The sequence below is a fragment of the Tauraco erythrolophus genome, chromosome 2 (assembly GCF_009769465.1).
Source record: "Tauraco erythrolophus isolate bTauEry1 chromosome 2, bTauEry1.pri, whole genome shotgun sequence".
Lineage (NCBI taxonomy): Eukaryota > Metazoa > Chordata > Aves > Musophagiformes > Musophagidae > Tauraco > Tauraco erythrolophus.
Genome location: NC_141466.1, coordinates 89,596,756 through 89,840,548, shown reverse-complemented (window position 1 = coordinate 89,840,548; position 243,793 = coordinate 89,596,756). Strand labels below are relative to the sequence as shown.

At 38.7% G+C, this 243,793-nt stretch overlaps 1 protein-coding gene across 1 annotated transcript; it reads right to left on the bottom strand.

Annotated features, from left to right (window-relative positions):
* Positions 1-5,290: 5,290 nt before the first annotated feature.
* CHRM3 (cholinergic receptor muscarinic 3) lies at positions 5,291-146,939 on the bottom strand. The gene is made up of 2 exons (XM_086627751.1): positions 146,842-146,939; positions 5,291-7,112 (listed from the first exon to the last, which is right to left on the bottom strand). The coding sequence occupies exons 1-2, from the start codon at positions 146,937-146,939 to the stop codon at positions 5,291-5,293; spliced, it is 1,920 nt and encodes a 639-aa protein (XP_086483877.1).
* Positions 146,940-243,793: the final 96,854 nt, after the last annotated feature.

Below are 243,793 nucleotides of genomic sequence, written 5' to 3'. Positions count from 1 at the left end.
GATGGTCAATCTCAGCCAATTGTGATGCCACAGTTTATGATGTAGAATGAACATCGTGTATAGTTCCAAACACCCCTACTCATACTCATTGCCAACAAGTAGCACAAATGGATTAGCTACCTCTTGTCTGCTTACCTTAAAAGCTGAAGAACAAAAACGGCCAAGTAACAGACATTACAAATTAGTATTTTCCCCAATATCTGCCTGGCAGCTCCTATAAGCAGAAGTAGAAAAGTACAGAACCTACAAATGCTCTATGCCTGATATGAGGAAGAAAAATCCTAATTAAATAAGGTTTTTAATTCTGTGAAAAGCTGAATGTCGTACATGCTTTAGCTAAGCTTCCAAAGAGAAATACTGGGGTATCACGGGAGTCCAGTTCATGAGACAGAAAAGACAGCCGTCATTACGAACACCTCAACTCCACCAGACATCTATACATAACCTTTGGATTAACAAGAAGCAATCTACAAATATCTATCACATCGACCTGTTCTCAGAAGCAAGTGCAGTGCTATTTGCATGGGTAAATAATAAAAGACAAAAGGAATATATAAAACCATGCAGTTCATTGCCACAAAGAAAATCACAGAGACTGGAAGAAAGTTGTCAAAAGGGACCATAGATTTACATGGCTCAAAGAATATTCAGAGTTACCACAATGAATATGTATGCTTTTAGAAATTTTCAAATGCATCAAAATATATGATGATTCATAAACTGGATGAAGTTCAAGCTACTAGGGCCTTGGCAGAATGTCCTCAGGGGCAGGTCCTCTTCAGATGCCCTGGAAAAGGTCAGGCTTGGTGAGCAGCCAACTTGTGGTACAAACCATTTCTCTCGATGAGGACCTGGATTACATGGATACTGCTCCAGTTCTTTTTGATAAGTCTTATACATCCTTAGAAAAGACAGTATCAGATCTCAACACTACAACTGCTGGAGTTTGTAACGTGCCTTCTGATAGTCTAAGGGCAGCCTAACTTTACATAGGAATATCTTGAAAGGAAAGAAAGAGCCTGATACTAAGACAAGCTTGTAAAGCACATATTATGAAAAGAATCTGGGAGCCATTTGAAGGAGAATGAGGGTTTGAAATCTCAAATATAAATTTGAATAGTGATGCATAAGTAGCCAGATGGTCAAGGGGGCAAGTGAATTGCAGTTTATAAATAGCTTAGCATGATACTCCATGACTATTCCTACCCTATATATAGTAGCATGATGATAACTGTATATTCAAAGTTACTTATGCTGCTGGTCAGGGAAAAGAGATAAAAATTTCCTTTTGCTTTGATGTTTGCATTCTGTAGAGGCAACCTAGCCTACTTTGAGACTTATATTCACCTCTTGTACAAGGTTGATAATGAGTCAAGACTCTTTAGAATATTCTTGCAGAAGAAGTAAGGAAATATAATACTCAAGACAATAAAATATAAGAATGTGAAGTTGTACATAATTGAGGAAGGTCACCAACTGCCTCAGAACATCTGTATGGGTATCCTCACATAACTGCCAGATTCCTTTAGATCATTTATTGTCCAGGATATACAGATCCACAGGTTTAGATCCTGTAAACTGCTCAGGACTTTCCTATTATCTGTTTAGCTTTAGAACAGTGACACACCGATCTGCAGTTTAAATTTGTAGGAAGAGTGTTATGCTGGGGTAGGATAAAGTGCATCATGCGCCATGACACATGTCCCTGGATCTTTGGATCAGACATTTCTCACAGCCTACACTTGCGTAGAAGAGATAAACTTCTATCACAATTTTACGTCGGGAAAAAAGCCAAGCATATATTATAACATGTTTTGTTGTCTTGGAGCTGTTCAGTGGCTGACAGTGATTGGAGTCTATTCTACAAAGCTTTCTCCAGACAATCCAATGGCTCCTGTCTGGCTATCACCTCTGATTTTTTGATTCTCTTCATATGGAGTCTAATCTTGTATTATTGCAATCAGTGGGGATGATGCCTGGTCTCTGAAAAGCCAGTTTTCCATGTGAGGAGTGTTAATGGAACTGAGCCGTTTGTCTGCCCTCAGAATGATGCTTTCTGTCATATTTCTGACTTAATTTTCCTCAAAACAGATGAAATATTACATCATCTGTACTTTTTAAAAGAAGTGCTGTCAGATTGTATCTTTTGTCAGATTGTTCTTCTTCTGCCAACTATCACGTGTGCCTGTGTTCATAAATAATATATCCACTTGTGCATATAAGCTAAAAATTTTGTGTGTGCATGGGTTTAAAACAAACACATAAACATATTAAATACAAATTAATTTGATCCCCACTGTAATACAGCCAAATTCTTAATATTTTATAGTGCATATTCCATTAAATAAATAATCACTAAACTGATCTATGCTACAATATGTGCATACATACACATTTTATGATGTCTGTAAATAACATTTTAAAGCCTGTTCACACATCAAAAGAGGTTGTTTATTTTTCTGTTAAAACAATCCAGGGGTTTAACTCTTCCTATTATGTAAACAGTGGTGACAGCTGCTTTCAAGGAAGCTTAACTTCATTAAAAATAATAGTTTCCCCATTGTAAAAGCAATACTAATATACCATAATCCCCCTGATGAACTCTGGCTTCCATACATGCTCTCACATTTTGTGTTTTAGGGGCACAGCACTACTCTAAATATCAGAAGATAATAATATGGCAATATATATAGATATAGATATATATTTAAATGTTAAAACATTAGTTAGGTCAACTTGAGTAATGAATATATTTCAAATATATGCTTCTTCCTATAAATAAGGGTCATTAATTTTCTTTGCAACATGAGTGCCTTATAAGTCTTTGGTTGTATGCGGCTACCAAACTGGTAAACCAATTCTGGGTATCTTTAGCTCAAATTGCACTTATGACATATAGATAAAGCTTTACCTTTTTTTCATGTGTTTTACTAAACTTGTAGTGGCAGTAGACTTGTGATTTCATTTACAAGCTTACCTTTAGGTAGACATTTTAAACAACCCATATGAACGAAAGATTTGTATGCTGAGAGTATTTGCTTTAGTGATGAGAAAACTAGGCATACTCTATTCATTTCTCAAGCAGACCTTTATGAATCACTTTAAAAGGACACTACAGCTGAAGACTGAAGAGCAATATTTATCAACATTAAATAAAACATTTGGTGAAGTATGTATAAATATTTCTTCATATGAATATAACACAAAATTAAATAGTTCAGATACACAGACACCATTTAATATATTTCCACTGTTGTCAAAATCATCTGTAAACACCATCTCACACTGAATACAAAAGCAGCTTTTACATCAGTTCTGTGTCCACAACACTGATGCCCCTTTGTAAAAGAAGATATCTGTTTTGTTTTATTTTCAGCAAAATAAGAGTTTAAGCAATAAAAAAAAGTTTTGGTCAGTTCAAAGGAGTATACAAAATTATCTTTCAACACGTAACTAAATCAGATTTAGGACAATAGTTTAAAGTACAATCCTTTTCCCAGAGGACCTCGGACTTTTATAAATCACACTATGTTTGGTGCAGACCACATCACAAATACCAGGAAATATTGGTTATGTCTAAACTACAAATATTAAAGCCCTTTTTAAATTTTCTTATCAAAAATTGTCAGGTTACAAATCGGCAATATCCACGTTTTTCACAACACCAAATAAACCTGGCATTAAACGGATTTAGGTGCACTTCTCCTGATGATTTTTAAAATAGATTCTGGAAAAGAAACACTTTTTAGTGAGCATCCTTCATGTAGAAAAATAAAGCATTTCTTTTACACAAATATTTTGCATCTGAAGATGAGCTGGGCAGACAGTGCAAGCGAGGGGCTCCACCAAGTTTAGACAGAAAATTACCACTTGAACTTTCATTGGAAGCCGCACGGATATTGTGTGTCGGATCTGAGCTGGCTCTGAGAAGGGTGGTGCATCCACATGGTGCAACTCAGAACAAGGCATCGCGGCATCCGTGTGTGCCCTGAGAGCAGCGTAGCCACTCGAGCACGAAACGGGGCTCCTGCTAACGCCAGGGCTGCACCCGCCTGGCTCCTGAGCAGCTCCATTTGAGCATCAGCACTGTGCGGCCCAGATGCAGGCTCTCGCCATCCTACACCTTACAAAGATAACTTCACACTCTGCCCTCAATGTAGCCTTCAATTCCTTTCACCTTCATATCTTTTCAAGAGGCGTGATCACTCTGGGGAGAGATACTGTGCTGGAGATTAAGGTTTTACCGAGCATGTACCCCAATAAAAAACTCTGTAGGCTGTTAGGCTCACAGGCTACATTTGGGTTCCCTTCATTTGAAATGTGGACACCATGTTTTGGTTTCAAAGATAAACTTGAATTTCAGGCAGCAAATAAGGAGATATGTATTTATAATATGATTTTCTGAAATAATTTATTTTTTTAGTTTCACTCGCATGTAATCGTGATGGGGGCTCTGTAAAACCTAGAACGACACATCACCTCTTTCCTGGTATGTGTGTATTTTAGAGGTGTGAATGTATGTCATGCATACATACACACTCACACACACACATATATAACATGAGCTGCACACATAGATACTTGGCAATCAGGAATCAGGGATACAATTAACAATACACCAGAAAAGAAGTGGACAGGAAGCTCTACCTGGACAACAAGAAGCAATTTTGCAACCTATACAATATCTCAAATAATTTCATAATCCCGTTTTGCTAGCTTGCTACATCTGTATGTGACTTGGATTGAAAGTTGTTGGATTCCTTGGAAACAGAAGAGTTGGGCTAGCTAGATGTGCTTACCTGAGATCCCAGAGTTGATTACAATCAAATAGCTGGGCAGATCAGTAATGGGTTTATAATTGCTATACAGCTCCTTGCAAATTTGTAGGAAAACTTTATTAAGTCTTTCATTCCTTAGTAAAAACGTTGAAGTTTGTTAGTTTTTGCTGAATGCAGACTTGATTTTTATATTAAACTGGATTTATTAAAAGGATACATAAGCCTGGCAGCTGCTTTCACGTCTTGATGTTTAAATGTTTGAATCAGCACCCTGGAACCACCCTCCCACCCCACCCCAACCCAACCTGTCCTATCCCATCCCATCTCATCCCATCCCATTCCATCCCATCCCATCCCATCCCTTCCTATTGTGTCCCGTTCTATCTTCTCGATCCTGTCCTTCCTGTCCCATCCCATCCCATCCCATCCCATCCCATCCCATCCCATCCCATCCCATCCCATCCCATCCCATCCCCCCTTCATTTTTTTTTTAGTATTTAAAAAATACTATTTTATGAAGCCTCCCTAGGGATCCGCTTATGAAAAATGACGGACTGCCTTTGCTGATACTGCTGTTTGCGTCGTTTTCTTTTGTCACACTGGCACAGCAGTAGCATCTTGAAAGTGTTTCTGAATGTTTTGTTACACAGTGCATAGCACACAGGGTTCACCGTGCTATTGATGTAGCAAAGCCAGTACCCCAGGTTCCAGAAAGTTTTGGGGATACAGCTGCAAAACGTGTTCGCCAGAACCATGATGTTATATGGGGTCCAGGTAATGATGAAGGCAAACAAAATGGCACTGAGTGTCTGTGCTGCTTTCTTTTCTTTGATAAGTGACATTCGTTTTCGCTTTGTGATCTGACTTCTGGTCTTCAAGGCAAACTTTTTTGCCAGCGTTGCTTCCTTGAAGGATAAGGGCAGGGCTGCAGACGTCTTGGTCACTGATGAGATGCCATCAGAAGCTGTGGTTGTCTCTGCTGACCCCGGCTGAATTGGAAGCTTAGAAAAGCTCTTTTGGAAATTTCCGCCATCCTGAACGCTTTTGGGAGGGTGCAATTTTTTAGGTTTCTTTTCCTTCGATTCTGTGTCAGATTTCTGCAGTTCATCCCCTGACTCATGCAAATCTTCTGAGGAGGGTAGTTTCGTGGAATTGAGGATGGCGCTGTGACCAGGAAGCTTCAGCACGATCGAATAGATGGCTCTGGTCTCTGCAGCGATGTCTTCTTCATCAGAGGAGGCTGAATTTTCAAGGGAGGCAGCAGCGTCGTTGTTGTTCCAGCTGTCGCTGCTGCTGTGCTCTTGGTCCCCCTGGTCTGTGTTGGGTTCCCAGCTCTTCATTGTGAGCCAGAAGTGGCAGCGTCTGTACTTCCTTCGGGATGAGCGTTTCGTGCTCTGCCGTTGCAGCTCGTAACTGCTGCAGCTCCGGGAGCTGCCTGTCTGGTGTACGAAGCGTGCTGTCTCTGCTTCACTGCCTGAAGCCTGTAGCCCTGCTAATTCTTTGGTGCGTTTCTCGGTCTCCTTGTAGATCCTCCAATACAAAATACTCATAATGGTGACTGGTAAGTAAAAGGCAGCTATGGCAGTGCCAAAGGTGATGATCGGTTCACTTAGAAACTGGATGAAACATTCATCAGGAGGCACAGTCCTCTCCCCAACAAAATACTGCCAGAACAAGATGGCAGGGGCCCAAAGAACAAAAGAGATGATCCATGCTAAACCAATCATCACACCAGCCCTTTTGGTTGTTCGTTTGGCTCTATACGTAAGTGGCCTAGTGATGGAAAAATACCTGTCAAAACTTATGACAAGGAGATTCATGACAGAGGCATTACTGGCGACGTAGTCAATGGAGAGCCAAAGATCACAGGCCAAGTTTCCCAAAGCCCAGTGGTCCATGATGATGTATGTGGTGTAAAGATTCATGGAAATAACACCGATGATCAAATCTGCACAAGCAAGACTCAGCAAGAAGTAGTTGTTGACCGTTTTCAGTTGTTTGTTAACCTTAAATGCAACAATCACTAGGATGTTTCCTATGATGGTCACCAATGCAAGGATCCCAGTAAGAAAAGCAATCAAAACTACTTGCCAGACAGTGTGTCCACCCAGAGGGTCTTTGCTTGTGGCATTTAAAGACATGTTTGCTGATTCCACAGTGGAGAAGGGAAAACTCTCTGTGGTCTGAGGGAAATCATAGCTGCCAATGAGCGATGCTGCGTCATCAAGGAGTCCCAGTCCATGTGAATCTCTCTTCCAGAAGGAGCTCACATTTGAAAACAGGGGTGAGGCTGAACTGTTATTTTGCATGATCATTGTGGCTCTCTGACATAGTCTGCAGCAGGGAAAAAAAAAAAACACAAACAAAAAACAAGTGAACAGGTGAAGATGGTAAATAGATAATCATCTGTATACTCATACGTAAAAACCCTTCAGCACTTTGAAAGCTGTCTTTAAAAGCCAAGCTGTCTGTGACAAGTTCCAACTCAGACGCATATGTGGTAGTACTCGGCTTACTGCTGTGATTAATCTGAGCTCTTTGTAGTAATCACATACTGGTTCCTTAAAAACATTCAGTCCCAGAAGAACAAAAATCCCCCGAGAATTTGAACCTGCAGTACTATTAAAATGCCTCCTAATTCTAACTCTAACTCTTAGTTAAAACGCTCCCTGACAGATCTACCCTGAACTCCACATCTCAACAGCCTACTATCCTGGAGCCTTCAAAAACTAGATGCCAGACACATGCAGCCACACATCTTCCAAGTTCGAATCAACGCTGGTCCCCAGTGCTATCCTGGCACTAGCAAAACACAGCCCCAGCCCCTGCTGCCTCCAGTTACAGCTAATGACAAACAAAAATATTGTTCTGTCTTTCCTTGAACTATGGAGGTACAAGCCAGCATCATTTCACTGTGTCAAGCTACTCTAACCTGTGAGGCTGCGAAGCTCTTTTCATTTTCATATAGGTTTTGGCTACCCAATAGAGGTATTGAAAGTTCTCATTAGCACTTTTCGCACGTGCCACTCTTCATTGTTCATGCATATTTTTATGCTTGGACTAAGGATTTTGTACATCTAATGACTTCAGAATGTCTTTGGGGCAACATATGTTAAAATTTCCTTTGAAAATATGGTCTCTAGAGTCAGGAAGAAACATTTGGCAGATGTATGTCAAAGCAATCATTAAACACTTTAGGAAAAGAGGAAAAAAGCATGAAAGGGATTCATAATTAAGTCTTAATCCTTTTCCCCAAGTACTTATGTAAAATAAAGACATGCTCAGAATAGGAATTTGCATTTCCCTTATTTCATTAACTTTCGTGGCCAACTGACTAGATTCATTGTCATAAATCAATTATATCATCAAGCAGCAAGTCCATTGTTGATAGCATATGTTAAAAAAATATGCTGTCAAAGAGAAATGTTTTTTTTGTTTTCTAACCATGAAGCCTGACAGAGTCAATATATTACGACATGAGATACAAATGACTATCACAATGCACTAGTGTTATACAAAATATTTACCCAAAAAAGGAGGCTTTGGTTCTCTAATTAATTTCTCAATTCTGTTTTCCCTTGAACTGTACTGGTTTTGTTAGCAAACCATGAGACGCTATGTGACTTGAAATGGTGCAGCCTCTTTGACATATGCAGTAAACAGACCAACAATTCCTTCCCTTAGCCCATGCACATTAACTAATAAAATTCCCCTTCATACTTCAATATCTAGTGTATATGAGATATTAATTTTTCTTTTTATTAATAGGAAGACAAGGTTACAATGATGCTGCTTTATCCTAATCTAATTCAATCCACTTTTAATGCATTCATCATCATATCAGACAGGATGTGAATATAATAATAACATAATAATAAGAAGAATAAATATTACCGTGGGAAATCAGTTAAATTTAACTCTTTTCCTGACAGAAATATTAAAAATTTGGAGCAACTCAATTTCTAAAAAGAAAAATGGTAAGAATTTTATAAACTGTAAAACAACATTGATAGGTTTGGTTTTCTTGAAGTCAAAGTAGGTTGAAACTAAAATTACCTTTTATCAAAAAACTTTGACATTCCAAGTTTTCTTTTCTTTGCAAAGTTCATATGAAAGAAATGAAAAGTTTTCCACTAAATTTCAGGCAATAAAGCATCCTGAAAACTTGTCAAGCTGGTCCTCTAAAATGTTCAACAATTTTTACCTTTTGAATTGTTCCTTTCCAAATAAAGTTGAACTTTCCTGAAACAATATCACCACGTCCTTGTAATCTATTAGAGAAGCTATGGGACACAACATATTACTTTTTTCCTTCCCCAAGATATACTACTTTTGACTATGGAGCTGGTGTAGCTTAGGCCACCAAGCATACAGCAACATGTCCTCACTGATGTCTGTCATACTGTTTCAAAGAAGCTGCAGAAGTCAAATCTGCACTGTATGAGAGAAATAAACTCTTGCCACCTATGCTAATGAAATGAAAGTCTGCAGAAAGTCATTTGCAAAAAGGTAAGCAGAAGACTGGATGAGAAGCATGCTCTTGCTTGAATTCACTCCCTCTCAGGCACACTTATATCAGCTCACGCTTTTGCCTTGACCAAAGACGATGTTCATTTACATGTCTATAAAAAGATCCCACATACTCAAAAATTACAAATAAAGGCCTATGCAAACCAATGTACAATAATGTTCTCCTTTGAAGAAGATAGTGAAGCAGCATTCAATTTTGGCTTGCCCCTTCCAATGCATGGGTGAACCAAAAACACAGTTCACTTGTGCGCAACCGCTTAAGCAAGCATTGACAATGTTCGTGCCAGTTGTTTATGGGCCAGGGTGGTTAGTCACAGTGGGGAAAAAATCTTTGACTCAGACAGGGTTGCTGGAAACCATCTTTCTTGCAATGTTTTACTTAGGAAGCAGGCAGCTTTTCCAGAGCTGTCAGATAGGATGAGGTCAAAACTAGAACAGTATGAGAGAGATCTGAAATAATGATATTTGCTAAATACATGCCAGAAATGATTAATGTTATAGGGTGCAGACCTTCCTTCACTGACATTAGGGACAGAGAGCAGAGGATGAAAGCCAGAAAGCATGCCCTCCACTGACATGTACTTGTGAAAACTCTACAGGGTAAGGCCCAACATAGTGACGTATTTATTGAGAAGTCTGACAAGTAAGTTTAGATGGCGATAATATCATATGCTGCTGTTTCATAAAAAAAGATAAGCTGGTATCTTCTAATCTACAAAGAAGGTCCAGGCAGAAGACATTGATAAAAGAAATGAAACTTTCACTACTGGGCCTGAATAAAACAATATCACTTAGAAGCGATGGTAGAAATAACAGTATGACTAAGAAATAAAAATAGGTGACAGTTTGGGAGTACTTCCCATTTTCATTGCATAACACAACCATAAACTAACCTAAGTGTTAGCCTTGGAAATCTGAAACAACTATCACATGAAAGATAGAAATAATCTTGCAAAATTAATGTGTAAACACCGCACTGTCACTAAGTCCATAAACTGATCATTAATTCTGTTTAATTGTAGACTTCGAACTGGAGTTTCAATGTAAATTAACCAATAAATCCTTTCAGAAATACCTTGCTTCAAAGGACTCATCATAAGGAAGCCTGGGAAAACCGTACTTCACCTGCAGTCTTTCAGACACCGAGCGAGTGCTGCAATCAAACCTTCACTTCTCAGGTCAGTTCTCTCATCCCTGGACTACAAAGTAATTACTAAGCCACAGTTTCAATGAATATCTGCATAGTGCTTAGAAGGACTGAGGAAGAGGAGAGACTGAGAGCAACCACCATCAGCTCCCTGCTGCCCAGTGCAATCCTGCAAGTTGGAACTCGGCTTTTTAAACTCCTCAGACTTTAAAGGGACCCCTAAACTCGCATTGACTGGACTATTTGACAAAATGCAAGTGCTGGTAGGGTGATGAGTACAGTCCTTTGTTATTCTGGCCCTTCTACAAGCTCCTGTAATTGAACTGTTTAATTCAATAAAAAATGTATTACCCACATGTTCATCTATGTAGAAAAAAAATATTGCTATTGCACCACCATAACATACCAGATCAGCACAACTGGATTTTCTTCCCTTTAGAAAGTCAAAGCAAGCTAAATTATCTACCATTTTCCAAAACTGCCATGCATTTTCTGCTTTCTCTAGAAGTGTTACAGGGAAAGAGAGTGTCCTGCGCCCAAGAAGGAGGACAGCGTGCCCTACGGTGCAGCCTGCCAGCACCTGCCCAGCAAGCCAAGCTCAAAGACAGAATGAGGTGTGACCAAGTGGGAAAGTAGACACAAATATTTTGGTAAAACCAACAGTGCAGCACAGCCTGAGTGAGGCAAACCAACCAAACTGTGACATGATTATAGTTTATATACCAGGATAAGAGTTTAGAAATCATTGGTACAATACACTGCATTACAACTTCAAGCCAGGGAGTAACAAAGGAAACTTTTTTTAGCCCAAGAATATGTGATTACTTACCTGAGATTACTGCTATGCTATTCACTGTCGTCTGAGATTTTTATTCTTGTTTCTGCTTTTTAGTAAGAGTTTATGAAACATACAGGCTAGCGAACACCAGAGGCAATGTACACTTCCCAGCATTATTCAGGAAAAGTGTAGGCATAGTATGGGCAATGGCAATGCAGACTTTCACATACATCCTTCCCAATGCACCTCTGCTCCCTGTCCCATTGGAGGGACTGAGATATTAAATATCCCACTAAGACCATTGGAAGGGAAGGAGAAAGCAGCTACAGAAATGGTCGCTAATTTCAATAAACAGGTATAACATAGATGTAAAAGTCTGAATTTTTGGAATAGCCTAATTTATTGCACATTGCTGTGAAGAGAAAGTAAAATAGAATAGAGAGTAGGAACAGTTCTGTTACACATTTTCACTGCATTTAATTTCTCTTTGTTTATTTCATATTTCAGCGGTTTTGTTAACACTTCACATTTCAGTTTACCGGATTTTTTCCTTTCTTTAAATCTTCCTATTCACAAACACACAATCTCCATGTTTGCAGAGAAATCTGTTTACCTCCTGTCTTTAATGGGCTCTGAGATGCATTTTCTGGGAAGTCACACAGCACACTATGGGCTTGGCCATATGTGAGCTCAAAACTGGCAAGCCCTGGCGATTGAAGAATTTCACATCTCACCTCTTTACACAGACAAGAAAACAGCTTACCTTATTTTTTTTTTTCACTGAATTGCTATTGTATACACATTAACCTAAAGCAGAGAGAACTCCATGCAGTAAATTATAAAACTGTTTTCTAACATAAAGAAACCCAGCCTTTAGAATGCTTAATGCACTTACCTAAACTAGCACCTAAGCTTTGTTCCAAATCCAATATTTGGTAAAATAAAAATAGATATGAACTTTTAAGTTTTCCTGAAATTATTCCCAAGATTACAGATAATTATTTTTCAAATCACGCATAGTGGGTTTTTATTTAAAAAAAATAAATTTAAAACTTGAACAAAATGAAGATACTAGTATTCACACTAACATTCATGGCTTTACATTTATTATATAGCAGCTCACTTCACTTGCAGCTAGTGTAGCATAAGATACAGGATTCCTTATGAATGTCCATGTAATAGCAGGAAGCACAGTGTAATCAACAGTGAACAGAACCTCAGATTTACCATAACTTACTTATACTGATAATCAAATATGTTACACTCAATATAGTTTTGCATCTTTGCAGAATGAGAATACAGAGCCATAGAAATCAATCCCATTATAAAATATCCTGGCCACTGTCTTACATGTTCACAATAGATACAGACAAATAACTGATATACTCTTTTACTTTTATATGTATGTACACATAAGAATATATACATACAAGTATGTCATATATAAAATGTGACAAAAGTATGTGTATATATGTATATCTGCAGATGAAAGTATTTGTATATATTTGCAGATACATATACACACGTGTGTGTACATATATGCCTATGTGTGTATATAAATATATACATATATATATGCAGATATAAATACATATACTTTTGTCACATAATTTCAAATATTGTTGTAAGGAAAGACTCTTTCACTAATTAGCAATCAACTTGATATAGACAAAGTTCAGTTACACACATCCCACTAACACTTCAAGCCAAACTCTTCCATTTTCCATTCATAAACATGTTTTCCTTATGCTTTCTAAAATTACCCAGATTTAATGTCAGTGCTTTATAATCACTTTTGTGATTAATTAATTAGATTTGCTTATTATTTGCTTACTGTGTTACTGCTGTTAGTGTGTGAGGTCTAGCAGGAGCAAACTAGGAACTCATTTCTTTAATCATATGTGCTGTTTTCATTACTTTGGAGAGAGTTTTGAGAACCCAATGCACAGTACCAAGCTACCTGATCTGTCTCCCTGGCTGTCCTACAGTCAGCAGGAAGGAGCACCCCTCCCAGGGAGGAGAGGCAGGGGTATGCTACCACACGTGTTCCTGCTGGGACGCGTAAGGAGGCCATGCTGGGAGTACCCAAGACTGCCCATCTAACACATCCAGGAAATTTGGTATCTAAAGTTGGGTAATGGGAAGAGCCTCCTTTATGCCGTAATTTGCCAATTAGCTTTTGCCAAACATCTACCATCTCCTTCACTTGGACTGAGAAGCTTACATTCATACTGCCCAGCTGTATCTGCAGCATCCACTGTAGGCCCTGCTTGCTTACCCTGTGTTTGCTTTTACAATATTTGCTCTTCCAAACACCTTACTTCATGTAGTATGAACCCTTCACTAAGGGATTTTATATTATGATAGAAATCTAACTTTGAATACTAATATCTTTTAATGGCCAGTGATTTCAGTAGAAACATCTGCTTATTTACAGAGCTACAAAAGGGAGAATACTGTGTTACCAGACAGGATCAGAAAAGAAAAAAAATCTCATATGTCACAGACCGCTGGTATCTCATCTTCAGGAATCACAACCCAAAAGGCCATTGTGATTCCCCTTGTATATCAGAAGGTTCTTATCTCAATGCTTAAGGATCTCAATCCCAATCAAAGGCTATCCAACAGAGAGCTCCAACTCACTGCTCTCCAGAGGCTCCTACCTCTCCAAGAGGGAACTACCCCCACTCTCTGAGGGGAGTGCCCTGCCTTTAAAATGCCCATGGGTTCACGTGGTTTCCACCTGGCCAACGTGACTCACAGCACCTGTCTTGATGAGGCACAGGTGCTTTCTATTCAGCCAATGTAGCAGCCAGAGAACTTCCCCGACACTCATATATGTTGCCTCTGTTACTGTTTCAAAAATCCAGATGTGTATTTCTGATCCCTAATACTTAAGACTTCCATTTAAGATTGAGTTTGTTACATGAACTGTATAATTCTCTTCACAGAATCACAGAATCACAGAATGTTAGGGATTGGAAGGGACCTCAAAGGATCATCTAGCCCAGTCCCCCTGCCTGAGCAGGACTACCTGGATGAGATCACACAAGAATGCGTCCAGGCCGGTTTTGAACATCTCCAGAGAAGGAGACTCCACAACCTCTCTGGGCAGCCTGTTCCAGTGTTCTGTTACCCTTACTGGGAAGAAGTTCTTCCTCATGTTTAAGTGGAACCTCCTATGTTCCAGCTTATATCCATTTCCCCTTGTCCTATCACTGGATGCCACTGACAAGAGCCTGGTTCCATCCTCATGACAGTCACCCTTTACATATTTATAAACATTAATGAGGTCCCCCTCAATCTCCTCTTCTCCAAGCTAAAGAGACCCAGCTCCCTCAGCCTTTCCTCATAAGGGAGATGCTCCACTGCATTAATCATCTTTGTGGCCCTGCACTGGATGCTCTCAAGCAGTTCCTTGTCCTTCTTGAACTGAGGGGCCCAGAACTGGACACAATATTCCAGATGCGGCCTCCCCAGGGCAGAGTAGAGGGGGAGGAGAACCTCCCTCGACCTACTAACCACACCCCTTCTAATACACCCCAGGATGCCATTGGCCTTCTTGGCCACAAGGGCACATTGCTGGCTCATGGTCATCCTGCTGTCCACCAGGACCTCCAGGTCCCTTTCCCCTGTGCTGTTCCCCAACAGTTCAGTCCCCAACTTGTACTGGTACATGGGGTTGTTCTTACTCAGATGCAAGACTCTACTCTTGCCCTTGTATTTCATTAAATTCCTCCCCGCCCAACTCTCCAGCCTGTCCAGGTCTCTCTGAACGGCAGCACAGCCTTCAGGAGTGTCAGCTACTCCTCCCAGTTTAGTGTCATCAGCAAACTTGCTGACCATGCACTCTATTCCCTCATCCAAGTCATTGATGAATATGTTGAACAATACTGGTCCCAGTACCGACCCTTGAGGGAGTCCACTGGATACAGGCCTCCAACTGGACTCAGTCTCATTGACCACTGCTCTCTGGCTTCTATCCTTCAGCCAGTTCACAATCCACCTCACTACCCGATCATCCAGACCACACTTCCTCAGTTTAGCTGTGAGGATGCCGTGGGAGACTGTGTCAAATGCTTTACTGAAATCAAGATAGACCACATCCACTGCTCTACCATCATCCACCCACTGGGTGATGTCCTCATAAAAGGCTATCAGGTTTGTCAAGCACGACTTCCCCTTAGTGAAGCCATGTTGACTGCCCCTAATGACCCTCTTATCCTTGATATGCCTAGAGACAGCACCAAGGATAAGTTGTTCCGTTATCTTTCCAGGGATGGAGGTGAGGCTGACCAGTCTATAGTTACCTGGGTCTTTCTTCTTGCCCTTTTTGAAGACCGGAGTGATATTTGCTTTCCTCCAGTCCTCAGGCACCTCTCCTGTTCCCCACGATTTAGCAAATCTTGCATAATTTTTCAAAATATGTCATATATTACAGACTTCCTCGTCTGCATAGTTAAAAGGACAGTGATTTTAACAGATATCCACATTTTCTGAATAAATGTTTCTCTGCTATTTACTATTTATTTATCATTTAGTCTCAGTGACCCAATACTCATTCATTTTTAGTTTCAAAATAATCCTATCTTGAAATCCTCAAAAAGGATAGCAGGGAGAAGCTTCAGAAATGACCTAGTAATTTCAGTTGTGATATGGCCTAAGGGCAGTGAGGGTTTATCAGGTGTAGCAGGAGCAGACTGGCCGAAGGAACAGCACTTTTCTATCTTGGGCACGCGCGCTTAGTGGTTATTGTCTGAACAACTCATATAAAACAAAGTGAAACCTTCAAAAGCCTCAGCTTGGATGCGCCTACAGTTTTTGAAAGCTTGAAAACCAGAGCAAATTAGGTCTTGCTTAATTAAGATTACAGTAAATATTGACTCTCAGCTCGAATGGTTAAATATGTAAGGTGCGTTGTTATGAAGGGAGGAAATTATTTAAATTCCAGGCAGTTTCACTTTGAGAGAGCTTTATTAAAATTGCATCCCATCTGTCTAATTGATATTGGAGGAAACACACACACGGTCCAAAATGTAGTGAGAATTACAAACAAATACTGAGAGTTTTACTCACTTGAGCAACCCACTGACTTTGCAGGTATCTGGGGACAGGAAGGTTTGGCTGAAGAGTTGGTTACTATGTTGTATTTAAACATAATATTAGATTGAGATGAAAGAAGAATTGAATAGCACAGAAACACTTATTCAGTACATGTGGATATCTGTTAAAATCACTGTCCTTTTCACTATGCAGAAGAGGAAGTCTGTTATATAGGACACATTTTGAAAAATTATGCAAGAGAATTATACAGTTCATGTAACAAACTCAATCTTAAATGGAAGTCTTAAGTGCAACGATCAGAAATACACATCTGGATTGAGGGGTGCACATTTTTTCCTTTGAGTAAAAAATTATCCATCTTAGAGACTTCATTTCAATATTTTATTATACACACACTTTTTAAACATAGTATCAATCAATATTTTATTATTTATTATGATGTTGAATTGAAATCATAATCAAAATTTTGCTGTGCACTCAGCTATCTCTTTACAAAATGTTGTCCCTTGACTCCACAGATAATCCTCCCAATGAAGCATTTAAAGATCACCGTTAAAAGATCATGTGAAATAAAGGAATAGGAATTCATATGTTGCTAAATGCTAGAAGACCTTGAAGCAGCATGGAAAAATATATACCTACATAAAGAGAAAGCAAATTTCAAGCCTTCTAAGTGAATTTCTGCTCTTTCAATAAAACAGCATCCTTCTCTAAAAAAGTAACCATGTTTGAGCAAATTAGTATCAAGAAGAGCTTGTCACCAATGCTACACAAATCAAGTAAATTTGACTGTATTTGTAATCCAGTCATACTTTTAGTAATCCTTGCATGCATTTAAAATCCATATTTAATGTGAATATTAGCCTTTAAGAACCTTTACAGGGAACAACACACCTCATCAGCAGACCTCTGTACTATCTTTAACAAAACTGCTTTAAAAGAACATAATCAATTGATTATACTACAAAAATAAACACTTTTTCGCTTTTACAGTTTGCTCACTGACACAGCATACCACCAGGGAAATCTGGAAAACCGTACAAACATTTTTGAGCATCAAAGAAGACAGAGAGCCTGAGCTTTAAAGAAGCTCACCTGACACCTGACACACTCCTCTCAATTTCATTTGTCTGCAAGAAGAAAATGAAATGACAAAATGTTGTCAAGACTTGAAACCAGAAAACTGAAATCTTTTTTCTAGAAATCCTTTCCATGAAGGAAAATAAATTTAAGCATAAATAGCCTAAACTAAAAAACTCAAACTACAGTTTTGGTTTTCTGCCTTTTCAAAAACCATGGGTTTTTGTTGGAAACTAATGTCATTTTCTGTCAACTTCAAGCTGAATCTGAGATTTTTTTTTTTGACAAACGCTGCTGAAAGCAGATGAGATCCGCTTTTTTATTTATTTAGGGAAAATAATAGAAATGTTTGTGTCTATATCAAGGTCTGTCAAAGAGCTATCAAAGCCTCTGGTCCAGATGTGATGTTTACCTGGTGTCAGGTCCTGTTATATGAAAGATCTCTAACATACCTCCTTTAAATGTGTTAAATAATATGAGTTTAAAGTTCTCTTGAGTCTGAGAGAATCTTAAAATGTTCAAAAGTGTACTTTTGCTGACCACTACATTTCCTACTGTAACTATGGCATTGCATGCATGTGCTAAAAATGCAGACCACCTACTACAGCTTTTGTTGATGATGGATAGTTCAGCAATTTAACATAAGATGCAATAAAGTGACTTGAACAATGTTAGGAAACACTCTGTTAAGGGAAATTTATTATTATTGACTTTGTGATTGAAATATTATTGCTATCTACTGCAGCAAAACCAACACTCCCACACTGGACAGATGGTTTAGTTAAAAAGCTGAAAAAAAAAAAACCTAAAACTGTTGAGAGTTTTCAGCCAGGGGGACAAAAATTGCTAAGAAATAGCTACTAACTAATGAAATCTATATAGATATTTGGACACTGGAACTGTTTCTAATGAAAAGGAAATTTTATGAGAGAAATAAAATTTACTTTGTGTCAGAGTGTTATGTTTTTAATCACATTGCTCATTTGTTCCAAATAATGCTCTAAATCATAGAACCACAATAATGTTTTAAAGCATTTTAGTTTGATTCCAAGTGAAAATTGCCACAGTTAGCCAGAAAATAAGATTTTCAGTGTGTTTATTTATTTAATTGTATTACAGAATGGAAATTCTAACAATTGAGACTTGGGGATATCTTTTCATACTGATAATTTGATCTAAGAAGTAAAGCATATGAAATTTGCCAGTATTAAGGAATGGAGCTATTGTCAGGGAGATGAAGAGCTCTGTGCACCCTTTTCATAAATAATATTTCTTTAATACAACTGTAAGCAAAATGCTATGACACAGTTGAAGCGAAATATCTTTTACTTAAATGAACACCTTGGTAATAAGTCAGACGAAAAGGGAAAACGCTTTGTTTCAACATGGCCCTGGAAATATTTGTGTAAGTACTATGTTTCATTATTCACTGGTATATCTTAAGTCGATCTTTCCATCTGTTTGACAGTGTAGTTTAACACCCACTAGGTGGCACAATAGTTATTCAGAAGCAAAAGTCTGGACTTTGCAACGAATTCTTAACTAGTCCTTCAAAAAGCCTATGTCTTATATGTGGAAATCATAACCAAATTATATCTATTCCTTGATAGGGACAGCTGCTAAAAGAAATGCACGTCAGCTGAATATTGGTCTGAATCAAACTAGCAGCCAAATTACCGACAATGTTTAGTGCTGTCACCTCACTTTTTTTTTTTTTTTTTTTTTTTTTTTTTTTTTTTTTCCCTGGAATAGACACATCTGAAAGTCCTGGTGGAATTCTGTAATTTAAATCTGCTCATTCCAAACTCTGGCCTCCTGTACACATGCTGCCAGTCTCTGGGAAATCAATGGTAGCAGGCACTGTGGATTTTAATGCATGCAAGTAATTGTTCTTTATTCAGATACAGACAAGTAATTAAATAATGTTCCAATGCTATAATCTTTTTTCAGGACTGTTTGCAGGGTTGGTTTGGTTTTTTTCTTGGTTATTTATTTTTTGAGTTACACAGCAAGATAAATGGAGACATGCCCAATGAAAATAGTCCTGACAGAGAGGGAGGAGGTGGTAATGAAAGATTTATTTTGAGTTATTCTACATAAATGCCTGTTGGTAAACTTCATGGCAGGGTCCTCTTCCTAATAGCATTTCATTAGGTTGCTATATATGTGTTTGTGTGAATATCTGTCTTTTCTGCCTACTTGAAATATATGTCAAGAGTTTGAAGTTTTTGAACTACAGTCTCAAAAAGATCAGTTCTAGTATAAAGAATACACATTCTCAAAGCTGTGATTTTATTCAGTGTGCAGAATGGACCTGCCCAGCAATTAATCACAGTCGCATGAGTTTATTTAAGATCCTCTTGGCTTATGGTTTTAGGAGGTATGTAGTAAAGTAGGCACAAGGCTGAAGAGGAAAAAGGAAGGACTTGCAGTTAAGTATAATGTGGAACTCGCGTGTATTCCTAATTTTGTCACAGGAGGAGTGATTTATGCAGATCTTTAAAATAATATCACTGTACCTTGAACAAATATTCAAAGCTTAAATTAGTAATGCACAGGCATTCCTCAAATTTTGTATATGCAGTTTTGCAAAATGAACGATCTTGAACTATATCTTTGCAAGTTTTCATCTGCTTGCTTCTAAAATGTTAAAATTATTCCATCAACAAAAATAACCTATTTTTAAATTCAGAAACTATATATTTATTGACTACACTACAAGTTTTCTACTCACTATCTAGCTAACACACTCATGGTACTCTGCACTCCCTCCTTGTTGCATGTTTCTGACATTGCAAATAGAAAGACATGGAGATATAATTACATTAGCCGTAAAAGTTGCTATCTAAGCAGCAGGATTTTGCTTCTAAAACAAGAAGGTAAAGTGGACTCAAGCTTGCCTGCATTTGCTCTTTCAAGCCTATAAAACCTGCATTTTGCAAACCCATTACAGTCTAGGATAGCCAATAAAAGACTTAAAATCAAGTCCTAGCTAAATTAGAAAGAAAATATTTCTCCCTGCTTTGATAGGGTTGCTCAAATGGAAAGTAGAATACGCCACTTCCAGAAAGGAAATGAAAAGCTAGAAGAAAGAGAATCTGCACCTAGAAAAAAATATCTCCTGCCCTGAAAGGTCTGAGGAATTTTAATGCTTGAACTAAGAATAGGGATGCACACTGCATGCAGTTTCACTGAGTGCCATTGCCCAAAAAAAGAAGTATTAATGCTTCATTAAGTGTTTCCTTCTATTCGTCTGCCTTTATCTTCCAGCTGTCCCAGTTTTATGCTTTGGTTTGCCAGTGAGCTGTACTTCCAGGTTGCTGTGGGTCTACCTGCCCAAGTATTTTTTAGGATCAGAAAAGAATTCCCTATTTAGTTGCCATTCAAGAGGATATATTTGTCTTGGGTTTTTTTAACCTTTCTTGGCAGTTCTATAGTGATACATGTGGGAAAAAGCTCTTAGGACTGAGAAGTCTTAATTAGGTACGTATCTGCAGCAATCTGTGGACGAACTCCAGATGAGGTAAATGGATTTTGGATTTCTGCTGGTGGACATCAGAGCAAAGGACAAACAGAAACCTCAGTTGCTGCTCTTGGTACCCTATCCTCCCATTTCTTGCAGGATGAAAGTCTTAATGTAGAAGGGTGAGTGTAGGCTCTGGCTCTTGTTCGCCTGTATGACCTGAGCATCACCTCCCAGAGGTGTTTTAAATTCATTGTTCCCAGTTTGCAGGACTTGTGAGCTGGTTCCCTGTGTTCAGAGAGAAGCTTGTACTGTAGTGTCACTGTGTTCTCCCAGAAAAACCTGCCCTATGGCCCAGAGGATGTCCTTCGGAGAGGAAGATGTGCAGCTAGGGTTTGCACCCAGGGCTAGGGTACAGGGGGAAAAGTGAATGATCAGCATAAAGTGTATGTGCTTGTGAATGCTTGTGTGTTAAAAGCTCCTAGAAGCCCTGCATGCAATTTAACTGTACAAACCACAACAATCTGGATAAAGATAAAAGAAACACGGATTATAAAATACAGTGGAAGGAATGAAGAAGGTAAAAAACTGAATAGGTAGAGCATGATAAAAAGACTATTAAGATGCAATCTGATAACTCCTTATGGGAACATGAAGTCAGGATGGAAATCAGGGAGGGCATGCAGGCAATCATTTCTTTTGGGATAAGGATTCCTGTATCTTAGAGCAGCAACGAAATCACTTGAAATGAAAAGATATTTCCATTAGTCGGAGCAGCAATTCTCTGCCACCAGTCCTCCCTTTTCCTATGGTAGTCCTCATGGCTTACTCTGTAAGAAAGTGAGGCTATTACACCCACAGCTATAGTTAGGAGAGGAGCCTAGGTATAATGGAGTGACGATGTCAAGAACAGCTGGGGCTTGTAACCCTCTTCTAGAGAAATAAGCATGTTCAGTGACGAATTATTCAAAATAAAGCATGAAAAATTGTTTGAGAGCTGCTGCAAAAAATGCCTCTATGCTAAAGAACCTAAATTTTGTTTGTCACAACAGAAATATAAATTCAAAGAGTAGGAAGGGAAGAACAAGGGTTCTGTTAATATCAGATGTTTACAGAGCAAGACGAGTGCATAGAGCTGTTTTGGCATATATTATAAAAAAATTGATGTCTTACTTCTCATACATATGACAGGGAAACTGCCAGCGATAAACTTAGTGAAGAGGAGGAAAAAGCCACACTGCTTCCCAGACCTGCAGTAAACCCACACCTTGTGTTAAATACAGAAATTAAAAAAAAAAATATCCCTCACCCGTTTACTTCGGTTTTACACCATTTCAGCTGAGAATGAGATGTGATTGCAGATGCCTGGTACCGTAGCATGAAGGACAGAGCTAAAAAGAGAACCAGGTTTCCAAAGAGACGAGGTGTTATGGAGGAGCCAGTGACTCGGCGCAGAGAGCTGAGGCCAGGTGATGGTAGATAAACATGGGAGCCTCCAAGTCAAGTTCTTCTCCTGCCACTCCGGCTGCTGCAGAGCAAGTGTCTGAGCAAATCCGCCGCACTTGCACCTGAGAGAGTCATTGCACAGGACCTTTTCGATTCAGTATGGTTTTATGAGAGAAAGGAGGCGGGGACAACTCAATAAAGCAAGAGGACATTAAAAATGACAGACGAGAAAAAGAAAAGTAACTTGTTCCCAGGCCTATCCTCACATCAGTGAGCAGAAAAACGGCACAGATAAGCAGTGGCCCATCTGATACACTGATCACCCCCGGTGATACCAGCAGGCAGCTAACAGACCCAGTCTGGTGCTGATGGAGCTGGGAGTCCCAATGGCTCCTTCCTATTTGGGAGGCAGTGGTCGCTGCAAGGGAGCAAGTGCATGGTATCTTCATAAACCCATGGGCACAAGGAAAATGCTCTGCCTGGATTTATCTGAACGCGCATGAAATGAAGCGGGAGAGGGCACGTGGAAGGAAAGTGGACCTGGGTCCTCAAGCGGATTTCTGCTGAAATATGATAAGAGACTGGAGTCCACATCCTGACCTGCTTCTTTATCTTTTCTCTTTAAGTGGCATTCATATTTTAGTGCTAACTAATAATTTTAATGGGTCAGTCCAGAATTGATGTGCAAGGCATATAACCAAGTTATTATGAATGTGCACATGTGAATGTTGTGTTAATATTTGAAAAATCTTGGTCTTCAGGAGGTCAAACACTGTTGCATTGTATGATTACTGACAGCAATAGCCAGGCAAGACTCAACAGTGCAGGAATGTGCCTAAGCTGCCGTATTTACGCAAAGTGTTTCTAGCAAAGTGGAATTCCTTTGTAATCCTTGTAGCTAAAAGGATCCTGCATTCTGAGTTCTTCTGTGGACTTCAATGTATTGCTTTCAGATGTACAAACAAACAAACAAACAATATACAAGCACTGTTCCCTGCTTTGCTTCCCTTGGTAGTGCAGCAGAGCTCAAAGTTGCCTATACACAAAAGCTTGTGTGTCATAAATCCCTCATGACGATGAGAAATATCACCTCAATGGTCAGTTAAAACAAGATGTATTCCTAGTCTTCCAGGAAGGAAGCAGTTTCTAGCATTTTAGGTTCTAGTCCAAGAAAGTTCTTGGTATTTCCTTCTAAAAATGTTAGAGAGACTTTTGAAAATACGATGTTCAAGCTCCATCAAAACAAAAAACACTGTAAAGTGGGTGTCCACCCTGTCTCTGTCCTAAAGTCTTATCTTCTCTTCAATATTGGTTATAGTGCCAGTTTAACCCTGTCCAAATTGTTTCAGTACTATGAGCTTTCAAAGAAGACATATTAAGACAAGTTCATTCATATCAGGAGAATGTATTGTTTTCCCTTGTAGCACAAGACAACTAATTTGAATTTGTAACAGTAAATAGAACTACAGCTGTGAATAGGAATGCAGGACCTATGTCACTGTAATATAATCCAACCAGAGAGGCCAAACAATGTCATGGTGGTGTGACGGTGTAACAGCTGGAAGCAATGTTTAAGGGGTTTTTGAAGGGGAGGCAGCTCGGTATCCCTGTCCTGCTCTTAGGCGGATCCATGATCACTGGCTGCTGACTCTCTTCAGAGACCAAATACCTACACCAGATGGACCTCTGCTTCTTAGGATTGCACAGCCCAAGTAATGTTTCAGGGAGACACAAAACTGGAATTTTTTATCAAATCAACATTAGCAATTCTGAGCAAAGAGATAAGAAGCAATGCCCTGGTCCCTGAACACGATTGTTTGAAAACAATAACGTACATTACTTAGCATCATTAAAACATGCATTATTTATTTATTTATTTACTTTTAAGGGGACATTTGGTCTACATTAGGTCAGAACTAGCTATCATGTATATGAGTACCTCCAGTAGTAACAAACTCCAACATACTCAGGCTTGAAACACTATCAGGTGGAAAAACTAAGGTGCATCAGACAGGGTAAAATGGCAACTGAGAGTGCTTTTATTATTTACTTTTTGTTTACACCACTGAGTATGAAGGATTTAATTGAATTGCTCTATCATCAATACAGGATACAGCAGGATTTTCTAGATTTTTTGTTGTATTGCGAATTTATCATCAAAATGGTGCTGGATTTCCCTGCCATTTTCAACACTGTCAGCCAAAAAATACATTTTCTAACTAAATGCTTACTGAAAACTAGAACATTGGGGTAGCTATCCACCACTGAAAATTGGGGTAGCTATCCACTATTGACTTTGAATAAGCATTTAGCAGTGTCTCTAGCTTTCTCAAATATTTTACCCTTAATCAGCAAATGTGAGCCAATTTCAGAGATTCAGATTGTCTGTATTTCTACAGAAGTTAGTTATAAGTTATGAATTAATACAGATATTCTAAGATCTTGAAGGAAGTAATACTAACTTAATTATTGACACTCAATAATATTGTTGCCAGAGAAGTGGTAAGACTTTCAAAAGGCAAATGTATCCATGAGGGATAGTTCTGAATCACAGTCACTCTGCTATGTATTAACCTTATGTATATGTATAACATTTACCTTAGCTTTTGAAATGGAGAATAGTGCTTAAATCTCACTGTAGCCTGTTTTGAACTGAGCTTGCTTTTCCAAATGTCTCTGTTTCCCTATCAATCCCTCTTGCTAATCTTTATTGCTGTTTCACAACGTTTTCAGTTGAAAATGTATCCATACAATCAGAATCCTCCAAGCTCCAGTTTATTAGTGAATACAAATAAGCTGCGACTCTTTAGGATTCATGTAAACCTATCGATATTCCCAGGCTGGCTGTGCTTTCAAATGTAAGAGAAATATTAAACGTCTGCAGCTGCAACATATTAAAACTCCAAAATGAGGGTTTTGATGGCACTTGCACATTTCTGCCCTTTCATCCGTCCTTTATCAGTCATTTACTCACAGAAAGAAGTGACTTTTCCTGCCAAGGTAGAGGTAAATTGTGTAAGACAAGGGCAAAAAAAAAAAAAGATGATTCATTAGTGTACCAGAGGAAACAATTTCTGAGACACAAAGTGTCAGCAGAAATAAGAGTTACTACTGTTTCACTCCCATGACCTTATTCAAAAGGTAATAGATTTTTGCTATTAGAAATAATTTTCAAATTATAGGACCTAGATGAATCAATGTTTCACTGGAGCCTCTCTACTCATCAATACTTGTTTTTCCTTTCATAAAAAGAGGAAAAGCTTTTCCGAGAAGTAGGAATAAAATGTGTGTTCTACTTGTAAAATGTGAGTTGGGAAATAATAAATGCTGATGTAATTGGAAATATTGTTCTTAATTCCAATGCTGCAAGATTTCACAGTTTATTTCAACACACTTTGTTGGTAATTTCAATTTCTTTTTTTTTTCACCTTAGTAATTCAGCACATTTGCGAAGCTTCTCACCCCTCTTATTTGTAATGTAAAAAAAAAAAACAACTACAACAAACTGGAGACATGAATACACATGCAGGTTTGCTGGCATTGGTGAAGAGAAAGTCATCTGGAAATGGAGGGCACACCTAACCCTTAGTATAAGAAGGAAGAGAGAGAGATACTGGTATCAGAGGAGGGAAATGGAAGACATTTAAAGTTCCAGTCATAATATAGTCATTAGTACAGGAGAATTTCAAGGAACGATGGGGATGTGGCTTTCAGGGAGCTCACAGTCAGAGATTCAGGGATTTTGTGCCTTATACAGTGCACATTTGTGAACCCTTGTTACCCCAGGGAAATGAAAAGCTGAGATTTTACTCTCTGTGAGTGCCAAAAAAACCCAACCCATGTATGAAAAGGCAGTGCGACACAGTCTCAGGTGTGCAATCTGAACTCCAAGTTCCTGAGTTCCCACTTCACTGTGCTTCCAGTTGGCTGCACTGTATCCAGGTGCACTGCTGGGTTGGGATGCTGTGCAGTAAATATCACAAAGTAACTTCCCAGTAACAGCCCTCACAATACAGCATGTCAGGGTTCACTTGAGAGTGTCAGTGATATCTGCTAGGATTTTCATTTATTCATTGAAACTTCTGGGCAGAAATCAAGCCAACCAGAAAAATCCTTTCCCTTTCGTATATATCATTCATTTTCCTGGCTGCATCAAGTACTTGGCCATCTCTCAGTCTGATTCATATCCATATTATAATCTTCATTCATAGTTGTTTGTGTTTTTTTTTTTTAAATCTACATTGATATCAAATAGGAATGTCTTATTGCAAACCTAGGCAATCTACGAAAATAATTTCTCCGTTAGAAGGTTTCTTCAAGGCAGATTTTTCCATTATGTCATTTTCATTGCAATGTCCACTTAACTTTAATTGATAGAAGTGAAATGCAAGCAAATTCAGATCACTTAATTGTCTAGTAGGTGCATATTAGAAGTTGATGGCAAATAGGTTCTTCTTTCTTTAGGAATTAGGAAGTTACTTTTTTTCTTCTAACATGTAAAGAAATTTCCAAATAACCCAACCAACCATTTTGGTTCCCTTGAACTTGTAAAAATCAGTTCGTAAGTCAACACTTTCCAATAAAAATACCTATTCAAACATCTTTCCCTGTATGTAGTTAAGCACAGAGTCCCTCATGTATGCATGTACACACACAGATGCAATGTTGCATGGTTAGAGAAGTCAATAGGCTACACTGAGCTCTCTAAAGGGAGTCACTAGTGTGTTGTTCTGCAAGTCACTTTAATCCTTCATTTTTATAAATGGATTTAAAATCCATTTGCCTAATTGTGATGCCCAAGTCCCAACTGAATTATTCTGTCAGACATATTCATGCCTTTGGAAGAAAACTCCTTAAAGCTAATAGGAAACAGCTAAGAGCTATTTAATTTGACCTTTTCCTTAAAGCCAGGTAAATATCAAACCTTAGTTTGCATGTCTAGATGGAATTTGATTTGAGAAATCCAAGTGGAATAGCAAAACTTTCACACCTCTCGAGTGATGCTATTGCACCTGATCAGAACAGCCACTCAACAGAACCTTGATTCTGCTCCCTTTGCTCATGTTTAGCAGCATGGACATGGACAGCACAAGCAAACTTATTGGGGAAATTCAGACCATTGAGCTTTGTGAAAAGTTGCCGTCAACTGGACTACTAAGTTAGTACTTATCAGCTCAATTTTATGGGACTTTGCAAGATCTCTGTATGTGTGTCTGCTGTTAACCAGTAAAGCCTGAAACCTAATCTGTGAGGGGTTTTGCACGGGAGGCTCCCACTGGCTCAGAACACTGACAGTCTTGTGTGTTCAGAGGCTTCCTGGACTGACTCTTCATTAGGCTTCTATTAGGCAACTCGATTTTTTCACTTCCAGGCTGCTACGTACTATCATGCTCTTTATAGATTTGGATTTAGCCTTTTAAATAACAAACAATCCTGATTTATTTTAAATAATTTTCTTCTTCTGTTTGCCATAAGGTCTTCATCCTAATCTCTTCTAAATATACACAAACTTGGGAGGTTCCTTATATCTCTGTTAATATGACTTTTCTGCAAATTTGTTTTGACCTCTTATTTTCCTTTCAGCTCATTTTCATCCATGCAAAACAGGAATAAACCCCTACTTTTCTCATTTGTGATTTATTCTAATAACTCACAAATGTAAATAAGTTCATAAAATGTAAAGTAACAAAGAAGGATTATTTTTCAATTGTTTCTTTTCTGCAAAAATGATATTAAGTCTGGCTCATAGTACAGGAAGGACAGCATTTATGTCTTTGTTTAAAACACACTCAACAGGAAACAATAATTTCCAAATATGCTAGCCTATACTGAAGTGTTTGTTTCCCTATAAGTTTAGAATTTTAGTTTACAGAATGGATTCTGGAAAAATCATTAATGAACTGCATCAAAACTGCATAAAAGATATAATGCACCAAAATTGTTTGCCGTATTTTCCACGTTTTAACTACCCAGCAGGAAAATAATGATCTGCAAGCTTATTATTTTCTATATGCTTGGGTGATATTTGACCTTCTGTGCAAGCCAAGATGTGAGTGAATGCGGGATAACAAACTTAACTTTATCTCTTTTTCCTTAAAAGAACTGGTAGCATATATCTCCTAGGTCTTTTTTGGAATCAGAGAATGATAAGGAAAACCAGTCGTGTTGCAATTCACCATGGGACAAATAGATATGGTTTAATCCTGTACTACATGTAGCAGTCAGGGAATAGATGGGTGACAGTCTGAGTGCAGGAAACCAGCTGGATCACTGGGAAACACAGCTCCTCTGTTCTGCAGAGGAGTGTGTTCTGCAGCTCAACCCTACAAACCCCTCTGCAATGGCCTATGGACTGAGGCAGTTGCATCCTTGCTGCCATTCATACATGCTCTGTGGGACAGAGCAGCATCTTGCTCAGTCTGTCAAACTATTTTTACAGAATGTACAAACCATTTCCAAGCAGAAGTTTGCCTACAGGTCTGTTATACAGCTATATAACATCTTTGTTGGAGACATGGACAGTGGGATCGACTGCACCCTCAGCAAGTTTGCAGATGACACCAAGTTGTGTGGTGTTGTGGACACGCTGGAGGGAAGGGATGCCATCCAGAGGGACCTTGAGAGGCTTGAGAGGTGGGCCTGTGAGAACCTCATGAAGTTCAACAAGGCCAAGTGCAAGGTCCTGCATGTGGGTTGGGGCAATCCCAAGCACAAGTACAGGCTGGGTGAAGAATGGACTGAGAGCAGCCCTGAGGAAAAGGACTTGGGAGTGCTGGTGGATGAGAAGCTCAACATGAGCCAGCAATGTGCTCTTGCGGCCCAGAAAGCAAATTGTATCCTGGGCTGTATCAAAAGAAGTGTGGCCAGCAGGTCGAGGGAAGTGATTCTGCCCCTCTACTCAGCTCTCGTGAGACCCCACCTAGAATACTGTGTTCAGCTCCGGAGTCCCCAACACAAGAAGGACATGGAGCTGCTGAAGCGAGTCCAGAGGAGGGCCATGAAGATGATCAGAGGGCTGAAGCACCTCTGCTATGAAGACAGGCTGAGAGAGTTGGGGCTGTTCAGCCTGGAGAAGAGAAGGCTCCGGGGTGATCTTATCGCAGCTTTCCAGTACCTAAAGGGGGCCTACAGGAAAGCTGGAGAGGGACTTTTCACAAGGGCATGTAGTGATAGGACAAGGGGCAATGGATTTAAACTGAAAGAGGGCAGATTTAGGTTAGATATAAGGAAGAAATTTTTTACATTGAGGGTGGTGAGGCAGTGGAACAGGTTGCCCAGAGAAGTTGTGGATGCCCCATCCTTGTAAGTGTTCAAGGCCAGTTTAGATGAGGCTTTGGGCAACCTGGTGTAGTGGAGGGTGTCCCTGCCCATAGCAGGGATGTCCCTGCCCATAGCAGGGATTGGAACTAGATGATCTTTGAGGTCCCTTCCAACCCTAACCATTCTACGATTCTATGATTCTATAGCATATATATAAAAAAAGTAAATATATATATAAAAAATATATTAAAAAAATATACATAAAACAAACCAGAGGTTGCCATCGGTTTGTTGCCCAGACTTGCTGCTTCAAAGATATTTCAAACATTGTCACAAAAATAAATTCTGTTGTATTTCTTGACAGTCGTTTCCACATGTTTTTGACTACATACAGGATTCCCACATATTTTTAGATCTGTAGCCACGTTTCATAGTCCTGTTCCAAGACTTTGGTACATCTTCCTTTAGCAAGCAACAATTTTAGAAATTACTATTGCAATTGATCTGCCAAATTTTTATTGAAATTATCAAACGATATTATATATTGCTGTAGATTGGCCAAGAATTAGGTTTCACCGGAGACTGGTTCAAACCATGTCAAAGAAAACCAAACCAAATCACTGTCCAAATCAGAGCTGTGGTGACAAAACCTTAAAAACTTTAAGGGGGAGCACAATACATTTCTGAAGATAATTGTCTGATGGAAAGAGAAGTGTGGATTAGATAATCCATGATAGAATCATAGAATCATAGAATCGTTAGGGCTGGAAGGGACCTTCAAAGGTCATCTAGTCCAACCCCCCTGCAAGGAACAGGGATATCTCCAACTAGATCAGGTTGCTCAGGGCCTCATCCAACCGGGCCTTGAACGTCTCCAGGGATGGAGCATCCACCACCTCTCTGGGCAACCTGTTCCAGTGTTCTACAACTCTCATGGCAAAAAATTTTTTCCTAATATCCAACCTGAATCTACCTCCCTCTATTTTAAAACCATTACCCCTTGTCCTATCACAACTGGCCCTCTTGAACAGCCTCTCCCCATCTTTCTTGTAGGCCCCCTTGAGGTACTGGAAGACCGCTATAAGGTCACCCCGGAGCCTCCTCTTCTCCAGGCTGAACAGCCCCAACTCTTTCAGCCTGTCCTCATAGGAAAGGTGCTCCAGCCCTCTTATCATCTTCGTGGCCCTCCTCTGGACCCTCTCCAACTGGTCCATGTCCTTCTTATGTTGGGGACTCCAGAACTGGACGCAATACTCCAAGTGAGGTCTCACGAGGGCAGAGTAGAAGGGGAGAATCACCTCCCTTGACCTGCTGGCCACGCTCCTCTTGATGCAGCCCAGGACGCGGTTGGCCTTCTGGGCCGCAAGAGCACATTGCCGGCTCATATTGAGCTTCTCGTCCACCAGTACTCCCAAGTCCTTCTCCTCAGGGCTGCTCTCGATCCATTCTCCGCCCAGTCTGTATTTGTGCCTGGGATTGCCATGACCCAGATGTAGGACCTTGCACTTGGCCTGGTTAAACTTCATGAGGTTGGTACGGGCCCACCTCTCCAGCCTGTCGAGGTCCCTCTGGATGGCATCCCTCCCTTCCAGCGTGTCGACGGCACCACACAGCTTGGTGTCATCGGCGAACTTGCTGAGGGTGCACTCCATGCCACTGTCCACGTCACTGACAAAGATGTTGAAGAGGGCCGGGCCCAACACGGACCCCTGAGGGACGCCACTCGTGACCGGTCTCCACATGGACATCGAGCCGTTGACCACTACTCTCTGAGTGCGGCCATTGAGCCAATTCCTTATCCACTGAGTGGTCCATCCATCAAACCCATGCCTCTCTAGTTTAGAGAGAAGAATGTCGTGCGGGACAGTGTCAAAAGCTTTGCACAAGTCCAGGTAGATGACATCCGTTGGTCGACCCTTGTCCACCGATGTTGTCACCCCATCATAAAAGGCCACCAAGTTGGTCAGGCACGATCTGCCTTTGGTGAAGCCATGTTGGCTGTCACCCACCACCTCCTTGCTCTCCATGTGCCTTAGCATGGTTCCCAGGAGAATCTGCTCCATGACCTTGCCAGGCACAGAGGTGAGGCTGACCGGCCTGTAATTGCCCGGGTCCTCCTTGTTCCCCTTTTTAAAAATGGGGGTTATGTTCCCTCTCTTCCAGTCATCGGGGACCTCGCCAGACCGCCACGACTTCTCAAATACAATGGCCAGTGGCTTGGCAACTTCATCCGCCAGTTCCTTCAGGACCCGCGGATGGATCTCATCAGGTCCCATGGACTTGTGCACCTTCAAGTTCCTCAGATGTTCCCGAACCTGCTCTTCAAGTACAGTGGGCGGTGGTTCATCCTCACAGTCCCTGCTAGTTCTTTCCACAGCTTGGGTGGTAAGACAAGAGGCTTTATCAGTGAAGACTGAGGCAAAAAATTCATTGAGTACCTCAGCCTTCTCTATCTCCCGGGTGACCAGAGCACCAGTATCCTTCCGGAGGGGGCCTACATTCTCCTTGGACTTCCTTTTGTCCCCTACATACCTATAGAAGGATTTCTTATTGCTTTTTATATCCCTTGCCAAATTCAATTCCTTCAGGGCTTTAGCCTTCCTCACCTGATCCCTGGTCACTCGCACAGCTTCTCTGTATTCCTCCCAGGCTATCTGTCTCCGCTTCCACCCTCTGTAGGCTAACCTCTTCATTTTCAGTTGGTCCAGGAGCTCCTTGCTCATCCACGCAGGCCTCCTGGCCTTTTTGCCCGACTTGTTCTTCGTCGGGATGCACCTCTGCTGAGCTTGGAGGAGGTGCTCCTTGAATGTGGACCAACTTTCCTGGGCCCCTCGTCCCTCCAGGGCCGCCTCCCATGGCACTTTGCCCATCAGGTCCTTGAAGAGGCCGAAGTCTGCCTTCTTAAAGTCTAGGGCACAGAGCTTGCTGAGTGGTTTCCTTGCTGCCCCATGGATCTTGAACTCCACCGTGTCGTGGTCACTGCAGCCAAGGCTGTCCTTAAGTTTCACCTCACCCACCAGTCCCTCCCTGTTGGTGAGCACAAGGTCGAGCATGGCACCCCTCCTTGTCGGCTCCTCTATCACCTGCAGGAGGAAGTTGTCATCCACGCATTCCAGGAACCTCCTGGACTGCCTGTGCCCTGCTGTATTGTCTCTCCAACAGATGTCAGGGTGGTTGAAGTCCCCCATGAGGACCAGGGCTTGCGACCGCGAGGCTGCTCCTATCTGGCTATAAAGCGCCTCATCTGCTCTGTCCTCCTGGCCAGGTGGCCTGTAACAGACCCCTACCGTAACATCCCCTATCCGTCTCCGTCCTCTAATCTTGACCCATAAGCTCTCTGTCAGCTCCTCCTCCGACCCCAGGCGAAGCTCCACGCATTCCAGCCGGTTGCTGACATAGAGAGCGACACCCCCTCCTCGTCTCCCCTTCCTGTCCTTTCTAAAAAGCTTATACCCCTCCATGTTGACACTCCAGTCATAGGAGTCGTCCCACCACGTCTCCGTGATGCCAATAAGGTCGTAGCCCTGCTCATGTGCACGCATCTCCAGCTCATCCTGCTTATTTCCCATGCTGCGTGCGTTGGTGTACATACACTTCAGCTGGGCCTCCGACAAAGCCGACTCGCTGGCTGGAGCGACAGGGGTTCTCTTGGACGGCAGTGTAAGTTCGTTTGAACATACTTGCGATCCTTCCCCAGCCTCTGGACCCTCGGTGCTGGCACTGGTGCCATGCTGACAGCGGTATGAATCTGACTTCTTGGCTGGAGCGGCTGGAATTCCCTTCTTCTGTTCTACGGGTACTTCCAGCATATCTTTATCATTCTTGATATTCCCCCCCTCCCCCTTCAAATCTAGTTTAAAGCCCTGCCAATGAGCCCTGCTAGCTTTTGAGCTAAGACCCTGGTTCCCCTCTGAGAAAGGCATCTTCCATCCGGTACCATCAGACCTGGTTCAGGGAAAGCCTCCCCATGATCAAAGAAACCAAATTTCCGTCGGTGGCACCAGCCTCTGAGCCATCTGTTAATCAAATCTGATTTTCTGTTCCTCTCTATGTTCTTTCCTGCCACTAAAGGGATTGAAGAAAACACTACCTGGGCTCCTGACCCTTCGACCAATCGCCCCAATGCCCTAAAGTCCCTTTTAATGGCCTTTGGACTTCTCTCTGTTAGCTCATCACTACCAACTTGTATTACCAGTAATGGATAATAATCAGAGGGCCGTAGCAGACTAGGGAGTTTCCTAGTGACGTCCCTGACACGGGCCCCAGGGAGGCAGCAGACTTCCCTGTGGGTTGGGTCTGGTCGACATATTGGCCCCTCTGTTCCCTTCAGAAGGGAATCACCTATGACAATTACCTTCCTTTTTCTTTTAACAGGGGCAGTCAGAAGTCGTGAGGCAGACTGACTCCCCTTAGGCAACCCTCTGCGTGGGCCCTCGTCTATGTTTTCTTCTTTTGATGAGGTTTTAGTACCGATGGCAGTCTGATCCGGCTTTGGAGACACCTCCAAGCAGGGACAGCCATCACCCTCCCTGTCGTCTAGTTCCCCTTGCAGAGCACTGTACCTGTTGCATAAGGACACCTGGGGGGGCAAGGGAATTGCTATTCCATTGCGCTTGCCACGCCGAGCAGGGACCTTGTGCCATTGCTCCTTGTCCCCTAATTCCTCACATTCCCTGATCCCCTTTACCCTCTCCACTTCTTTCTGCTCTGCCACAACCAGATTATGGCAGCTGTCAATTTCCCTCTCGCTTTCCCTAATTATTCTTAACCTGCTCACCTCCTCCCTGAGCTCCAGCACTTCATCCTGGAGCTGCGCCACCCGGCTTAGCAGGTCATCGACCTGCTCGCACCTCACGCAGCCATCCTCAGGGTTGCTCCCAGCTACCAAGGATAAGCTGTGACATTCCTCACACATGATGTGACCCTCAGATTTGTGATCCTTATTAAAATATGGTCTTCATTCAGAAAAGCATTTAAGTAAGATCATCATGCATGCATGTTCTTAAATCCAGTTAAATCTGCTATAGATTTAAGATGTGCTTAAATCTACTATGTATGTAGAGTACATTTCCCATAGAGATCACAGAGTCACAATTTATGAGCCTGAAAAATAAAGCAACCTCAGTATAATGTTATGCAATTTTAAAACTAAACAAAAGTTAATTTGATTGACATGTTACTTTTACACAGGTGCATTTAAGATTCCAAGAAAATAAATCCTGCCAATACTCTGTTTTACTGTTGACATCCATCAGAGTGTGTTTAAAATATTGTGCTTTATAAACTACTGGAAATTTATTATTAATTGTTTCACCATCTACTAATATTTGGACTTTTTCTCTAACTACAGAAACACTCTACCCCCCACACAAAAAGGGTAAAAAACCCTAGTGAAATAATAATGCTTATTGTCCATAACCGAACATATATCCATCAGCCTATGGCACAACTGATCCTAATCTCATTCAATAGATTTTATGTGGGTTTTTTCCTAACCTCTCCTGCAGTTCAATAAGGACTGAAAAAGAATAAGAGAGGAAAGGTAATTGTTGAAAAAGGAATTGGAAAAGTTACTTCTTTTTGCTGAGGACCAAACTGTGTCCATTTAGTGGTCTTGGCAATGAATATGGCCTGTGGGTTGCTTTGCACTTTGAACACTGGCCTCTGAGAGTGGCCAGCCAACAGGTACATGCTAAGGAGCCTATCCTCTGTGCCACATCCTCTCCTGACTATTTGACAGCAGTTTGTTTGAAATGGCAAATGGAAGGAGATCACTGGAACCAAAAACATACATAAGCACTGCATGAAGCCCTATTGGAGGTCCTTTAATGTCCTCAGCCACTGTATGGTTGCAGGATGACAAGATATACTGAACAGAGAATTAAACAAATCATACGAAGCCAACAATTGTTTTCTAGAATACCACAAAAAATTTCTCCTTCCCAATTTCAGTAGCTTATCTGAAAGGTATTGGTCCCATATCTCCAACGTAATTGATGACCCCAATGAAATAAACTCCTTGAGCTTACAGGAAGTCCATCTGCTTCCAGACCTCAGCGTGGAAAATATTGTCTTTCTAACTTTCAGTATTACATATTTCTACCGAAGCTTCTGAGAATCGATGTCCCAGTTTTAGCTGGGACAGAGTTTTTTTTTAACAGCCAGAAGAGCTCCCTGTTTTGGTTTCACTCTGAGGCTCACTCTGAGAAGAATGTTGATAGCAAGCTGATGTTTGTGGTTGGAAGTGAAACTCCAAGGACTTTTCAGTGTGCGGAGTACAGAAACACGGCAGGATAAGGGGGGAGCATAGCTGGGACAAGGGGGACACGATTCCCCTTGTCATTTGTGTGGAACTTAAGACTGAGGGCCAAACTGGCCAATTAGTATTCCATATCATGCAGCGTCATGCCCAGTATAAAAGCGAGGGTCAGCCGGGAAGAAGGGCTTTTGCGCTTTTGCTCTTTTTGCACTTTTGCTCTTTTGCGCTTGCTGCGCTGTTGCTCTGCTGGTTTTTTTTTCTTTCTCTCTCTCTCTCTTTCTCTCCCCCTCTGCCCCTCTCTATTTCGGGGCCTCGCGTTCGTCCGGGATTTGCAGTTTTCGGGACGAGACGGGCTTCGCATACGAGGGGTGGTGAGCACCTACATTGTATTAAATCATCTGTATTAAATCACTCTTATCTCAACCCACGGGTTTCACGTTTATCCTTTAATTCTCTCCCTCATTCCTGGGGGTGGGGGAGGGGGAGTGACCGGCTGTGTGTGGGGCGGTTTAACATAACCCACGACAATCGACAATCTAATTTACATATAATTTTGTGATTGATGGCAGAGCTTCAAAATGCTGCTCTGTGAATTACGGAAAAAATACTGGCTACATCTAAAGACAATTGTCATTTTCTTAACTTAGTGAAAGCAGATTTGGTTTCCAGGTATCCCTGAGGCCATAATTAATGACTGTCTTCAGGCAAAGAGAAGGTAAAATGCACCCAAACTTCTAAGACTTTAGTTTGACAAACAACTTTTCAGTTGCAGAGTTTTTCCCAGTATTCTTAACAAAACTGTAAAAAAAGTATATGGACTTATCAGTGTAAAAATGGCATAAAAAACTGACTTTGAGCAGAGATAGCTTTGAAGAAGACTCATTTGGTAGAATGGCTGGAGCAGCTCAGGACAGACCATGGATGGGCATGTGAAAAACTATTTTTGCTCAGGGGATCTATTCCTTTTTTTGGTTGGAATGAAAAGCCAATAGTTCAAATTCAGAAGTTTTTGTGTTGTTGTTTTTTTTTTTTTTTTTTTTAATTTGGAATCCAAGCAAATTTGCATTTTGGCAATGTAGAAAAATTATTTCAGTGTCAAAATATTTTACTTTGATAATGTCATAAAGTGTTTAAAATATTTACATTTTAAAAATATCAGTATTTAATTAATTGATAGTCTACATAATGCATTTAGACCCTTTAACATCTAAAAGTTCAGCAGAATTGCTATATTCCAGAGAAAGTCTTCTGTTTCCTGAAAAATGCATTTAACAGTGGGAATTGCTGTACCTGAAGCTTTCAGGCCAGCTCTATCTGTAAAGCTTGCAGATGTTATCTGTTACTCTGCTGAGGTGCTGAGACATTCTCATTAGAAATGTTCAAAGTAAAGTTTCTCTGAGTCTCTTTTTAAAAAGCCTTTGTAGCAAGCATCAGACATTTTTCCATCAAGCACTATTGCAGTACTGACCTAAAAGGCTTTGCAGCAGACTCAGGAGAACAACCTAAATTACAGGAAGACAGTGGGTCTCGTTTGGTCCTCTAAGTGGTACATATGACCAAACTAAAGGATTGATCCAATAGCAGCACTCATTTTTGATCTATCAGAAGAAAAATAAGGACCATCACCAAAGAAATTAAAGGATCAACTCTCCAAAGATGTGAAAGAAATCTCTGACATGATATACAGCAGTAAACCATTAGAGACAATATTAGGATGCTATCCAGTGCCAGAATCAGATATAAGGTTATGCTAATTATACACGTATATTTTTAGAAAGCATTAAAGTGTGGTATATGGCATTCAAATATTATTCTAAAACAATAACTCATACTCACACACATCATTCTCATTTGGATTACAATTAAAACCAAAGCTTCCAAACCTCAGATAAGTAGTTGGAGCTGAAGTTTTTCTGAAGTTGCAGGTATTTGGAGGATGAATTCGTCAACTTTTAAAAAGAAACAAGTTGTGATAATTTTAGGGCTAAACTTCCAATACTTCCAAAAAAGTGATCCTGCCACATGGCCTTTTGAGAAGGAAGGGAGTGGTCCTGTCTGAGATCCCTAGCACTGCTGAGAGTCAGGTCAACCTTTTACTCCAGCAGTCAATATTTTTTTTTCTAGTTCTGACAATGATTGTATGACTTTGAAACTAAGTTCCTCATGATATGATTTTCAAAGGTGCTAAAGCTGATTTTCACCCTTAGCTATTGAGTATGAGAAGAGCTTAGAAGTCCAGAATGTCAAGACCAAAGATGGCTAAACGTGAACATCAAACTACAGACTCACACTTTGTTTTAAGATCTTGGCTTTCAACTGTTTTGTGCCTCAGTTGATCTGAGCAGGAAAAAACCCCACATTTATTTAATTGGCAAGGCTATTCTGAACCATAGCTAATTATTATCAAGTGCGCTGAGTCTATGTAATTAATTTTCATTTCCTAAACTCTCAAAGATTTGCTAATTTGTCTTTCATTTTTTAGTATTTCTAAACACTGAAAACAAGAGTTATAACAAGCACTATCATAGAAGTCATGGATCACCTTTTGCAATGAAATAAAGCATTGAAGGCTAACCTTTTAAAGCAAGTTAATGCTGCAAATATTGTGGCAGGGTTTTTTGACAGAACCCATTCCCTACTGAGGGCAACTGCCCAGGTCCTTGAATTCCCTGCTTACCCGTAATTGGCAACCTCGCCCGCTTGACAGCTCATGGTGTTGGAGCCCTGCTTTATATTCAGGAGGAAACCTTTCTCTCAGATTGCTACATTTCTGTTACCCCACCATCACGAGGCAACCCCGGGCTGGTGGCTGGCCACCTGGGTTGGCATGAGGCAGGCAGCCCAACGCCATTCCCTTGTGGCTGCCGAGTTGCAGAAATAGGGACTTGAAGTGAAACAAGGACATCTTAATCTAAAGGATGAAGGTGTAACTCCAGTTATGTTGTGGAACATATCATGGACCTCTAAGCATGGCTCTGCAGATGTCAGCACCGAAGGGAGCCTTCTCACAGGTGTGAAGCAGTGTTAAGGGGGACAACCACAGCCACACTCATGCCAGCAACATCCGGCCTCGCTGCTGTCACCTGGTGGGAGAGCATCAGATTGGAGCAGTCTCATACTTAGGATTTAGGTCCAGTTCAAACGGCATTGGAAGTTTGTCAGAGCAGCATCTCAATTATGACTGACTGCAGCTGGTTACGTACACACATGCCATTTTTTTCCCATTAATTCTTTGGTTTTAGCTTTAGTTCATAAGTTTAAATTAATGGGAATAAACATACTTAGCGTATTCGAAAATTTGAACATGCATTGCCTACATAGCAATTTATTTTGAGGCCTGATCTTACATATTAGTTTTAAAAAGTGCTAGACCATCTCCAGAAAGTGCAGATTTAGAATTAAAGCCCCTCATTGCACCCACTATCTTAGTTCATGGACTCAGTGAAGCAAACTTCAATACATTATCGGTCCATAAATTTAAAAATGTAGTCAAGTCTAAACCAGCTTGATCCTAAGCAATGAAAGAAGACATCATTCCTCAGAAAAACCTATTCCTCTGCCACACTTTATCTTTCATTTTTCCAGCTAGGCAGTAGGTATGTACAAAACAGATAACTAGTTTGATCCTTGCCAGGGATCAATATATTGTGCATTTACATATTTATAGAAACACATACACACACTCCAACTTACTTAAACAAATAGGTTTTGGAAAGTTAAAAGTATGTCTTAACAGGAGTGCAGAGAGGACAGTTTATTATATTGATTATGAGAGTTATTACTACCAATGCCACTATAATGTATATGTGCATTTACAGAGACTGCTGGCCAGATTGCCTCTTTTCTCTCAGACCACACCTTTAACTCCTGCTAATAGAAGTTTATTATCAGGGACAAGTTAATCAAGGTTGAGCGTATCAGTTAGGAGTGAAGACATGCATGTGAGAGTATTTGTATTCATATGCACACATACAACTCTTCTAGAATGTCTTAGTGATTATGGAATATTCATGAAACTAGAACAGAACAGTTTGGTTTTATTTTTATGCTGACATAATTTTCTTGTACACACCAGATTTTGTTTTTTTTCACAGTCATTTTTTTACAAGACACTACTGAAATGGGAAATAACTAGGAAGAGAAATCAAGGACTCCGAAGATCTACTACATGCAGTCATTCAACTACAACTATTCTATGAGCAACACAATATATATACCAGTGAGTTTCTACTACAGCATTTATTAGTTTTCTGTGTCTTTAACTGAGAGGAATAATTTCTTTGTAATGTTGAGTGCTTTCCTGGATCACACAGTTAGCTGCTTATCCTCTTGAGGGGGCCAGCTGCACCAAGATTCCTTACTTTCTCCCTGAAAATTTTTTCCAGAGTGTACTCCATCCAGGTGCAAGAGGTGCATTGGCTGTTGAGAAATAACTGGCTTTTCTCAGCTTGTTACTTTTCAAGCGATTGGTACCCCTCTCAGCACTGGTATCACACACACACAACTTAGAGCAGCAGCTGAAACTGCATCCCTCCTCACAAATAGGGAGGTGGCAGCTTTTTGGAGTTTCTGTCCTTTCTGCCTTGAGCACTCGTGCCAGATCAGTAATAATCTAACCTTGGATATGACTTCAGCAGCTCTGAGGAAGAAGTAATTTATATCCCCAAATTCCTCCTTCACACCTATGCTTGCAGTTGCCTGAGGAAAACAATTTCATTGCACCAGCTGTACTACACTAAGCAGAACCTGCAATTCCCAAATACCTACTGCTTTGAATAAACTCAGGAGTTAGGCTGGGGTAGATTTCCCACTGTCATCTTTCATGGACACTAGTTTAGCTGATATGAGGATTTTCTAGGTGGTAGTGGAGATCCCATATACAAAGGCTAGAAGCTTCCCATTCCTTTTCTAGAGTGCCAAATGCAAGTGATGTTTGCTGGAAACAAGTAAACCAGGCAACAACAGAAGTGCTGAGGGTGGTCTGCACCCTTCGCCTGAACACTCCTCTTGGTTTGCTGCCAATTTCTCATTTACTTTTTCCTCTGCCTCTGTATCTCCATCTGAGATCCCCAAGGGCTCATCAGCAGAATCCCTGAAGACTCTCAGATCTTTTCCAGCCACACGGCTTTGCACACAGGATTTCCTGGCACAAAAAGGAACCAGCCATGTGTAGCAAGTTTGGCTGGATTTCTCCTGTTCCCTTGTACAGACATAATTCTCACACTACAATGTATAGGTAAGTGCAACGGTTGTTTGGGAGTAATAAATGTTTGCTGATATTCTACAAAATTCTAAGAAAAAGTTCAATCGACTTATGCTTTAGATTTCTATCACAGCAGCATATACGATAAAACTTTGCTTACAAATTCTACTTGTTACAAACGATGCTGTTTAAGCAACCAGAAACCAGCAGTAAGTGAAATGTGAGGTCTCCCTTCCTGTAGGAATTTCTGCATTCTAATATTTAATTCTGGCCTCCCTTTAAAATTGGACTGCAATGACTTACAGCACTTTGCATTTATATAAGACAGTATTAAGCCATGTACTATCTCTGTAAGTTCATTTTTTGAATATCTGGCGAGGCTACAGCAGTCTCAATGTTCAGAATTAAGAAACTTCTAGGACATACTGAGTCCAGGTGAAAATAAAATTAACTCAGTGCCTGTCGAGTAAAATCTACTTAAAAAATTCATATTGATTTTTGCCAAGAGAATATTCCTACAGCATGTTTTTATGCAAATATTCTTACTTCTTGGAAAGTATATATTTTCAGAAAAAAAAAAAATTATCTGCACCTAAATTCCCAACCAGCCAGAAAACAAGTCAGATACTAAGTATCTGAATTAGAAAATTCTTAAATCCAAACAGGAAATTTGCATATCTTAGATATAAACCACATATACTTATAATACGTGTGTCAAATCTGGTTTTGACAGATACTTGGAACTGAATTTCATAGCAAAACATGGTTCACTAGAAATCCTAAGGTTTCTTTTTCCCATTTGTTAGTGAATCATAATCATATTCAAGGCCAGACAGCAAGAGAATTGTGGGCAAAAGCTAAAATAACGGAAAGAAAATGGATATTGAATCATTCCCAAGGGACACTGCATTGACTGCCCTCATTACCATGTTTGTGCAGGACCAATGGATAGTCCCTGCAAATTACCAAACTCCTTTACAGTAGCATCTCTTCGAAAACTCACTCGTGCTGATCAGAGAAATTTACTATGTAATAACCTGTGTAGTTGTCTATGCAAAAAAATTGTCTATGCAATTAATTTTTACTTCACTAATGGACTATCACTTGCAGATCTAGGACCAAGAGTATAGAATCAGAATATACTTTAAAAGAAAATTAGTGAGGGGAGGAAAATAAGTTGGAAACAATTATAAACATCATCCTTCTGTGAAAGTTATTTTTATGATATTGCTATACTTCACAATTATATTCATTTGAAATATCGACTATCCAAATTAACTTGGTAATTCATAGTATTAATCCTGAATTTTGGACAAGTTATAAAAATAAATTGCTTTGGACATACATCTTCTTCTTTTGATATCTGTCTTTTAATTTTGAAGTAATCTTATTTTAGTAGTTGTTCAACAGGTGAACTGAAAACTTTACAAGCAGAAATAGATTTCAGGCTTATTGTTTCATGATGGATTCTACAGCAGCCGACATCCTTAACACTTTAAGACTACTTAGGAGCTATATGCCTCACATTACGTCAGCAGTGATAATATGATCTGTTGCAGCAAAGGGAGAAAGCTCCTTCAAGGTTCTGAACTGAAGTTTTCCCATTTGAACAAAAGAAAAAAAATTACAAGATTTTAAGATTTTTTTTTCATAAATGTATGTTTTATCCTTGATTTATAAATGAGTTTCAGTTTACCTTAGACATCTTCATGACCCACAGCGTTATGTGCATTTCTGTGATCCTTCATAATCAAAAGACACAAAGCTGAAAGATATGTCAGTCGTACCACAGTGTAATAGAGAATTTTGTTCCAGCCAACTTGATCTGTACAAGGTACTTACAAACTAACTAAAGATTAAAGAAGAAAAATAGGAAAGTTTGAGGAATAGGAGTCCCTCAGTTACGGGAAGAGAGTGAGGAAACATATCATTTAAGTAAAATGACAAGTACAGGAGAAACACTTCAAATGTTGAAGGGCACCAAGCAGTTTTGGAAATAGTGTCAGAATCAGTGTGACACTATTACTCTCACAGGTTGTGTCTGTATTTTCAATGAAATTACTCCCAGAAATGAAGCACAAGTGTCTTAGGAATAATGCACAGGATGACAGCAGGGGCAAAAAAGTCAGTGCAGCTCCAAGAAAGGGATGATTATGTAGTGTCATAAGAAGAGTACACTATTTTATATGAGTAGGAGGTAATATTTTCGGGCACTGTGAACTATCAGCCTTTAGGATACATCTGAAGCACTGAAGGAAGTTCTTAAAATGCTAAACTGGCAAACAAACTAAGATTAAACTGGCAAAGTGACAAGAAAAGTACCGTAAGAAGAAAACTCCTATTAGCAAGGAGATGAGCTAGAGGGTCCAACAAGATTTAGCTGTCTATAGTTTTTACAAGTCTATGAAAATGTATAGTTTTTTAATTTAATCTGAAAGAAGAGTTTATGTGGCATCTAAATGTTTCACAGTGGAAGAATCCAGCACTAGAGAAACGACTTTTGTTCTCTGCTATTATAGACTCTCAGAATACATTTACCTTTCCAGATCAAATGTTATGTGTGCATCAGGAACAACTGTAACAGAAAAAGCTCACTTCGCAACATTCACATTGAAACACAACAAAAATGCAATTACAGGTTTTAAAGTTTTTATCTTCTGAAGGTCTCATCTACAATGAAAAAAGCTTACATCTTTTGGCACATGAATCATTTTGTGGCCTTTTGTGCTTGTAGGATCTTGTCAGTTTTCAGTTCCCATGAAAAATACTTCTCTGTCTTCATTTTTTTGGGAGTCAATTATGGTTTGCATGCATGCATGCAAAAAGTACTAATAACAGTAATTTGAGTAATTGTTCCCACCAATGATGACTTACTGCTCATGGACTCCATCCAACATAAAATTTCCTGTTGCTTAGAAAGCTACAGATGCAGCCTGTGCCACGGGATGACCAGGCTGAAACATGCAGCTCTGCTGAAATAAGAGCTCAACAATGACGATAATGAGAGCTAGCGCACTTCTGTACCAGGAGTAGGGACATTTAGGCGCTATTATTTTAGACTACATCTACTGATGAAGATCTGTGCTTAACGATCTCTTAATCCCACATCGCCCCAGATTCTTTATTTCGAATCTGTCCTTTTCTCTCAGCTGGGGCTGAAAAACAGAATTCCTGTGCAAACCTGAGGAAAGTAATCAGAAAATAAATATAACTTTATTTGACTGGTGGAAGTGGGAAGTTATTGAAAACTTGTCTCTGCCACAGCTTGATAACCAGGAGAGAGTGGGAGGTGAAGATGTTAGCTCAGTACAACAGAGATACTGTTCATCTCACTGAAGTGAAGTGAAAGAGCGTGAACGGAAGAGTCGCACCACTGCAGGTGGTGGCTCATCGCGCTCCTGCTGTTACAGCCACACATCGGCCGGTCGGTCGGCAGGAGTCTGTGAAAGGGTGAGAACTCTGCTTTTGCATCAGGCTCAATCAAATGACAGCCCTCATGCCACAGAGGAACACACACGTAAAAACAGAAATCCTGGGCAACGCAGCTCACTTGTAATGACTTCTGTGAATATGAGAAATCCAGATTACATGGATAGGACCCACATCAGAGATGTGATTCCGTCTCTGGAAACAAACTCCTCATAGCACACTTGTTTCTAAACACTACAAAGCTAAACTTGGAAACTAAGAAGGAAATGTGTTGCACGTCAAGGTAAAGCCTCTATTGTGTTTTCTATGCAAAAAATATACATGCTGGAAATAGATAATTGCAGTAATGACTCATTTTAAACAAAATACTTTCATCCTCACAAAACTTCTATGAACATGAGATTTCCTGTGTTAGCATACCCACAGACAAAATTCTCGGCCCCTGGTAATATTTATTACTCAATCACTCCTACCTGCCTTTCCCCTGTATTAGAAGTATGACATTACAGTGTATAACTGTATCTTTAATTGTAATTCTTCACAGTAAAATAATAGATATCATTAACAAAAACATTTATTCCTACTTTTCAGACTGCATTTCTTCTCATTATGTACAAACCAATAATCACAAACAAACAGGGCTTTAAACTAGATTTGAAGGGGGAGGGGGGGAATATCAAGAATGATAAAGATATGCTGGAAGTACCTGTAGAACAGAAGAAGGGAATTCCAGCCGCTCCAGCCAAGAAGTCAGATTCATACCGCTGTCAGCATGGCACCAGTGCCAGCACCGAGGGTCCAGAGGCTGAGGAAGGATCGCAGGTATGTTCAAACAAACTTACACTGCCGTCCAAGAGAACCCCTGTCGCTCCAGCCAGCGAGTCGGCTTTGTCGGAGGCCCAGCTGAAGTGTATGTACACCAACGCACGCAGCATGGGAAATAAACAGGATGAGCTGGAGATGCGTGCACATGAGCAGGGCTACGACCTTATTGGCATCACGGAGACGTGGTGGGACGACTCCTGTGACTGGAGTGTCAACATGGAGGGGTATAAGCTTTTCAGAAAGGACAGGAAGGGGAGACGAGGAGGGGGTGTCGCTCTCTACGTCAGCAACCGCTGGAGTGCGTGGAGCTTCGCCTGGGGTCGGAGGAGGACCTGACAGAGAGCTTATGGGTCAAGATTAGAGGACGGGGACGGATAGGGGATGTTACGGTAGAGGTCTGTTACAGGCCACCTGGCCAGGAGGACAGAGCAGATGAGGCGCTTTATAGCCAGATAGGAGCAGCCTCGCGGTCACAAGCCCTGGTCCTCATGGGGGACTTCAACCACCCTGACATCTGTTGGAGAGACAATACGGCAGGGCACATATGGCAACCAATCATTATTACCCAGCTGGACTGAGTTGAGATAATGAATTAACTAATCAACTCAAGGTACTGACCCTGCCTACAAAAGGCAGGCCATTTCCTCCAGGCTGTGGAAGATGCAACAGTGTCCTTGGTGCTGCAGCCCAGGCTGGTGAGTAACAGGCACAGGCAGTCCAGGAGGTTCCTGGAATGCATGGATGACAACTTCCTCCTGCAGGTGATAGAGGAGCTGACAAGGAGGGGTGCCATGCTTGACCTTGTGCTCACCAACAGGGAGGGACTGGTGGGCGATGTAAAACTTAAGGACAGCCTTGGCTGCAGTGACCACGACACGGTGGAGTTCAAGATCCATGGGGCAGCAAGGAAACCACTCAGCAAGCTCTGTGCCCTAGACTTCAAGAAGGCGGACTTTGGCCTCTTCAAGGACCTGATGGGCAAAGTGCCGTGGGAGGCGGCCCTGGAGGGATGAGGGGCCCAGGAAAGTTGGTCCACATTCAAGGAGCACCTCCTCCAAGCTCAGCAGAGGTGCATCCCAATGAAGAACAAGTCGGGCAAAAAGACCAGGAAGCCCACGTGGATGAGCAAGGAGCTCCTGGACCAACTGAAAATGAAGAGGATAGCCTATAGAGGGTGGAAGCGGAGACAGATAGCCTGGGAGGAATATAGAGAAGCTGTACGAGTGACCAGGGATCAGGTGAGGAAGGCTAAAGCCCTGAAGGAATTGAATTTGGCAAGGGATATAAAAAGCAATAAGAAAAGCTTCTATAGGTATGTAGGGGACAAAAGGAAGTCCAAGGAGAACGTAGGCCCCCTCCGGAAGGATACTGGTGCTCTGGTTACCTGGGACATAGAGAAGGCTGAGGTACTCAATGACCTTTTTGCCTCAGTCTTCACTGATAAAGCCTCTTGTCTTACCACCCAAGCTGTGGAAAGAACTAGCAGGGACTGTGAGGATGAACCACTGCCCACTGTACTTGAAGAGCAGGTTTGGGAACATCTGAGGAACTTGAAGGTGCACAAGTCCATGGGACCTGATGAGATCCATCCGTGGGTCCTGAAGGAACTGGCGGATGAAGTTGCCAAGCCACTGGCCATTGTATTTGAGAAGTCGTGGCGGTCTGGCGAGGTCCCCGATGACTGGAAGAGAGGGAATATAACCCCCATATTTAAAAAGGGGAACAAGGAGGACCCGGGCAACTACAGGCCGGTCAGCCTCACCTCTGTGCCTGGCAAGGTCATGGAGCAGATTCTCCTGGGAACCATGCTAAGGCACATGGAGAGCAAGGAGGTGGTGGGTGACAGCCAACATGGCTTCACCAAAGGCAGATCGTGCCTGACCAACTTGGTGGCCTTTTATGATGGGGTGACAGCATCGGTGGACAAGGGTCGATCAACGGATGTCATCTACCTGGACTTGTGCAAAGCTTTTGACACTGTCCTGTTGCAGACCGCTGGTCTCACGTTCTTCGTATATCAGAACCCTCGTATATCAGAAGGTCTTATTTCGCTCCAAAGGTCTATACCGCAATCAAAGGCTTTTAACAGAGAGCTTCAAGACACTGCTCTCCAGGGGCTCCTACCACTCCAGTCTCCAGGAGGGAACTGCCCCACTCCCTCTTGGGAGTGCCCCGCCTTTAACCATCCATGAGTCACGTGGTCTCTGGCTGACCAACGTGACTCACAGCACCTGTCCTGACAAGGCACAGGTGCTTTCTATTGTAGTAGCCCATGTAGCAGCCAGAAAACTTCCGCAACACTGTCCCGCATGACATTCTTCTCTCTAAACTAGAGAGGCATGGGTTTGATGGATGGACCACTCAGTGGATAAGGAATTGGCTCAATGGCCGCACTCAGAGAGTAGTGGTCAACAGCTCGATGTCCAAGTGGAGACCGGTCACGAGTGGCGTCCCTCAGGGGTCCGTGTTGGGCTCGGCCCTCTTCAACATCTTTGTCGGTGACATGGACAGTGGCATGGAGTGCATCCTCAGCAAGTTTGCCGATGACACCAAGCTGTGTGGTGCCGTCGACACGCTGGAAGGGTGGATGCCATCCAGAGGGACCTTGACAGGCTGGAGAGGTGGGCCTGTGTCAACCTCATGAAGATTAACCAGGCCAAATGCAAGGTCCTACATCTGGGTCGTGGCAATCCCAGGCACAAATACAGACTGGGTGGTGAATGGATCGAGAGCAGCCCTGAGGAGAAGGACTTGGGAGTACTGGTGGATGAGAAGCTCAATATGAGCCGGCAATGTGCTCTTGCGGCCCAGAAGGCCAACCGCATCCTGGGCTGCATCAAGAGGAGCGTCGCCAGCAGGTTGAGAGAGGTGATTCTCCCCCTCTACTCTGCCCTCGTGAGACCTCACCTGGAGTACCGCGTCCAGTTCTGGAGTCCCCAACATAAGAAGGACGTGGACCAGTTGGAGAGGGTCCAGAGGAGGGCCACGAAGATAAGAGGGCTGGAGCACCTTTCCTATGAGGACAGGCTGAAAGAGTTGGGGCTGTTCAGCCTGGAGAAGAGGAGGCTCCGGGGTGACCTTATAGCGGTCTTCCAGTACCTCAAGGGGGCCTACAAGAAAGATGGGGAGAGGCTGTTCAGGAGGGCCAGTTGTGATAGGACAAGGGGTAATGGTTTTAAAATAGAGGGAGGTAGATTCAGATTGGATATTAGGAAGAAATTTTTTACCATGAGAGTTGTAGAACACTGGAACAGGTTGCCCAGAGAGGTGGTGGATGCTCCATCCCTGGAGATGTTCAAGGCCAGGTTGGACGAGGCTCTGAGCAACCTGATCTAGCTGGAGATATCCCTATTCCTTGCAGGGGGGTTGGACTAGATGACCTTTGAAGGTCCCTTCCAGCCCTAACCATTCTATGATTCTATGTTCTATGATTCTATGACACATTTTCGTTACAAAGTACAAATGGATTTATTCTACTGAAAATGACATGCTGCTTCTTATCCTAGCATATAAACAAACTGCCACCCTAATTGGAAATATCTTTTAAAAAGAAAGTTTGAGATACAAAATCCCTGCAGGAATCAATTACAAGAGCAACCTATTCACAAAAAGAAGAAAAATAAAAACTGAAAGACCCTGCTGCAAACAGCAATGGCTGTAGAACAGTAGAATTTGCTTGTGGATAATAGTCACAAAAAACCCCAAAATGTTCAATGCTGTTACATTTCTAATCCTCTCTGTTAAAGCAGGCAATTTTAAAAAAAAGTTTTCTATTTATTTTAGAGCTTATTTATGAAACAAAGAAAAAGGAATGTATATTGTTTACTTCCAACAGTCTAGGGTGTTTAACTGTATACAGGTTAGTCTATAGGGTAATGTCCATTTTTTTCAAAGACAGCAAAAGTGAAAAAAAAAAATGGCAATGAATTACTTTTAAGACATCAACTGGCATTGTCTCATGGTAGCCTAACCTCTCACAGAAAAAAATGCGATGAGTAGACTGACTACATGACAGTTGTTTCCAGAGATTTAGTAGGAGATGTAATGGTATGTGAACTTGATGTGAACATTGGCCTGTATCTAAGGGCAGCTGCTGATTACTTGTGAGTTCAAATGCAATATGTATGGTTTGGTTCTGCAACATTTCCCAAAGTACAGTTAACCATCTCATTGGATTTTCAGAAAGAAAATATAGAAACCATTGATGCCTCACATCAGGAGTGACTCACTTCCCCATGACTCTTCTGCAAATTACAACCAGTTTCATTGACAATAAAGGGTAAAATACGTATTGCAAATTGTTACTTATTGCTGAAACATATATTAGAAGATTCTAAGTGGGTGACTCATCTCAGCAAGGTATTAGAAAAGCAAGAGGCCTTCAGGATACGAAATATATTAGGAAACAGCTTTCAACCTAAGCTGGAGGGTCTACTTCACAATATCTTATTATCTCATGTGAACATAGTGCATGATTTTTATGGCTTTGAACATTCATGAATGAGTGTTTCCCATGCTTTGTCCTCCCCACTCTACCTTGTGTGGGAAAACTAGGCCTGAACATCAGCTAAAAGCATCTGAAGAAAGCTGTCTGCTTTTTCCTCAGGCCTAATTGCCCTCCCTACACATAGTCTCTTCTTGTGAGCCAAGGCTGGATATTGTGTTTTAGAAGTCCACAACACCTCAGAATAAGACAAATCCATGTGAAAAACAGATGCTCAGTTGCCATTCAAGTGGATGTGCCATCTGCATGTATCTCACCACACTGTGCAGAGCAAGTGGTAATTTTGGATCTGTGAATGGTGTTGATACAGCAGCAATCAGCCTTGCATCCAGACCTACCTCTACATTGTGCCTACCCAACAGCAATGAAGACTAAAGAAAAGAGATGCTGCTTCAATAACAGTGCTGCAGAACTTCTGCCATTTGCAAAGTCTCCGGGCATCATCAGTCTCTCTCTCTCTCTAATCTCCAATGCCAGAACACAGACAGTGTAACAAGTGCCACTTTTGGATGTCACTGGCATCTTATCTACAAAAGTTGGCAAATGCATGAGAAGTGAGGAATTATGGGATTCCATGACAGAATTATACAAAAACTCTAAAATGTCAATAGACATATATTTTATCAGTCATTGAAAGGTTTTTCAGGAACAGAAGAAATATGAGAAACTGAAAGAGAGAGGTTTGTGAAGGGAAAGCAAACCAAGTTAAATGTTTCTTCTAGTCCTAATGAAACGGGATTTATATGAGTACTAAATATATTCAGTAAACACCCACAATGGACACAATCCTCAGCCTTACTATTGAATTTGTATAGGGCCTCTGTACGGAGCACCATAAACCATATTCTTTATAACAGATAAAACTAGCAATTGCCCATTTGTGAGATCCAGATGGATTTGGCTTGGTACGAAGTCCTTTTGTATATATTTTCCTGAAACGGACTTGAATTCAAACATAAAATCTGTTTTCTGGCTATTTTAGTATGTAACTGATGGTAGCACATATCATTTAGTATGGCTTGTAAGATTTTCTGTTTGAGAGCAGTACTCAGAACAAGGTTAGAGGCTTTTCATTAGCATGCGCAAAATGAAGTTATGAAGAGAAAGCTCCTAAGCATGAGGGCCAGAAACAGGTACATTTTGATGTGTTGTGCAAGATGTTAGGGCAGAGTTCTCCACCTTTCTCTCTTCAAACTAATTTGATCTGTCAGGACCTAGGGATTTTTTCTATGGACTTTAGCTTGTAATGATGGCATAATGTGTCTGAGACTTGACCACAAGGTATGGACTGGCTTGAATTTTCCCCTACTTTGCAAACAGGTGACATAAATCTCGAGCTCCATACTGGTACCATAAATCTCGAGCTCCATACTGGTACCTTATCAGGGACTGCTCCCATAGCTGGCACAGAGGTGGGCATCCCACCTGCACAGATGGTGTGTTATGAAGTGGAGGGCATTTCAGAAGATAAGGAGGGAAGACACTTCTGCATTCATCTACCTTTAAATCTAGATCTGTATATTGAAGAGAAGCCAAGGAGGAAAGCACAGCCAAGGAGACTTGTAGATATATCTAAATTTCCCCAGGCAGCAAGTGAGAAATTATTTCATGACTTGTTAAGAGCAAAGCTGGGGAAGTGAGTGTCTTAGCTTAGGAAAGCCCAACGCCTATGGTAGTCTTTCAACACAGTGCTTCTTACCACGGGCTTTAAGAAGCTGAAGAGCCTAAAGCAATAAGGGGCAACAGAGCTCCAACAGACCTGGAACATCTTTTCTTGGAAAAATGGAAACTGACAGCTGCCAAATCTTCTATTCCCTAAGTCTTAATGCAGATCCTAAAATCGTAAAGCTAATTGCAAAATAATAACTACATAAGGATATTTTAGAAACAGCTAGGGTATTAAAAGTGCTGTACTTGATACACCTAAGATTGTCCTTACAAAAATACATTACAGAAACCTTGTATAAACAATGATTTTCCACACTTCAGGGACTTTTCCACTTCCTGAATTTAAAACAAAAATAAAACCAGAAGTGGACACAGACAATTTCAATTTTAAACTCTTCAATTTCAAACTCAATTTCAAAACTCAAACTCTTTATGATATGTTTTCAGATTGGAAAACATGCCTATACATAAACGTAGCACAAAGTTTATGCAGCAATTAGGTCCCAATAAAGTCATCAAACTTTGGCTCAAATTTCTTCCTAAAGCTGTATTCATCTTCTCAACAGAACCTTATTTCATCCTAAAGGAATACTTTTGTTACATCATTACCCAAATATGTGTTAATGAAAATGCAGTTAATCTAAAAGAGTGCCAAAATAGTATTGGTTCTTACAATAATAGATTTTACTTTTATAAAGTGCCTTCATCTTAGACACTATTTAAGCAGCTTAAGTATGTCTGCGAAGCATATTGATTTTCTGTAATAAAGTCTCTAGATAAGCGCACAATATCTGTATTAAGGCTGTTACATACATGAGGTGACACAATATGATTGCAGTTTCTTATTTACTGTATTTTCAAAAGATATTCAAATTATATATAATGATAATCTTGTAAAAGATTAAATGAAAACAAACAAACAAAACCCCATCCAGCCTTTCTCAGCTTTCAAATGTTTTATATTATGGTAACAAAGAGTGATTGGAAATTAAAAAAAAAAAAAAAGAAAAAATAGAACTATAATAGTTAAAAATGAGAGTAATCTTTCAGTTATGTTAGAAGCTTAAATTTTTGTAGTAACTTAAATGAATTATAATTTTTAATTCATTTAAATTACTACAGAACTGTGTCCACAGTTTCTGAATTTTGCTTCATGAGAATGTAGTTATGGTTTCCTCTTAACCAAGAAGACTGGTTTGTTTCATATTCAGCCAGCCTTGCTTGGAAAGTCACAGCTTCATTGCATTTCACTGGTCTGAGTTTTTCTGTAGAATTTTCTTTATTTACATAAAACTTAGGCAAAATTTTGCAGTTAAGATCTTAGAAACACTGGATCACACAGCTAAATTGCTGTATAGTAAATAAAATTTAAAAAAAAGAAAGAAATGTTGCGATTGACAGCACTATTATATTAGATATTATGACTGTAAACTAGGTTGTGGTGAGAGACTATCCCTTCCTTCCATGTTTCTGCAGTAGCTCCCTACAGTGACAGATCACCCTATGACTTGTATCTGCAATAACCCCAGGCACAGTTGTGCCTTCAAAGCACAACTGACCTAACACTTTCAGCTAAAGAAAAAAGCTTCGAGAATCCTCCTGCTGCTTCTCCAAGACGGGAGGTGGTCAAACCTGTCATCTCAGCTTTTGTCTGAAGCACAGAGAAGGCATAGTTACATGTTTCTGATTTCAGGTTTCAGATGTGGAAAGACAAGCCTCCTGAGCTGTGATTAAAACCGATTAATCAGTTTAACCTCCTGAGAAACACATATTTCACCTCTTACCGCCCACATCCTCCTTGCCTCTTCCCCTCCCTAGGAGATTCCTGTGCCTCTACAGAAACAACAGAACATTAAAAAAAAAACAAATCAACCAATTTTCTAACAAACTTTTAAAATGTTGATGTACTGGCTTCATTTCCCATTGATTATAATTATTAATTGCCAATATATTTACGTCCTGTTCCAAATCAGAGAAAGGAAGCCCAAACTTTACTGTAAGAGCTCTTCTTTCATTACTCTTCAGCTGGTTATTAGCAGGAAGTGCTAAATAATCCAGAAGTTCCTTTATTATCGTTAAATGTCAAATCTTACTTTGCAAACAAAAGAGATCCTATAATACATCAGATCCTCTAATATATCACCTAACTTTAACTGTCATGATCAAAATAGTCAGCTATTTCTTAGCCATGACACAAAGACGTTTTTCATTAAAAGAACAGAGCATTATTTTTATAGGAAAAAATTATGTTTGTCTCCTGTATATCTCCAATAAGTATGCAATGAACACAGTAGTTCCAATGTAAGTGAGGTATATCGATCAGCAATCCACTCATACATGTGCTTGATGGTCACAACCCACCAAAATGTTTAACATATTTCGTGTTCTCTTTACTACTGTCAGTTGAAATGACTGCATTCTTTCAGAGAAATTCAGGAATAGCACTTACAGATCCTCTGGTTAGTTTGCTGCAAAGCGGTCACTGCAGTCTGATAGGCAGTATTCCTTAGTACCTGATTATTGCAATTGAAATAACATAGGCTGAAACTGAAACTGTGATTCCAAAAACAAAGTAGCAATACAAAACTAAATAAAAAATAATTATTTAATTTTTATTAATCTCAGTTAATTTCTAAACTGAGATTAAATGATCTTCAAGGAAAGCCTAGAAGCAGCTATTGTAACATCCACATTAATTCCTTTGAATTGCATTTTAAATTTCAGGGTAGCATGGAGAAAAGCTTTGGAATGTTGGAATAATTTTTAGGAACTGCAAATTTGTAGATCAATTTATTTTCTCATTTACATCAGTGTAACCTTAGAGCAATCTCACTAGAAAGTAAGGAGTCACTCCAAGCCTATGCTGATGTAAACTAGGACAAAATATAGTCCCATTAACCTTTCTATTCCTTGATTTGTCCCTTAAAGAGTTACTAATTTTCTGCTCTGCCTAGAGACCATTCAGAAGTGACTACTAACAGCTGAAGAATAATCATTCTAAGATGATCAGTCCTTGAACTCTCAAGATGAGCATGAATAGTCACAACTAAGGATATATGAGTGTATATATAGCTGTGGATATATCCATATATATGGGACTTTGGAAGATGGAGCTAAAAGACTGTAATCGTGCTTAGAATGGCCTGGTCTGATGTTCACATTGGGTGATAGAATGCCTGTTTGCATCTCGCTTACAAATATTGCAACTTGCACCGGCTCTGATTTATTTTGAACAGTTCAAAACATTGCTCCCTTAGTCTAAATTTGTTTTCATCCATGTCGAGCCTTGTCTGCATCATCAAGTAAAAACTACATTTTACAGTTGCAGTGATGAACCAATAATTAGTTTTGTTTCATTATCAGAATTATTCACCAGTAATTCCTTAAGGTACGACTGCTGCCTACAGCTCCTCCCTGCTAACCACATCCTAAACAACTCCTGCCTGACATTATGCTAAAGTTTCCTTTCCAGACTCCAAGTCATACTCCTAACTGTTGAGTATATTTTATTTTGCAGTTTTCATTTAACTGATTTGCAAGGCAGGACACCCATACAAACCCTGCCGCCTTCTGCATACACTCTTTTCTTCCTTTCTCCTTCTGTCACACACAGTTATAGCAAATGTCCTGAGAAGATAAAATTTTAAAACTACTATATGGAGGTGAATATTTTTATATCATATACTTACGTAAATGGTTTCTGAAACATATAGTTCAAAATAATACAACGTTTCTTTTCTAATTTTAAGGGGTCATCCAGTCACCATTGAGTAATATAAAACAGGTACATGAATGCTTTTAACTACTTTTCTGACTATGGATAATAACCAGGAATATGGACCTTGGATTGTTAAACTCCCTTTCATTTCTAAAGCTATCCATTCCCAGCTCTGGTGATAAAGAAGGACCGATTGGTATTAACATTTTCCTTTTCTGTCTGCAAAAAACAACTGGGCAGCCTATGCTGGATATTTTTATGGATACACAGACCTTCTACCACAGCGTAGTATTCATAAACTGTGACAGCTATTTCTACAGGTTGGCAAAGCAAACAAAATAGAATATAGCAACTGTAATTGAGGTTTGTAAAGAAACTCGGTGGAGTGTTGTTCAAATAAAGAAAGGTCCTATGGTTATTTGCACTGGCTTTTTCCAAGAAGAATTATTTTTTCACTTGTAGTCATGAATTCTCCTTGGGAACACAATAGAAAATTTGAGGATTTTTCTTCCTTATTTCCATAAAGGTGATATACAAAATTGAGAACGACAGCCCAGACTTTTATGTAATTGCCTTTTATGAAATGCAAAAGCTACACACAAAGAGACTGCCACACAGAGAATACTAATCTCATTACTCATTCCCTAGGCAATAGTGCTTCCGGTTACAAAAAGAGACATTACAACATATTTAAAAGCTGTGCTGATATATACTAATGGCTGTTAAATTACCAAAAACCTTTCCTGGCAAGACACACGCAACTCTTGTTTCTTCTGGCAACGGCACTGAAGTGTTCAGTACAAATACCGCTTCTGGAAACAGACTTTCACTTTCTAGTGCAAATATGGGGTTTGTGCTTCAAAATAAAGACATCCAGGATGACCCTACAGATGACTTTGAAGTATTTAACTGTGCTACAGGAATTCCTGCCTCCTTACCCATATTTGTCAGATTCCCACATAATGTCTAAGAATGCACACTTGAGGGTTAGTTTGTCACCAAAAGACATGTAAATATTTTCTTTGGAATGTCCCAAGAAGAGATCACCTGAAGGGTCTGCAGGCACTGCTCCTCCCCTGTTGCTGCCTCGCTTCTTTTCTTGCCCTCCTCTTCCCCAGAGCCTATTGGCAAAGGGGTTGGGAAGTTTATGAGCACCTTGGTGCCAATGATTTCCAAATGTGCATGATAGCAGATGAAACCCAAATCTGTGATACTGCAAGACCTGGCTGGTGCCTCTATAACCAAATTATTATCTGCTCTCTCTGATACATTGATTTCAGTTTTAAGCATGCTGCCAGGTTTTCATGGTCACCACACTCAGAATAAATACTAAGTTTGTAAAGAGTTCAGCTGCTTTTGAAATACTTCAACAGGAGACAGATTTTATTTTAAAATAAAATTAAATCCACAATCATTGTTGCTTCAATACGTAAATGATGTGTTTCACATGCAAATGTTGCAAAATTCCTGTAAAAATTAAGGCTTATTTTCTGAATCGTCCTCCTAAACAGGACAAAGGAGGAGGAGAATAGGAAAGAAGAGAGAGTGTTGCTCTCTGCTTAGCTGGAGCGCTGCGTAGGAAAAAGTAACATTCCTAAGTTTGGAAGTGAGTGTGTTACAGCATGACCCTGGTAGACTTCATCGTGGGCTGCAGAGTACCACCAGTCTGAGCTGACTGCAACATTACCTTGACAGGAAATTTTTGCTTTCTTTCAAAACAAATTGAAAAATTAAAGCAGAACAAGCAGCAATGTGGAGAGGGCACACTGGATGAGGAGGCTTGGGGAGAAAAAAGGGAATAAGAGCAGAAGAGGTGAGAAAGGCTTTAACATTTCAAAGGAAATATTCTTGTCACCCTTCCTCGAGCTGCTCTTTGCAGTGAGGTTGTCAAGGATCAAGGCTATATATCAACACGTGCAACTCACCTCAAGTTTGACACTTCCTATTTTTGCAGAGCTTTTGATATTGGAACACTAATAATGGACCTTTTAACAGGGAGTTCAGCATGTAATTCTGATTTCTAGCTCGTCAAAGTCTGAGTTGTTTTGAGGAATCCTTTCATTAAGGATTCTTTCCTGGTATGCCCATAGGAAAACATATTTACATGTATATGCTGTATTTTGTCCGTGTTGCTAGTCTGAGTATATTGACCTATTTTCCATTTTTGCTAGACACGAGGTAGTCATACATTGTGATTTAATTTACTGTGAATATAATAAGAAACTTAACTGACAACAAATAAATATATAAATAAATAGACAGTAGGAGTCAAGGACTCCAGGGATCAAAAAGCCTGTGAGAAATCGATGCTCAGAATACTGATTTCTGATAAACAGTAATAATATTAAAATATCTCTCAGTCTGACATTTGGCTGAAAGTGTTGTATTGATTGTACTGAAATGATTCCACAAAATCTTGCTGAGACAGGCAGTGCTAATCAAAAAGAGAACAAAAAATCTTCAATAGGAATCTCATCTTTCCAGGAAATAAACAGTGGGATGAATGTTTCTTGTACAAGATTTTAATTATTTCTAAATTATCAGCAGTCTTTTGACAATGAAGCAGGTGGATTATAACGGTTGTTTTAAATGCAAAGGAAAACATCTTTGCCAAATGAAGGAAACGTGCATTATTGCAAGCCTGTATTGACCATGTAAGATGAAGAACATGTCATTAAAAATGACAGATCAAATTAACCAGTTTGATAAAACATGTGACAGCTCCCTGGATTTGCTGACTACTTTACATAATTACAATAGCTCTTCAACAATGTCACTCTCCATAAATCATTTTCGTAATTTTCCCAAGGCACATTAATTCTTGCTGCTTTTCCAATTTATCTCATTTACCTCATTCCTATTTACTCAAGCTTACTCTTTTTTTTCTTACCCTTGATCATTACCTGCAGTTTAATGTAAGCAAGTCCTACGAATTCATGGCAGTCATTTCAGGAAAACAGAAATGTAAACCTCCACTTATTGTAAATATCGTACGGAAACCAGCAAACCTGCTACTGTGCTCCTGTTTGCTGAGGAAGTGAAGCCAACATTTCCCAAACTGGATACCCAAACCTATGCACCTAAATGTATGAGCATAAATCAGAGCTGCTATTTCAGAAACTCTGAGTCACTCTGTAATTTCTGGACCTCCCAGGGCAGACAGAAAGCACATGGATCTAAATTCTTCATCCAGCGCTACTCAGAGATGCTGCTGTCCCCCCTGCCAATTCAGGGTCCTCTGGCTACTCTGGGCTCATCTTCTGCCTGCAGGGAAACTGGGCTGACGATGTTTGTATTTCATGTAGCACCAGAATACATCACGATGGGAATGTATCTCCCCTGAATTCCCAGGAAACCTCATGGGAATACCCAGAGCTCCTTTTGCAGTATTTCTGCCACACAGCCCCAGTACACCTGCTTCCAGCCTTGTGACAGTCATTTAACACCCTAGGATCTCAATCCAGCATGATTTCCTTTCAGGTTATAATTACTTTGCAGTTGGCTTTGTTTCTCTCTACCTCAAACAAAAGGCAACTTTTTTAAAAAGGAGTCATTATTCACAGCAATACGATGTGCTGAACAGCTTCTGTCCTCCTTCTGCTTGCCTGGCACTGTGTTCAAAACAAAAAGAGAAGCTGTGGCAGGACTCCACGGCTTGGAAGATGTCATGTACTTGGTACAAGTAAATACTCAAATTTGCTAAGTCTAAATGTAGTATTACCTCAAAAATATTCTCCATACCAGTTGCCTAGATTTATCACAAATTCCCTTTTCATTCCAATGCTGCCTTCTTGAAATTTGCAAATGATTGGCTAAACTTTCTTTCCTGGTTTGTGTCATGGTTTGATGGGGGGGGGGGGAGGTTCTGGTGGCAGGAGCTGGCCACCGGATCCTCCCATCCCCCTCGGGGCTTGAGCCAATCGGCGCCTCTGCGAATTGCCCTATTTATGTTGGGACAAAGGAAGCGGAAAGGTGTGCCTTGCCCAGGAGAGAGGAGAGGGGAGGGGGTGCTGCCCCCGATCCCTGCCACCTGGCCAGGCCGGCAGCCCGGGCTGGGCTGGTGCCACCCGCTGAAGATGGCGGTGGCGGAGCCACTTGGGGAACTCGGGAGAGCCCCGCTCCCGGGGTGCCCACCGGGCCGAGTTCACCCAGAGAGGACTGAGATCTGAGAGAAACGGCCACACCAACACCAGGTCAGTGAAGATGGAACGGGACGAGGTGTGCCCGAGCTGAGTTTCCCCTGCAACCGGTGGCAAGACGGCAGGCGGCCCCCTGCAGCCATGGCAGTCTTTGGTGGAGCAGAGACCCACTCGCAGCCTGTGGAAAACACACGTCGAGAAGAGATGCCTGGGCCTGAGCATGGTATGCATCTAGAGTCCGCGGGATGATCCCCGTCAGTGGGGAGGTGATTTGTTTAGAGGAGATGCCTGAGCCTGAGGACAGTTGTGAAGCATGGGCACGAGTAGAGACGCATTTACGCATTTAAAGTCTGTATAGAGACGCATTTAGAGTCTATATGATGACATACGCCAGAGCGAGTGGCAACAACTTCCTAAGAATCCGAGACTGTGGTAAAGCCCGCACTGGAGAAATCTGTTGGGGAAGGATTGCATCCTGCGGGTAGGACTCACACTGGAGAAGTTTGTGGATTTTCCCTCGTGAGTAGGGGATCCACTGGAGCAAGGGAAAACAGTGTAAGGACTCCTTCCCCTTTAAGAGAAGAGCGGCAGTAACAACATGGATGAACTGACCTGCACTTCCCCATTCCCTGTCTCCCTGCGCCGCTGGGGGGACAACGTAGAGCCAGGGAAGAAAAGGAAAGGGGGGTGGAGAGGTGTTGTTTTAAGATCTGGCCTTGTTTTCTTTTTATTCTTTTAAGTAACTGTTAATAAATACTTTTGCTTTAAGAAAGCTGAGTCTGTTTTGCCCAGGACCATGGTTGGTGGGTGCTCCCTCTGTTCTTGTCTCAATCCTCAGCTCCTTTATTAGAGCGGCTGTGTGGAGTTTAGTTGCCGGACCGGCCTAAACCCACGACAGTTTGTAGTTATCCATAGGCTGGGAACTTAATAAAGCAGACTAATTAAATGGTCTGGTTTGGAACAGATAATTCAGTTTCATCATTCCACACATTAACTGACAAAAAGTCTGACAGCAGAGAAAGACAAAGTGAAGAGTAAATAGAAGCAGATTTCCAAGAACTCTCTCAGTATTCTTCTTACACGTTATCTTAGATATGATCTGGATTGTTTGGCCCCATATGTGATGTCGCTGGCTTTCCTGCGAGAAATCCCAGGGCTCAGGGACCCTGGAAGTTAAGAACTTGTTATATGAATCACTGCTTGAAAATTACCTTTATTAAAGGAAGAACAATGGTATAGCATTATTAACTTCATTAAGAATGGTGTAGTGCTGAAGACACACTTTTTGTCACTGCACGCACATGGATTCAGAAATTATGACCGACATGTGCTACATTGTACAGTGGTCTCCTGCACTCTCCTCAGTAAACATATGTGGGCCTGGCACATCATAGCAGAAGTTGCACCAAGTGCTATGTTTTTATCACTGAAACTTCCACATAGGTAATGACATAAGGGGTTACAATTTAGAACATCATATAACAACCTGAAAACTATAAGAAAGTTCTAAAATATTTTCTGATTGACTGACAGAGTTCAGCTCCTACCTTAAAAATCTATGCAAAAAGTGTGCATAAATTCCTTTCATGTGGCTGCTAGACTTATATGCTGCCCATAACAGGCAATTTTGATAATCTGATTTGCTTATTACAATCTGTTTTGCCTATTTTGCTGTGAAATTGTGATTTTTTTCCTTAAACTACAAATCATATTGCCATATTTCTCTCCTTTACGTAATTTTCTTTTATTGCTAACTTTTATATAAGTGATAAATACAAATATGACATGAGTTTTGACTGAATGTTTCAACAAAATTTCCACAGAATCATTCACTTCCTGGCAATATGTCTTTCTGGCTCAGGGAACTATTCAGATTCACTGACTCTCCTATCTTCAAGCTAATAAGACCTTACTGACCTGTTTTCCAGCAGCAGTCAGAAGAATAATGTTGGCTTACTCAACAGGCACAACTGACACCTAGTTAAATTCTGTCACCATCCATGAAAAGCTCTGAGGAGTCTCTGAATTTTTATTGAAAAGGCACATACCTGTCCTCACCAAAAGTACTTCATACTTCAAACCAACAAACAGATCCATTAAAAATAATAATTAAAAATGTTACCATAATATGAATGTAACTTATTGCACTATCCATGTTATCATTATTGTCTTCTCAGAAACTAATATAGCAGTTTGTTTTTTTTAAATAGCAAACAGAGGGTTGTTCTGAAAAATAAAAGCCTTATTTTTCGTAAAAGTATGCCAGTAAATAAAGCAGAAAATCTAAACAAAAAAAAAATTTGTATTTTATCTAAAGAGAACTGCTTTGAAATGAGCTTTCATAATGTATTGATAATTTCCTTAAGAAGATCTGCTGTCACTGCATCTTGGCTTTCAGCTATTCTCACTATGTTGTATAAGTATTATAATCAGTTCTCATCTCAAAGCACAAACTGTAAACTTCAGATTTACAAGGAAATTAAATGAGGGAAAATAAACAGGAAATAGTAAAGCAAACACAACCATCTGCAGAAAGAAACTGCCTCTCAGAATGTATTTGTTTAGAAATAAATAAACAAACATCACAAAACATGATACTTAATGTAATTTGTATTGCAAGCTAGTTAAAAAGGGAGGAAATACCTAGGTGAACTGCTTTACATTCAAACCTTTTCTTTGAGTCTTCACTGATTCTGTGAACAAAAGTTATTCTGATTTTACTCAGACATCACCCATTCTGCCTTTAGTGAGTGCTTTGTATCAGTTAGGTCTCAACAAGTGGACACTCACTAACAAATAAAGATAGAGCTGCTGTCTGGAAGGGCGGACGGTCAAGATTTAGCATGACATTAGAAGCAAACTCAAATAGTGGAAAGAGGACTGAGCAAACAGAAAAGAAAGAAAAGTGTCAGTACAGTAAAATTACAGGAAGTTATCTGGAAGGACATGTCCTAGTTGCCCTACAGAAAATGAGAACTGAAAGGCTGGAGGCAGGAAAAGGGTCCAGAATGATGTGCATTTGAAAGCTGTTCACATAGAAAGAATAGGGTCATTCAAGGAAAAGAGCAGACAGTCATACAATCGTAGAATCATAGAATGGTTAGGGTTGGAAGGGACCTCAAAGATCATCTAGTTCCAACCCCCCTGCCATGGGCAGGGAAACCCTCCACTACACCAGGTTGCCCAAAGCCTCATCTAACTTGGCCTTGAACACTTCCAGGGGTGGGGCATCCACAACTTCTCTGGGCAACCTGTTCCACTGCCTCACCACCCTCTGAGTGAAAAATTTCTTCCTCGGATCTAATCTAAATCTGCCCTCTTTCAATTTAAATCTATTGCCCCTTGTCCTATCACTACACACCCTTGTGAAAAGTCCCTCTCCAGCTTTCCTGTAGGCCCCCTTTAGGTACTGGAAGGCTGCGATAAGATCACCCCGGAGCCTTCTCTTCTCCAGGCTGAACAGCCCCAACTCTCTCAGCCTGTCTTCATAGCAGAGGTGCTCCAGCCCTCGGATCATCTTCGTGGCCCTCCTCTGGATCTGCTCCAGCAGCTCCATGTCCTTCTTGTGTTGGGGACTCCAGAGCTGAACACAGTATTCCAGGTGGGGTCTCACAAGAGCAGAGTAGAGGGGCAGACCTCGACCTGCTGACCACGCTTCTTTTGATGCAGCCCAGAAAATGGTTGACTTTCTGGGCTGCCAGCACACGTTGCTGGCTCATGTTGAGCTTCTCATCCACCAGCACTCCCAAGTCCTTTTCCTCAGGGCTGCTCTCAATCCATTCTCTGCCCAGCCTGTACTTGTGCTTCGGATTGCCCTGACCCACGGGCAGGACCATGCACTTGGCCTTGTTGAACTTCATGAGGTTCTCACAGGCCCACCTCTCAAGCCTGTCAAGGTCCCTCTGGATGGCATCTCTTCCCTCCAGCGTGTCCACAACACCACACAACTTAGTGTCATCTGCAAACTTGCTGAGGGTGCACTCGATCCCACTGTCCATGTCGCCAACAAAGATGTTAAATAGCACTGGCCCCAGTACTGAACCCTGAGGAACACCACTCGTCACTGGCCTCCACTTGGACATTGAACTGTTGACCACAACTCTTTGAGAGTGACCATTCAGCCAATTCCTTATCCATCGAGTGGTCCATCCATCAAAACCACGTCTTTCCAGTTTAGAGATAAGGATGTCATGTGGGACAGTATCAAATGCTTTGGATAAGTCCAGGTAGATGATGTCAGTTGCTCTTCCCCTATCCATCAATGCTGTAACCTCATCATAGAAGGCCACCAAATTAGTCAGGCACGATTTGCCCTTAGTGAAGCCATGTTGGTTGTCACCAATCACCTCCTTATTTTCCATGTGCCTTAGCATAGTCGCCAGGAGAATCTGCTCCAGTCAGGCTGATATAGTTTACTTTTGGACATTCCTGTATATTCCTTTATCGTTTCTTGATTCTGCAATGAGATTTGCCTTATATCTACTTACTTTGTACTACATCCAGCTCCTTTTGTCAGGAAACTTGAGGCACATCCCATGATACATTTAATCTCACAGTGTACCTGTGTGCCTCACTGTGCTGTGCTCCTACACTAGGTAGGACAGCAAGGGACTCTTTTTATACAGCAGGCCTTATTTCAGTCTCTGTTGTGCTCGTTTTGTCATTTTGTATTCATTGGTGCTGAAACTGTATAAAAAAGCTCATTCAAAAATTAAAAACAGTTTTGCCAAATATTGGCAGAAAGTATCGCTGGCCTTATCCTCTTGCATTGTACCACGTAGTGTCTTTATCAAGATAGGCAGTACTTTGTTCAATACTGAAGCATTATAAACATCAGAATAAAAACCAGAAAGTAATTTTAAAAATATCGAATATAACCTTTGCCTAAGACCATGCTAAAGCATACTATTAATGATTAAACTATTGCAGTGTTTATAAACTCAGTACATTGCTTGTTAAAGTCCATTACCGTTTTCCTTTTTATTTCTTCTGGCACTTTGTCATTTATTAGCACAGTAAAAGTTCCTGGAAGATCTAACTGCTATTACCTACATCTTAACATGTTTGGCATTTTTACATTAATCCTGAGCTTGGAACTTTTTTTTCACTTCTTATCCTGAGTCTTAAGTTGATGACTTCACTGTTTTACATTCTTAGTTGCAAACTCACCTCAATTTTGTGTGTGTGTCTGGAAATTTAGTGCTTTCAAGCGTCAGTGGCACACTCAAAACCTAATAACGTCTCTCTTGAATTAGAACACTGTAACCTATGTAAACAACACTGAGTCAAACTTCAACCCACCAAGGCAAGAATTACAGTCTCATTCATAATCAGATGAGGCCATGCCCCGTTGTGGCAGCCTTCAGAGACGGCTGTATAGTATTAATTTTCCGAACACTGAAGAGGGACTGTGGGACGTTGACTTGAAAGAAGAAGCCTTTACAGTCTAGGCTAAACCAAATCCATAGCAGAGCTGCATAGAAGTGGTTCTGAATTCCTGTCAAATGCTGACTGGCATCCTATGGTGCTTAAAAAAGGTTGGTTAACTCTCACTGCAACTCTCAGAGCTGGAAGAGAAGCAAATTCTTTTTTGGTTCAGTTTGATCTATTGGTTTTATAGGGAAACCTGGGGACGGTTGTTTGGTTTTTTTCCTTCCCCTGTCCCACCTCCTGTCCGTGTCCAACCCTCCCACCCCCTCCCATCAAAAAAAACCCAAAACACAACTAAACAAAAAACCAAAAACACTGTCTGTGTGGAATTTGACAAATTCACTCACCCATTTTTCTTAGCCAGTAACTAGCTTCAGTTGTACTGGGCTAAGCTGTTCTGGAAAACCAAGCTATACTGCTACTATGGTGAATATACACCCTATAAACTGGGGCTTGGCACGCGACTCTGGAGAACAGACTGCATGCTGAGGTTGCAGGACCTTGTCCCTGCATGAGGACACGTCCTACAGAGGTGAGAAAGCTGGCTGTCAGGCAGCGGGTCGCAGCCAGCCAGCCCTCAGCTGTGTAGCTCCAGAACAAGCTCCTCCACCTGCTCGTCTATGTGCATCTCACAGAGTTTATGGCTGAGACGTCTTGGTTGCTTTAGTCAGTCTAAGCACTAGCTGCTGGCGACCTTCCTCTCCACTCCCAGGGATGCCTTCCTGCCTCTGCCTTGGGTGAACATTAGTATTTGAGCTATTGTAGATAAACTCCACGTATCTATCTGTGAGGTGAATTTGTGGTTGGATCGGGTTGCTGAGCCACTGGTGTTTGGCCACAGGATGGAGAGTAAGGGACAGCCAGGGCTAGCAAGGCAGCATTGCCCCTTGCAGCTCCACTTGACCCTGTGAGCATTAAATGCGTCAATGCTCAAAGAGACTGAGGACCTGCAGGTTGCTCCGTGTTGCTGCATAGGTTTCTCTGTCCCTGGGATCATGGAAGCAAACAGCATCATGGTATGGGCAGGACTGCTACCCAACATCAGGGACTAGTAACAGTGCAGGCCAGTGCTTGACAGAAAATTGTAGAACATATCAGGGAATACTGCACCTCAACCGTGACAGCTCAACGCCTTCAACGGATCAATCATTAATGTGATCTACCTTAAGCCTTACGTGCATGGCATTTGCTTTAAAACTAATTGCCCTTAAAAAACATCCAGATCAGAGACTTGGTCAGTAACCTGAAATCATCTATCTTGTTTCAAGCTGAATAATAAAACTATACTCCATAAAACAAGAGTGATGGGTATTTCAGTCCAAAGGTTAGAGATGTTAAATATGCTACAGCAGCTCTTCAAAATTCAGCTGTGACAGCAGTCTCCCAGGCTCCTAGTAGATGAAAACCAGTAATATGTAAATGAAACAGCACCTGAAATTCCAGTAAAGAACAGCTAAAACAGGTGCATACTATTGTAAAACTCACTCTGTGGGAGTCCTTCAGGATTTCATAGTCAAAAAATTTTAAAGGTTAGGTGCTGACACCTTCAGTCTCCAGCCTAAAAAGAAATGCTTACAAGTTTACAGTGCTAACTAAGATGGTAGCACAATTCCAAAGTACTGCAGGAGACAAATAGCACTCTTGAAGCAAAGATGATAGAGATAGTGGTAGCCTCTCCCTTGGGGTGTAACTGCTACCTATTCCATTACCCTAAATATAGCCACACTGGAACTCCAGTGAGGGATGTCCAGTGTAAGGATGAGAAGATTCTGAAGCAAAATCATAGAAACAGCAATGACAGCAGTAAGATAAATAAATCTACTGTAAGATAAGGTTATATAGAGGCACAATGGGACAGCACTTGCTAACAGTACTGAAAAGACAATGACTGTTCCCTGAAAAATTCTCAGGTTTTTGTATTTGTTTTCATCCTACCTTACATGCAAGCACAAAAGCTTTCCAACTCTTTTTGTAGGAAGACTTGAAGTGTGAGAAACTACACTATGCATGACTGCAGGCCACTACAAGGCTATGGAAACTGGAAACTTATCTCCTCTGTCCATCTAGTTTGCAAGACATGCCCTGTCTCCCCTTAAGCAGACTTGCCATGCTGCACAAATTAATGACTGTGCTTTTGATCTGCTTTGGTTTACTTTTCTCCAGCCTTGCAGATACAGCAAAGAACTTTAGGGATAGAAAAAGAAACTTAAACTTAGAATCATAGAGTCACAGCATCATAGAATGGCTTGAGTTGAAAGGGATCTAAAAAATCACCTAGTTCCAACCCTCCTGCCATGGGCAATTATACCTTTCAGTAGATCAGGTTGCTCAAAGTCACATCTAATCTGGCCTTGAATACTTCCAGGGATGGGGCAAATTTGATTTGGCAAAACCAAGTTGTTGAGTTTGTTTTTTTTTTCCCCCATCTAGTTCTCCTTATCAATTCCTTTAAGGTCTTTATCCAGCTCTTCGGAGTTCTTCTATCTCCTTATTCTTAATGGATTCACTCCATGTTTTCTTATGGGCATTTCCATCTAAACGTGCCACCGCTTTAGTTTTTCTTTACATTAATGACATTGAGTGAATGGTTCACTCTTCAAGTAATCATTAACCTTTAAAAAGTACTTGTGTATCAGAATAAATCTGTAGCTGACCTCACCCTCGGTTAGCCCATCCTACAGAAGGCAGAAGCAGGGGCTGCTGGAACAGCTCGTGCAGGCTCTGGACACCAGAGTCTGCGGGATTTCTGGATCAGAAAGGCGCCATGATTTATTTCCCATCATAATGTACTCCTTAATTTTAATCACACAGCCCTTGAATCACAATCTATTTGCTTGGATTGTTTTGTTTTGTTTTTGCTTTAAAATAATTCTCAGGCTATAATCTTAAAATACAGAATAATCTATAGAAGTGTTTCTCTAACTTTTTGAAAATCTGACTCCTCTTTTTTCAGTTGTCTGTATTGCTCCCACAGAAAGCCTGAGCTGTCTTAGAAGAAAGTATTCTTTAAGCTTTTCCTAAAGCTTTTCAGCCAATCTCAAAGCCTTTGTGATCCTCAGGAGGGGTTACAGCTCACTGCTTGAAAAACACCATTCTGCAATCAAATATATCCCCAAGTCTTCCTTATTAAGGAATTGAATTTAAAATCTGATAATACAAGAAGAATGTGGCAAATTAACTAGAGGACAAGTTAAGAAAATCCTCCAAGAAACCACTTTGATCAGTACTCAGGTTACTCAGGGCTTTATTAATTGTCTATTCAAACACCTAATTAAAACGCTTTCCTGAAATAGTGATGAGCAAGCATTACAGAAAATTTTATTTCAGTCTTACATTTCCCTTCAAAAATGGTCAGCCTTTCATCTGATGAAAATTAAATAGGATAGATTCATAAAGTAGAGTAATATAGAAAACTCAGCTGAGACCATTTGATTTTTAACAGCTTGTTCTCTTGCATCCAAGAGCTTAAATAGTCCTCTATTTCAGCTTTCTGATTACTCTGATATGTGCTGCTCTATCCTCTTGGAATCATCTTCTAGGAGGCTTATTGATTTTGTGAGAAATCCATTTTCTGGTTTTCCAACAGGCTATAAACCTGTCATTGTCCATATGATGAATTCTTAATAGCACTGTACATATTGGTCTTGTTTCTCCTTCCTCCATTCCCCTTTACATGCCCCAAGAAATCTCCCTGAAGGCACACAGATGCTTTTATCTCTATACAACCCTGCAGCTCCTTCTGCACCAGCTCTCAGGATCACTGGGATGTGACCCTACGGCAGGCGTGAATGTGAGCAGGCGTCTTTCATCGTGCAGCTTAACTTACATGGGATCCCTCCTGTTGCTAAGTTGGGCAGCCAAAGGAAACTGCGCTTTGGGACTGTAGAGAATGGAACAACTTTTCTTAGATTAAAATCAAACCAAACAATAGCAATTATTTTATTAAAACTCATAATAAAAGCCTGACAATCCAGATACCAAAATGCGCTCAACTGACTCACACAGTGAGAAAGCCAGCATTTTGTATGGCAGCCCCAGCAGCCTGCAGCAGCTCCAGCTGTTGGAGAGGGACCCGAACGGTTTCCAGCCACTCCAGTCAGCTCAGTCACCACTGGTTATTGCTGAGGCTGCACTTCACCTAGGAAGATTTATACTAATAAATAAAGTGTTATGAACCGTAAGGAGAGAAGGAGACCTCTGGAGGCCCCAACATAAGAAGGGCATGGACCTGTTGGAGCAGGTCCAGATGATCTGAGGGCTGAAGCACCTCTCCTAGGAAGACAGGATGAGAGAGTTGGGGATGGAGAAGAGAAGGATCCAGGGAGATCTTCTAGCAGTCTTTCAGTACTTAAAGGGGGCCTACAAGAAAGCTGGAGAGGGACTTTTGGCAAGGTTGTGTAGTGATGGGACAAGGGACAATGGCTTTAAACTGAGAGAAGATTTAAGGAAGAAATTTTTCCCTGTGAAGGTGGTGAGGCACCGGAACAGGTTGCCCAGAGAAGCTGTGGATGCCCCATCCCTGGAAGTGTTCAAGGCCAGGTTGGATGGGGTTTTGAGCAACCTGATCTGCTGGAAGACGTCCCTGCCCACGGCAGGGGGGTTGGAACTAGATGGTCTTTAAGGTCTCTTCCAACCCAAACCATTCTATGATCGTACAAAGTGCATGGAGTTTTTTTGGATATTACCTGACAACACTCACAGTAGGCACTTCTTATTCTCTAGTGCATATCAAATTTTCTCTCAAGTGTCTCCAGAACAAGATCATTTCTAGTATTAAAGCAGAGGAAGAGTATTTAGCCAAAAAGGGAAGAATAAAATTCTGAATCCACTGAAATATTCACAGCTTCATGTTGAAGTCTTTTTTAGTTAAAAGAAAAGCCTTCCTGTCCCAGGAAATCTGGGCACCCTATCTCCAGCTAATTTGGAGAAAATCCACAGGTTGCCATCTGCGCTCCCTGCCCAGTGAGGATAGGGACCTGGCCAAGTGGAGCTGGCTGAGAGTGGAACAGATGGAGAAGAAAGGATCATGTTTCCAAAGGACAGGACAGCTGCCTCTCCTGTGTGTACTCACTCCAGACCCTTGAAGGGAATTCAGCCAGAACTTCTGCCATGGACTTCACTGCAGTAATTGCAACCCCTTGCATAAAGGCCATTACATTAAGCAATTCTCTAATCCTAATTGTGGTTTGGATGAATTCTAAAGGAAATTGTTTAAAAGTCTAGAAACAGAGGAGTTTAAAAGAATTTGTGTCCGCAGAAGTCAGTATGAATTTTCTTAAAAGTTGAATTTAACAGATTCTTCTTGCTATGATTCCAGTTCAGAGTTTTTGTATGAATAAAATAATTTTTGCATTTCCTGTTCTTTTTATACTGTGTTTCTAGCTGGCAAAAGTTGGAAAGCATTCTGAAATTAGATTTCCCATGGTTTCTGACTGCTGTCCAGCTTCTGCTAGTTAAAAAAAGCAGTTAGTGCTGAAAGTATTGCTTTCAGAACTAAGGTAAAATAAAAAAAAAAATGCTAGATAGACAATGTTTAAGAAGGATTACTCTAAATTGTCCTAAACATTTGGAAAACCTTGACGAAATGTGATAAATTATTAACTTATAAATGATATTTTCCCTATTTATATTTTACATTTTAAAAGTTAACAGAGGAGAATGAATTTCCCTATGGAAAATTAAGTTTAGCATAAGACTTTATTTTTAAAGGAAGTCCCTGAGCTCGCTCTACCTCTGAGCAGAAAGCTGGCTGCATGCTGCACCTGTTCAAGAAGCAGCACGCACCAAAAAATCCCTCTTCTGATTTTGGTAAATGTTATCACGGACTCTGTAGTGGCTGATGATATTATCACTTTTTTTCATAAAACACGCAAACAGGAAGTCTCAATTACTTTTAAAAGTTAAGTTTCAAGTCAGGTTTGATAAATATAATGTTGTTTCTTATATGTTCTTATCATATTAGTGGAGTATTTGTTGAAAGAAGGATATACCTTCTGCCTTGGACTATGTAAATCTGATTCATATAAGTCTGATTGCTCTATGCTTCACTTGAAAAAACTGAAGAATGATTTTCCCCTTAAGCCTTATTTCTAAGCACTCTATGAGCATTCTACAGATGCTGCGAGGCTGTATGTGTTGACATTAACACTAAATAAAGGTGCTGTTAAATACACGTTTGCAACATGAATTGTTAGAACCACTCATGTACAGAAAAAAATAAATGTGAGTTTCCTTGAGCTGCATTGATCCTAGCAATAGAAACAAGAAATACATACTGTGAGACAAACCCTCAAGTTTGTGTTCCGTATGTATGTGTGTTTACAACTGCTTGTTTCTTTTTTATGTTCTTATTTATTAACTAATTATATGATCTAGGGTTGAATCTCAGCTTTGTTTTTAACCTCCTGCAAGGCACAGCACAAAGAGGATCTGTCCCATGAGCAGACTGAGAAATGTCACATAGTTAAAGTACCATCCTTGGTCTCCCTGCGGCAGGGGCAAGAGGCAACATAGGGATGCAAATATGTAGCACAAGCTAACTCTTCCACTGTGGAAGCAGATGCAAGGCCCCAGACAGGGAGGCTGGTCTTCTACTCCTGCAATATGCAATTCAGATAATAAATGTAAATGATGTACCCTTATTCCTCTGCAGGGATGTACTTGCTGACTCATAGGCCAGTCTCCTGATAAAAAGAATCATATCTTTTTATTTAGCTTTAATAGCAGCTCAGTGGGACAAAATTGAGTAAAAATATATCAGTCATGTAAACACATACTCTATTTTAAAAAATTCTTAAAACATAGCTGACTTCCCTAGGAGCTATAGACTTTTGATAACATGTTCCCTTACCCCATGTAGATGACCAGTTTAACTAGATAACCATAATTTTTAGAATTTAAGCCAATTAGGAACTAAATTAGGAAATATGACAGGGATCTAGTTGACTAATCTGTAACCATCCTAATAGCTCCCAAATAGTAAGAGTAAATATTCTTATATAGAGAGAACCTTTTCATCATTTTAAAAGACTCTACAGAAAAAAATTCAAGAATAAGATGCTAGATCTTCAAGGCACTACATCACTATGCAGATGACTTCATAAAAATCCCTTTCAAAAGGAATTTAATATTTGAATATTAGAATTAGGAAGTCTGGCACATTAAGGCACCTTTATTTCACCCTTTAGGGCATAGAATCAACATATTTCTCCAGCATTTTGATTAAAAATATTTTCAAATAGTATCTCTCTTTCTTACATGTTTATATGGAGACTAGACCATAACCTTTGAACCTCATCTAGATGCAATGTCTTGTGAGATGGAGACATGTTAATGCCCCCAGTTAGCAAAGGGGGGTGGATTAATCTGTTTGCTGATAGTTATACAGCCACATTTACAACAGAACAGGGAGTTGTGCGCTTAGGACTTCCTATGGCAGTGCAGACCAGGGCACAGATCTACCCCTCTGACTACAGCACAGATTTATCCCTGGGGTTTGGCTATCAGTGTTTATTTTGGTCACCTTCTGACAGAAACTTGGGCCAAACTGGAAAAACCTTGCTTTGAGCTTGGAGCCTAACAGTTTTCTGTAATTGTTTTTGCACAACTTCTTTATAAATGTGTTATAGAGTTTAAGTTGCAGCATTATGAACTGTTCTACTCATACATACTATTTCCTCTTGAACAAACCCAAAGGATGTGGCTAACAACCTCTTTCATAGATAATACTAAGTAAAATTGAGTTGAATCCAGAATAGAACAGAGCAGAGACATTGCCTGCTTAATCCAAATGGGGAAAAAAAATCCTCTGATCCAACATTGTCCAAATAGTAGAAAAAATATATCATAATATGCCTTATTTTTTTGAAAAAGAAGAAAACCAATATAAATCAAAAATCCTTCCATGGTATAACTGAAGACTTTTACCATTAAAGCAAAATCACCATAAAGAAAAAGACCAAAAAAACCCACACACAAAACACTAAAGAAATGAAGGATGTCTGGAGAAGCCTTAACTTATGTAGGTAATATGTTGTAAAATGGACAAAATAATACTGCTTATTTGTGTGCCAATTAGGAAACTTTGAAGTGTGACACAGCAGAGTATATAATACACACTTTGGTTGTTGTAAACCAACAAGTTACTCCCTTACTAAATGGGATGGAGGAGCTCACTTGTAACAGTTGAAAAAAAAAGTATTGTCAGCACTGATTACCACTCAGAAATTGTGCCGTGGGAAAAGAGTCTAACAAGCTGCAGCAGAGTTACGCTGAATATGACCCCTCTGTGCCTTCCCAAAAATCCTATCCACACATTCCTATTTTCTGGAGAGTTTGGTGGTCCTTTCCCTACTGATGGTGTATTGTCAGTTGACTATAAAGGGTCTATTATTCACTCTCCTTTTGATAGCAGCAGATTAAGTTACTTAATCTACAAATGACATAGATGTTACATAGTCAATACTAGATGTTATTAATCATTGCTTTTCCCATTCACTTCAGGAAAGACTAGACAGAATAGTTCCATTTTGATGTACAAGGTGATGTTTTGACTAAAGACATCAGTATTGGCACAATGGTAGAAGTGCGGTATGGCCAGGAAGAAAGGGAAATGAAAGTGTGCTGCAGCTACGTGACAAGTGGAAGCTGATAGGAGCACACTGCTTGCCAGAGACTGGACAAAAAGTCAAATGGCTAAGTGTAATATCTGAAGTAGAAATAAAGTGGAAAAGAAGTTGAGGGATGGTTGAGAAAAGATGTGATATTAAAGATAGTAAATACGCTCAAAACTGAAGTAGAGTTATACCTATACCACAGAAGAAGTAACTGTACTTTTTTTTCTGAGCAAAACACCTCTGGTGAGGCCTCACCTCCCATACTGTGTTCAGTTTTGGACTCCGCACTACAAGACATTGAGGTGCTGGAGTGTGTCCAAAGAGGAGCAACAAAGCTGGTGAAGGGTCTGGAGAGCAAGTCTTATGAGGAGGGGGCTAAGGGAACTGGAGTTGTTCAAGCTTGGAGAAAAGCAGGCTCAGGGGAGACCTTATTACTCTCTACAACTACCTGAAAGGAGATTGTAGTGAGATGGGTGTCGGTCTCTTCTCCCAAGTAATAAGCGATAGGACAAGAGGAAACAGCCTCAAGTTGCACCAGGGGAGGATTAGATTGGACAGTAGGAAAAATTTCTTCACTGAAAGGGTTGTCAGGCATTGGAACAAGCTGCCCAGGGAAGTGGTGGTGTCACCATCCCTTGAGGCATTTGAAAGATGTGTAGATGTGACACTTAGGGTCATGGTTTAGTGGTGGACTTGGCAGTGATGATCTTAAAAGTCTTTTCCAACCAAATGATGCTATGATTCTAGCAGAGATGGTCTGGAATAGCTAATGGAGTTCTGGTCTCCCACGTTGAAGGAGGAGAACGACAGACCAAAGCAGGAGCAGAGATGATCTATGATGAGAACAAGGGAGACTCATCCTGGGAGTGGAGTCACGCTGCAGGCTGAGGAGCACGACTCCTGCCCATAAACAAAGCAACAGACAACTTGTGCCCCCTCCCCAAAAAGGGAGAAAAGCTATGAACAAAAGCAAATGCAAAGTACAATGGTATAAAAACAGATGTAAAGGGAGTTACAGTAGTATTTGAATATAACTGTAAAAAGGTCAAAATATAGTTTAAATCTGCTCTCCATTATATATCCCAAGACAGACAGAAAATAAGGCTTGATTTAATACGTTGCTACCCTTTTTGCGCAATACACTTCACTCAAGTCTCTCAATATGCACTGCACTAGATTTATATTTTTAGTTAAAAGAGTCATAACTTCTTCAGAGTGAAGAAGCATCAACTGCCTACCATGAATCTGTGCAATGACATGCTCTTTTAAGATTAAAAAATACATTAAATGCCCTGGAGTTGAAAGGAAAAAAATCAGGTAGGCCATCCATTAAAATTACTGTTCTGTTTACAAGTAATATAGCAATGTAGGAGAATATAAACAGGATTTTAGTTCCCTGAAAGTTCTGTAATTACAATGGGAAAAAGGGATGATGTTCAGACAAGTTTTTGTCTAATGATGCTTGTTCATGCAGTCATGTCCACAGCATGTGAGCATATGGGTGAACATTCTCTACACCCAGTGCAGATGCTGGTGCAGCCATGCGCTCTTACTCTGACATGATCTTTGCTGTCTTGATGAATTTCCATTCAGCAAAATGAGGTATGTTTCTGGGGTAGAACACAGTAACTGTTTAATGACACACAATGATGCTCTGCAACAGCACTTGATGAAGTGCAGAAAGGAAGACGATATTGCATTTAGTATTTCCTAACAGGGGTTTCCCTGTAGCTGTCTGTCTTGTTAAGTGGAAGGACAGTAAACTGCACCTTTCATCCTATTTTACATATACAATACTGCAGCTTGTAAAACAAAACAGAGCTAAACGTGTATGAATTCATACAGAAACATACAGGGGCACGACAGAAGAAAAAGATACTTGACAGAAGAACAAAGATACTCAGACATTTATTCTGTTGCTTGACTAGCTGACTATTTTCCCTGGGAGACAACCAATCAAATAACTGTTGAAAATTATGTTCTGAACCTTCCTTTCTCAGACCTTTTTTCTTAATCGCTAGAATTTCAGCCATATAAAAGGGCTATAAAACTGCAGAATTAAAATAAAGCAGCTAGGACTTTATCCTCTGCTAGTAAACCAAGATGAATCTGACAATTTATGAAATGTGACCATCTAGGGAAATGAGAAAGGTCTTATGTTTGAAGTCTTATCATCTCATAGTTTAAAAATGTTTTGAAACCTCAGTAGCTTGGAACTGAGATAATTCACAGCCACAAGGAAAGAGGTTACACTTAATTTAAAGCTGTAAATCCTTTTAATGGTATTTTAACCATTTGAAATATTGAGCAATTTCCACTCAGGGCTGACAAGGTCAGTAAACAAAAAAAAAAACCTAAAATGGCAGAAATACAAACAAGACTAAAGATGCCTTTGGCTGTGCTTTGTAGGCATGAGCTCTATCATCCCGTCTCAATGCAGCATCGAGCACACAACGTTAGAGCAGGACACCTGTCCCACAGCAATTTTGCAAGTGTGCATTTATGCATAAAACAATTCACAGACAAAGTGGGGAAATGCAACTGATAGACTGAGATGCTTTTCAGGATCCTTTGATGACAGTGATTGCAGAAATGAGAAAAATGTTGCGAATACTGACACTAAATTATACTGTAGTGAAGAGAACCAGTTGAGAAAAAGCAATCTCTTCTTTCAGGTGAACAATCAATAGGCCCTGGGACTGCCTTTTTATAAATGCTGAGGCTTCTTTTAAAGAGTATCTCTGAAAAGTAGAGCTGCAAATTATTTTCCTACTGTAGTGGGTTGGTATCAAAACTAGCAATGGAGAACAGAAGCCCTGACTCCGTTCTTTACTGCCCAGAGAGGTTGTGGAGTCTCCTTCTCTGGAGATGTTCAAAACCCACCTGGATGTGTTCTTGTGTGATCTGATCTAGGTGGTCCTGCTCAGGCAGGGGGATTGGACTAGACGATCCTTTGAGGTCCCTTCCAATCCCTAACATTCTGTGATTCTGTGAACTGCTTTGCCATTTTTTTTGCAGGTACAATTACTGCAAGACATCACAGTGACAGAGGCAAACATTACAGTATTCAGATCACAGTGGAGGCATCACACATTAATTGAAGGTATCTCCTGGAAATCAGTGCGAATTATGTGAAACAAATGTCACATTCTCCCTAGAAGAAACAATGCTTAATAGCCAGAGCTGGTTAGAGAAAAAATAATTGATGAAAGACTTTTTCATTAGAAAATATTATGTCAGACTTAAAATGTTCTGCTAGAACATAACTCCGATTACATCATTAGAAACATTTCAAAACAATTCGGTTCCAACATACAGTATTTCATTTTGATCAATCTTACATTCAGCTCGATGCAATATTTGCGATAAAGTATATATGATATGCTATACATATACTTTATAAGTTCTAGATATTTTATTACTTATTAAAACTCTATATTACAGTAAGGCCAAATTAATTCCAAGCAATAAAATAATTAAATGCAAGTTTTGATTTTTAGGTATGGAAGTCGAATATCAACATATCAGTTTCCCAGAAATAACACTTGCCCACCAGTTCCTCTGAGAATATAAGACAAGACAGGTAGGACTTTTGTTCTTCCCTGTCTGAGCGCTTGAGTTTCCAACGGAGAGGAAGGGAAAGAAAGAGGAGCTGGGCATGACACATTGCTACTTTGAGATCTAGCTACATTGCTGTTGAGGTCTGGTGAGGCTTTATAGTCGAACCTTATGCCCTGCCAGCCCTCCTCAGTGGCTCTTGGCCAGTGTGCATTCTGCACCCCTGCACTGTAAGAAATTGGAGCCACATGAGAAGTGGGGCACCAGTGGGGCAGAAAGGGCTTCCGAGGTGGGACTAGATGATCCCTGTCCTCAAACCCAGGTAAATTAATCCAAAATAAACCTTTCCAGGCGAACTCTCTCCTGGAAGAAGTCAGATGTTCAGAGTTACTGCTGTCTGTGTCTCTGGGGGTGAAAACATTGTACATTAAGCTAACACAGGATTTCTCAGTGACTGTTGGGAATGGCCTACTTTTTGCTTTAATATTGGTAAATACCAACATCCCTTCTGTGTATGGCTGGTGAGTCTTTCAGGTGAAGCATCAGTCTGTCTTACAATTCTATTTTAATTTCAAATATTGAATGCAGTTTTCATTTTTGGTTTGGTTTCACCAGAACAAACGCAACTCAAAATATTAAATTATTGTCTTAGTAACACAAGCTCAGAATTTTTGCAGTAGAAAGAGTTGCCACTATATTGAGGAAGCAAGTCTGCAAGAGAAAACCAACATTTTGATTAAGATTGAGACGCAAATTTGCTTGCTTCCTAAATCCACTTTTTTGCTTTAGGAGTGATTGGAGAAAGACAGTGGGAGACTTGACTTTAAAGAAGACCTCACTACCAGCTCTCCTCTGCACTTTGGCAGCAAGGTGTGCATGGGAGGCCTATGAAGAACATGGGTGATAATAAGGGCTAGTTCATTTAGTGGAGCTGAACTAATAACAGAGATCCAGTGGATGTAAGGACCCTTGCATTTGAGAGTAAGGAAGCTGGCTTATTGCACCTCTGCTCTGCATTGCAGCTACATCACACTGAATAACAATGGAGGCTTGAGACCAAATTCTGAGTGACACAATGCTTTAATTGATTAGACAAATAGAAGCATCACATAATTTCCATAATAATTCTAATTTCTGGACTTTGCACTTAATTGTCACAACCAACAGTTTTGGATTAAAAATAATTTTATAAAAATTAAGCTCCCTGGACTTGTTTTCTGGTTGTGTCTGTGCTGAATATTATAAAACCTGCAACTCTGCAGTGATGGCACAATAATGCCTGCATCATTTAGATGCTGTCTTTAGTCTCTCAAGGCACTTACTTTGGTCTCAGTAATCAACAGATATGATCATCATTTGTGGTTAAGAATTCTGCTTGTTTTTTGATGTCTCTTCAATGCTTTTGGCTAGAAGATAGGAAAAATAAATATGTTAAGGACAAAACTGGATTTGCAAGGACCAAAGGCAGTTAAGAACCCTTTGGAGGTTTTTTAGTGTAGTTTCTAGCCTTCCTTCTTAAACAGATGTGGCTTAAATATCAAACTGTATCTAAGTGTATACATACACAAGAAGTGTCCTCCTCTTACAAGACTTTGAGTCATCTGCCACTTTAATTCCTATTTGATATGGAAGAAAAGACCTCAGAAGTATGAAATGCCTACAAGTTTTCATGAAAATTAGTGTCTGAAAAAAAAAAACAACACAACACAGAGAGACTCTATCTACATGGCATAGTCTTCTGGGGAAATATGACCCTAAACTTTGATAGCAAAGAGGTTGTTAAAATGTCTCAACTATAGGAAAAGCATCATAATGTTTATCTTAATGAAAGCCAGAGAATCTCACCTGAACACATAGATCAATTAGGTAAAAGCTTCATTCATTTCACTTCCTATATATTTCTTTCCTTTTCCTGCTAATACTATGTACCATACTCTTTTCTTTGTTCACTTGGATAGCATATAACTACAAATAGAGTATTTTCCATGCAGTACCACTTCCCAATCCCCCAGAAATTTACAATCAAACCCACTTATGATAGCACGGCTCACTTTAATTTCCTATTATTTGATACTATGCTGAGGTATAGATAAAACTTCAAAGACAACAATCAAGTAAAGCTTTGCTTTGTATTTTTAATATTCCATTGTACAGAGATATTGTGAAAAAGTGATGAAAAAGTATTAATAAGCCTGAAGTCCTGAAGAATCAGAAGTCTTCATTTTAAAATCAGGGGGAAGAAATGCAAAAAACTGCTTAGCAGCTTGAGAACAGTTAGCAAATATGATGGACCAAACCTGGAGCTGTCAGAATAAATTTTCATACAAAGATCTGAAAAAACTCAAAAATCTGCTACAGTGGAAAAGCTGTCTCACTAACTTAACATGATGTAGGAAGGCATGCTTTGGCGATAAGAACAAGTACTGAGAGTCAATATATGAGTATTTCCTCAGGTGCAATATTCAATATATTAGCACTAAGTGCCTAATTCTAAGGAACAATGTAATCTGTAATTATTATTTTCCTGGTTTTTTACCTCAGAAAATTGTCTGACTCTCCATTAGTTTGTATCAGAATAAGTGAGGATGGAATATAACGATCTCAAGAAAATAAAAAAAGGTGTAAATCTAGATAAGGAAGTTAAGAGAGTTGACTCACTGGCTAATAGCCTCTTCATTTTTTGTTCAACCTTGAAAGTACCTATAAATGCCCTGAGCTGAGAGTTCCTTTGGATTTTAATTCAGACAGATATAGAGACTCAGCAATACATTTAGATGGATACATGAGTGCCTGTCTCTCTCCTAACAGAACATGGAGACTCAGGCTTTCAGGTGAGCCAAGGCAAGAGCTGTGCAGGTTGCTTTTGCACAGTATCCTGGAGCTGATTCAAGGACAGGGAGAACTGGGCTCTAGATCCTTCTCATGCATACATGATTTGCACCAAAATCTTCTTTAGTTTTAACTCCTTAGAACTCACAGAGCTGTTCTAGCACCTTCAGGCACAGGCCATGAGCTTTCATAGGGAAAATTCTATTCTGATTATTCAGGAATTTAATTAATCAGGGATGTAATTTTATCAGAAAATCATCTCATTCTTCCTCTGCCTATATAAAATTAATCCTCTAACATGTATTTTTTAGTTTGATTTAAAAAATATATGATAAAGCTTCTATTATTTGTACAAGTGGATTGTTAAAACAGCTTAAAGATCTCATAGCTAACAAACTTCCTTTCCCAGCCAAATTCAAATCTTTTTCATCTATCTCATCACATCTAGCCACATCCACTTGGATTATTCTAATCAGTCCTTTTTGTGCTTACATCATTCAAATGCTTGCAGATCTTATCTCCAAAGTACATTAATGATTTTAGTCTTTGTAAACCAGTTCTTTGGAGCCTCAGATGTATCGATTCTTTTGCTACCCTTTCTGAATAGCTTACTTGGATGCTCCAAGTGTGGTCAGCCCTTTGAACATCCAACCATTCAGATACAATTTTTAGGTGCAGATTCACTAGTGTTCCTGTTATGTTAAAAGTTTGCACACAAGCAAGTCACAATACATCTTTGCGAACTCACATCACTATTTCTTTTTCTATTAAATACTTTCAGTGTTAATTCACAAATTTGGTACAGGCACCATTCTTTTGTTCTGTATTTTGTAAAACATCTGGAACAAATTGGTCTAAAAAGTTTGCAAAGATCCACTCTGGATCTAGCACACCTGCTTCTGATGAAATAGTGAAACAAAACAAAATCTAAATAGATAGCAAATAATGTAAAATTAAAAACAGAAAGAAGACACATACAGTCAGGGAAAAAACCCATAAAAATGTAATGTCTACATCTTTTAGAAAAGCAGGTATATACAGCTGAGAAAAAATCTGAATATAGTCACATAGGAAGTGGGCCTGTCATCATCCAAAAAGCTCTATTCTATATACAATATTTTCATTAGATTTCTACATCTTCTCAGTGTTACTAAAATTTCAGTTCTAACAAGAATTTTATTTTTTGAAAAATATATTTCTCCTAAATAAAGTCAGCAGACACAGACTTTCAGAAGACCTCTTATTTAACATCTGTGTATTGCTTTACTGTGTGCAGGAGTTCAACTAACATGGTGCTTAAGATATTTTTAAAATTCATAAATATGAAAATAAACTGTAAAAATATGCTTGAGATTAATTTTTTGTTCAAGCAGTGCAGCATTTATCAGTTTACACGTATGGTACTCAAAGTTGCTACTGCTATCCTCTGAACTGAAAAATCAGAAGTTCAGAGAAGAGACATTTAAACTGGCCTGTTGAGTGGAAAGGGACACTTTATCTCAGAGAAATGATTTTATTATAAAATAAAAACACAGAACACTGAAGATAGGGAAAAGACACACAGCCTCCCTCTTCACTTTGAGCCAAAGTACAGCCAAGAATAACGTGTGATATTATCAGCAAGTATTACTGTGGTTCTCTGTAGGTGGCAAACATAACACAAGCTTTGGCGACTTGACAAATAAACTAACGGCAATTTTCAAATGCTGTAATGGAAATGCCAGGGCAATTAAGGAAAGGTCAGTAAAACACACACACACACACTGACAAAGACCCTAACACTCAGAAACTAACTTGAGAAATTAGAGAAAAAATTCTATTTACTCTTTGAATACACTACTGATGAAGGACAATCATAAAATGATAAAAAAATGTACGCATACACATAATATATTAATTTATGCATATGCTTACTTATATGTCACAGGAACGTTTCAAGGATCTTATTGGTTGCATTTGCAAAAATAAAGGCTTTTATTTTTGAAACCATTTAAACATGAAACCATTTGTGACCTATTTTTAAGGCCTTATATGGTTCTTGCTGGTTTCTGCAATCTGCCAAAGGGAAAGCTGGACAAAGCTAAAGTTAATAGACCCTCAATTCTCCTTTAATTGTGAATCTAAGGATGGTATTATAAGATTTTATACTGATTAAAGTAGAATTTGCCATAGCTGGTTTTGAATCAAATCCCCTCTTGCTCCTCACACGCAGCTCACTATACATTTTTCCGCAGCAACTGACACATTGCCTCGTTTGCCAAGTTCTCCACAGGTGTGAAGCAAAAGGGGCACACAAGAAACATCTGACTTCCCTTTTTGCCTTTGCAGGCTTTAGGAAGCACGTAGAAGCATTTACCGCTGGTCCTTCAGTCCCTGCCTGTGGTGCCACTGCAGACAACCCCAGAGATAGCTCCTGCATCCCACTCCTTATGTTGGGAGCTCTCCTCCCTTCCTCGCTTGATGGATGAAACATCTCCCTCATCACCATACACGTGTAAACACTCCTGGCTTGACTTCTCTCCTTACTGTGGACTTCTGCAGTAGGCTGTAACACCTGCACACTGTTTTTAATAAACTGTGACATCCTTCACTCTTTTGTATGTAAAACATAAAGCAGATATTGCCAAAGGAAAACCCCAAAACTCCAACGCTCTTGTTCCAGTCATTAAATTCAGTGAGGTTTCATGAAAGACACCATAATAAAATAAACATATGAATTCACATTTTACAAAACTAAAAAGTCCACAGTACGAACTTCGCTATGAGAAAATGAAGCCATTTTCTTCCTCATTGTACCTCCTGAAGTTTCAGATTTTCTGTAGTATCTCTGTGTATAGTTGAGGTACCCTGTAGACTTGTGTGAAGGGAAACCTCACTAATTTTGCATATCTGATTTATGTGCACTGAAATATAGTTATGTAAAGTAAGAAAAGTAAGGATCCAGGATGTAAATTGAGTAATACCTGAAACACATGTTGCGCATGGAGTAAATAAGACCATGTGGCACTGTACATAAAGACATGAGGGGTCCCAAAATTTCAAGTCGAAATAACAGTTAGAGATGCTAAAGAAACTATTTTTATCAGTGGAAAAATTCTATCAAATTATAGTTACTACAAATCTATCAAATCTACTAAATGAACCATCAAAACTTTTTCTGAATCCATTCCAATATTACCAACATTTTGAGTAATATTAAAAAACCTCCATGCATCAAAAGTATTGAAATATTCAGTTATAACAAATCCTGAATAAAACGCAGAGATCCTCGATTTGGCATTATACCTAGTTTTAATATTTTCATTACAGGCTAAATTCTAAACATCAGAGAGTCCATCAAAATTTCAGATGATTTTGCAGAATCATTTCAAAGCATATTTTATTTTTACAGGGTTGTATGAAGAATTTAGAGTCTCAGTTAGAATCATAAAATGGTTAGAGCTAGAATGGACCTCAAAGATCATCTAGTTCCAATCCCCCTGCCATGGGCAGGAACACCCTCCACTACACCAAGCTGCCCAAAGCCTCATCCAACCTGGTCTTGAACATTTCCAGGGATGGGGCTTCTACAACTTCTCCGGGCAACCTGTTCCACTGCCTCACCACCCTCTGAGTGAAAAATTTCTTCCTCAGATCTAATCTAAATCTGCCCTCTTTCAGTTTGAATCCATTGCCCCATGTCCTATCACTACACACCCTTGTAAAAAGTCCCTCTCCAGCTTTCCTGTAGGCCCCCTTTAAGTGCTGGAAGGCTGCGATAAAGATCACCCTGGAGCCTTCTCTTCTCCAGGCTGAAAAGCCCCAACTCTCTCAGCCTGTCTTCATAGCAGAGGTGCTCCAGCCCTTGGATCATCTTCATGGCCCTCCTCTGGACCCGCTCCAGCAGCTCCATGTCCTTCTTGTGTTGGGGACTCCAGAGCTGAACACAGTATTCCAGGTGGGGTCTCATGAGAGCAGAGGAAAGGGGCAGAATCACCTCCCTCAACCTCCTGGCCACGCTTCTTTTGATGCAGCCCAGAAAATGGTTGACTTTCTGGGCTGCCAGCGCACATTGCCGGCTCATGTTGAGCTTCTCATCCACCAGCACTCCCAAGTCCTTTTCCTCAGGGCTGCTCTCAATCCATTCTCCGCCCAGCCTGTACTTGTGCTTGGGATTGCCCCGACCCATGTGCAGGACCTTGCACTTGGCCTTGTTGAAATTCATGAGGTTCTTACAGGCCCACCTCTCAAGCCTCTCAAGGTCCTTCTGGATGGCATCCCTTCCCTCCAGCGTGTCCACAACACCACACAACTTGGTGTCATCTGCAAACTTGCTGAGGGTGCACTTGATCCCACTGTCCATGTCGCCAACAAAGATGTTAAATAGCACTGGCCCCAGTACTGACCCCTGAGGAACACCACTTGTCACTGGCCTCCACTTGGACCTTGAACCGTTGACCACAACTCTTTGAGAGCAACCATCCAGCCAATTCCTTATCCACCGAGTTGTCCATCCATCAAAACCATGTCTTTCCAGTTTAGAGATAAGGATGTCGTGTGGGACAGTATCAAATGCTTTGGATAAGTTCAGGTAGACGATAGTGCTGGGGCAGGAACAAGTAAATAGGAACAACTATCTGTAGGCCTTCTTTTTGTGCCCAAGTTGGTCCAGGAGCTCCTTGTTCATCCATGCAGGCCTCCTGGTGTTCCTACCTGACCTTCTCTTTGATGGGATGCACCGCATCCTTGAATATTAACCAGCTTTCTTGGGCCCCTCTTCCCTCCAGGGCTTCATGCCATTGTACCGAGAAGATCCCTGAAGGGGCCCAAGTCTGCTCTCCTGAAATCCAAGGTAGTGAGCTTGCTGTTCACCCTCCTTGCTTCCTTAAGAATCTTGAATTCCATCATTTCATGATCACTGCAGCCAAGGCTATCCTTGAGCGTCACATTCCCCCCCAGTCCTTCTTTGTTGGTGAGAACAAGGTCCAGAAATGCACCTCTCCTCGTTGGTTCCTCTACCACTTGGAGAAGGAAGTCATCATCCATGCATTCCAGGAACCTCCTTGATTGCCTACGCCCTGCTTTGTTGTCCTTCCAACAGATATCGGGGTGGTTGAAGTCCCCCATGAAGACCAGGGCTCATGAACATGAGGCAGCTCCTATCTGTCTGTAGAGGGCCTCATCCATCCGGTTCTCCTGGTCAGGTTGTCTGTAGCAGATCTCCACTACTACGTCCCCTGATAGAAAATGAAACTACATTTCAAAGCCCTCAGAATTTTTCAGAAACATGAGTTTTTTTGCCTTTCATATAGCAGTATTTAAGCTTTGCAGTTGTCTTCGGACTGGTGTTCAATTACAGGAACACTTTTAGTATTCTAGTATATTTAAATATGAACTGTCTTACCAGAAAAACATAGTTTTCAAGTGACTGTTCAAAAGTAAGAACTATGAAACAAGAAAGGAAAACAAATGGAGCATTACATGAAGTATGAGAAGAGAACATCAGTGGAAACAAATGAAGGACAAAGTATAAAATATCAAAACGAAAAGGGAATTTAAGTAGGATTTTAAAAATTGCTCATTGTTAGAAGTACAAGTTCAATGTAGAAGAACTCAATATCTAAGCTAATTTTGTAACTAACAAGAGCAATTAAAACAACTATTTTTAAATTTTCATTAATTGAATATTTTTTAAAGTACTGTGATAGCCAAATAATTTAATTTTCCCTTGCACAGTCTTTAAGGAAATAGGGCTGACCACTGAGGGTAATACACTTGGAAATCAGATTCTGTGTCTACATATCTGCATACCAGATAATCTGCCAGAAAGGGACAGCTGAAGCTGGAGGGAGGAAAGGGGAAACAGCCTTCATGTGGGAGCCACATAGCAAGGAGCCCCAGTTGTTCCCCTTCTTACCACCTGGACGTTGCTGCAGACTGCCCCAGCTCTCACCTAACCTTTGCCTTCCACCCAGTAAACTTGCCCCTGCCCTACTTTCTGTGTTTCTATTTCTAGTAGAAGAAAAGAGCCAAATAAATCACAGAGCAGACACACAGAAAGGCATCAATAACATAATTGGATTAGTGACTGCTGATAGGAAAAGTAATTAATTTCATATTACTGACCTTACACTAAGAATTGAATCAATACTAATATGAAGTGAACTGCAGTAGATGTACCCATTACTAAGTTAAATGTTCACAAAATGGGATCAAAGCTCCAACCTACTGTGAGTTTATTTGTGATGAGAAATATGAGTAAGGATTATGAGTAAGCACAATGTGTTTTGAAATAAAGAGTTTGCATGAGATGTTTAGTAAGTTTGCATACCTTTTTACACACATATCAATAATGGATAAGGTACTTTTGAATGTAAGCACAACAAATTTTGTATCTGTGAATCTTTAGCCATCTGCAAAATTGTGCTTTGAGGCTGGAACTAAAACGTAGTATTGACATCTCTAATTCAGATTCAAATTGAATATTCCTTCTATTCAAGAAAATACGATTTTTTACAACATCCAGCTTTTTATTCAACAGATATAGTTTTTTGCTATTCAAAGTCCTATTTATTCAAAAAACAAAGTTTAAATTTCGCTCTTTAAAATAGGTTTTCTGCAGCTGTGATAATGCAAGGATAAAAAGGATCTTCTATTAGACAGGTTGTGATATGAGGAAAAGAAGACAACTTTTAGATTCAAGGTTACATGATATGCTTTCTTTGCAAAGGAAGCCAGAATGAAAAACATCCTATCCCTGCACTGCAGCTCCTCACACCACTACTGCTGTCAACAAAAGTGGTAATGTGCCACATGATGAATTTTATCATTGGTGTAATCCTGGAAAAAATAATCCCTTTTTAGGAAAGGTGGTGGTTTGTGGTTTTTTTTTTGTTTTGTTTTGTTAGTTGGTTGTTTTAGGTTGTTTTCTGTTTGTTTGTTCTTTTGAATTGATTCACTAGTACGATTAAGACATTGTAAGCACCTGTATCAGAAAAGCTGAGGAGATGGCAGAATATGGTGCTGGGGCAGGAACAAGAACAAGTGAATAGGAACAACTATCTTTGGCACTGAGGCTGTTACTTGTGGAAATCCAGTTTTGCAATTCCCTCATCCAAGCTATTATGATGAAGCAAAATCCCAGGTTGGCAGGTTGGAACAGGTCAGTCACAAGAATCCTTATCTTAAACTTACAGTGTTCTTCAGTTACTTGGGTAAAACAGGTAGGTAGCACAATTTAAGGAGAGCTTATAGGCTAGAAGACTTTGGGACACAGAACAAAAGAGTTTGGGATACCAGAAATGAAGAGATGTGTAAGAAGACATAAAACCAAGTTCTCTGCTGAGTAAGCTAGGAAGGTTGAATTTCACTTCCCAGACTCTTTTCCTAAATACTTTTTATATGCATCTCAGTGATGATGGTTGGGTTTAACCTTGATAAAAAGTTTTTATTTTGGCAGAATTAGCCTCCAACAGGAGCTTAGTATTTCTACTGTTGTCTGTATAAGTCAGTTGTCCATATAAATCCATAGGTTGTCATAGTTGATGTTTTTTTGAGATTTCCAAGAAGGCTTTGAATAGGTTAGATACAGAATAATCACTTTGTTTTGAGCATTTGTAGGGTCTATGGATTTAAAGTATTCTTTTATGGGGAGCACATGTGTTCATAGATTTTTTTGTACGGCTCTGGTGGTTTAATTCACTACATAAACAATTAAAGCAGCTAAACCAAATCTTTCTTTGGACTTCACTGACTACTGGCAAGATCATCATCAGCCACAGCAGAAGATGATCTGCTTCATTCATGTGAAGACAGTCACCCCCAGGCACCTAAATTTGTGTGCCTGAATCTCAAACTGAATCTTACAGAAATCGTGCTCTACCTGCACATTAAGTATGCTTTTTCTTATCATTATAAGCATTGCTGTCTTAAAGCATGAATGGACGTGCATCATGGAGAAGGACTGCACAACTGGAGCTCACTGGATCTGACATTGAATGTCTGAGACACTATCAGAGCACCATGTAGTGGTGCGGAGATCACAGGCTACTGATCCAGCTCCATACATGCTTGCAGAGAGGCACCTGGCAGGATAAAAATCCTTGCGAACCAGTGGGAAAAACTTTGCTTATTCTCATGCCTGTCAAATTAAGATGATGTCCAGCTGCAACCTGGGGAACAGAACTACCCACTGTGCCTTTCTAGGAAGGACTTGTAAGCAATCAAAGTATGTATAAGCTTTAAAAGTTCATTTTTTAATCGCAGACTTGTATTGTGGAGTAAGACTTTACAAGAAGTTGTTTTCCTGATAGACTAGCTACTTTTGTTCTGAAATCACTGAGAGACAATGGAGGCTCATTATGCAATTTTTGAATTACTTTCAGTACAAAAAACCTCATTGTAATTGGAATTGTGTCTTTAATTATCTTCTTGATTTGATATTTGGGATTTCTGCGAATTAGAAGAGAGATTAAGAAATGCTAATGCTCTTGCATGTAACCTTCACTCTCAAATTTCAGTAGCCTTTCTAAAGGACAGAAGAAGGAAATGTAAAGGAGAAGTTATAAATGTATTTGTGGAGATTCTTTCTGGTCTTTTAAAGAACACTTGCTCTACCTTCTTACAGTAGTTACTTGCTAGGATTTCCCTGTTACAGTTCTGATTTCTAGATATAGATTTCTATATATAACTATATGTTAGGAACACAGAACTGGAACGCATCTTCTGCGTCATGAAAGCAGTGTTAAGAAGTCAAATAATGTAATTTGTAAACATACAAAGCTCCAACCCCATCTAAATCTCCCTTCCCCTCCACCTCCAAAAGGATGGCTACACTAAAGCCCTTCACATTTGCCAGCTATGAATGATCTTCCACTACAGCTCCCGCACCCTTGAAATCCTTCAGACATACACAGCCCCCTTCTGAAGGAGCTCCTGCCGCACGAGCCACTTCTGCAGAAAGACTACTGCAACATCATCCACGTGCTGGCTAACAGGCCTGAGCATGGAGGAACCATGGAAAAAAATCTGTTGCATTTTTAATCTATAATTAGTTTTAATTAAAAAATGAAAATGACTGCCACTGCTACAAGAACAAGACTCTGCTTCCCATTCCACTCCAGAGGTGCAGTGGGCTGCAAAAAACTTTTAAGACAGCACAAGCAAGACGAAAGTGAAACTAATGTACCACGGACAGCACTGTGCTGCAGGCAGGAAGCAAGTTTCGTCGTAAATATGTTATAAAAATAATACAAGGTCCAATTTTACTAACCTTAAGGTCAAGTAAACTCTTTTGAACTTAATAGGAGCAGTTCCCCTTTGAAATTCCTGCTCATTATGCAATTGTCACATTTAGAATACCTCCTGGGCGATACGAAAAGCTCCACATCCTCCCAGCTTCCTCCATGAAGCCAAATTGAATATTTCACTGAAAGGATAATTCTCCTTTTCTTAAAAGTAAGCTGCTTTTGTTGGATTGTACACCTATGTTCTAGATATCTTGAGACCACACAGGTTTTTTGTGGTTTTTTTTTTTCCCCCCACAAAACAATAAACAGAGGTTTTACTAAAGTCAAGCACACTAAAGGCTTAGTGCTGGTAGAGATGAAAACAAATTAAGTAATTCTATAAAGTGACACATTTCAAAGGTGTTGAAATAATACAGAACAAAAAACCCTACCATTGTTTACAGCAGACATTTTCTACAGCAATGAATCACTTTTATTCTTCTCTGTCTATATGATTGATTTTTTTCCTCTTGTAAATTAATACGCTGCTAAAAAATCTGAAGTGAGCAAAACTGGCCAGGTAACTAATTAAAAATTGTACTGCATAAATTGTGCCTTCTCTGGAGAATATATGCAAGCAAGATGCAAGTATTTAAAGATAAAATAAGGGAATGCAGGAACTTCACAAGCATACTTTTAATGAAATTTTAAAAATCTATCTATAAAAAGAGAATATTCTTTAAAGCTATGGATAACACTTTCCCTTTCTGATGAGTCAAATATCTGTGGCTTTCTGATTAAATGAGATGCTCCCATTTCCTCTTCTTTCTAAGGAGATATTAATGAAGTTTTTCACTGTGAAGCATCAAAAGCACCCTAAAAATTAAAATATTGTATCATCATTGGTTTTAATCTCTTTAAGGATATCGTATACTTCATGTATTTTTCTCCTAATGAAACAGATCTATTATTTCCTTAGCCTTCATTTCTCTAAGATACATAATAGTTAATGTAATACTACAAGTTGGTGAATGTTCAAGGGTAGAAAAACAATTTCCAAGGAACAACCTATTTCCTGTGAATTTTACTGTTTTCTAAAATATGACCATCATTCCACTATCACTACGGTTACGAACTAAACTTTCTATTGAATTAAATAGTTACAAAATTAACACAATTATTCATCCCAAGTAAAAATGAGCATCTCCTTCATTACAGAGTACTTGAAAATTGCAAAAGGGCCAAACACCTCTGCATTCCCTGTCTACTGAGAGGTGAAGTTCTGCAATATCCTACTCTCAGGTAAGGCTCTGAACCACAACACTGTTGCATCAGTTGTTTTCCACCTGGCTAGGACTAGTCAAGACACACAAGAATCTTCACTTCCAAAGTCAGACGTGAACAGTATATATAGTACATATATAAATATACGTCTATGTAGCTTCCCCAGTGACGTTTACCAGAAGATTAACCTGTCTTTTGACTGAGGGAACTTTCCCTTAAATTTGCCTTGGTTCCTTACACTTGTGTTTTCCTGAATCTTTTCCTCTTTTTTCCTAGTATATTATCAGCTCTCCAGGGTTCTCTTAGAAACAGCTTTGCTTTGAGTCTACTTGTTTTACCTCACTACACACTCAGCCAACATATTCATGGGATGAATACAAATTAAACTCAGACTGAGTTCAAAGGAAAGAAACTCATTTTTGACACTGAATAACCAAGATAAATAAAATTGTATGAAATGTTAAAATTTAACAAATATTTTGAAAGTAGAGCACATACGATAGGGAAAAAAACCCAATAAAATTAACAACCTAAACCAGACAAACATTAGTTTATGATCTGTTCAGAACACTACTTAGGCCAGAGAAGAGAGAATTTTCCGTCAAATTATTAAGTTTTCTTTTCTATTGTCCATACTAACTTTTTTTTTTCCCCAGCAAAAATACTTGGCAGATTTCTAGCATATTATATTTCACAAGCCTACCACAGTGCACAGTATTGCTTCTGCTATTACCTGCTTTCAGTGAATACCGAAACATCCATGACAAGGACGTGTGTATACTTAGTGTGTATTTATTTCATAGTGCTAATGTTTTATACAGTGGTTCATGCACATATTCCGTTCACCAAAAATCCAACCGAGCTACCTGAGGCTTCCTTCAGAAAGATCTTACCAACAAGGAGCTCTGGCAGGGGAAAGTGAGGTGCAGTTTAGTCTCTCTGGTTCTATCCTCTGATATGTGAGGCACGCAGGACAGATGTAAAACTATTTTGGGCCAGCAAAATAATTCTCCTTCCGATTGCATGTACATTCCTCTTGTGGCTGACACAGGCATTATCTCTTTGGCTACTCACAGAGTAACAGAGCAAAACACTGCTCCTTCCTTGTACTAAAAACTTGATTGTGGTTTGAATAAATCACATGATGTTCTCTTAGTATACTTTTACACGGCTAAATCCCATGCAAAGTATGAGCCCCTTAGCTGGTCCCCAAAAGAAGTACCATCTCCACCTTGCCGTGAGTTCCTTTGGGAAGTCCATGTAATAGCCAACTTGCCAGAGCACACAGACCTATCCTCACTGAAAGATGAACGCGATAGCTACAAATGACACTGTCATTAGTCCTCACTTGATGATTTCTAATAGTTTTTTTTTTTTCCTGTTTTTAATGAGCCAGATTCCAACCTTGTTTGTAAAAAGCACAGTGATGGATATACTCCACTGCCATGTCAGGGCAGAGCCACCCAGAGACAGGCTGTAGCACCCAGTCTAAACATGAGCCAAAATTTCAGCTCTTTCAATACAGAAAACTAGGTGTAACATACATACAGGAAAAAATAACTTGTAATATTCATGTTTCAGGAATATCTTACTTTAGTGTTTCCATAAAACAATAGCTACCTTAGCATAAGTATTTTCAATTTAGAATAAGTATTGCTATCTTTTCACACACTACTAAACATGTTTTAACCAGAAAAACATGTTAAACTGGTTAAAAAAAAACACAAGTATTTTCATTTATGAAGTAGTAAAAGAAAGTGCCCTGAGTATCTGGGGCAGGAAGTGATTGCTTTACTGAACACACAATGCAAAGCAGGAAGGAACTATTTTTATGGAAACACTGATGTGTAAACCAACAAATAAGACTCACCACCCTTTTTCAAATGGAGAGTAAGTGATAAGCTTAAAGTAGACAAAAATGATTCCTGACCAGAATGTTTTCATCCTATCTGTACAGTGTAACACATGGACTTCCCCAGTCCTCAGTTTCAGTCCAAAATTCTCTGAAATGAAAGCTCTGCATGGACAGTAGAGGGCTCAGATCAGAGTCTATATCTACAACACAGTGAGCAGAGATCCCAAGGGCGGTAAAAAAAAAAGAAATAAAAATCAGATTTTCTTTTTTCATACATGCCTAATTGTATTTCAATACCTAAGTGCGGTCTTAAAAACCGCATGTTTCCAAACATAATATCTTTATGAAATTATACACTGATTTTGATCCTCTTGAGCAGATTTCTGGTCATATTTACTGAATGGAGAGTTAAGTTTTTAGGATAATTAAAGTAAGACTTCACTGACAATCCCTATACCTTGCTGGAGTCTTAATGTCAGGTTCACTCCCCTTTCTTAGGTGTAAATCAATGTAATTAATTTTCATCTGATATTCACTATGGTTCCAAAAGAAAGATTTCTGGAAATCAATTAAGTTCCCTCTTGGGAAAGCATCCCACAGGGAGAGAAGGAGAGGAAAAAAAGACTAATTGCCAATGCACAAAAATATTGGGACAAAATACAAGCCTCATCATAAGAGATAGGGAAAATGTGAAGACTATGGCATCAATTACAATGCTTAGGCTGCATTTTCCCCAAACTGTTGCTCTACCTGGTCTTTGCATTGTGCAACTGAGTGGGAGGAGAAGAAGGGCTGTGGGGCCATGCCCACTACTCTGGCAGAACCCCCCCTCAAGTGAGCTGTGGCAAACACCAGCAGTGCTCATTCTCCTGTTTAGCCGCCATTGCTTTTAGTCTTCTTCTGACTGCTCTGGTTTACTGGAAGGAGGCTATGATTTACACTTGACATTGCAAAATCCTGGATAAATATGAACACAAATGTGCACACTGCCATGAGTTGTATTCTCCTCAGCATGACTCGTGTGCTGCTTGTCCTTCAGCATAAGATTCTATGCAGAATTGAACTGTAAAGCTGTTAAAGGAGTTTTGAGCTCTATTACTGTGCTGGTTACCAAAACAGGCACTCACAGAGACAACACTACTGACATCACAGAAGTGGAAAATGAACCATTATGAAAGGTTTAACAGCTCCATACAGAGTTGCAGTACAATCATAGCTGCAATGTCGAGCACATTCTTTCCATGACTGTAAATGAAGCAGTGTGTCCTGGTTCACGCGAATGAGAGGTATAAAACATCCAGAGTATTCCAAGTCATTGCGATGAAGCAAGACAACCTGCAGCAACCACGAATGTGGAACAGTGAAGCATTGTTTTTTTGATGTTATTGTTGTTGCCAAGACTGCTTGGAACACTTCACTGGTCAATGACTGTAGCACTCAACTCCATTTAAGTGCAGAAGAATGAAATAGCATTTTAATAGATATTCCACTACGCGCAGCCTTAACCCTCTCTACGTTTCCAGTGAGGCAGAAGACAGCCATCTTATTGGCAGGACAGGAAGAATTACCACTTCTGCCTCTGCACCATAGTCTGCTGTGGTGCAAATGGATATGGTCTCCAAGTGGTTAGAGTTCCACTAAAGTAACCATAGTGATGGCGATTCTTGTACACAGGCTGGGTAGCAGTAAATCTGCCACATCTGGCAGTGAAAGAACAGCATGCTGGATTTGAGTGCTCTTTCAAGCTGTTTGGTTCATAGGCCCGGACACAAGTGGCAGAGCTATGTCTTAGGATGTCACTTTTCCACAGTCCCCAGATGCAAGCAGGAAAATCACTAGATGTGAGTCTGTGGAGACTTTTCCATGTTGTTATGAATTGATCCAAAGAAAGAATAGTGATCCCTGTGTTGCTTAAAAGGAGGAATAGAGACTTGCATAACTGCAATGGTTATCTTTTGCAGTCCCTCTGGGTGTTATTTTCATGGCATCTTTGGCCAATCTCATCGGAGCTCTCAGAAGAGCTCAGTTCCTATCGACTGAGGAAACATTATAAAGGCAATTGATTAGGAAAACCTATTCAAGCACATCTCTGATGAGCAGACCTATTTCCACTGTGTATTTCTAAAACCCTTTTTCAGACTCAGTAGCACTTACAGAAATGGCCAGGTGGCTGAGATTGTTGTCTAGCCATGAAAGAGTTAAAAGGTTAAGTGAAGATTTGCTTGATGCAAAAATGTACTAGACATCGTTTCTTTATAGATAATGAGGGATAATGGAGTCTTAGAAAAATACATGAAAAGGAGGACACATATCTTCATAAGTCCGAAACATTTGGCTGTTAAGTCACGAAAGAAAGAGCCAAGGAAGGACTTTAAAGACTGATAAGTAAAACATCTTGTTATGAGAAAAGGTTAAAGAGATTGGAAGAATACCACAAATATTAAGTAAGTGAGAAACAGCAGTAAGCGGGGGAAACGTAATTCTGGCAGGGGGAGATCAGAATCACCAACTCACAGGCCACCCACACTAAACACACTCCAGATCGAAAAGAAAGGGGTGGAGGAAAAAGACCGAGCATGTGAACTAATTTACATGTAAAGCAAGAGAAAATTAACCAATTGTTAAAGAAAATAACACTGAATATGCAAATATACTAACACATACTGTATAAGTGTTTACTGAATTTTAGAAGGGGTGCTGTCTTGGGACAGGCACCCAAACTTGTGCAACTTTGTAATAAAGCAATATTTTGGCTCAGTGTGTGGACTGGCTTATTGAACACTGAGTGAACGAACACCAGATTTGGGAAAACAAGATGATGGGACAAGAAATGGATATAGGTAGGATACGCAGACTTCAAAGATTATTTATGGACCAGGTAACAGAAATTATGCACTTTTCAACTACTTCTCTAGTGAATTACTGTTTGCGGTAACTTTAAGGCTCAAATTTTCCAGGATGGTATGGTGAGTTCAAACTGTTGTGGTTTTTTTTTCCTTAAAGGCTGACCATACAGTCACTCAGCAACATTATTTCAGGCAAGCTTCCTTCCTTACTGTCTTATTATGTAAATAATATTATTTACAACATTTATATAATAACTGTTTTATCGTGTTCACCTTCATTACAATAAACAAGTTAAAATACAATGTACTAGGAAACAAACCAAAAATCTGTCTGAAATGCATTGTAATGCAGCCTTGACAATAATGGGCATAAATGCTGCCCTACTTCAGTCTTCTGCCTGCCAAATTTCTTTCCTAAGATTTCAAAGAATTAACTTGTGTCAGCTCAATGCCCATGTTCGAGTCACTGCTGCTCTGTGGGTATTTTCCCAGTGTTGAACAACAGGGACAGAAATCAGGTAGAGGAAAAAGACTTTCACAGCTTTTTCATCATAGCTTTTAATATACAGACCACTAGCTCTATTGCAACCAATAGGGTGAATCATGGTTTGTTTGTTTGTTTTTAAAAGATCATCAGTTCTACTTACTACTACAAAGTTCTCCAAAATACACATTCAGATTTGGTGTCTGTCTTGATGGAATAGAGTGTACACCAAATTCAGGTGTCACTCTAGCCAGTATTTTCATAGATACATCACCCAGCAGATATTGTTTTTCTTGAAGGCTGGCAGATATCAAAAGCACCTTTCATGCACACCTGAAAATAGCAGCGTGACTCCTGGTCATGGGTTGAATGTTCTCAATAACTGGAAACTCACCCAGTTTTTGCAAAATATCCTCCTGCCACTTCACACAAAATTGACCAGCATATTCAAGAAATAGCAAAGTGCTAAATAAATGCTCTAGAAATAATGCTCCTCTGCCTCTCTGTTTGTGTCTAAGCTCCCATACCTGTAAGAACCAGAATCTGTGGTGCTCTTCAGGGCTGTTTTCTCCCCTCTTGCATATGTGCAAAGACTGTACAAGGCTCATCTGCAAGGCCATGGTTTCCTTCTATAGTCTGAGTTCTTCTTTCTAGGTCTAGATGAACTGAAATTTAAAAGGATTCTGGAAAGTCTCTGCAGATGACCACAAAATTACCTGAATTGAGAGCATTTGCCAGAGGGAGTGACTTGTTAAAAATGACTCTAAACACCTGGATGTGAGAGACCAAGAGGCTTAACATTATCTACCTGTGAGTGTATGGCAGGTACTATAACCAAAGAAAGATACGTCCTTCCAGTCAGAGGTGCCTATGATAAAACCATGTATAAAGCAGAAAACAACAGGCAACAGAGAGCAATTTTCTTCATGCTGATGAGGTTAAATCATGAGATTTGTGGTAGGCAATGTTGAATCTTGAACAAGATTGTGAAATAAGAGAAGAATTCATATATTGTTTTTTCACTCAGATGTTAAAAGCTCCTCTGCCACTGCTTAATGGATAGTCAATGTAGGACACAGATTTTATCTGTGATTTCTCTCTGGCTGTGTTTCTAACATCACACTTAAAATGTTCCAATGATGGGAAACTTTCATTCCATTACTACTAACTGTCTGGGAGCTGAGAAGCAAGTTTACTCGTCACAGTGTGTATCATACACACAATATTTCTGTCTCAAATGCAAACCAGCAGGACAACTACAGTTACCTAAATGATCACTATCTCTTACAAGCAATATCTTTATTTAGGATATATAACAAAAAAATGTTGACATAGCATGTTATTCACCTCAGATGAACACTGCCTGACCTTTCAGCACTCACAACTTAGTATGACGTGTCCATCCAGCTTTCTCTCCCAAATAGGCACCAGCCAGACTGATGCAGACAGATTATCAGAGAGCATGGCACCACGTGAGCCGTATGGTACAGTTGTAATGAGTGGTGGACAGGCAAGGCTGAGCTGCTGCGCAGGATGTAATGATGATTAGAGGGAGACATGACACTTTATGGGAGGGTGCTCCTGAGCGACACCTGGGGATGATCTCGGTGTAGCGGAAGAAAATATTTATGGTGCTGAATGTCTCTTTTCAGGTCTGTGTTACGCAGACAGCAAGGGAAAGATGCTCCACAGGGAGGTTTCTAAGCAGACATATATATAGAAGATGTATTTAGTCTTTGGATAAGGAGGGTGTAGTTTTAAGTGGCATTATGTGCATAAGAGGCAAGGGACTGGATGAGGATGTTTAGCAACTACAAAATTTAGCAGACATCATAGTGATATTTTAATGAAATAAACTGTTTTTCAGGGGAAAAGCTCCTGTCCAGTGCAGTTCCAAGGAAAGGTGAGAGTGTATTTGTTGTGTTTGTAATACAACATAGTGCAGAAGGCAGAGGTAAGGTGAAAAGGGGTGAACTTGAGGCTTGGCAAATAATGGACTGGATATTCCAGTAGGTCTGTCCAGATTTTGTGTTAATAATTTCTTTTTTTTTCACTGAGTGTTTTAGACAATTACCCTAAAAAGTAATGTAATGTAATATAATAAACATGTCCTAGGTCTACATAGTTCTGTGTGGCACTGAATGCTATGGAAATACCATAGTATTAAATATTTGGAGATGAGAGCAATAAATAGTATTCAGATATTATTTAATTTTGTACATAAGAAAATACTGCCTCACAGATTCCATGCTCACTCTAACGTAAATCAAAGACAGCTTATGTTAAGCTGTCATTAATGAAAAATGGCCTCAGAGAGGACTCAGGCAGTTAGTTTTCTAAGTTTAGTCTTTATAAAACCAATGAGCTCCTTCTGACTTTGACTCTAAGACTCTGAAGCACTCAGAAAATTTTAGAAAAGGAATTCTGTGCTAGACAGAGATCACTTGATGAGCCATACCCTTCAGCAACTGCACCTGTTTGCCACCGTCTCATTTACAACACTTGTAAGAGGAACATTAAGTAAGAATGATGCAATGAACTGATTGCTTAGGTGTAAATTTCCATCCTTTTTTTGCCAAAGAGATGGCTAGATGAAATGCAGTTCATCTTTGTTAATTAGAACTACTCAACTGAGGGGAATTTGAGTTATTTCTTGAAGAAGAAAAAGAAATCAATTTGCAAAAAAAAAGGACTGAAGGAATGGCACTCTTAGGTTATCCTGGCAGACAAAAGTTGTGAATGTAAAGTCTTAAGAAATCAAAGTTTGACATAAAATCTCATTATAGAATCACAGAATGGTTAGGGTTGGAAGGGACCTTAAAGATCATCTAGTTCCAAACCCCCTGCCACGGGCAGAGGAATCCTTCACTACACCAGGTTGCCCAAAGCATCATCCAACCTGGCCTTGAACGCTTTCAGGATGGGGCATCCACACCTTCTCTGGGCAACCTGTTCCAGTGCCTCACCACCGGAATTAAAAAAAAAAAGAAACAGATTGCAGAAACTTCATTTCTAAAATCTCATATACATGACTATTGACTGTACATGGTAACACAAGGTGATGGGCTAGAATGCCTAGAGAAAGAAATAGTTTACGGAGACTGTAAAAGCAGAGGAAAAAAAAAAGATAACTAGGATGATGGCAGATTGTGAACTCAAGCTGTATCTCAAACTAAAGTACCATAAGACTTCCTGGTAAAATCCTGGTGAATTTAAGGCAAGATTTGCTTTCTCTCTGAAAATATATTCCTAGTTCTTTAGAACACATTCTTATTCCCATTCCAACAACCCTTGGCAAATAGGCATGAGTGCAATACAATAAGCTCTCTGTTACCTGCTCATGAATATTGAAACTGATAAAAGCCAGAGATCCTGCATCCATATTGTTTGTGCTTTGAACTGCTACAAAGTGGAACAGCTTGAAAAATAATGTCCCATTGCCTCTGCTCCCCAGTTGCACAATACAGGCTCAGGGATAATTTTGTCCTCCCCTTGCATGTTCTTGCATCTACTTAACCTTTCAATCTCAGGTTATAATGCTAATGTCACTGAGGATGACTGGTGTGAAGATTTACATATGTCTTAATTTCAAAGCAACCATTTGAAGCAATAAACTAAAAATACAAGGGATTAGAAGCAATTCCTGTTACTGCAAAGCATACATTCCAAGTTTGTTAGCAAAATAAAAATCCATCTATGGCAAAGATAGCAGTTGCTAAACACAGACATGAACTTCAGCTATACTCAGGAAAACATAATCAGTTGAGTATAACAGAAACCAGTGTCTCTTGAGGAGATGAGATTGCAGCAATACGAACTTTACAAAAGGAGGCACACTGTTAGGCTTGGTCCTCTGAAGATAATGAGAATCAGAGTCTCATCAAAAGTGTTATGATGGAACAAGAAAAAAATTCAACCTGATGTGGATTGCAGACAGAAGAGATAGTCTGAGCTCAGAAACAAAGAAAAGTCTGCTCAGCAGCTAGATGCTTTTAAAAAGGGTAAATTGAATTTACCAGTGGCATGGAGATAATAATATAAGAGATTATTTTTATGATAAACACCCAGACATTTTTCCATGTGGGAAAACAGAATGTCAGAGGGAAAACACAGCTAAATTATTTCAGTTTACTTTTCTCTTATTTTTCTCTAATGTTCACTTTGAATACATTTCTTTCATATTCCACAAAGAAAAAAAACCACAAAAGGTGTATTTCTGTTTCTAGGCATATTGCATGCTATGTACCTGTTTTAGTGAGGCCAAGGTAGAACACAGATGTTAGTTAAGATAGAGGAAAAAAGAAATTTCAACAAAATATTTGCAAGAAAACCCACAACAATTAAGAGAAGGGTATAAACTGGGTTATGCAAGTTTACTGGTGTAATCATGTCATTCAGTATTCTGATCCTGCTCTGCTCATCTGGCATAAACCTTTTGCAATAGTCTTTGGTGCTCCCTTCTGTGAATAGATACACCTTAGTCACTTGCTCTCCATAGTCCACACATTACATAAAATCCCATTCCAGAGCCTTTCAGGGATTTGCCTTTATTAACAAAGAAAGTAAGATAAACTTCAGCTCAAAACTTCTGTTGATGCTGTTTCATTTTACTGAGCCTGTTGCTAAGACGACTACTTTGGGACTTCTGAGCCCACACCCTAGATTCTATCTTTTCAGGCAGCCACTTCCCCCTCTTATATCCAGAAGTTATGAGTCATCTGCCTCAATGAGCCAACAAATGGCTCTTAACCTTTTCCAGGCCTGAGAGAATAACAGCAGAAGGAGGTGTTCAGGCAGATTCTAATGACCTTTTAAATCAGAAACACTGTGTGGGACAAAATTTGGTCCTAAAGGTCTTTCAGAAAACACCCATTAGAAAGTAAATGCTAATTGAGCTGTCATTTCAGATAGCATGGCATACTAAAACACTGTCTAATATCTACCAAGGTGAATAGTTTCCAGGTCTAAACCAAGCTAAACAGAGTGAAGGTTCTTAACCACTGGTGTCAGTGATTTATTCTAGCATGCCAATATTTCATTATAATTCTGCAGTCTGAGTGTGATCTTGCATTCCTTGTCCACAGATACAGGCAAATTGCTCACCCTTTGGAAGGTGTGAAGCCAAGTTAGGGCTTTGAACAGAATATGTATTTTCATTTTGCTGAAATGCCTTTATTCTAAAGCTTGCAGAAATTCAGAACATTTCTTGTAACCACGGTACTGCTGCTGCAAGAAGCAAGAGACCCCTTAAACTCTTCTGCATACTGACACTCAGGGATTCTCAAAAGCACCACAAGCAGATCCTGTTTCAGAAGCCCTGACTATCAGTATATCTGGATAGACGGAAGTTAGCAAGATGCCACACAAATATTTCAGGCTGCACTGGAAAGTTATTTCTCATCAGATAGAAGGCAGGGAAATTTCTATTACCCCATAATACAATACACAACTATGAGTGTAAGAGAATGTTGTCTTCCCACCGAGTATAAAACAGAGCTTCAGCAGAAAAGGATATTAAGTAATGGATCCATGGTCTAATCAGCAAGACAGCTATGACACGTTCATTAAAAGGAGCATATTTAGTTCAAAACTGACCAGCCAGAAAGGTACTTCTATACTTTTGAGATATATACATACATATATATATTATATATACAAAATATAATATCAAGCAAGTCAACTTGAAAAGAATATGATGGTCTGTTCACCGTAAAAGCTTAGTTGTCAAAGTGCTTTCTTACATAAGGAGAAGGATGTCTATCCTGACCACTCCAGTTTGCTTAGGTAATTGTAAAATGCCCATGAACTATTTCGTGTTCATTTTATCCTCTTGTTAACATTGAACATCACCCCAAAGCTACTGAATAATCAGAGAGTTCTCTTTTAACTAATTAGTATGTTTCAGTGATGCCTATAAATGCTACGAGAAACAATGCATTTGTCATGAGTGGGACCAATTAAGGTACCTGAACACTGCAGCTGTGTTTGTGACTCTCCTACAGCCATCATTTGGCATGACTGACGACAAGTTTGTGAGTCTGTTAGACTCATGGAGAATTTAATGATATCGGAAGGCAGAAATGAGAGGACATGGGCTTCTCATATTTCGGCTCACAACATTTTTCATTTCAGAATATTTCCATAAGATATCAAAAAAAAAATTTTTTTTTTGCATTATTGCAATGGAAAATAACTGTAAGGGTTTTTTCCATCTCGGTCCCACCACAGTTCTGAGAACACAGTACTGGCCACCTTGTTTAAAAGATGCAACAAAGCTATTTCCTTCCCTGGTCTTACTTCCCACATTCTTTATCTTCTACCTGTTAGGGGATTTATTGTTAGGACAATATGGACATTATTCCCTGCTGTCAAAGAAATCTGCAGCAGAAGTTTTGTATCTTTTCAAGGTATTTCACACTGTATTTTAAAGGTTAGAATACAACTTGATTTTTTTCTTAATGTGTCCTGGCAATTAATAATGGTAATCAGCATTGTCAAAAACAATAAAAAGTTTTATCTGAATTATCTACAACATTTAAATACAACTACATACAATAACAGGTTGTGAGCCTGTAAACACCTCTAAATTTGATAAGCTTTAAATAGGTGTGATTACTTGTGCATGTCAAAGTTAAGCACAGGAAGTATTTACAAACTTATGAAATGAGGGGTTTAGGCTATTAAACATCATAAAGTCAATTTTTTTCCCTACCGATTACAGCACTAGACCAAGATTGAAGATACACAGATTGCTTTTCATAATATAGTAAGCATTTGCAATACTTGGGGAAAATGTTTACATCTTCAGGTGCCTTAGTGCCGAAATTAGAGCCAGGGACCTTCCTCAGCTTTGAAAACTGGTATAAAACAGCTAAAATCATATAATTTTATAAATAATGTTTTAGTAGTTTAATTGTACAAGATGATACAACCAGAGTGGTTTCAGAGTGGAAAGACAGTTTTTCATAACTGAAATTATTGAATGTATTTAAGCAAATACAACAAGACTAGGATATTGGAATACACATAAATATTCATTAATAGGAATCCAGTGAGACTGCTAATGTCTGGCCTTCAGCCTCAGAAGCAAATGGCTCACACACAAAACCTTCCTCTTGAAAGTAATTCACCTCACATGCCTTCATTACCACCCATTGCTGGATGAACCACCTGTTCCTGAAGCACCTCTCTAGGACATCCACTAGCTGACACAAGATGCCTAATTTTTACATGGGAAAACACTGGGGACATAAATTCTACACTAAGTGATGCAGTTATGTTGGGTATACCTACTCTTTATCAGGCCACCTACGTTTATCTTCTTAAGTGTATCAGCCATAGAAGCCAACTGAACTCTCTAAGGCAGTTTTGAGGGAGTTCTAGATGACATTTTATGAATAACTCTGCTCCCACATAGCTTGGATAAAGATTTTAATCTGTCTCCCTATTATTTAAAAAAATAAATTAAATAAGGAATAATACCAGAATTGTAGAGAAGTTATAAAGTTAACTAATAGATTTAAAGCATTCATGCAATTAGATGATAAGAACCCTACTTAAAAATAGCAAAGTTTAAATATTTGGGAAGGGAAAAGTATTTGGAAGGCTAAAAGAGTTTGCAACACTTTTCCAAAAGTATGAGAACTCTTATCTTGGGGCTCATTTCTTTACCTGTTAATTCATTTTAGGTGAAAATGGTTTCCATTCAATATTATCTGTATTTCAGCTACTGTGTGTCAGGTGTTCTTCAATTGTCTGTAATTACCAGCATGTATTGTACTTTATGCTGTCAGTCTAAAAATCATTGTGTCGTCTTTTTCATTTATGGAAGAACTTTAAAAGTCTAGATTTTGAATGCAGTTTGGAAAAGCAAATTGGTGTGAGTCCCATTTCAGAAGAGGGCAGTATATCTATCAGTAAGGGCTTTGCAACCAGTCTGGTTGGTCAGCTGATAATCAACAGGAAACCATAATTTTACTGCATGAATTCTAAAGGATCTGCAGCAGTTACAATGCTGCTGTAGACCAGAGAAATATTCTTTGAGATCAGAATCAGTTTTTGTCTCAGTGAAGTCATGATGGACCTAACCAACACCATAAGCAATCCTTTTTACTAGCATTCTGAGTAGACTTATATATGTAATACACGCAACATATACAGCTCTATAATCGGGGCAGAATTTTATTTTCAAGCTTTCATGGTTAATATTAGAAAACACTTGTGAAACGTGGTTAATATTAGAAAACAAAGCATCATTCGCTTTGTTAGCTTAGACAGTTACAAAGATGTGATTTTTGGTAAATATTAATTTCAGTTATTTTCATTATGACAACATAGCAGCATAATTCAGAAGGAAATGAATATTTTCCCAACTCTTTTCAGAAAAACAGTATATAAGAAATGAGTTCTGTAAGGGCTTGCTGCAGAAAACAACAATGTTATTTTAACAACAAAAGACCAAAAATGCAACAAATGAATGTATGAGACTACCTTGATGCCAGAGGAGTATTCATGCAGGGAACAGATATAACTAGGATTGCTAATAGAGCATATAAAGGATAGGTTACTGAGACACATTACATTCCATAGCATTCATAGAAGCACACAGGTGCAGGCAGTATGCATACAATGCTAGTAACAGTATTAGTGCATAGATTCTGCTTCTTTGTTCTCAACAAGAGTTAAATGGAGTTGCTGAGGTATCTTCAAAGGGAGCCACACCAGCTCCCTTCATTTTGGGTCAGGTTTATGCCAAACCCGATTTCACCATAACTTAGAACACAAAGATGTGTTGTATGACACTGAGTCTGTGTGATCCCACAGTTCTTCAGTGCTTTGGAAAGGAACATGAAACATTTTTTATCTAGCTAGCATTACAATTTTTTAAGGTTTTTGAAGCCAGTCTAGTACCCTGATAGATGAAGTCCTCAAGCACTTGGGGCAGCATAAAAAAAATCATAAAAATACTGCTGCTTAAGCTTCTTGAAATGTCTCCCTAAACCTTTCCATGATGATTTCAAAAAAAACCCAGACAATATATATAGATCATCCATCTATTGCTGGCATAGTGGGTAGTTTTCCATTGTTCCCCTGTATTCAGTTGTAAGCCAGTAGAACAGTTTATCTTCTTTTTCTTTTAAGTATTTTTATTGCACTTTGTTTAGGAAAGCTTCTTGGCATTGCGGTAATACTAATAATTAAATAACATTCTTATGATCAGACAAGTTATTCTATCTGATTCAGGAGCAATCTGATGAACTAACTAGCTGGACTCACTTGGCTTAAAAAATTTAAGAAACAGATCAGCCCAGAAAAAATTAGGATATTAAACTGTTTTATAGAGTATAAACATATATAAACATATATCTATAGTTACAGTAGACAAAATACAAAGTACAATCAGTAGCTGGGTGAGGAGGTAATTTTCCTTCACGGTACAGTTATAAACCAATTAAATTACAGTAGGTGTTAGTATTACTAATCGTGTTTACTACCATAGTTGTAAAACCATGCAAAAGATGAGCCTCCTAGGATTTTGCACTATAGAGATACACAGAAAAAGACCATAGCTATCCTAAAGAGTCTATAGATGAGGTAAACACTATAGGTACTGGAGGGGAAAGTGGTATAAAAAATGAGCAGTGTAGGCAATGCAATCACAGCAAATGTCAGTTTTGCAACAGGGAAGAGAGAACAAGAGGCTGAGATAAGGGTGGAGAAGGGGGCCTTAAGAAAGGGACAGCTCAAGTGGAAAAGAAAAGACAGAGAAATGTAGGTGAGCACGATCAGGAGAGAAGCACTTGGAACAGATGTGAAGTAAAACTGAGGTGAAGGGTGGTGGCAGAGATTCAGAGTAGACATCCATTAAGTAGAGGGGCAGAGACAAGCCTGACAAAAGTCCAGAGATAGCTGAAGATCACAAGTAGCCTGCTGCAACAGCTGGCGGGACTCTGAATCCTCTGTTTGCCCCCAGGGTTGCCCTGGAGCTGGTGGGAGCTTCCTCTATGGGTCAAGAGGTATTTGGGAACAGTTTCTGCTGGACCCATCTGAGACCGATGACTCATTGATTTATTCTTGTATTTGTGCTCTTACATCATTATATTTAGAGATGACCATGCCACAGAAAATCAGTTATTTGAATTTTGGACCACGGAACTGAAAAATAAAGCACATATGACACCTGCCTTAAAAATGATACCATCCATCACTTTTTGATTGAATCAAATTAGCTCTGCAATCAAAATAAAGTGAAATTAGGCTCTTCATTCTTCAGTGGACATTACTTTACTGATACCAGTGTATCTCAAAGAATTAAGATAACCGTCAGTCATAATACAGCTTTGCTGACATATTTTCTCTGCCCTAAGCACAGAGCAAGAAGCCAGTTAAAATCAGGCTGCACATAAAATCTTTTTAACAAACAGCAATGACAACTGACAATGCAAAATTAACAAAAATGTTGGTGATACTGTGTTGGTGTTTTTTTCCTTTTGGTGTCACCAGATTAGTTTCACAGCAAAGAAGCAAAAGGCGCATATTATACATGAGACTGCAAATTAATGGTAAAGGACACATGGATACAATTTCCTAGGGCAAGGGCTGTTCCTGTAATCAGCTGCACGAAGGGAAATCTCTGACCCTACAGAAAATCTCACAGAAGTCTGTGGAACTCCTCCAGGGGATTGTTTGGTCTGGAAGGCTCTGGTTTCAGGATCTGCATGACAAAATATTTTAAAGGTGACCTTATATACTGCGCAGGTGCTCAAGTTAGAAAGCAGTGAATATGAAGAAGATCTATTGGTTCGAGCAGACTAAGAAATGCTCTTAGAACAATGCTTCCATAAAAGTGTTATAAGACCAACCAGCCATATGAAAAAGGGATGTGTATAAACACATATATACGGAGGAGGTAATTTTATCTCTGCAGATAAAATTAGGAGAATTTATAATAAACAAATATATGCAATTCTGATGGAAATGTTGTAAAAGAAATAGAAAATTAAGAGTAGCTGCAGAACAGAGAGTTGCTGTTTTTTTTCCCCCAAACTATTTTCTCTACCTTACTCAGAAGAAAACTGACCTATAATCTATTTAGTGTATATGTGCAATCAAAAAGAGAAAATATTAAAAGGATCTTCATACTGGCAGAGAAAAGCACTGGAGTTAGTGACTTGAAGGTGAAAAAAATGTCTATAAACAAGCAAAATGCACACATTGTCACAGAGTATAGTCATCCACTAGGAAAACCATTGAAAGAAGCCACAGATCCTATATCACTTCATGTCTTAAATATCATTCAGAAAGTCACTTAATTTTTAATTTAGAGTGTTTTAGACCAACAAAAGAATAAATTGATGAAATGTAATTACTTCTGAACCTTAAATGAGGACGTACCTGTACTAGGTACAAAAACAAACAAAAAAACACAGATACATGACTAACTTCTCTGACAGCTGAAGGTTTGGTCTGAGAGTGACAGAGAATCCCAACTCCTTGCAGCAATCTCCCTGAGACTTACCAGCTTCTCAGCTTTTTGCTCACCTTACCTTTCAGTTCATCCTCCACATCTTTTTTCTTTTATCTTTTTTGAAGAAGATTCTTCTAATATGACTGGCATACAGCTATTTAAGAATCTCAGTCAACCATAGCCGGAGCCAAGGAGTCTACTCTCATTGCCATTCACCTGACTGTTTTGGTAGAAGACATTCCTCCTATCTAGAGAGCAGGAGTATTTTTTTTTTTCCAGTCTTTTTCTCTTTCTTTCTTCTTTGTTAACAATAAATTTATGGCCATCTTCCAATTTACCATTTTCTATTGAGGCAGAGTTGAACGCCAATCTCAACAAGGAGACACTGCATAGTTAGGAAAATCCACTGTGTATTTTCTAAATTTGGTGCCAATCTCCGTGTGTTTGCAATCAAAGAAAACTGCTATGGAATTAAATGTTACAGATTTTCAGACAGAGAAAGAAAAGCAATGAAGCTACTTAGGAGCACCCAAGCAAATAATAAATGCCAATCCAACAGTCACACAGAAACAGCTCCTTGGCCCTGTTCAGCCCATGATGTAACTGCCAAGGCAGAGGACAGAGAGATGAGGGAATATTAAACCTTTAGGGCTTTGGGAGACTGCTGGAGCCAGAAGCATAGTGAACAGTTCGAGGCTTCCTGGGTAATGACAGCAAAAGCTGTCAGCTTGGCCAGGGATAATACAAGAGACTGGAAGCAGGAAAAGTCTTTTCTCCTTGTCAGGTATGCAGCTAACAAACATGGGGGAACTTATATTCTTATTTTTTCTTACCAACTTTTGTAAATAAGTCACACGCATAAAGTCCTATTGTCGTGTGACCTTCTGCTTGCTTTTGAAGGTTAAGCAATAAGTAATGAATTATGAATAATTCATAATTAATGAATAAGTAATGATCCTTTTTCAGAGTGACTGAGATTGACTTGCTGATCACAATATTTCAGAAAGAAAAAGCTTGTAGTGAAAACAGGATTAATCTGTTCAAAGAACATGAAAACACATGGATAAAGGCTCTATCATAAAACTCTTCAGAGAGAGAGGTGGAGGAAGCCAGGTTTATTTCTAAATAGGTACAATTTCAACCTCCACACTAAAAAGTAAGTTCCTAAGCATGACAAGGGAGAAATTCTGTTCCTGTTTTCTTGGAAACCCTCCAAAAAAAGAAGTTTGCAGAGAACATAGGCAGAGAGTCCTGAACAGATGCAGGTCTCAGTGTGCTGGCAGTGCATAAGTCTGTGTAGGTTTAGCAACGCCTCAGGCTGGCTACACATGAATGGTACTCAACGTCACTGCTTACCAGTATCATATTTCTGTAATGTTTACCTCCAAAATCAATACTTTAGAGAGGCTTAGCTGCATTATATCAATAGTGTAGGACTAGAGGAACTGCCACTAAACAAATATCCTCTTCAGGGTTGAGGACCTAGGACAAGCATTCCTAGGTCAGGTAGTAGAGAGAGACATTATCAACATAAAAGGATATTTCTTTTTCCTCCCCCTTTCTCTTCCCACAGATTCCTCCTACCCTAATAGTTCTCCTGTACCCCTATCTCCTATCTTCTGCTCCATATTACAGCTCTGACAATATCCACATCTCTTTCTCCTGCAATAAACACCTGAATTTTTCATTTGGTTGAAAAGACATGCTATTTATCCCTCCAATGGACTGAGAGGCATTGCTTATCTCACAAGAAGCAGCATGCGTTTATCTTCTGGCTAGAAGGTGTTTCCACCTGTTGGAAGGAGTGCTCCTCTGGCTGGGCTTTCGTGGGATTGAGTGCTCACCCTGTGCCTACTTCGCTGATGAACTTTGCATGGCATTAGTGGGCCAAGCAGGACTCTGCTCTCTGCTGCAAGTGGGCAAAACTGAGTCACAGGCACAGGCTTCATCTAGAGAAAAAATACTAACGATCTGCATCTCTGTTACAGACATGAGGAAAACTCCTGGGAGAGAACAAGAGGTGCTTAAAATGTGCTTAATTTACTACCTGTATTAGGTCTATCTGTGTGAAAAAGTTATGATTTTGAAGCATGAATTCAGGCAAGTTAAGAAGGGTCCTAAACCACTGCAAACTCATGTAACTGTATGCATATTTATTTATCTTTCACTAACAGTTTTGCCCAGTATCAGGAAAATATGTAGCTATGAAGGTTTGCTTGAACAGCTCCTCATTGAAACTGGAGATATTTTGCTGTCCCTGCAATTCCTCTGCTGCTGACTTCACTTTTCCTCATTTTCACATGTGATGAATGTCGCCAGGGTGTCCACTGGATAGTTTGACAAAAAAACCTCTGCACTGGACTCTAGAAAAACTAGCAAAAATCTATAATCTCACATTTGATTTGATAGAGCTAAACAACATGAACCCATGACATATGAAAAATGACAAATAGGTCATGTATTTAACTGTGAAACAAACTCCACAGGGGATAGTTTCAACATAACATCTGTTATGTACAAAAAAGGGTCCGTGCTAGGTTTATTCATAACCTTTTTAGGAAAAAGCACCCTAGTCCAACTAATAAATTGTCCACATTTATTTTACGCATGTGATTTTAATTTTGAATTTACAGATTGCATCAATTTATCTGATATTCTTCACATCAAATGAGGAAAATTAAATATGCATTATATTAGCATGAAATATGCCTGCCTTAAAGCACTTTTTTCTGTCCACAGTGATTACAGTGGCAGCACCATTATTGTTTGTTGTTCCCACAGTTTCTACTCTTCTACTGAAATCCAAATTTGTTTTTGTTGTTAACTCAATCACTCTAAATAACTTTCAAACTTATTTCCAAGAAATGTTTTTAAAACCAGACTCATTTGCATTGTCCTGAAGGAGCTAATTCAAGGCATTTAAAAATAGATCATAATGCAGAGACATTTTGCCCATTTTGTTTTTTTTGCCAGGGAATTTGTTGTACCTTAACAGTTTCATGCAGGATGAAATATCACTAACTGTACTTCAGTGAAACAAAAGAAAAAGTGAATTTTACTGTAATCATCAATTCTGCATGGAAAGCTTTAATAGAAACAGCATTTTATCTTAGCAAAATACTAGAAATGCACATATATATATTTACATATATATATGTACACACTATACAGAAATTGACTAATAAGTCTGCTTATACTTAATTGCTGCACAGAGGTCTACCAGTAGCCTAACCCTGTTAAGAGTCAGGGTGTCTACTGTATAGGCTTAGGAGGAAAGAGGAGGAACTGAAGCAGGAGTAAGGGGTAGGAGAAGAGGCTCTCTTGTGACCATTTGATGTTAGAAGTTCTCACTTTTTATGATAACTGTAACTAAAAGTGTATTAAATATTATGCCTTTATTGCACATAAAAGTAATGCATTATCTTTTCGGCAAAAAATCTGAAGCCACATCATTAAACATGTTCATCTCAAATCACTGATTCAGAATACAACTATATCAATGGCTTCATTATTCCATTAATTAACAATGATCAACAAAGGATTGCACAAGAGTTTCATTGTGAACCTTTGTGAAGTTATGTGTCCACTGTACGATAAAAATGTTGGGTTTATTTTTTTATAAATTCTTATGATAGGATTTATACTTTTTGTCTCTGAGTTCCTATATTATGGCAGTGCATTTTCACATAACACAGGTCAACACAAGGCTGAAACTCAAGTAATCTTTTTATTTTTCTATTCAGACAGAAGAAACATTTTTCACATGAATTGCCTTTATCTGAGACTATGAGCACAAAATAACCTCCTCTCTCCACCAAGACTACCACATGTGCATCTGGCATACCAGCCCATGCTGAAAGGAAAGCAGTAATGCTTTCCTTACACCAACAGCCCAGACTCCTGGGAGGGCTAGGGGTGTCACATGTCTATCATGGACATGGTGCTGCGCCTTTAGATATGATGGCCATGACCCCTCTCAGGGGCTGCCATAAAGGTTTGCACATGGTTACTGATTTCTTTTGCCATTGTGTGCATGTTAAAGTGCTAAAATGCCATCACTGCAGGCTATGTGCTCTGGCATTTTATTTTCATGTCTCAGCTGTAACTGCTGGCCTTGCAAGCGCTTTCTGTCTTTGGGTGAAAGTGCTGAGGATGCTTCTCCTCCTCTTATCTGACAGATATAAATCCTACTTTGAGAGAAACTTCAATAAATCTTACGTAGTAAACCTACATTTATCTCACAAACTGTGTTTCACAAAGCGGTGTTGAGCTCACAGCTTGGAGTACAAGGGAAGGCAGCAGCTCATTTTACCAAGTGGATGGATGTCAGCTGAAACACATGACTACGACCAAAGAAATGTACAATAAAGGGGTTTGGATTGATCCCACCATTTTCACGTTTTATTACTGCTTTAATGCAATTCAGTAAGTAACAATCTATCATAAAACCACGATAAATATGGTTAATTGACATTTATTTCACTCTTGTAATGTAGTGTTCTTCTGTATCTTAAAGGAAGCTCCCAGATGATTAATAATATTCTTTTTTTTTTTCTTCTCAGGCTAAGGGATCTAGGGCATTTTACCTCCTGGAGCTCTAAATGATATTGCATGGCTTACCATAATTGATATTATCAGTAACGCTCGACCTAAATCACAGAAGATACACTCCTTTCTCAAAATGTCATATAAATTTCAGAGGATGTTTTAAAATTACTTCAGTGTAGAAACTATATTGTGGATCTTGTCTTAAGTGGTTTTATTACTCTAAAGAAGGACTAAAGTGTCATTTAAGCGTTACTTTCAATAACTTAGCCAATATCTTGGGAGGGTGTTTGCTCTGCTTCACCTGCAATTACCTCATCAGTTTTTTGCAGGGTGTTTGACAAAACAAGAGATAAAGTCACACATCAGTGGACAAACTTAATTCACTTAAGGCATTAAATTCACTTAAGATACTAACAGCAAACTTCAGGCAGTAAGAGTTGAAGAGGAGGATATAACCCCCACAAAGCACCCACACATCAAGCAGAAAGTATACTGTGATTAAAAAACAAAACATAAGGAAAATTTTCCTCACTGGCTATATATGTGTACCAGAGAGGAGTATCTAGTACAAATTCCACCCTATACTCTTCTGAATATCAAGTAAGTCTCACATTTTAATAGATCATGGTTTCAGGACTGAAAGCTCCTGAATTAATCTATGTGGCATTGATTAAAAACATGACTATCTTAGAATACGTATAGAAGAAATATTGATTGCATCAATCTAACAACTATAAAAAGATTAAAAAATAAGATGGAAAGAAATGACGAACTTGAATTTCAAAAGCTTCTACTTTTGAAGGAGTTGAAGCACTGCACTCAGGGTCACCCCAACAGGCTTGTGTATGGGGTTTTTCTTCTTCCCCATCTCTTTCTCCTGGTAGGAGGCCAGAATATCTCTAGTAAGAGTGACATAACTAGCAATCAGTGGTGTTTAGTCCTTCTTCCTCTGAGCTGGTGACTATCACACAGCTCTCATTAAAAAAACCCACAGTAACAAAAAGTGTATTTTTCACCTGTATTTCAAGCTCCGCTAGACTTCTGTATAGTTCTAATATGTTTTCTGCAGATATGTGTATTATTTTTTCTCAACACTATCTAGACTCTGTGTTTCCATTTGAAGCTTTATAAATAATTCAAAGAAACAGAAAATCCAGCTAAACCTACTGAAATGTAAGATACATCCAATCAGATTTAATTAAGGAAAACAAAGAGGTAATTGCCAAAAACTGAAATCCCTTTTCAAAACTCCTTTAGTCACAGAGTATTCAATTATTTTTGAATAATTTATTGAAAGCCCCAAAAATGTCTGTTGTTCTATTTTGATGTTATTGAACTCTCTATTGAAGGCAATGGATAACTGAACTGAGTTTACTCTTACTTCAATAGTAACCAAAATAGGCTATTAGAAAAGAAGGAAGAATCCAGAACTTAATGAATCAAAAAAAAAAAAAGGCTGTATCACTTTCTGTTGTGTTAGCATCTGCATACCTATAAGACCATTCAAATGTCTTTATTATTAGCATTTTACATCAATAAATCATTGAAAAATAACTTCCTTCTTATTTTATAACATCACAAGTAAAAGAAGAAAATTAATAATTAGCAATAGTTGCATTTTTCTGCTAAGAGATGAAAAGCATTTTACAAATATTAAGTATCCCTCTAAGTTGACTGTTTCTATTATCAATATATTTAGAAGAATCGAAGCAAGAAAAGTAGCAATGACTTCTGAAAGTCAAATAGAAAGTCAATGACAAAAAAGAGCGTTTCATATTATACAGTCCTGATTACCCACCCACAGTCTTCATCACACAACGATATTCCTCTTTCTCTATGAAGACAAGATGATTTAACACTGCCTTCTCCATAATTGGAATATTCATAAGCAATTATAGCTGTGTTCAGAGAATGTTCTTGGACTCAAGCTCTTCAATAAAACTATTATCAAGGATTAAAAAACAAGAAAGAACATTTTCACAGAGAATAGCACATATTCATTTTATCAGGTTGTTTCAACTCTATTTACAAAATCCATGGAGTGGTACACCCAATTTACTACTGCTTCTGTACTTTTAGAGACCTTAAGTTGTAACACCTGTGACAACTTTGACTGCAAATAAGAAATAAAGTCATTATGATCCTGTTAATACGGAGCCACAAACTAAATGAACTACTAAAATCTCTTCACATTTTACAGTATAAGTCCCTCAATAAACATCAAGGAAAGAAGAACAAAATCTCTTCAGAATTACCTGAGGAAATGTAAACAATTCACAATGCCAGAGCAAGTTGAAAGGGTCATATATGAGAAAGCAGGCAACTTTTCAACTTCAGAAGTTATCCTGCTAAAAGGTGTATTTTGGCACTCAGTCCTTCGGAACTGAAAAGCAAGATACTGCTTATTTTACTTCAGCCTAAACCCACAAAGCCTCCAAGAGGCTTCACCAGGTTTCAAAGCAGGCCCCTGGAGAGCTAGAATTGAAAAGGAATATCAAAATGAATATAATAAACAAGCTGCCACTGCTCTAATATCTCTGCTCAGTGCAAACCAGGCTGCTCTGTATCAGCTTAGCAGATCAGGACACTTTCCTGCACTGGTGAGATGTTTGGATTTCACTTTGCAGCACCAGGTGCTTTATCTCACACAGAGAAGGAAATACCAGGGCAACTTTATGCCAATTCCACACATGTCCTGGAGCTGTTAAGTGAACACTCGATTTCAAAGTGTTTCGACAGCCCGGGTGAAAGCCCTGGCGCAGGTGGGTGCCTCTGCGGCCACCCGCCAGCGTGGCTCTCCCCAGCAGGAAAGCTGCTCCATAGCAAAGGAAAGCAGGAGCTGTCAATGAACGGTGCTTTCTGTACACGGAAACTGCAGCCTTGTCGAATAAATATGGTTAAAAATTCCACCCACACACTCAAACCTAGCTCTAAAGCAAACGCGGAAGGCTTTGTGTCAGCGATCCTAGGGATGAAAGGATTTTGTTCCAAAGGATTTTGTTCCAAAGGATTTTGCACACACTCAGCCTCTAAGCAGCCATACAATGACATCCTCCTTCCCAGACAGCTGGCCTGGCAGTGCTGGAGGCTCACCAGCACCTATGCAAATCCCTCGCTTTCACCGGGTCCCCCAAACCATGCTGGTGAGATCCAGTGGAATGTGAGTGCCAAGGCTTGCCGGGCCAGAGCCAGGAGGGATGTGGGCAGCACTGCTGGAGGTAAGCCCATGAGCAGCCACTCCTGGGGATGCACAACACGGAAAAGGCTGATGCCGAGATCCCAGACGCAGGGCAAGTTCACCAAGGGGGGAACTGAAAAGCTAAACAAAGGTGTTGTTTCGGCTTCAAAGAAATGAGCGGCAAAACACATCCCGGATATTTCTAAAGCCTCTTTTCTTTAAGCAAACAAGAAACCTGTTGCTTATAAGCAAGCTAAACTCAGCTAAACTTTTGTACTGCAAAAAAGTGGACTTTTTGTGTCCACGGGTACACACTGATAAACTTTACTATGAAATGATTACCACTAACTTTGCAGAAGATGACACGAAATTGCAAGGCAGCTATACACACACAGAAATACTAAAATTTGCAAGGGTTCTTCTAAAGTTGTCAAGGGTGCCTTTTCTCTAATGAGTCAAAATAAGCACTCCTTAAAACTAACTTTAATGACATGCTAAGTAGTAGAACCCAATAAAAAAGCAGTAGTAGTAGGATGTCTCTCCAGGTGTGTTTATTCACTGGCAGGTTTTAAGAAAAATCAGATTTGCTGGGTGGATTTATTTCAGATGTTTGCAATAATATGACTTAGGAAAAATATTTCAGATGGGAAATAGAATTTATTGGTACCTGCTTAATGAAGCAACAGAATCACTGTTTTCAGTGTCAGAATGTAATAATGGGCTTATTTCCCATTAGAATTTGCTCCTAATAACTAAGTGGATAACCACAGACACCAAAAGCCATGAAATCCGCATTTCAACTTACGTGCAATATATTTTCCGTATGAATATGCTGTGTTTCACTTAAAATTACATTTTAAAAATCCACAGGTAAATGAAGAGTGTACAACTTTCTTTAGCTGTTTTGAAAAAAAAACACCAAACAAACAATTGTGATTTGATATCCGGCAGAGAATATACATTTTTTTTTTACCTATGTGACTTCTAGTCTGCTCCCCCTGCAAACACTGCGTATCCATCACCCTGTGCATTCTGGAGCACAGTGCATTAGAGTAAAGCATCCAGCATACAAGAGCCCCTGAGGTGGTAGCTATGTTTTGCAGACAGACCTTGAGAGACAGATGTATGTCAAGTTCTCTTTGGTGGATGTGAGAATGATTCACAACACTGTGGGATAATCTCTTTGGACCCTTCTTTTGCAAAAAAGGGAGGCTGACTCTGGCTGTAAGTTGTAAGAAAAATGATAAATACAGACCTTTCTTCAAATTTCACCAGGATGGTGAAGCCATCTATAGAGGAAAAACACTTGATGTATTATGAGAAATTATATTTTACTAAATTTCATTGCATTTCAGTTTTAGGTGTTTATGATCCTAAATTTTTCCTTTAGAGACAGTTGAAAATGAATAAACATAATCACCATAAATTGGCAAGGGGTAGAGATAAAGTCTTCTCATTTGAACTCAGATACGTGAAGCCCACCTTTCAACTTTTTGCTTGTAAAGCTGCTGCCTTAGAAAACTATTAATCAAATGCAATCAAGAGATGCTCTAGATTTAGGTAATATTTGTTGCCACAAGAAGTAGTGTAGCCAAAAATATGATGCAAAGGAAAATGCCAAACTCTTCGGCCCAAGAGAAGATCTGCGCTGAACCAAAACTTTCTAAGGAGATACTAAAGAATCCAGCTGATAATTTTCACCACACTTAAAGATTTCATTTCCACGGTTTAAATTGCTAAAGTCACCTTTGAACTCAATGGAAACAATCCAAAGTCTTTGGCAGGACTCACAACATGTACACAGTTAACCTCCAATTTCTCTGTCATCGGCAGAGTCTATTTGGTCTATTTGGTCCAATATGTAGTTAAGTTACGTTAAGTACAATGTATGCACAGAAAAGCATGTAAGAGGATATCCGAGGTAAAGCAGAGATACAAAAGAAGATAACACACAATAATTTTAACCAGACATGATGATGCCTTTACATTTACTTCATTGTTCGTCCTTTCTATTTGTTGAATGCGTTAGTTCTTTACTGCCTCATATTTAAAGAACATGTAAAGTGACTCTTAGCCCTGGGGAATTCAACTCTGGGGAAACGACACACACACAACCCTGAGAAAAGATAATGAGGAATGGGTCTCAAGAGATTCAAAATTCAAATGCAGTTTAATTGAAAAAGTTGAAGAAGATCAGAGGAAAACATGTTTTTTTCTCAAATTATTTCAGCTTCTGCTATAAACAAAGATGAATGTTTCTCGAGTTTTAACCATTAATAATGTTCCTATATAGCTCAAGTATGCAAAACAAAATTAAATAAACAGTACTGATTCATCGTTACACTCCAGTTGTTTCATACTGCTCTGGTGAAGCACTAAATCCAGAAAAAACATGTTGTTAAACCAGCTTTATGGCTGTTCTGCATCACCAAAGTGGCACAGAGCAACTCATCACAGACATGTAGCAGAAACCCATTTGAAAAACCTCTTCCAATTCTTCATGTCTCTGTCCTCTTTCCTCTCTGAGCCATTGCTTAGATACATTTTGTGAAAATTAGCTTGAAGTAGGCATTTGAGCAGACCTGCTGGAGGAGCAGCTCAGGCACTTTACAATGGATTAGCTGCAGGCAATTTTGCAGGATTAAGCTCACTCATTGCCCTCCTGCTCCTTTGACCCGTGCTGTACTTAAAGCCTACATACGATTACTTTCGTGTTGTTACGCGCCCCTGAAGCAGCTCCACAACATAAAGCTGGTGCGAATCGAAGATGATCACTAAACCTGACTTCTACAACAGCGTGTGGCTGCAGTCCAGCACGGAGCCAGGTCAGGACTGGGATCATGGACTGTAAGCTGTACAAACAGATGAACAAATCTAATGATGTGTTACTAGGAGCTGTAACAAAAAGGGGGGAGGGAAACCAACACAAATTGCAAAACCTCTGGAAAACAAACGGGCCTATGATGCATACCTGTGATTTTTAAGATACTGCTCAGCAAAGCATTTACACTGCCATCGCTGAATTTGAGCACTCTGAAGCACATTAGCACACTTCAGTTTCAAATGAAACACCTTTTACAAATACTTCATGACAGTTCCCGGACAGTGAGAAAGGGGCACCTGCTTCAGCACTACGCACCCGGGTGAGAAAAGCAGGACACGAAGCAAAGGTGGTGGGAACGCGGCACAGGTGCCAAATACACTTCGGGCCCCCTTCACGTGTGAGAAGTTAATCCACAGCTGCTCCGTTGCCTACAAATGGTTTCCCACACTATACTTCTGGCTGGCTGGCTGCCAGCCCGTTTCAGAGGTGGGAAGTGAAAGTGAACTTCCTTACCCATTTATATCCTTTAGAAGGGGAAATAACTTATCACCTGTTATCCACATCAGGCGATAACAAGGCAGCCTTCCCAGCGGCAGCTCTGTACTTTTCACCAGCTCACGCGTCCTTAGGCTCGCAGCCTCGCTGCAGCTCTCTGCTTCAGCACTGCTGTTCATGGCCATGTCCACAGGAGAACTGCAACACCTGGATTTCCTTACACTAAGATGAATTTTTTCCAGTTTCAAACCTGTTTAATCCCTGTTCTCAACTGAATTCAGAATCATCTTTTCCTCATATGCAGGGAAAAGAAGGAAATACTTTTTATGTCCTTTATCCCTTTTATTTCTGAAAGACCAGCAGGAGGGTTTCATTCTTAAGAAAGTCCAGGGAAGACTAAAAGGCATGGACAAATATATTGTTAATCCAAGTTCACATATAATTGCACCAGGAATAAGACACAGTGAGATTTAGATGCAAATACGATGGTCTAGAACCCCACATAAAGAAAGAGTTGAAACTAATTGGCATAAAGACAAGGAAGACATCCACTTAGGTTATATTCACTGCTCCCTCAGTGGATGACTTGCAAAAACCACCTATCCTTGCAAAAATTCCAGCTAACACTTAACTCAGGAGAGGACATCTGCAGACACTTTGGATTAACGTTAGACTAAAACTCTCCAATGTTTCACACCTACAGGATAAACTGTAGGTGGGAGAATGAAGAATAAATATAGGCACGACATGTAAGTACAGAGGCTGATACTGACAAATTTGAACAGCCCGGCTCTCGCTTATGTCACCATGGGTTGCATTACATGTGCTTGATACTCCTGGAGATTTGTCTGAGGACTCCCGGGTCCTCAGCTTTTAGCCATTCGGGTAGGATTTTCGTTAGATTAAATAACCAATTCTCTGTTCAGCTACTGGTAGCATTTTCAGCTCAACTGGTAAATGAATCTACAGCATTTGAAAAATCTGAAAAGCATTTACATGGTTTTCAAGAAAATTATGCATACACATTGAATCACTCCCTCCTGCCCTCTTTTCATTGGCTGTGATCACACTCCTTTGAAAGAAGATAAAATTACAAGTGTGCATTCATGATTAACTTTAATTAGCAAACACCTTCAAATCAATTATTAAATTGTCACCTAATTAGCAGGAATAGTAAGCTGTGAGAAGTAATCAGTATGAGAAACTTCAGAGAGGGCTGAGAAAACAAACAGTGCCAAGTGAGCACACACTCAGAGCCAAGTTTAGCACCACTGAAGAGGAATTGAGACAAGGTCTAGGAAGCTCTGATCTGTCTTCCAGTTCAAGTCATGAGGATATTCAATAATTTCTGTAAAACTGCAGGTCACCAGGCTTCACTGCCAGTACAAGAACAAACGAATGGAGCTGTGATACCGAGATGTTGTGCTACCGCACTGTGCTCCTCTACAGCGTATGAGCTCAGCAGTTTAGGCACTTCTATTTTCTATGTATTTTAATAACACTATATCATCTAGAAGATTCTTTTAGCCATATCCCAGAAGGCTATAGAGAAAGGAACATGTTTCGCTATCTTGGCCTTTCTATACTTTCCTTGTTACATCTCCCTTCCAAATCTTAGCAGATATAGAAATATCAAGAGGATTTGGTGGGCAGAACAGCCAGGCTAGTGACATAATGGCAGTTTCTTTTGTTGAAATAGATTAGATCCTTATAAGAATTCCTAGGGCTATAATTTTGGCTGGTAATATTGTAATTCATAGGCAAAATGACAAAGAGGCTCTGAGCTGTGCTTCATTGTGACCGTACATTTTAATATGCACATCATAAATCATTCTGGTGAGGGAGGAAAAAATTTGATTAGAATTTGCATTTCCTGACCAGTTTATTGCATGAGCATATGCATGATATGCTACCCAGCGTGGGGGGTAGGTCCTGGTTTTGAAACAGAGTATTTGGACTCAAGTACCATTCAGGTGATTTGCTCCTGACAGCAGGTATCTTGCTCAATTTCTGGAGGGAAAAAAAACAGAAGATCACTCCCTTGGTGGATAGGGAAGTAAAGGAATTGCACTTATGTTTTGTTTTTAAAATACATTACTCTATTATGCAATTTCCTCTGCAAACATCTAATGGGAGAAAAAAAAACACAGCAAACATGTTTCCTTTCTTTTTGCCTTCCTCAAATGAAATAACTTGCAGAATGATCTTTATTCATCTTCTCTCCAAAACCACTATTTAAAACATTAAGTCTTTCTTTACAACAAACAGAAAAGCACTACTCATGTAAGTGAGCGCTCTAAAAATTACAATGTGCATTGCTCTTGATATGAAAAATAATTTATTCTTTTAATATGCGGTGCATAGAACAATTCCCTTAAGCATTAGTGTTTCTGTCTCAATATGGATTTGGCTTTCTCTCTCCTCAGTTTTACCCATCTAACAAAATCATATCAGCACAAATGGCATTACGCAGTGTACCTTATAATTCTCCTAATGTAAAAGCCTGTCTTAGTCTGCTTTCACCAGAGATTTCTGCCTGTGCTTTAACAAAGGTCAATGAAAGGAAAATTTGGAATCTTCGTAAATCTTTATAAAAGAGCTTAATATGGCACATCTTCATAACAGGGAAAAGTGAAAATATGTTTTAAAAAAGCAAGTACCTAAGAATGTTTGGCCTAAAATACAAGTTTTAGAACAAGCCCAAAGCCTGTCAGCTGTTCTTATCAAGACCATCAGGCACTGAAGACAATCACTGAGATGGTTGAGGTAGCGAGCTGGCAATTTCAGTACCACCTACACTTTCTCCTTGTTCAGCTGTGCAGCAAACTTGGCTCTCAGGTAGAACAAAACATTTTATTCTCCATCTTATTCTCTCAGAAGGCTACTCAGAAGAGACCAAGAGCTAAAGGCTTTAATGACCTCAAAATGAGATACGAGGATTATTGTGAATACTCTGAAGTTTTCTCAATATGTTCTGCATTTCCCAGGCTACAGAGATGATGAAAACATAGAATCTGTAAAACAAAGTGTTCTTCTTCAGTTTTGTTGTAGAATAGTGCCTTTTTTCCTGAGAGAAGAGTGTCATGAGAACAGCAATCATTTATGCAAACTGTATGCTTAGCTTTGAAACCTATTCCTGACTTAAATCTTAGGCAAGGCATATGATAAAGAGATCTCTAACGCAAAAGTCAGTTGATTAACTGACTACCTTAGTCTCTAATTGGAAAGGACTGCCAATGCGAGTTTGCTGGATGATATAATGCCTATTTAAGAGCATATGCTTGTGCCAGAGCAGTTTTCTACAACCTAGTTTTGTTCATGAAATGATGCTTCCTAAAGAGGAAGTTATTTTTTCACAGGACAAGAATGATCCATAATCACATTGTTACCTTGATCAGAATTTACTTTTTTTCTTGCTGTATCTTACACCAAACTGATGGATCAGCCAGCCAGAATGTCTGTCATGCTAGACAAAAAATACCCTTCTGTTGTCCTGATAATACAAAGTGTTTATTAATAAAACCCACCAACAACCAAAAAGAAAACAAGTGGAGAAAAGATTTTTTTTGCTAAAGACTTTGCTAAAGATCAGCTGAAATCCCTTTCTGACCAATCTGCTTGAATTGAGGATTATCTACTCTTTATGCAACACTAAATATGATAAAGAAAAACATACTGCTTTGTTTCAGCACTTCCACTAAGAAAATGCCAGTCTTCGAGCTGAAATAAAAGCACCAAGAATATACTGAGCACTGCTGCTGCTAAGTATGTGTACAGTCCAAACCCCTTAATACAAGGAATTAATTGTTTTGCTCCACTAAAATATTACATTCACAGTAGTGTAACAGATTTCAGGAAGAATCTGTCACAAATTTCCCTCTGGATCAAAGATGAACAGTGCAAAGACAATAGCATGTTTTCGACACAAAAACAGTGTGATGCCATGACAGGGCCACACGGCTGCTTCCTTCAAAACCTTGACAAACTCAGAATGAAAACAGAACTCATCTCCTAATTCCACATAACAGTTATTACATTTTTAATACACAGAAAGCAAGTGTTTCCCTCTCTTACCTTTAATAGGCATGTGCTGAAAGAATGCTCCAAGACATTTTTTGGTATGCAGATGATAGAGGAACCTCTGAGCTACATAGGTCAGCTGCCACGGTACAGTACTAAAATTGTCAGATGAAGTGGTCCGAATTACCCAGTGGCTTGATAAAAATCAGATTACTTCAGATCTAATCTAGACACTGTGTACAGTCTGAGGATTGAGCCATGAACTCAGAGTGCTACATCTATTATCTTTACTAGTATAGGAAATGGAATGTTATTGTTTCCGAGCCATATAAATGAGTACTATGAAATTTAAAACATCCAGAGTTCTCCTTTGAACAATTCTGTAATAGTATATTGTTTATGCAAATGTAACTCAAATTATTATGAAAGGATTGGCATAACTTCCTAAACTTTCTCTCATGAGAGAAATCTCCCAAATGGACTTTCTCAATATTCACTTTGTTTGTCATTTCCCACCTCTTAAATTCACTAAAATAATGAAAACACACTCCATGAAAAAAGGACCCTAAGAAACTCTTCTATCAATTTAGCCTATGGATCAGTGAAAAACACAGCAAACCCTGATGTACAAACATGGAGATTTCTCAGAAGTGTGAAATCATGACATTCCACAGGAAATTCCATCAATGACCACTTGTGTCTCCTGGAGATTCAGCAAAACCACTGGATCAAGGGCAGGCAGATCCAGCAAAAGCGCAGGTTTTATTTTGCCAGCAGTATGTATATTATCAACCAAAGCAGCCAGTGCTGTCTTCTCCTTCCTCCTGCAAAGCCATGAGACTCCTGCTCCTGGATGTAGTCATGCCTGCTTTGACCTTTTGGACAGTTTTCCTTTTTGAGCTGCAGCATTTGGCATGAGCTATTTCATTTAGAAAAGGCTTGTATTTTAGGATCCATTAATACTGCACTAGAAAAAAAGATAGCTAATATTACTTTCATATCCTGTCACAGCAATCAGCAACAGTGAGACAACTGTTATTTTTCAGATTATATTAACTGTATTACCTTTAAGTCAGGAAAAAGTAGTCACAGAAAAGAAGTTTAAAAAAAAGTAGTTACAACGATCACTGTTTCACAAAATTAAATAGATCTTTTGGATATACAACCATAGGATTTGAGTGCCAACACTTACGGAAATATAACATGAAATTTTGAATCTTATGTGAAATAAAGTTTAGAAGATAAATAATATGCTCTGCGATACAGTTAAATCATCTGCCACATTTGTACAAGTTGAGAGGAGTTGAATCCTTGTGATAAGTGCTAAGGTGCAGTGATAAAATAAAGATTGTCCTGGCATTGATGTAGAGGCACAAGTGATTCTAAGATTACTCTTTATTATCACTTGTAGTGCTGCTAAGATCTCTGGTTAGGGATAAATAGATACATTTACCTTCACTTAAAAAGTAGAAGACTTTTTACAAGGCCATGTAGTGAAAGGACAAGGGATAATGGCTTTAAACTGAAAAAGGGGAGATTTAGATTAGGTCTAAGGAAGAAATTCTTTACCCTGAGGGTGGTGAAACACTGGAACAGGTTGCCCAGAGAAGTCATGGGTGCACCGTCCCTGGAAGCGTTCAAGGCCAGGTTGGATGAGGCTTTGAGCAATCTGGTGTAGTGGAGGGTGTACCTACCCAATGCAAGGGAGTTAGAACTAGATGATTTTTAAGGTTCCTTCCAATGCAAACCATTCCATGATTCTATGATTTTATGAAGTAATCTCTCTGCTAAGTATAAGGAATAAATTCAGAATACAGCAAATATCATGGTAAAGTGTTTCATTAAGCAGGCTCTTTCTGGAACAGCCAGGAGGTCATGAAAGACTGAACTTTCTGTCAACCTGAATACTAATACAAATCCAACCAGCATTAGTGTCTCAATTTTCAGCCATGTGTCAAATGTGGATACTGTTGTTTTTCCTATGCTTTGAAGACTAAACTGATGTTTGTCTCTAGAAACTTTGCTAGCTAATGATGCAAAATGATATGGCTGGTTGTAATGAATCACACTTACCTACACGCACACACACACACACACACGACTCTTGTGACAACAAAGCAACAGCACACAACATCGTGTTCTTTGTGGTAAAAAGATGATTTGCATCACTTCCTTGGCAAAGGGAAAATGAAGAACAAATATCCTCCCATGGTCTCTGCTGAGAAATCTGGCCACTATTCAGTCTCTGCTGTGGAATCTTTACTGTTCTGTATTAGTAATCTCAGAACACGCAATGAGTCTGCAGATGCATATCAGCCAATACAAAAAATGGTGATGAAATTCACTTTTGGCACTAAGTCTTCTTTTAAACAGAAAATGAAGACAATATAAATTTTCCCACAGATTTTATATATACAAGTCAGGCTCCAAATCAGACCCAAGAGACTGAAGAATTACACACTTTCCCAGAAACATATGAATACTTTGAATCAAGTGACACAGTCACACGTGCAATGTAGGTACCATCACTTTTACTCTATATTCATGTGTAAACTGATGTTTGCCTCTAGAACCCATGCAGTGACAATATGATGGCCCAGATCTACAGTCAGCCCAGAGCTTCATTCATTCATTCAACCCCAGCACTCAGGATTTATCAGGAATAAAGGATGCCTCATTCTTTCTGGAGCATAAAAAAGAAATGGTGACACATGAGTTTATCGCTGTGCTCTGTGATATGTCCTGCGCAAGGGAAATCTACCTTTACCTTTAGAAATAAGACAGGAGACGAATTATGTCACATTTCTTTGAACCTTGGAAATTGCACAGCAGCTACAATCATTTAAATCAAGGCAACAATGGGCTTGCTGTTTCTCAAGTCACTAGCCACGTACTCTGTCACTATACCAGCACTGAGGCCTGTGAACCAGAGGAGTGAGCTGGAAAATAATCACTGTTTGTAGGACTGCAGTATCTTTATTTGAATGTAAAATGATTCCCAGTTTACTTTTGTAGATTGATATTAAACGTAGCTTAAGCCTTAAAGATTTGATCATTCAATTGTAACACAGGGAAAAATGGGCCACCGACTCACATAGAAGAGCTGAATGCACAGGGACCGTAAAAGCAAAGCCATGTTGAAGTTGAAATGGAGTCTCTGACCATGTAACGTTACATGTTCCTAAACCTGAAAAAGTAGGACACAGCTACCATGGGAAAAGTGCCCCAAGTCCCCAACTTGACACCTAAAACATCAGTAAGTCATGGATGGTTTTAGGGAAGCTTAAGAAGTAGTCCTTGCACATTATGCACATTTTATGGCCTGTGATTCATAAAATACTGTCATAGAATCATAGAATGGTTAGGGTTGGAAGGGACCTTAAAGATCATCTAGTTCCAATCTCCCTGCCATGGGCAGAGAAATCCTCCACTACACCAGGTTGCCCAAAGCCTCATCCAACCTGGCCTTGAACGCTTCCAGGGGTGGGGCATCCACAACTTCTCTGGGCAACCTGTTCCACTGCCTCACCACCCTCAATGTAAAAAATTTCTTCCTTATATTTAATCGAAATCTGCCCTCTTTCAGTTTGAATCCATTGCCCCTTGTCGTATCACTACATGCCCTTGTAAAAAGTCCCTCTCCAGCTTTCCTGTAGGCCCCCTTTAGGTACTGGAAAGCTGCAATAAGATCACCCGGGAGCCTTCTCTTCTCCAGGCTGAAAAGCCCCAACTCTCTCAGCCTGTCTTCATAGCAGAGGTGCTCCAACCCTCGGATCATCTTTGTGGCCCTCCTCTGGACCCGCTCCAGCAGCTCCATGTCCTTCTTATGTTGGGGACTCCAGAGCTGAACACAGTATTCCAGGTGGGGTCTCACGAGAGCTGAGTAGAGGGGCAGAATCACCTCCCTCGACCTCCTGGCCACGCTCCTTTCGATACAGCCCAGGATACGGTTCGCTTTCTGGGCTGCCACTGCACACTGCTGGCTCATGTTGAGCTTTTCATCCACCAGCACTCCCAAGTCCTTTTCCTCAGGGCTGCTTTCAGTCCATTCTCCACCCAGCCTGTACTTGTGCTTGGGATTGCCCCAACCCACATGCAGGACCTTGCACTTGGCCTTGTTGAACTTCATGAGGTTCTCACAGGCCCACCTCTCCAGCCTGTCAAGGTCCCTCTGGATGGCATCCCTTCCCTCCAGCGTGTCCACAACACCACACAACTTGGTGTCATCTGCAAACTTGCTGAGGGTGCACTCAATCCCACCGTCCATGTCTCCAACAAAGATGTTAAATAGCACTGGTCCCAGTACTGACCCCTGAGGAACACCACTCATCACAGGCCTCCACGTGGACATTGAACCGTTGACCACAACTCTTTGAGAGCGACCATTCAGCCAATTCCTTATCCACCAAGTGGTCCATCCATCAAAACCACGTCTTTCCAGTTTAGAGATAAGGATGTCGTGTGGGACAGTATCAAAGGCTTTGGATAAGTCCACGTAGATGATGTCAGTTGCTCTTCCCCTATCCATCAATGCTGTAACCTCATCATACAAGGCCACCAAATTAGTCAGGCAGGATTTGCCCTTAGTGAAGCAAGTCAGTCATGAAAACACTGAGCAACCTGCAGTCACTTAAGTAAAAAAAAATTGTTACTTCAGAACATAGTAAAAATGTAAATTTAGAGGCAATCTCCAGGAAAAGCTCCTGATTTTATAATCCAGTTCAGAGAGTACAAGAAGCTGGAAGAGTAAATACCACAGGCATAGCTGTATTCAAATTCACTCCTCCTGCATGAAAGGACCAAGAAGAGTCTTCAAGAAACACACATGTGGGAAAGGAGAGGGACTGTACTTTCAGGGAGGGGATGGAGAAGATGCAGCCCAAATTATGGAGCACTTTAACTGGAGTGTAGGTTGCCGCAGCCCCTCACACCTCAGGGCTGGAGCAATTTATGTTCAGCCTGGTCAGCCCCTTGTAGCCTCCTGTGGTCTCAAAAATCTTAGGACCCATGCGAGAGCAGGGACCACAGCACAGGGCTGTCCAGGGGGCAGGGATAGAGGTCCTGCCTCTGCTCCCCTGCTGAGACTGCACTGCGGTGACATGTATAGGCAGTGGTCTCAAGCTAACCTGAGAGGTAGGAGGCATATTATATCTCAAGAAGAAAGTAACACCAATCAATAACGTGCAGACAAAATCCTTGCAACTGGGAGCAAATGTAGGCTGCTCAGAAAAAAGCTGCGTTTCCCACCAAACCATGAGTGTCAATGACTGATAACATCATGTGCTATGATGCAAGGAAATCTCCCTCAGGCATGAGCTATAGACCTTCTGCCACAAGTGAGTGGCAGGGAGACGGCATTTACTGCTGCAATGTACCCTGGAGATTCAACACACCAAGGTATCATCAATCTTAAAACTCTGCAGAAACAACAGACTTTTGGGGAAAGTCAAATAAGTAAAATATTGACCATTCCCTAGACAAAGCTTCCATTCCATTTACTGAGATTTCAAGTTAGGTATAGGCATGCTTATTGAAACAATTCAAACTCAATTATTGTGGAGCCTTAATTGTAAGGATTTTTGTCTACATCTTTCAGCTCTGTCTCTCTCTTCTCTCAGTTGTTATGCTGCTGTCATTCCCACTCCTCTTCCTTTCCTGTATGAACAATGCTGTATAGGGATAATCAGGTCATTTGAAAAAACCCTCATTTTTACCAAGAGCTGAGAAAACATAAAAAGCCTTTAAATGTATCAAAAGTAAGAAACACAGTGATATTTGAAAAGGAAAAGCTTTTAAAAAGAAAAAAAATACCCAAGGAAAAAGAAGAACTTAAATTATTCTCCTGAAGACCTGAGAGGATGAAATCCTTCAAACTCATTAATATTTTGGCATCAGTTTGCAGTTATTAAAACCACGCTTGACTGAAAGTTTTCTTCATAACACTGAGTTATAGACACACTACACAGAATTCAATAATTTTGTTTGATTATGTGCTACTTAGTTCAAAATGATGCCCTAAAGGGAGGGAAAAAAACCCACAAACTCACAACTCCCCTCAAAAAACAGAAAAATTGCCCTTTCAAAAAGCAACCCCCTAAAACATGTAAAGAGAGGCAGTAGCACCCAGTCCTTTCTTTGGCTTTCTCTGACACCTTGCCCTGGGGTCAGGATTTCAGAGAAGTCATCAAACTGGCTGCGAAACAAACCAGAGATGATAAAAACTGCAAATCTTTGCATTTATATGAAAATATCCAAGTTATTCAGAGAGGAGATCCCCACGTTCTCTGAAGGCCCCAGTGCTCTAGCTCTGCTGGCACCGCTGAGCTTTGGTGTGTTAGGCAAAGGAGGGCTCAGCTGGCAGCACTGCTCGAGGAGCCCCAACCACAGAACTTCACCCCCGTTGTTGGGACATCCTCTGGGAGAAGGAAGCGTTAGTTGCCTTCAAGCAAATGATTTTCCTCAAACCTTGGTGAACGCTTTAATCAATATGCAAAAGATACCTTTTTCCTCCAACTACAGTTTGTGCCAAAGGCTGCTGACTGACTACAGCAGAAAATTCACGAGTGCAAGATGATGTTTCGTTTTACTCTGCACAGACTCCATCTCCCTCCTCAACATTTCCTGCTGGCTCTTTCAAATAGTTACCCAGGCAGTGCGATGGCTTTTTAGGTGCCATTTCCTATATACTGTAGAGGGTGTTGGGTTCACAGTCTAAGCTCTCGGAAGAAAGTACAGCATCCAAAAATGCAGTTTTGCAATAGTCAGCGTTCTGCAGTGAAGAGTTGGTTAAGTCTTGATATATCTAGGGCTCATGCCCTTGCCAAAAGATTATGAATAGAGACTGAATTAGAAGTCAAAAGTAACTATTTCATGTAATTTTAATCGCTTTGAGGTAAGAAATATTTTATATACATATATTGAATATATTGTATTTGGTGCAATAGTAAAAAATACAACATTGTTTGTATCTTATGGCCTTTAAAACTGTTCAATGATTATAAAATAGCTCATAAAATTATAAATAATTGTATAATTATAAAATAATTTGGTCCTGCTAATTACATAGTCTTCCCTCCAGTGACTGATCATAAGATAGAACTAACTATGAACAATCCATAAATAAATTACCTTCAAAAACATGTAACTGAAAATATATAAATGGAATCTAAACAGTTCAGCTATAATTGAAAGAACACCAACAGATGGATTTGGAAAAGATAGAATTCTTCCATATGTTTTTTGAAAGATTAATTGTGGCATCTGGAATACATTAAACATAATTTGATAAATCCTGAGATTAGGGAATTTTAAACCTTTCTTATTATAGACAACATATAATTTCATGAGTTAAGTTTTGGCTTTCTCTTTGTCCATATAAAGCAACATCTGTTTAGTTTTGGTGAAATAAGCTTTCATTATAACCATAAGTATTACTTGAGAAATCTGCCATAGATTAGTATCCTCATTGCATATACTCACTTTAATCATGTCCTGAATTTTCTAGCCAGAAGGAGAAATAAATTCGCCATACTAGGTAAGATGAATTAATAAAAAAAATAGGAAATTTGTGATTGTTTATTCTAACGTTATTTTGTTGCCATCATGGTTTTTTTAATGAAAAATAAAATTATATAATTACCACTCATCTTAATGATCATAAACAAAAGCAAGGATGGTAACGGATCATATCAATTTTAAGCCCTGCACTGATTAAGAAAAAAGAGGTTATTATTAGAACCAAGGAAGACCTACTGTAAATGGCTCACAGAACATCCTATAAAGTATTTTCAACATGCAAAATCCAGGAAAATATAACTTTACTTTATATCTTGAAACACTTCCTGATGGTGAGTTTTGCAGACACATCATGCAGTTTTATAAAGTCTATTTTCCTTTTTATATTTCTATGGTTTTAATCCAGAGCAGGTTATTCTGAATGGTATCTAAGGGACTGAAACAAGCCAGATTCTTGCACAAGTGTGGATACAGCAGCATGGTGATGTACCAGACCCGTGCTGCAGGAGCATGATTTGAACATCACGCTCATGCCCAGTGCCCTGCTAAGAGCCACTGCTGGCACCTGAGTCCTCTCAGTAGCTTTTCTCGTTGCAGAGATGTTTTCTGTCTCCTGATTCCTGCTGCTCTCCAGTTCCAAATAAAATAATGCAATAACTTAGATATGTTTGTATAATATCAGCACATATTAAGTCCTAACAAACAAAATTAGACAAACAACTGAAAAAAACCCTGCCCCAAAGGCAATGTTTAGGCCAAGTTCATCCTCCATCAAAGTCCAGCAAAACAGTGGTTTAATTTTTGCTTTCTTAAGTTTAAAAATGTTGTAATGTTATATAAATACATCTGGGTTACTGAATTTTTAATTTGTAATTTAAGATGGGAGAGCAGGAAAGATCAGTAGAGAGAAGATTGTTTTATGTATCAATTTTGTTTTAGGACCACAGTCTTCCCTTATTTGCACCCAGGGAGAAATATACAAGTGTTTTATTCCCATTTAATGAGGGTGAAAGGGGTAAATATGTTCCTCAGAAATTGAATTTGTGAAGTGAGAGGTTATTTGGTATCAACAGCTTCTGTATCAACAGAGACACAGGCTGTCTTGATGACACATATTCAAAACATGATCTAGAAGAGTTAAGTGTCTTTGAGAATGCTTAAAAAAAGCCCCAAAACCTCAAAAAAATAAACACAAAAGGCCAAATAAATCAAACACAGATGCTCTTCTCATTTGAAAAGGGCCGTGCAGGAATTCCCCCTTACACTGAAGCCGAGTTAAGCACATGTTTAATTACCAAATTCTACTTAACCATATCATGGCATAGGGTTATGAGGGGAATGCATAGAGACTTTATTTGCCCATGTAACAGTATGTAAAGCACTGCATACATCACAAAGGGGACTAAGCAGGGGTAGTGAAGATGCAAGGCTGCAACTTGTGCACCCCAATCATGTATGCAACTGCAGTCCTCATCAGCCAAATAGAAAAGCAACCCGCATGCGCATACAGACCAAAAAGCAGGAAAATAAATGTCTCTGGAGGTGCATAAGATCACAGAGCAACTTTCTGCTGCAGCACAACTCCGAATTGTTTTATCAGGCACAGTGTTTCTGTCATTGCTGCTTACTTGATTAGCTGGCAAAATCAAGCCTCTGAAGCTTGAAAACTCCAGAAGAGCCATCTTCTATTCATCCTGGGCTTCCTGCTGGACTAACTCAGCCGTGCTCTCTGGACAGAGATGACAACTTGGTTCACCTTTTATAGTTTGAGGTTGAAGATCCTCATTAAAAATGTATTCTGGCTGTGCTCAGAAGGGTTTTAACATTTTAGACACATTATATGAAAGATAAACATCAACCCTTGCTATATACTCCCCATATTTGGCTTTTCAGAGCCAAAGAAAGCCTAAGAGAAGCCTGCAAATACTTCCATGGATTGAGGCACTGCAGAGTAATTGGCGTAATTTAAAATCCAATATGGCCAAGATCAGTATGGCTTGCAGAGCATGCTACTTTAAATTAAAAGGATTCCAGTATTTTACCACACTAAAGACTCTTACGGGATGTTTATTCATCTTGCATCTACCTTTAAGCGTAGCTATAAAGTTTGAGATTAACCAAGATACGCAAAAGTATTTTATTATATTTTCAGTTCTAAAGTCTAAGCTGAACAATAGCTGTCTGATTTCATTTGGCCAAAAATCCGTTCTTGAAATGGTGAGTGAACGTAACCCATAAAATTGATGCAAAGACCAACGTTAACAGTCCGTTTCACATTCCCTGTTCAACTAAAACTCTAGAAACTCTCTTGTGAGACCCCACCTGGAGTACTGTGTTCAGCTCTGGACATGCTCCCAACATAAGAAGGACATGGAGCTGTTGGAGTGAGTCCAGAGGAGGGGCATGAAGATGATCCAAGGGCTGGAGCATCTCTCCTATGAAGACAGGCTGAGAGAGTTGGGGTTGTTCAGCCTGGAGAAGGAAGGCTTCAGGGAGACCTTGTTGCAGCCTTCCAGTACCTAAAGAGGGACTACAAGAAAGATGGAGAGGGCCTTTTTATACGGACATGTAGTGATAGGACAAGAGATAATGGCTTTAAACTGAGAGTAGATTTAGATTAGGTCTAAGGAAGAAATTCTTCACTCTGAGGGTGATGAAACACTGGAACAGGTTGCCCAGAGAAGTTTTGTGTGCCCTATTCCTGGAAGTGTTCAAGGCCAGGTTGGATGAGGCTTTGAGTAACCTGATCTAGTGGAAGGTGTCCCTGCCCATGGCAGGGGGGCTAGAACTAGATGATCTTTAAGATCCCTTCCAACCCAAATCATTCTATGAAATTTTAAAAATTACAGCTATTTCTACCAAAGGAAAAAAAAATTAAAGTAAAATCTCCTTTTGCTCATCTTTTTTTTTTTTTTTTTTTAAACTCATCTGCTAGTTTTACTTTTTTTTTTTTTGTCTTTGTCTCACATAGAGTATTCAAGTTAGGATAGGTTATTATATATAAGATTTAAAAAATCAAAGCAGAGTAGTGACTTGGGAATAAGGTAGCAATGACTCTGTTAACGATATTTCCCAGTTGTCTCTGTGGCTCACAGAACTGAAAAGATGGAAAATAAGGCTGAAAACATGGGCTGCAGCAGGTTATCAAAATTCCTTACAGAAGTTCACAGATACAGGATGCCATTTGCAAAGGTTTTGATTTGTAGTGAGCACATGTTAATCCATTTAGCGTATATACATTAAAATGATGAAAGAGAAAAGTAGAATCAGAAATAGAAAAGCTAAGATATGCTAATGTGTGTTTTCAACTTTGAAAAGCAGCCAGTATTTTTCCCTAGTGTAACAGGAAAAGCTGTGCTTTAAGTGGGTATAACAATACAGATTTAAAACTTTACGTTGAGCCTATCTGAAAATTTGTAGAGAAACTGAAGGGCTTGATCTTAAAACCTTGGCAGATTAGGAGGGTTTGCTGCGTTATGTAAATGCAGCATCTTTGGTCTGTGAGGAAAGTCTGAAAATGGCTCACAGAAAAGGCGTTACCGGGGAATACAGTTTCATATTAAGCCCTCACAAAGGGTCTATGAAATTACCTTAGATTGAGGGTAAAGCAGACTGGTTATTATAGTAATTTTCCGAAAGATAAAATTGGATGCTGGTTAAAATCAATATATAGATCTAATAACACATTTCTTAACCTGAATAAGGGCAACATAAGCAAATGTATTAGCATATGATTCAACATTCTCTGGATTTCTCTGAGAGTTCATAAAAAAATATTATTGTGTCCAACCTTTAAATCAGAAAGCTGGGAAAAGAAAGTGAAGTGTTCTTTCCTGTGCTGAGACCACCTTCGAAAATAAAAATGCATACCCAAGTAGATCTTATTGGAAAACATCCTCACACACCCAAAAATATTTGAGAGATCATGGTTGTACTAGGAGAGAAGCTATGGGATACACAGACTTATATTTACCAGAATATCTACTAACACAAGGTCTAGAGTTTTTACATGAGAATACAGAGATTTAGGTTCAGAGCCTCTGCTTGACTGGTTTAAAGCAAATCATAGAATGAATCATAGAATGAAAGAACGGTTTTCGTTGGAAGGGGCCTTTAAAGGTTATGTAGTCCAACCTCCCTGCCATGGGCAGGGACATCTTTCACTAGATTAGATTACTCAAAGCCCCATCCAATCTGACCTTGGATATTTCCAAGGATGTGGATGGGGCATCCACAGTTTCTCTGAGAATCCTTTTCCAGTATCTCATCATCCCTTATAGTAAAGAATTTCTTCCTTATATCTAACCTAAATCTACCTTCTTTTCATTTAAAACCATTACCCCTTGTCCTATCACCATAGGCCCTTGTAAAAAGTCTCTATCTTTCCTATAAATTCCATTTAAGTATTGAAAGGTCACAATAAGCTCTCCCTGAAGCCTTCTCTTCTCCAAACTAAACCATCCCAGTGTGTGTCTTAAGCAATTGTTTTTTTTTTTCTGAGGTGTGCTATTTTTTTACTACCCCTGTTGGTGCTTTCTGAATCTGTGCTCTCCCTCCTCCCACTTCGCCCAAGAAAATTTCATTGAAACAAGATTGTTCCTATTTTCTCTACAGACAACACTGCCATCCATTCACTAGCTATATGCTTTGCTATACTGCCTACATAGAATTAAAATAATTCAGATTTATTTCCTTCTTTACTTAAAAAACATAAATCTGTACACATATTTAGGCTGAATAAGGTTCTGAACTTTCAGAAAAGATTCCCAGCTTTTGAAGGTATACAGCCTCAGCTACCTCTGAAACAGATTATATTAAGATTTCTTTGGCAGTACCTGTGAAAAGCACAGGTAAAATTGAAGACCTCATAAGTAGGCAATGAATAATAATGGATCAACAGTAAGTTCAAAGAGCCTCAACTACAAGTGATAAAGCACAGAAGATGAAAGCATGGAAGGAGCTCGTTTTCATAGATTTCATAGGTTTTCTAGGTGGGAAAAGACCTTAGAGATCATCCAGTCCAACCGTCCCTAATCTCCCATTAAACCATATCCTTAAGTAGCTCATCCACCCACATGAACTACCTGAATCCTCAAAGTTAGTGGACTAGAAGACAGCAACAGTCTCTTGGCCTGCAGACTGAATAAATGTGTTGTGCAGATTCACAAGATACAATTACTATGATATCACATTGATGATACTTTTATAAAGGTACTTTTTAGATACTGTTTAATTTTCAAGGGATGGGAAGCTAGAGTTATTATTTTGCTTATTTAAAAGGTGACCTTGATCCAACAGAAAGAGCAAGAAGTAGAATTGATATAAATGTAAAATATCCCTTAGTTAATTCTTTCTTTTTCCAAATATTATATTTCTTCTCCATCTCATCAAAGATTAAAATCTAGTGGAAGAAGGCTTCCTAACAGCTGACTCAGTGGCATCAGCATTTGTAGTATATCAGAGATTTTTCCTAGACATATAAGATATCTTGATTAGGGTAGAAGTTTCCGATGTCTCCCAATGTGTGAAAACCAAGTAATTTTCTCCTTCATCCAAAGTATCTCCCTCCTGCATGTTCATGAGAAGCAACTGAGGTCAGTGAGAGCTGATAATCTATTTGCTCATCAGCTTCTGAACCTCCACTTAAGGACAAATTCCCTTAACTTGTCCCCATTTGGACTGACTAGAAGGGGACAGACAGGATGGCAAAAGCTTTGTTTTTGAAAGAAAGCAATTTACAGAGGTAACTTCATGCAGGACAAAAGAGAGGACTTCAGAGTTATATGGCATGCAATAGTGAAATGAATACTGCATGATATTTTCCACTGCACAATAAAAATGTCATAAACACTAATGGCAGTGTACGTAAACATGATTACATTTTGGCAATGCATTGTTCAGGCTGATCCACCTGGGAGTAATGTTTCAAGTTGTCCTCTAGGGATTACTTTCTACAAACATATGACTTGACTTCTTTGGTGTAATAGAAATTTCTACAGGGATATTGATTACATGGGAAGTAGAGAAAATTTTCCTAGAAATTATCCAGAACACGAGGAACGAATTCCCACAGAAACAAAGAACAAGCACAACCTTGCCTCAACACTTTTTATCCTTCCTTAGCACTGTGAATGCTTCAGGAAACTCCTTGCACAACAGGACAAAACAGTGGACTTGTTTCTTCATATATATGGTAAGTGATCAATTCATAGCCAAAAGATATCACAATATCACTATGGAAAGGACAGTATTAAAAGTGACAGAGAACAGCATCAACATGTCCACTATAAAATACGAAGTGCTTTGTGTTTGCAAACACTATTGCTTACTAGATAAGAGGATGTATTATGATCCAAAGTTAGAAAAGTCTCTAAAGGACCTCTGATTAAGAGTTTCAATGTATGTTCTACTGTTTCAGCCCTTGTAACAGGAAATAGTTTATTAAATAAAATAAATAAATGAAACATTTAGAACGACTGATCCTGACTACGAGATCAGGAAGGACCCTGATCACAGTATTGTTACTAATTTCTTTTTTTTCTAGTGATATTTGAAGAATATTACATCAGAATTCACTTTTCAACTAGTAAAATGTAATAATGAAATCATAATGGCATTAGACAGCTGTACTTTCATGTCATGTGATTTTTGTGCTACAGCAACCTCATCTCTTGTATTACCTGCCAGCTTGCTCTAAGAAGTTATGTTTTGAACAGATCACATGTCCACTGGTGTTGATTTTGTAGAATTTCTTCCTTGCAGTACTAACCTATGATATTAGTTAAACTCCTTTAAAATCCCATTGAAGCTTAGACCATACCCACTCCTGCCCACTTGTCATATACCTCTTGGAGGGCTAACCATAGCAACAGATACCTTGATGCAGGCATCTGCGCCTGTGGATAAGAGCAAGCTGTACTTGCCTTCGGACAGCTGTGCTCTTAAGTGCTTGCCTACTGAGATCTGACTTGAGCTGGCAGTCTCACTCAGTTTATCCATGCTTCTTATCCAGTCATTATCAGAAGTTGCAGATAAAAGCCACCTGCACTATGCTGAGATTAACAGTCTCATACAAATGTTCTGCTTCCTCGGTCTATTACATTTGTGAAACACATGTATAAGCCCATTCAGTCACTGTCAGCTGGATGCCCACATTCTTCTGAGAGAGGTGTTTGCCCGTATAAGAGAACTGATTGTCTGACTCTCCCAACCACTCTGCTTTTCATACATCTGCACAAAAGAGAGAAATGAAGAAATGCACAGCTCTTCCCAGTGCAATCCTGCTGCTGCTGCTGCTGCTACTCAGCTCTCTGTAAATGGGGCAGAAAAATCCTGGGTTTGTGTCCCTTCCAGTGGTACAAAGCTCAGAAACCATGTGCTTCTCCTCTCTGACCCAATCCTCACAACTGAGTTTGCATCTGTTACCAACATCTAGTTAAGTTTGGTGTTCTGGGTCAGGAAACTCTCAGAAATAGGTTACTGTATTCTAAAAAAAAATCCCTAAAACTTCTAGTTGAAAGTTTAATCTCCTTTAGACACTTCCAGAAACTACAACATAATTACTCCTTCACACAATTTTCATGAAGATGGTGCTGTTATGTCTGTCTTATAAAAACAAGAAGACATTAATCAATTTATACTCTCCTTCATTTTCTTACATACATTTTTATATTTGATTAATGAAAAGTAAAGATCTAGCTATTATTTGGCATGTGCTTTCTGACCACGACAGCAATCACATAAAGGTTGAAAAAACAAAATCTACATGTATAGTTCACTAACAGCCAGACCACTGAATAGAGCTGGAAAGGAAGCAGTACTGAAACCAAAATATTGAAGTCCCGCTTATTCTGTCTGCTTTTATGCTGGAAAATCTTTGATATTCTTCTGAAAGTTGATGTCACTAGATAGCTCACAGAAACAATTAATTCCTAGATGCCACAAGTCCCTATTTTAGCTTATTCATATCATGCTATAAGAAAAATTGAGTCAATAAAAAAAATCATTTTAAAATAAAAAAAAATCAAAATAATTTGATATATCTGATCATGTTTAACTTAAAAAGTCAGTTTGTGATGATAGAGAATGTATATAGACTGTCACTAAAATGAAAATGTGTTATTACATTTAATCAGAAATTCCAAGAAAAAAGATGTTTTCATTCATATTAATTGTGTATATAACATTATTATAATTTTTAAAAACATACTGCTTTTATATATAAAACTCAGAATACAAAATCTAGCCTTTTTTAACTGTTAAGTTAATAGAAGACCAAGAGCTGTCACCTATTTTTCTGTATTTCCATTATCATATGCTTATTTAAGCCTCACAAAAGTGAAACAACAGAATTCCACTGGTTTTAAATTTGTAGTCATGAGGGCAAATGTAAGAAATTTAAAAACCGCATACATATGTAAAAACATAGATAAGGATAGGAATCTCTTCGGCTTAATCTGCAGGGAATTTTCTAAATCTGATATGCGAGAAATATATATCCCTATATTTTTGAATCTTTATACCAGAAACTGAACTGGAAAATCAAAGCTGTATTATTTATGCCACAAGTCTCCTAAACGAAAAAGGACTGAGCAAGAAGAAACCAACCAAGAATAGTTTGTGTTTTTCTCAAATACATGACACAATCCCCTTGGTTCCTGCACTGAAATAATGGACACGTCTCACTACCTCATGGAGATACAGTCAGTTTGTATATAATTCTTTAAAGCAATGAGTCAGAAGGATATGTAGCCAGAGGAAGTAGCTTTGAGACCTAATCACTAAGGTAGAAAAACCTATAACTTCCTGGATGCAGAGGCTTAAATTCTGGCAGGCTCACCTCATCCTTTCATCTTCAGAGGTAGATTAAAGTCTGTGTAGCTTAGCATATAGGAGTCCTCCACAGGACTTTTAAAAGATGAAGTTCTATCTCCTCTGAGTGTTGTTAAATAGAACATTTTTTTATCTCTCTTTTTTTCCCCCTTAGAAATAAGTCTTAGCTTGAAATATTTTTTCTAAAGATATTTCTGTTTTCCAGGCAGCTCCCTACCTTCTTGTCTTGAAGGTTTTGAAGCTCTGTTTCCTGATTCTCTACTTCAGTATATGTGACAGACACTCTCCTGTAGCACTGGTGTACTCTGCAGGCAGTGTTAGCAGAAATCAGAGCCCAGAAGAATGCAGGCATTTCGTCCCAGTTCAAGATTTGCTCTTTTCATTTCTTTAAATTGCCAAAAGCGAATCAGATTCACTTAGACCATTGAAATAAAAATTCAAACTATTTTTAAAAAGAGAAAGAAACCTCATCAAATATCACACTAATTATCAACCCTCTCCAACAAATGCCTATATGTACTGGGAAATAGTCTGAGCAAATTAATGACTGGCTGCTACAGAGCTTGGGCTTAAATTTTTAGAGCTAAACCTGTTAGTACATATTACAAGTAGTAATGATTGTACTAGGGGTCTAATTTAAGCATTTATTGACATCTAATGTATTACCGAATCCTATATTTTTTTTCGGTAGCTACTTGGTACACTTTGTCCCAGAGGCCTCTTCAGCAATTACAGATAACCAAAAAATTGCTAATAGAATCTCTGTCAATGCAAAACATATTGGCTTGAGAGAATAAGGGATGTATAGACTGGTAGTCCTTAGGTTTCTGAGTTTTCCTCAATTAAAAAGAGTAATAAGAAAATGGATTTGTCAGTATCTTTATTAATCCTGACTGGATATTAGGCATATAATCCAAATAGGTCTAAAAAGACAGATGCATAAAGATAATGGATAATAGTAATTAGTCAACCTTCGCTGCTGTTTAGAGGGAAAGGAATGACTAGAAATAGATGCTGCATGAAGAAAGTAGAAATGCAGCTCATCAAAGAGGCCCTGGCTTGGGCAAACAAAAGGCCAAAAACTTAAGAGTCCACGTCCTCTCCCCAAGACGCACTGGGTAATACCTTGGTATACAATGCAGCTTATTCTCCATGGACAGAGAAATAAAACAATACAGTATATTGCAGCCAATATTTAACTTGACGTTCCCCATGTGAAAAAAAGAACACTGACATGAAACACCTGTTGTTTTATCCTCAGGGACCTGTAAGCACACCTAGTTCTTATTAACCATGAAATGTCTGCTGTTTCAGAAGGGAAGGTATGCTTTTAAAAATTATTCAGAGTAACACAGCCTGAAGATCTGGCTCAGTACTTTTCAAGATAGACATTATATTCATTTAATACAAACGTCGCTGACAAATTGTGTGTCAAAATGTTGCTTCTCAAGTTTTCTTTTAGAAGTCAGACAAGCTGGTAAGTGCCAGTTGATGAGTGGCCCAGTACATGTTTTTCAGCCCACTTGAACCTTCAGTTGTTCAATCCCTTTGCACAGTCACATCAGGGCTGCAATAACCTTAGACAAAGTGGTACAGGAGTGGTGCCTAGAGTTCACCTGAAAATCAGAAATCAGGCTGAAAAGTCTTCTCTTGCAAGCTGTGTTGCCTGCAGCTCTGTCACCTAGCAATTACGTAGGAAATGAGCAATCACAGAATCACAATTGCATCACAATCAATGATTGCACACAAGAATTTGAGAGCCTGGTCATCAGACCCTGCAGATGTCACAGAGCAGAGGAAAAATCTATGAGGCAAATGCCAAAAAGTGAGCACAAATTGAAACTGAAACAAATAGTGAAAATGCTTGGGCAGACTGACAGTTACAAATAGAAGCAGAGGGCCTTTGAGGTACTGAGTGCAAGTCCTTGTCACCATGCCACAGAAAACTCTCCTCTCAGTTGTACAAATTCTCTTTCGATCTTTCCCAGGTGCTGCAACACTTCGTCTTGGGCATCCCTTGGGCCACGGTGTGACATTGCAAATTTGTTGTGCTGTTATTGAAAATACTTTTCACTTCAATTTGTGATAAGCATCAAAGCAACAACAACACCTTTAATTAATTAAATGAATCCTTTCATTAATTCATTTTCAGAAAAGTTTAAAATTGAAGAATCATAGTGAATCATTCATTTTACACTGAGGACACAATCATTCATAATCTCCATTCCCTAATATCAGTCTGTCAACACAGTCATCCTGTTACTATAAATTAACATACAGGATGGAATATCTTCATCACTTCCATAGAAAAATGTAACACTATTAATTTCTTCTTTTCTATTAATCATTAGGATAAGTTTTACGAACTTACCAAAAAAAGTAGATACAGGTTGCAGTGAACATCATTCTAACTCCTCTCTCATGCACACTGTATCTGCATGCTTTAGCCTAAGTTAGGACCTGCTTAGTTTGTTCTGAAACAATGAGTTTTAAAGTCACTTATTCAAAATTCTGGCAAACAGAGATTTTAAAACACTTTGAACACTGAGGAATCTGTTTTTTTTTTTTTGTCACAAAAAAATAATGAGATTTAAGTCAATACAGCGCCAACGTTAAGAGTCGCTATACCTTAGGGAATCAGCTGTTAGCACCTTACTTGATAGGATCAGCTCTGCAACAGTATCCCAATAAAATGCAAACATTTTTCAGAAGATATGCACTGACATGAAAGCATAAGCTTTGCAATTCACCCAGAACCAGGCAAATCAGTAGTGATCATCTTGGTAGACCTGACTGTGAACACCTCTAGCTTTCACGCACAAGTAATACACTGTGCCCAAGAACTGATTTTAAAGCTCAGTTTTAGAATCATTTATTCTTCTGATGTCTAAAATGGAAAAAGGTTGAAAAATCACAGGGAATTTGGTATTTCCTTACAGAATTCACCACCTCTATTATTTAATCACATGGTGACTACAGTAGGAACAAAAGCTAGTTTTAAAACTCAGAAAAATAATACTGGAGAAAAAAAAGAATCTTAAAAAGCAGAAAGAAAAAATAAATATTTCTTCAGGATATATAATGAAACTGTAAACTTATTCAAGCCTTAAATCTTACAAAATATACTGAAGAAGTAATTTATTTAGACATTTATGACTGAGTCTTCTTACTTTTTTCATAAAACTTTTAGGTTCTGAGTCAATAGAAAACATGTCTAAGCTTTGATATTTTGTACTACCTTTTCCCCATCAAAGCTTACTCAGTCTAACATGAAACTCTCAGGTCAACAAAGTTTTTATTCAATCCAGTGCTGGTTTAAATTACTATTTCCTTTTGAAAGTGTTCTTTCAAGAAAAGACAAATATTTTATACATTAGGAGAAAATTTTTGCATGGCTCTTCTTTTTCTTTTTTTTTTTTTTTATATTTCAATACTGTTAATATTTAGCTGTAAAGATTTATTTTTGCATAGAAAACTATTCAAATTAATTTATATGAAACACAACGCTTGTTTTAGACTTTAAATGGGGATTAATTTGAAGTTAGTGTCAGGCTTAAAGCTGACTCTAAAGTGGGAATATGTATTGCGTATGGGACTGGCCTGCTTCTATTATACAGCCTGTTTCAGCTTCTGTAAGCTTATATGTGCTTAGACTATTTCTACAGATACCCATATTGCAAAGCTGTCAATATTAGAGAAGTTCAGCACTACAGATTTACTGCCTCGCATGCAGTTAAGAACAATAACCTGATTTAGTTCAGCCTGTATAGTCTCTTGTGATGGGGTGAAAAAGGAAGGTGAAATAAATCACTCTTAGAATTAGATGGTTCACTGAGGTTTTCCAATATTTTTCTAGTCATCATCTCCTGGAAGTCATATTATCTTCATATGACTTAAAGTGGAATATCCTGTCAGGTTCTCATATGAAACTGAATAGGCATAAATTTATAGAAAGAAAAGAAACCACATGTATACCGGCAAATCATACGTACACACAGGCACAAACATGTGTGATCTTAGATCTGTGGATACACAAAATACACAGAAATGCATATATGCATGTACGTATGTATGTACAGCATTTCTTCTCTGCCTCCAAGTTACACTTATAAAGTAGGGAGACTAATGGATTCTCTCACTTGTGTTGCAGCCCGTGCTCAACAGTTACCCTTGCAAGCACTCTGGAAGAAGCAAGGTGCATGGTTTGGATGAACAGACGAGCAGACTCTAAAATATTCCAACAGAAGAAAGCCTCGGATTCGGTGGTTTCGATACAAAATTTCAGGCTGATTGAGAGTTCTCAGTTCTGATACCAGTTTGGTTAAGTTGAACATGTGCAATTTTGAGATTTTTTATCTCAAGCCATGAGTTTTCTCACTTCCACCCTTCTGATTCTCTCAACCCATCCAACCAAGGCGGGAGTGAGTTAGCAGTTGGTGGTGCTTAGTTGCCAGCCGGGGTTAAATCACGACAGCATCACAGCAATGGTAATTTCTGTCATACACTGATGCCCAGAGGGTTACTCACCAGGAATAAAGCACTGAGAAACGAAGGAAGGTACGCAAATAAAACTATAGTGATCTACCAAAAAGAAGACCTTGGAACACAAAAGAGGAAAGAATGACTCCTGTCATAATGGCCATACTTTTAATTATATATATTCAATGCAAAATAAACTATTAGAGAGAGGGAGTAAAACATTTCCAATTAATGGAAGTAATGTAATGTTCAAACTTAAATGAAGTACTTTTCCCTTGAGGGTTTTACTGTACTATTTTATTTAGCTTAATGTAATTTAAATTATCAACAGAATGGTTTTGTAAGCCCCTAGAGAAATGTATTTTATTTATAATGTCTTTCCTTCGAAGTGGTTATGAAAATCATGCTCTTCCTGAAGTCTGTGTCTCACATACCACCTACTGCTTTAAACTAGTCAGTCTCACAAGTTAAATATCAGTCTTGTGACATATGTGACAAGAAAACCCAAGATTTTTTTAAAATGCCAGAGGAAATTGAAATTCGTAATTCCAAAACTAATAGTCTTTCCTCTGAAAAAAAGTATTGAAAGATCTTTGTTGATAAAAGTTATGCTTTTTCAGAGGGAATGGAAATCAGCCATAATCACTCCACCTGAGTTTTTAATGCATGTAATGGAAGAAGAATTGTTTACGCTATACCCTAGAGGGAAGTTTAGCGGAGAGTAATTGTATTTTGTATACTTAGATATGTAAATATTTCCATCTTCCATTTAAATCACAAATCCTTAAAAAAATAATTCTAGTACAAAAAGTACACTTTCTTTCAGGATGCAAATTACAAATGATCAGTTTGTGTCACCTTTTTTTTCCTCCAAGTAATTAAAATAATCCATTTATGAATAAATAAGCAAATATGAATGAGTAAATTGAACTCCAATCTATCTGCTTTCCTCATCATCAATAGCTACTGCACGGACTAAGTTAAATAACTAGCAACAAAGAGGAAACTGTCTCTAGAAAATTAATTTTGGCCATTCATCATCTTTTTGAAGCATAATAGCACCCTGTCCTCATGGATGAACCATTAACTCAACACAACCATAAGCATACAGAAGCATGCTGTGATGCTTCTCCCGAAATAATGCCAAGTCAAGTCACTTCAAAGGGACTAAGCAAGTGAGCACTGTAAGACTGGGCTGATTGTGGAACTGCTTATAGCATGAACTCATGACAGCTGCAGTCACAAATTTCATATGCTTTGAACCAGTTATTCTTTCTGTCAAAGCTACTCTTCTGCTCTAATCTATTACCAAAATCTATAAATAAATAAATAGATGAATAAATGAAAATACGAGTTCTCATTAGCTTTGGGCTAAGAGGGTGAATAATTTTTCAAGGGATAATGTATAGGAGCAAATATTTCTGTGTCACTACTCTATAAAACAAACATCCCTGCTCTGTGGTTAAACTTCTCATTGAGTTAGCAGATTTTATCAAAATTTCAGGTAGATTTTATTAAGGTTCAGGTAGATATTTAAATGCAGAAAAATATTTTAAATCACATTTATGACTATATGGAACAAATATGAATGAATTTTAACACATTATTATTTTTCTGAATAATTAACATGAACATACTGCTGTACAAACCTTCTAAGAAAAGACATTTCCTCCAGCTCTTCTTAGATCAGACATTATCTAGTTCACACTTGAAAGTTACACCAATTGTGTTAGAATATTCACCTTGTATTAGAGAGCTAACCTGTACCACAACCTTTGCAGACATCTGTACTTTGCTAAAAGCTACTAAAGGACAAACATTAATTGTGTTAGATGACAAATGCATGCCACAGTGACCATTACCCTTGTATTTCAGGCAAGAGTTTAAAATTCTGACAGCCCAAACCGCCAAGCTAATGTACCTTTGCTAAGCAAAATGATGCTGCTCCTCTTGACTAACGTAATGTGTTCAGATGAACTGACAAATTCTGTTTAATGCACTGTACATTTGTGGGTAGTAAAGAACACTATTTTATTATTTCTTTATACACCTAATACCTTAAGAGGTGGCATGACAGTGTAATGTAAATCTAAAGTAATTAATGAGATTTATTTGCATGAATGGCTTCGTTGCTAATTTAGTATCAGGGAAAAAAAAGATATTAATTTCTAGCTTTCTGAAAACTTTGTTATTATATTTCTTGTAGACAGATTATATGGTCTGATGTTTTAACCCTTTAGTTTTTGCTCACTGTTTCTCCACTGTCACATCAGAGTCTAAGTGAAAAATAATACATGTTTATACAGGGAGAGAGATGTGGACTGTAACAAAATTTGCAGAAGTTAATTATATGAATTCAGGTGTTTTCTTTGTCATTTTCCTTTTAGGCTAAAACTGAATACAGTTCAATCCCAGTTCCTTTATGGTACTCTGAATTTTGGCACCAATTAAAAAATTTCCTGCCAAGGAATATTTGTGCCACTGATACCTACAGAGAAGGCAGTCTACTCAGACTCGATATCCTCTCCAGCATAATAAATGCCTTTTGGGATTGCTTTCCTGCCCATCAGTTACAGCTGGGGGAAGATTTTGGATACTTGCAGCAGGAAACATGAATCTCTTTTCCAACACAGAGCTAGCAACCCACTTATGAATAGTGAAAATTTAAATTTAACTACTAAACCAGAAAACGTATGTGTTTTCAGTATTTTATTAATAGAAAATCTGTCATCTGAAAAAAAAAAAAAAACACCAAAAAAACAAACCAAACCAAACAAACCCAATCCCACAATCTTTCATCTTACACAAAATACCTAAAAAAAAAGAAATCTAAGTAAAGCTGGAATATGGTTAACAAAACATAAAAAGCAGAACCAACTGTAACTGAAAACGGCCAGCTGTGTAACAGTGTGCAAGACACCATGTCCTAATTTCAGGATATGAAAGCAGAGGTAAGCATCGTTTCAGGATTCATCTGAGACACCTGTTGTTAGTATTGAAGCCATAAATATTCAGCCAGTATGCTATGAAAATGCTTTCCTGAGATGACTTGGTTAGAAGCTTTCTCCAGACAGAACTGAGTGACTGAAGTCTCAAGACACTCCAGAAACAATAACAACAACCTGCCAGTGCCACAGTCCCTAAAGCAAGTATGTGAGGAGAGCTGCTTTCTGTGTAAGGAGAGTGTGCCAGCGTGTGTAAATACAGGCCATCTAAACCACTGCTACATATCCATGTTTACAGTTCATTGCCACAAAATTAGAAATGCAAACCAAGGTGGAAGTTTTACAGAAATGTGTAAGGACTGCAAAAGAAGCACCAACTATAAAGTAGATATAAACACTGCAGCCTCCCAATTCACGTAAATTATTTTAAATGCCACTGCAACTGAGGCATAGAAGAGCATAACATAAAAGGGAGAAAGCAGTCAAGTGATAATGAATGCTGGCAATTTAATCAGAACAATTTAGTTCTTTGCCTAGGTTTACTCTCACAGAGGGAGATGACTTGTTGAAACCAAACCCAGCTAGCATATCAAAATCAGAAGGGAAAACATATTTTTCAATAAATCAAATTTAACTTGTTGGATTCTCACTGCTACTATAGCAAGACTGAATTATTCTGCAGGGAAATTCTGGAGGTGGAGTATCAGCTACATTTTTTATTTTGTCTGAAACTCATAGAAAACTTTAAAGTTTGTGCAGAAGCTCAAGACAATCAACAGAAATAACCTGAAGGCATCTTTCTCCTGACTACTAATACCATAATACTGCTCTACTCTTCTTAACACAAGTATAGAGGTTCATTTATCACAGCGCTCCCAGCACCCACAGCAATTTAGAATAGATGTGACAAGGAGACCAAACACATTGTGACGTATGATGGTCTACAGTTGTGTGTCTGTTGATGATAAAACACATTGCAAAGGTAGACGGCCTTAATGAATGATTTTTGTAGTCCATAAATTCCACAAGACCCTGCCTTTGAAAAGTGAGCACTGTTGTCAAAAATCAGCTGTTTCCAGGTATGTTGAATACTTGGAAAGATCTAGAGTGAATATACATGTTTCTTGGAATTTTACCTACATGGTCCAGTGAGGAACATCAAAGCGGCTAGTTGGATCAGGCACTGTGTAGTTCTGTGAACTCCTCTTTTGGAAACAAAACTGGTAGTGTGTCAGCATGTAGGCTGAGAACAAAACAAAAGACAGAAGAAGAATTATTAAAATGGATTATAGACACATGGGGGAGATACAGACATATAAGCCAAAAGGCCTCCTTTAGACAAAGAGAAGACAAAAGCTATTAATACTTTCTATCGCTGAACAGTACCTTTAAAAAAAAAAAAAAAAAAAAATTAAATCTCAGAGACCTAGCTGTAAATAACACAACTCAGGCATGCATGTATCATACAGATCTGGAGCAGTGGTAATAAGATGGTTCTGACAAGCCTTTAGGCTGCTCACACTTGCCCCCCAAATGGCGATGTATGATCCCAGGATTTTCAGATAATTTTTCAAACCAGTGACCAAATTGGAGTGAGGATAACAATTTCTCCAAAATAGCACAAAGAAGTATGTAGCTGAGTCAGCAAGGGAGCTTGGCTGGCTTGTGCCTGGAAATTGGCACCTCCAAGCACAGAGAGAGATGGGATGCTGAGCCTGCCCTGACCCCAGGAGCGGCTCGACACAGGAGCAGAACCAAGAAATGCGCTCTCCTTTTCTTTCCCAAATTATGCAGTTTTTCAAGCTAACCAATTTAGAAAGCTGGTTTGAAATACTAATTTTCATGTAAAAAATGTAAAAAGCTAGAAAAATAAAGTCCCTAATGTATTCCATACATTGGATTTTCAGTTGCATTTAATATATTGCTGCTTTTAAAAGCTAACATAACTACAGAGGAAGAAAAAAATAACAATTAAAACCCAAACAACACACTTTCCTCTGCAAAAGTTGTAAATTCCTGAAGTCAGAAGTGTAGGGAAGGATTAGCCACTGACTACCATGTTCCATTTCATTATATATAATTAGTGCCAAGTTGAATCACGTGCTATTATTATGCCATTTATTGCATGTCATTTGCAGCCTAAGGCTTCAAGACTCCTTTGAATAAAATAAACACTGAAGAGTGATTCCAAATCAACAGATGCTCCATGCGTTCGCCCAGGGTCTCAGCCTTTACCAGCATGCCAAGGGATTTCACTCCCAGGCGTTACAAAAAGGAGGCAGCAGACCAGAGAGAGAACACACTGGCTGTGCTGGATGCTCGTTTTCTCAGGAAAAAAGCAAACAAACCAAAGGCACAAAAAGAAGGCTGAGATTGTTAACAATCAGGAATGAGACTATATTCCAGTTCATTTTCAGAATGGATGAAAATACACATTTACTACCCATGTACGTTGCTGCAAGCCAACACAGCACTTCTAACACAGCTGTGATACCCTATTAATCATGAAGCTCTCTCCCTCCTCTGGCAAAACGCTCTCCTGAAAGACAGCCGCTCCCTCCACAAACCCTGCACAGCCACGAAGCGCAATGCGTTAGAGTGGAAGCAAATCTGAACACACTCTTACACCAAACGAAGACGAGGGAGGCTGTATTTGCGAGAATGAGTGGAAAGGAAGCAGATCAGATGAAATACGGCCAGGAAAGAAGGAACACACGTCATCTGTCTTACACACAGTAAGTGCCATGCAATTCTTAACTGGAAAAAGCCTGGACACGTCAGTGTGTCAAACCCTTTCAAAAGAGCAGGCTTTGATACTTTCTCAGCCCAGATCAACATTTACATGAGAGACATCATGCCAAACCCACTTCCCGAAGCACTTCTTTTCCCAGGCATTTCTTTGCTGAGCTGCTACACCACTCCTCGGACGCTTCATTCCTGCTGCTGCTTCCGGATGGACAATGCTCAGGAAGCGCAGCACAAGGAAACGCGTCTGCACCAAAGGTCACCGACCAAAGAAAGTAAAATTCTCAGAAAGAGGCGAGGAGCAGTCAGGGAGCTCACGCGCATCATTTAACTGCCTCCTGTCTGGAAGGGGCTTTCACTCCGCAAAGTGACACAGAAGCTCCGTAAGGACGTTGTGGAGCCTTTAGCGGGAGAGCTCGATCTTTCGGCTCAGGAAGGATGGTTCCAGACTTTTCAAAGAAGCAGCTCTGGTTTCAGTACTTCACTCCAGCGATGCAGCAGTGAATCCACTCCTTCATAATTCACTTCTATTAAAACTACAATTTGCACAGCACGTACAAACTATTGTTTAATTGAGGTCCCTAAACGTCTTTAGTGGAACTGTTACATACTGTCACCCATAACAGAGAATTACATTTTAAAACACTTAAAAAATAATTATTCAATTATTCAATTATTTTTAATATGGAAAGGATAAAAGATGAACAGCTCATTCACACTACAGAAAAATAATTACAAAAATAGTCTGCTTCATGACCAAAGCCAATTTTAAGTAACTTTTATGCTTTTAAGGCTGCAAGTCAATTGAAAGGGAAAGTTTCTTTTTAGTTAGTTGAACCTACTTTGAGTTGAGGAATTACAGTTTCTGACAATTAAAACTAGAATTTTAATAATGCTTAATAATTTCCCTCTTATCAAGTTATTATGTTTTTAGCTAGCAATAAACTAATTCATTATTAAATTAGCTTTTCAAGCTATTCTCAATAAAGAAATTTCTTTCCAGTAATTTTCTACTATATTTTAATTTTATGCCATTACTATTAAGAACCCAGTTTTACTCCTCTAACAACGCAGGTTGTGACTCAGAGCTTTGGAATTCATTGCCCTAATTACTATAAACTAAGACTCTTCAAATAAGCTTGTGCTGTTTGTATATTCAGCTCTAAAACTAATAAACTCTGCTCTTTATGAAAAGCAATCAAAACCAGTTGACAATTCAGCTTGTGCAGAACATCAAGATCCACGTGAAAGTTTTATCCACACACATCTTTCCACTTTGGTTCAATCTGATTCTTTTAGAAAAGGAACAAAGGCTGTTATTTGACATAAGGTATTCGAAGGTAGATGCTTATAGTTAATATGAGTGTGGACCTGTAATAAACATCACAAAACCCAGTTGTCAATCCTTGAAATACCTGGGATAAAATCAGGGAAGATGGAAACCTGGTTGATTTGTATTTTACACCGGGGAAACAATGATTTGAACCATTCTTCTGTGCCGATACAGTTCATTAGTCCTCCTTTATTCTTTCTGGGAGACTTGCCCCGGGAAAAAAACCCTAAACCAACAATTCCCCCGCAAAACCCCAATTCCGTTATCAGCAGGAATCCTGGACCTATGTGAGCCGACATCAGCCACCTCTGACCTCAACTGCTATGCCTATGCTAGAAAATTTAATTTGCGGGGTGCTTCCAGGCATTAGCATTCGATCTGTGCTATTAAACTGTGAGACTGGTCCTAGCAGGATTTAGCTTGGGCATGGTTTGGGGTACAGCACGACCAAGGAACTCGAGTTAGACTCTGCACACGTGGGAACACAACTGAGAGGAGGAGACTAAGATTTGTTGTATGACAAATATATCTGTGATTACCATACCTTAAAAGACACTGCTGTCTGGACACGAGGGTGTTCTGTATGCCAGGTACAGAACCGAAGATCATATTTTATGACTTGTATGATTCCTTTCCTATATTCATGAGAATCCCTATTTAAAATAAGAAGTGCAGCATAGGTGTATCACAAAGTAGATTTCTCACTATCAGAAGTAAATTTCACAGACTGGTAAAACTTCACACATAATAAGGTGGATATTTCACCTAAGGGTTTGTCAACAGATAAAGGTGATCTCATTGATCCTTTTTTTTAATGAGCTTTGGACAATTTTTGTCTTGCTGTGCAGGGGAAAAAAAAATCTCAAAAATTGTAGAAACTTAGCTATATATTTTTATTTTTTGCCTAAATAACTTATTTAAACATCAACACTACTACACATCATGTTTGTCATCCTCAAAAATGCCTATAGGTGTACCTATGCAAATTAAATACACTTTATGTTCCATGAATAGAATCCTCATGACTTTAAAAAGTCAGAAAAAAGGCATATTACAATATCAGCCCTGTAGCTTCTATTTCCAGTGGACATTAAAGGGCAGAAAATTTTTGATTCTTGAGCTTCCAGTATAAAAAAGTCTGCAAGCCGAAAGAGGTGTCTCTGCCTTGCACTTGTTTCACTGGATCTCATTAGAAAGAGATTAGAATCATTCTGGACCAAGACAAGATCAAAGCTGGATGGTAAGAGATTGTAACTGCAATGTTTATACACTTGAAAAGCACCTCTACACTGGTGTGAGAGGAAAACATACTACAGCTAGTTCAAGACAAAATTTCTTGCTGGGAACATTTTGTTGTTGTTGTTTATTTATTTTCACATTCTTAGGGCTTGTTTTTTACCTTAAGGAAAGAGTCCGTTTATAAAAAGAGATTTTTCTTGTACTGTGAACAAAAGGAATCAAACCAGTTGCCAAGCATAAGCTGCCGACTCCACTCAGCCAGCACAAATGAGAAGTAGGCAAGAATTTTGAAAGGTTGAGGTATTACAGAAATGCACATTTTTCTAATTAGATATCTCAAAAATGAGCACTATCAATAAATAAAGTAAACATGGGTCATGAATTCAAAAAAATATATGGAAGGGTCAAAAAACAGCATTAAAAAAATGAAACATTTTTTAGAGCTCAACAGTGAAGCAAAATTGTTTACAATTTTCTGGCAATGCACTACAGAGATATTTTCAGAATTTTTCATTATTTGTTTAAAAAATTGTATCGCCAACATCTTTGGCCTGAACTCACTGCTTGAAGTTTGGAGACTAGACCTGTCAAATGGACTTTAAAAGAATTGCAAGATTAATTTTACCTCCATGTTTCTTATGGAAGTGGTCTGTAAAATGATGAATTGCTTGATCTGCTCAGAGATCTCATTGCAATCACTAGCTACCAGTGGTCCCTTCATGCAAAATCCAAAATGACACGATCATCTTCTCTCTAACCCTAGCCCAATAAATGTGTTAATATTGCATTTCACATTGAACTGCTTCAAAAGGCTGCATTAAGGAAGAACCATTCTAGAACGTCCTATAAATTAGATGGAAAGAGGCAGCACAGGCTCATTTTACCAACTTTGACTTAGGAGATTAATTGATTTCCTGTGTCTGTTCTAAACACTAGCTATAAATTCTTTCTATATTGTGCAAATGTCAGCTAAGTCCCCGCTGAACTGAATCATCTTCTGCACTTCTGAGATTGTAGAAGAAATTCCATAAGGTCAAAAAATAAAGGACAAATCTAATGTCACACAACAGTTCATTCAACTTGCAAAACTTTTATTTTTTGAGGATGACTGAAAACAATAATTTTATGCTCCTTTCATCCAGTTAAACTCACATAAAAATTAATCATTAGCATCCTAAATTTAGACAATGTTCTCAATGAAAAGATGTCAATTCATAGTACTGACACAGTCAAATCTGTTTCAGCTGCTGAATAACTATGTTTGAACGCTTAATTTTGTTTTGAAGTTCTGAGGACTATGGTAGAACAAAATCCAGACATTTCAGGTATGATTTTAATTTGGTAGTCTCATAACTCAAAAGTTGTTCAGTCTAGACATATTGCATTTGTTTCACTCTAGGACACTGACTTCAGCATTTTATTGGCAACATTGAGTAGCTATTTTGGAAATATTAAGTTAGATCTGTTCAGTATAAAAGCATTCCAACTCAGTTCAGTACATGTAAAAAGCATTTCATAAGTGCACTACAGTGTCTGAATATAATCAGTAGCACAAGCAGGAAAAAGGAAAACATCAGGAAAAAACAACTACTAGGACAGTACTTCAGTTTAACTGCTGCGTATTACTTGTATTTTCTATGTGTCTGATCTATAATCACAAAAGCTTTTTAAAATTTGAAAGTGATTTGAATGTCTCTTGGATTTTATTCCTTTTGGTGCTTACTGATGCCTGACTTCTAGTACCTGTTTTTAAGAAACCAAAGATTAATTTTTTTTAAACCAAAGTTTGGTAAATGTCATATATAATTTTACACAACACTACAAGACAATCATGGCTAAACAGACCAAACCAGAAAGTTCACTATTTGATGTACAGTTATCAGCATTAATAATTTAGGAAGTGGTCCCATTTATGTTTAGATATCTTTACAGTTATAGACATCTGCCCCTGAGCTGTACAGACTGCGCAGTCAATGCAAGAAAAGCTGCCACATCAAAGGACCATTCAACAGAGCTGATGTATTTTAGTTGTTGGCCCTAGGGTGAGATGAAGTAAGCCTTAGGAGTAGCTAATGTTCTCCATCCATTACACAGCACATCTAAATCTAGTTTGATGAATCCCATCCTGAGTGTTCACTTCTCATGATCATAAATTGGTATCTGTAATAACTGTCTTTACAAATCCCTTTCATTCACTATTTAGTCTATAAATATTCTGATCCATCTACCCATTTAGAGTGAGACTAGGCTCCACTCTCCCTATATATATATTTATGTACACATGTGCAAGGAAAAAACCACATACCTCTTCCCATGGAAGACAGCCTTATCTGAAAAATATGTCTTGAGCAAACATACTGCTCTCTTTCTTCCATATAGAGTTTCATTATTAACAGTTGTTCAAAAGTTTTAAGATATTCATGACCCCCTTACTGACAGTGTTTTCTCCACCTATCACTGTAATTGAGGGATGTTTCCCCCTCCTGTGGTTTTCAATATCAGTGATTACTCTGAACAGAGAAAACAACAACAACAACAAAAATCTCCCAAAACATTAGAAATTTCAATATTTCAGGAAATATTTGGGTGTAATGTACACAAGATACGTGTCTGGTGTATTAAATCTGAGAGAGGGGGAAAGTATTAGTTTTGAATTTTCATATGAGGTAGTTGAATGCACTGTAATATGCTGCTTTATCAGTTGGAAGCAGATGGACTTTCCTGAAAAGGGATGGTAAGTCTGTTAATGGAAATGTGCTGCCTGTTCACTGGGGCACCCGGGAAGGAAACATCCTGTAATTTGGTCTTTCCTAACTATGTCTGCTAGGCAATAGAGGAAAATCTCAGTAATCCCAAATTTCTTTCTACACTCCATTTTGTATGAAGCATACAGAAAATTACCCAACAATTGTCTTAATGAAACTTCTGATAAGAAATTCTGGGGCTAATTAAGATGGTTATAAGCACAGAGAAGAGATAAGCTGTTGGTAAGATGTTCTCCCACACTCACCTACTAAAATCCACTCTCCTACATCAAAAGAAAGTTAATAGGATGTATATGCAAACATTCAACAACCCTCTAAACGAACCCAGGCAGTAGATGCAATGCAGCTTTTATATTCAAACATATAAACTATGTCTCTGGGCAAAGAAAAAAGGTGCCAAAATATTAAATGTTCAACTCCTTCCATACCAAAGAGGTGCAGACACAACAACGGCTGTAACTGCATGTAGTGGAATTAAACTTCTTTGTCTAAGAAGTTTCAGTAAATCTATTTGCAGAGCTGAAGAAAGAACATCAGTTTTTTGTTTTTTCTTCTTTTAAATTAAAGAGTAATTTTTAAATCCTTACATCTTGGAAAGGAAGCAATGGTTATAAAGCCACCGCAGGGTGAAGATGTGACCCGACACCAGGGCCACCCCAGCCCTGAACCCCCAGCACTATGCCTGCCAGCCCAGGGCAGTGCCTCTGGGCACCAGCCGGGCTTCAGCAGGAATTTCAGCTCCTTGTGGAGCAGGTGGCTTCCTTGGCCTGGGAGCAGGACCCTGGGACACTGCCAGGAGGTGATGGCACCACCTCCTGTGCCTGGGGCTACTCCTCGGTGCCCAGAGAGAGCAGCATAGATGGCATCCCCCGGAAGGAGAGCGAGGCGGTCCTGTGCGCCCCGAGGGCACCAGCAAACAGGGCAGCACTGACGCAACCTCCACTGCAAATGTCTCTTTAAACCATGAAATAAAATCAGCTAAGAGGCCTTACGAGGCCCTGGATTTACCTCTGCTTTGGGTGTCCGTGCCCAGGTGCCAGTGGGCAGCTGCTGTGAAGAGAAGCCCAGGCTGCCCCGTGCTGGGCACAGTTGGTCCCAGCTGGCTCCAAGGGACTCACCTCGGGGCACAGCTGAGCCCCCAGCCACGCTGGTGGGCACCTGAGGGAAAGGGTATTTAAAAAAGAGCAAAACACTGCCTGGCAGCCCACACAGGACCAGGTGGGCATGCCCTGAAGTACCCGTGGCCCACAGAGAGCCCAGGCTGGAGCAGGTTCATCCCAAAAGACAGCAGTCCATGGAGCCCCAAGCTGGAGCAGGGAGCAGTGTGAGGAGGATGGAACAGCAGAGAGGAGCTGCCATGGACTGACGACAGCCCCTGTGCTGCTGAGGATGTCGCTCAGCAGCAGCTCCGCTGTGCTGGTCCATAGAGCAGTCGACCTAAGTGTTGCTCTTTGGGTGGATGGGGTTCAAAACTAACTCCCACAGGCTACAGCTCCATGCAGTACAAAATGTTCAGCAAGTTGGCGTGGATCATGATGCCAGACTTTATTAGGGTGCTTCTGCTACCCAGCAAAGGCAGTTTTGCATAGTCTGGAAGCTGGCGCTCTCTTTGATGACAGAGTTCAAAGGGACAGGTTGCCCATTTCGGGTCTCAGTACATAACAGGAAGGTCTGCACTTCTTTATATGAAAGCCTAACTGTTTTTAAGCCTCAGGACTGAATACTTATATACCATCTACAGACTGCAGAAACATCTAATGTGACACAGACCAGTGTAGGCAAAGCTGTTGATTTTGACTTTGAACTAAAGTTTCTCATTGCTAAGAATTAAATTCATTGCTGATTGTTTTTCTGTGTTATTGTGATCAACCATCAGGCATCAGGGCTGAGGAGTAAAAACTGAGAACCAGTGCTCGCTGCAGGGACATACTCCTGACCCCCTCTGGGTGAACATCACAAGTAAGTTTTGGGACTGTAACAAGCCTTCACTCATCTCTGAAAATCTTTTGACCTCTGTAGATCACTCACAGTGTGGCTTTCTGTGCAGCTAAGTTAAAGATCTGCTTAATTAATTTTGTATTGAATTGGTATATAGAACTTGAGTATTGGAAAAAGCAGCTCAGCCATTTCTTTCTCTATCAATACGTCGAATTATGTTTGAATGTTTATACACTCTAGAAAGCTAAACAGCTTTCAGCTGGTCAGAGAATGGAGGAGGAAATAAAAAAAGGAAGGAATGATATATGAGAAGATGAAAACCCTGACAAGAAACCCTTGTGTCATGGCACAGTCTGTCATTAAATTCACAATTTAATCAACAAATCAGATTCCCCAAATTACAAAGTATGCTATGTCATCCCAATGACAATACTAAAACTAGACAGACAGCCCAGGGGAATAAGCCAATGGCTTTCCTATCACCATTTAACTCTTCTGCTCAAATAATACAGGTTTGACTTTGCACAAGATTTATTTAATTCTGAGTATTTGAAAAAGCTTGCAACTGATTACTACTGAGGGCAGAAGTAATCAATATTTTTTGATATACATTTGCTCAGATGAGTTAATGTGAGAGAAATACTGTAAATAACTCTAGAAGTATATAAACTCGGTGATATATGAGATTAAACTCCAACGAGATGTAACTATGAAAGGAACAGAATGACCTATAGCCTACCAGGACAGAGAATCAGTGTAGACCACAAGTTCTGTGCACTGTATGTAGGCTTTGACTTCCACAGGCAATATCATAAGAACAGGCACTTCTGGCTGATTCCTATAATCACTCCTGCATTGCACTGCTGCTTTGTTATTCCATGATTTTACAGGTCATTATAGTAATGGAAGTGCTGTCAAAGTACACATTTCCCTTGAGAACTAATAGCAAGCCTAGTCATATTCTCTAGCTGGGATAATCATGTTTTTTGCCTTTACACATTTCCTTCTCTATTTCAATTTAAATCAAAGAGCAGTAGTATTGTTTCTATACATTCACAGTAAAAATGATGTGCCCTAAAGCACAATGATTCTGTTTTTCCTGTATATACAGTTTTCACAGTGATGCTTTGTGAAGCAAAGAAAATGATGGATTTTTTTTTATAGATGATATGAGTAGAGGTGACTTAGATTTTTAAATATTTAAGAAAAATAAGATGCCTCAGAAACTGGGGAGAGGTTTCATATCTGTTTTCTTTCCCTTTACAAGCAGAAGTTAAAGTATACTGAAAGCCCATTTTCCTCTTCGAGAAAAGGTCAACTGTACCAAACCAATCTCAAAGCGATGTGAAACAATGCTGCCAGCAATAATAAATTTTTCAGGTACCTACCTAGGTTTGGGAAAAAAAAAAAATATCTTTAAGCTAATAACCAAATCTGAAGGTGAGACGAAAAGTCCTTAGGTTAGATTAGCAGGGACTGTTGGTTTTGATTTTGTTTATTATTGCCTTTCCCTGGAATTCCAGGTACAGCGTATTCCCTACAAATATGTTTTATTTAACATATTTTCTGCTTCAACAGGCACTTAAGCTATTGGCAATGGCCTTCATTTCTTATACACTCTTTCTGAGACATCTTGTAATCGTGGCTTTTGACCTTTCATTTTAAGTCATAAGTTATACATAAGGTCTTCAGTGGCCTCCAGGAGCATATGAGAAAACTGTTTTGTTAACCTTTTGAGCTAGACATATACTGAATAATTGCAATGTTGGGGCATAATCCTTAAAAACACAGGTGTTTCCATTCCTATGGCACATAATCGCATTAGCTTTATGTTTCTGCTGAAATAATGCAATTCAAGACTTAATAACAGTATTAAATTGCAAAATTAATTTAGAGGCATTAAAGCACACCAAGATGTACCGAGGCAATTAAGATCTTTAGCAACATTGCCTTATGACAGTTGCTGCCTCTGGAAGGCAACACAACATTAGCATACAATCAGTCCAACCAAGGGCTCTCGCTGGGATAAGATTTTAAATTACTTAATAAAGACTTTACAGACAAAAATTCATCTTCATGAGGTTCATGAGTCAAGTAAGGTCCTGATTTATTACAAGCTAACAATGAAATTACAGAAATTATGTATCTTGCTGACATTACAGAAAATGAGACAGAAAGCTCAGATATTTCTCTAAATGCAGTAAGAGCAATAACGTCAAAGCTGGAGTTGAAACCCCCAAGGCTGAGCTCAGATAGCGGTCTTGCATTAGTATAATGACATGCCAAAGCAGAATACCCAACAGAACTTATTGTGTTGTTTTGGTTTTTTTCCTCACAGAAAATAGACCAGTACGGGTAACTTTTGAATTAACTGACTTCAGAAGGAATAATACCACTCTAGTGTTATGAAAATGATAACTGCATCAATTCTAAAAAACATTGCATCTTTTCCTTCAACAATATCCCTATGGTTCAATTTCCCAGAGACGTAGGAAATGCCCTGAAGAGGGCTGTTGATACCACGTAACTTATTTTAGTCTGATGTGAATCACCCCTTGCAGCAGCCTCTCTCCATGATCATAAGAAATAGCCCAATGGCTAATTCAGATTAAACATCCAATAGATTAAGCATCCAACATCTAGACAGATAACTTTAGGCAAGTTGGATTCCACCCAAAATAAGTCTAGTCTGAATAAAAATCTGGCCTTTTCCTTCTTACAAAGCAGTGATACAGTAAAGATCTGAAGATTTTCCAAGCCAGAAAACATCACCCTCTTCATAGCCATCCAAAAATGCTCTGAAATCTGCTGATTGCTAAACTAAACTTCTAAAGTTTATACCAAGTCTGCCAGAGATACACAGCTTACTCAGTACTTCCTATATTTCTACCTGATTTGTTTGGCTATTGTTTAGTTGACAACATTTCTGAACAGAAATCTAAGCATTAAGAACACACGAGAAAATGTGTTGTGTCACATACAGGAATAGTTAACATTTTATGGTTTTCTATCATAACATCCCAATCTTTGTAAAAATATGTCAACAGAGAAATCAGTTGGTTTCATGATTCATAGCTAAACTTTGTCTTTGCCATGAACTCTACCAAGAACAGTATGTTCTTGAACTGAGCCCTGAAGCAGAGTGGACATCACGGTGTTACCCTGTATGTCTGCTCCAAATTCCCTCCTTGTCTCAAAGATAATGCATCTCTTAACCATCCTTACGCAGGGGAAAGGGACTGTCCTTGCATTGACCAGATTATTCGAAGCTACGATACCACTCATTCAGCACGACACATGTCACCTTTCTTTCAGAGTAGGGGTCTTGGTGGTCCTGCAGATATCTTCCCCTCCTCCTTGGTACAACACACCTCAGCTCCAACAGGCATTAAAGCAGTATTTTGTGTGCTCCTATTTTTTTTAAACAGTGCTGTCAGCCAAGTAAATATTTTCCTTACAGACAGGAACACAGGCTGCTTCAACTCTGAATGTTATCATAGTCCTATAGTTATTTATCTCTTTAAAAAAGGAATTGTCTGCACGGTCTTTTTTCCAGTTTAGGAATCAGGTCACAATGTCACTTTACATTAAGTCAATTAAAGAAATCCAGCATCAACCTCCACGAAGCAAAAACAAGGTAAAAAGAAGCAAGCATTCCTAACTGCGCAATATTGGTCCAATTCAGGAAGAAAGCTTGGCAAAGAACTGATTAAACTGCTTCTGATGTCATCTATTCCTTTGAGTAGTACAGTTATCTTACAGGGAGCTAATTTAACAGGAATATCAGTTCAAACAACGAGGTGGTTATATTTTAATAGCTAGTTATTTCTTTCTAGATAGTCAGTCTTTCTACCTTGCAGCACACAAATAAATTCCATCTGCAAAACTTTATCCCTACCATATAACTTCAAACAGACGAACTTTTCAAGGTCCCGCTATTTGTATGGTAACACAGAATGAGAGTAGCTCTTTCTCAGCCCAGTGAACAAAAGGAATAACATTTTAATAAGCCTGTAAATACAAAAAGCAGTGCGAAATTACAAAAAGTGTGTTTGTGCCTCAAACGCTGTTATATATGTATTAAATGTAAAAATGTCACCTATTTAAAAACATAACACTGTGCTTCGAAAGAGAAGAAAGGAGAGTTAGGGGACACACGATGGGTAAGAAGAGTAAAGGTACCACAATGCAAGATCCCAGGCGTGTAAGCCTTCAACCAGGTGGAACTGTTGTCTTATTTCAGGCAGAGAGTGCCTGTTGGTTGTTTACATGCAAATTTAAATGAGACGCTTTTCAAAGTAATGTTAGCCGAGACAGAGATTTGCTCTGGTGTGGAGAATAAAATTTTAAAATGGACATGACTTTGACAATTGCTTTTACTTAAAAGAAGTCTATCTTTTCACAACTGCCTAGCATTCAAATGACTTGGTAAACTCATGATAGTCTCTCCAGTAAATGAATATGCAACCAACCCGTGGCAGTTGATTTTAGACAAGACCTTTTGTCTAAGATTTTATACTTTAATGAAGAAGCATGTACCTTGTTTGAGGGAAGGCAGGATACTCCACTCTGAACAAGTATCTTTCATAGTTTGTTTCTCGTCCTTCTAACGGTGTGATAGTACTTGCTAAATGACAGAGCAGAGTTGCTGGGCTTTACCCCAGTTTTTTCTCACAAGTCTGAGATTATTAAAAGGCCTCTAAATTTACATCAGGTTACTAGAAAAATAGCTCACCATCAACGTACTCTGTTGCTCTGGAGTGAATGGCCCTTGCTCAAGATGAGGAGTCAAGATCACTGTTTCTTAAAAGATGTCGTCAATATAATTTTGCAATAAATCTATGCATAGCATTTATAATTATTCACTCTTAGACATTAAAGCTTTTAGGGGAAGGAAAACAAAACAAAACAAAACTCCATCAAAAACCAAACAAATATTACCAAGAGCAGACAGTTTAGTGTTATCCTGAATTTTCATTGTACTGTTGGAAAGAATTTAGAGGTTTTGCCAAAATAATGCTGCTGCGTCAAGCACTCTGCAAACCTTGGTGCCAATCAGTTTGTACAGCACAGCAGCGCCTCTGGGCTCCTCACACAGACCAGCAAGTCTCATGCCAGGATTAGTAACAGAAGAATCACATAGGTTCTCCAAAACAAAGCCTTATAGAGAAATCTCCAGCTACACTTTTCTTTATTTCCTTTTCCTTGGCTTTCTTAAATATAGGAACGTGTTTCCTCTAACTTATAGTGCATGACCTATGACGCTCTCCAGTCTACTTCTCTCTCTTGGTTTAAGAAACTAGTTTGGCAAATTCTCCTACAAGAATCGGTTAAGATGGCAAGATTGCTACATGCTCTGCAGTGGCACATTCAGAACATCGCACTGCAAGTCATGTCAGAAAAATATGTCGAGCTGTGGCTCATTCACCAAAAGGAAATTGAATGTTACTTCTGCCAGGGAACCACTAAAGTTTCTTATGTCGAGATTAATTGTAACTACAAACTTTAATTTTCCAGCCATAGAATCAGAAGATCAGCTACTTGGGAATTCTGTATCCGTAAGAATTTAAATCTAAAGATTAAAAGGACCAAAAAATCTTTTAGCAAATATATAACATCAAGAGTAAAATACATACAGATCAAGTAATAAAGGAAAACAAAACAAACAAAAATAAATAAATTTTAAATCTACATACTTATAACACCTTAACTGTTGCTGAGGAGTGGTCTTTCTACCCGACCAGAGAAAAATCTAACTAAATCTTGTAAGAATTTTAATAATGAAAAAGCTTATTTGCAATTACAGAAAAGTTATTTTACTTGTTCAGAAATTAGAAAAACAACTAATTCCTACCTCAGGTTGACATATCTTCAAATACTAACATTATAGCAAGGAAAAGAAAAAGGACAATTAGAAAATGGTTTAATTCCCTCTAATGCATTATCTGTAACTTCTCCGATTTCATCTTTTTCACTCACATCTATAAAAAACAAGTTCCTGTTTACAAGAAGATATTCTTACATCAATGTACTGCTAATGTCGACACCTTGTATATTACTTTAAGTTCTTTTTATTGTCAAAGGAATTCAAAGAATCCAACCAGATGCAGTCTTTTCAATCCAGGTTATTCTTCAAATAAAGCCCAAGTAGAAATTAAAGGTATTCCAGTTTTATATGCTTATTCAAAGCTTTCAGAGTTTTAGCTATAATCAAGTATCAATTCATGCAGAAAACGCTTGCATTTTGAAAAAAAAATCAAGAGCATTTTGGAAAGAAGTTGTTTGAATGAGATGTGGGTTTGGTTTTATCCCCATGTTTTTTCAACTTTTATTTTTGATATGACATTTAAACTTCCTCAAGTTGGTTTGTTGTTTTTTTTTTTTTTTTGTTCAGTAAGTAATCAAGACAACAATCCTGACTATCTAAGACAATAATCAATGACAAAAAACAGAAAGCAGGTATTTTACAAATAACTGTCAAGTCCACTTGTTTGGTTAGATAAAAACAATTTAATTTAATTGACAAGAAGATATGCTCTCTATTTTTAGGTTTCCTGTTACTATTGTTAACACACTAGGCTGGTATACATTTAGCAATCTTGAATATTAAGCATCACATTCACTTGAAGTTGAAACTGCATACCATAACAAAACCACAGTTGATTTGTACTTATATATAAACATTCTCCTTCGGGGTACCTGAAAGCCTGTCAGGCTACAAAGAGCCCCTAGTTATCTATTTGTAATACAGAACTACAGCCTAAGAATACCTACAAAAAAGAGAAAAATCAGTATATGGACAAAAGTCACATAAAGCAAATTTTTGTTCCCAATCTAAAATCGAAATATCTAAACTTTCTTTCCATTTGCCTCTACTTTGAGCCTTGGTACTCCAAAAATTTGCGAAATTATTTGCTACAGCTTGGGTGTACATCTTTGGACTCTGTGGTAAGACACAACATGCAGATCTCTTCACATCTGAAGGGCACTTAGAGGGGACAGTGCATTTAAGAGCCCAGGAAGCCACTTCCTTATGAGAGTAGCTCAGAACTTCTTCCAGCATGTCTAGTCCAGCTGCCTGAGCAGCCCCTCAAGAACCAGATGTTAGAAAATATCTCACAAGAACTTGCCATTTGCATCTTGTGATTGCCATCCAAGAAGGAAAAAAGGTGGAGGTACCATCTGATGTGACAGAATAGCTGGCAATCCCTGCAGAGTTGTATCTTGATCAAATGATTTACAAGAGTGTTTGAAGTAAGAGATGTATATTAACGGGTAACTAATGTAGACAGCATGTTTGGTAACAAAAATAAACATATTTTAGCAAGGAAAACACAGATTTAATTATTTTTTAATCTTGTTATAGATTTTTGCAATAACGTAAACGTAACTTGCTTGTTACCATAGAAAGATACATGTAGCTAAATTGTGAGACATTATGAATAGCTAGGATGGTATATGTGAGGGGAGAAATTTATTTTCCCTTTGCAATAGTCTTGTGTTTTATCTTACAAAATTAACAGGTTTCCTTTTTTTCTTTTCACTTGTGCCTGAGGATATATAACTGTACTGTTCACAAGATCCCTTAACTGGTTTACAAGCAGTTAATAAATGAATAGTGAAATGGACAGATATTTTACAAATTCAAGACAAGTTTTTGTTCAACTATCAGAAATAAGACCTATAAATATGAAGGTATATTTAAAAAGACACTTCTTAAACTATACTATCTTCAGCTTTTTTTCATACTTTATAAGATTTGTTGAAACCTAATAAAAGTATGTATTTCTAGAGAACTGCTTCTGAATTCTACAGTTCATAGATCCAAAATAAGCAGTTTGCATAGAATTACTTTAAATTCATTAACTGCATGAGAACCTCATTCATTAATGTTTCTGATAGGAACATCTACTACAGAAAGCAAAGTTAAGAGTAAGCAAATATCCCAGAGAGGAATGAGCAAATTATTGTCTACCCTGTGTCGAAATTGGTACATTTTCTACTTTTTTGCAAAGTGAGTTTCAAACTTGGGCAAATTAAACCAAACATCTATAGGAGAATGTTCTGTAGCCTCGTTTGTGAAAAACTGGATCTTAACACTATTCTAACTGTAATTTTTCTTCTGCTTCTCTTGTCTCTGTAACCGCCCTGAACATCAAGTGAGAGACAATAATCACAGAGAAGCTAAGCACAGTGCATTATCTATCCTGGGAGCATCACTAGAGCAGAGGCATCCTCAGTTAGCTACTTTTACAAAGTATCTGCTGTGTATCAGCTCTTGCAGATGCAGACTGTAGGAAGGTCATTGCCTCAAAAGGTAGTAGAGGTGAAGGAAGAAACTGAGACAGGCAGTTAAAAAAAAAAAAAAAAAAAAGGCAGCCTGAGCACACTTTGCCTTGGGTAATTTGTCTTGTTACAAATTCCCAGAGACATACACGGATCTCAAAGGCAGAGACAGTCCACAACCCATGCACTCGCCTTGAACCAGCATTCCCATCAATATTTTACTCCTCTTCTCTGAAACAATCAGATAACTCCCTTTGAATTGTGACTTCAAAGCAATCAAAGTTTTGGATCTGAAAAAAGTTTTCTGATTATCTACTTAATCTAATAAAAAGTAGCATACAGGATGATTTACAAATTATTTTTCTATAAAGGATGACAATTTATTTGGAATTTTTCCTGTTCCAAGCTTCCCTGGAATGATCATTAAACCCTGGGAGCTTAAAGCCTACCTCTACGTATTTATCAAATCTTGCTCCGGCTCTTACGAGATAAGATGAAAGGAAACTGTTACTAGCCAAGCTCAAGAGTTATGGCACTCTAAGTTACAGAGCACTTTACTTGATGACAGATATTTTTAAAACAGAATTTTGAATGTTTTTTTTTTGTTATCGTGGGTTTGGTTTTCAGGTCAGTTTTTTTTCCTTTAATTTTTTTTTTCCTAAAGTAAGATAAGAAGTCATAAAACAACGTAAGTAAATGGAAAAGGACAGTGTTTTTTTAAAAGACAGCTGAAGTGGTCCAGTAGCTATATAAACAAAAGGAATATTAAAAATGCATTGGAGGGGAAAAAAAAGTCTTTAATTTTTTGTACAAGAGTCAACACAAAACATAGGTAACTTCTACATGCACTGCAATTCATGACGAAACCTGGCTTATATTCTCAAAAGAAACACCATCTCCAAAAATAACCAACACCCCCTAAAGCATCCCCTGGTTCTATAAGTATTTGCTTGCAGTATTACAAGCTACCTGAGCCCTTGATGAGAAATGTGGTTTGATTTACGATCCAACATTTTTTTCTCTGCAACTCTCTGCTTTTTCTTCCCTCTGATTGTGTTTTGTAGCACACTTGATCAAGTGGGTCTCTCCCATGAAGATGCTCATACCAAATTCATGACCAGTCTGGTTGCTGATTAGCCCACCACGGTAAGGCAAAGTAGAAACAATACTCCCCTTTCCCTCCAATAATTAAGTAGGGAATACTTTGAAAAGAATACTTTCAAAAGAAAAGCAGCAGTCTGAACCCCACTATATCACATTTTATGCTATGTTTGAGAAAATAAACTAGCTTATAATACAGTAATACAAATAGAATCATTCCCCTTCTTTGCCTCTTTCTCTTCTACTTCTGGAAACACAATCTTTTAACTCACTTTTTCTTGAGCTGTAGCTTTCCTTTTTTTTTTTTTTGTGTAGGTGGGTGCCTCTAGCATCCTTCAGCCTGTAAAATCTCCTTTTCATTTGCATACCCTTCCCCTCTTTCTCTCCTTGTTACTAAGATGTTCCCTGTTCATTTTTTTTTCTTTCCACGGGATTTTATTTCTTCGAGCCATTTCTCTCTTTTAGTTATTTCTTGATACTACTCTTGATGATCTTTTTTTTCAGTAACAAATAGTATTTGAACTGCTGCATCAGTGCCTCAGTAGTTTGGAAGTTTAGGATATTTAAATGGTGTGTTTTGAACTCTTTCATCACAGTCTCTTTTGTTTATTTATACTTTTAACTTTTGTACTCTGAATGGGACTTTTCATGGGGATTTTGGAGAGTGAAGATGGAAGCAGAGGCAAGTAAACACCATAAAAGAGCCAGAGACAGTTTGCAAACAACAATTTCAAAACATAGTGCTTTCATCCCCAGACAGCTTCTACTGCCAAGTGCCCTCAGGAGGAGAAGAAGTGGCCTCGAACTTAGTCAGGACATGGAGATCCACCACCATCACGTCCAAGGGAGCAAGAGGAGAGCAAGAGTGGAGTAGAGCCTTCCTTTGCCTTCAAGTAGGGAGTAGAAAGGACACTTAGAATTTGGACCTATTTCAAAAAGATGCCCTAACTATGCCATGAAGAGAGAGAGATAAGGAAATGCATTTCTTCTGCTCTAATTTACTTTTCCAGTGTATGGAAGTTATTTCTCGCTGCATACGTTACTTATAAAGTACGGTAAGGAGGGCATGAACCTCATGATGAGGCACACTAAGTTGTGAATTACAACTATGAAAACCTGTATAGAAAAACTCTGACAATCAGTGTTGATATAAGCACATGAAGGAGAAAATCAAGTCCAGGAATTGTGACATTTAGTCAGGGACAAATATTTACAGATGACTAACATTCTGTAATATAATACTTGAATAGAAAACTAGGTAGGCTATTTGCTTTAATACACCTGTTTAAAAAGAAAAAAAAAAAGAAGAAAGAAAAAGAAAAAACAACTCAGTTTCAATTCCTGGGATTCTTTTTTTTTTTTCAGTCCTGCTTGGAAAATTAATAATTAAGACAATGAGATATAATCTGAGTTACAGAGAATATATCTGCTTCCTCAGACAATAACATGACAAATCTTGACAAGATATTTCACTTTCCAAGAATTCTCATATATTCACAGAAAAACTGAAATCTAGGAATTAGTATATCTTGGCAAAAAAAGGCTCTTCAGCAAGAGCAAAACACACAAATGGATCAGAAAGAACTAGCAGGCATTGCTGAAATGCCTGAGAAGATTTCTTTCCAAAAGAAGTTAAAAAATTCAGAGGAGCTGGTGTGAACAATATTGCTGAAGTATCAGAACACAGTAGAAAGCTCTGAACCAGCCAGCCACCTAGCTGACAACTTTTCTGAGAGTTTTCTGACACTTCTTTTCTTGTTTTAGGCCACAGACAGTTATGCCCTTGGGTAAGTATTTCCATTTTTATTCACAAATGTAAAAATAAAATAAATCTAAGCCTCATAACTGTAGACAAATGCCAATTCAGCACATAAAAATATAATGTCACATCCCATTTTCTGTTTTCTCAGTTTCAAAGCCAGTATCATGATTTGGGGGGCCTACTTCACTATTCTGATTAGAGTTGGGCAATTTGGGAAATTTAAGCTTTAATGAGGAAACAGAAAGAAAACCATCAGTGAAAGGCAAACTGTTTGAAGGCCGACTTGGCTAGAGAGGTAGAAGAACCTGCTTCTAAATGAAGAACGTCTGCTGATAGGAACAGTGCTTACATGGAGAGCAAGGTGACATCTTTAGTAACTGGTAACAACCACAAGGAAGTTAAGGAATTAGGCCATACACAAACCTGGAAAAGTGTGTTAAGCCTACTCAGTTCTTTCTAGCTACTGCCAGCCTTTTGGGTGGCAGCAGTGCTGGCAATCAAAAAGACAAGAAAATATTTTTTTTTCTGTAAACATATTAAGATTAAAAAAATATAAATGTTTGTGAACTTAGCATTACTTCCATAGAGAGATGCAAATTAGAGCTAGAAGCTTCACACCATTAGAAAGATTACTAAGTTTTGGTAACTATCAAGTAGACGAACGTCTAGAGAAGAATCGACTACCTACATTCTGTGGTTTTTTTCCATATTTTAATTAAGATTTAGGTACTCTAATCTGCTTTAAACAGTTTGGTTGGATGATGAATGCTTCAGGTAGCTTAAATGCAGTACACTCCGTATTTTAATGGCTGCAAAATAAAATTCATCAGAGTCCAGAATAAACTTTCTGATAACGTCTCTCCCAAAGACTTTTTAGCATCTCAACTAGATCAGTGTCAGTACTCTCATCGTGCATTTTCTTCTATTACATGCAGTCAAATGTCTTGTAAAAAAAACAAAACCCAAACTCTTCCCAACCATACTTAGAGCAAGCAGCAAGACAAATCCTGCGGAAAAAATGCTTGTTGTTCACGTTTCTCTCCAACAGTAATTCAAACTCTGAAATTTCAAAGTTAACATAAATTAAGACACTTCAGGCACATAAGAAGTATATATCAGAAATTCTTTTTTAACACAAGCAAGTCCACTTCTGTTATCAGTGGACTGATTTTTTTTGCATTTAAAGTAGGTTAAAGCACTTAACCAGAAGATACCAGTGATATGACGGATTTCTGTTGAAAATCTGTATGAAGTTTCTGATCACTTGATAGTAGCAATTGATACTATTTTTATCATTGTTTTTGATGAAAATGATTGATTTTTAATTCCTAGCAACAGCCTTTCAATCCATTTCAAATATTATAGAAAAAAAAGATTCTTTTCCTCCTGTGCCTGACTGGCTCATATTAAATCTCTTTATATTCCACAGCACTGTGCATGTCAATGAACATGTTAAGAAAGTACTGTCTTCTCTGTTCACAGATTTTATAAAGGTGAAATGCCGGCCGTGTTAAAGATTCTGGCAGACAGCACTGTTTGGTCTCTTATTCCAATTCTCCAGAATGAAGAACATGATTACAGCTTCTTCATTTTTTAACAGAATAACAACATCAATTGAACTTTGCAGGAAAAGGCATGATTGTAGCTTGCTTTTTGAAGTGGGATCAACAGGCAAATGCCAGCTATAGCGGATCAGGGCAAAGTATTGACATGAACCTGAGAAACGCATGGCACCTACACAGCTTACCTTCGCAGCCAGCCTTTTCTCCACTGCGACCGTCATCAACTATTTTTCACATTTCCTGCAGCACTCTTACTCGGCTCTCTCAGAGCTACATGTCTGATATTGACTTTTGCTAAGCAATGAATTCCACAAATTGTGAGATGCTCATTTCTGGACTAGAACTGTCTTAGGCTAATACGTTTAACCTTCTGCTTTCACTTCTGTGGGTTTCTCTTTGCTCCTACGTGCCGGCTGTACTGTTTTGATGTACTGCGATATATAGAAGGATAAAGGTGTTAGAAACTCCCTATCTCATGGGTTGATAAGTTTGAACAGAAAAAAACAAAACAGTTTTGCCTTTTCTTGGTGCAGATCATACCTGTACTTCTGGGTGATCTCGTATGGCACAGACTGCTTATTATCAGCTACGAAAGTACAGCCTGAGATGCTGAAGTTAGAAACATCTCTATCTAATAACGGATTTTTTTTTTTCTCTTTATAAAATAAAGTGATAATTGCTGGTACCTAAGGTATTAACATTTTTATGAGTACTACAAAGCTTTGAAGGGTTTCATTCACTTCCACTTTTGCTGCTATTATTCTGTGTCTGAAGCCAGTTTTCTGTCAGTTTGGCTTAACAGCAGCTTTACTATTAAATGGCAGCAACAGTTATTCACAATGTGACAGTTACATCTTTGTATCAGGAGAAACGTACTTGAGAAATTTAACCAGTTTTTAACTTCATACACTCTATTCTAGAGCCAACTGCAAAATGCTTCTGAATGACGCTTTAAATCTTGTAACTTATTTTGATTTTCTCAAATGGAGGCTGTAGCCAGTAAGCAATCTCTCTCGATACATACAGAAAGACTTAAACTACAGTTTATGATACAAAAACATTAAACCACCTCTTGGCAATCTCCTGTTTTTTCCTTTTCTACCTTTCTCAAGACAAAAAGATGAATCAGTTTTCCAATCTGTTCAACCACATAGCTGCACAAACAGTTTTGTGGTAACACAGGAACATATGACAGGCAGAAAATATCAGACTTCAGCATAGCTGGATATCTGTATTGTGAAACCCAAGATTAATACTGCTTTGAAGTTGTTGGTGCTGCTGAGACCACAGAGTATCCTTGTCTTCATATGATGTTACTGGAAATAAATGAATTATTCAGAGTTCTTAAATTTCACCATCTATCTCTGCAGAAACTGAGACTGCACAACTAGGAAACAATGCAGAATCTGCTCTCTCAGAAGATCTATCCCTTGTTTACTGTAGAAGTGATGTTACCTATTGGTGCAGTTATCAACTATTGTTAAAAACTCATATTGACACTGCAGAATCATCATATCCACAGAAGATGGAAATGGCTAAGAAATAGTTAGCAATCACCTAAATATGGTTCATCATCAAATACAGAAGAGTATGCAATTAAAACTATCAAATCCCAGGTTGAGTTAGAAGCAACATCAGTTGGAAGAGATCTCTATGTTAATAAACTATAGATATATTTCACAGGATTAAACACCTGACTTTTATTGAAGGGATGCCATCCAGAGGGACCTTGACAGGCTTGAGAGGTGGGCCTGTGCAAACCTCATGAAGTTTAACAAGGTCAAATACAAGGCCCTGCATGTGGGTCATGGCAATCTCAAGCATAAATATAGGTTGGGTGGAGAATGGATTGAGAGCAGTACGGAGGAAAAGGACTTGGGAGTGCCGGTGGATGAGAAGCTCAACATGAGCCGGCAATGTGCGCTGGCAGCCTAGAAAGCCAACCGTATCCTGGGCTGCATCAAAAGAAGTGTGGCCAGCAGGTCAAGGGAGGTGATTCTGCCCCTCTACTCTACTCTTGTGAGACCCCTACGTGGAATATTATGTTCAGTTCTGGAGACCCCAGCATAAGAAAGACATGGACCTGTTTGAGCGAGTCCAGAGGAGAGCCACAAAGATGATGCAAGGGCTGGAGAACCTCTCCTAAGAAGACAGTCTGAGAGAGTTGGGGTTGCACAGCTTGGAGAAGAGAAGGTTCTGGGGACACCTTCTAGCAGTCTTCCAGTACCTAAAGGGAGCCTACAAGAAAGCTGGAGAGGGACTTTTTACAAAGGCATGTGGTGATAGGACAAGGTGTAATGGCTTTAAACTGAAAGCGAGTAGATTTCAATTAGATCTAAGGAAGAAATTCTTCACTCTGAGAGTGTTTGAGGCACTGGAACAGGCTGGCCAGAGAAGCTGTGGATGCCTCATCCCTGGAAGTGTTCAAGGCCAGGTTGGATGAGGTTTTGAGCAACCTGGTCTAGTGGAAGGTGTCCCTGCCCATGGCAGGGGGGTTGGAACTAGATGATCTTTAAGGTCTTCCAACTCAAACTGTTCTATGGTTCAAGGGTTATGTGGGATTCTCCAGGAGATTTTCCATGAGAAGCATGATGGACAGGTTTTGTAACTGGGAAAATAATCTGTGTACGATGATTTCTGGACGAATCAAATGTAAACCAACTTTTCCTTTCTAACCAGAAGGAAGAAGTAGAATTCCTTTTTTAATCAACAAACTACACCAACTTTATGCCTTTGCCACAAGGCAAAAGACTTTTTGAGCTGATTGTGAAGCACTGTGTTTAATACAGCGCCACTTTGAAATCTAGAAAGACAGATCTGAAGACCATCATGAACAATAATTCTGAAAACTTACCCAGGGTATTTCTCAAATCACTAGTGAATCTGTTTTTTCTTGTCTTGGGTTGAACACTTGAACCACCTTTAGTGGACACTAAATGCCAGTCTTGGCCCTGTTGACTTGTAACAGCTGAGTCAAACGTTAAATGCCATATACATGCACAAAGTAAAGAAACAGCCATTTTGAGAAGAGTTTTAAAAGTTTTTCTTTGAGTTTCATTTACATAGAAAATGACAACGAAGCTCAATAGCTGAGAGGGGATGGAACACCCCACCTACTCAGTTTGAAACTAATCTAACAGAATTATCCTATGTGTATTGTGCACACCAAGACTTATCATAGATTGTTGTCTTAAAAGCTTTTATCGCCACAAGACGGACTGCATGCACTACTTGCAAGTGGCAAAATATTACAGGAATGATGAGAATCAAATCAAAAAGTACATTAAAATCTTCATATCACCTCAAATTCCATGGTCATTTTCTTTGCTTATGTTTCATCGTTTAAAAAAAAAACCTAAAAGTAACAAAGTTATTATAGCAGTAATGCTGCACTATATATATATATATATATATATAAAAATTTTGCCTAAGCAGAAATCTCCCAAGACTTGCCTTAACAGCTGATTGGAAAATTTTTATTTCATATTTTACTTTTTGGACTTAAAACTAGCCTAACTGTTACATCAGCTGGAATAAATCTTGGCTGCTTCTGAGTATAACTATGGATGGAAAGCACATGTGCACGTCCTCTCAGTGTTCCAACAAATCTCATATATGCCTCTGGATTAAACTTTTAAAAACATCAATTACATGGCTTGTGTAATATGTTCACAAGCAGCGCAGTTGCTAAAGTCATTTGTATCTAGTACAATTTGATAGATTCAAGTACTTAATAACACAGTATTACCTTCAGAATAGCACATTTAATAGCATACATTACCTAAGAAATAGAACGCATTCTAAATACATCTATTTAATAACTTTTAAGTTACGAAAAATTGCAGTTAAGTTCGTCTAGTTCTATTGAAGTGTATTTTACATAAAAATCTAATTAACATTCAACACTTCACTGATTATTGTTGTATTCAATGATTACCTTAAACTCTTTTCGCTAAAACTGTGAAATATATATTACAGACATAACTCAAACATAATAGTATACTTTATAGTGATGTGTTGGCAACAAGGATGTCAGATCATAGCAATTTTTGCAATGAGGAAACTATTCATTCTCATTTCCAGTGCATTTTAAAAAAGAGGTATACATGAAAATCTAACAAGGTTCCAATTAACTTTACTGTCGTCTTTCGGGTTTTGCAAAATGAAACATATTAAGTTTCAAACTCAGTAAATTAGCATGGATCATTAAAAACAATCTGCTCAGTGCCTCAAATCCAAAAGATATTATTAACAGCTATTTTGCACTTCAACTAAATTGAAATTTGGGCATTCTGAGTTGGCTTTGGCAAGTCTACAAAACTTAAAAGTAGATTTAAAACAACAACAAAAAAAAGGAACTGAGAACTCTTTAGGTATTAAATACAGAACAACACTTAGTTGCATAACAGCATCCTAGCAAAATCCTTTGAGCCTTTTGTCAGAGCAAGATATATTTCTGATGAACAAAATACAATCTAGTCCCTTAAACATTTCTGTGTCAACCATTCTTAGCAAAAAATCTTTGATTGCAGTTATGTTACTGAAATTTAAGTTCTGCCATGTATCTTTTCAATTAGACAAAGATTTGGAGAGTAGCTAAGCCTTTTAGTTATTTTTTTATTTTTTTATTTTTTTCAGTCTTGACTGGTTACATGCTGGCTGTGCCAACAGAGCAGATAATGGGAGATAAATTCTCTTTAAAAAGAACAATGAATCCAAACCTATACTGAACAGTTTCCAGTTTCTTTTTGTTGCCAGGAGGATATGGGGACAGAGTGCTCTAACCAAGAGGTGACAGAGAATAACTCCTTAAAACCAGATAGAAAATGGAATTCTCATATCTAATAGAAATTGAAGGCTTAGTTTGAAAACACCTCATTATTTAGACCTTTCTGTATGGGTAAAGAATTTACTAAACTCTATTCTTCACACTTATCTCTGACTTTCCATGTAGTGGTGGCTATATTTCAAACCCTTAATGCTGTTCTATTATTTCTTCATGCGTAATTGTACTGCAAGGTTACATATCTCTGACAATGTGCAAATTCCAAATGTGAAGAATTTGCCAACAGTAATCTCAGTAAAGACAAAACTCAGCAAAAGAGAATTACCCAAAAATCATTGCCATCCAAAATGTCCCCGAGAATCAATTTTCCTTTGTTAGAGCTGGGTAAAAACTGAGGCTGTAAGAGCAAATAAGACTCAAAAGTATCATTCCCCAACTTGATCTTGTTTTGTTGTTGACATCCTTCCCCAAAATCCTAAAGGAGGCACCTCATCAATTACCCTGGAGCTGTTACCAGTCTCCCTATGGCCCACAGTGCTCTGGTTTTGTTGTGCAAGAAGAAAACCAGACAAGATAGGAAGAAATATGAGTTTTGGAAACAGCTGTAAAACTCAATTAAATATTTGAAAACTCTTTAGAAAATGGTATGTGGGATTCCCCCTTTGATAGGATGTACACTGTGCTCTCAGTGCACCTCCGCACTGAAGAAGCTCTTTCTGTCTTCCTGAACTTTACATGAACTGAAGCAGAGGATTCATGCATCTTATATCTCTTTTTGTGTATACACATAGGATGTAAAAATATCATAAAAGTTACAGTATAAATCAGATGTCACCACCTGTCATCTTTAACATCGTCATTGCATTTCCGAAACAGAATAATCTGTTTAAAAATGACAGGCCATCTTCCCTTATGGCATGATTTACATGTACTTTGCCCCTTCCTCTTTTCTCCTATTTTCTCTCACTTTAGTTTTATAACCACTGACCAGAAAGTGCACTCTAATAAAACTTAGCTAAACTGCATTTCATGTTCAGCCCAACTTTTGGCAAAGCCAGCAGGAGCCCTTGCTGTGAGCCGATGGGGTAAAGAGGGTGCTGGGGAAGAATCAGCAGAAGATGATCCTCGAGATGCCAGACCAGTCCCCTCTTCTGCTGCTGCCCCACCAGAGCAAATTAATCACGCAGTGAGTCGGTACAGATTACTTTTTAATCTCTTTACGTTAGTAACACATCACTGTCACACCCACTGCTGACTACAATGAATTAACATGAAAGGCTCTGCAGTATATATTGTATACTTACACCTAACAACTAGTCTGACATGTTAACACTCTTACATATAAAAAAAATATTCTTCTCAGAAGGCAAAAAGACACAATACAAATTCATATCAACTTCAGGGAGTTTACATCATCTCAACAGTTCAAAAGGAAGAGTTTGGAGTCCCGCCTGGCATCTTTTCGAGACTGCAATTCGCTCTGGCTAATGTCAGGCCAGTGTAAATTCTGAGGAAGCCCACTGAATAAATAGATATATCACCATTACACAGACTGCAACCTATTTCAGGACCTTGCCGTACTGCCCGTAGAGACACAAATGAAAATACTAACAGGTATTCAACATCAGTTAAAGTTTTTTTTTGTAATATCATCATTTAGCATGTCATATCTAAATGTCGCTTTTAGTTCATATAAATGTCACCTAATTAGTTCATATAAATACTTTTTTTGTGAAATTTCAGCAGCCTTAAAATTTTAGAAAGGTCAGAACTGATAAGCACATATATTCTGTCTGTTCCAGTTTACAGGTACTCCGCAAAAATACCAGATAGAGAATGTTGTCTTTGGTCTATAACGTAAGCAAGATGCCCTTGAGACAATGTTCTACACAGACGCATGTTCCAGTCAGTCCTCAATGGCAAGATACATATTATTCCAAACAAAACTTAGAAAAGTAAAAAGCACCAAGTGATTTCATACTCCTTATTCATTACCTTTTTTACTCTTCCTTCTTATTAGAAATAAGAAAAAAATGTCACCATAGCTTCTACATATATCTTTCCTTTAAGTATTTTGACTTCTTTTCCAAATACATAGTGTTTTTTCCAAATAAAGCAAAACTCAGATCATAGAAGCAACTGATTTGCTGCATTTCATCTGCCTTGTCAAGTCCTCTTATTTATATTTAATACATTTAAACACTGCAGGATTTACCCTCTTGCATGTTAAATCTGTAACCTGGAAATAAGCCGAGTGTGGAGTTGTATTCCAACAATGCATCCTTAGGAAATGCTGATAAGCAGGCCACAAAGCATGGCAACAAATATTTCTAATCCTACATATATTATATCAAAACTCCGATAAGAGGTTTTATAGTCTTTAATCCTGCATATATCAAAACTTAGATAAGAGGTTTTGTTGTCTCCAAATAGATATAGATGCTTCATGACTGATTACAATTTCTATTGCTCTTACAATCAGGCTTGAAACAATTGATCCCATAACACGTTTGCGGATGGAATAAATTCAAAATTTCAAACCAAAGACAATGGTTAAAGGGAATAAGACAATATTTAAGATTTCAAGGTGTCTCATGATTTTTTGGTGGTTTTTTTTGTTTCCAGACAATGCTATCCTGAAGCCCCAGATATAAAGTCTGGGAATCATATAGATTTTTAAAATCAGCTTCAGAATATTTCTAAAGTGAAAGGCTTGATAATGGAACATTCTTAATAGTAACGTGAAATGAATCGATGAATCAAAAAAAGTTATATAAGAGCCTCTGTTTTTTTATACCAAAATCAATTCTGAAAGTCAGTGAACAAAGAGCAGAAGGATCCGAGACAGAGAAAAGCTAATTCTGCTTTCTGCGAAATCAACATGAAACAAAGTTTTGTGGAGCATTATTTAAACAAATAAATAATTGAATAAAAGAGGTAAATAAGCCTAGACTAATACTAACATTTGTTTGGTTTGGTTTTATGCTCATTTTTTTCTTTTTTTCTTTTCTTTTTTTTTTTTTTTTTAATCTCTGTATTTCACATGCTGGTCACTGCCTAGAAATACCAAAAACATGCTGCATTTGAGTTTTGACTAACTTCAGGCCTGCAGACCCATATCAAGCATTTTCTGCTTCATAGCTCAGTGGAGAAATTCAAAGTCACAAGCGAAGCATTTTGAGAAAGAGGTTACAGTGAATTAAAGCACATGAAATATACAGAATCCCCAAAGTCCTTCACTTACAATTTTGGCTTCCAAACTGCATTTTTCTTCCAGTTTAGTTTCTCCACAGGCATCTACTTTGCATGCGCCAAAACGGTTTTGCAACAGGGGCAAAACTGCTGACCAGAAGATGTGCTCCAAAGGTGCGCTCCTGAACTAAACTCAAACTCTTGGTAGAGTAACAGTATCCAAAAGGGCATGGTTTGTTTCTGCCAACTACTCTCTTCCTACGGTTATTCTTAGCTTATGGAAAATGTAAACAAGGCATCTGTATATACAATCACATTAGACAGTTACTAGAATACAGTGTGGGACATTTAATATTTGCTTTTGACTCTGCTGAACTGGAAAGTCAAAATCCTTGCTGTTATGTGATTATAAGGTTATAATTTATATTTGCATAAACTCTCTCACTGAAAGCTACTTGAGGAACAATGAGAAAAGACTGATATCCACTTCAACTGAAGACAGTTCAACTGAAACAGGGTTTCCTTTTTGGCAATACAGCACGTTTACATTCTGAGTCTTTATTTCTTTTTAAAACTTCCAATTAAAAATGAACAAAATATTCTAAGCTAAAAAGACAGAATCTTTGTGTGTTTGTTTTAGTGATGTGCATTCTTTGACCAAAATATGGTCATGCACCATGTAGATGCATAAGAAAATCTGACATATATCTTTATGCTTTGTTAAAGTCCCTTATTCAAGACAGATTTTAAGAATTAGACAGATATTTAGTCTTTGTTCACTCTGTGACTCTCATGCTGACACTGGTCATACAGGCTGAAGTTACAAGCTAGGATATTCTTGGCCTAAAATACTGGAGCAGGAAATAAAACAAAAAAGATAGACTTAACATTTCATTAGTATAAATTCATTTTTGTTCTTGAAGAAGGAGATTTCAAACCAGCAGCTATACAATTTTGGAAAAGGCAAGATCCTCTGAATCTGCAACAGTAAATAAATGTTTAAACAAAATTGTCTCTGAAGTGCAAAAGAAGGTGACTGTAAAAACAGGCTGGTACCCTGTCAGGGTGCCAGTGCTACACATGTTCAATATGGGCAAGTAGGCTGAACATGTTAATCAGATTTAAGATTCTTATTGCTCCATTCTTTTCTTTTTGTTCATGCAGCACTTGATCCTCATTCTCATGTTTTCATCTCTCCTGTCCTTCTTGTCTTCTGCTTAAATTGAGTAGACAAAGCTAGCTGAACTCTGAAGTGATGTAATTGCTGTGATAGGCTAAAATGCAGCTGCAGTAAGCAGCCTTGCTTCAGGCCAGGAAGTCTGGGATAAGTGACCAAACTATATTAAGGTCAGCTCAGGGTTTGGGAGCATAAAAGCTAAAGCACACTCTCTTACAACTGATAGCCTGTCCACCGTATTTCACTCCTCTGTATGGGATGCAAACTTCGGAGATAGACCTCTCCTTTCCATCCTCTCATCTTTTCACACATTTTTTGAAATGGTTAGACCATTTAGGAGGATAATTTTGAACAGCTCTTTTCACTGAGACTGAAACCTATAAGGAAAAATGCCAATACCAACATTAGCATTTCTTGTCTTCAGGAGATAATACTTTCCGATAAAATTACTGCACATAAATAAGGATAGAAAAATTTTAACTTCTGAATGTCAAGAATATATTTTTTGTTGTTTCGTTTTCTACTTTCGTATGTCTTTAACGTAAAAGGAGGTATCTACATATAAGGATGGCCAATTCCTATACACAACCAAATCAGCTTCACAATAAACAGTGATGCTATTTCTCATATAGGAAGATGATTCTAATACAATACTGAACTTTCTAGCTTCATACAATTGTCTCATATGGGGCATGAGAGGAGCTGAGCGTGACTGATTAGCAAATGAGATAGGTCAAAAAGGCTAGTCCATTCTTTAAGATGAGAAAAGGAAGAGACACAAGTCCTTGTGGGTTTTTTTGCAGGCACCTGAAAAGGAATGTGACTAGCTTGTAATACTGTTAATTTTCTTTCTGCCTCTTTGTAATAACCTCCTAATACAAAGACACTTCCTAATATAAGGACATATTATATCCTTCTAATATAGATATTATAAATCATCTATGTACAAATACAAAAATTATATAATGATTAAAATTTATAACGCTTTGTATTATAAAGACATGAACATTATATTTCATATAGAAATTAAAATAAAGATCTATACAAATGGAGTATAAGTTAAAAGCATATTGGAGAAAGTTAAAAGCAAGATGCATGATTTATGGCAGATCCCTGCAGTTTCCACTGCTTGCTAAAAATTGCCAAATTAAAGTACGGGGAGAGGTTTTTTGTTTGTTTTGTTTTAAGATTTACATAGATACAATTAATGCTTTACTACCACTAGTTCATTTATATAATGCTATAAAATATTTTGAGAGTAAATATTGCATGCGATATTACTCACTTTTTACTACATTATCAAAATATATTTTTCTATAAAATATGTAAATATATAGATATATCTGCATATAAATTCTAAGAGAGTTTTCCAATTTCTTTAAGTACAAGCTCTACAAGAATTCATTGTGATAAAAGAACATAAATCACCTGAAAAGTTTTCTGTCAAAAGGACATGGAAACGTACATGACAAAAGCAAGAATCCATAGCAGGATCAGATGTAAGGAAAACACATGTAACTCCTCTGCAAGGCAGAATAATGTTTCTCCAAATGAGAAAATGTACTACAGCAGGTCACACGGACTGCTGGAAGTCAAAGGCTCAGTGACGACAGACACTAGAAGCACCAGGCGCAACTTCAAAAGCACTGTAAAAAGGCTAGATAAGAGCAGTTGTTCTGGAAAGCAACCCTCTGCGTGTCCTTTGCCCTGGCATAAATAACTGTGCAATCTAACAGCACAATCTGCTCTTTCTTCTGTCCTTACCATTTGTCCAGCTCTTGCATAAACACAACGGGCATTCTCAACTCTAATGAGTGAGGTAGGGGATTTTTATCAGACAGAGGTAGAGGACAACATAAAGAGGAAAATAGATTCTAAAAACGAATCTAATGAAAGGTCAGAGGAAAAAACCTTGCAGGTTGGCTTTTTTTCTAAAGAAAGAAACAAAACCAAAACCACCAAGACAATTCACATGAATTATGTCACAGTGAGATAAATGTGAATATCCTAAAGTAATTAATCTCAAGAATTATCCAGGACAAAATAGGTTTGTAATATTTTACTTTACAAGAAGTCGTCATTCTCTTTACCTACTTTCACACAGGTTTCTGTTACCTCAGAATCACTTCACTGCATTTTTAGTACTTTGTTTCTTTTCCTATGGTATTTCTGCTGATTGTACGGACTACTTCTGAGTTTGCTCACTTAAGTTATAGGTTAAATAATCTTGCTAACAAGCCAAGACTGTGAAGTTTGTTTCTGGCAACACAAGTTCTCCAAACAGCTTACCTGTATTAGAAAATATGACTTTCTTTTGACGTTTAAGAAACAAAGAAGTTTAAAGTGAAATCTCACTCCCATTTCTTCTATACATCGCCCTCTCATAGGACGTTAATGGGGTATAAGGCTGTAAGTGCAAAAAGGTTAGAAATGGGAAGAAATCTCAACATTGTAACATTAATTAGTAGTGGCATGTCTTATACGCAGCACCTTATCATTAAAACATTATTGCTCTATGTTTGAAATGCTTCTAGATTTGGAATTTAGTCAATTTATCCTTTCAAACCAACTGTTAAAGTAGTCATGAGATCATATAATTGTATTTCTATGAGTAACTGTTAATGCAATTGCTTTAATTGGGCTTAACTGGGTTTGTCATCTCAACTTAAGAAGAACTTCTCAAGAAAGGCAAAGTTACCTTGTAACTCATGTATTAATACAAACTATAAAAGCAGCCTCTGGTATGCAATTCAACATATTAGGCTTCCATGATTTATTTATTTCATTAGGGACATTTTTTGAACCTAAATAATGGCCAAGAGTTTATATGTACTTTTAAAAATACAGTTCTATGCTGAGATTAAATTCTTGTCGTCCACAGCTAAAAAGTCTATTATTGAAAATAAACCCAAAATATTTTAAAGTAAATATTTATGATGGCAGAATGAAAGGCTCTTTCTTATCCATTTTGCCCTTATATTTAGTAGAAATCACTGTTATTTTAGTCAATAGACATTAATTTTGCCAGATAAAGCCAACCAAAATAGTGTATTCTTAATCAAAATATAAGATGACTAATATAAAAAAAACTTTCCTTCCAGGGAAAAGATCTCCAGCTAATCTTAGTCACTACATTGAAAAGCAAAGCTTTTCAAAATACCTCAATGCAGTATATTGCAATACTGAAATTATAAGGCAACTTACTCACTACAGCTTAATAAGAAAACTAATTGAAAAATACAAAATACTCAAGAAGTACATAGTCACATCTGATGATGTTTTAGCAAAGTGAATGAGCTCTCAGTATTGATTTTTTTTTTAAACTTTATTTTTTTAAACACAATGTTTTAAATTACTAGTGGGGATCCCACTGCACGGTACAATACAAATACACATAATGTAAGAAAGTGGGAGCACTTCCCTGAACAGAATAAATGAAGTTTAAGCATCAAGCCTCTTTCCGACCTATCAACTTCAAGTTTTAATCAAAATGCTGGGTAAAATGCAAAGGAAGTGGCCACATTGTTACTTATAGCTAACAAATACAGGAAAATTTCATATCAGTTGGAGACAAATATAAACTCCTCTATAATTCCTTAAATATCGAATATAGTAATGTCATGGTTTGATGTGGAGGGGGGGGTGGTTCTGGTGGCAGGAGAGGGATTTTGCTCCCTGCGACCTCCCCGGTTTTGGATCCGGGTTAGGCTTAGTTCTGGCCACCGGATCAGACTGCCATCCCCCTCGGGGTTGAGCCAATAGGGCGCCTCTGCGAATTGCCCTATTTAAGTCAGGACAAGGGAACCGGAAAAGGTGCTTCGTCCAGGATCGACCAGAGAAGGGAGGAGGGCACTGCCCCCGCTCCCTGGCTCCCGGCCGGGCGGCTGCCTGTGTCGGGCCGGCGCCGCCCACGGAGAATGGCGGCGGCGGAGCCAGCTGGGGAACTCGGGGGCACCCCACTCCCAGGGTGCCCACTGGGCTGAGTTCACCTGGAGAGGACTGAGATCTGAGAGAAACAGCTGCATCGACAGCAGGTCAGTGAGGATGGAGCGGGAGGAGGTGTGCCGGAGCCGAGTTTCCCCTGCGGCTGATGGTGAGATAGCAGGCTGCCCCCCTGCAACCAGGACGGCCTCGGTGGAGCAGCGACCCACTCGCAGCCCGTGGGGAGAAGATGCCTGAGCCCGAGGATGGTCGTGTTGGGGGCACGGCAAGGCAGAAAGGCATCTGGAGTCTTCGTGACGACCCACGCCGGAGCGAGTGGCTACAGCTCCCTAAGTACCCGAGACTGTGGTATAGCCCACACCGGAGCAATCTGTGGGGAAGGATTGTTTCCAGTGGGCTGGACTCACGTTGGAGAAATTTGTGGATTTTTCCTCGTGGGTAGGGGATCCATTGGAGCAGGGGAAAAGGGTGTAAGGACTCCTTCTCCTTTAAGAAAGAAGCAGCAGTAACAGCACGGAATGAACTGACCTGCACTCCCCCAGTCCCTGCCCCCTGTGCTGCTGGGGGGAGGAGGTAGAGCCGGGAGGAAAAGGAAGGTGGGGGGGGGAAGGTGTCGGTTTTAAGATCTGGTTTTGTTTCTTTCTGTCCTCTCAAGTAATCGGTTTTTATTTCCCTTTGTCCTTCTAAGTAATCATTAATAAACTGTTTTGCTTTGAGAAAAGCGCTGCCTGTTTTGCCCAGGACCATGGTTGGTGGGTGCTCCCTCTGTTCTTGCCTCAACCCTCAGTCCTTTTGGTTTTTTTTTTCTCTCCTCTCTACTTTATTGGAGAAGGAGAGACTGTGTGAGTTTTAGTTGCTGGATCAGCCTAAAACCACGACAAGTATTTTTGTTTTCTCTACCAATTACCGCTGTAGATCTCTCTTCTATATTCATTCAAAATGCACTAGAAACACTTTCAGCAACTTTCCAGGATAAGAACAAGGGAAAAGATCTAGCCAAAGAGAAGAGTGATGGGTACGTTTCTCAAAGACTTTAGGGAACTTTTTTAATACTGCTTCTGGTAGGACACTTATGTGTCCTTATGTGTCCTTTATTAAAAAGCTACTTCCAGTTGATCTTCCTTTGTGCTATGTTGCACCACTACTGTTGCTACATTCCCTTTTCTCTTGGACAATTCCATCTCTTGCTTTTTCCGTGTGATGTTCTCTTCTCCTTTTGCTCTGCTTCTGGGCATTTTTTTAATTCTTTTACCACCCTTCCCTCTAGCTCATTAAAGTCTAGGGACAAAGCTGACAGCTATTTCAGCAGCCATAAAAAAAAAAAAAACAGAAGAAAAAAAGATTATTTCTTCTACAACTTCAGTTGACACCAGGTTTACAGAACCATACAGGCCTTTGAGACCCCTGAGACAAGTCACTCACAGGACAGCAAAAATAAAGCGAACTGATGGCCTTAAGTGGCATGCACACCCATACATATTGACTACAACACACGTAAGGGACAGGCTTGCAGTTACTAGATCGAAATAACTTGCCTCTCAATATTGAGGTTAGGGACAAAAAAGGTACTATTTCTTTCACAGTGTAGCAATTGCTCTCTTGCTGGAAAATCATTTCTGCTTCTACAGGTTTTGCCATGATTTTCTTATCACTTGGTGTATACAAATTGCTACTAAGAAGCATCTTCTGAGCCAAGGAGGGCCAAAATCCTTGACATTCACAGCAAACTCACAGTACTGTATTTGACTTTTCTAAACTACAAATACAGAAATGCTGACAATTATCCAACTATTTTTTTTCCCCTGTATTCCCCTCTGGCCATTCGCTAAGTGGACAGATGGATGCTGTTCAATAGCTCACTTACCCTCTGTCATTACACCCATAGAATAGATTATGGGTACACAGTACTAATGAGACCCTCAGAACAAAATATTAAATGTCAGTCACCCTTGGAAACACATAGCAAATTAAAACTAATTTCATGTGTACACCACAGAATTACAAATTGATTTTGACACGACCAGAGTAAGATAAAAAGCTTGTAACAGAAAGCAGGAGGATCTGGGACTTTATAATCAAATAAAACACAGATGCATGTTAGAAAAAATAACCCAGCTTGGTGACTCAGCTACATCTCGTGGGTACTATTATGATGAATGAAGATGGCTGCTGGATCAGTACAGACTTGCTACTCAGACAGTCTCCCAAATCAAATTAGAAGTCAAAACAGTAGGGAGGCACTTCAGAAAAGCCCGTAGCCTGATGATCACGACTAACACTGATACTTCAGTGATGTATTTCAATTTCACTACATCCTTTTATATTTACCTTCCTCTTTTCCGCCCCACCCTAGCAGGGAGGGCATCCTTCCACCTCCTGCTGTCCTGAGAGCCTCGTGGACTGGACATCATGGGAATTGTTCAAGGCCAGGCTGGATGGGGCTTTGAGCAACCTGATCTACTGAAGCCTGGAGAAGAGAAGGCTCTGGGGTGATCTTATCGCAGCCTTCCAGTACTTAAAGGGGGCCTACAGGAAACCTGGAGAGGGACTTTTTACAAGGGCGTGTAGTGATAGGACAAGGGGCAATGGCTTTAAACTGGAAGAGGGCAGATTTAGATTAGATATAAGGAAGAAATTTTTCACTCAGAGGGTGGTGAGGCACTGGAACAGGTTGCCCAGAGGAGTTGTAGATGCCCCATCCTTGGAAGTGTTCAAGGCCAGGTTGGATGAGGCTTTGGTCAACCTGGTATACTGGAGGGTTTCCCTGCCCATGGCAGGGGGGTTGGAACTAGATGATCTTTGAGGTCCCTTCCAACCCTAACCATTCTATGATTCTATGTTCTGGCCCAAGACAGAGAGGTTTGACTAGATGATCTTTAAAGGTCCTTTCCAACCCTAACCATTCTGTGATTCAACAGAATGTGGGAAATGCTGGGGCAGGCTGCGAGGAAATCCTACATACAATGACACATTGCCTGCACTTAGAAAGATTTGGCCTTTCACATGACAAATATAAATTCAGTGTACTAGACAGAGCCCCTGAAGGGAGCTGATAAACTCTCCAATTAGCATCATCACCAAGTAGATGTTACAGTACACTTTTCTTGTAATAAAACAGAAGGCAGAGAATTGCTTGTATGCTCAGAACAGACAAATGTGCTTGGGGACAGATTCTCCACTTCACTACCCCAGAATTACACTGGTATCACTCCACTGAAGTAAGACTTTGTTAAACAGAGTAGAGACAGAGATGGCCTCAGTTACAGCCTTGTCACCCTGTAGTTCTTTTATGGAGCTACTGGTGGGTGATCTAACATGAAAATTCCCTCTTTCCCATCAAGGCAGCACAAACACTACCAGAATCCTAGTAACACTCATTTTGATAGTTTAGTGGGACTTCTGTGGCTTGCATACATTATGCTTTCACTATTCAAAAGAGCATTTCACTGGGAATGTATAAATATCTGCACTGTCAGACTGAGAGATATGGAAAATCTGCTGGTTCTTCTGAAATATTTTAAGCCACTTCCTCACACTTTCTAACGAGAAGGAAAAATTTAAGCAGATCACTTTTCCTGATGTAAAAAAAAAAGTATTAATGGTCATAACATGTACAAAATGAGGGCTTCTTAAAGAAAAGAGAGGAATAAAATATCAATTACTTCAAAGATCATGCAGTGCTTTAATTAGAGTTCTTCCTCTGATCAGCTAAAGTGATAGAATTGAACTATGATATCATTAGAGACATGGATAATTTGAAAACTGCTACAGTTCTGGTATCAAAGCAGGAACCGTAGGATCTCTTCCCTTTCCCAGCAACACAGCTTGGAACTGGCAGACCTGAGATGAAATAATCACCTGTGTTCAACACCAGGCCGTCCTAAATTGCCCACTATGAAATTATCTGGTAAAATCTTTTCTAAGGATTGTAACATGTTGTGATGAAGTGCACACAATTAGATTTGAAATGCTATCTATCGGTCAATAACTTTTCAGCATCAAGCACCGGTTGTAAAGGGAAGGGAAGATGGAGAGGGATTGTAACAGTAAACATCTCATCTACTTTTGAAATCACTGCAAAAACATAGTTTTCAAATATTTCTAACTAATGTTAATCTATTCAGCATGTTTCTAAAACCTTCCCAGCATCCCAAAGCCCACATGTGCTTGAGTGAATTAGCACAGAAGATAAAATGATATGCAGATCAAAATATCAAACCACAGAATTACCTGATTTTCAGCTTCTTAGGACTCATAATCTCTCTCCTGAGGCATGAATATTTCTCTTTCTTAAATCCTACAGTTTCAAGGCTTTGTTTGCAGAGTTTATGATTTCAGAACGAAGTAGCACATTATTGGCCTTCTATTCCTTGTCTGCAACACTCTCCTTAAATATTTGGAGGCCACCAAAGGGAACTGTCACTCCCTCAAACTAACCCTGACTACCGAACACACTAGGAAAGCTCTCATCTCTTCAAAAGCTTGTCCCGTATGATGTGTTCAGGTTTCCATCCAGCTGCATTTTATCGAAAGCACTTGACATTCACTTTTCAGCTTCCAGGGAAAAAAAAAAAAGAAAAAAGGGAAAGGAGAAAATAAAAAAAAAAAAAGAAAAAGAAAACCTTAGAAATATTCTTTGTCTCCTGGGGTTTGAACTCCTCTATCTCCAGAGAGCAATCAGAGGCTACAGCGACATCAGTAAGTGTTGTGGCACAGAACAGCTGGCATGATGTAGGGAAGCAGCTGGTGCCGGGAGCGAGGCACATGCAGGCACCGCAGGGTTTCTGCTTCACACCAGTGCCCCCATTCCCTGACCAGCCCTTCCTGCTCCACGTACGGCTTGCAGGAGCCCAGAGAGCAGCCACCCCACAAGCCTCTCGTTCAGGAGAGCACATGCTGCCAGCGCTCCCCACAAATGCAAAGCACCAGCCTCTGAAATACATCCCAAGAGGGAGCAGTTCTTTGAAAACATCACTCATTTTAAGGGCTGAGAGAGCCCTTTTTCAGAGCTGTGAACGGGGATTAAACCCGTCCACGTAAACAAAAAACTGAGCCATGAGCACTGACAGTAAGGAGATGTCCATTTGAGAGAGAACTTTGGGTTTGGGGAATTTTAAAAGGAAAGGGGACTCTTCCCTGTCCAAGCGCATGCACCGCCTCCTGCCATGCTGACCGCCTAAGAGAAGGCCACGTAGTCTACTCTAAACAAGGCACAAGTCAGCATTTATGTCCCTGAGCACAGAGACTACAATGCTTCAAACCAAATGCTTTGATTCTCATTCTTCAAAGAGAATGCTTTATTACATGTCTAAGGGAACAACCTCTACAGTGGCTGATTCAATTATTTCTTATAAAATACATGTAAATAGCTCAGTCTAGGTATATTATATGAAACAGGAGGGATTACCCTCCCCACACACACACACATTCTCATGGTTCCATCACAGCTGCTCTTTATACTGGTAAACAATTTTTTTTAATCTCATTTTAAATGTCTATTGTGCTTCAAAAGTCTCCTTATATGCATTAACATATCTCTACACTGGATGAAGCTTTTTTCCCTTTAAGACAAAAAATAAAACAAGAGTTACAGGCAATAACCCTAATTCCCTAACCTCTTCAGGAAGATACAATAAATACTCTTCTCAAAAAAACAACCAACCAAAAACATTCAAATGAGAACGATTTAAGCTACCTATTAAAAGGCTGGTGATGGTATACAATGGAAGTAACAGAAAGTTTTCTCTTCTACTACTTTGAATATTTAACAACAGTCCATAAGCACTAATCCTCCAAAGAAAAGTTCAAGGAACTGATTAGAGAATTTCAACTATGGTGTTAGGAAAACTACAAGGGAGACGCAAAATCACTGTCCCAGGACAGAGAAGAAGTCTGGATACAAATCCTGGCTTAAAATTCATCCTTTGCCCCTGAGACACACGGAGTCAGCTGTGATATAGCCCAGCAATGAGCACTTCACCTCCTGAGGCTCTGCAGCCACTAGGCTTTGGGCTACCAGGTGCTGCCTCTCTCCCCCAAAGGCCCAGGGGATGTAGGAGCAGCCCTGCACAGCTGCTTGGTGAGATGTACTGAAGGGATCCAGGAGAGGGCAAGGGAGCCTAAAGAGAAGGCAGATGTGTGTGAGAGAGGGAACAGCCGAAGGTAATCATGCATCCTTGTTCTCTTTTGCCTGCAGGACGGAGAGTTGCCCCAGTAATTCATTACCAGGTCTCTGCTGAGAGCTTGTAAGAAAAATGTGCCTAGAGAGCCTTTTGTGTCTTCTGTTGTAATAAGTTCGGTTCTACCCAACAAAAACATAAGCTTGGTCCCAGGGCTTCAGCAAGGCTTGAAGAAATGAGGGCACATTGCTTCCAGTGACTGGTTTTAAAACATGACACAGAGCACTAGTAAACATGATCTATAATGAAAATGGAAAATGATTTGTGATACTAACCCACCTGCTTTTTTGAATTGAGAGATCAGATTCAGTGACCAGGAGTTGCCACATAAGCTTAATTTTGGTACTGTGGGCAATTTCTCTAGAGAAATTATTCTTGATGTATAAGCAATGAAAAGAGAGCAAACATCTAAAATTAAATAGTTACCTAGACCATCCTCACCTGCCTCTGTCAGCCCAAAAAACCTTCTAAGTTGAATAAAAAATAAGAATAAGGGACAAAGTGATTGGTTTGTAACATTTCTTCTTACAAAAAAAAAAAAATCAGTCTTGTCATTTCAGTGACAGCATTTAGCATCGATGCGATGTGCAAGGCAGTTTGTCTTCAAACAAGTTGGACAATAGGATGCTTCACTACAATTCATATAGATTCCCCACCACCAAAGTTTAAAAATCAAAATTGGCTAGGACGGGGAGGGTTTGGGAGGCTAAAATGTTTTTCAAAGGTGGCAGAGAAAGTATCTGGTTCAGCTGAAATCCACTGAGGATATTGCTACAGCCTGAGAATGTATAGGATTTCAACGGTCCCTCCTGGATTCAATCTGTGAATGATCCTCATGTTCACTTAGAATGCAAATAAAGATGTTTTATAGGTACACAGGACTTTTTATTGATTAATGCATTATTTTTCAGTCTGCAGGAAGACACTAGAACGAAACCTGGACCTATGAAAGTTAACAGAAAGTCTGTCCCACCTTTCTAGAAGAGAAGTTTTGTTCTGTTTGTTATTCTGATCCTCCACAAGTCTTATTTGGGCATGAAAAATGTACTGGTCAAAAACCATGCAAGATATTGACAAAGCTGATTGTTAATGTTAAATGACTTTAACAATCTTTATTCTAATTAAAACTCTATTGTTCAGCTCAACTAAAACTTTTAAATCTTCACTATTTCTCCCCGATGTTCAGACTTTTAATAAGTAACCAGGGTCTCAGTGTTTTATAGGTTGTGTTACTAGTTCTCTAAGGTGTTCTGCATAGTTACAGGCCAATGTTTCTTAAACAGCATTAAGAACCTCCATCAGACATACAATGCATCTCTCAATGTTCAGAAATGATGCAAGCAGATGATAGCCACCTCTGTCCCTTTTATTTCCTGTATAATTATCCCTATAATAAATTATTAATATGATCCAGCATTTTATTGATTTATCTGTGCACTCATTTCAGGATCAGAGATGTAATACTTTGAACAGTCCCATGCTGTAATTCCTTGTCATTGCCTACAGAGAAAACTTTGGTGAATTATTTCTCATGACAGTCACACACAGGAGGATGGGGAGCAATCTCAAAAAGAAAAGATGAGTATGCTTAGGTACTTCTGAGACTAGCTTTGCCACACAAGTCAACATCTATTTCTTTTCTTACAAAGAATCTTAGTGCATATCATCAGTGCATATTGTCAGAAAATATTATTGAGTTCAGTAATTAACTTTGCAGGATCAGAAAGTACCTCCTGGGTTGCTGACTCGGGTTTCCTGTTACCACAAACACTTTACTACAAAACATTTAGAAACACGGTCAAGATGAGTAATTGTAAGGGTAAATCTTACTAATTATCTTTTGAATGCTACTTTCAAAGCTTGTTACACTAGCAAACCAAACTGCATATGTAATTAGTAAGAACTGAATAAAACCCAGTAAAATACCGATATGATGGAAGACAAAGTCCAGGGCTTAACTGACTAGAAAGTAATACTAAAAATAAAAAACCACAAACACAATAATACAATAGGCGATGCTTTAAATTAAAAACAAAATATTTTTTTATTTTAAAAACTAACTAGAAAAAATTATTTCAAGAAAGATCAAGGACTAGTGTGTCTGGATATCTGAATAAATTGTCACAATGATTGTTCTAAATCTATCCTACCAGGACACTCTCTTCTATGCTTTTGTTACAATAAAAATATCTGTGCTGTCTAGCACAGCTCTCCAACTATCTGGAGAGGAAAATGAAAGTCAGGGATGGCATCCAGCCAAAAGTCAACTTGGATGTCATAGCCTGTAGAGAAGTGCCTAGGCGCCACTGCAACCCTGACAAGTTGCCTGGATTAATAGAATAGACACCAGAAATCAATTAAGGGCCTCAATGACAGGAAAGATAAAGGCCTAGAGGAAGAAAGGGTGTTAAGAGTTGATGCACAGGCTATAGGAGAAAAGCCACTGCCCCTTTTCAAGAAAGAAATCTGAAAGACAGAGATGGTACTCTGCTGCCTGGCATGAGCTTTTCATCTCTGGGATTCCAGAGAGAGCCTGCTGAAGATCAGAGCTAGGCTTGGAAGAAAGCTAATCACACACACACAAACAAACACAAAAAGGAAAGGAAAAACTGGCATGGAAGAGACCGTTTGTTTTCTAGTAGCTGTGAAAAAGCTGGAGCAGGTGGACTGAACAGAAGTTAAAAGAAAATTTTCCTTTTGGTTTTAAGCGTGTGGTTGGAAGATTACCTTTGACTGATCAAGAGGACTGCAGCAGAGGTGAGGGATGAGAAAAGGATGGGAGAGAGTATCATTTGTACCCATCTGCCCAACTCTTCAGAGGTAGGAGGGAGGGCAAAAGAGCTCCTGTTTTCTGCTACAAAAGTGTGAAGAGCAGTCTCCAGGCTTCCGTCTGAACCTACCTTTATTCATTGTAGCTCCCTTGCCCTCTCCTGGATACCTTCAGCACATCACACCAAGCAGCTATGCTGGGCGGTTCCTGAGCATTCCAGGGGCTCTGGGGGAGAGAGGCAGTAGGTGCCCAGGGGCAGCACGTGGCTACCCAAGGCAGGTGGCTACAGGACCTCCGGAGGTAAAGTGCTCATTGCTGGGCTGCAAACCATGGCTGGCCCCGGGCATCTCAGGGAAGGATGAATTTTAAGCCAGGGTTTGTATCCAAACTTGCTGTCCTAGGACAGCAATTTTGCATCTCCTTCAGTTTCCCTTGCTCTACAGTAGAAATGGTCTACTAAGTTCCTCCAACTTTTCTTTTTAGAATTATTGTTATGGAGTGTTGTTAAATACGCAAATCAATATGCAAGGACAAGGATTCTTCATCTGTAGTAGTTTCACTGAGCTGAACATTCCTTCCGCCTCACTCTTTTTCATTTGTACCTAAGCATATGGGCACTACTCCTCCTCCACGTTTTCCAGAACAGGCTGCAGAAATGTTCCTGTAACTAGTTCCCAGATCCCAAGTGTTTCCTATCCAGCCTCTCTGCTGTAACACTCAGAGTTGTAAGAGACCTGAGCCATTTTCTGCATTGCTCAATACAAATGGAAAGTTCAGGCGGGAGGCTGGAGTCCTGCCATGCCTCCTTCCAGACAACGGCTGCGCCAGCTCTCCATTTCTGAGCTACTCTTCATCAAGGAATTAGACTTTTTTGTGCTGGATGCCCAAGTTACTGCTCAATACCTCATTTAAGCACTCAGCTCTGTGTAATGTAAATGTGTACATAGGTCTACAATTAACTAAGGTAACAATCATGCACAGAGTTAAAAGTTTTGAATTCTTTGATCTTAAGCAAGTCTGAAAGTTTCCATAATGCTTAGTCACAGGTAATACATTATCCTGATCGCAGCTGCAGACTGCAAGATTCTCACAAAAGATAGCATGGTAGGAAAAGGCTTTGTAAACATTCACCACTTCATCAATACTTCTTGTCTTGCAGCAGAAAATGACAAACTTGGATACGGTACTTTGTGAACATTTACAAGTAACTTATTAAAGGATAAAATAGTTTAATTCTAAACGTTGCTAGACTAACTGGTATTAGAGAGATCTCTCTATTAGAGATTTTGCCCCTCTTAGAAGTGATTTATTGTGAGAAATATTACATAGATTATTAAAGTTACTTCTTCCCTTCCTCCCCAAACACGTGGTAAAGCACACACCCTTAGTATACAGAAATCAGAATGAGCTCCTGATAGATTGTTAGAAAATTTTTATGCCTGTTATTCTCATAGAGAATGAAAGATATAAAAGCACAGAATCCTGTGGAAAACAAACAAAAAAAACTTTGAATGCCATTACTTAATGTTATCTGCCCCTTTTGTGCCGCCTGGAACAATATTCTAGAAGACAGATATTTGTGTGTGTGTGTGTGTGTGTGTGTGTTTACTTTTGGTTTAGATTTTAGTGCTATTTTCTTGAACAAAAGGAAAAACTTCAAGCTCTGTAAAATAACCACAGCACAAGGATCTGATCAAATACAGAGTCACTGCATGAAAGGTTTGCATTTAGTCACTCTCAAACTTCACTGAGGTGTCTCCTCACAATCGCATCTCTAGTATCACTCCAAACTTTAAACAAGATTACTCTCTTCTCTCTTCCATCACATACCCATACTACTACTCCCTCTGGAGATAAGCAGATCACTCAGAATCACCACGAGGTAAAAAAAAGCAGGCTTATACCCATTGCTGGACATACAAGGACCGTAACCTGCTCAAGTGCTCTAATGCAGAGCAACAACAACGAGCCTTGTTACAAATTTCTGCAACTTTTATTACAAAGTCAGGCTACTACAACTGCTTTCTGCTAATGGTCCCGGATGGGTGCCTATCAAAGGAACATTCACTTGCATCATTTCAGAGCAGGCACCTAAATCATTCTAAGCACAGGAGACAGTTCGTGATGTGATTTGCTGGGAAAAGTAAACCAAATATCCTTGCCAAAGCACCCAGGCATGAGCAGCCTCTGAGCTATCTTTCCAGGACAGGCAAAAAGGGACCCTGGCTATGACCATGCATTTAAGTGGCCACTTAATAATCTGTTGCTCCATGACTAGAAGCTTTGCCCAGTGGCCACCAAGGAGGGATGTCCCCTGGGGGCAGCTCTCTTCCCTCCAAGGGATGGGCCTTTCCCTGCCCTCAGCCCCATCCTCCCGGAGCTCAGCATACTGCCATGCCATAGCCAGAGAAACCCCAGAGATGCTCCAGATGATTCAGCAAGGTGCTTTCATAAGCATCATCCCCTACAATTTGACTGAGTGGGCTGAGGCATATACAGAGCGATGGAAGGATTTAGCAGGATTTTAAAGCAAATTCAGAAAAGAGGCAAAAGTGACAAGAGTTAATCGAGCAGAAACACAAACTGCTTTCTGACATCATTATTCTGTGGTTGCTGAGCTCCTTCAGAGGGAGCTCAGTGGAAAACACATCTGAAGCCTGTCATTATGCTCCATAAAAAGGCGGCAATTGGCAATCCTCCTAATCAGTCTTTTGCAGGATTACTTATATCCACAAACATCGGCTTACTCTTTCTAGACAACATATCCTTTAATGGTAATAAATATTGACTTTTCAAATCATAAACATCAATACAACATGAAAAAGCATATTATTTCCTTATATTATGTAAAACCACTCCTGCAGTACCATGTATCCTGAAATATCTTAGAGGGTGTTTGAGGGTAGTGTGACAGTGAGTTACAATGGCTTGTGACACAGAGCAATTTTTGACTACTGACAGTGACAACCCACTGAGAAAAGATATACTACTAGTGAAGATAGAGTTATCCTCTATGTAGTCATATTTTATTGCAAACTTGAAAGACATCACTTAGCACAATTTATGGTATTCTGCAAAGATTTTGCTGTTTAGAAAGCTCTTCATCTCCATCATAATTAAAGATAACAAAAATTTGTTTCCCCTTTGAAAAATGCAAGAATTGCTTTCTAGCAAGGTACCAGTGTACTCCTTCCAGATTTTAATCAAAGCAACAGATCTTGCTACCAGAAGTGGAAGAAACTTGCTTATTTCATCTACTGTTTTGCTTTTCAAATCTTGAAGGCATATTTTTATCCTCTCATCTCTGAGGTCTTTGTCTTTCTGCTAAGAAGCTCTGTACTCTCCATCTCACAGGCTTCACATGGTCCTTCACAGGAAGAAGATAACTCATCTGTCTGCCTGCCTCCTGGAGGTGCTGGTAGCCAGAGGAACCTGGTAACACCATGCTGGGAACAGGAGGCTGAGCAGAAGCCATGCCAGAAGCCTGGGAGATTGAGAAGCCCCATCCTTGGATGTTTTCAAAACCTGAGTGACCAAGGCTCAGGGCACAGCCCAGCCAAGTCATGAAGTGAGCCCTGATTCAAACGGTGGACTGAACAAGTTACCTCCAGAGGTCCTTTCCACCATAAAGTAGCCTTTGCTTCTTTTTTTTTTTTTTTCTCTGAAAAGTGCCAAGTTTTGAGCATAAAAATATTAGCTCTTTTTGTTTTCGGCGTACTTCCGTGCCCACTTCACTTCATGATGAGTACAGCATCTTTTAAGGACTATTGAAATATTTTCTGAATAGCACCCAGGAAGATCTCCCTAAACACAGGAATATGTTTCTCTATTACCTCCTAACTTGTAGATTTTGGCAAGCATGGAAGTTAGATATATCCATCAAGCAGCATAACATCCAATAACTACCTTTTTGGACCTTTTGCCTAATTTAGATTTTGGACCATTTTTCTTCATCCCCTATTTTTATTGGCACTCTACAATAAAAGTTTTCTCACAAGATCACTGGAGTTCATGTATGAGACTTCTTTATTTTTTTTCCCCATAAATTCAGTGAAAATAATACCAAGAAAAAAATCTGTAGACACAAGGGAGTTGATCTTTGCTGAAAAGAGGAATAGAAGGAGAAAAAGGTAAGTAATGGGCCTCAGAATTATTGTGGATAAATAGGTATGATTGGCAAGCAAATGTTACAGAGGATACAAAAAAGCACAAAACCTGGTATAACAGTTGTTATTTCACTACTACAATATTTCACGGAACCATAAAATGGTTTGAGTTGAGAGGAGCCTTAAAGATCATCTAGTTCCAACCCCCCTGCATTGGGCAGGGACACCCTCCACTACACCAGGTTGCTCAAAGCCTCATCCAACCTGGCCTTGAACACTTCCAGGGATGGGGCACCCACAACTTCTCTGGGCAACCTGTTCCAGTGTTTCACCACCCTCACTGTAAAAAATTTCTTCCTTATATGTAACCTAAATCCGCCATCTTTCCGCTTAAATCCATTGCACCTTGTCCTATCACTACCTACTCTTGTAAAAAGTTCCTCTCCAGCTTTCTTGAAGATTTGAAGGAAAGAGGCAAACTGTATGCTCTGTTTATTTTCATTCACCATAAGCACTTTGCACATAGCAGATGTCAGCATATGTTTTGACTAGAAACACACAATTAAACTTGCTTGGAAATGATCAACTGCAATAGGGAGGGGAATAAACAGTGTTGAGCCACATAAAGCTAACTCGCAGGCAGCAGTACTGCCCAGCAGGACAATTTATCAGCTACAGTAGGCAAGGCAAGGTTAGGAAACCAAAATGTTTGACGATATGGAAGTCCATGTGAGGACTGAACTGTAATTGCGAAAGCGGGCAAAACAGCCCCCTACACAAAACAAAAACCAGCCGGGGTTTTTACAGAGAGAACTCATTGCAACTGCTCTGAATTACTTGCGTGTTTTCAGTATTGTTTATACCTCTCCATCACCACAGTTGAGACTGCAGGATTTTTTGTTTGTTTGTTTGGTTTGGATTTTTTTTGGTTGAGTGTGTTTAAGAAAATCCCCAAAACTCTACCACGGGCCAGCTATGGCCCTCTACCACATTGTATTCTGCAACTCCCAGCCACAGGCCTGCCCCACTTCTAGTCCTTAGTTTATATAATTTGGCTTTCATATTTTTATGCTTTACAAGCTCCATACACTCCATCTTATTTTTGTCCTATATCCATAATTTCATCTTCTGTCACCAAGCCAAGAGATTCCTCTCAGAAGACTGGAAAGCCACTTGCCCCTTTTCCATGCTTTACTGACTCAGTAAACACAATTCCTTAATTTTGCTTGTGTAGCATTTTAAATGTTCTCCCAAGATTCCTGAGCACTGGAGGTAACCTCTTCAGCCCAGTCTGGTTTGAAACAGGCCAGTGTTGCCAAGCACAAGTGAAGAAATATCCTCAGGAAACCAACAGTTCAAAAAACATCTTCAGTATGCTGTGTGACAACATATGTACAACTAGCTGACAAAAGAAAAAAAAAGAAGAAATATAAAAGCAGAAGAAGAGTAAGCCAGACAACTAAGCAACAGAACCAGCCAGTCAGAGTTCAGTCATCAATAAACAAAATTTAACCATACACTAGTTAACATCATCCTTCACCGTTCTTATCTTCTGTCTTTAAGTATCTTATCCAAAGCAAAATCACTCAGATTTTTATTCAAATGAAAGTCAATAAACAAAAAAAAAAGGATGTATTTCAATTATCCCCCAAACAGAAAAAGTTCCCTAACAGAAATCAGTAGAAAAATAGAATATGCATAAAATTACATGTTGAAGACGTAGTTACCAATACTTGCCAAAATGTATATCTGAAACATGTCGTGCTTTATGTCATTATTACCATGAAAAAAAAAACACATAAACTACTTTACTGATAAGGACCCTGGAATGCCTCTGTGGTCTAACGGGAATAAAAGACAGAATGGAGATCTCCTACCTGTCTCCCTCTGCTTCCTCGGCGGCAATAACGTACTCTATGAGCGAATTAAACCACATATTCCATTTATTCAATATTCGTGTGAAGGTGTTTAAAGCCCTTAAAATGGAAAGAAGGTTAAATGAATGCCATCTTCAACAATGTGTGAAAAGACGAGAGTAGTGTTCAACAGCAGGAACAAGTTTGAATATGGTGATGAGAAAATTAACTGACCGATTCATTAGCCACGAAAAGCACCTCGTTTGACAGCAACTCAAAAAAGCATTATGTCACAGGCATTGCTTCTTTTTCACTCGTGTTTGCTAGGAGACCAAGCTACCCTCCATGTAGTGAGGTATTTTCCGAATCCTTACAGTACTGTGACACTTTTCTGTAGAGTTAATCCCGAATTATCCTGGGCTAGAGAAGACTATACGTTAAAGCAGCACGCACTTAGAGCTCAGCCTTGCAATGTGATGAGTGCTCTGGCCCCCAGCCACCGGAGCACTTAGGCACATGCTTTATTTTAAACACACGAGCAGTTCCGCTGAAATTCAAAGAGAAAGTCACGGCACGGAAAGAGCCAGATTATGTCCTGAAAATGTGAAACTATATTAAAACCAAGACCAAAGCACAATTTAAAATTAACACAATCATTTCACTGGGTCAGGTAAATCTATCCTAGTAGACAAGTTGTTCTACAGCACATTAGTAGGGTCAGAGAGGTCTCCGAGCCCGCTCAAGGCTCAGGTCTGCTCTTAAATGGGCCAAGCATGAGAAAATTATTTTGCAGAAAGTACTGTGAGCATTCAAAGGAAAGTTCAGTAATATCATCCATTGCTGCCAAAACAAAAAAGAAAGACAGAAACTGAAACCTGAAGGATATCCTCAATTCTCATCCGGCAGGCAGGGTTCTGTGCCATGAAGGACATGTGTACCCTTCACAAAGTTGTTCAAGCTTACACTGCCTTTTAACAACTACCCAAGTCTGGCAAATTTCTTTCCTTTTTGACAGTGACATAAGCAATAGAACCGTATGAATTATTCTGCTGAAATTGCTATTAACATTTCAGTGTTAAAATTACACTGTGTCAAGCTGCAGACGAAAAAAAAAAGTTGCATTTGCAGAGTACAGAAAATTTCTGTATACTCAGTGCTTGTAGGATAGGATTCAAAAAAAAAAAAAAACCAAACCAAAAACCCAAGAGAGATCAAGACCACTTTCACTTGTGTGCCTAAATATTAATTTACCTTTCAGATGAGAAAAATGAAACTATTATTGTGTGTTATTATTATGATTAGATATTCTGAATGTGAGTCTTCAATAATGCGCCAATTTTATTTGAAAACAAATGTTTTTAATTTCAAGATCATAAATTAATGTTAGCGTATTTTATATCTCTTGCTCAAATACATCCAAAACAATTTAAATAATTTTTCTTACATACTGCAATCTATATCTTGAGTGACAACCTCTGCACTATCAGCCTAGAGAGATGAGATAATAAATAACCCCCTTGCTTCAAGAAGTATTTAACAATGCACAATGTCACAGCTCTGTAAAGCAGTGCTAGCATATCTTAGCAAATTGTTGCATCAATGACATTCTAAAACTTTAGAGAACAGGAACTTTAAGCTAACAGATCAATGACATACTGTTCTTGATTTTGCAGCACGCTCCCCCCACTGCAGCTGAGAGCACCTCAGCTTCTTCAACACCACTGTATTAAAAAATAAAAATACATTTAAAAAAAAGAACTAAAAATCTAATTAGAAAAGCTTTCACTAGTTTCAGTCACTGCTAGTGCCACAATACCCCCACCCTTTCCTGCACCAAATTCCTCACTTGTTTTACAAGGTTTGGTGGTAAACAGTGATTGAGAAACTTGGTTCAAGGCTTTGGGCTCATGGATGAAAGGATCAAACAACACATGGCTGAGCCAAAGGTTGCACAGACCTCTTGGATCCACATAGCTGGGCCCAAAGTCCCGCAGCTGAGAGGAAATGTTGGGATGGGATCCTGAGAAGCAGGCTCCAGGTGGCAGTTCATGCTGGTCCTTGGGACATAGCATTTCTCCCACCTACTTGGGCCAGGGGGCATAGACCCACCATCCCGGGATCTGGCAGAAGGAACAACCACAGCTCTGCAGTGCCTGACCTGCTGGGAAAGAAAGAGCTGCCATAAAAGAACCTCAGGGCACACAGGTACAGCCTCCAGATGTGAGAAAGTACATAGGAAAGGCAGAGGGAATAATTTGTTTGTGCCCCATCAGGATGAAAGAAGAGCTAATGAGTAAATGAATGAATTGTCTCTATGGATTGCATTCAACAGGCAGTCTCACGCTACAGAGAAATTATCTTTTGCCATGGGTGTAGGAGTGGCTAGAGTTCAGAACGCTGACAAATCTTCGAGTGGGAGAACAAAGACTTCAGGTTAAAAATGAGTCTTAAATGTTCCAGAGTCTGAGAAAATAACTGAGGGAAGGAAGAGGAGAGGAGGACTTCAACACAGGGCACAGTCAAAAAATAAAGAGAAAGAGAACAATTTCATCAGTGCATTCAGCTTCGTGATTAAGTGCAGGATTAGCCAAGGAGAAGGTGAACCGCCTGTATGAGAAACGGCAGGCATGAGCAGGAGGGAGATACTTGCCAGAGCCATGAAGGCTTTTGTCAGATACAAGAGTGCTTCAAAGCTGTAAGAAATAGCATTTTTTAGCATATTTTAACATCTTGCTTTTAGTATCTAGATCTGTTCATTTTTTTGTGCTAAGGCTCTTGTAACCTACCTTTCAGGGGCTGAAACTTTCCCAGCCGTTTCTGTCACTTTGGCAGTCGCGATGCACGCTGTTCAGAAGGACGATTTCAACACACTTCCCCAGTGCTGCGAGACCTCTGTTTATAACTTCCTTTTTGGCCCTACTCTGTGGTGCTTAACTCTTATCAGTTATCATCAACACAACAGATTAGATTACTGAGCCCTGACAGCCTGTAGAAAAAGACTCAGTTCAAGGTACCACACTATCTGTTCTGTTTTTCCTGATGCCAGTAGCTGCTCTGAAAAAGAGCTGCAGCTAGGAAGTTCTATATTTGCTTGTTTTAAAGGGGGATCCCATATGGATAAACAATGCTGTTCTTCAGACCCGATCAGATGTAGCTGACAATTAATCAGTTCTGTTATGTTGTTATGTCACTGTCTCTTACTGGTCTCTGATAAATTACTGAAGAAGTTACTATTCTAAAAGCCACCCCGTTTCCATAAAGCACTGATTGTACATGTATGGAACTAGCAAGGTGAACTTCAGATACCAAGGTGCTCAATATCAAAGGGTCATATGATCATTTTAATATGTTTATCAAACTGACTGTATTTCAGAGCTCCTGCAGAGTCCAACCTGCCCTAATGATTAGGAGCTTTCCTATTAACTCCTAAACTACATCTATACATAGTTTATAACATTTGGTCTTGCAGAAAAATTACTCTTCTGTTTAATGAGGGTTGGTCTTCATTATTCTCTTTCAAGGATAATGACAGTGAGAGAAAAAGACAAAAAAACCCCACCCTGAAACAGCACCAATACCTCAATAAAAGCCAAAACAGTTTGAAATGCAACTGGTGGCAGCAAACAAATCAACAATCAGTTTTGAATCCGTTAAAAAAAAAAAAAATCAGTAATTAGGGGTAAAACACAACCTGCAATCTTTCACAAGCAAGAAGAAACAAGCACTACAGTGACCAAAAAGACCTGTATAAAAGCAGACACGGGTAAAGCAGAAACCTAACCAAGTCATCAGAGCTTATTCATGCCCTCCTATAGACCTAAGTAAATATTGAAGAGGTCCATTAAAAAAAAAAAAAAGAAGGTAGATTTCTGTTCATATTGAAGCCCACTATAAACCTCATTTGAACGTCAGTTTAATCATTATTTCATCAAATCACTAAATGCAAATAGGAAGCCAAATCAGGACTTACAAAGAACACTTGAAGTAACTACTCCACTATTACCACTGAACATGTTATCCCTTTCCCACCAGGAAAGGAGAGCTCTGAACGAACCGAGGAGCAAGGGACACAAGCAATCAGGCATTGTTGGCAAACAGAGGAATGGGAACTGCACTGCAAAGAAGTGCGAAGTCTGGACAACGTCCCCTCTGTACTACACCTGCCAGCTCCTGGGAGACATAGCCCAGGCACTCCAGCACAGAGAGCCATGTTACAAATCACACCTTCAAGGCACCATTTAATCTCTTGTGTCGGAGCTTTGTGGGAAGCTACAGGGGCATTGCAAAGCTCAGGACCACCTTCTCGTCCTGCTACCCATGCTGGGTGACGCGGTTGTACCTGCTGCTGCAACCTGCTATCAGATTTTGGGCAGGCACTCCAGAAGACAGTTGATCCCAACCTTGGAAGAAAAGCAAGGAGATGGTGGGCTGACAGAAGATAACCAACCACATCACCATCATAGATGATTCGTGGTGAAACCAACAGCTTTTGTTTTGCTAGTGCTGCGACAGGCAGAGATTTCAGCACATATGGACACAAGCAAGCATGAGGTGTTATGTTGTATCGTACCTTTCTCTATGCATTCCTGTAACTCCTTCTGCAAGCAATATGAGAAGAGTTCATTTCCAGAAACAAAGGTTACATTCAAACTGATTTTCAACTGAGCAATACAGTCCAATACACCTGCCTAAGCTTAATAACTGCTCTCCTGACCCTACTAAAAAGGTCATTATCCTAGATCAAACTAGACATGGTTCAAAGACCAAATTATAAGGAACATATTTACGGACTTTTACTAAAGAAAAAACTGAATAGCTGCATAATTCACAAATATGTCCACCTTCCACTAGATCTAAATTTGATGAGTTTATAGATTCTAAGTTTGATAGACTGCCGGTTTCTCCTCTGATTAAAGTCCTGAAAATCACTCCTGTACCAATCAGTATTAGTCCACATACTTTTCAAATTAAATCAAATGATAAAATCTCCATGTTGAAACACAAGAGTTGACACAAACACCACCACTCTCAGCCAGATTAACCAAGTGGAGTTAATCAGAGCAGTTTGCACATGTGAACAAGTAGATTATAAAACAGAGATAAGTAAACATAGAGTCAACTGCTTTGATTATATTTTGTGTGACACGCAAGATGTGTCTAGAAAAGTCTCACAGCTGGAAAAAACAATAAACAGAGAGTTCAGACAGCTAATTAATAGTGGTAATGTAACTTGTACTCTAACATGCCACTTACCATCATCTGCATTCTGTCAAGGAGTACATGGTGACAGTTCTCAAGTATTGCTAGAAAATTGTTTTCATTTTGCCCTTTCCCTCATAAACAAAACACCACGGTGACAGAAGCTGCTTGACCTGCTTTCTAAGGAAGAGATTTCCAAAGAATCACTCCCACCGTGAGAAGCAAGTAGCAGAAAGCCTTGAATAGCAGAAGCTTCCAAACAAAATGTATTTTATTTCAAACTACATATGCAATTTTTATTTCTTTTCTTGCAATGTTCCTTCAGCTTCTTCCCCTATCTCGTTATTCCTGATTTCTGCTCTATTTTCTTTATACCTCCTATATGTTTAAGAGTACACAAACTGCTACTAAACTGACCGCAGGGTCTTTTCCCACTGTGTCACAGATGTCTTAAATTAACCTCACTTATTCTTTTCCTGGATTATGAATTTTAATTTATCCATATACTCCATAAGTAAAGGACAAGCCTCACAACTGTAGTGAAAACATAGACGTAATGCTAGTTTATCGCTCATCATGGTAGGCCACGAGACACGTGTTTTCCCCAGATCTCAGAGATCTGCAGAACTTTAAGAGACTGCAAAAGAGCTCTAACAAACTTTCTATGGATATCACAGAAGCAAAGTAACCTGAAAAAGTCTGCTTCTCTAACCTTTAAATAATCTTCTTAACTACACTATTTCATGTCTGTACAACAGCAAGTCTCAAAGTTGTAAAAGGACACTCTGCCATTGGGCGTCCCTTTGAGACCTCATTGTTAGCTACTGCTGTGCCACTCTAGTTTCAAGATGGTCAGAACTTGTTTTATCCTCGCCTTTTGTTTCCCCAAATGACTGTCCCTTCCATTTTCCTCCACCTCGAGACCCTCTGAAGCAATGACAGGCTCTTCTGAATGAACTCGTGCTAGGACACAGCAACCACTGTCCTCTCAGCTGAGCCAGGGGAGTATGATCTCTGCAGAAACGAAGTGGGTTACAGCCAACAGACGCTCATATATTTGGGAGAAAAATCCTTTTGCCACAGTAGAGGAATTTTGAAGCTCTTACTTCTTATGCTTAGCACAATTCCTCACAAAAACTAGGTGGCACATGAAGGCTCACACTGTAACAGCTAATCATGGATAATGGGTTAGTTACAGTGGAATCGCTACCTATATTAAATGGGAGGGAAAGGTGATGGTTTATTGACATAACATAAAATTATGTTTATGTCATAATTTTAAATTTTTAATTGACATAACATAGAATTCCTCTTTGGGAAAAACAATACAGTGTTTAAATTAATTACTTGGAAAAGCAGCATAGATTTAGTTAGTGGGGGAAAAAAAAGGTATTCACAGAATTTAATCTTCTTTTGGGATGCTGGAAAATGTTAACATGAGTTTGGAAAACTTACAGAACTCCTCAGTTTTCAAAAACCTCCAGTAATCTCCCAGTTCCTAACAACTGTGGTCAGCAGGTCAAGAGAGGTGATTCTCCCCCTTTACTCTGCTCTTGTGAGACCCCACCTCGAATACTGCGTCCAGTTCTGGTGTCCCCACCATAAGAGAGACATAGATTTGTTGGAGCGTGTTCAGAGGAGGGCCACAAAGATGATCCAGGGGCTGGAGCACCTCTGCTACGAGGACAAGTTGCAGGAGCTGGGATTGTTCAGACTTGAAAGAGAAGACTTCGGGGGGACCTAATAGCTGCCTTCCAATACCTGAAGGGAACCTACAGGAAGGCTGGGGAGGGACTTTTTACAAGAGTGTCCACTGACAGGAAAAGGGGAAATGGCTTTAAGTTGAAGGAGAACAGATTTAGATTAGATCTTAGGAAGAAATTCTTCAGTACAAGGGTGGTAAGACTTTGGAATAAATTGCCCAGAGAAGTTGTGGATGCCCCCTCCAAGGCCAGGTTGGATGGAGCCTTGAATAGCCTGATCTAGTTGAGAGGCGTCCCTGCCCATGACAGGGAGGTTGGATTAGATGATCTCTGAGGTCCCTTCCAGCCTATGCCATTCTATGAACTGGTGGCAACGGCCAAAATATCGCTGGAAGTTAGTGACATCTATGCTGTCTGGGGATCAGATACAGGGAGGGAGGGAAAGGGGGAATATGTTCAGCTTCAGTGCAGAACAAGCCCTTGTCCAGTCTGGTGTTTGAGTGCTGTTCCTGGCTGAGATGGCCAAACATACTGCCCCAAAAACATTTCTCCACTTAATTGCTTTTTCACCTCTCACATCAGGAAATTCAAACCTTAAGGATTAATTAAAGTATTAAAAAATAATATAGTCATATAAGTCCATCAAGTTTGAGAAGTTATTCCAGTAATTTAGTAAAGACGCAGGCAGCTTTTAAAGTGCACACCTTCGACAAGTTAAAGCATTCTTAGCAACAGCATAACCAGATTATGACAAATTTAATTGCACATCAATATTTGTGTCTTGCTTTGGCTTTCTCCTCCTACACGACTAATTTAAGGAAAGGGAGAGGAGCAGCAGAGGAAAAGTAAGAGAGCTTTATTTCAGTCCTTCAAATAGTTAGGAGCTTATCAGTAATCAGACACCTTATAATCATGAATTCAATCCAAAATTCACAGAACACTGGGAGCAAAAATAAAAGTCAAACATAATCAAAAACTCTGTCAACAATGACATGGCTCAAAGAAATGTGGTATAAATGCAGCTGCACAAAACACAGTTTACAAGCAAGGTTTATAGCTTTCTTTAAACTAACCAAATAGAGGGGAAGTCAATGTTAGCAGTCTCATAATACTCAGTGAAGTGATGATAATATGACAGCATTATTTATTCTCTGAAATAACAATGACTCTTCAGGAACAGCTGAATTAGCCCTTATCTTATAAATGGCTCAGGATTATAGACATACGTAACGGCAGAGGAGGTATGCAGTCCTTCCATGGACAGCATCAGATTTACAAACTCTTCCTTTCTTTCATCTGTGCCATCCACAAAAGGCTGGGAGCACTGGACGTCACCCCACGTGGAGTCACCAAGTCCTATCTAAACACAGAAATGAAGCCACCCCTTCCGAAAGAGACATCCTTTTAAAAATGGCCAAAAGGGATTTTTTTTTTTAAGAATAAGCCATCTTGCTTATTCAAAACTGTTAATATACTTGAAAAAGGATTTAAATAGTGTCCTGTACATACACTCCAAGGTTTCTATTTATTGATTTATTTGAAAGAGCTATTCTTCCTTACTGTGCACAGGACAGAGAACTGGTAAACTTCTCATTAAAAAAAAAAAAAGTATTTTGAATCATTTCTCCTCAGTTAGACTCTAGTTGTTCTGGTTTTAAAACGTTGTACTAGATCTTTAACAAACACGGTGACCTTGTGCTTGAATCAGCTCAAGTATGTAAATTTTCCGAACAAAAGAAATCTAAGAGTATTCCTGCTGTATAGCTGACTCGCTTTCAGAACTAAATCATATGCATGACTATTTTATGACCTCGCTTGGAGTCATCACAAAGTCGAGTTGCACTGCAATTTAAATTACCTCCAAACTTCTTTTGGCAAGAACAATCCCTTGATAGTAACTAGCACTATTCTTTAGAGATCTGATTTTCTAACACCAACACCTGCATTCATTTAATCTGAGCTTTTCAGACTCATTGGCATCACTTACTGTAGATGCTAATGTGTCGCTTCAGGCTCTTGTTGGAAAGGTTGTTTGATGCCTCAATTCTCTCAGGACTTACCACTTTGAGGCAGATCCTTCACTTCCTTCCTCTCCCCTGAGTAAAATCACACCCAAAATACTCTCTCAAATGCCTTCAGCTCCTCTTTGACAGCTATGTAGCTGCACAGCCTATAAAGCAATTAAATGCTCTCTCCTTCTTCTAATGTAGTAAAGCCAAAATACCAACAATTTTTCAGGCAGGAAAAAGTGAACCAAGAGACATTTTAAATGCCTCTTGTATGTTACTGTGGTGTTACCTATTTCTAAGTAATTTTTTCTGAGCATTTGAGGCAAAGCCACCTGGAAGAGGGAACACAGCAGCTGCTCAACTGTGCCAAGTGACAAAACAGCTTAGAAGAAGAATTAAAGAACGGCAGACTATGTAATCGAAATGTAGTTAGAAGGTTATTAAGCAGGGTGTAATACAAGCTGAAACCTGGCCAGGATAACCCCAAATGGCAAATTTTCTTTTATTAATACAAATGGTTCAAACCTTGATGCTATTTCTTATCTAAAAGGTTCCAGCTTTAATGCATGGCATTGAATAATTAGCACTATATAAGAAGGTCTTGTATAAGGCAGAGTCAAGCCATTAACTTCACTTGGCTGAAGATGAAAGTTGAGTTGTAAGTATTAAGTCCTGAATAAAGCTATATATTCTCTAATGGGAAATAATTTCCACACCACTAAAACGCCCACATTGCTGTGGTGAAACACTGACTATTTAACAGAGCACCACAACACCCATTTCACTCAGGAGAGGAAACGAAGACTGTCTAACCCATGGAAAACTACAGATGAGTAAACATGTTAAACTGGTAAAGCCCTTGCCAAAGAGAGGACATGTAAAGACATTAGAATTAAAAACTATTTGGATAAAAGCTGCTGTAGTGAGTAAACACAGGCAAGACTCTAGTTTGACACTACACTGAAACATCACTGTGTTTTCATAGTTGATCCTGTGCAAGGCAAAAGAATCTAACAAACATTATTATTAGTCCAGTTAGCATAGGCAACATGAAAGGCAACTAGCAGCACAAGCTTGTCTAAAACAGCAAAAAATAATAAAAAACCACCAATAAAATAAGGACTAAGACTTTTTAGAAAGAGGTGTAACAATTCAATATTAGAAAAATTATATTGCACAAACTAGTTAAATGAGTATTATTGATATACATTACTCTTGTCCAGTAACAAATAGAAAAATTAGGAAATGGTTCAAAATACCTTGCTTCTCCCAATCTCTTTTTTTTTTTTTCAAACTCCTAGTTTAATAAATTTAACATTCTGCTTATATATAAAAAAGTGGCAAATAGAATGAAACATGGCAAGTCAATGTTGAACCATCAAGCAAACAAAAGATATGAAGAATGCTATCGATTTGGATTAAATACTAGTATAATTGAAGACTTTTTTTTAATTATTGTGCTACATAATAACAGTGGTTAAGGTACTGTATCTTCCATCGTGAAGGTTTCTATGATTTTGAGAGTGCCTTTGCATCCTTAAAACATAGAATCTACTTGAACAAGTGTGGTCACTCCAGAGATACAATTGCTATAGCTCCAACAAAATAAAAAGAACTATAGGAAGCATTGAGCTCTTCATGCTTATCTTGTTCTGTTTTTAAAATAGGAAATAACAATATTGCATGCACAGCTGACTCCAGAGGGTAATATATCCCCCTTCTAAGATAAGTATCTAAGATAGATGTAAGACAGGAATTGCCTTTTGGAGTTGCCTGCATCTCCACATTGACAACTGAGAGACACCAAATGAATTCTACCTTTATTATAAAGATCTGTGTAATAAGAGATGCACAGTAATGTATTCAGAACACAGATAAAGCACGTAATTTAAAAAAAGAAATCTAATACAAGTTTTATTTTAAAGGAAAGAAATTACTTTCCAAGTTTGCTCATCTCTCACAAGAGGATGATCCTCTTTTTTTCCCCTCAAACAAATTATTTTTTTAAATGTCTCTGTATAACTTAAACCATTTTTTAATCTTTCTAGAAATGTGTGTCTGTCTGTATACATATATACACATCACACTAAAAAAGACAACAGTTAATGACTTACCACAATTTAACATTGGGATATAACAGTATATATTAATACTTAGAATAATAAGTATCATATCTCACTAAACTAGTGATACCAATTATTCAAAATTAGTATTTTGATGAATCTAAATTATTATTTCCTTAATATTAGCATGGCAAAGAACTACTTTTGATACAAATTCTAATCACTGTACATTTAAGCAAATAATTTAGCAGAAAAAAAGAAAAATTGCTAAGATGAATGTTTATCCACATAAATTTATAGCACAAATCAGTTGCTATCGACCACTGAAAAATGCAACTCACAGAAAATGCAGTCAAAAGACATTTTTATGTAAAGCTGTAGAAAACAGTATAATACAGAGGGAAATAAAATGAGAGGAAAGATGATAAAGGGAAGTGTTACATGGTTTTATGAAAAGCAAACATTAAAGTTAATAGAGAAGGATATTAAAGATCAAGTTGCTTTTGTCAAAAGCAACGCCACAAAAGACACTTTTTAACGTTTTAAGGATTTTATGCTGGTTTACTCCAACTTTGTTAATTCTCTGGTAAAGAAGGGTGCCAAATAGCATTTCGGTGAAACCAGAGTCCGAAAAGGTGAATATTGTCTACAAACAGTCATTATTCTATCAGAAAGTACAACTGATCTACTTGTAAAAATCTGCACTGATCTAGTTTTCTAGCAACAGTTCTGATCTCAAGGAGATAGTTCTCTCCAAGTTAAAAAACTGCCAATATCTAGATGCTTTTATTGACAACAGTAAAAGAAAAAAAAAGTCTTATCTAAATTTCTGAATAAATTTACTCAGATTTAATATAGAGCTCATCTAAAAGCAATGAATGCAGAATTGAACTACAGATGCGTGCTGTAACAGTATGAATTAAGCTTACAAATTTCATTTCTCCCCTTCCTAAGCACTTCATTAGTCCTTTGAAAAGCTTAGATTTTGTTTCCCTGAGCTGAAAAACGTAAATTGCTTTTCAGAAACTATGTCGCTTCTACCAGTTCTCCCTTTTCCCCATCTCTCCTATAGCTGATGCTGGCTAAGAGAATAATCAAAGTTAAAGGAGATACAGAGACCTTATGCATTTGATCAGTTCAAAGTCACAGAACTGCAGTTTTTCTTACCTGTTTTCTATGTTGTGTTTGCAAAGCTACTTTTTGAATGAGTCTCAAACATTTATGCTTAAGTCGGGCACGTGTTCTTATAACAGTTCTCTGCTAAATTACATTATAACACTGGTATGTTGAAAATAATTAAAAATAAAATGAAAAATGAATCCATACCTCATTGTAAAGGTAAATTCTGGTGGCCTATATTGTTCAATGGTCTCATCAGTGACCTTCTAGTTGCCAAAGAGGTCTACTTGGCAAATACACAGCTGACAGCAAATTAGGAGGAATGCTGATGTGGCTGAAGGCAGAGTATCTAGCTGGAAAGACCTTTGTACTCTTGAGGTTTAGGCCAACAGAAACCTCATGACGTTCTTCAGGTATCAAGGTGGGTTTGCAGCATAGAATAACCCCAGTGTGAGTAGGAACCAGGAGGGAAGGGATGAGCAGTCATCTCCAGCAAGGGCAGAGCCATGATGGGCTCACCTGGAGTGGAAGGAGATCTCCCAAGGGCCTTACAACCAACATATCCCTGAGTTTTATAAATACTCATGAGTATTCTAATTATTTGGATGATTGGGAGCGGCGGGGGGGAGGGAATAAGTTTCAGTCTTTTTAAAACTGCTTTTTTAAAATTACTATTTACTCTGATTATCAAGGGCCTGCTTTCCTCTCCCACAGTTGGGGTCACATAGCTTTTAAACATCTCAGTATTATCTTGTTTGTTTCAGAATTATGCTCATATAAAAACTAGTTCCAACATACATATTTACGTAACATAAACCTCCAAAAATGCCAAAATAATAAGCATTCAGAAAGGAGCTTTGCTAACTATGAAAGAACAAAGAAAAAATTACTGATTGCTTTAAGCAGCATACTTCTTTTATTGTTACTTTTTTCAGAAGTTGCTGATGAATCCTTTCTGTGAGAAACTCCAGGAGTATCAAACTCAAGGCTTCTCAGGGATATGGGAAACACCATCTGACTCCAACAGTCAGTGTCCACCAAACAAAAGAGGGATATATTTAGTTTTTCTTTAAAAGAACCAAAATTCTATTTTCTAGGCACATTTTTGGATGCTTAATCCTAGGTAACTTTAAGGTCCTCAATTTTCATAGTAAGTATTTAGCATATCTTCTCAAGTGAGGTATCCAGAATTAAAACTGTGTAATTAATTACACTGTAAACCAGGCTGCTGTGGAGGTTAGAAGTGTAAGAAGGCAGGAGAGGTGACAACACATGCGGTGATGCCATGTGCCTCCTCCTGTCAGCACAGCCACCCTGAGAAACACGAAAGGCGAACACACAAGCATTGGGCAGCAGATGTGCCTAGCACTTACAGAGGCTGAAGTAAGTAAAATTCTGAGGTGAACGATCAAAATATAGCAAACGTGGGGTCTTATATTATATAAAGGAGCTTCCTCAAAACTCACCTGTCACCACCAGCCAAGAGGAACCCAAGAGAGGTGGTGAGGACGCAACTGCTGGCATCTTCTGGCCTCCAGACTTGCACAAGAGTGATGCTGGCCAGACCACCCTGACATGTATTTCAGTTCTGTGAGCATCCCAGTGTGAGAACACAGATGGGTAAATCAACTTGATTATGGATTATCTAAAAGAAAACCACCTCCCTCTTCAAAAAGGTCTCTCACTAAGTTAGTTGCCCTAATTTCCTGCAGCTCAGCAAGGTCTAACTTTGAAGGGAGGAGCTGGTGCTGCCAGGGAACCAAAGGCAGTTGATCACTGATGTGGCCCTCCTAGTTCGCACAACATTTAAACCTTTCCAGCTTTCCAGGATCCTTCCCTATCAAACCGACAACGGGTTGGACAGTTCTGTACTGCATCTTGGTTTTCCATTGGAAGCTTTACCTTCATAGTAGGCATCTGAAGCACTAGCAGTATATTCTTATATCACTAATTGTTAATGAGAAAAAAAACCCACCAACCAACAAATAAACCCTAGATTAATGTTCTAAGGAAAAAAAAACCAAAAACAAAACAAAAAACCCAAAACACCCAAATAATTAGTTTACTAGTATTTGCATGTGGCTTTTTTGCCCTAATAAAACTGGCAAGCCCTTAAGTCTTTTGTAGAAAATGGTTGTCATTGCTTTTGTACGGTAGCATAGTAGAAATACTAAAAATTAAATATTAATTCATTGGATATATTTTCAAGCAAGTTTGCTGGAGCTTAACCCAGCACTTACTTTAAGAGCCTGTGCAGTTAAAGAGTATAGAATTTAAATACAACAGTAATGTTACCACACTCTTGTCATTCCAAGCATCTTTACCCATTTACTAGTTTTTTTAAAACACGAAGAGCCAACAGAGGTACTTACTTGGCACAAATAATTTATGAATTCAGAAGACGACTATGTACAAATTCACACCTATAGAAAGTGAAAATATTTTCCTGTCTCCATTCAGATAAAGAAATTGCTTGTAGTAATTCATTTAAAGCCAAATCTATCACACTCGCATAGAAGGACACTCTTTAAGAAGAAATAAAATGATGCACAGATCCATCGACTAGCACATCGACCAGGACATGCTGATAAGGAATCATTAGTCAAGATTCCCTACTAATCGAAGAATCATTAGTAGACAGGACATTAGCAGCAATGCTTCTTGGGTTACTGAGCCTTCTTTTAACCTATACCTAACTTTGAGCCTAGTTTCTCTGTAGCTTTTGAAGCTTCTGTGGCATAATTTATTCAAGACTCTTGACATAGTGCAGTCCTGAATCACAATACCAGTTTGAAAATGAAGTACAAAAAAGTCTGTTAAAATCAAAGTAAAAGGGTAAAGGGGAGTTCTGATTTTATTTGAATGTACTGAGGTAGCATTAAAAACCTAGTCTAAATTCACTCAAATCAAATTTTCAAGACAAACACTAAAAGTTATTCCTTTGTCCCTGTTTATTAGCTGCAGGCGTCTCAGTTCAGGACATATCTCAGTAGGACTGTGATTACTTCCATAAATAATGCATACTTCATTTTGATTCTCTCAGTGTACTTGCTATGCCATTTACTCTGGCATCCATACGAAGCCCATGATGTGTTCGGACAACCCAGGTCGCAGGTGGCATGGCAGGATGGACCTAGATGCAGTGAATGTATCTGTGTGAACTCTGATGGAGTGATGGAGCAACGCCCTAAGCAAAATCAGTGGCAGTCTAGAGAACTATAAACTTCCACAATAAGGAGAAAGCAATGGAAATAAAACTTGACTGGTTTTAATACTTATTAATGATGATTTAGAGTTAAAATGGAGCACTTCAGTTACAAAACTACCTCTAAACTACAACAAACCCTTAGCACTGAGGCTGAAACAAGAGTTCGGATACACCCAAAATGCAAGCTTTCCATTATTTTGTGTTGATATAGGAGGTTTCAGTACACTTTTTGGCAGATTGTTTTGAGTTGAGAAATTGAGATCCAGGGCTAGGCTTTCTCCATATTTCCTTCTTCTTTTGTGTTTTTTTTTGTTTTGGTGTTTTTTTTTTTTCTTTGTTTGTTTTTGGTTTTTTTTGAGGGGGGTTGGAGGCTGTCTTTACATCAGGTAACAGAACTGTAATGCTACCTAGGAGTCACTGACATTGTCCCTACAAGTTGTTGTCTCTACTATATAACATTCCAAAAATGCAGCTGGTAAGTATTAGGACTTTGGGATACCTACTACATGTTTTTTTATTAAGCTTCCTAGACTTATTTTCAGTGTGCTTTCCAAGTAATATGATGTGATTACTTTCATTATTCTGATAACATATGGTCTGAACCACTTATCTTGTTTGTAGATGTCTTGACCTTTAATGATTTATATATTCTCTTTTTAATTATCCTAAATGTCTCCTAAACAGCACCTGGCTTCTGCTCTTTATTGCTTCTTTGTCATCCTGTGCTGACTTTACATATTCAATAACTTTAAAATAGTCCTTTCAATATTAAAATACTATATGAATTTTCTCAATATATAGGAAACAATTAAGATTTTTCACTTTTTATTGTTATTGTTGGGGTTTTTTGTTTTGGTTTTGGGTGGGTTTTTTTTAATCTCAGTGGAGCTCACCGCTTTCCAGCCACAAAAAAACCTGCCAAAGTTGACATCAGCTGGTCCAATGCAGAATGCAGATACAGAAGACACTCAGTAACTACAAGCTGATGTACAATTTTGCATTTTCAGCACTTCTTCCTTGTAAGAGATTCTATTTCCCTGTCCCATAAGTTCTTCTCATATCCCACCATCTCCTCTAAAAGCCTGACTTCATCATCTTAATGTATCTTTCTGTAGTAGGTTTCTCTGGTCTAGCTAAGGAAGCACAGGATTTGGGAACAAATTGAAACTACTATTATCATCATTATTATTTTACAAATTCTAAAAGCATGTTACTGTTTTAAATATAATTTCTTCTCTTGTAGGATTTGAATTTGTCAGGTAAGGCTTATTTAGTTTCCAGATATCATTTTGCAAGAAACTGTAGTAGGGTAGAAAATCTTCCAGGGTTTCACATCATGTGTGGTGACATTCAGTTTATTTCCTGATGTCCACCTTAGCTTTAACCTGGTTAGAGAGAAACAGTGGAGTAACTCACTGGGCTTTTGAGAGTTCACGCGAGTTTTGAGTGGATACAATAATGAGGATGGGATGAAGATGCTCTTTCACACACGCATCCATTTTACTTGAAGAGTTTGACTGCAAAGGAGAACAATCCTGACAGAATGCCAAAGCAAGTAGTGTTTTTTTAATTGTCAAGGCAACAGAAAATTGCGTTTCTTAAACAGTTTAAGATGTTGTCATACTATTTTATTTTTTTTTTTTCAGATTAACCACAAAGGAAACACTGTGGACTGGATTTCGTTCTCAAGCTGCTGGACACAGGGAATAATTGCAGTAAAATGTGGTGTAGCAGATCTCTGGAAAAGGAGACAAAATCCTGTATTGTTTACATATATGGGACAGACATCCTTTTCTGTGTTTAAAGAAGTTAGTTCTTCCACCAAACCTGTCACAAAGCCCTTATTTCATCATGAATCAGTGCACATTCAGGATGCAAAAACAGGCTCAGAAATGTATGGTACATTGCTGATAAGGAAGAGGAGAAAAGAAAAGGTCAAGTCTTTGAAGCAAATCGGCTAATTCGGCAAATAGAAAGCCTGGTTAGGGAACAATGCAGAACTCAATGAATACCCAGGGAACTGCCTTGCAGAATCAACAGCTGCTAGATAACCCATCAAACAATATCTTTTTCTTTTTTTTTTTCTCTCAATAATTTGCCAGTGGAAACAAGTGAGGTGATGTTTTCTTTGCTATTTAACTGGCTCCCTGGTTTCAGAGTTGTACCCTTAGTAACCTGGGAGACATATCATTTGAAATGCAAAGCCAGCTGAAACTGGCAACAAAGAGGAAGGCAGAAGATGTCCTCCAAAGGATCAAAAAGATGTGCTATACGTCAGTCCATTTTACTGTGTAAATACCTACTTCTGAAAAAAAAAAAAATAGTAACCAGTTTTGCCGCTAAACATCTCCATCCGTTTATATGGGATATTTAAACACATCTTTCTATTATCAAGTACAAACACACCTCTGGAAACTGTATTGCGTCTGTCTTAACTCGTTACAATACTTAAGCATATTGTAAGAACAGCTTTGGCTAACGCCATTAATTTACCTCTTCTATTCTCAATGCTTGCATCTCTCTGCTTTTCTCACTACTTTTGCATATTTCTAAGGACTCAGAAATCTGGAACAGGAAATATACCTTTCATGCTGGCATGTTGTATCTTTTCTAACTTGAATCCTAGACACAGACTTAAGGTAACAAACATTTACAGACAGATTTTAACAATGGTTAAAGAACTATTCAAGAAAATTCAGTACCATTCACAAACAAACTTTGGCATAAGAGCCATGTCAAAAGCTTTAAAAAAGAAGAGCAAGACAGTGGGGATTTTAACCTCAAATGCTTAATCTAATATTTGGAGTGGAGAACGGGCTGCTGTTACTGGTGTGTTAAAGAGCAGTTCGTGGAACATTTGGATATCCAAATTTGGTTTGTCAATGCATTTAGCCAAATGAACAACTAGTGCTTTGGATCTCATTATTACATGTCTGGACACTGTAAATCAAAAGTGATAGTTCAGTTATACTATGAGGAGCCTTGCTTTTAATATTGTTGTTTATACAATATTTAACATTGCTCACGGATAGTATAATCAGATTAATTGTAGACACAAAACATAGAAGCAGTGTAAAAATAAACCTGAAAACACTTCTTCCTAAATATTTTCTCCAATTTACTTTTTTCCTTGTGTTCGACTTCTATTTGTAATATAGTTATAGTTATTTCATCCTTAAACACATCGTTCTATGTGTGAAACCAAAAAGAACGTTTGTCTGGAATCAATATGTACTAAGACACTTCACATAGAGACGAAGATAATTTCAAGATGAAGGGAAAGATAACATTTCAAGCTGTGTATCAGGATCTTTACACAGCTCCAAAATCATCTAAAAGAGAGCAAAATATTGCCTGGTTGTTCTTTGAAGTTAAGTTTTTAAAACATCCTCAACTAGCTTAACAAAAAGAACTGAGTTTTAAGCATTGCGTAAATTAACAACTGTAGGCTAGTCCATTTGAAAACAGCAGGAATGACATCCAATACAGGTAACTGCAAACTTTTAGTTCCTTCTCTGAAGTCAAGTATTTAATAGGTATAGACAGGAACAAAACTTACCATGGACAAGGATGAGGAGAAGTACATATCATGTTTCAGATGACCGTAAATCATCCAATTGGTAGCCCGTTATACCATACGAAGGTGAAAGCTTTTGCCATAACCATCAATATCTTAAAAAAAAAAATCAAAACCAAAGCATATAAAGTATAATCAGACATTGAAATAGTGAAAACTGAGTGTTCTTTACTTAAAATATAATTTCACCGCTCTTCAAAGCAGATTTTTAAAAAGACAGTTAGAAAAGAGCCTGTTGCACACCGTCATCATTCAGCAAGAGCTTCTTTTACAATGACTGTAATTTATTTTGCTCAGATACTTCATTTTATCATGTTTTGCAGGTTTTTTGGCTTTCAGCTGACTTTTCAGGATTCAGATCTTTTATTCATTGTTGTTCAATGCTGATAGTTCTACGTATGAGCATTTTATTCAAAACAACATTTTGAAGTGCTATTTTATTTTCCTTTTCATTTCCTTTACGCAGGACTCTAGAGTGTACTTTCTACCAAAGCATAAAATCCACGAGCCAAAATTATCTAACAAGGTGCATCAAGGGAAAGATGCTTGGCTGGGCCTGCAACCTGTCACATGCATCGGCAGGTGGCCAACAACGCCGACACCTCTAACACAAGGTACGCTGCTTAACTTGGGTTAGGAGCACATGTAGAACAAGGAATACCCGTCACCCGAACAGCAGCAACGTATTCCTATTAATTCCTTGTTTCTATTTCACTATACATGAAGGCCAGTGATACAAAGGGCATTTGAGGATCTGATCTCAAAGCTGTGCCTGTAAACAGAGAAGATGGGCAGAAACTCGAGAAAGGTGGGCTTGAGACCAAGTAGCTGTATAGCACCAAAGTAAAAGCTGATGAAGTTTCACTGAATAACACACGAATAACACACAACGTCATGTCAGCAATTTTCAGCAATCTTGTTTTCTCCCAATAAATTCTTAGTAGATCTTCTTGAAAAGCTTTTTTTTTTTTACATTTTCTTTACATGCATTTTACATTTTTTTTACATGCTTTCTGAAGCATCCCATTTCAATAGTTTCAGATTGAAATATTTCTTCTCAGATGACATTTTTTATTTCAGTTATATTTAATGTCAAATCTTAGGGTAAAAGAAAGTCAAGACTAAAATGAAAGTGTGATCCCAGCACAGTGGTTCCTCTTTCATGCAACATTTTGAAACTGGGGGGTTCCAAAACATGCTTTTCATCAGATATGGAATGAGATTTCAAAGATCTCTCTGAAATGAGGTTTTGCATTTTCCGTAGAACTGTAAAGATCCTAAAAGCTAGGGAACCGATTTTCTTTTAACCTTTAATGAGAAAAGCTTAGGTAAAATGAATATAATTTTCTGACCATTTTCCACAGATTATTTTTGTCTGCGTCAATCACACTTTTCTTTTGCCCGCTTCTGCTGAAATTCTACATCTAAATTCTGTTAATAGCTTAAGGGCAGCTACCTAACCCTTCCAAACATTTAACCTTTCCGGTCTGCCTTTCTTCTCTAAAAACCTACTAGAAATGCTGAATTACAGGCTCAGCCAAGTGATATGTAAATTTATGAAAACTGGATGGGTAGAAAACATCGTTACATAAAGTTACTGTAACCAATTCTTATCCAGATTTGTTTTACAAGGGAAATAAATTCTTAATTGCCCTTAACATGAGAATATTTTATCATGGTAGAAACCTGCATGAAAGTCAAAACAAATAAGCATATAAAAAGGCATTCTACTCACATACAGTAGTTTTTAATGTGCATGTCCTTCTAAATGCCTTTCTGTACTCATTTTCTAATGCTCTTCCAAAGGATAAAACCTTATTTTCAAGTATAGTCAGGCTTTGTTCAGACAATCAGCAACTTTAAGCAGATCCTACACCAGGCTACTTATTGTTGCTACTTCTCATATTCCCACTGTCTTTTCAGCACAAGGGAAGAAGTGGGGAATTGGTCTAACTCAAAAATAACTTGTAAAAAAGTTTTTGGGTTTTTGTTTTTTTTTTTTTTTTAAAGGCAGGTCTGCTTTCCCCACTCAGTTTGCCACACAGCTACAAGCCCCATAATGCTAGCATAACAGATGAGGTAGCGCAGGGGTAGGCACAGAGAGGAGAAGATAAACTGCTTGACCTGCCACTGCTGCTACTGAAACGCATTAAACTGCACCCTTGTTTGAAGAAGTACTTTTTTGGTGAAGACAGGATTTGTATGAATACATGAGTATTTTAACGCAGTATTGCAAGTTCATGGCTTTGCTATGTCAGCGTATTGAAGAATCACAGAATCATAGAATGGTTAGGGTTGGAAGGGACCTCAAAGATCATCTAGTTCCAACCCCCCTGCCATGGGCAGGGACACCCTCCATTACACAGTGCAAACTTTAAAATGTAAGGATTTTTAAAGACAAAAATAAATTCAAATAAAATGTGAAAAACATGGAACAGAATTGATAAGGTTGGTTGGGATCTTTTACAAGATATTCTCTTTTTATTCCTCAAAGTCTGCAGGAATCAATATCTTTATGATAAGCTCTTTCTATAACTTATTTAGATAAGGTGATCTATTTCTTATTTATTCAAATGACTTTTTGTTTCATCATTTCCAGCTCTGAACTTACGAAAGGGCATCAGTCTGGCCCTGCCAAGACAGTGAGATGAGTAATCAGATAATTATTTTTCCCTACATTGCTCCTCAAACAAGTTTAGGTTTCATTGAATGACTTCCTCCCAGCTGATTAAAGGACAAAAACCAACCAAACGAAACCAAAAATGCCAACCAACAACAATAACACTAGAAAAAAAAATAAGGTTTGGGTTGTTTTTATGTTCAAGAAAACTGTGAGGAGACAATTTTACACTCTCTTAGTTCTTTCCTTAAAAGATATAAAATAACATGAGAACTCCAAGAGTCTTTTTTCTATCAGTACACACTCCCCTTTCCACTAAAGCAGTATATTCCCCCAAATTTTCACAAACTTTGCATATGGTTCTTTGCAGTGTGAGAAGCTGTAGAACTTAGCCATCAAGGTGCACAATGAACGGGGCCTAGTCAGACACCTGCTGCAATGACATTATAATTTCTGAATAACTGCACCTTTATTTGAATAATTACACTGTCATAACTTGAGGTAAGCTTGCAGTTAAAGTGAATGCTGCACTCTATTTTATGTCAATGGACTACTTACATACACATGATCTGCATATCAAATGCGAGAGAACTGATTTACCGTGGTGAAGTGCAAAGTTACTAAAACATTTTAACAGAAGCCCCTGACCATCAGTCAATCATACAATTAAGAGCTTTGTCTTGCCGGACTAGATTCTCAAGCTGCTCTTAAGGATGCTCTAGTGACCAACTTAAAAAGACGGAAATGGTGTTTAGTCATTCTGCTGACTGCCTTAATCCTTCAAGAAGACCATACAAGTTTTGGCCTTCCTTTGGTATTTTGACTGCTCATAAAATTAAGAGCCATAAAAAGACTTTGATGTTTTCAAATACTTGAAGAATCTAAAAAAAAAAAAAAAAACCACAAAAACCAACAACCTTGCAAGGAATAACATAGTTTTGTTTTGGTTTGGTTTTTTGAGTACACACAAAACCAAATCAGGTAGTATTCACAATATAGATGTTTTTTAAGGAATCTACTAAATATTAAAGTTACAAACCACCTGAAGTGCAAACAAATAAAAATTTGCTCATTGTAGCCAGAGGCTTGATCTGTTCCCAGCACTTAAGAGGCACAGGTGACAGTAAGAGTTTATTTGTGACTTCACTGCTTGATGCAAAACATTTGGTTGAAATATACAGTCACACATACAATTCCATGAAAAACAGTGGACCCTGTGAATCAGCATTATATAGGGACTGCACATCCCTGCAGGCAGCCCCCGTGGGGTCAGCAGTGCCACAGCACAGACACGGGGACCGGCACCAGTAACCACCTCCAGCATGAAGGGCAGCCTGCTCCCAGAGCAGAGGTTCTAAGGTCCGTAGAATACAAAAAGACTCAGACCAAGGATGAAGTAAAAATTTTATCTTGGATTCACTTCTCAGAAACGTGGAGACAGTTTCAGACCGTACAAACATCTCTCTGCCATCCCCACAAAAGCCTTTCTATAAAAGGGCTATTTTGTGAGTGTCCTATGCAGCTATGTAAGTATCCAGATGGAACACGAATTAGCAATTGATTTTATTAATTAGAAGAGTTACTCTGAGGGAAGTGAACATTATTGTCAAAAGTAGTTTACAAGCACTGTTGTCTATTGAAATCTAAGCTGTCATTTCGATAGAGGCATAGGGTTTTTTCCTAACAAGCAGCTTGCACTGAAAACTACTTAGAAACCACAGGTGGTTTGGGTGTATTTCACAACTGGTGAAAGGCTAATCTCAAATAGCTAATGCAAATGGCTCGGCTTGCACAGATAAAATTCATAAGTCACTGGCACACCCTTTACAGCAGGTTATACAAGCCTGTCCCAGTGCCACTCACCTGCAAGGGCAGAGCGGCACGCGGTCGTTTATGCAGTGACTGCCTCTGCTGCCCCACATTCATCCCTCTGAGCCAAAATACATATTTAGGATTGGATGCCTATTTAGTCATTGGATACATTAATTTTCACCCATCAAAGCGAATCACGGAAGAGAACATTTTGTGTACTTGTACCTCTAATTCTAAGCATAATTCTCGACACTTGTTCTTCCCTTTTTTGTGTTTGTCAAACCCATGGTTACTACCTGGTATAAAGTAACAAAAAGAAAACACAAAAACCCAACAGCGCTGCCAGCTACACACTGTGCAAACCAGGACGGACACACTGTGTAAATGCATACAAGCACTAAAGAGCTTTCATGATAAAGCACTCAACGTACGGTTTGGTTTTTTTTTTTAAAATGACTATATTCAAATTGATTGCTACAATTTACAATTTACTATTATACAGTTTTCTTTATTTAAATGAAAACCTCTCATTAGGTTCGGTTACGCTAACGTTTACATCAACGACATGCTAAATGCCAATTGATTATTATAACACATTGAAGAAAAACAATACATTAATTGTTTACAGCAGGAAGAGAAACTAGATGTATTTGTCCCCTTATAATGAACAAAACTGGATAAAATCCAAATGACCAAACGTTTTGGCCCCTGGCAACTATTGTAACTGCTGTTTTAATTCAACTTTGTTTAATGTTATGGATATGCAATATTTAAAAACTGTGGAGTAGCATATTATTGCTTAAAACTCTCGAGTTTGTTTTAACAGTGGACCTTATAACCACCACAATGTCTAATGAGTACTGATAAAAGTGCTTTTTAGGCCTTATACAAACTCTACTAGCCACTGACCTGTTTTCAAAGTGTAATCAATTCAGCTTGCACTTACAACAACAACAAAAAAAAAAATCTACTGCTTATCGGCCAAAGAAAGTGATTTTACATTAAAATGTCATTTTCCAAAAAGAAAAAAAAATGTCCAAAAAAGGAATTTAATGAAGTTGCATTCAGAGCACAGTTAATTAAAAGTGCATCTGGCAGCATGCACTGTTCAAAAACAAATCTGAACTTTCACAACGAATTGGCTGCTACTAACTTTTCAGACAAGATTTTCAGTCTCATGAAGGAAGAACTACTTACCTGTGATCTTTGAACAGTGAATACTGTTTGCAGTAAAGCAAGTAAAACTGTGAAATATAATTTACACTTCTCTTCCATCTTTCTTTGTTTTTTTCACCATAGTGATTCCTCACCTTCCTACATCTTCAGGAAGTGTTTGCAATGAATTTAAGGTTATTTGCCTCAAACACTATCAAATTGATTTGAAATATAGGTAGGGCTCCACATAGTCACTAGTGGTATCTATTATTTCGGTTGAGTAGTTTTTAGAAATATTTGGATGAACATTTTGCTCATTCAAACCATGATCTTCATCTAGGCTATTTACTTCAGATCTGCATGAAGATTTGCAATGCTATGTTGATTTCTGATTGCACGCTTAAGCTCGTTGTGGGAAAAAAATGCCTGTTTTGCTGCCTTAAGGGACCGGAACAGAGGAATTTGTACGTCAGTTTATACAATAGGTACAATAACACTTCTTATATGCATGATAATAAACTGTGCACTTAATATCATCTGAGTATAATTTTTAAAAGCTGTGTAATTTTTAAAATGCTTTCCTCCTAAATCAGTCCATGAACTTCCCTTGTCACTCATTCTCTTCCATTAGCAGGACAACAGGCGAAAAAATAGGGCTAATGTATTTCCTGTGAGAGAGCTCTGTTCTGTGCAAACATGTAATGAAAACGTGACATTTGTTCTCCAGTGCTGCAGTGCGCATTCTTGCTATGACGTAAGATGAACTTTTGTGGCAGTATACAATCTCTAACAGACTCTTGACCAATGGACATCAGGAACAACTGTGCTCTGTCCCTGTCAACCACCTATTTCTTCTTTTTATGCCAGAGGAATAGTTTTCTATTCCCACCTTGCAGGAAATGGCTGACCAACTAGAATATTTTTACCATATCACCAACAGAAAGGAGATGTCACATGCAAAAATACTGATTCTCAATATTTTTAAATTCTGTGAACAGCCATTGATATAGCTTGGCAAAGAAGGTATTTGTATCTCCATATTTCATGAACCAGATAATATTTTGGGGAAGTACAGAAGTTCCTGTGAAGCCTGTTGTGCTACCCAACAGCTAAAACCAAACCCAACTTTTTCTGTACTCTTCTTTCATCACCTTTTGCCTGTGTGAGATACAGATGCGGTTGTGCTTAGCATGTGCTCCCAGAACTAATTTTTTAATGAATTGGTGTTAATTAACAATAAACCTCTAAACATGCCAGCCACATCATCACTTGTGAAAAAAATAAATAAAGTTTGAAATAATACCTATATTGTATTATAATAATGGAACAGCTTCATGGCACCTCCTCCTTAAGGCACGTCAACATCAGTAATGTGCACTTGGCCTCGGAAGGGAAGGGATCACCGTATAAGGTAATTTAAAGAGTCAGTAATTGACCATTCTGCAGTGCACAGACTGATGTTAATCATGACCTTATAAATAAAACTGTTCAACAGTCTTTCCATTCATGGCCTTCATATTAGTTGCATTAGTTGTCTTCATCTAGCATCTTTTGATGTTACATGTTTGTCTAATGTTCATTAATTGTCATTCCCTTATGGTCATGTGCTTGGTTGCTCTAAAGACTTTCTCTGGGGTCCTAGATCTTGCACAATGTTCTCTTCTACAAACACAGAGGTGAAATGCTGATTCCTCCCCCAGTCCCAAATTCCTCAAAAAATACGATGAAAATTAAAAAAAAAAAAAAAAAAAAGTTGCACTTCAGAATGAAAAATAAGTTACCTGCATCATCTAAACTGAAAAAAACTCAGTAGGGTCAGTGAGAGAAAGTAAATTATTACAAAATTGAAAGATCCAAGGATTACTGACAAGACAAACTTCCCTGGTACTTGTTCTTTCAGAAACACACAGGATGGTCAAATATTTTCCAAAACTTCACATCCTGCTCTGCTGACTAGTAATAAAACAGGTACTGAGCTCTCAACTCTGTGCATTGGTGCTGCTTTTTGCTAAACCACACTACCAGCTAAATCATGGCCAGCACTTAACACACTTACAATGGTACAGGCAAGCACCAGTGAAAAACGCTCAGGAACGTAACAGTTAGAGGTTCAAGTTAGAAACACACGGGCACTCGTCAAAGGATGCAGCAGACAGCACTGGATAAAAAAAAAAACAAAAAACAAACAAACAAACAAAAAAAAAACCAAAACAAATAAATAGTTTTAAAACTATTTAAAAAAAAAATGGTTTCCAAGATGTTGAAAAGTGTCAATACTCTACCTCACCTACCTTGTACCTGGATGAGCTACTGAACATTTCAAGTATTGCTTTACCCTGAAGCTCGCTAGTGATATTCTAAGGAATTCACAGGCCGCCTGTTTAGAGCGGCAGGTCTGGGCAGAAGGAAGGATAGAACTTCAAATCAGGGAATACAGGAACCAGGAAAATTGCACTCTGTCTCTTAGGGAAGGGAGCCAGCTGGCCCATTTGTCAGAGCTTTTTTCCTCTGTGGGATCAAAAATATACAAGAGATACCAGAGGCGTAGTCAGTAAATTTTCTTCTCATCGCTAGAAGAATTGTATTAGAAATAGCATCATAAAAGTAGGAGGTTAAGTCTTGAGAGATGGGAACAAAGTAGAGTTAGAAAGTTTCATTGCATTTATTTTTCTGTGAAAATACTGTATAGCAAAATTACTAAGGAACAAGTAATTTTGCTATAATGATTAAGATGTACGAAGTTTAAAAGGCTTTGAGGTAACAGAGAATATCCACCAGTTCACAATGCATGCATCCCTTTAAATTGCTGAGCAAATTAATTCAGCAGATGCCTTCTGTTATTAAGGCATAAGTACATATTGTACAAACCCCAGATAGTCAAGTTATATTACTAATTTTTATATGGGTAATAAACCCCAATGTTTAAAACCTTATTTTTATTACTGTTTTAGCATAATTCTTATCGTAACTCAACCTCAGGCAAGAAAACAAAAAAAAAGAAAAAAATCAGCAATCTTTTCCCTTAAAATTAACAGCGATTCCCTGATAAAATCTGAATATTCTTTTTCTACATTACTCTTGCTTTGTGCTATTATAGTGTCTAGAAAGGTCCTTTTTTGGGGGAAATAAAAAGATACAGGCAGTATTTTTTCTGCTAATATGATATAAACAAATAAGATAATTCTGATACTACAAGGATGTACTGTACTTTGCTATGTGGTAGCTTTATTAGTAATAATTATGAGAATAAGTTACACACAAAAATCATTAAAGAGAGATTAAAGGCTTATGCTAAATTTACAAAAGCTATGACCTAAAGGCTAACCTTCAGACTTTAAAACAGCTTCCAAAAGGCAAGCAAGAACATGCTATATATGGAGAGATAATCACTTCATAAACTTTAGGTACAAGTCTGAAGAACCATATCATTCTTGTTTCATTTCATTAGAAGAGGAATTAGAAATACAAATGGAAAGAGAATTTACAGGTTTCTGTCCCAATGGACTTCAGTAGAACAACTGCCTTTTGAAACTCCTTTTCTACAGGTGAAACAGGTACAAGTGCTTGTGCAGACAGCAATATTTGTACAGTCAAAATAAAAAAACTCCTCAACCTCTCTTCTCAGTGGATTGTAACTGCTAATTCAACCAATCGGGTAGTAGGTTTCTATGCCAATGGACTTTTTCTGCTTTCAAAGACCCAGAAAGAATGTTTTAGTTATTGCAAATTTATGCTTTGAGAAAACCCCAGAATATGCAGCCCAAATACTGACTTTATTCCCTCACCTGCTAATCAGGCTTGAAGGGTTCAGCACATGGCCCATATGCTTCGAAACATCATCCCCACAAGCACAGCAGCAAAGCCTCACTCCTCCTGCTATGGACTGGCCGATAGATTTCTACTTGCATTAAGGAGGCCACACAGTGTGCGAAGAAAACTGTTTTAACACCGTGTTACAATGATAAGCACAGCTATATACTGTCACAAGCATTCACCAATACTATCCTACTTTTCCCTCTGCCCTCTGAATAGGCAGCTATTGAAGAGCATGAACATCCACATTTGCTGTCACTTAACAATTAACTCATTGGAGAGGAGAATGATTCCAAAGCTGGTAAAGGCTTAAAAGACAGGTTACTATTTTTTTTTCTACATTCTATTTTAAAATCCCGTAATGAAACAATTAGAATAGTTCAAAAGAACATCATCGAAGAAAGATGCTTTTGTTAAAACACACTACTCTTCTGCGGTCACAAATTTACCCTCTATTCTTATTATTCATGATCATTATCTCCTACTACCCACAGAATCATGTAACTTTATAATTATGCTTTATAAGAAATAACTGGATAATTGTGTTCTTAACAAATCCTACAAGAGTACAAAACTCTGATCCCGTATTGCAACCAGTATCAAAAGGGTAAGGAAAAAAAAAAGCAGCTATGATTGTTTTGCCTTGGTGGAATACCAGAAACCGTTTTATTTATTTCATTTAGCAAATATAATCTATTCATTGTCTCTCATTTTTGTTGGTTGTTTTTTTGTTGTTGTTGTTGCTGTGTTTCTTTTTTTTTAAAAAAAAAGCAGTTTACATCTAAAATGTGATGTCTATTTCATTCAAGAACATTGCAGAGCACATGGTGTCCTGGAACCTGCAACCTTTAAAAAGCTCCATAATTTTGTCTGAGACATATTTCTTGCTCAAGAAACATCCTTTTCACATTAAAGATGCTTAAACATATTGTTTTATCAGTTCTAAGATTTTTTTGAAGTATTAGAGGATTTTGAAAAACTAGTCTGAGTTCTGAACACACTCAAAACAGATTTGTGTGTGTGTTTCCAAAGAATAAGTTACATGGGAGGATGAGGGGACGTTTTCTTCTTTTTGTCTTTAAGAAAAAGTGGAGTCTTTGTTAAAAAAAATAAAAAAAAGATAACTAAAAATGCCTTATAAGTGTTTTATTTTCTTTAGTATTTTTCTACCGTTTTTTTTCTTAACAGAAAGATTATGTTCTTCCCAGACATTCTTCACAGAAAGCCTGCTGTACTTTGTAGCCATTCATTTTCCAATTTACTTCAAAAAAAAGTCACATAAGCTACAAGAAAACAAGATTTCAAATACTACAGTATTCTATACAGCACATCAATAATGCAAAAATAAGATCATATAGAAGAAGGGCATCAAATTTAACCTTATTCTCCACCATAAATAATTAGAAGGATACATCTGAAATTCCTGTAAACCTTTTAGGTATTCTTAGAACATCCATTGCTGTGGTATCAAAATTCAAGTTCAGTAGAGAATTTCGGACATTCAAAATAATAGAAATATCTCATTAAGCTTACCAAGCTTTCAACCAAAATGCGCAATGCCTAACTGTAAGAAAATTACAGCACTGAGTTCAAATCTGTTTTCTCCATCCAGATCCTATTGGCATAAACTGTAAATGTGAGGAAACTAGAGACTGAGTGGAAATCTAGAATACATTATGGTAAAACAAGTTTAAGGGTAGGCTTAATACGTTTTGCTGGCAGAGATCATGGTTTTACTAGACAGGGTTTTTTTAGTTTTAAAGTCTATAGTTGAAAATCAGGCAGATGAAAGTATATGAGAGGTAAATAGAGTAAAATGAGCCCGAGTGACATGACTGCTGTCTCAGAGGGACAATTTGGCTGGAACTACCAAAAAACAAGACCCAAGGAGTCTTCTATAGAAATTTGAGATCATAGATTTCTTATTTACACCAATAACTTTGTCAAACAACATACCAATTATACACACAGACAGAGGAGCTGAAGACTGCGAGTTCCTTCCTAAAAAAAACATTTGCTTTAAAACCAAATCACCCATGAATTAATGAAAACAATGAGATGCTCAACAATCCTTAGCAAACCTGATGAGGAAGTACATGACAAAACTGTAACAACTCTAGGGTTAACTCTAAGATCTGCTTCTACAAGTAATATATCTTGAGGAGGGAAAAACAGAAAAAGGGGGGGAAAAAAAGAAATAAAGAAGAGAGAAATATAGATTAATTGTGTGGAGTTTAGTTTTAATACATCCCAATGAAATCAATAAAGATCAATACTACCAACACTTGTGATTGTAACAGTACATTACAATTCTGATAGGGTGAGATCTGAGCCACACTGACTTTTCCCTCCAAGTAGAGTCAACCAGCAATTTCTCAGACACTCTGGTGACAGGGAACTGTGTTTATATCTTAGATGGTGACCACAACAAGTCAACAAATGTTAACGACTGTCTCTTTCCAGGCAAAACAAACTATTTTTGTAATGGATTTTGCTTCTACAAAAGTTTCTAAAAGACAGTGATCGTAAATGTACAATTTTAATCTCATCTTGTGGAATTTGTGCTGAAGACCACTTTGTATATCCAGCCAAACTACAGATTTTCCTGCCCAGTGAACTGAAAACATTTGATTCTCCCAAAGAGGCTAACATCTTCTTTCAAAAAACAGAGCATAGGCCACCGAAGTGAGATAGCTGAAGATTTCCTAATAAGAAATACAGGCTTACACATTCTATTTCATATAAAATATGAACTAAGTAATAAATTCTCCATATTCTAGTTGTTTCTTCCCAAGCACAATTTATGCATGGATGGTTTGTTTTTCTTTCCTTTCAATGCTTTTCCTTTCCTTAGTTCCTTGTAATGCCAGAAACAGCTTTCTGGCTTTTTAAACACATTGTCTTTCCAGAAACTTGTAGGAACATAAGAGAACTGCACTGCTCCAGAAAGGGATCCAATGAGCTTCGACTGTCACTTCCAACAGTGACCAAAAGCAAATACCCAGGCAGTAACATAAGTGATCTGCAAGCATACCTCACCTTTTTCTCAGCCTCCAGACACTTGACAAAATCACCTCGCCACAAGTGACAGTAACTTCTGTGTATGGTATTACTTCCATCTCCTAAAAATCCTTCTGTAGTTCTTTACAGTTTCCCTCACTAATCCAAATAAGTTTATATCATCAGCAAACCTTGTCACTCAGATGCTTTCCAGTGAAATATATGTTCACCTGAATAAGCAGTTCTAATGTCAGGTTAATCAATTTTTGTAATATCAGCTATAATGAACACAAAATGAAGAAACATCCTCTCTACAAAGTGGGGTCGTTTGTTTTTTTTTTTTTTCTCCAGTTTTCAGTGAAAACTCTCCAAAATGGAATGCAGATGTGAGTCTTCAAATTGTGAGGTTTGTGCAAGTTTCAGGAAAAATAGGTATTAGAAACAGACACCAGTAACGAAAGAATGCTTAGAAAAAAGGGCAAGAAACTCTCAACCTTAATCTGTTTTGCCTTGCAGCCATTCCACCTGCTGACACCAGGCATATCTGCAGTTCTAGCACCATCCTTTCTGAATTGAGTCCACCCAGAGAGAGGAGGATAGGAAAATGTAGATTGTATAAAACAGAAGACAAATCCACAAGAAATAAAGCTTAGTTGTTTTCTTCGCTTATGGAACAAACTGTTTTAAATTCCAAATCTAACTGAACATCCCTATATTAGCAAAATTAAAGTTGTTTTATATACCTTTATATATGCTTAGAAAGCACATTTTTATTCTTCTGTAATAAAATAGGTCGCAAAGAGAAAACCTCATTGCTGTGAAGAAGGAAGAAGAGTGGTTTATCTGTTACTCTGTTCCTACGTACAGAGAATTTATCGACTGCATATTAAATATTCAGAGAGGGGAAAATTTGTGTCTACACTGAGCCCTGCCTAAAACTACATGTACCCAGGGTTGGATGGATGGACTACTTGGAGAGTGCTCTTCATTTTATCCCACCATGGACATCCTGGAAGTCACCATCAGCAAGTTAAACAAAGCATCCAGTGACATGCCTGGTGGTACAATAGAAAGAAGGACAACTTGTATCAACCCTATGGGACACTCCCTGTTTGCCATAGTTGATAAGTCTTCAGCCAACCTTTTCCTTCTAGAGATCTTGTGTACAATCTGTACAGTGGTTCATTCTGCAAGAAATTAAGTACTATGTCATTGGTACAGCTCAGGAAAACAAAGTTCATTAGGCAGTTGTGTTACTGCTTGCAGGACTGCCTCTTTGACCTCCCCATATGCTACTGAATACGCAGCTTACTACAGCTGCATCATGTATATGTGCTTATGAATATGCAGAAAGTGTTAGAGAGACACAAACAAACAAATGCCAAATCCCCAACTGAGATTCTGTAGCCTAACTCTTTAGTTCATGAGAATCTGATTTCAAAAAGCTGATAGCTCCTTAAGCTAAGGGACCTTAAAGATCAGCACCCTGAAGGAAGGCAACAGAAAACACGGGAACAGATATAAAGGGGCAGGAAGCAACCATGTGGTAAGAGGGAAGGAGAATTACAGAGTGAAAGGCGGTGAACAATACATAATCAGATTTTATATGTTCATCTCAACAACTCTTTGAATTAAGGAAAGTAAAAATCAGTGCAGGCTTCAGGGTGAAGGGGAGGGGAGGATGCTGCTGCTGAGCAGGTACCCGCACACCAACTGAGTGTCAGGAAATTTCTCTATTCAACACAGAGACAGAATTTGTCACCTCATCCCCCTGTTGGCAACTGCTCTGAACAAGAAGCGCAGCCACTACCATGGAAGGCAGAAATGACTTAAAGCTCTTGAGATCAACAGCCTGGTACTTGTATGGTATTTACAGGGGAATGCTGCCAAGACATTGACCTCCGACAAAGCTGAGAGTGTGTGAATCAGTGATGTTCAGCATAATCCCCTCGTAAAATCTGATGGTGAGTCACCAGGCACAAATAGCTTCCTGCTCATTTTGCAAACAAGGAGGAGGCAGGAAAGAGATGAATGAATGAATAAATGGTTTGTATATTTCTTTTCTCTGAAATGCTGGCTTTGAAGGGGATATAGGCAGAGGGGAAGCAGGAGTGATACAAGCACAGCAGTTGCTCATGGATATCACACATGGAGAAGGGTAAAGGAAAGGATCACCGAGAAAAGAAACAAATCAAAGATGTGCAGGCAGGAAAAATAATGCCCTCTTAAGAGAGACTGATTCTCAGACTTTTTTTCAGCTTATGCATTGCTCATCGTTCTTAGGCCTGAAGGAGTAATGTCTGTCTTCTGCATTGTAGAGCTTTTACAGTCTTTCTTCCCTAAACAATAAGCGTTCTCTAAAGTGTAGCTCTGCCCTGAGCACTGAAAAAAAGTCTTTCTTCTTCAGTTATTACAACAATTTGGGGTTTTCAGATAAAAGTATTTAAATGACCCTGCATATCATAAAGGAGTTTATGAAGTTATGGCTGGAGAGAGAACTCCAGTTGTACATGCCCATATATCAACAATAAAAAACGTCATCTGTGTTTCCTAAAGGCAAAGAATCAGAGGTCTAGAAATTCCTTTAAACTTTGATTTTAAGATGTGAAAAGTACCTGCCAGGTATCCATGTACAAAGCCACTTTCAATACCATGTGAGAAAATGAGTATTTTAAAGGATGATTTTTCCCTATGAGTAATTAAAAGGCAAAATTTTCCTTACAATTTGTGCCAGGTAGGGAGCTGTAGCTGAACAATTTTATCTGAAATCTTCTAACACCTCACAGGTACCTTACCTATTTTTCAGTTCATTGCTTGGCTAGAGACACCTAAATTAAATCTGGAAATGTCATGTCCTTGGAGTCACCTGTTTATACCAGGAGAGTGTCAGGAAGAGATCCGCTTTCAAAGACGGCAGTGTCAGCGGATGCTGTTGTGATTACGGTACCAGTCTGACTTCCACTAGGAAGATGATCCATTCCTTGCTTCAACATACAATTCCTGAAAGGCCTTGAAAACTCTCCTAACTAGAAAAAGTCCCTTAACTACTTCATACTCCACCTCTGAAGAGGATTCAGGTGTGTGAGCGCCTATCAGGTTATAGGAATTATATCAAGAATCCAGTTTAATCAGGTTGCACCTGGATTCAGATTCATCAAATCTCCCTAAAAGGGATTCTCATTTATTAAACATGTATTTTGGCTTCTGGAAAAAAGCGAAAATTTAAATTAATATTTTTAAATGTTTATTATTGGTTCTTGCTATAAACATGTTGATCAATTCTGAAGCATTTATAATGCTTTGGCATGTAGCTAAATTATGTTAAAAATGAGATTTCATTTATATCATTTTACTTTTCCAATTGTCAAAATGGCAAGTTTTCTCTGATTTGTCATTTTCTGGGATCGGCCAGTTTTACTAATCACAGATATCTACAGAAAGCTCATTTGGCTATTTAGAATTCCCTTGTGCTCCATAAAAGGCAATTAAAATAAAACTTCATGTTAAGATGTCTTTATCTCATCAGATGCATGGATGATTCATTTCTGCTTTATTACTTTGATGTCCAACTCGAATAAACTAGGTTTAGGATAGCAGACAGAACTAAAGGCAACGAACCAAAAATGATGGGCAAAGGAGGGGAGTGAAGGGACCCAACACTTTCATCTCAGAAATTCAGATGTCTTAGAGCTACAAGAAGCCTTCACATATCAAATCACCTTTAACTTTCCATGGTTTTGTCAGAAAGTCACAGAGAGGAGACCTCAGCTCCAGGGACAGAACGCCAAGAAAACATAAAACTGCTCTGCTCCATTCCAGTGCAGGAGCTTATGGTGCCTCCAGGTGCCTTTGCGTAACCATGGCGAATTATGCTGGGGGAGATGAAGTCACAGTTAAGAATTCAAAGACTGAAACTAACGCAAAAGATACTTATTTTGCAGTTAAAACCAATTTGAGTTTGGGGAAAAGTTTATTCAGTGAATCTGTTTCTCTACCTACCACGGCAGAGAGATGCTCCAAGGCACGTATATTCCTCCGGCTTTGTGCCAGTATAAGTGATGTGACAATCCAGAATTATTTTTTAAAAATGCTTATTAAAAAAGAACAGCAGCTCCTGAGTCTCAAAGGAAAATAAAAACCTAAAGGTATTTCTCATTTGCAAGAAAACCCACATACTATATTCACTGCTTCATTATCTGACCAGCATTTTTTTTAGTACTTTGTACTCGGCTATTTGTTAAGTAGCAATTAAACACAGTGAATCAGTTTTCACTCATTCTTGAAAACATCTAGAGCCATAAACGTTTGATGTACAGTTATAGGCAGTACACAAGACAGGGAGTTCAGCCTTACACCATAGGGTAACAGATGGAGCTTTCTGTAATTTTACTGTTTAATGTTGCATTTCATATCTATTTTATTTTCAATCATCTTGCTCTGTAGAAAGTTTTTCTTCTTTTGTCCCTATTTTCCCCCATTTTCTGCTATGTATAATACATTATAATTATTTCTGCACAGATTTATGCCAGTAGACTTGTCTCCATGCTTCAATATGAGAATATTAGTAATAGGAAAACAATCTAAATTTGTCAGAAGTTTTTGAAGTACTCTACTGACAGGCATAAATTGAGGTCACCAAAACTTGTTCTTTGAACCATTCAATAATGAGACACTGTCAATATCTCATACAACAGAAATTATTTGTTCTCTACAAGTTACAGCCTGAAGTCAGAAAGCAGGGTTTTTTTTTTTATAAGAGATGTATAAATTACATTGCACTTCCTGAAAAATCTTCAGGACTGAATCTCAGGCAGGGAATTAAGAACAGATATTAACTGATTTCCTTGAAATCGTCTTATCAACTGGTGACAGAGGTACGAATGCAGACAGCTTTTTCTCTCTCTCTGGTGGCAATCACCTGGACTGCACGAAACAATGTTTTAAATTCTTCCATACTTGTATTTTCTTGTCATACGACACATTACTGAGGCATGGAGTAACCACAAAACTAAATAAAGGACTATTGTCACAACACACGGTGCAGCTTACACATAAAACACAGAATCCCTCAGGAACCAACGAGCTGCAGACAAAAGCAGTCAATTAGATTAAACATGATTAACTGTTTCTGTATAGCTCAGAATTGGTACACGTATTTTTTAATTCAGAATTAGAGTGGTACCCGGTAGGAGCATAATAGGATTGTTATTAGTGAAGGGATTCATAGGAGAAGAAAGTCGTACATGTCACTCATTCCCACACCAAGTCTTCAGATAAATGCACTAGGAACATACTCTCTTTGTAGGAAAGAGCCTATCTTGGAACTTCAACTCGCATTTCACTCCAGGTTTACATTTGTGGCATTTGTGAATGTAAACTGTGGTTCTGGAGCAGCAGCTTGGGGGCTGAGTCCCCACTGCCACCGCAGACAACAGCAAGGCACCTAGCACCGAAAAACACATCCAAAGAGGAATCTTTTGTTTTGTACTGCCTTCTCCAGGACTATGTCTTGCCCATGGCCACCCAGGGAGCCCTGCCAGGCTTGATCATTCCAGATCTGTCAGGCATCCCCAGCACCATACCTTGCCACTCTTGCACCTCATTCCCCAGCCAGGGGACTGCTCAGAAAGTTTTGTCCTTGTCCTTAGGCCTGAGCACCTAAGGAGGAGAAAAGGAGAGGTGCTTGAAGTGAGAGGGCACGGTTAAGGTGACACATGGACCCAGAAGCTAACAACATCTCCCAGGTCCTACAGCATAAGGCTATGCGTGGGTTACTAACAAATATTCACGGTTGGCCTTCTTTGAAAGAAGGTTGGAGAAGCCACTTGATGGGGGAGCCAAAGAAGCCACAGAAGAAGCCTGAGTAGGGGACTGATTTCATAATGGCTGCATGGTGCCCCCCTGACACCAGGAAAGGCCAGCTGGCCATACAGATGGGATATCGCCACAAAATACATTTAGTAGAGCACACTAATACACCAAGTCTATCACAGGAAAAAAAGAACCAACGAGCTGCAGACAAAAGCAGTCAATTAGAAATAACTCAGAGGATATATCAATCTTAAAGACACAAGCAAGATTAGCAAAGCCAGTTTAAAAACATTTGAAAAGCAGAGAGAGACAAACATGCGATGCTTATTGAAATAAAAGGTGCTGTCTGCCTTCCAACAAAAGCCACAACAGGTAAAAGCCCTAAAAGCATATTCTAATAAAACCAGCCATTGCCTAGACACTCGTGTGCTAGAAAATGCCACCACTCAACAGAGAGCAGACAGGTCGGAACTGGAACAACTTCCTTATGGTGACATTTCAGCTGTCAGTTTACAGCAACTGAAGCATAACACATGGACACAGCCTCCCCACAGAGAGGCTGCCCACCTGCTCTGATGACAAGGTGACCCTTATGTTAGGCATTCTTTCTGAAGGGATGGTATGGACATTATCCATCTCCTCCCAAAAACAACTGTAATTTTTTTTTTTTTTTATAATCTCACCTGTCAAACACACTGTTACAATCTATTTAGAAAAACTAGTTTTATTTTACTTTTGCTTGATTTCATGTTAGATGTGCACATCATCCCAAAACTTGCTTTTGCTTGTTTTATACTTCCAGATCAGCTCAGTTTGTCCAATGTGTTAAAGTCATGCCCCCTCTTGCTTCAGTAATCATGGAAGCTTTCCAACTGCTTCTTCCACTCAAAGTGCAGCAGAGATAGAAGAGAAGATGAAAAGAGGCATAAGTCCAAAAAAAACAACCAACCAACCAAACCCTAACAAGAACCCCACCAAAAAAACAAAATAAACAACAACAAAAAAAATATGTCCCAGTAATTCCCAGCAGAAACATCTTTATAAGGACATTTTCTTTTCCTGATGTAGGTGTTTGCCTGCTAGAAACTTGGAGAAGATTGTGAAACCTGTAATTCACATAAGCTAAAACCGAGTACACCAACATAACACAGATTGGGACAGGAAGCACATGACTGAATAAGGCTAAGAGGAAATTTTTGAACTCTTACATTCTTCACTGGAAAGCATTGCTGTAGTCATATTTTCATGAGGAACATTTTTCAAAAGATCAAGAATGTAGGCTTGCAAATCAGGGAAGAGTGAGACCCGCTGCACAAAGCCCAGAACAAGGACTTCACTGAAGCTGGGTGTCCCAGCCAGCACCCCGCAACCCACTGCACAAAGGGGAGGAGGAGGAGAGAAAAAGTGCATCCATCTTCTCTTTTATAAAGACAAAATGGAGACTTTCCATTTTTCGTTTCCTTGTTGGAACAAAACCACAATTTCGAGAATACTTTCTTGAAAGCAATCTTTTCGGTTTTCAACCAACTCTAGCAATAATCCCTTACGACGTTTATATCAAGTGTCAGCTCCAAGCGTTTGAAAGCTGTAGATCACATCAGACTTTTACCTTTAAATGGCAAATTGCCAATTCTTTTCTGATCCACCATGCTTGATGTTCGCATACTCTCTCAATGGTAGCCCAATCCTTTAATTTCTTCCCAGTACTTTCTTAAATAAGCTGAAATTAATTGTCCATTAGATATAATAAGTGTTGAGGATAATACTGCCGCATATTTCAATTGCTTTCATAAATCAAAATAATGAAAGATGCCTGTTCTCTCTTCTTAGAAGATTTCTTTGATGGCTGTGTTATCGTTTTACTTCTATACTTAGCCTAGCAATTAATTTTCAAGTTTACATATGCTTTATAACTAATTAAACACTAACAAAAAAGATTGTCATTTCTGAACCAGTGTAAATTGAAACAACAGTTCCCAATTTTCAAAATACAAAGGCAGAAAAAAATATTTTTTCCTTTAGAATAATTTCAAACAACCTACTAATTATATACTTTCTAAAAACTATAAATAGTTGCCTGTACCATTGTGAATTTTAAAGAAAACTTTATCCTCTTCAGAAGCACGTTCCACTTAAAGAGAATCTCTCAAAACTCAACACTAGGAAAATGTCATAAGAATCTAAAGATAAAAATCGACAAATAGGAAAAAAAAATGGGTGGGGCAATTAATTTAAATATTAATCAAAAAGCAAACTACCAAGGGTGCAAAAAGGGAAATTATGAAGCACAATTAGCAAAATTCACTGTTTTGTTTTACCTGCCTTAAAAATTATGGTAAGCCAGATTTAAGACTTCAAACAAATTTATAATCCAAATCATGTAATTACCCTATGTAGAAAAGGGACCAGGATAAATTCTGTTGGTGTGGATCTGAAATGGGACTTTGGTTGAATTTCCTCTGACAAGAAGCCAGTTCATGCTTGTCAAAACCACGTAATGAAGTAACATGCACTAAGTAAGTAGTGACCAATAGGGAATTTGCATTAAAACCACACCACTGATCAGAAACAAACACTTATCCATTGCTGGCTGCAGACTCATTAAAGGACTGAAGTATTGAAGCAGAACAAAATTATTTTTTCATTAAAAGACAAACACGAAAGCCACACAAGAAGCAATAGATGTTCTTTTGTTCTTTAAAGAAACTAATTTACATAGAATCAAATTAGCTTTATTATTTATTTTCTTTTAGTTACATTTGAAGGGGAGCTAGATGCCTGGCACTGTGTTCATTGCCTTCTAACTATAAACCATTTCTCGGCATAATGGAAAAAAAAACGAAAATACCATGCCACAAATTCTGCCACATGACTGTTTTTGTGGAATAAGGAAAGGCATGAGACAAAAAGCAGATCTCTTAATGACAGAAATAATATCAAAGAGTCATTAGAAATTCAATTTTTATTTTATTCAAATCAAAATTCACAGAAATTCAAATATATAACCTGGATAAGGGCAGGTTTTTAGCTTTTTACCTGTTACTAGTTTTTATCAACATGGAATTACGTCAACAAAGAATCTACCTACTATCAATGAAACACAGCATCTAAAAAGTTACTACTTCTCAATCCATCTAAGCAGACAGATTTCTAAGATAGCTGGGCTCCTTAGAGCTGCCTTGATTCTCAGCAAACTTTTTAGTTACTAAACAAGTTTTAAATATAACCAATTATTGTAAGCCAACTTATTCTGAAAAGCAAAAATATTGTTTCTTGAGGGATAAAAAACCAAACACCACCACCCAAAATACAGAACTGACGAAGAGTGAGGCTCGAGGAAGTCAGTCCCAAGGCTACTGGCTTTTAACACTCTCATAGGGAAATAGTCTCGCATGTAAGAGTTCGCACCACCCTTTGATTTATTTTTTTCTTAACTTTGTTATGTTTTTTCAGCTTCGTCAACCTACTAGAAGTGCTGTTTCACGAAATTGATAACATTCCAACTAGTTCTCAATTTGACACGTTGCTAATCAGAACAAAGCACTCTTCTGTAAATCTCCACAAGTTTGTGATTCAATGATCTTTCTGTTTCCTCTCTGACAATTAAAGTGGATTGTTGTCTTTTGGTATACAGGTCTTCTAGAAGCTTTAGAGTTTGAATTTAATAGAGAAGGGGTTTAACTGAATACATGAGGGTAGATTCTTGGAAAACAAATTATTCCTAATTGTCCTGGTGCACGAACAATTGCTGTCCTTCTACCATTCAGGAAACATTACGATTTATGCACCATCTTTGTCTGAACTGCAATTTGGAAGAAAGGACTCTAATTATCAAGTCTTTCAAAGTAGTTATATTAAAGGCTAAACACTAAACAGCATTACTAGAGCAGTTTACTATAGCAAAGAGACGGAAAATATGCCATGTGTAACAAAGTCTAATGCTTAACATTCTTTTAAAAATAAATGTTATTTTAGCACCGAAGAGCCTCTTAAAAGTAGTTATGTGCAAATAAGAAAGTACTGCTGCTTTGGGTAAATTGATAGAAACACTACAAGTAATATTTTTTCTTGTTTTTCTTTTCCCTCTCATTAAAATAGTTTTACCACTATCCTTAGGAATTTATTTCTCTCTCAGGTGGGCACATAACACAGATCCTGCTATCCACCATACCACAGTACCTGAAGAACCATCCACAAGAGAACTTTTCTCTTTCAGTTTCTGATATATGTTAATTGCCATATATTAAAACATCAAAAAAACCCAAACCTTTTTGACATTGAATAGCTGTAAAGATCAACTATGAAACATTGTATTCTCTACTAAAATCATTAGTTTCAAAATTAAGTCAGGTCAGTAATGACCTAAGGCTAGATGAAATAACAATTTTTAAAACCCCAACATGTTCCATAGCATAAGTACCTAAAGGAACTGTGAATTTTATTTTGAAGAGGCACTCCCACATTGGTCCAGCCCTCTGCATTGATCAAGGGAAGCTCTGTGGCAAAGGCAGCACTAAAGCCAAATTTAACTTCACCAGAACTGACCTTGAGAAGGCAAAGCTTGCTTAAGTACATCCACTGGGCAACATCAAACCTGATTTTAAACATCACTTTTTCCTGATTAAGTTGATTATTTCAATAGCTTTGGACCTTTTAATAACATACATCTGCATCTTCAGTAAATGAAGCATTTCAAGAATTTTCCCCTCCCCCTCCAAAAGAAAATCATTACAAAAATTCCCTAAATTGACCAAAGTGGTAGTCTTTACAGGAACCATTCTTTTCTGAAGAGGGATAATAAATTCATTCCACCCTGTAAGCCAATCCAGTTTCCACAGCCCTTCCCACTCACATTCTCCTTATACTTAACATGAACTTAAACAGCTGCTTTAATGAGTTATGGTAAAAATATTTTTAACTTATGTATAGATGCTATCCATCATCACTGGTTCAGTTTACACTCAGCCAGCTAGCTTAATTAAGTGGTAAGCCATTACAAAGGTAGAAAGTTAAAGAGATCCAGCAGAAATACATACAGAAATGTCATGCAGAACAGCAGTAAAGTAAAAGGGTGATACAAGAGATATTGATCAGTGAGAGGCTTTGTCATGAAAATATTTTATTTCTCCTGCTAATGGTATAATTCAAATTGTCTGGCTGCATGAAAGAGGCAGAAGCTAGTATCTAAAATGATGAAGCTACTGAAACCATAATAAAAATTTGCATTCATGAGCAGAACCATTAGATAATGCTACTTGCCATAAATTAGTCTGTCCTTAATACAACATTTGGAAAGACAGACAATCTACCACCCTTTTTATGTCCTGGCTTAAGCTATTAGGGACTTCATTGTAGACCTTCCCAGACGATGAACGGAGTACTGTTATTAGGCCTCTGCATACATAGCACAACAGTTAATCAATGTTTCTCCAAGACAATCTTTAGGATGAAGGAGGATTCTTTGGCATAAGCATGGGTGTTTATTAAGCCTCTCTACTAATTTTAGGAAAATAATTCTCTAAGTTTCTCTTACTTCTAGCTGCTGTCAAGCTAGAATATACGACTCTCGCTTACTCCTCAGTATATTGAAAAGACACCTAAAATATCTTTTCCTAACATTTTCAGTTTACCTAACCTATGTGTTGCTTCACAGCCAGATAAAGTCCCTTGCCCACTGCAATGCCTTAATATGAATAATCAGTGGATTTCCCCTGTTCCTCCAGAGATCCTCTCCCTGAACCACTTCGGACTATGACGGAGAAAGAAATTCTGAGAAGTGTTCTCTGACCACGCAATTTGACAGCACATGAAGATTATCAGGGCACCTGATTGCAATTCCCTCAACTGGCATGCTGACAAGTGATTATTAGGCAGCCTACACTGTCTCAATCACACAGCTACAACAGATATGCTTCTAATTGCCATGTATAGAATGCCACTTCATGGTATCACAGGGGTGTCACATAGTACATAAACATTTCCTCGTGGCTTAGTTAAGTAGGGAATATTTTCAGTACCCAAACAGCAGATTATCAGGTAAATAAGTCCTGGATGTATTTTCCTGAGCTGCATCATGACATCAAATCCTGCCAGCCAGAACTGTCTAGCAACTTTTCTAAATGTTAAAGGCTAAAAGAAAATATTAATTTTGAAAAAGGAAAGATGGATTTCTTATCTAAAGTTATGGCTAGAACGCAAATTTGATTAAACCGAAATCATGAATAAGAATTTTGAAAGAATTGACTTTGCATCTGTACAGAAATATTTACAGCTATAGAAAGTTAATGAAACATTAAAACAAATCCAGAATTTAAAAGGAAAAAAAAACCCACTCGACTTTTTAGTCTACTTTTCTAGGGAAATTGGCCCAAAGCCACATAAAATAGAAGTTATGTCTTCACAGTGCTGTGGATGTTCTTGAGGAGGATAGTTTTAGTCTTTGGTCTCTTGGCGCAAGTTCCAGATCGTAAATCCAATATTAACACAATGCAAACATATCAAAAATTCCCTATAATGTCAAAAAATGTTGTAGCTTTATCCGGTCAAATTTGTACTTACACATTTCCTAGAAGATGTAATATGTAGAATCACATATTGAATTTCCTTTGTTAATCGATTCTATCAGATGAAGAAATCTCATTTGAATGACAGCTCTTCAGCTGTTTCTCATACTGGTCAAAAGATACATTTTAACGCAGGATTTGAATTAGCAAGAAATACAAAAGAAAACTAAAAAAGGTATAATTACTGAGGAGTTTTTTGCTTGTCTAGTTTACTTTCAGGCATGCAATACTGTTGCATTTTCGAAAACCCCACTAATGTACATAGGCGCACTCTTGATGATATAAAAAATACAGATAATATAATTTTGAATGTTTAATTATTTCTCACAGAATGGTAACTTGAAAATATCCTGAACTGTACAGAAATCAAAAGGTCCAAATTCACTGAGATTGAGTTGAATCAAAAGTGCCAGGTCACTAATGTGAAGAAAGCAGTTTAGTTAATAATAGTGCAACACTCCAATTAGCACTGCTGAGAAGCAGCATTTAACCTGAGCAGAACACACATCTGACAAAGCTACACTGCTCATTCAAGGTTAACTCAATTATTTTTGCATGGCAGAACACTGGGCATAGAGATGTACCAGGAGTGTTGCAGAAAAGTCATCTCTGAGGGAGGAAGACCATAACAGTAGTTTTACTACCTGCCTTTGAGAATGTCAGGTGTCATTTTCTACAACTATATTCTAAGCAAGTATTATAAATATTTTTTTTCTGTAGTCCTGATGTTTAGTAGACAATCAAGGCAAAAGATTTCTCAGATAAATAGAAACATTACCATTTGCTGGTGTTTTCCAGAAGCAAGGGACTCATTTGCAATGAACACTGATCTGTTCCAATATACAGTAACTTTAAGAATGAAATTCAGCCAGCTGTGAGCCATAACTCCTCCTGGAGATCTTGCTGTGGCTTAGAGAATCTTACGATTAAATTGATATTTTGCCACTGTTTTAAGATGGTACTTACCACTGATCCCAGAGGGATCAGACAAATGGTGCTTTCAGGAGTACAGGCTCAATGCCAAATACTAATCTTTATCTAACAATGTTCACTTCTGCCTTCTGTTTGATGTATGAATTACTTTGCATATACAAAAAAATCAGATTTTTGAGTCAGTTGAGCTATTTGTTGTGATGACCCAGGCCTATGGAACCACCAGTTTTATGGCATTTCTGAGGAACCAGGAGAAAGGAGCTAGAATGATGATTTCTTTTTCTCTTTGTCATTATTGACAACATAATGACAACATTATCATATTGTTCAATGATAAAATTATGCTTTATTTATCTATTTATTTCCCCAAACTTTGCTTTTGTCTATCTGAAGAAAGCCACAGCTCCTGACACTGCCAGGTTCTCATCAGACTGCTCTCTTCAAATTGGCAAAGTCGTCTCCATTCAGGTATTTAAAAAGAAATGTTTAGGCTCAATCAGTTTCCACTTTCAAAAGATACTTGTTCTTTGTTTTCAGAAATTTTCTAACCAGCTTTAAACAGAGTGCATGTCTATACAGTCGGCTTCTCAGAAACTGTACTCCAGCATGATCTCAGGTGTTAAATAATAAAAATACAGAATCAAATAATAGATTAAAGCTAGGAAGAAGTATTAAGATGAAAGGCAAAGAAGAAATGTGTTTTCAAGTCATATTTGGAAATAAATTACTCTAGGAAGTTAAATTCATGAGTCATGATATGAACAGAAATACAGGAAAGCACAAAAAGAAAGTAGAGGAAAAAAGTCTCTGAACTCAAACCAAAAGAACCCTACTACGCAGAAGTACAAGTACTATTTTCAGGAGTACTGTTTGCACGTTTGTGCTCCACAGGAGAGGGCTGGCAACGATATTTCGCACATACTGGAACAGAAAGTTTTGAACTCTTGCAGGAAGCTGCTGAGGAAGGAAACGCAGCCAGGCCACCAGCTCCTTCCCACTTCCCCAGCTCCCAGCAAAGCACAAGGTAGCTGATTTCAGGCCATCTCCCTGAGAGACGGCCAGTTTACAGGCACTGACTGGGTAGCAGGATGCTGCTTCTCCAGATGGAGGTGAGACTGAGCTCACTCAGCTCCTCATTCAGCACATGGCACCAACCTCTCATAAATATTCTTTTAAATAGCCCACAGTTTCACAGTTGATGGGGTGTGCTAGCAAACTGCAATAAGGCAAGCCTTTTTTTTCCTAAAGAAAAGCAGCCACATACTAAAATAAAAACCAGAGAGAATCTTAACTAAGAAGTTGAAACAAAAGTACCAAACTGAGTTTGGAAACCATCTTGCCCAGAGATATTTTTTTCCTTGGCATTTAATTTTAAAAAAGTGAAGATAAAGGTAACTGGTACAAGAAAGTCACAGAAGCCTAAGCAAAGTGGAGTATCATCTGAATAAATTACATAACTTAGTCAAGTTTGGAGATAAATATAGTTGGATCAGAAAAACCTCTTTCAAAACAAAAAAAATGTATCTGGAAGATAAAACCTTTGGAAATGATGAAGCTGATGCACAGTAAGACTGAAAATTACATCAGGCATTTTACACAGTCCACATCTTTCTTCACACATATGCCCATTTTGCAAATGAAATTCAGCTAGATTTATATGCCAAGAAGATACTGACTGTGATCATAGAAGGGAAACTAAAGGTAAACCAACCACTTTTAGTAGTGTGTCACTCCTTTCTACAGCACCCAAAGACACAGAACTGACAGCTGTCAATTATAACTAGTCAAAGTCTTTCTAATCAGAAATATCTATTTGTTGGCATGGATATTTGGCAAGAATGTTTCCATTTTGACCAGGCTTTCTCCAAGGTAAGCTTCTCGGATACTGTATAAACTCGAATCCCTTTGGTAGCCAGAACAAGAGACTGAAACACCTGTTAAAAATATAATAATGGGTATATATGCCTCCCAAAAAGTACTAGCCTCAGCATCATTGCTAAAGCTTTCTCTGGAAAAGCAGAGCCAGGCATGAGTGTGGGTATTACTTGACACCAGATTTCTTGTACTCTGCTAGTTCACTCAAATCAGTTACTCTAGATCACCTAGATATCCTCAAGAAGAAAGGAAGAATTTTTGGGGGATAAAGAAACAAAACAAAACATAAACTAATAAACTATTCAAGCCATGGAAGGCAAAGAGGATGTTTATAGTAGCTGCTAAGACTCTAAATAAGAGCCGCAGTACCTTTTAATACTTAGTGTTTATTGTAGTGGATGGAAAAAACAAAAAAGTTGTTTTTATATGAGTGATACTTTGTCAGTTTCTCTCAAACATAAAAAAAAACAGCCAATGATCTATGGCTAAAATTTGTATCTTTTAAGGGAAAATGTAACACCATCTAAATAAGCACCTGCTTCATTTGTATTTTCAGAGAATAACAAAGAATGATCAGCTCACTTTGGAAGAACATTTAAGAATTAACATTTTCTGAAATAAGCCTCTTCATAAAGAGAATGCAAATAATGTTTTGCAGACAGTGTAGGTGAAACAAATTCAAGCCCAGTCTCTTCATATGTAATGCGCACAGAATAAGAAACCACAAATTATTAATGTGTCTACATTCACACTTAAGCCCACAGTTTCTACTAATACTATAATACTTCTGACCTAACTTTGTTTTCACATATGTCTGTACAGCATCATAACAGCCACAAATGGTTAGACACATTATCATATTTGCACCTGGTTTCACACAGTATGTACGCTTA

Coding starts and splice junctions, on each gene's coding strand:
- CHRM3 (XM_086627751.1), bottom strand. CDS start 146,939: ATGCTGACACACTACCAGTTTTGTTTCCAAAAGAGGAGTTCACAGAAC. Junction 7,113..146,841: donor GATGTTCCTCACTGGACCAT/GTAGGTAAAATT, acceptor TCCCTGCTGCAG/ACTATGTCAGAGAGCCACAA.